The sequence below is a fragment of the Talpa occidentalis genome, unplaced genomic scaffold, assembly GCF_014898055.3.
Source record: "Talpa occidentalis isolate TD23 unplaced genomic scaffold, MPIMG_talOcc4v2.1 talOcc4.9, whole genome shotgun sequence".
Lineage (NCBI taxonomy): Eukaryota > Metazoa > Chordata > Mammalia > Eulipotyphla > Talpidae > Talpa > Talpa occidentalis.
In genome coordinates, this window is record NW_023605305.1 from 72,319,025 (window position 1) to 72,607,382 (window position 288,358).

At 42.4% G+C, this 288,358-nt stretch overlaps 2 protein-coding genes across 4 annotated transcripts in view; both read right to left on the reverse strand.

Annotated features, from left to right (window-relative positions):
- Positions 1-300: 300 nt before the first annotated feature.
- On the reverse strand, positions 301-137,400 carry RNF130 (ring finger protein 130). 3 transcript variants are annotated; one of them, XM_037500146.1, is made up of 9 exons: positions 136,758-137,400; positions 89,342-89,536; positions 65,858-66,108; positions 52,475-52,546; positions 49,919-50,001; positions 42,388-42,484; positions 40,007-40,211; positions 36,371-36,464; positions 29,660-29,850 (listed from the first exon to the last, which is right to left on the reverse strand). In XM_037500146.1, exons 1-9 carry the CDS (start codon positions 137,200-137,202, stop codon positions 29,835-29,837), a joined length of 1,458 nt encoding a protein of 485 aa, XP_037356043.1. In that variant the 5' UTR covers positions 137,203-137,400; the 3' UTR covers positions 29,660-29,834. The 3 variants fall into 3 exon arrangements, with proteins under 3 accessions (XP_037356045.1, XP_037356043.1, XP_037356044.1); XM_037500148.2 differs by lacking the exons at positions 29,660-29,850; positions 36,371-36,464 and adding an exon at positions 301-5,215 and having other exon boundaries at positions 136,758-137,004; XM_037500147.2 differs by lacking the exon at positions 36,371-36,464 and having other exon boundaries at positions 136,758-137,385.
- Positions 137,401-194,236: 56,836 nt separating this feature from the next.
- The window catches only part of RASGEF1C (RasGEF domain family member 1C), a 98,812-nt gene continuing 4,690 nt past the window's right edge, over positions 194,237-288,358 (reverse strand). Inside the window, exons 2-14 of the mRNA XM_037500433.2 lie at positions 233,996-234,178; positions 233,686-233,808; positions 231,898-232,035; positions 225,508-225,708; positions 224,420-224,494; positions 213,994-214,083; positions 212,206-212,308; positions 211,636-211,715; positions 211,462-211,557; positions 205,294-205,389; positions 202,979-203,102; positions 195,342-195,414; positions 194,237-194,882 (exon numbers count right to left, since the gene is read on the reverse strand). Of these exons, the coding sequence (XP_037356330.1) occupies positions 194,858-194,882; positions 195,342-195,414; positions 202,979-203,102; positions 205,294-205,389; positions 211,462-211,557; positions 211,636-211,715; positions 212,206-212,308; positions 213,994-214,083; positions 224,420-224,494; positions 225,508-225,708; positions 231,898-232,035; positions 233,686-233,808; positions 233,996-234,172 (1,401 nt within the window). The 5' untranslated portion in view covers positions 234,173-234,178 and the 3' untranslated portion in view covers positions 194,237-194,857. The remainder of the gene's footprint in view (positions 194,883-195,341; positions 195,415-202,978; positions 203,103-205,293; positions 205,390-211,461; positions 211,558-211,635; positions 211,716-212,205; positions 212,309-213,993; positions 214,084-224,419; positions 224,495-225,507; positions 225,709-231,897; positions 232,036-233,685; positions 233,809-233,995; positions 234,179-288,358) is intronic.

Genomic DNA, 288,358 nt, shown 5'->3' on the forward strand with positions numbered 1-288,358 from the left:
GGCGACCTCTGCGGCGCCGGTTCGATCCCTGGCTGCTCCCCGGCCACCGAAGGAGGGTCCCACATGGCGCGCAGACCTCTCCTGCCGCCCGCTGCTCCCCTCAGCAGTGTACTTCGGTCTTTCTGCCTGCTCTGCTCCCCGCTCTGGCTCTGGTGAATTCTCTCACCCTCCCGCGCTTCTGACTGTACCCAGTGCATGTATAAACAAACAAACAAAAAAAAAAACGAACGAACAAACAAACAAATAAAAAAAAAAAAAGTTTCTAAATTTATAAAAAAAAAAAAATAAAAAAAAAAAGAATCTTAACCATAACCATGGATGTTATATGAATATGTATACTCAACATTCATCCTTTTCCCTATGGGCTTTGGAACAATTTACCAACAAGGCCAAAAGAAAAGGCAAAACCAGATATCCCTTGTAAAAACTGCCCTTAAGAGGGAACACACTTCCTTTAAGGAGAGGGTGTCACAAGGGTCATCCCTTGATAACGACTCCTTTCTCAGGGAGCTAGGAGTGAACGCTGAGCTGAGCTCAATCACCCCACTCTATTTCCTGGTGTGAGTGAAGGCCAGCCAGTCAGTCTCTGGCGTGGCAGAGAGGTGGCGCCAGCTTCCTCCAAAAGCAAAAGTACATTAGTGGTTTTTCTGAATTGGTTGCTCCTTATGTCCAAACATTAAGTTTCTAGGGCTTTCTCCCAAGCCTGTTTCCCACAGCACTAGGCAAGTTCAGCCCCACTCTGGCTTCTGCCATCATCTGAACTAAAGAAATTCTGGCTGGACACCCACTTGGGGGAGATTCTAAGTATAGTGAGTGTATGTGGGGGAGAATACACATGCCTATAGTACTTGCCTGTGTGTGTTGTGTAGGGGATCAGGGAGAGGATAGGCAGAAGATTTGTGGCACAGGGTCCTGTGATCCTGTGAAGACTGTGATCCTATGGGGAGGTCTAGGTAGCATGCACAGTTAAGCCCCAACTTTCCAGGAGTTCTGATGCACAGAGAGGTCATACCAGACCCCTTCATTCATCAAACCTCTGCTCAGATCCACAGCTACATCTCTGCCTCAAACCAGAGGCCCTGCCAGCCCCAGACCTTGAGTATCCCCACAAGGCTCTTCTGGGTCCTACTAACTCCCACCCAGTCACAAAGATGAGCAGCTTGGGCTTCTGCTTCAATCTTGTGGCTCTCTCATTTCTACTGTCAGGCCTCAATCATAGCATGAAGCCCTGTCCTCTGCCCCGGCTCCTAAGGCAGGCCCCATACCAGGTACTGTGGTATCTTTCCCGACCATCCCTACCCCAGCTCATTCTCTTGCCAAACAGAGATCTGGGGGCCACAGTGAAGCTTTCCCACCCAGGAATCCGGGCCCTTGCCAGTCTCACTTTCCTCTTAGGTTGTCTTCACTGAATGTGTTACCTTCTCAGCAACCTGAGGTCACGGCCACACTGTGCCTGTCCATTTGTCCCTAGAAAATCCTTCTCTACACCACTTACCCTCATCTTGTTGGTCTCAAGTCCCAGCTGGTTGTTAATGCACCAGTTTTCTCTAACAGCCCAAATCCTAACCATCCCTGGATTCACCTGAACTCCCAGGATAATGTGCTTGGCACACAGTGACAATTTAAAGGTTTGTTGACAAAGTTGGCCTTAGGATCCTTCTTATTTCCTTTTAAATTTTATTTCCCAAGCAGTGTTTTTGTCTAATGGCATGTATGAATAGCTAGCATCTGTCAAGGTGACCTGAGATTAATATCACCTGCTTGTTTTCTTCTAGCGAAACTGCTACCTAAATAAAGGCTAACAGACCTTTATTTAGATTTTTGTAACCAGACCACATTTTGATTTTTCTTCAGTTAAAACCAATTTCATTTAACATGTATCTAAAGGAATAAGCTTGGTGTGAGGGTTTAAAGTAGGAGAAGAGCTTATAAAGCCCATAGGAAACAAAGTTAGTTAAATATAGTGACCTTATTTTGTTTAAATCTTTTCCAGAATCTTCTGGAAGCTGGGCTGTTGTGTGCATTGGGGCAGCTGCCACATGCAGGCTTGGCCCTGGGTCCAAACTGGCATTCAAGGTAGTGCCATCTGGACATCGCTCTGAGTCACAACTGAGAAGGGGCCAGGAGATGGAAGCTTTCTTCAAAAGCAGGGCTCACTTAGACTTTACAAGGTGTTTTAAACCACCAACCACCTGGTGGTAGAGCTTGCCTTCCCCTGAGGCTGCAGAGGCAGGCAATTGTGGACACTGCCCAGCAACACCACTGCCACCAGGAATGAGTGGCTGTAAGTCTGATCTCTGCAGATGGCTTGGCTATTTTCTGGCCAGCGGCCTCCTCTCCCTCCCTGAAATAACGGGAAAAGGTTATGGGCAGCTCTTCCCTTAGGAAGTTAAAAATCACCAATGGTAAGTATTTACATTTTTAACTGTCATGACTCAACTCTCAGGCAGTCAGCTGATGGCCCTGGCTGCTGCAGGCCCTTTTCCATGTGCATCCTTTTCCTACAGTGTGTGCTGCTGGGAGAAGCTGAAGCCAGACCCAGTTCAGAGCAGCCCACTGGAAGGGCTTTTGTGTAAGTAGCTTACTCCTTTGCCCCTTCCATTCTTCAAAAAGGCCTCCGCCTTCCATGAAAACAACTAAAGATTATCATACATCTCCTGGTTAACAACCGCTGCAAGATGTGCAACAACTGGGGTACTCAGACACTCAAGAAAGAGTACCCCTCTGCATCCCAACCATGTCTGTATGGCCAATAATCGCTGCTCCCAACCTCCAGCTTCTCAGAAGTAGGGGTGCATGGTAATGAGCACTGGCTCCCCACTTTACCCCCACCAGGGTTTCTGGGGGTGGCTGGGCAGAGGCTTTCTGCTCAGCATAGCTGCCCAAAAAGAGGCGGTTATTTGGAACAAATCATACCACCCTTGCTATTCCTGAAGTACATGACCTTCACAGAGGAGTGAGTGGCTCTCCTGACAAATGCAGGACATTCTGTGGTCAAACAGGAAAGTGGCCCCAATTCTTGGGAAAAGGGTATCAAGCACTCACTGAAGCACTGTGTGAATTCCCTTGTAAAAATGCCTCCTTGGTTACTTGACAGTGAATGTGTGCCCTAGATTTACCAGAAATTACAAAATCATATTAATATATTAGCTTCTTAGAGGTCTGGATTTTTAAAATTTCTTGTCAAGTATGTTCATTCCTTCTTAGTAAAGGGCTATCTTAGGTGAAAGTTAATGCGTATACCAGAATGTTCTATAAACGTATAAAGTCTTTTCTAAGACTGCGCACATCAAAAACACTGTGGTGGGCTCCGAGTTGTGCTTCACTAAAGCAAGGTCACGGTGCAGCCATCATGGTCAGAGCCGGGCTGCAGCTGGTCAGACGAACCGGACCAAATAGAATTGCACGCACGTGTGGAAACCTCTGGCGCTGCTGGTGACCTCGGCGTGACGCTTTCTGTCACCATAAAGCCTGTGGGGTGAACTCATCTTTCTAAACAGTGCTCTTCTGAAACTATTTATCAAAAATATTTTTATAGTACAAAGACTATAAAAAAGGAAAGAAAAAAACAAAAGCCCTTGGTTAAAAGTAAAAAGAAAAAACTGCTAAGACCTTAAAAACCTGCACTGTTCCAGCCTCAAATAATTAAAAATGAAAGGTTGCTGGTCACTCTGAGGCAATGTTCCTAAAGCTGTCATCACCCTGGTTCTCGGAGGGTTTTGTTTGGGCACAGCTGCATCTGAGGCATCTTTGCAACATGTTACATGAGGAGACGCTGTGAGAAGCCAGGCAGACTTGGAAAAATGGCAGCGCTCACTTCAGACTTCTGCTGGAGAGTCAAGAGAAACCACAGGGTGGGGGAGTCACGTGTGTGCGTGGACTGCTGCGGACTGCACTCTAGACGTAGAGTTTAGATGTAGAGACTCGTTTCCATTTTCACACAAGCATCTCAGTGCATCGACTCCTCCATGAGGCTCATTCTCAGTCAGTCGGAGCAGGCCGACTGAAGTTGTGTCCCGGAGCAACAGGATGTATCCATTTGTTTTATAAATTTGCTCATTTTGGTTCTGGTTGGTGATGTTAACTTGGTGACATCCTAGATTTATGGGAAGAGCATGTGTGTCACTGATGTCTACTACACTGGCCACCATCTCTTTTTCTGTAAGCTTCATGCCTCTTCATGCTGATGCTGAGGCTGATGGAAAAGGATGAGGTTGGATGACTGAAGACAAAACAGGGGTGCTTATCTGGTATCTGGCAGCAAGGAGATGGTTCCATCTTCTCAAGAAGGCATGCAGAATCGTTCTGATTTTGAAGCATGCTGGCCATCACCCCAGGTCTGTGTGCCCAGAGGGGACAGCCAGACTGGCCTCGAAGATGCTGCCCCTTCCCCCAACCTCTCAGCAGTTGCCAAGAAGACAAATCCACAGGCCTGGGGGACAGAGCCTTCAGCATTTCAGTGGTCACATAAACAACAGTCACCTTACATCATGCTCACTAAGGGAGGCTGGAAAGTGACAAGAGGACAAGTGCCTGTCCTGCCCAGTCTGCATCCCCTTCCAGGTGTGCTGCGTGATCAGTCTCAGAAGAGGGAAAAATGTTGAGACTTTCTCTCAGGAATCTTTAGAAAGAGGGCTTTAACAGAAAGTAGAGTAAGAGACAGGGAAACCAGAGTGGGCCACACAGAGCAAGTGCAGCAGTGCCTGCAGGTGGCAGTATGCAAGCTAAGTGGGGAGCACACAGGGTGTCTTAGAAACCAGTGCCACCCGATGCAGACTAGCATGTGGTTACTCAGAGGCACACCTGCAATGCTACCGGTGCCCCTGGGCCCTCCATCTTTTCTGGAAGTGTCAGGCTTGTTGGGAGTCCACATTCAGTGGCCAGCTTCAGGCAATTTCCATTGCCACAAGGATACCTGGGCAACAACACCACTGTCCTCAAAGCCTTGTCTTGGAGGAACTTTGCAATTTAACCCCGAATCCCAACCTGTTCTTGGAAAGCGCTGCCATTCTTCCAAAAACGAATGCTGACAGAATACAAAATAAGAAAGGTGATCATAAATCAAATCACAAAGGAAGTGAGCTCCAACAGCCCATTAAAAAAAATCAGGTTTTGTTCTCATCATACATGTCCAAAGAAGGTTCGATGGTAGAGAATTCACTTTCATATACCAGACTTCGAGGGGACAAAGAGTTTCGATGGAAGAAGTGACCACCTGAAAAGAATAAGAAAAATGAGACTTAACAGGTCATCAGGCCTACAATTCCCATGGGCTTGGAGGCAAGGTCTTGGATTATCTTCTCAAATATCTCCATTTTGGGGTCTTATCATGAGAGAAATGAAAAGAGAATTCAGGCAGTTCTTAATTTAAGCACACTATAAATTCCAACATTCAGGTACCCAAGGGATTGAATAGAGCTTTTCAAAGCAAAAGCTATCTGGCTAGCACTTACAAGGATTTCCTTAACAAATCTGGGACCTGCTCTTTTGAAGAACACCCTCCCACCCAAACATACACTGGTCCCCCAGCCTCTGGTCTGAGCACCTAGTGGAGTCCGGGGGTGGAGTGGGCACAGAGCCCCATCATTAGCTCGGTACACTAGGGGCTGTGACTTCAAGGTACTGATAAAACATATGATAATCTGTATTAAATGATAATGTATATTAAAGTTATACTTTCACATGGTTTAGAAAGCTAATTAATTGCACATGTGTTAGCACCCCTTTCTCAGAGATAGGCACTTTGAGCTAATTTTTGTAGTATTACCTCCATGTGCCTAAATAATATGCCTATGTTGGTCCTTTCGCATTTTTAAAGTCTTAGGTTTCACTGCATTCTCAGGATGAAAAATAGGATTTTTCTCCCTATTTTCCCTTCCTACTGCATCCACACATACATCCATCGCCCCAATATAATTATGCTGTGATAAAATATTCAGTTTACATTTTCCCCTATTTGTGTTTAGAGCTAAGCCATACTTATATTTCCTTTTCTCAAAAACTTGTTTTTACAACTTTATTGAGCTATAATTGACATATAATGAAACACATATTTAGTGTTTAACTTGAGTTTGGACATATGAACACACCTGTAAACTATCACTAAGTTCTAGATAGTGAACACCCATCACTCCTAGGATCTCTGGGTGGTCCCCCCACCCCTTCTTCCCATCCTACTCCTATCCCCTGGTAAAGAAAGATTAGTTTGCATCGTTCTAAAATTTTATGTGAGTGGAATTATACGGTTTGTATTGACTCTTACAAATAGAGCTGCTTTGAGCTCTGTACAAGTGTGTGTGTGGGCACATGCTACTGTTTCTCTTGGGTGGGGTCACTGGGTACATGGTTAGTACGGTCGGACCACTGAATGTTCCCATGGGCCTGAGGGCTCCAGTTCCTCACAACATCCTCATCAGCAAAAAGGTGATGAGGCCATTCTAGTAGGAGTACAGTAGGATGTCACTGTGGTTTTAACTAGCATTTCCCTGATATTGGACATCTCCTCATGTGCTAATTAGCCAATTCTGTATCTTCATGAATGAAACATATTCAAATCTTTTGCCCATTAAAAACCCTAGGAATTGTAAGAGTTTTTAAAAAAATACTCTAGGGCCTTCCTGTTGGCGCAAGGAGTTAAGCACCGCACTATAAAGCAATCTGCAGCCTCTGCAGCACGAGTTCGATTCCCCGGTGGCCACACAGAAACCCACATGGCGAAGCAGATCTCTCCTGTCTCGTCCGCTGCTCCCCTCAGCAGTGTATTTCAGTCTGTCTGCTTGTTCTGCTCCCCAGAACTCTGTCTCTGGTGAATCCTCTCACCCCCCACCCCCGCATCTCTGGCCTGTACCCCAGCTCTTGTGTGCATAAATAAATAAAAATCTTCTAAAAAAATACTCTAGAAATGAGTCTTTTGTCAGACATATCTGTGGCTTGCCTTTTTACTTTCATACCAATGTCCTTTGAAGAGCAAAAGTTTTAAATTTTGATAAAATCCAATTTATTGATTTTTTCCTTTTATAGTTTGTACTTTTGGTGTCAGGCTTAAGACACCTTTGCCAAATCCAAGGTCACTGAGATTTTCTCCTATGTGTTTATTCAGAAGTTTTGGCTTACACATTTTGATGATCTAGTTCAAGTAAACTTTTTGTATAAGGTGGGAAACAAAGGTTAACGTTTTGCTTGTTGCCTATGGAAATTTAATTGTTCCAGATCATCCTTTTCCCACTGAACTGCTTTGGCGCCTTGGTTGAAAATCCATTGAGTGTAATGTCTGGTCTTTTCCTGGGCACTATTTTGTTCCAGTAATCTGTTTATCTTTATGAAACCAAAACTAAATGGCTAAATTGTTTTCAGACCCATGGAACACAAAGAGGAAAGAAACCACATTTAACTCTCTCTTCAAGGCTTGCTTTTCACAGGCATGACTGAGGCAGGAGATTTCAGCAACTTTGAGCGGAGTGCCAAGGCTGGCTGGGGACTGAGAGTGCAGAGAGGAAGGGCGGAGGCAACTTCGGGCAGGTCACCTCCACCCTTTCTCCAAAGGCAGAGGCTCCAGGTAGTACTTGCTTTGCTTGATTCCCAAATTATAACTGGAGCCCTGTGGCTCCCTGACGACTTTGCTGACTAGCACCTCCACAGCTGGGTGTGCTGCTGCCCCTGCTCCAACTCTACCACAAAGCCCCTGAGTGCACCACCACACCCAGCTCTGCTGCAGGGCCCATCACTGACGAGAGACCACTTGACCTCAGCCAGAGTGCAGGTTGAGTTTGGACATACAGGTGGGGTTTTGTTGTTGAATATTGCGTGGGAATTGTAAATGGTCCGATCAGGTTCGAACTCCCAATGGTGCCTTTCAAGGTTTTGAGATCAGTCAAGAACCAATAAGATTTATGCTTGACAAAGATCAATCAAGTCTTGCAACTGGACCTGGAACTGACAACAGTCTAATTAGGTTTGAGAGACTGATACCCCGAAGATGACAGAAGCTGAGGTTTTAGAGGGCTCAGACTCTTCCAGACCCTCTCCTGTAAAGACCTTCACAGACCGTCCAGAACTTGTAGACCTTGAGATCTTCAGAGACTTTTGAGACCTATGCATCAGAAGTCGGGCCCTGCCTCTGACATCACCTGCTGACTGCCACTGTTGGTCTATGCCTGGTGTCTCTAAAAGAGCTGTCTGCTGTTAGCTTATGCCTGGCATAAGAGCTATAATACTGGTGCTTGGTCTTTTGGCACTGCCACCTGCTGATTGATGCTGACCGGCATTCCTGACCTGTGTCTGGCTATCACTAAGAGCTGCCCATCATTTCTGATCCTTTGACACGACCTCCTGGTTCTATTGCCTCTGTTGCTGTCTATTCTTGCATTTGGTGCTGACTAACCCAGTCTCCAGGTAAGTGCTGCTGGCTGCTGCAGTGCTACTTCAGCAGTACCAGTTGTGGTCACCCCTAGTTGCCACCGCGAATTGGATCAGGGCCACCACTTTTTGCTGTGCCACTAGCTCAGGTTCTTGTCAAAGGGACATCACCACCTTGCACGAGCAGCTATTGATATGGACTACTGGATACTGCAGACACTTTCTGGGGTAGGACAGTCAGCCATGTGTGGTCTTAGAGACTCTTCAAACCCCATTGTTATTACACCCTGAACCTGAGTCATGTCTTGGAGTTGTAAATGCCTGGTGAGGACACAGAAATTGTGACACCCTCCCTCCCCCAACCCCCTACCCCTCAGTTTTGCATTGTTTCAATTCCAGCCCTTTCCCTCATATTTGGCTTGTGGATGACAAGTAGGTGAACTTGGGTGTGGTTTCATTTACACTAATACAACACTGTCTTGATTACTATAGCTTTATAAGTCTTGATATCAGCTATTATAAGTTCAGCAACTTTATTTTTAAAGATTTATTTATTTATGCATAGAAGAACTGGGGTACAGGCCAGAGGCGTGGGAGGTGAGAGGATTCACCAGAGATAGAGCAGGGAACAGAGCAGGCAGACTGACTGAAATACACTGCTGAGGGGAGCAGCTGGTGAGACAGGAGAGGTCTACTGCACCATGTGGGTAGCTCCGCTGGCTGGCCAGGGATGGAACTCGCACCCTGCAGGCAGCTGTGCCACGGAGGCAGCACAGCTTCACAGTGCTGCGCTCAACCCCTTGTGCCACCAGGGAGGCCCTCAGCAACTTTATTTTTAATTTTAATTTTCAAATGGTATGATGGACAGAGAGATAAAAGCTGTTACAAGAGTACAGACAAGTTTTAAAACATACACTGACTACTGTATGTGTGATGCACTAACTTCAATTTTGTTTAACTTGTCTATATTAAAAACTTCATTTGAAAAACTGGGATGAATAAAAAAAAAAAAAAAGCTTGCTATCTGCACATAGCAGTCCTCTGAGAGAGGACCTAAGAATCATATGGGATGTTTGATCTCTGACAGCTGAGTCTCATTCCCTAGAAGAATCTGTATAACCCAACTGGGTAAAAGTTAAAGATTAACAATAACAACAAAACAAGCAAAAGATGAAGAGGTTTTCCTGTGCTGCAGTAAGAAGTGGAAATAACAACTTTTTGTGTAAGTGCACTAACAGCTGACACCAAATCTCTGCAGATAAAAAAATAGGTCAGAGTTTACTCAGTAATCTACCTAGTTGTTAACCATTTACTTGAGGAACACAAAGGCATCTGAATTTCAGACAAAAGTAGGTTGCTGGCTTTGCCATTATCCTCCCACACCTGTAAATACATCCTGTTTACTGATCAAGTGATTTTTGTTATTATTGGCTACATAATGTTATTAAGTAAACTCTTAATCCAGGTACTATAACCTATATACTGATCTGTGCAAAATCATAAATACAGGAAACCCACCCATGGAGTTAGAACTAGAACCCTATCAGCACTCCACACATCCCTCTATTTAACCCGGCCAGCATTATCTTCATACTCAAGTCTAACTGCTAAACCCAGAAGCCAGTTAATTGATCTTTGTCTATCTTGAATCTTGAAGAGACAATTAACATCTCAGTTGTTGGTGTTCATTAAATTACCTCTATCTTCAATCTTGTAATGTCTTATTTTCTGGTCTGCAAGTTATTTCTAAACTGTTTCATTTTTGCAGTGGAAGCCAGCGGGGCTGTAGTAGTTGAGTGGCTGTAGAAGCCAAGAGGTGTCAGCTCATGTCAGAACATGGCTGGGCAAGGAGTGGTGAGCAGGAGCAGTGCTGCAGCCACTGGCGATGTGGTGAGAGGGCTGGTAATTTGTATTTCCCAAGCAATTTTTTTTGTCTAGATTTCAAAGTTTACTAACAAAGTTGTCAAGCTATCCTTTTATTATTTTTAAGATTGTAGTAAAAAACATAACAAGAAATTTGCCTTCTTAAGTATATAGTTCAGTACTGTTAGTACAGTTACATTATTGTGAAATAGATCTCCAGAACTTTTTCATCTTCCAACAAAACCACTAAACAGCTTTCCATTCCCCTCCCCTCAGTTACCAGAATTCTACTTTCTATTTTTATGAATTTTATTATTTCTTTTAATGTATGTAGGTTTCATAGTGATGCCCCCTTTTTATTCCTGTTATCAGTCAGTGACTTTTTTTCTTGACCAGCAGAGGTTCTTTATTTTATTAGTCTTGTTAAAGAAACGACTTTGTTATTGGTTCATTTTCTCCTATTGTATATTTGTTTTTCATTTAATTCCATTTATGATCTTTATTATTTCCTTAATTTGATTTAATTTATTATCTTTTATTCGGAGGACCACTCAGAACATTGACTTATTTTCTAATATATACATTTTAGGTCACTGATTTCATCTAAGCGGCCTTGGCTATATCACCAAAGTTTTGATATGTCATGTTTTTATTGGCATTCAATTAAAAATTTAAAAATAATTTCCACTGCAATTTCTTTTTTGACTTAATGAGTTTTTTAGAAGTATATTACTTTAGAAGCTTATTACTTATATATTGCTTATATACCATCATTCTAATTACCTTTTTGTTACTGCTGTCTAACTTAATTATACTGATCAGAAAACACTATTTGATTTTAATCTTTATATATTTGCTGAAATTTGCTTTGTCATCAGGATATGGTCTATTTTAGTAAATGACCTATGTGTTCTTTTCATCTATGTGAAAATAATATGTATCCTGTAGTTGATGAGTGCTACATATGTCAATTACATCTTGCCTGTTAATTGTGTTGTTCAAATTTACAGCCTTGATGAGTATATGTTTGCTTATTACCAAGACGTGTGTTGACAGCTCCCACTGTAAATAGTCTATTTTCTATTTCTCCTTTTAGGTCTGTCAATTTTTGATTCATCTATTTTGAGGATAATATTAGGCACACAAATTTAGAACTGATTCTTCATGATGGATGAACTCTTTCATCATTTATGAAATGTCCCTCTTTATCTTAAAGCACATTTTGTCTGATATTTATACAATTTTCTTTTTGTTAATTGATTAGTTTTCAAGAGAAACTATCCTTTAGTTCAAATATTCATGTTTCACAGTTCAGGAACACAGGTCAGTAACAAACTTCGGGGGAAATCAACATAAAGAAATTCTTGGGGCCTCCCCGGTGGCGCAGCGGTTGAGCGCTGGGTTGCAAAGCTGCCCGCGGCCTCTGCGGCGCCGGTTTGATCCCCGGCTGCTCCCCGGCCACCGGAGGAGGGTCCCACATGGCGCGCAGACCTCTCCTGCTGCCCGCTGCTCCCCTCAGCAGTGTATTTCGGTCCTTCTGCCTGCTCTGCGCCCTGCTCTGGCTCTGGTGAATTCTCTCGCCCTCCCATGCTTCTGACTGTACCCAGTGCTTGTATAAACAAAACAAACAAACAAACAAATAAATAAATAAAACATGCCTCTATTAAAAAAAAAAAAAAGAAATTCTTCATGTTCCATAACCACTTTGCACTCAAAGATACCAGCCTTTCTCATCTCCTCAAAATCTTGCATGGAATCATAATTTCTATTGAAATCTGTGTATGCCTTCTTTCTTGGTTTACCCAGTAAACTTACAGAAATTGAAACCCCCAAAGATACAATGAATGCTACAACAATATGAAATCACAGAAGGCCACACATCTAAGGTTTCTTCAAAGCACTGGAAGAAATGGCTTATTCTCTTCAATACTGATTCCTCCACACTGAAGGGGAAGTGGATAGTGCTCTAGAAGCATACAATTCCAGGAGGAAAGGGATCTAAAAGATAATCAACTAAATCAAGAGGACCCAATGACAGTAGCTGAAAGACTTGAAAAAATCTCCAGTGCACCTCCCTCAGATCCTAGTTGAATTAACACATGTAGTTTCATTCTTCCCTAGCAACACAATTTTCTTTTGGTTAGTGTTTACATGGTATATATTTTTCTATCATTTTATTTTCAACATTTCCTGTCTCCTTGGAGAAGTATCATACATGCATAGATGTATATTTGTATATACAAATTTTAAATCTAGTCTAACTTTGGGTATTCAATTATCCACTTATATTTGAGATTTAAATCTAGCATTTCACTGTATTTTACTTGTCTCAACTGTTCCATGTTCATAGAACATGTTCACCCTTTTTTTTTTTTTTAAAGATTTATTTATTTATTGATTGATTGATTGATTTATACATACATACATACAAGCACTGGGTACAGTCAGAAGCGCGGGAGGGTGAGAGAATTCACCAGAGCCAGAGCGGGGAGCAGAGCAGGCAGAAGGACGGAAGTACACTGCTGAGGGGAGCAGCGGGTGGCAGGAGAGGTCTGCGCGCCATGTGGGACCCTCCTCCAGTGGCCGGGGAGCAGCCGGGGATCGAACCGGCCCTGCAGAGGCTGCGGGCAGCTTCGCAACCCAGCGCTCAACCGCTGCGCCACCAGGGAGGCCCATGTTCACCCTTTTGGGGATGATTTTATTATTCCATTTCCCCCCTGTAAGTTGACTATATATTATTCGACTCTTCTTTTAGTGGCTATGGGACTATTTATTTTTTAGTTTTCACCTTGGTTCACAACATGTATACTTGATTCATTAAAGTCTACTATAAATTAGCACTTTACTTATTCCCCAACAATGTAAGTATCTATGGGCACTTTGATTCCATTTTTCCTTGCCCACTTTTTTGGCAATTGATGTCAAGTAATCACAGACATTACTATTAATGTATTTTACACCAACTTTTATGTTTTAATCTTCCTAGATCTACACATTTCCATCTGGAATGACTTTCCTTTTGCCTGAAGAACTGTCTTAGTATTTCTGTTTGTTTAAAATACCTTACTTCACCTTTAGTTTTGATGAGGTTTGAAGTTTTTCTTAAGTATTTAGGTTGGCAGGATTGATTCCCCCCCCCACCAAAACTTTACTCCATTTCTGGCTTTCATTCTGCCAAGACACCAATTGTCATGTTTCTGCTGCTACTTTAAAAGTAATGTATCTTATATTGAAGAAGGAAAAGTAAAGGTGAAAACTCATACTTCCTGATTGCAAAGCTACTATGAATGCACTGTAATCTATAGTTTGGTACTAGATAAATATAGACATATCGACCAATAGACTAGAATTGAGAGTACAGGGATAAAATCATATACTATGATCAAGTGATTTTCAACAAGGGTGTCAAGACCAGTCAAAAGGGGAAAACAGCTTCTTCAACAAATGTGCTGGGACAATTGGATGTTCACATGCAGAAGAATGAGGTTGGACCCTTATCTTACAAATATATTATAGATAATGGATCACAAAACTAAACATAAAAGTGAAAGTTGTAAAATTCTTGGAAATTTTTGGATCTTCAATTAGATTTGATACCTAAAGCACGAGCCACCAAATTAAAAATAGACAAATTGGATCTCATCAAAATTAAATCCTTGTACTTCGAAAAATATTACAAAAAAGTAAACAGCTTATAGAATAGAGAAAACATGCAATGTATCCTTTTTTCTCTAATTGCTTTTAGTTTTTCTTTATCCTTTTTTGGGTAGTTTTACTATGTTGTATCTTGGTGTGATTTCATGACTGTGGTCTTTTGTTAGTTTTGGAAAGTTCTCAGCCATTATTTCTTTAAATATTGCTACTGTCTCATTCTATCTCCTCTCCTTCTCTGACTTGAATTATATATATATTAGATTTTTAAAAAATCATGATCTAAATCCTCTTATATCCTTTTCTGTATCTTTCTTCTCTTTTACTGTCTGTGCTACAACCTGAATATATTCTCTAAACCTGTATTCCAGTTCACAAGTCCTTTTTTTGGCAGTATTTGATATTAAACCCCTCTATTAAGTTCTTCTCTTACTTTCAATTATGTATTTTTTAGTCCTCACATTCCATTCCTAATAGTTGTTTCCATTTACTTGCTGAAATTATCCATCTTGTCATTGATTACCTGAGCATACTTAGAGTTATTTTACAGCCTATGTGTGCTATTTCTAATATTTGTATTTCATATGGATCTCTTTATGTTCTTTGTTTTTCCTGTTTTGGTCACTTGGTCTTTTGGCATGCCTGGCATTTTTGATGGATTTCTGGAAAGTATATATGAAAAATGCAGAGAGAAATCTAAGGCTGCTGATGGTGGTTATCTTCCTCTATAGGCTTTCCTATTGCCTTGGGAAGAGACATATCAGAGGCCTCCCTGATGGTGCAAGGGGATGAGATGCAGCACAATGAAGCTATCTGCAGCCACTGTAGCACAAGTTTGATCCCTAGCCAGGGAGCTGACCCACATGGCACAGCAGACCTCTCCTGACTCTCCTGCTGCTCCCCTCAAAGAACTAGAAAAAGAACAACAAAAAACCCTAAAACCAATAGTAGAAAGGAAGTAATAAAAATCAAAGCAGAAATAAATGAAATAGAAACTAAAAAAACAATTCAAAGGATCAATGAAACCAAAAGTTGGTTATTTGAAAAAATAAATAAAATAGACAAACCCCTAGCCAGGTTCACAAAGGAAAAACAGGAGAAAGCACAAATAAATAGGATCACAAATGAAAGAGGAGAAATCACAAGAAATCAAAAGAAATCAAAAGAATAAATGAGAAACTACTATGAACAGTTATATGCAAACAAACTCAACAATCTAGAAGAGATGGACAAATTCCTACAACTTTACAATCACTCAAAGCTAGATAAAGAAGAAATAGAGCACCTAAACAGACCAATTACAAGCAGTGAAATTGAAATGGTTATCAAAACCCTCCCCCAAAACAAAAGCCCAGGACCAGATGGATTTACAAATGAATTCTACCAAACATTCAGAAATGAATTAGTGCCTATCCTTCACAAACTCTTTAAAAAATTGAGAAGGAAGGGATAATACCAAACATGTTCTATGAAGCCAACATTACACTAATACCAAAACTGAACAAGGACAACATACAAAAATGAAAATTACAGGCCAATCTCTCTAATGAACACTAATGCAAAAATCCTCAATAAAATTTTAGCTATCAGAATCCAACAATGTATCCATAAGATAATTCACCACAATCAAGCAGGATTTATTCCAGGGACACGAAGATGGTTCAATATCCAAAAGTCAATCAATGTAATCCAACACAGCAACAAAAAGAAATATAAAAACCGTATGATAATATCGATAGATACTGAGAAAGCTTTTGACAAAGTACAACACCCATTTATGATAAAGGCCTCTGAAATTCTTGGGATACAAGGAACATACCTCAACATCATAAAGGCCATATATGACACACCCATAGCCAATATCATTCTCAATGGTGAAAAGCTGAAAGTGTTTCCATTAAGGTCTGGAACAAGACTCTCACCACTGCTTTTCAATATAATACTGGAAGTCCAAGCCAGAGCAATAAGACAAGAGAAAGACATCTATACAAAGAATCCTAATAGGGAAGGAGGAAGTCAAACTATCACTATTCCCAAATGATAGGATAATATACATAGAGAACCCGAAAAATTCCACAGAAGAACTAATCAAGCTAATCAATCAATTTAGTAAAATAGCAGGATACAAAATCAACACACAGGGCCTCCCCTGGTGGCACAGTGGTTGAGCGCTGGAATGCGGAGCTGCCCGTGGCCTCTGCAGTGCCAGTTCAATCCCCAGCCGCAGGTGAGGGTCCCGCATGGTGCGCAGACCTCTTCTGCCGCCCGCTGCTCCCCTCAACAGTGTATTTCATCAGTCTGCCTGTTCTGTTCCCCACTCTGGCTCTGGTGCATTCTCTCACCCTCCCATACTTCTGACTGTACCCAGTGCTTGTATAAATAAATAAATCTTTAAAAAAAAATCAACACACAAAAATCAGTAGCCTTCCTATACACAAACAATAAATCTGAAGAAGAAATGAAGAAAACCATTCCTTTTATTATTGAAACAAAAAAAAAAAATCAAATACTTGGGAATAAACCTAACAAAAGAGGTAAAGGACCTATACAAAGAAAATGATAAAACACTGTTAAAAGAAATAGAAGAAGACACAAAGAAATGGAAACACCTCCCCTGCTCATGGATTGGAAGAATTAACATTATCAAAATGGCCATCCTACCAAAAGCAATTTATAGATTAAGTGCTGTTCCAATAAAAATTTCAATGACATTATTCAAAGAAATAGAACAAATACTGATGAAATTCATATGGAGCCACCAAAAACCCCGAATAGCCAAAGCTCTCCTGGGGAAAAAAAAAAAGGGAATGGAGGCATCACACTCCCAGATTTCAAACTATACTACAAAGCCATAATAATCAAAACTGCATGGTATAGGAACCAGAACAGATACATGGACCAATGGAACTGAATAGAAAATCCAGAAATAAACCCACAGATTTACAGTCAACTAATCTTTGACAAAGGAGCAAAGAATATGCACTGGAGCAAAGAAAGTTTGTTCAATAAATGGTGCTGGGAAAACTGGGTTGCTACATGCAAAAGAATGAAGCTTGACTACTACCTCACACCATGCACAAAAACCAACTCAAAATGGATTAAAGAACTAGACAGAAGAACTGAAGCCATAAGATATATAGAAGGAAACAAAGGCGAAACACTACATTACATACACCTCATTAACATCTTTAAAGACTCATCATCCAAAGCAGTGATAGTGAAGGCAAAGACACACAGCTGGGAGCACATCAAATTAAAGCACTTCTGTACAGCAAAAGAGATAGTAACCAAAACAAAGAGACACCCCACCGACTGGGAGAAAATTTTTACACACAACACCAATGATAAAGGACTGAACAAAACAAAAACAAAGTAAATAATCTAGTCAAAAAATGGGCAGAAGAGCTCAAAAGGAACTTCTCCAAAGAGGAAATGCAAATGGCCAACAGGCATATGAAAAAATGTTCAGCATTACTTGTAATCAAGGAAATGCAAATTAAAACTACAATGAGATACATCTTACACCAGTGAGAATGGCACATATTAAAAAAACTAGCAACAACAAATGTGGGTGAGGATGTGGAGAAAAAGGAACTCTCCTGCACTGCTGGTGGGAGTGCAAACTGGTCCAACCACTATGGAGAGCTGTGTGGAGATTCCTCAACCGGCTAAAGATGGGGCTGCTAAAGATATGATCCAGCAATTCCACTCCAAGGTATTTACCCAAAGGACACAGAAACATTAATTCAAAAGGGCACCTGCACCACTATGTTCATAGCAGCACTATTTACAATGGCTAAGCTATGCAAACAACCCAAATGCCCAGAAATAGATGACTGGATGAAGAAAAATGGTACATATACACAGTGGCTTATTACTCAGCAATCAAAAAAGATAAACTCATGCAATTTGCAGCGACATGGATGGAGCCAGAAGGGATCATGCTCAGCAAAATAAGCCAGAAAGAAAAAGAAAAATACCGGATGGTCTCACTCATAGCAGGAATTCAGAATACCTAAATAGGGGACCAGGAAAAAGACTAATTATAATAAAGTGAAAATCAAAATCAACAAGCAACTATAAACCAAAAACACACTACAGCAGGGGTTGGGAATAGGAGGGATTAGGGTCAAAATAAGGGGAGTGGGAGTTGTCTGGGGACTAAAACCAAGATGAAAATGCATATATTGTGCAAAAATGAAAAATGATGTAAAAATATATAAAATAAAAAAAATAATTGGGTTCCTATAATTCATGTAATTATATGAAATATACACACTCCTCTCGTGTCAATTTATTTTTTTATTTTTATTTTTTTTAAAGATTTATTTATTTATTTGTACATACAAGCACTGGGTACAATCAGAAGCGCGGGAGGGTGAGAGAATTCACCAGAGCCAGAGCGGGGAGCAGAGCAGGCAGAAGGACCAAAGTACACTGCTGAGGGGAACAGCGGGCGGCAGGAGGGGTCTGCGCGCCATGTGGGACCCTCCTCTGGTGGCCGTGGCCGGGGAGCAGCTGGGATCGAACTGGCGCTGCAGAGGCTGTGGGCAGCTTCGCAACCCAGTGCTCAACCGCTGCGCCACCGGGGAGGCCCTCTCTTGTGTCAATTTAAAGAAATTACACCAGCTCCCATATTCTCTATCCTGAATTATCAAGAAATCACTTGGAGTCAGACTGTCAATGGAGGCTCCGAACATCCCTTCAGGGCCCCCTTTTTTCTGTTTTCTCTGTTATCATTTTTGGTCTGACCACAGGCTGTTTGCAGACTAGGGATGTGTATTTTCTCACAAGTGGCAAGACTGTTTTATCACTGGGTCTAAGACTCCATGGTGGCTGCAACTGTTCAAAGGGATAATTGACCAGAATTTTTAAATAAAGCCTCTCCAGGTAAACAGGAACTGGAGGCGGTGAGACAGTCTTCCTGAGTCTTCTGAGTATCGTCAGAATTCTCACCTAGGCCCCATTCTCCCACAAAAATGATTGTGTGCTCGGGTGAACATGGGGTAATGGTTGTTATATCTGGTAAACTTAAGCATTGAACCAGTTGTAAAGCCTCTGGGGTGTGGGGCCTTTCCAGGGCAGAAGAATGCCTGAGCAATGGCGTTCCCTGTCGTCGGTGCAGAAGAAGGGCTCTTATGGGCTAGTTTGTCTTTTTACACAAGGAAAGAAGAAACACTATCAGGTACATTCTACTGGTGTGAAACAGGGCTGGAGAGGCCAAGTGATGGCAGAGTTGGAATGGGCTGGTGCAGATATGCACCCCAGCTTCCTAATGCACCTCAATCTGCAGCACCAAGGGGTGCACCTGTTCCGTCAGCTGCCCGTGCAGGAAGACTCAGGAAGACAGTGGGGATTCAGCACGCTTTGCCCGAGCATAGCATTGCTGGGCGTCCATGGCACACATGCGGCACCTGCACCAGCAGCACACACATGCTTCCTGGCTCAAAGCCAGTTCAGAACTTGGGGGCCTGAGTTTTGATGTGGTTTTAGACACACTCAACAATAAATGCCAGGAGAGGCAGAGGGTGATGATTGTGCCTGTTGCTCCGCATTCGGTGGCTGCCCGGCCTGTGATGGGAGTAGAGACTGATCTTCCCTCAGTGGGCTGCAGCCCCTGTCCCTCTCCTCAGCAGGTTGCTGTGAGCTGACGGATTTTTAAATGGACTGCATTGCCTTTTTTTTTTAAGATTTATTTATTTATACAAGCACTGGGTACAGTCAGAAGCGCGGGAGGGTGAGAGAATTCACCAGAGCCAGAGCGGGGAGCAGAGCAGGCAGAAGGACCGAAGTACACAGCTGAGGGGAGCAGCGGGCGGCAGGAGAGGTCTGCGCGCCATGTGGGACCCTCCTCCGGTGGCCGGGGAGCAGCCGGGGATCGAACTGGCGCTGCAGAGCCTGCGGGCAGCTTCGCAACCCAGCGCTCAACTGCTGCGCCACTGGGGAGGCCCTGCATTGTTTTTTGCCTTTTAAACTATCCCAAGCTCCTAAGCTGTGACTCCCTTATCTTATTAATGATAAAATGTGGTCAAAAATACTTTCAAAGTCAAATATTTGGGATTTGAAAATAAATCATTTGTGCTTTGGGATTCTGAATGATTCTTGTCCATGCGTGGAGGCTGTTTTAGTTGTGTGTCTCACAGGAAAGAAGCCTCCAGGAGGAGAGGTTTGGTCAGGTCGAGCTCTGGCCTGTAACCCTATATCTGACAGTGAGCCCTGAGCTTTTGGAGCAGCCTGAGCAGGACCCGGTGCCACCTGAGGCAGAGAACAGCAATGCCTCAACTTCCTGACCTGGGGTGAGAAAACACCTTTGGTTGAATCTCTGCCCTTTGGTTGGTGAAAACCAACCAAGTTTCTTTTTCTCAAAAGAAACTTTTAAGAAACACTTTTAGGTAAAGAAATAAAGAGTAAAGGAACTGGATATAGTTCATAGATTAGATTTGTTTCTCAAAGCATCATTAGACTCTAGCTTGAGTGTTGCCCCCAATTTTTTATTACCATCTTGGACATATTTTCATCACCTGGGCTTCCCATTATACTTTCTCATCTTGACTGAATTTGGGCTCTGCTGCTACCCTACCTTATGTTATTTCTATTATTCTGACTCCTCAGTATACAAAGTCCTTCCCCAACAGGATCTCAAAACTTCTCTGAGCTGTATTGTAGAGCAGGCATAGATGCACTGATGCTCTTCTGTGCTGAGTTAATTCTTCCTAGAGGTCTCCTTCCCCTTGCATTGCCTCCAGTTTTAATCCCACTTCTTAACTGTTAGCTTATTTGTTAAAGCAGCTCCCAAGCTGTAATGCTTGTAAAGTAAGCAGAACAGATACCTGCTTTCATTAGTAACTCATTTTAATTTCAGAAGCCAGTCTGCATCTCATTCACACCTTCCAAAATGCACAAGACTCCTCTTCACTCCCCAGGGAAAAGCAAATGCTCTGAGTGAGAGCACCACCATCCAGTTCTAGATCATCTCTCTCATCACCTAGCTGAATTCCTAAATTCAAGTCCAGCACACTTTTTAGCCCTTCCTCTTATCACAAGGGTGCACAGATTAGGATGCCTCACACCTGTCCTTCTACTGGGTGAGCTTCTCTAAGAGGCAAAATGGAGCGGTTAGAACATAAACTTGGCTAGTCACTGGGTTTCTCCAAACCTCATTTGTAAAATGGGGTTAATAATAGCGGGATTGTTGCAAGGATTAAATGAGGTAGTAGATGTAAAATGCTTAAAAGTTTACTTATCACATAGTTACAGCCTTTGTTAGTTACTATGATTATTCATTAACTTTTTTTTTTTTAAAAGATTTATTTATTTATTTATACCAGCACTGGGTATGGTCAGAAACGCAGGAGGGTGAGAGAATTCACCAGAGCAAGAACGGGGAACAGAACAGGCAGACTGACGAAATACACTGCTGAGGGGAGCAGCGGGCGCGGCAGGAGAGGTCTGTCGCACCATGTGGGACCCTCGCTGGCGGCTGGGAATCAAACCGGCGCAGCAGAGGCTGTGGGCAGCTTCGCAGCCTAGTGCTCAACCGCTGTGCCACCAGGGAAGGCCCAATTATTCATTAACTTTTAAGATTGTGTATATAGAGTATATGAGAGTGATGGAGGACAAGAATAGAAAGACTGGAAAGAAGGTGCCCCAAGACCAGAACCTGACATGGGGGGTAAAGGCAGGAGGTGGGGGTAAAGGCAAATGACATGACCATTAACCCAGCTGTAGAGGTTGGGACCCTTAGGCACCAGTAACTTATCACAAGGCATAAGACCCAGGCAGGATCAGATGCTATAGGAAGTGGAGCACAGACCTGAGGGTAAAGATATGGAGATTGAGCCCATTCTGGAATCTCTGGCCCCTTTCTAGTTTTGCCTAGTTTTCCAACATCGGCAACAAACAGGCCACTCCACAGAGGAGTGAGCCCTCCCAAAGAGAAAAGGACTGTATCAGTGCAGTCTGCAGAGGCTTGGAGCAGCACTCCATCTGCCCACCTGTGCCTATGCAGGTGCCTCTTTTCACCAACTCTCTCCCTCTGCAGGGCAGCAGCTTCCTGCCTGCCAGTGACCTATACCATGCCAGGACTTCTCTTTACTGACCTCCCTCTGCGTAGACAGCTCTCCTTGAGGTTTCTCTTAGCAAACCTGTCCCTTTGGGGCAGCTCTTCCTGCCCACTTGTCTATGCAAATGTCCTTCATTCTTCTTCTTCTTTTTAAAAAGATTTTATTTATTTAACAAGCACTGGGTACAGTCAGAAGTGCAGGAGGGTGAGAGAATTCACCAGAGCCAGAGCCGGGAACAGAACAGGTAGAATGACGAAATACACTGCTGAGGGGAGCGGTGGGCATGGCAGGAGAGGTCTGAACACCATGTGGGACCTTCGCCTGCTCCCGAGGATAGAACCAGCGCTGCAGAGGCTGCGGACAGCTTTGCAGGCCAGCACTCAATCGCTGCTCCACCAGGGGAGGCCCTGTCCATAATTCTTCTACCCCCTTTTCCTAATAAACCTGTTCTCGAAATATAACTACTGTCTCTGTCTTGTGGAGAAACTCGCTGTGTGCTGCTGAAACGGGAGCTCTGGTGAAACCTTTCCCAGAATGAACCCAAGGACCCCGCACTCCAAACCCACCAACTCCAAAACCAACATCAAGAGCACCATACACACAACAGCTCAATCCTCAAAGTTCCCCTTTTTTCATTTTCCTATTATACATACACACCATAAAACACAGGTGTGTGTAAACATACATACATATATATGTATGTACCTATCCACTGTTTATTTTCCTGTTTATTTATTTATTTTTCCCTTGACACTGAATTCCTCAAGGGCAAAAACTGTGCACAATTTAGCAAATACTGGCCCAACACCGTCCCCATTTAGGGCTCAAATGTTCCCCAACTGGAGGGTGGCCAGGTAGGAACACTGCCCCTTGGGCTGGCTAGGTCTCATTTCTGACTTTGCTATTCAATAGATGTGTGATTCTGGCCAAATTATTGACCTCTACCTACCTTCTCTCATTAGGATGTTGCCAAGATTAAAGTAATAATATATGCAAGCCACTCAGCATGGTGTCTGGCATCTCTTCCTTCATCATCTGGAATTGCTGGCTATTGTTAAATTTCCTCCCGGCCAGTTTCACAGCAGAGATTTAGAAGGGCATTTTCTATTTCAGCTGGATTCTTTGTTGCCATAAATTCTATTCTTAATCTGCACTGATAAGGAATTTAGTATAACTCAGTAATTTAGCGGTAAAGAAATCAAGGACTCTTCAGTATCTTTAAAGTCTGTATGACAAACCAGCTGGTAAAGCGACCAGATTTAATCTCTGCCAGGTCTAAAGTTGTCAGCAAAGCCTAAGTGAGCTCTCCCAAAGATCTTGTGGAAGCTCTTTGGTATGTATAGACTATATTCTTACCAATTGTAAACACTGAAGCGTCCTTGAAATAAACTAGATATGGGGGGCTCCTGGGTGGCACAGGGGTTTAAGTTGCAGCACTGTGAAGCTATCTGCAGCCACTGCAGCATGGCCAGAGTTCAATCCCAGGCCGGCCAGGGAGCTAACCCACATGGCGCAGCAGACCTCTGTATCATCCACTGCTCCCCTCAGTTCCCCACTCTCTCATCCCCAACCCCCCCCGCACCTCTGTTCTGTACCCCAGTTCTTGTATGCATAAATAAATCTTCAAAAAAGTTATGAAAAAACACCTTGTGTTAAAAAAATAATGACCTTGTGCCTCATTATAAAAGTCCAAGGGGGTGTAAAGCTCTGAAATACCACAACTGTTCTAGAAAATTTCTGGTCATTTTCTAAGTTTTAGAATAAGAAATTATTTAAATTCATACACTGCTTCTAGTGTATGATGTTGAATAGCATCTTAGCTGCTAACACTATGACTATGAATAAGCAACTGCTTTTTGATGCTAATTCTAACTCTGGTGCTAAAGAACAGCCCCAGACGTTAAGGGGCACTGGTGTGAGCAACATGTGCACACATACACATATGTACAACACACACAACACACCATTTTCAAGGTTACTGAGACTGTAACTAAAGCATAAACATTTAATGATGTCAATTAAATCTCAGTCACAAAACAGCAGGTTCAAATTTCAATGGATGATGATAAATCTTCCTTAAGTGTGACAGAAAGTCAAATCCCATTATCATTTCATTTACTTCATTATCATTTCGTTTCTTAGTTCAAAATTTCATTTGTGGCCCACTGAATAGCTACTACTTGAGCAAGTCTTACTTCTTTTTTATTAATATTTTTTCTTATATCGTGTAGTCCCCATAGTTCTCCTGCTACCATATTATCCGTGCACCATCACCAAATTCCCTTGTGTTCATCCCTCTCCTGCTCGTGCCCCCCTATACCCCACCTTTGCTGTATGCCTCAGTTCTATGGTTAGCTTGCTAGTTTTGTAAAAAAGCCTTACTTTCTGCTAGGACTTGAAATAATGTAAAAAGAGTGAAGTTACATTAAATTAACAGAAACAGTAATACGATTATTAAGCAATACTACATTGCCTGTTGCTAACAGAAAATGACTCATTACAAATGGAAAGGAGAGAAAAGGGAACAACTAATTTGATTTCCACATAATAAAGCAAGATGGGGAGGAACTATGCCATTAATTTATGACAATACCTGTAGAAGGAAAAAAAACTGTAGTGTTTGAGGAAGAAGTCAATGTAATAGTCTACTTTAGAGAATAAGGTCAAACATACACAGCTGAACTCTCTAGCTTTTACAGTTGGCTGGAAATCTCATGAGGGCCACTGAACCAGTAAATCTCATTAGATAGAGCTGTAATGAATAACCTCTGTGCATTTAAAAGTATCCTTCAACCCCCATATGCACCCAACAACACAGCCCCAAAATATATGAAACCAAAATTGATACAAAGGGAGAAATAGGTAATTAAGCAAGAATAACTGATGTTTTCAATACCCTATTTTCAATAATGGATAGAACAACTTGATAATTACATGAATAACGAAAGAGAGTATTTGAACCACACCACTTAACCAATTAGACAACAACAGAATATAAATTCTTCTCAAGTGCACATGGAACATTATCCAGGAAACATCATATACTAGATCATAAAACAAGTACCATGATATATTGGGTTGTCGGAAAAATGATGATGCTTTTCAAGCAAAAATGCGTCATGACTTCTCTGGCAACCCAATATTTAAAATGACTGAAATCATACAAAGTATTTTCTCCAACTACAATGGAAATGGAATTAGAAATCTAAGAAAGAAATTTGGAAAATTCACAAATATGTGGGATTTAAACAAGCAATGGATCAAAAGAGAAATCATTAGTGTAAACTAGAAAATACTTCAAGATGAATGAAATAAAAATCACGACATACCAAAATTTATAGTCCAAATTGCAGTTGGAAGAAAATTTATATCTGCAAATATCTATATTAAAAAGAAAGATCTGAAATCAATAACCTAAACTTTTACTGTAAGGAGAGAGAAATAAGTAAAAATGAATAGACTAGTTCAAAGCAAGCACAGGGAGAAATTAATAAAGATCTGAGTAAAAATTTAGGAAGTAGGGAAGAAGAAAAAAAGGCAAATCAATAAAACCAAAAGATGGTTCTATGCAAACTGGTCAACAAAACTGACAAACCATTAGACTAAGTTAAACAAACAAACAAAAAAGACTTACTACAGTCAGGAATAAAAGGAAGACATTACTACCAAATCCTAGAGAAATAAGAAGCCCACAAATTAGATAACCTAAAAGAGAGACAAATTCCTAGAAAGACACCAGTTATCAAAATTGACTCAATTAGAAATAGAAAATCTGAACAGACTTATACCAAGAGTGAGTCAGTAATCAACAAACTTCCCAAAAAGAAAAGCCCAGGACCTCATGGCTTTACTAGTGAATTTTACCAAGCATCTTATTAAGAATTAACATCAATTCGTTTTTCCAAACTCTTCCAAAAAACAAAATAGGAGGGGACATTTCAAATTCATTACATGAGGCCAGCGTTACACTGATGTCAGAAAAAGTCAGAAAATTACAGACTAATACCCTTTATGAATACAGATGCAAAAATCCCAGCAAAATACTAGCAAGCTGAATCTAGCAATACATATAAACAAAGTCCCATTATGATCAACTGAGTTTTTTTTAAAGATTTATCAAGAGCTGGGGTACAGGCCAGAGATGCGGGGGGTGAGACAGACAGAGCAGGGAACAGACAAGGCAGACTGACTGAAACACACTGCTGAGGGGAGCAGCGGGCGAGACAGGAGAGCTCCCTGGCCGGCTGGGAATATTGAACTCGTGCTACAGGGGCTGCTGTTTGCTTCATAGTGCGGTGCTTAACCCCTTGCGCCTCCAGGAAGGCCCCTGATCAACTGGGATTTAACCCAGGAATGCAAGGTTGTCTCAACACATGAAACTAAGTCAATGCAATATATCATATTGCTAGAATAAATAAGACAAAAAACATACAATCACTGCAATAGCACAGAAAAAGCTTTTAGATACTCTTTTGTGGTAAAAACACCGAACAAGCTAGATTAGAAGTGAACTTTTTAAACCTGATAAAGGGCATCTATGAAAATGCCACAGCTAATGTCATTCTGAATGGTGAGACTAAAAGCTTTCCCCCCCAAGATTATGAACAGGACATTCAACTTGCTCCACTTCTATTCCACATTATACTATTGGAGGGACTTCTGGTGGTGTAGTGGTTAAATGTCAGTGCTAACACCACTGACTGTGGCCTGAGTTTGATTGCTGGCCAGGGAGCTAGCCCACATATGGTGCAGACCCTTCTTGTCTTGCCTGCTGCTCCCCTCAGCAGTGTATTTCAGTAGACCCACCTGCTCTGCTCTTCCCATTTGGTCTCTGATGAATCTCATTACCTGCACCTCTGACCTACACCCCAGCTCTTCTATGGATAAATAAATAAAAATTCTACTATTGGAGCTTCTAGCTGGAGACAACTTGATTGAAAGGGAAGAAGCAAAACTATATACATGATAATGTATACACAAATAGGAACAGGAGGGGACACAAGGTACCCACTAAAAAACTATTAGAACTGTTGTTTCAGTAAGTTTCCAGGATAAAGGACCAATATACAAAAATCAATCCTATTTCTATATAAATTAAATAAATGGAAAGACATCCCCTGTTCATGGACTGGAAGACTTAATATTAAGACTGACAGTATTACTTAAAATCTGCAGACTCTATGTAATCCCAATTAAAAACCCACTTGCCTTTCTCTTTTTCTTTGCAGAGATTGAGAAACTTATTCTAAAATTATATGGAAATGCAAGGGATACTGAGTAGCCAAAATAATCTTGAAAAAGGACAAAGTTGGAGATTTCACATTTTCCAATTTCAAAACAATACAAAGCAACAGCAATCAATACCATGTGGCACAAGGACAGATACAGAACCACAAACCGGAATTGAGAGTTCAGAAATAAACTCATATTATGCTCTACTGTTTTCAATAAGGATGTCAAGACTACTCAATTGGGGGGAGAACAGCCTCTTCAGCAAATGGTGCTGGGACAAGTGAATATTGACATGCAAAAAATAAAGATGGATTACTATCTTACTCCATATACAAACATTAACTCAAAATAGATCAAAGACCTGAATATAAGAACTGAAACTATAAACTCTTGGAAGTTTTTGTGAACTTGAGTTAGGGAAGGGTTTTTTAAAATATGACTTGTAAAGCAAAAGCAACCATAGAATAAAGACCAATTGGATTTCGTTAAAATAAAAAACACTTAATGGTTTGAAAGATAATCTAAAAGTGAATTGGTAACTTACAGAATGGGAAATTTTATTTGCAAATCACGTATCTGAAAAGGGCCCACTGGAATAAAGTACTCTTACAACAACAAAGATAATCCAATTAAACATGGGCAAAAGATTGAATAAACATCTCTCTAAAGAAGATATACGAGTGGTCAACAAGCACATAAAAAACTGTTCAACTTTGCATGAGAGAAATGCAAATCAACACCACAAGAAGGTTAACACTTCACAACCCCTAGAAACAGCTATAATTTTTTTTAAAAGATTTATTTATTTATTTATGCAAGCACTGGGTACAGTCAGAAGCATGGGAGAGTGAGAGAATTCACCAGAGCCAGAGGGGAGAGCAGAGCAGGCAGACTGACAAAGTACACTGCTGAGGAGAGCAGCGGGAGGCAGGAGAGGTCTGTGCGCCATGTGGGACCCTCGCCTGGCAGCCGGTGATCGAACTGGTGCTACAGAGGCTGTGGGCAGCTTCGCAACCCAGTGTTCAACTGCTGTGCCACCAGGGAGGCCCAACAGCTATAATTTTTTAATAAAGGAAAATATCCAGTGCTGGTGAGGATGGAGAGAAATTGGAGTCCCTGTACATTGTCAGTAATGACAATGTGAAATTGTGCAAGCGCTTTGGAGAACAGTTTGGCAGTTTTTCAACAAGTTAAATATCGAGCTACCGTATGACCCAACAATTCTACCTCTACAGTTACCCAAGGAAACTGAAAACATAAGTCTACACAAAAACTTGTACACAAGTGTTCACAGCAGCACTATATATAATAGCCAAAAGATGGAAATAACCCAAATGTCCATCAATATGAGTGGATGAACAAAATGTTGTATATCATCATACAACAATAACATTCAGTCCCCAAAAAGAATGAAGTACTGAAACATTGTACAATACAGATGAACCTTGAAAACATTAAACTAAATCAAAGAAGCTAGACACCAAAGAACACGTTATGATTCCACTTATAAGAAGAAATGTCTAGAATAGGCAGATACATAGAGACAGAGTAGATAAGCAATTTCTTGGCTGCCATGGGGATGGAAGAGGAGAGGTTATTAATAGATATGGGACTTCTTTTTGGGATGATAAAAATGTTCTGGAATTAGATAGTTGTGATGGCTGCATAACTTTGCAGCTACACTAAAATCCACTGACATGGCTTACCCTTTAAAAGGGTAAATTTTAATGGTAGGTGAATTATATCTCAATTAAAAAAACTTCAACCATCCCCCCCCATTTTAGTGTAACTGCAGTAAGGGAACCTGTTGTCAAGGGAGTATGTTCTCATGCCTCAGGAATGAGGAGGTAGGAAGCTGACAATTCGCTGCTTAAAACATTTACACATACTGACAATCCCGCAAGCACAAATTAATAAAACATTTCAAATTTTCTCAATAAAACAAAATTCATTTACACATGTTCAGTTGATCTCATCAAACCTTTAGAACTTGCTGTTTAAGAAAATATCGCACAAAGTTGATAACAAAAAATAGATATACTACCAGTAGGTGTGTGTTTTGGAAATTTTTTCCTACACTCATCCCTTCATCCCACAAGTATTTATTGAGCACTTACTATGTGCAAAGCACTCTGCTATACAGTGGCAAGCAACACAGTTAAATGTCCTTGTTGCTGTGCAGCTGATGTTGTGATGGGAGCAGACTGACCAAAGGAACAAGAAATTAATTATCAGAGGTGAACAGAACAGCATCCTTGAAGAAAATAAAAGAAGTAACTCCACTGAGTGCCTAAAGAGGCACCAGCACACAGGAGGTCCCGTGTGTGTGTCCTATCCTGACACGGTGGGCACATCACTGCTCCTCCCGGGAGGAGTCATGAACATGCTGTCTCTGAAACACAAACAAATGAAATTTGGGTATGTGATCTCCAAATCACCCTTCCCAGGGCTGATTATTATTATTCAGGGGGTGAATAATACTCAACAGCACAGTCTTTTTATTTTAATATTTATTTATTTTAATACAAAGCTTTGGCATTAGCAATTTTATGAAAAAATAAAATGTACTAAAAATAAACGCTTGTGTGACATGATTGGTAAATGATGCACAAAAATAGGTTCTTTTATCCATCAAGAGGCAATCAGTCAAAGAAGCAGTTATTTTCGTCTTCAAAACCATTCTACCCTATGGGATAAAAGGAAAAAAGAGGTCATGAATTAGTTAAGGTAGTCAATGTTTTAAAATAACAGAGAAAGTGATCCTAACTTAAGGGTGGTGTGGGACTATCCCCAACTATTTCCAAGTCCCACTGGTAAAGCCAGTAAGCCATTAGCATTTTCCTGAATTCAGCAGTTTCAGATCTATGGTCAAGAGGCACAGTTCTCTCACAAGTGTGTTAGTACTTTCCAAAAGGAATCCAGGACAAAGTACAGGTAGTAGTATCTTGTTTTAAAAATGCAGGAAAAATGATCATATACAACTGGTTTCCTGGTTTGAAAACATGTTCTAAATGCTGGGTTGTCTTAAAATCTGTAGGTGTTGTCTTTGAAATATGCTCTCCCTTTCTACCTCAAACAAGAATGTCATTACTTATTTTGAAATGATATTTTGAACAGTACAGTTTCAGGGATATATGGCTCTCTTCCAGGAACCACCAGTGTGTGCTTGCATGTGCGTGTGCATGTGAATGTGTGTGTATTCCTGTACTAGGTATGAGAATTCCTGTACTAGGTATCTGAGGTCTCTTGAAAAATTTACTATGCTGTCCTCAGGCTAAAGCTGCCCCTCTGCAATCTGGCACTGTACTGGTTCTGGTATGCTTCTCTAGTCTGGTTCATTTCCATGGTTCCTAAATCGTGTTGAGTTCTGATTTCTTTTCTTTTGGCTAAGTTCCAGATCTATATATTTCAAACCGTCTAGTAGTTATCTTAATGGTTATCATACAATTCTCCATCAGCTCTTGATGTCCTCTCCTCCCCATCACTTCCATGACTTCCTCCTTCAAGTCCCTATTTTTATCTAACATACCTTCCTGTCTCTAGTCTCTACAATGTCCAAGCAAGTTCTCAGTCAATAGGAATTACTTTTTTGCTGAAAGTCTTAGACACTACCCACTGCTTGCAAGAATAAAGTCCAAATTCTGTCTACTGCTGTACCACATAGAGCATATACATTAAATCACACAACCCCTGAACCTGACCTGCTTTTTCTTCACTTTGTGCCCTCATTATCTTGGGCCTGATTTTGAAACTCCTTCTTCATCCCTCCTTTCCCCCAGGCAAAAGCAGCACTCCCCAACCACTATAAATCAGAGTGGCTGTGCACTGGGCAGGTGTGCCCTTGCTTTTCAGGGCTCCTGACATGCAAGAGCTGACACTCAGCAGTCAGGGAGCACTGGGAAGATGGTGACTAAATGAATGAGGCCTGGTATGAAAAACAGAAAGCAACAACTTCACATAAAGTTCTGTACCTTACTGCATGCTATAGTTCATACTTAAAAACTGTCTTTATAATGTTTCCTCAGGAAAAAATGGATATGAGATGCAAGGACTTTTAATGGGTGAATCAAGATTTTTAAATTTATTTTGATGGCCTTTGAAGAATTTATAGCAACGAATGAAGCCCTAACATTAAAGGTACTTCTGAAAAATAAAATATGACCACTCCTAAAGTTAGTACAGAAGTACCATCAAAGATCCTTTAATCCTCTTTCTGTTATGATTTTTTAGAAAAACAAATCTGTCTTCTTAATCACACTATTTATGTATATATCTCAGGTTCAGAGTAGTTAAAAGCAGAAGTAGGTAATAAGAGAAAGAAGGGGATTCATTAGTAAACTGAGGGTAATTTCAAATTGTTACTGCAATTGGTACAAGCAAGGCTGTCTTGAGATAATAAAGATGGTGCTAGTGTGAGCAAAAGTATTAGATTGAGAACAGTGTTTCTCAAACCACAGGCCACAAGCTATTAATGGATTGTAAAACTGTTTGGGACTTTATGACTGGCATTAACAATAACAAAGTACAGAGGGAAATAAATCAGAGAATACTGCATGCAGTAAAGAAAACATCTGTGAGACTTCTTTTTCTTTCTCAGTTACATAGGTGAGAATTCTGGGTCATAAAGTAAAATAGATCTCTTATAGTGGGAAATAGGAAAAGAAGTTTGAAAATATTGCTTCACAAAACAAAGGAAAACACTGCTTTTAAAACTGAGGTTTTAAAAGAGGCAGCCAACAAGCCAAAATCTCTCTCTTCCCACTCGGATCTCTCCTAGGAAGGGACTCTTTAGGACAGACAATTCAAGAGGGACTCCCAGAAGTGGAAGGAGCCTCAGACTTCCACTTAATGCAGGATCTGCCTCTGAACTACTGAGGCCTCACAGCTTCTGCCTGAATAAATAGCTCCTAGCAAGCTCACAAGCTTTCAAATTACTCCAGGTCATGGATGCACAATTTTGACTCGTTTCTTACACTAATTGAAATCTAGCTTCCTGTAGATATCTCCAGAATCTCCAGTTCTCCAGAACTATAGTACTGCCTTCTATATGTATCAGTCTATGGTTCACAATGGAACTCTTATGAGAAATAAATGAGGCAATGTGGGTAGAAAGTAGCTCAATACAGGTGGTAAGTTTTTGGTAGGCACCCAATAAATAGTTCTAGTCTCATTTTTGGGAGTCCTTCAAATACCTGCTGACACCTTTCACATTACTTCAGTCTCCTCTTTTCCAAGCTAAGCACCCCCAGGACATCAAATGATGGTTTTCAGAAACATGAGTAGAGTATAAAATTAACCTTCTGCTTAACTGGACTATAAATGTCTACTACTACACTTCAAAAGAGGATAGCTCATGAGGAATACTGGTGGTGCCCACCAAAGCCCACTGACCTGCTACAGAGGTAGGGGCTCTTGGTCTTAGATTATGCTATAGGCTTTTACTTTGGATCCAGAGTCAGGGCAGGCATATGGAACCTAGGTGGATTAACCACAATGGATTCATTTCCTCCTGCTGAAAATGTTTCAATCTTGGTTTGCAAATTGTCAGACATAATTTCTGTGAATGAGAATCTAGGAAGTAAAAAAGGTCTATAGAGGATACCTAGCTGAACCTTCTATTCAACTTAAAATCTTTTTTTCATCACCTGCACATCTTATATAACTTGTTCCTGAAATAAAAATGACAACATTTATTTCCTTTATGTTGAGAAAAAATACATCAATACAAATATAAACTGGTGAATGCTGGGATTTCACAGGTTTATTTGAATAATGAAGTAAAGCAGAAAACCTCCTTTGGGAACTGAAATTCAATAACCTTGCCTACCTAGGTGCTAAGAAATGGAAGTATGAGAAGTCAATATATAAAAATATATTTGCCTTGCGTTTATTTCCTTCTTTGACAACTATCCTGTTTATATTTGTAAAGTCTCAAAATTCGCTAGCTTATTTTATTTTTTTTAAATATTTATTTATTTATACAAGCACTGGGGTACAAGCCAGAGGTGCGGGAGGGCGAGAGAATTCACCAGAGACAGAGCAGGGAGCAAAACAGGCAGGACCGAAATACACTGCTGAGGGGAGCAGCGGGCATGACAGGAGAGGTTTGCCGCGCCATGTGGTAATCTCCCTGGCCAGCTGGGAATCAAACCAGCACTGCAGAGGCTGTAGACAGCTTCACAGCACTGCGCTCAACACGCTGTGCCACCCGGGAGGTCCCAAAATTCACTAGGTTTGCTTGCAGTGTTTTAAAAAAGCACAATTAGTCATGGCTGAGTACTTAAAATAGTATTTCATCTCAACAGGAGGGAAATGGCCCTAGAAATATGGACTTTGATCAACTTCTGAGTTAAGCCATAGTGTCAAGTCCCGTGTGGTGAGGGGTAGACCGCCTGTACCCTGAGCAACCTGTAATTCAGCACTGTGGGGCAGAGCCTGGCCCATCTGGGTTCCACATGCTTGCCCACTGATCTGGCCCACATGGCTTCATTTTGTCTATGGAGTTTCACCACTTGCTAAACTGGGTAAAGATCTTGTTTGAAATCACAATGCACATGTTCAGTGTAACAGAAAAGTAAACTATAGTAGGTAGTAGCAGTTTACTCTTAATTTCCAGAGAAACCACTGAAAAGTGAAAAGATGAAGTTTATTTTTCTAGAAGACTGTCTTACAAATAGATGAGGTAACCTAGAAAAATTAAAACAGAGTAATTAAATTGAAAAGGCAATCTCATTTTGACTATTTTTGGTAAAGGCAAAAAGGGAAATAGAGATTTCAAGGAATTCATTAATGAAGAATCATTATAAATAATTTATTTGCTAACATAAACCTTTCCTTGGAATTAAAATCACATAGGAATTTCTCATCAACATTCTTGAGAAAGAGACAGAATTAAGAGTGACTATTAACTTTGTCTTTGTGCCTATAATTGTTTGAAAAAATGAAATAATTCATATATATTGTTCAAAAAAATCCCAACATATGATAGCACAGGAGAGAAAAACATTACCCAAAATCTTACTAAATTAAGATAATCACCATTAATATCTTGGTGACCATTCTTCCGGCACCCATGTGTGTACACACATACACACGCACACTCTCACTCTCAATTTCTCTCTTTAAATGGGATCATGAAAATTGTCCTTCAGCATGGCTTTCACCGAAGGTACAGAAATAAAATCCAAATGAAAAACTGCAGTATCCACCCTTATCAAAAGCTAATGGGAGGACAGGACTAAGACATGGATCTAGGATCTATGACTTAGATTCTGAGTCATGCAGGCATTTACGCATGGAACTGAGATATTATGGCTCAAGTGCTCTGATTTCTAATAGGCAGTATGCCTATTGGGCACTCCCCAATATCCAGTGGAAGAAGTGAGAATTTGGCACATGTTGAGTGGCAGCAAGGTGCATTAAATTACTTAGTAATTCTTTAAAAGTGCTCAGAGTGCCACCATTGGCTGTGATTGGGTTTCACTGGTTCGTGAATTTTTAAGAAGTGAGTTTACATTACTATCAGCGTGAGGGTAAGCAAAAAAGGTGACAGCAGGAGAAATACATATATTCCTCCAAATTGCAATCATAGGGACTCACAGAGCTCCTATGATTGTGTGTCCCAGTTCATGGAAGACAAATTCATTTACCAAATGATAAAGGCACTTGGCCATTTTTTTCACAGAACTTTCAAAGAACCTTGGCAGGATTGTTTTGGCTAACATTTATTGAGCACGTCTTATGTACCAGGCACTGTGCTAAACATGTTAAATGCTAATTCTCATAACCACCCTGTGATGCAATTCTACCATTAATGCTATTTTATGGATGACTAAAATGCAATTGAGATAAACATCACTATGGGTCTCACAAGCAAATGGAGGAGTGTGTGTTTGCCTCCAAAATCTGAGCAATTATCATTATGTTGAAGCAACACTGCTTTCAGTGGACCCAACAGAAGCAGCTAGCTGTTGCCCTGCTGTAGGATGCCTAGCCTGCTCATCTTAAGTTTGAAGAATGCCAAGTGACCATGCCATTCTCCCAATATGTAACAACAGGTCAGGGATGCCAAAGGGCATTTCTTACAAATCTAGCCAACAGATCAGGTTAGACGTAACAAAATCAAGTCACTGGATTGGAGGTTACTTGCTCATTGTTTCTACAGCTGAACAACGAGCATTCAATTAAATCAACTGCAAGAGCTTGGATGGTTATTATTAATTAAAGTGCTGGCCTGAAACTGGATATGGAGAGTACATGAATTCCACTTGTATTGATTTAAGTTCAAATCTGGGCAGTGACCCAGGGATGCTTTCATCTCTAATTAGTTTTCATGAATACTGGTTAAAGGACTGAATAATGTCCTCAGTAAATGCCCAAAATTTAAAACAAAAGCAAACTCAAAAACTGTTTCTCTCATCCCTATGGAAAGGTACTTTTGGAAAATTCCTGGATCAAAATGGCCCTTAACAGTCTCCTAGCCCAATTTCCCTTCCTCTAAAATACCTCTCGCTGACAAGCAGCTCTGACAAGACACACCCAGGCTCTGCCTGTATTTCTGGTCCTATCCATGGCAAACCATCTCACTGGTCAGTAACCCAACTGACAGTTCTGCCTTCCTTTCTCTTATTGCCTCCCTGTAACTTTGGTCTTCACTTGAAGGAAATACTGTTTAGCCTTATCTTTTTCTCCCCTGAGAGGCTTCCTAGTATCTGGAAACAGGGTTCTTCCTGATGGTTTCTTTCTTGTAGGTTAAATATCATAGTTCCTATTCCTTGATTACGGCCAGGGTGTCAGTGTTCTAACAAAGCTAAGTCTGGAAGATTCTAGGTAAAGTCTGATGGGCCCACAGAAAGCAGGGCTACTCTTACTGGTGCTCATGATACGATGTGGACACCCTTGGCATTCTATGACTATAACTGGTTGCCTTTGCATTTACTTTACACTGTTGGTTCACTTTGTTTGTGGCTAATGAAAACCCCTAGATCTTTTCCCAAGTGAGCTGTAGTTGCTGAGCAAGGTGAGATCCAATCTGTTAATGACTGAAAACATATGTTCATGAAATAAATTATTTTGCTAGGTATGATTCCATTAGGATCACTATGAATGTGGCAGAAGCTGATTCTCACCATATTTATGAAAATTTAGTCTACATTTTCCTTGGGATCATCTGGCACATGCAACCCAAAAAACAATTTGTTACTTACTCATTAGCATTCAAGCTAGCTGTGGCTCTGATGATCATGTAGCAGAGTGTGAGAACACTGAGGATGCCAAAACTGCCAATAATAAACCATTCTTCTGTTGACAAAGGAAAGGGAGGAAATCACTCTGGGGAGAAGGCTTAAGTCAAATCGATGTCAACATTTCCCTCAAATGCAACGAAGCAGACGTCAACGGAGGTAATAAGCCAAGACTGGCCCAAGGAAGTGAAGCAGGAGGAAGATTGCCAGAGAGCTACTAACTGGAGAAGGTTAGTGGAGTAATGGTGAGAGCTGCAAGGCAGAAAGGAAAGCATGGCCCAACCGTTTCTTCCAGTTAAGGTCCTGAGGTCTGTGAGGAACGTGGCCACCAAAAAATGTGTAGTAAAATATGTATATAAAACTGCAGATGGACACTGATTTTTTAATTATTAATTGAGATGACATACTTATTGTCTCTTTCCTTCTTCATTTTGTCACTTCTGCATGGTTGTATTGCTCATTCTTAGAGAAAGGTTTAGATACACAGAGTAGAAGTTCCCAAACGTCTTGTGGGTACTCAAAGCAGTCCGCAGGCTGGCCTTCCACAGCATTCTTGTCTACAGTATTTCCTGTATGGCTGGGTTTACTGGTAGTCTTTACTGAACAAGGACATCTCATTGGTGTCTCTTGGAAAGGTATACCCACTGTCTATTCTGCTTTGTTAAGCATAAGCAGGAAGGATAGGTGAATTCACAAGGTACTTGACCCATCAAAGAGTGAACACCTCTGGTAGAGAACTTAAGGATTTTTATCTAGTCTCTTTCTAGGTCCATTCATCAGTTAATATTTTCCTTTAACTTTTCTTTCTTTTTTTTAAAGATTTATTTATTTATGAATAGAAGAGCTGGGGCACAGGCCAGAGATGCGGGGGGTGAGAGGATCCACCAGAGACAAAGTGGGGAACAGAACAGGCAGACTGACTGAACTACACTGCTGAGGGGAGCAGCGGGCAAGACAGGAGAGGTCTGCCCTGGCCGGCTGGGGATAGAACTCATGCTGCAGAGGCTGAAGATTGCGTCACAGTGTGGTGTTTAACCCCTTGCACCACCAGGGAGGCCCTATTTTCCTTTAACTTTTCAAAGTCTGCATGGTCAAGGTAACATTCCAAAAACAATATTAAGAACAACAACAACAAAAAAATACCACCCCCCCAAGTCTCCCCCAAAAAAACCCCACAAAACCACAAATCCAACCAGAGAACCAATATGATTTTCTAAAAAACTCTTAACTACAAAATATGTAGGCCCCAGAGTACTCTCTTAATCAGGAGCAGTTTCTCAAAGTGTTACTTGCTAAAATTCTTGATGTATCTGCAACAAGGCAGTAAAAAGAAACATGTATACTGAATGCCAAATGTTTATATGCAAAAATTATGTATAACATGGTGTTTCTCAACCTGGCTTTCATTGAGTCCCACAACTATGCAAAACTGTGTTTGCCTAGGAATTTTGCTTGAAAAAGGTTATTAGATTTTTATTAGATTTTAAAGGTGGTGAGCTTCAAAAACTGTTCTTCAGGATTTCAGGATGTTGAGTTGTTCTATGAGCATTTTTCTGCCCACCTTTTTTCATATTATAAAATGCTCTTCTTTTTAGATAACAGTGTAGTCACGGCTTTGTAGTATACAAATTTCTCATTGGTAGCATGAATTTATAAGAGCTTTATTAAAGCTGAACATTCAAGAACCCATACAAAATCCATCACTTTTACCCAAATATATATTTTAAGGTAGGAAAATGTATATTGACATTAAAAACATTATGGGATGATTTCCTATCAATATGAAGAAGTTAACACAGAATTCTTTTTTCTTCTTAGAGACTTTTATACATAAGCAGACTTTTAGAACCTTCATTATGTCTATGTTTTCAAATTCTGAATATAACATTCATATTTGTACAGCATTTCAATTATAAAAACTAGTAATCAAAAAGAGTGAATATCATAATAATACCCACTGGGACCGAGAGTATGTTAGCAGCAATCCGCTGCTGCTGGCTCTTGGTTATTGCTGTCTTGCTCAGTGTGGATTTAGCACAGTGCCTTGCACACAGTGGATGCTGGCTGAAGGCACTGTAGTTGCTAGGGCACTACAGGGCTTTGAGGCACAAGTAGCTTTGATCTTTTTAATCACACGAATCTCATTTATTAACATCATGTGTAAATCCTGCTAAAGATGATTAATTTGATAAACGAATAATTTTTATCATCCAAACATAAGATTTTGTAAGGACATTTCTGCATAAAATATAAGGGGATCAATACTTAATGTAGTAGTAGGTGCTCAATAAATGTTGATCAATGAAGGACCTATAAAATAAATTAATAAATAAGCAGCCTTTGTCTCCTTTATTACCATTAGATCAACTTTTAAAAATCTAGAGCATAAAACCTGAATGCTAAAGCAAGAAAATGTGAAATGCTATTAAATCACTGGAAACAAAATTATATCAAAGAATAGTTTTACTTATTTTATAAAACATAATTTATAATTATTTTATAAATGTAAAAGTTTGAAATGTTTACTTATTTAGAAAGTTTAAAAGTTTGTATGTTTACTTATTTCATAACTCAACAGGAAGGCTCCTTGAGTTTAGAAAAAGTGACAGAATGAAACCTGGGAAATCATCTCCTAGTAATAATTTTGGGTTGGCTGAAAAGCAATTTTGCTTTAATTAAACAGACCATGTGAGTCTTACCATGTGAAGAGAAAACTTTTTTAGCAGCTTTACCCATTACTGACTCCCAGAATTAGGTGAAGGGAATCCTATAGGGTTAGGGCTTGAAGCTACAGGCAAGCAGCAGCATATGTTGGAAAAGGCAGCACCCAAATGGTGACAAGGAAGATGGAGTGAAAGATCGTTAGATGAAAATAACATGTAAAGAATGGAACTGAAGAAAACAATTCACAGCGTGAACGTCCACACACACGCCTGCCAGCCCACTCACACCGTGCTCAGGCCTGCATCACCACACCCAGTACTTCTCAACAAGTCCAACACCATGATGTTCATAATCAACCCCCAGCATTTTTAAAGATTACTTTTTTGGTTTTTCTCCTGTTTCATGTACAATTATACCAAAGAGTTAAGTGCCAAATGCCAAACTGAATAAAAAAGTATAAAATAAATTGAGCAACAACAGGTCATCTGAACTATTCCTAAAGATATGAATTTTTAGGTTCAAATTCTGAATCAGCTTTTAACTAGACTGCCTGGGAACTGGAAAGCACTTCTCAGAGCTACAGTACACCCAAGATGCTGAGGCCATAAGTCACATCCCACCAAGATCCTCTAAAATGCCTGTTCGCAATGCAATCATTTCAAAACAGGTTTATAAACAGTTACTAAGATAAAAACTCTGAACAACTATTTGCCAAATGTTAACTATTTGTATTAGTTACACACAAATATACAAGCTCCTTAGTATAAAGGAAGTTTCGCTATTCCAAATATCTGCTTTAACCGAAGTACATAGCACTTGCTCAGTCACAGGCCACACTATTGGCCCTAGTGATTGCCCCAACCGTCATCTGGAGCAGTCACCACATGCCAAACATGGGCAGCAAATCTGTCCTGTGCTGGGCACAGGTCCACTTACTTGTTACGGCGATGTTGATCTCTCCTGTTCTAGGGGTGAGTTCCCCATCCTGAGGAAGAGGTGATATCCCCGAAGTTCGAAGGGGCTCGAGGCCAAGAGAATTGTCGTTGGTGAGGTCACCTAGGGCTGATCTTCGGTTAACTGCTTGGGTTCTGGTGAGTCTTTCCATGTCAAATGCTACATTATCAGTACATGGCAAATTTGGCTGCAAAATAGTTCCAGATTAAAAGTACTTATAAGAATAACAAATCATGTTGTAAAATTTTAAATATCTGACACCCTGTTAAAAGATTGTATCAGGACTTTTTAGTGTGATTTCCTCTCATTTCCCTCTCTATCCACCCTCTCCATTTCCCCCAAGAGTTCTAAAGAGAAAAACAGATGATTTCCTCCCCCCAAAAAGTTACAAAGGAAAGGCAAGATCCATTGCAGAACTGAGAAAATTGGTTACTGCATCTTAATGACAACCTTTTGTGGAAGTGACTTCAGGAAGGGGATTCACTGTTGTCATTATAAAGCTGACAATAAACTATATGATTTTGGCTCTGATATTAACGTAGAGAGACAGCAGGTAACATAAAATACCATTACCTCTCTGTAATGCCTCATTCATTTGGTAGTCAGTTTTTAAATATCTTCTATCTTTAGACATAATACAGTCAAAAGCAGATCAAAACTGAAAAGATTTTTGAATTGTGAGAAAACTGTTAAAACCTAAGCACCAAAGCCTGGACGACAGATATAAAACTGCACTGGGGTCCAAGGACACCAACTAAAAAGCTGGATACAAACGTGGATACAAAAGTTGCCTGATTTAACAATATGGATATTTGGTATCTCCAGTAACTTTTGGAAACAGACAGTGTATTAAAAGCGGAGTTAGGAATGGTAGGTGAGACGTTGTATACACAGAAGTCAGACAACCAAGCCCAGAACAATTCTGTTCTAGATTACCCCCAAAGCCAAATTAAAAACAAACTTACACAGTGTAATAACTTACACAGTGTAATAATGCTCATAATGACTATCAGAAAAAATTTATTATTATTATTTTGGGTATTTAAAGAAATATGGTGGCTTACAGAACATTTTAGAAAGATCGTCATGAAAACCAGATGGGAGAAGTATTAGTATTTCAAAGACTTAAAAGACTAAACAAACCCAACAACCAAGAAGGCTGGAGGCAACAAAAGAGGCTAAGCTAGTATTTTCCAGTGTTTACTGTGTGTCAGGTATTATGGCAGATGCTTTGTTAAACTCCTCAAATGGGGGTGGACTCTGGTCCTAAGGGACATCTGGCAATGTCTGGGAACACTTTTTGATTGCTGTGACTGGGCATCATGCATGGGCACCAGCGTTTAATAGTAGAGGCTATGGATGCTGCTACACAGTCTACAGTGCAAAGGATGGTCCCACCAGGAGGAATGATCTAGTCCAAAATTATGTCAGTGGTACCAAGGTGGAGAAACTGTGTTAAATGACAATGACACTGCTGTGATCACTAGAGATGGAGGATAAATGGGTCCCAAGTGGCTCACCCCTGTGTCTGACAGCACAGTTCAAATTGGACCCTTAGATCTTCTTTGGGTTGCAAAGCTTAAAATGAGGAATTCAATTTTTGGGTTACACTAAGCTTTTTGTTCCATGAGGAGATTAAGCATTCACTCATTTTTGAAACCAAAAGTATTTCATTTCCCTCTAAAAATCTACAATCCTGGATATATAATAGATACTTCTCTTAAGCAAGAACTATAGGCTGTCTGTAAGCGCCCTGGTTCAGCTAGTGAGTGCTGATTTGTCTGTTCAGAGTTGAAGTATTCTACATGGCAGGCAACCTTTGCCAAGTTGTTAAAGGTTTGCCCAGGATGGGGCACCGCCCACCTTCACTATTTGCAACTTACCAACAACCAGGAGAGCAAAGTCAAACTCAAGAGGAAGGAACGTAAGTAATGATTTAGTTTTATATTATGCTGAAGACAGAAAAATGTACTATGGGACCAAAGTCAAAAGTCTATTCCTTAAAAAAAAAAAAAAAAAAAAAAAGATTGTAATGAAGGGGGATCACACCCTTCTCTCTACCTCAGTTTTCATATACCACACCACCCAATAGTAGCACGCGTGAAAAGCAGACTAGCACAGTTCCTTCCTCCCCTTCTAGGAGTTCCCTGAGATGGCTGGACTTGGAATAATCTTAGAAGAAGGCATTGCTGATTAATGAGGATTATATAGCAAAGAAAGACAGGTGGTTTTTGTTGTTTTTTTTTTTTTCGGTGGGGGTGTGTGTGTGTGTGTGTGTGTTTGAGACTTAACCATCCACTTGTGCTAGGCTATGTTACACTGAGATATGACACTATACAATTGTAACAAAACAGGCAACATACCACAATTCCCAGGGCCTTCAAAATATTAAGTTTGCACATAGGACAGGTACAATGTTCACTAAGCCAGGGATCCACGCAGGATTTGTGAAAAACATGCCTAGTAAAAAGAAAAATGAACAGCATCACAAGTTATATACTGAAAAACTATTAGGCCAAAATGCAAAGAAATGGAATTTTTAGTCTGTTTTTCTTCCTTTTAGGATTTATGTTCCAAGACATATTATTGGGGAAGTATTAAAATAAGTATTAAATTAAAATAAAGCTGGTAGAAAACCTCCTATGTTCAATCATCTATGTCAACAGCACTGTAAAATGAGCAACCGAAAAGGAGTATTTGGCTGCCTAGACTTTTTATTGAACCAATTTCCAAAAGAGTTTTCAGATAATTTGAATTCATTAAAAACGAAGCTAATGAATCATGCCTTACAAATCAGTTATTTTTTCTGTAATAGCTAAAGCAGAAAATGAAACTTCAAAAAGATATTAAATTGTATTAAATGAGTTCTATGTATCATTATTAATTAGCTTCATGGAACTTCTGTTAAATGCCATGTTTTAAAGTCTTTCTAAGTAACTTAAGTAAAATGTTAAAGTTACATGAGGACTATTTTTAGGGATGAACTGTTCTCAAGAATCAGATAACACTTTGCTTGCAGTTTTCAACTAAAATGTTTAAAGGGAGAGAGAAGATGGGCGATTTTCTCTTATTCAGAAAAGGAGAGGATCACATTCTTGTGATTGGGAACATGTCAGGAAGGGCTCTGCATTCTTATAACAGGAACTTGTGCCTTCTGGAGGGGAAAGCAGACTTTACAGGAGCTGCAGAAATCATTCCTCCAGCTCAAGTAACTCCATGGCAGTTCTGACATGCTGATATAAAGCCATGTGAAAGCCCCAGAGTCCTGGCTAGATAGGGAGGCGGCAGTTACTAGGATAGACATCCTGTACGCCTTTGCACTTGATCTTAGCCAAAGGGCTGAGAAGTCATACTCTGTATATTTTTGGAGGGAACTATAATCTGAGCCTTGAGGTCCGATAAAAGAAATTTTGAGAAACCGAACTACTATATGCCTTTAGTACATTGATTGTAACTTATAATTTATATATAGCTTGTATATAGTTACATATAGCTGGTTCAAAGGTAGTCTTGATTTAACAAAGAGGTCTAAAAAGCATTTTTGTTTGGGATTTACAAGAAATATCATACTTAAAGCTTTAGGCTGAACAATACACACATACAAACCCACTAACTGCCATTTAGTAGCTTGGTACACATTTCTTTGGGATAAGAATAAAGGTCACAAAGACTGAACTGATCAATGTACTCTGGAATTTGCACTCAATGCAATAGGCCAGAACCTCATCATTCCTGAAGGCTTTTTTTTGAGTGTAAACGTTTTTACTTAAGTTGTGAAAGTGACCAATCCGTAGTCAAGACCTACATTCATCTAGAATACACAGGCATTTCCATGCCTGCTTCTTGTTACTTGTGTCTTTGTAGGTGTGCTCCAGGAGGAAGGTGAAGAGCTTCTGATGCAGGGCTCCCAGCATCTGTCTACTGTGCCAGCATTGGCTCTATGCTAGCAGAGACTAGAACAAGGCCGTTAAGCCTTTCTGAGGATGTAAGACCCCTTTAAATCAGACATAAATGAAGGTTCCTCCCCTTACATGAGCACATCTGCCGATATTAATATCTAGGCCAGTTCTGTGTGTGTGGATGATGGTCTTTGGCTGGTTAACAAGTGACAGAAGAGATAAGGTATGGGGGAAAGCTGACTTAACCAGATGTTAGTGCAAACTCTCATTTCAGCAAGCAGCAGAGACCTGGGAGTTTTGAGAGCTTTCAGCCTCCCATTTTTCACCAGCAATTTTTGCCTTATCCTTTTCTTACTATCTTGCCCTGCTTTTCTATTACTGGATAGTCAGAAAGAACAAAATGGTATAATGCCATAATTTTTAAAGGTGCATGAGTTGAGTGTTCTCTGCATCTGTTCCTTTGACCTTAGTTACAAGTAGATTTTTCTTAGTTGGGATTTTTAATTGTTTCCTTGCAGATATTTTGATTGAAAAAAAAATCTTGGCCAATTTACTAAACAATTACAACCTTTTCTTTGCTGAGGGCAGTGTAATGGCAAAGACTAACTGGCCCTCTAGGGACAAACTGAAAAAGCCTCATTCATTCATTCATTCATTCATTCATTCATTCATTTATTTATAAAAGATTTATTTATTTATTTATACAAGATCTGGGATACAGACAGATGTTCGGGAGGGTAAGAGGATTCACCAGAGACAGAGCGGGGAACAGAACAGGCAGACTGATGAAATACACTGCTGAGGGGAGCAGCAGGTAAGACAGGAGAGGTCTGCTGCGCCATGTGGGACCCTCGCTGGCCGGCCGGCCGGGATTGAACCAGCGCTGCAGAGGCTGTGGACAGCTTCATAGCACGGTGCTCGACCACCTGCGCCACCGCCTCACTTATTTAGCTAACACAAAATCCAAAAGAAATGTTTTCTTTCAGCAAACATTGTTTAAAAATGAACAATGATGTAAAATATATATAAATAAATGTTTTCTCTCTCTCTCTCTCTCTTTTAAAGATTTATTTATTTATTTATATAAGCACTGGGTATAGTAAGAAGCGCGGGAGGGTGAGAGAATTCACCGGAGCCAGAGTGGGGAACAGAACAGGCAGACTGATGAAGTATACTGCAGAGGGGAGCAGCGGGCATGGCAGAAGAGGTCTGTGCACCATGTGGGACCCTCACCGGTGGCCAGGGATCGAACTGGCACTGCAGAGGCTGTGGGCAGCTTCGCAGCCCAGCGCTCAACCGCTGCGCCACCAGGGGAGGCCCTAAATAAATGTTTTCTCTCTTAAAATAAAGCTTTGTGTCTATTCACCCACCTCACTATATTCTTATCTCATCCCCACCCCAGTCAGCTAACACTCCTCCCTCCTCTGGCCCAGTCTTTTCCATAACCCAACAGACCTGCTGAAGATGCTCAGTCTAATTTCACAGCACATCCTTCTCTTCTGAAAACAAAACTAAGTTAAGTTTTCTCTTCACCTATTTGCCATTCTGCTACAAGCTTATCACTTTCCTTCGGGTCACTGATGGAACCTGGTGAGTAACTGTCCTGGTTGCTTGTCTTCATTACCCTCTTGCTACTATCTCAGCTGTTCAACAGCTCCCCTTCCTTGCAGGCAAGGTTCTGCTATTATAGCTGTCCACATCTCCACAAACAGCGCAACCCATGGGTCTCTTCTGCAAGCTGCATGGGGCATGGGGGAAGCAGGCCAGATGTGTACCCTCTATCACATGAAGCTGTCTGGAATAGCAAGTGCAAAAGTATATGTGGGAAACCAAGCACATACAAACAAAAGGAATGATTAAAACATACTCATGCAAAGGAAAGCTATCGTTTCACACAAAAACTCCACAAATGGCCGGAACACTTGCAGCCTGCCTCAGGCCCTAGCAAGCCAGGCACCAGGGTGATCTCTCATGGACTTAAAGGTACACAGCACCTATAGACACTGCAAAGGGCAGCACCTGCAGCAGCCAAACCTTGAAAAGAAGCCCCTTCCTACTACTATAAAAGACTCTAATGAAAATAATACACATAAAAACAGAAACGGGTCCAACACATTTAGGGCTCAGAGGTATGCTAGGAAGGAAAGCAGGTTGTGTGTTGCCAAACAGTGAGTGGTGAAAAGGACAAGCATATCAGAGCTTCAACAAAAAAGCCTTAGAGAAATACTTTGGACACAGAATGAGAAAGGTATGAAATGTCAAAAGAAAAAACTGGTAACGCTGAATATGCACCTCCTCCTTTCCTACCACTGTGGAGTCTCTGCCAGCAGCCAGAAAATTGATCCATTTTTGCTCCTGAGGTGTTACCTTAGCCGTACGACTGTAGAAGCTGTAGGACCCCACTGAAAAGAAATTTTAACTACTAAGAATTTTGTAATTGACCTTTAAATAAAAGAGGTTTAAATAAGGGGAGTTTTTCAGTTTCCAAGACATGCTGGCTAACAGCCAAAGGATGATCAACTATAATCAACTGACTCAAGTCGGAGGTCCCAAAGCACTGCCAACCGTCATCTGTCCAGAGTAAATTACATGACAGAAGAGGAACAGTAAAGGTCATGCAACAAAAAGCCAGCAGGGCACGAGGTTTCATAGTTATAGACAGAAATCTTTAGTGTGGGCTCCAGACAGGCTTGTTAAAAATTAAGGACAGACGGACACAAAGGCATCGAGGTTCTTTTTTCTCTTACTGATGTGAAGAAGGGACAGTGAGTGCAGGTTTTGCCCAAAATCTGGTTGTGAAGGTGAGAAGGTATAGGGTGGTATTTGGAGGTGGGGTTGCCCAAGGAGCATGCCCATATGCTGATGAAGGATGAACAAAAACTGAGGGAGCAGAGAATCAACAGGGCAAGGTCCCTGAGGAAGGAAAGAAGCTGGTACCTGGGGGTCCAGATGGAAGGAGCATGATGGAACAAAGCAGGGGGTTCCTCCAACCTGTCAGAGGGGAGGCTGGAGGGTAAGTGTTGAGGCAGGTCTGCATGAAAGCTCAGGTCAGAAAAATGAGGAAATTTCAACTCTCTGGTAGCTACATTTTTCTCTCTTAAGGTGCTGACACAGTTACCTGCTGAGAGTGAGGAAGAAGGTGTTCAAGGAGAAAGGACACACCCGGTGCTGCTGTGAGGCATGTGAGTACCAACTGCGGGAACAGAATTCCTAGGGCAGCATTCAAGTCTGCTGGGGTCTGTTCAGAGTCCTGCAGGTACCAGTGTCCTGGGACTGAGAACTAAAGGAAGACACTGCAGGGTCACAGCTGGGCTCAGATTCAAAGACCTAGAGTCAAAAAAGGTCAGACAGGGCGGCCTAGGCAGAGGAAACACAGTAAGTAGCAGCACAGAAAGAGCTAATTCAAAGGTACTTGAGGAGAATCCACTGGAAATAACAGGGTTGGAGAAGATTTAGAGTAAAGATAAGTGTGTGCATGGAGCCATCCTCTAGGTTAGTGGGGTTCTTAAATGGAGACATTTTGTGGCTGTCACAACTGTGTATGGGGGTGTTACTGCATGCAGGGGGTGAAGCCAGGGACACTGCCCAATATTCTAAAATGCATAGGACACTCCATCACCCCAACAAAGAGCTATCTGATCTCAAATGTTCACCATCAGTGCTCAGACTGAGAAACGCCACTCCATTTCAAAAGTACAACTCACAATATTGCTCGAGGTGCAAAGTTAATTTTCACTACACCTGAGAATCCTATTGTTACCATTTCAGTGAGGTGAAATACTTGGCTAAGCAGACTGTGCAGTGTAATTTAGAGGAAGCTACAACTTGCTGAGACAGCAACCTGCTCTAAAGTTCTAAAGTGAAAAGGCAACTCTGACATGGCAGCAGGCACATCTAGTAGCAAAAGCACCTGCAAACAAAAGATAACCAAATGAGCAGTGCCATAACTGGTCACAAAGAAGTCTGTTAAATTTGCCAAAACTCTAATAGTCTAACACAGACCACAAAGACAAAGGCTGAGAGCATGTCTCTGGTGGTGGGCGCAGTAACAGAAATGGCCATTGACTTAATAGAAGGTGTGATCTATAGCACCGAATCACCCAGGTACTGAATAAAAATAAGCATGCTGGACTCCATTCAGGATGTGATTCTGAAAACTCCCTGTCAATTCTTATGCAGAGTTAAATTTGGAAAGCTAAAACAAATTCAGAAGAAACAGAAATAAGAATGAAACCTAGGAAAACTCAATGCTCAAAGAACAGAGGGAATGGGGAATAAACTTCCATAACAGTTCATTTTTGGCCAAGGCTTCCTGAGGAAGACATTCTCTTTGTGAAGTGAAGGACTTTGGAGCCTCCATTCTAAGGTTCCTGGTGGTTTGGGGGAACTCTGGACTGAAGTAAGACTTAGCTTCTTGCTGGTCATTCTGGTGTCAAAAGAAATCTGTGCAGGTAAAAGTATTTTTAAAAAGCAAGTAATAGCTGATAAGCTACATTCATAAGGTAGCCTATTGATCTTTTTCTTGATTTCCATTTGCATATGTATTTCCTTTAGACTATAAATGACCACAGTTAAAGAAAAACTGGCAATTACATAATTTAATTTTCTATTGGACAGCTTACAGTTAATTTTAGAGATTTTCCTTTATATGTAAACCATGATACTTGGTTTCTAGAATCTTGATTTTCTGCTTCAGTATATGAATTACCCTGAAGTTCTATATTTAAAAAACAAAACAAAACAGATCTTTAGGCTCAAAACAGTTAACTTTCTAAATAAGTAGAACACTACTAATAGTTTTACGGAAACAACTCATTATTTTATTCATTCATATGTTCTGTTTTCATTAGGAACAGAGTTGCATAGATCTGTTTTAAGGGGCCGAAGAGAATGAAGAGGAAAAGTCTTTGATTCTGGCTTCTTGATAGGCAATTATGTATTTTTACAATTAACACTCAAAAGTGTATCTTTTTTTTTTTTTAAAGATTTATTTATTTATTTATACAAGCACTGGATACAGTCAGAAGAGCAGGAGGTTGAGAGAATTCACCAGCATCAGAGTGGAGAGCAGAGCAGGCAGACTGAGGAAGTACACTGCTGAGGGGAGCAGCGGGCAGCAGGAGAGGCTGCACGCCATGTGGGACCCTTTCCCGGTGGCCAGGGATCCAAACTGGTGCCGCAGCAGCTGCGGGCAGCTTCCCAACCCAGCGCTCAACTGCTACGCCACCGAGGAGGCCCTCAAAAGTGTATCTTAATGGTTCATGTTCTCTAGCGTGGAGTAACACCATGGTAGAAATCAACATGCTTATTAAGGAAATTTGCTGTTTTTAGGGTCCCAAAGTACCCTTTGGGAGGAGATATGTGGCCCTAAGTAAGAGGCATGGGCATTAAAGGCAGACCTTTAATATTGGCTCTGCCACTGCTACATTGTGTGACCCTGGCATATATTACTGGTTTGATACCCTTCACTGTACATTGGGGAGGAAACCGCTGACCCATTACAGGAGACAGTGCACATAAACTGTCCAGAGTAGAGACCCTAACCCAGGCAGGCATGCTGCAACATAACTATCCTTCCCACTTTGCACAACTCAGGCTCAGAGAAAAACTTCACCCAAATTCCAGAGGTCTGGGACCCAGAGCCTAGTGAATTTGGCTGAGGTTTTATCAGACGGCCTTAGTGATATATTCTTATACAAGGAGGAGAAGAACAAGTGGCTAGTCTGGAAATCCACAGGAGTCACTAAGTTAAAAATTCTTGACTTGATGCTCCTAGGCTACGATGTTTCTCACAACTCAGGAAGGTGTGTGCTCTCATTCCTGCTGAGGCAGCACAGCTCACTGCCAAATGCAACTCCTCAGTGCGCAGCCTACCCTTTTCTGCCAGAAAAGCCAAGAGTGAGGTGGCTCTCAGAAGCAAGTGGGTGACTACTCTGAAATGAGTCATACAAACTACATCATTATCATTCTTGTAAAACAAAGAAAGTAGGCATACTTGCAGGGAAGAATCCGGACAACATCATTCTGCTTATAGCTCTCTATGCAGACTGCACAGTGATCGAAGTCTGGGTCTGTTTCCTGAAGTGGGAAGCACAGAAACAAAAGTCACACACATTGAAAGTACACATGTAAAGGAGACACAACCCAGCCAATAACTTTCCTCTAACAACTATGGCAGGCAAGTGATTAGAAAGTGAAGAGTTATAAAAAAGTATAAGTAGTTTTTCATTTGCTTATATCGAAACCAATTGATCTTGTTTTCAAACTGCTGTGATAATTAATACTGCCTGAAATGTCTTAGAAGTCCAAAGTTTAACTTTTTTCAGTATTCAAATCAGCTCTCACCTTCACCCACCCTCATGTTTGCTCCCCATGACTGATGCACCCTATTCTGTTTGAGTAGGTCTTACTGTACACTCTCCACAATCTAGTTTCATCAGGCTCATCTAGGCTCTCATTTAGGCTCATCTGACCATGTATCTAAGTATAGGCAGAAAAAATGATGAGCCCTGAAAGACACTATCTTCTGAGTCAAGTTCAGAGACCTGCCCCAAGAATGGGAGTTCTTCACTTGGTCACAGAATTGGGGTGATTTGGGTGAACAGTCATGGATCAACTCAACTGTGGATGCTATCAAGGGTCAGCAGGAGTCAGTCAGGTCATCCAGGGTAACTTCCTCCCCTGGGCTGGGGATGGGGCTGGTTCCCTGAGCTGTCACAAAATGAGTACTACCAGGCACTGAGACAGGAGAGGCTAGAGTATTTGCTGTGTCACTGCCACTTGGACTGAAACTCAAAAGGCACAACTCTGGGCAGATCTAGGAGGTACAAACTAATGAGAAGTTTTTGGTGTTTTTTTTTAAAAATATTTATTTATTTATACATACAAGAACTGGGGTACAGGCCAGAGGTGCGGGAGGTGAGAGGAGTCACCAGATACACAGCGGGGAACAGAACAGGCAGATTGTGAAATACACTGCTGAGGGGAGCAGCGGGCAAGACAGGAGAGGTCTGCTGTACCATGTGGGTAGCTTCCTGGCCGGGGATCGAACTTGTGCTGCAGTTGCTACGGATAGCTTCATAGGTTGCGTCTTAACCCTTTGTGCCACCAGGGAGGCCCATAAGTTTTGGTTTTAACAGAAAAGATAGTTTTGTGCTAGCCTGGAGCAAAGTAGGACAGGTAGGTTAAACCAGCTCCAGGGAATTTCGAATTAATGTAGCAGCTGAAGGTTATCAGGGCAAGAAACCATTTATAGGATGACCACTCCTCTGGGGATAAAGCACAGTTATTTTAGTGCTGTTTATATTTTCTGCAACTGCTTTTACTTTATCTCTTGCCTGAAGTTAGAATGAAGTTCAACGAAAATACCTTTACCTTTCCGAGCTGTGTCAAGGAAAACTGGATGTGGTGGTGTCAAGGCAGTGGTAAAACTAGATGGAGAATCATCAAAAATTATTCCACTAGCTCTTTGTTAAAATATTAGAAGTGAGTGTGGGACAGAGTTTCAGTTTTATGCCTTTAAAGATGCACTTATTCTAGGTAATTTTGAATATATCAAATATAGGATGTAACATAAGTTGCTATTTTGTCCTTTTTGAGCAGAAGTGGGGCCCTACCCTAACTTCAGATCTGATTGGGGAATTTTTTTTCCCAAAGATTTGCTTTATTTATTTATGCATACAAGACCTGGGGTGTAGGCCAGAGGTGTAGGCAGGTGTGGGTGTGTGTGTGTGTATGTGTGAAAGAAAGAGGGGGGGGGAGAGAGAGAGGGGATTCACCAGAGAGAGAGTGGGGAGCAGAAGAGGTGAACAGGTGGATCTACTGAAATACACTGCTGAGGGGTGTCTGCTGCACCATGTGGGCAGCTCCCTGGCTGGGGATTGAACATGCTGCAGTGGCTACAGATTGTTTCATAGTACTGAGACTTAACTCCTTGCGCCACCAGCAATGTCCCTGACTAGGGAATTCTGGTTAGAGGTCTCAGCCACAGCTGCTGTCACTGCCTTTCTGATTAGGTACCCCCACACCATCAGGGTCCGACAAACTGTGCTCTTATTTCAAACTGCTTACACAGAAAATGCCGTGTTAGGTAACACTCCCTTGAAAAGTAGATCTCCAATTTTCCACCTAACTGGTGAAGAACTGAAACACAAAGGGGACGTGGCAAAGTCTCAGGAAATAAAGGGGGAGAGCTGGGAGAGCCCCAGCTACTTGGTGTACAAACTGCAACTTTAGAATTCTTTCCGAAGGCATGCAAGCTTTTAGCAGAAGAAAACCCTGTTGAAAACCATGTGAGGAAAACTCAAGCAGTCAGTGAAGCTTTAAGGGCAAGAGCACTTAAAGTCCAGGAAAGTTAACTGTATGAAGGGCTTCCAAGTGACAGGCAAATTAAGAATAAGGTTTCAAAGAGAAGTCAGTCTAAACTAAAGCATTAGATAAAGCATTGAAGAAAAATAATCTCACAAATGATTAGGGTATATTCTCTCCCACCATATCAAAACCAAAACTACTTTATTATTATTATAGTATTAGAGTTATTTCATTACTGTACCTTATCGCCCTTTTTAACTGTTCTAGTTGTCAATTTGCTGATGGCTTTCTTTGCTGCATCTCCAAGACGACGCTATGAAAATTGCAAAGAAAAACACACATTTAGTGCAAGATCTCTAGGTGATGACCTTTTTTCCTAAATAACTGAAGGCTTATTAAGTCTCTGTTTTCCTACATCACTCTCCATTTCACATCATATGAGAACTCTAAAAAACAAATTAAAAAATTAGAAAAACTGGCAGCTTTCCCATAGATTCAGCAATTTGGCTGGTTATTAAAAAGCATACACAGTGAAAAGTTAAGTGTCATAATTACTACTGCATTTTGTATTTAATAAACATTTGAAACATTACAATATTATCAAAATCTACTTCTTGTACATGTCAGACATACTACTGCTGTTTAAATAGCTTTCCTATTTTGCTATAAGAGTGACCACTATTAAATGTATAAACTCTGTCTTAGTAAAATGACACCTTCAAAGTTCTTCAAAATCACTCATCCATCACACCAAGCATGGAAGAAGGGGTACAACCATGGACTCCATGTCTGTCTCTGCCATTGCTATGTTCCTGATCTTAGGAATGTCAATTTATCTTTCCAGGGTTGAGCTATTCTCATTTACACGAGAAGGTTAACTCAGAGAATCTGTAATGCTTAATTAGCCAACATTTTGGCAGATACTGCAAGTATGGTTAGGCATCATGGATCCAAAGATGAAAAAGACAGTGCACTCCTAACCTTGAAAAGCTAACTGAACTGGGAAACAGATAAGTAAACACATTTTAATTGAATATTGCAAAACAGAGCTTGCACAGGTAGGTGGCAGCACCAAGAAGGTGACCTAGTGCAGGTAGGGTTCAGGACATAGAGAAACTCATGGCAAGTTATGAGGAAGTGATGCCTGAGCTGAGACTTGAAAGCTGAGTAGGAAGGAGTAAGATAAGGAAAAGCACAGGGATAGGTAGGTACTGGCAATCTGGACAAAGGAATAATCTAGTAAAGACAAACAAGTGCGAAGTGCAACTATGTGAACAAAATTAGTTTGCTACAATTAGGAAGAGCATATATATTCTTCATATATACTGTTCAAATTAGAAAGTTTTGAGAGTCAGAGGGCCCTATTAGTGATTTCTAGAGGGACAACAGGTGCAAACCAAGACTGTCCTAGACACACTAGAACAGTCACCCAACATATAACCAGATCCTACACTGTGAGAAGTGGCAGATGCTGAGGCTGAGGCAGTATGGTGGGGGCTAGAAGATGGGAGACCCTGGAGTCTCCTGAGAATAAAATATATACATACATACACACACACACACACACACACACACGCGTGCGCGCACACACACTCTCACACACAAAATAAAAAATTTGGGGGAAAGTTTAAAACATACCAAATAAAGCAATAATTTAGAATTTTTTTTTTAATAGAGGCATGTTTTATTTATTTATTTGTTTGTTTGTTTGTTTGTTTGTTTTGTTTATACATGCACTGGGTACAGTCAGAAGCGCGGGAGGGGGAGAGAATTCACCAGAGCCAGAGAGGGGAGCAGAGCAGGCAGAAGGACTGAAGTACACTGCTGAGGGGAGCAGCGGGCGGCAGGAGAGGTCTGCGCGCCATGTGGGACCCTCCTCCGGTGGCCGGGGATTGAACCGGCACTGCAGAGGCTGTGGGCAGCTTCGCAGCCCAGCGCTCAATCGCTGCGCCACCAGGGTAGGCCCTAGTTCTAGTATTTTTTAATGAACTCTATCAAATTTTCTACATGGGCAATAATGTCACTAAATGAAGACAGTTTTGCTTCTTCATTTCTAATAAGTGTGTCTTTTTCTTTTTGCCTTTTTGTTCAGGCTTAAACCTCCAAAACAAAGTAGAATTAAAAGCTGTCTGATCACATATCCTTTCCTTATTCCTGATTTTAGAAGAAAGTATAGTCTCTCACAATTGAGTCTGATGGTAGCTGGTTTTTCATAGGTATCCCTCATCAGTTTAAGGAAGTTATCTTTTACAATCTAGTTTTCTAAGAGTTTTAAAATCAGGATAGATGTTGGATTTTGGCAAAAAAAAAAAAATTTTTTTTTAAACAGGACTTTTTTTTAAAAGTTTTATTTATTTATTTATGCAAGCACTGGGTACAGTCAGAAGCACGGGAGGGTGAGAGGATTCACCAGAGACAGAGCGGAGAGCAGAACAGGCAGAAGGACCGAAATTCACTGCTGAGGGGAGCAGCGGGTGAGACAGAAGAGGTCTGCTTCACCATGTGGGAATCTCCCTGGCTGGCTGGGAATTGAACCCACACTGCAGAGGCTGCAGACAGCTTTATAGCACGGCGCTTAACCCGCTGCGCCACCGGAGAGGTCCTAATTACTTTTTTTTTTTTTTAAAGATTTATTTATTTATTTTATTCAAGAACCGGGGTACAGACCAGATGCGCGGGAGGGTGAAAGGATTCACCAGAGACAGAGTGGGGAACAGAACAGGCAGACTGACGAAATACACTGCTAAAGGGAGCAGCGGACGAGACAGGAGAGGTCTGCCATGCCATGTGGGACCCTCGCTGGCTGGACGGGATCGAACCAGCGCTGCAGAGGCTGCGGACAGCTTCACAGCACGGCGCTCAACTGCCTGCACCACCAGGGGAGGCCCCCCTAATTACTTATTTTTTGTTAACTGAGGTAACTTTAGTTTACAAGACTGTATGTGATTTAGGAGAACAGGTTCACATCTCCTCACATGTTATCACACCACCCCCACCACCAAAGCACCCACAGTCCTTTATCCTGGGCCACTGAGCCCCTCTTCCCTCCCCTAACCATCATCCCTCTCCCTCAAGCAGCCTAACTGTACAATTATATTTCTAGGTTTTGCTTTGGTTTAGATTTATCAGTACCTTTCTATCCCCCTGCTCCCCATTTTCCACATCTGAGTGAAATAATCTGGTATATGTGTTCCTTCTTCTGACTTGTTTTGCTCAGTATAGTCCCCTTTCCAGTTCCATCCATACTGTTACAAATGGTAAGAGTTCACCGTTTTCAGTAACTGACAAGTATTCCACTGTGTATATGTAACACATCTTAATTCACCACTCAATGGATTGGCATTTAGGATGTTTCAATAACCTGGCTACTGTAAAAAGTGCTGCAATAAATAGGGAAATTTATATATCCCTCGATTAGTGCTTTTGTAGTCTTCAGGAGAGGAGTCGCTGTATCACACAGTGTATCTATTTTTAATATTTTGATTTTTAATCCATCTGTTAATCTGTTTTTAATTGGGGGGTATTTAGGCCATATACTGTGATGTGATTATTGATGTGGTTATGTTTAAATCTATCGTCTCGGCATTTGTCTGCAATTCCCCCACCTGTCCTTTATTCTTTTTTTGGGATTCAGTATTTTTTCATTGTGTTAAAATATATATAAAACTTACCATAGTAATAATTTTAAATGTAGAGTTCAGTGGTATTAAATACATCATACTGTTGTACAGCCACTACCACTACCCATTTCCATAACTCTTATAAATCTGAAACTCTGTGTCCCTTAGACTTAACCTCCCCCACCCCACAGCCCCTGGCAATTACCATTCCACTTTGTCTTAATTTTGACTACTCTGGATACCTCATATAAAAGTAACCATACGGTATTTGTCTATTTTTGTTACTACACATCAGCATAATGTCCTCAAGTTTCGATAATATTGTAGCATATCACAACATTTCCTTCCCCTTTGAGGCTGAATAATATTCTTTGTATGTACAAACCACATCTGTTGCTTATCTATTCAGTGGTTGATGAAAACCTGGGTTGTGCTTCCATGTTTTAGTTACTGTGAACAATGTTGCTGTGAACACGAGCAAAAATTTCTCTTTAATATGCTGCTTTCAATTCTTTTGAGCACATACCCAGAAGTAGAACTGCTAGAAAATATGGCAATTCTGTCTTTAATATTTGAAGAACTTCCATACTGTTTTCTATAGCAGTTGTACCATTTTACATTCCCATCAACAATGCATAAGGGTTCACATTCTCCATATCCTGGCCAACACATCTTTTGTTGATATTAATCATCCTGATGGGTGTGAGATGGAATTTCATGGTAGTTTTAATGTATTTTGTTAACAAAGCACATCATGTTCTGTGACTGCGAACTACCTTGCTCTCCTTGGACTCTTAGCTCTCTCTTCTCAAATAAAGCAGTCTCTGCTGGGCTCTGCCTTCGTTTTTGCTTCCATGCACCATGGTGCGAAAATTCTCAAAACATTAAGGTAAAGAAGCCTACAAGCTCATCTCTTTTGTTTCCTGTCCCAATGGGATCAGTGCCTGTGTCTAGTGTCTTGAAAACACTGCTTCATTGTTTTTCCCTGTTGTTTTTTTCTAACTGCTCCAGGCAGAAGGGTAAAGCAAACCAAGTCCATTATTCCATTTTGGTCAAAAGCTGACGACTCCACCATACATATTTTTAAAATTCCATTTTAAAAAGACAAAACTAGGTTATTGGTTGTATAGAACACCCTATATTCTAAATCTTGCTTCTTGTTTTCTCCTAGTATCATTTTACTTGATCCATTTTTAATAAAGTGGTTGTGAGAGTAAGGTTCAAGTGGTTTGGCAAGAGCACTCCTAGGTGTGCTATGTGCTTCCTAGTGCACTGCATCGTGAGGACAAAATGTCAGACTGTCCATCTAGAAATATGTTTGTTTCCATTTATTTGCAATGCTGATGATTCCTTTTCTTCTTCTTCTTTTTTTTAAAATTAGCTAAACACTTATATGGCCCAAAGTGAAAACTGTGAAACCAGGTACAAGGTAGTCTCACTTCTTTATTTCCTTCACCCTAGTTCCTCCTTTCCTCCAACATAAACTACTTAAATTAATTTTTTCTTTATCCTTAAGCTTCCTTTTGAATATAAAAGTAAATATAGTAGTCCCCTCTTATATGAGGGGAATAGGAGCCAAGACCCCCAGTAGATGCCTGAAACCATGAAGAGTACCAAATCCTAAAAACATTGTTTTTCCCTAATATGCACACCTATAATAAGGCTTAATTTATAAATTAGGCACAGTAAGAGAGTAAGAACAATGATTAATAAAAAATAGAACAGTTACAGCAATATATTATAATAATTATGTGAATATAGTCTGTCTCTCATTATATCTTATTTTACGTATTTTTGGACCATGATTGACTGGGGATAACTGAAACTGAAAAGTTAGATTTCAGGAACAATGGGCCACTAGATATGACATGTATATCCATATATATGAACATATTTTCATAGTTCTCTCATAACATTAATAAATAAAGCAGCATTTTTTAACAATTAAAAAACCCCCCACTTCTTCCAACTTCCTCAGATTAATCATCTGTTGAAGAACTTTAAACATTCAGAAGAGTTCTATAAGGCAATTTTTGAGAATTCATGTCTGGTCTCAGAAGAACGTATGTGACACAGGAAAGGCTCCCCTGGGGGAGTCTAGTACTTCCAAGAGGAGCTGAATTAGTAGTAGAAGGAAAAGAGGAGACGACAAAGATCAGAAAGACTTAGGAGGTAAAACTGACAGCCTAATGTCTAACTGACAAGTGCGGGTGTGGGAGAGAGGAGTTGGGACAGTGGCCCCAGTTTTCCATAATAGTAAGGTGACCACCAGTGTGGGAGCAGTACATCAGATCAGGAATTATCACAAAAAAGAGCAGTAGCTGTTAGGAGGAGTTTGGCTTTCAGTCGGCTGATATAAATGCACATAAGTTATCTATTTAGAGACATCCTGTAAGTATCTGGCTAAGTCACTACTTCCATTTAAGGATTTTCAAAACCTCCTGTAGCAAAATTTAAAAAAAGAAATAGCACCAAACTTTTCTCTTTGTTTGATACTAATGTCAAATATTTTCACTGTAATATTCCTCCTTGGACTTGGTTTCTGTGTTACTACCTTCTACTACTCCTGGATCATCCCTTGAGTTTTAAATTCTTCCTTTAACTTGCCCCATCACTTTATGCCAGGTATACCTCAGTTATGATTTTAACTTCTTGGCTAAATTTGTCTAAAAGTCTCTTTTTTCTCTTGATTTTAGTACTATTTGTGTCCTGCTGACTTTCAAGTACCTAACATGAATAGAAATTCCTATCATGAAGATATTTTATCAAAATCTTTTATCGTAGGGCCTCCCTGGTGGCACAAGGGGTTAAGACACAGCACTGTGAAGCAATCCGCAGTCACTGCAGCACGAGTTCAATCCCCAGCTAGGGAGCAATCCACATGGTGCAGGAGACCTTTCCTGATTTGCCCGCTGCTCCCCTCAGCAGTGTACTTCAGTCAATCTGCCTATTCTGTTCCTCACTCTGTCTCTGGTGAATCCTCTCACCCCCCGCGCCTCTAGCTTTTACCCCAGCTCTTCTATGCATAAGTAAATAAATCTTCAAAAAAAAAAAATCTTTTATCTTCATCTAGTCACCATGACATTAAGTCACTGTTTTTCAAGATGCAAGGTTTGATCCATAGGACAAACATATCAAACCCATGTAAGGTGTATCATCATCATCATCATCATCATCATCATCATAAATCACGACATTATTTATAGCAGCTAAGATCTACTCAGGACATACTATATCCTAGGTACTATTCCTACTCCTTCACATATACTGACTCAGATAATACACACAATTCTTTTATGAAAAAGGAATGCCATCAGTCCCATGTCAGAGATTGAAGCACAGGGCAACTGAATAACTTACCATGACTAGAATCTGATAAGCAGGTCCTATTCAGACTTCAAAATTGGAGTGGGGAGGTGTATTAGGACTGTGCAGTTTTAAAAAGCGTTTCCCTCACCAAAATAAGGAAGAAAAAGTGCTATCTTTGCATTAAAATTTGAGACTCACTATATTAAACGTAAATTACCAACCCTAATTTCCAATGCATTTCCACACAATTACTCATATTCCCTGTACTTCTATTGGACCCAATTCCTTAGGTATTAATTAAAGTTTCTTAACTTCCTACCTCTACATAAACAGAATATGAGAATGGGGAGAAAAACACAGGGATGCATCATCTTACAAAGGAGAAAGTTGAACACTATTCTATATCTGGATGCGAAGTGTCCAGAGGTTTTAAATAGGTAGAAAATAATACAATACTCATAGTGCTTAATCAAACAGAAAGAATCTGCTCAGAGGTAAATGGTTCACAGAATATAGAGGACAGGTCACTTTAATGACACTCATCTGAGATTTCTGTTATCAGTTATCAGAACTTTCCCATAGAAATAGAATTAGGTCTGATTCAGCAAACGGTAGGGTTTTCTTCCTTTAAAGAATTAATGATATTTAGAGGCTGTGAATCTGGTTTTATCCCTGAATGAAACTGTCTTATAGCCTGCACCTTCTTTCATCCACTCTCATGACTACCACTCTATTTTCCTTTTTTTTTTGGGTCACAAAAGAATTATCCTCAATGCTTTTCCAAGGTAACTGTGTGCCTGTATCCCTAATCCCTCTCCTCTCTTCCAGCTCTGTATATAGTATTCTTTACTATTATTATCTTCCTTTGCTATTTAACATTTTCCTCTTTAACAGATATCCTCCCCAAAGTTTCTCCCATCAGAAAAATATCTTACATCACTCCACTGTTAAAAAACTTGGATGACTGCTTATTGCTTTAAGAAGAACATCCAGGTTCTTCAGCATGAGCTTCAAGTCTATATTCTGTTAATTAATTCATCCAGCATCAGTTCAGTCTCCAGTCTCCTCCCCATTATTTCTGATGTTCCAGTTATTCAAGCCTCCTATCTTTCCTATTATCTTTCTATGGTTCTGTGGGAAAATGATCTCTGACTTTCCTGCCAGTGTGTCTGAATAAGTCTTTTTTATCCTTTAAAATTCAGTTCAAATGCCACTACCTCATCTGAGAGGTAGCCTTATTTGCCTAGAGTAATATCACTTTGCTCCTAAAGAATAACTCTTATACCACACAGTATTTTGGTTACTTTTGTCTTTCTTCCCAGTAGAATGCAATTCCTTAATCCAGGTAAACACTGAGTCAGTGTCACATTCTAGGCCCAATGTTAAACTCCAAGAATGTAAAAGTGAATATCCAGAAACACTCTAATCTCAAAGGCATATTTTGTGCTAGTAAAATAAAATCTTAAGCTCTTGATGTCTAACATGTAGAAGTGTGTATGCAGTTTGTGTATGCAGAAGGTAGTATCTGTGTACATAAAATGATTATTTAAGCAGAGCATGAAAAAAGAGAGTAGAGTACTTGCAGTATATTAAAAAGCTCGTAATCTACCATCCAACACTGACAAAAAGTCTGTCTCCTTTGACCAGGAAATCTTTTCCTAAAAATCTTGAATTTGTCTAAATAAAAGCCTCTTTTTTCTCTTGGTTTTAGTACTACTTATGTCCTGCTGACTTTCAAGTACCTAACAAGAATAGGTAAAATCTTGACACACTATTTTTTTTCTCCCTAATTTGGAAGCCAACAGTTTGATCCAATCCTTTCCCAAAGATTAACTTTGTGCTTGTAAAATATCAGCCTTCCTCTGAAGAACATTTAGTGTTCTTCCATACTCGGACATGCAAGTGAATTCTCCAAGTAGCTACCTTCCAAGGTAAAAAATGGGAAACAAAAGCATATTTCGTATCAGTACCTTGAGATATTTACTGTATATATATTTTGGCAAGTTTTAAGTACTTTAGAAATTGTATGCATTTTCACAAGGAATTTTCCTAAGAAGACTTCCTAAACTGAGAAGTCTAATAGGCTTTGTGATTTTTTATGTCTGTTCTATTCCTTAATAGTAAAATAAAAATTTTATTATTCTATTTTGGGGGAAAAACTTGACTACTTTGGAATTAAAGGAACAATATTAACCACATAATCGTGAAAAAATTTGCATTTCTTAGAAAATGCTTAGGCACCCTTTCAGTATGAACACAGCAAACATCTACCCCTTTGTGTGAAATAAATATCACTGACTTATTAGAAAGTGAAATTTAAGTTTACCATCAGTCATCATCTGACTCTTGATACTTCTACATTGTATCTAGATGCATTCTAGCAGTTTTTAAGGAAGAACAAACCAGATACTTAGCTGTAAACTAAAAAGCTGAATGCAACAGATTCTTATCTCACACATAAAAGATCCCACTGCACTGTGCTTGGAAGTTATTTATGTATAAGAATGTCTTGGTAGTATATTCTGTAGAAAGAACTGCTTCATGATAGTTTGTAGGAGAAAATAAAGCTTCTCCTTAAATTCACTGTTTTTCCTGTGCTAGTAATTCTGGCTTCTCGTTTAAAATAGCCAAAGGTTTCAACTAGTTGAATTGCCACCACCTTCTTATTAAACTTTAATATGCTAAGCTTTTTAAGCCACATAAAAATTTCATCAAGTGTTTCTGAACCTTAGGAAAAACGGAAGGAAGAAAAAAGGTCAGAATATCACTTTCTGCTATAACAGCATCTGGAGAAAAATGCTTTGGAAGTCTTCGAGCAGGCAGCCACAGACTAAATGCTAGAAAACAAGTTCCTGTGTGTGGCCTATGCCAGATGGCAATGGCGCGGACTCCCTCATCACTCACAGGCTCCACACTGGGTGCTAATTAAAGCACTACTGTCCAAAAGCAGACTCCTGGGACAAACCATTCACTTGTTTTCAAAAGACCTTGAGATGTACTGCATTCAGTCCTAGGGTTTTCTTGTCAAGAGCACCATGTCAGATCAACTCTTAATCATTTTACCTTTAATGTTTCATATTGGCAACATATTTAAAAAACAAAATTTCAATTTATTAAAAGAAAGTAGAGCAGGCTACTTTGCTATATCAAGTTAGTAAAAGAATAGATTAGAGGAGGTGAAAGAAGTAAAGTGTATCTCAGAAATAAGAATTAGGAGTCAGAAAAGACTGGGTGAGGAATCAAGACTTGTGGTACTATTTATTTTTTAAAATCGAGAATTTTATTGGTTAAAAATTTTAAATTTAAAAATGAAGGCGAGTCTCCCTGGAGGCACAAGGGGTTAAGACACAGCCTATGAAGCTATCCGCAGCCACTGCAGCACAAGTTTGATCCCCAGCCAGGGAGCCACCCACAGGGCACAGCAGACCTCTCCTGTCTCACCCGCTGCTTCCCTCAGCAATGTATTTCCGTCGATCTGCCTGTTCTGTTCCCCATTCTGTCTCTGGTGAATCTCTCTCACCCACCACAACTTTGATCTGTACCCCAGTTCTTGCATGCCTAAATAAATAAATCTTTAAAAAAAATAAAAATGAAGGCAATATTACTGAATAGAATGGTTAAAATGACACTTTTAAATGTAGTAATATTATTCTTCAAGAAGCTGAAGAACTTCAGCTGATTATTTTATTCAAATACATTAGATAGAATTTTGTGTGAGGTGCTTTGATGATAAATAATCGAATGTTATCTTCTGTTATTAGTGAGCTGACCTGTATTCCTCCATTTCATTGAACTTGATTTTACATATGAATTTGTCAAAAATCTGATAAAACAGATGCATTCTATTTTAAGGTTACACATTTGATTAGTTTACCAAAGGTGGAAAGAATGGTGAGCTGCCTAGGAACCTTGAGATTTGAATAACGCAGGGCTGTGAGTTCCCAGAGCTTCTTTGTGGCCTCTCAAGTTCCAGACCATGGGCTGCAGAAGGCTGCAATCTGGAACTGCCAACAGAAAATGACTAACCAAAGTGCCGGGAAAAATGGCCTACATCTGTCCTTCTCTAGGCAAACATCAATGGAAAAACAGTATCTCTCTTTCACTCTGGTTGCACCAGGACCCACACGAAAGGTGATCTTTTCACCCCACCTCCTCCTCTGAAGCAAGCTAAGCATACCACTCTGATAACACTCCCTGTAACAGAAGAACACTTTTCTCAAGCACACATGGACATGAGACAGTCTATATTGCAGGTGATAAAACAAACCTCCAAAATCTATAAGGACTGAAATTATCATGTTTCTCTGAACATAATGGACTCACTAAGATAACAGCAAAATCTCCAAACTACTGAAAACTAACACACTTCTAAATAATACATGAGTCAAAGAGGAAGTCACAGAAAAAAACCCAAAATTGACTGTAAATGAAAATACAGGATATTAAAATACATGGTACGGGTTACTTCCACTGTAACAATCTTAAGACTTGACAAAAAAAAAAAAAAAAAAAAAAAAAAGGCACGATCAATAAAAGGAAAAATTGATAAATTAATCCTCATCAAAATTCACCTATTTTTCCAAAGACCATGAAGGAAGATACAAACTGGGAGAAATATTTGCAAACCTAATATCTGACAAAAGACTTGTATTTAGATATATAAAGAACACTGAAAACTCAACAGAAAACCACAGTCCAAGTGGGCATGGTATAAAAACATATATCTGTAGAAATTTAAACCTACAATCTCCAAAGCAGATAAAACAGTGTAAAGTAACTTTACCTCAAGAAACATAGTTTGAAAAAGAAAATGAACAAAGGACATTTCATTAAAGAAGATATGTAGATGGCAAATGAGCACATGAAAAGATGTTTGATATCAGTAGCCAATATGGAGATGCAACAGATATTACCACACACCTAGGAGAATGACCAAAGTAAAAGCAGCAAATACTTCTCAGGATGCAGAGGACTGGATTAGGCACACATTTCCAGGGGGACCAGTAAAATGGTACACTTACTTGGGGAAGAATATAGTAGTTTCTTACAAAATTAAATGTTTACCACAATAGATCAGAAATTAACACTCTTTAATATTTATCTCTGGGAAATGAAAACTCATGTTCACACAAAAACTGGAATATGAAGGCTTATACCTACTTCATTTACAACAGCCAGAAATTAGAATCCAAGTCACAGAATATTACCCAGTAATAAAAAGGAAAGAACTGCAGATACAACTTGGAGGGATTTCAATGGACGTATGTTAGGTTAAGATATCCAAATTATATAGGTTAGGTTTTATGGGAATCCATTTATATAGCATTCTATTACTATACACGTAATATTTCTATTAAGTCGGAAATTATAAAATTGTATTTTATTTTAATAAAAATTATAAATTTAAAAGGTGTGCAGAATCACTGCACAAAGCCTGGCATAAATATTGAATAAGTTATAGATTTCAGATCTCTTACATTTATTTTCAGATGAAGAACAAGTTGAGAACCCAGATAAAAAGTCCAAGAGGGAACATGATAAACTGATGGTAAGGCCAGGATTTGAACTTAGATCTATTCCACACCAAAGTCTGTATCCTTTCATAGAATGAGGAAAGATGAAAATTTTAACTCGCCCACAGAGATCTGGACGTTTTATATGTAAGGAGATGAATGTATTGCATAAAAAACTGGCTTCAAACCACTCTCCAAGCAATTTCTTTCCTTTTTTTTAAGATTTATTTATTTTTATACAAGAGCTGGGGTACAGTCCAGAGGTGCAAGAGGGTGAAAGGATTCACCAGAAACACAGCATGGAGCAGAACAGGCAGACAACAGAAATACACTGCTGAGGGGAACAGCGGGCACAACAGGGGAGGTCTGCTGCGCCATGAAGGATTCTCGCCGGCCGGCTGGGATCAAAGCTGCACTGCAGAGGCTGAGGACAGCTTCACAGCACGGCGCTCAACCTGCTGCGCCACCAGGTAGGCCCAAACAATTTATTTCTTAATTTCCTACAAGAAATGTCTAGACTGGGGCTGTGAACATTCTTTCTATAGCACATTAAGCAAACCTAAGTAACAAACTGAGAAAATTCACATCTTCAGACCCTCCGGTACAGGGCAGCATACTGTTTCTTGAGTCTTTTATTCATTCAACCAAAATCCTCTGAGTGCTCAGTCTGTGTTCATCAATGGGAATTTCTAGTGGGACTATCTAGACAGATCTCTTCCCCACTTTATCCTCACTCCATGGCAGCACTTGGAGAGGGATTGAATTTTAGTTGATTTATTTATTCTGAGTTGGGATAATACTTCAAATTATATGGAAAAAAATTCATATAGAACAAAAGGCCATCTTCCCCACTCCCCTTACCACTGACTACCAGTGTTATCAGTTTAAAATGCAACTTTGTGATATTTCTTCAAATTACTACAATTAGCTAGATCTTATTATGACATTATGCTAACCATCTACCTAGAATATTCTAACTGATCATTATAAATGTATTAATTTTCCCATTTAGGCATTTAAAACATCATTAAAATTTTATATAAAATATTTGTGTAGTTCTCAACATAGTAAATGACTGAAGGTCACAACATTTTTTTAATGAAAAAATGTTTGCATTATATATGACACACATGTATCCAGGAATTATGACTGGCAGGCATCAATCACCATAGAGCAGCTCACCTGATTCCTGTCGCGTGCATTTGTGTACCTGAGCTTCTGAATGAAGTAGAATATGAGCCAAGCTGAAGAAATAATCATCAAAACAATAAAGGATATTGACACGAAGACTAGAGAGCCACGGCTGAAGTTCTTTGGCGGCATTCGAGTTCCAACAGCTATTGTCATTTGTACAGAGATGTTTTTCTCCAGATAACTCAAAATATCCTTACCCCTCAATTCTGTAATCATGACGGCAATAATATCTCCAGTGCCTGTAATGTAAAATAAATATATATACTCAAGTGACATTTAAAATTTACAGGAACATCAAATATACAAAAATGCTACCTAGGAATTTTTGCTAATGGCAAGCTTGCAGATTCATTTTTTCAAATAAAGTAAAATTGCAGTTGGGTATGCTGGCATCAAGTGGGAACACAGACTTTGTTGCACAGTACTTAAAACGTAAACAGATTTTAAGCATGAGATGACTGCAGTGTTAAGAACCATATTAACTCGCTTTACAACTATATTTAAAAAATAGACTATTAAATCAGCCAAATGTGACAATAGACAGTATAAAGTATATTATACAGCAATAAAAATGTGATAAAATCATGGCAGGGTTTTGCTATAAAATCTTTTGCATCTTAAAAAATACTTAGTAAGAGGGCCTCCCCAGTGGTGCAGTGGGTTGAGCGCCATGCTTTGAAGCTGTCCACAGTCTCGGCAGCGTAGGTTCGATTCCCCACCGGCTAGGGAGATACCCACACAGCGCAGCAGACCTCTCTTGCCTTGCCCACTGTTCCCCTCAGCAGTACCTTTGGTCCGTCTGCCTGTTCTGCTCCCCACTCTGCCTCTGAAGAATCCTCTAACCCCCTTATACTCTGGCCTACGCTCCAGTTCTTGAATACATAAATAAACACATCTTTAAAAAATAATTAAGTAGAGCCTCCCTGGTGGTGCAAGGGGTTAAGCACAGCACTGTGAAGCTATCTGCAGCCACTGCAGCATGAGTTCAATCCCTGGCTGGCCAGGGAGCCACCCGCCTGGTGCAGCAGACCTCTCCTGTCTCACCTGCTGCTCTGCTCAGCAGTGTATTTCAGTAGATCTGCCTGTTCTGCTCCCCACTCTGTCTCTGTGAATTCTCTCACCCTCCCATGCCTCTGGTCTGTACCCCAGTTCTTGCATAAATAAATCTTTTTTTTTAAAAAAAAATTTATAAAAAACTCATCAGACAGTCCCAACTCCTTAAGAAAATGTAGAAAAGCATTGCTATATATATTAAAATTGGTACTTGTGCACAAACCATTCTTAGAAACATCTGTGGAACATTTACCTTGTGCAGGACTAGTACAAAGGAATAGAGTTAGTACAAAGAGTAGAAAAACATACAGGATATGCAATGCAGGCTTTATAACGTCTCTGACACTTAGGACACAAATTCAGTAGGCGTTCTAACAGCAAAATTCTAAATGGTGGAATATTCTATTTTATTAATAATGAACTACAACTGACTGGAGGAAGGCTCCCTTCCGGTTGACCCCAGAGCCCTTCTGGAAATGAAACTCTTTCTGAGATATGACCAAAGCTTAATATTCTGGACTAACTGACATCAAAACACTTTCAGCTTCCTGTGAATACCAACATGTTCTGCCATGACCACAAACTAAAGTTAATTTCCACCTACCCTCATCTGCAAAGAGAATACTTTCCCACTTTTTTTTTTAAAAAGATTTATTTATTTATTTATATAAGCACTGGGTACAGTCAGAAGTGCGGGAGGGTGAGAGAATTCACCAGAGCCAGAGCGGGGAGTAGAACAGGCAGACAGATGAAATACACTGCTGAGGGGAGCAGCAGTGGCGGCAGGAGAGGTCTGCGTGCCATGTGGGACCCTTGCCAGCGGCCGGGGAACGAACCGGTGCTGCAGAGGCTTTCCCACTTTCTTTTAAGGAAAGAGAGAAGCCTTTCTGCCATCACTCTAGTTGTCGGTGGATCGTCCTTTCAATAGCTACAGCTGCCTGTGGCAACCTGCAACTTTCCTTCTTCTAAGAGCCCCTAAGACTCTGGAGATCAGAGGAAAAAGAATGAGCATTTTGGGAAAGAAAAAAATATGACTACTTATTAAAATTTGAATAAGGTTTTGACATTATAAACAGCCAAAACAAACAACCCCCCCCAAAATTATCGTTTCAAAGGCTTCTTCTATGAACAGTAATACTGATTATTTATGTTTCACTTATCATATATAGCAAAAAAAAAGGTTACTCTTGTATTACATCAAGTCAAAAGACTACATATATCTGAAAAGAAACTGAATAAAAAAGGTTTTATAAAAATTTTAACTCAGCGGAACATATCCCCTTTGTATTACCATATTTTAAATTGTGTCAGCCACTTAATCAGAACATTGATTAAAAATACAAAACCAAAAAAAAAAAAACAAAAACAAAACAAAACCAAAAAGAGAACTGCAAAATTAAAGCAAGAAACAAAGTTAATATCTAATTATCTTTCTGAAATAAGAGTTCTGATTAGTAAGTTAGAGTAAATCATGATAATGCTAAGCCATTTTAAATTTTCCTTTAGTAACCTTAGGTTTGAGCCTCTAAAATGTTGTTTGACAGGCAATGATCTGTGGTATAAGATACCAGGTATGGCTATAAAGTAACTGAGACGGATCCCACAAACTACACATGACAATCAGTCTCATTGCTTTATAATCACACCAGGTACAAACAGTTTTAGCAATCAGTTCTGAGGCTCCCTCTGGATGACTCAAGCTGGAAAGGAGGAGGGAAAGCTGCTCAGGTAGCCAAAGGAACCAGTCCATGTAATCTCATTCGTTCAAAGAACACTAAATGAGCGCCACCTAATTTTAATAGAAAGCTGTTTGGGAAAAGAAGCTAATTATTTCAATCATCCATTCAACAATATTTATTGAGCACATACTATGATCAACGTTCCTTAATGTTCACCTTTCTAAAAGAAAGGAAAATTACCTGCTGTGAAATAATAGAACCATACATATTGGTCTCTGCCATTGGATTCTGGAACTAAGCTCCTTGCAATTTCCTAAGTGATAAGAACATTAGGAGCAAGAGTTCTAATATTTGGTCTTGACCCTGATCCTTGACAGAGTTCCTGCATCTCTTATAATTTCCTAGGTGATAGGAGTGCCTTTTGTTCTAATGAAGTGACTCTTGGTGGACTATGGGATAGCTTCAGGATGGGGGCTGGTTACCAAAAAGACTATTTTCAAAAAATGATGCTCATGGCAGATGTTCAGTAAATGCTGCAGCTTACTCAGCTTATTCTACTTGTATTCTTACTACTCATAGAAAGTAGAGGAAGACATTCATTTTTTTAAAAGATTTTTATTTATTTATGCATGAAAGAACTGGGGTGTAGGTGGTAAGAAGATTCATCAGAGACAGAGTGGGGAGCAGAACAGACGGATCTACTGAAACACACTGCTGAGCGGAGCAGTGGGCAAGACAGGAGAGGTCTGCTGAGCCAGGTGGGTCAGCTCCCTGGGCAGGGGATGGAACTCTTGCTGCAGTGGTTGGGGCTGGCTTGATAGTGCTGAGACTTTAACCCCTGAGGGACCAGGGAAGCTTTACAGGAAGATATTCTCAAGGGGAAACCACAAAGCCCCTACTGATTCCTTGTAATTACTCTCCACTATCTTGGGAAGCACTCAGGCACGAGCTGGTTTACAAGAGAACTCCAGCTTTTCAGACCATCCTCTATTCACACCCATGGCCAACTGGGAAGTATTTGAAAAATCCCTCCATTCCTCCCTCTTAGGGATGCATTGCAAGTCAAATCCAGTTCAGTTGGGCAGCTGATCCTTTAACCAAAAGGAAAGGCAGATCCAAGAAGAAAGCAAACAAGCTGTCTATGCACAAACCACAAATGGAGAGAGGTGGTTTTACTTTGTTTTCTCACTTCTTAACTATAAGCTTTTTTCAAAACTTTTTAAAAAAACCACCCTTATGCAAAATCCCATTTATAAGGTTTTATGGTTTAACACAATAACTTGTTTGTTAAGTTCAGATCAACTACCAAAGTTTTAAGAAATCAAAACTCAGATAATTTTAGGAAGTTTCCCATTGAAAAAATGCATTCTGGGGATGCTACATTTTCACGTTAAGTTTTTGCAATGATACTTCTATACTTTCTGTCAGTGGCATGAGAATTATTCCTGTAGAATTCAATGACTTATATGCAAATCAGAATACCATACATGTTAATTGAAAGAGATTAAAATTACTTGAAAATTCCAGAATGGCTGATGGTGAGGGAAGACCTAGGAGTTTCTATAACACTCTGCATAAGGTTAGGACGTCTTTTGTGCTTTGTCTCAATGAGTTCATCTGTTCATGACCTGAGGTCTTTTCTTCACTGCCACTGTCTTGATTTAAGTCCTTCTCAAATGTTTATCAGCAATACTCTCATGACCTAATGACTTAGTATTCATTCTTCCCTTTACTGACCTCTTAACAGAACTCAATAGAGAAAAAAGATGCTATATTCTTTCATGAAATGAATACAGCAATGATTCTGACAAATGCAGATGAAAAGTTATATCCATTTTAGATATCCTGCTGAGATTTGTCAGTGGTTTTTCTAAAATACACATTTGTGATGTCACTCCTCTGCTCAAAAGCCTTTGATATGTCCCATCTGTCAACTAAATAAAATTCTAACTCCTTAACCTGAGACACAAGGTAACTGGGAGTTATGTGATGGTGGATACTTCTTGTTAACCAAATGAAGAAAGCAAACAAGTTGTCTATGCACAATGTTGTTTCAAAGTGACTAAACATGTCTAATGAGGTCCAAGCAGAAATAAGACTGAAGTCAGGAGATAACTGGGCAAAAATGGAGAGGGCTTGAGGAACTAGAAGCTTCAAGACCACCCAGTGATAGGAGAAGAGAGAGAGAAGGGGAAGAGGCAATGGTCAGAGAACAAAACTGGAGTTGAAACTCAAGAAATAGAACAATTTCAAAGATAATGAGACCCAGGGAAGTAGCTGCAGGGTCAGGTTCTTGGTGAAGTAAAATGCAATGGCTGAAGGACCCCCAAAAAATGAATTACAGGTTAGGGTGTTCACTTTCTACTTGGATTCTGAGTTGGTCAGGATGATGGCAGAACTATATATGGCTAATCAGTCAAGGCCTCTGATGAAAGTGGAGGAGTGACAGACAGGAAAGTGAGTGGCTATAAGTAGGGGCATGGTGTGGAACATGACAACCAAAGGTGAAGTTCTGCCACTGTGAAAGTATACTGATTTGAAAGCAGGCTGGGACCACAGCATCCAGTCACTGTCCATGAAGATTCACAATGTTGACTAACTTGCAATTTTTCTGAAGCTTGATCTTGAATCTCCTGCCACGGGACTGACATATAGGAACTCAATGTATGAACCAATGAGAGATTCCCATCACTTGATAACTTCTGAAGATACGTGACTGTAGTTTGCCCTCAAAAAGATAAAGGGTTTACTGAGTCTGCATTCTTTTATTCCTTGGGACAGGAAGCTCTTCAGTTTCACATAAGCAAAGCAAAGTCTAACTGTTCAGCATTCAAACATGTTTCTTTATATTATCTTCTGGTTGTATGCACTTATGGAAAAAATTTCCACGTCATAAAAAAAGAGTGGCATAGAAGAGAAAGCCACTTTCTTCCTTTATGAAGAAAAGCAGAGGTGTATGTGGTGGGTAATTAAGATGACAAGTCATTTGTCAGCAGAGTTTCACAGAATCTTTTAGTTAAAAGAGCTTTTAGGAGTTACCCGATTCAAGCTTCAACATAGTACAGAAAACCCCTATAGACTCATCACCCCCAAATATTTACTGTGTATTCTTCTAAAGACAAAAAACATTTATAAACACCACCAAAATCAGAAAATTAGCACTGACGCATTACTACTATCTGAGTATCCATTCAATTTTCCCTAACTTCCACAAAATATGCCCTTAAAGGCAGCTCATATCAGAGCCACTCACTGCAACGAGTTGTCCACCTCAGTCTCCATCAGTCAAGCAGTCTCTGAGCTGTTCTTTGATGTTCACACTGTTGAGATGACAGCCCAGTTTTTCTGTAGACTCTCCCTCATTCTGGATTTACCTGGTGTTTCCTTTGGACTAGGCCTTACACTACTGGCAGCAACATTACAGAAGTGATTCTGTGCTTTTCTCAGTGCACATGATGAGGGGACGCCCAGTTTTGATCTATCCCATTCCTGATAGAGTTTGCTTTAATCATTCAATAAAAGTGTTATCCCCCAGGCACTTCCATTGTGAACTTACTCTTTCTCCCCTTTGTAATTAATTGGTACTCTGTAGGGAGGTACTTAGGAGACTAGGTAAACTCCATTCCTCACCAAACTTTCAATTCACATTTTTTACTTTTTAGATGAGTATTTTATTTAATGAGCTAAAATAGTTACTATCATTATTTGATATCTCAATTGTGTTGATACAACACTGTTCTATTTTTTGAACATTAGTTTTTCAGTATCTTTATTAAAACAAAATGCTAAAACTGCAAACAATATTGCCAATATCAAGAGTAACATGAGACTAATGTCTCCCTGCATCTGAATATCATGTTCACAGGGCTACAGCCCAAGATTTCAATAGTTTTTCAGCAGACATGGCACATATTAATGATAGAGCTTACAGGATGCCACTTGAACTACTTTTCAAGCCAGGTGTCTACAAATCTGTGTTATTAATTTTTTAGATCTCATTTGCAGGTTGACTTAATGAGTACTTTGTTTTTGTTATGTGTGTTCTAAGATCAACCTAGTTTTGTGTCATTTTCAAATTGAGATACCTATACTTTTCTATTTTTTTAAAGATTTGTTTTCTTTATTTACACATTCAAGAACTGGGTTCTAGGCCAGAGGTATGGACATTAAGAGGATTCGCCAGAGACAGAGTGGGGAACAGAACAGGCAGATCTACTGAAATATGATGTTGAGGGGAGCTGCAGGCAAGACAGGTGAGGTATGCTGTGCCATGTGGGTCAGCTCCCTGGCCGAGGACTGAACTCATGCTGCAGTGGCTGGGGATAGCTTGATAGTGCTGAGCCTTTAACCCCTGTGCAACCAGGGAGGCCCCTATACATTTTTTTTGAATAAGTTTTTGATAAAATAATTATAAACGGGTAGAGAAAGAAAGGTTAAGTATAGAGTTAGGCATTCCAACCAGGGAAGATTTAAGTAGAGAGGAAAGTGGCCCCCATTAACTTTTACACCAAACACCAGCACTCTAAGTCTTCAAATCTGTTATTTATGTTTAAGAGTAAGTGAACTGAACATCTAACAAAATGGATGGTGGGAGCCAGGTTTCTCACCTTTGGAGTAGGATTTTACAGAAAAGCAAAGGGAAGAAGCCAGAATAATACATGTGGCAGTAATGGATTAGAATTGGAGACATAAGTCTGAACTCATTCTTAGCTTAATACAGACACAGGTGATTACACATAGAAATATGCAGATGTGTATAAAGGCAGGGTTTAATATATACGCATATATTTTCTTGCTCTGTCAGCTTAGATGGTCCAAAGAAACAAAACCTCAATAGTAGTAAACACACCTAATAAACAGGATTCAAATGACATTCTCCAATAAATGGAAACTTTTTTCTAAAAGAAATGGTTAATGCTGGGACAGGGACAGGAAACATATACAAGATGAGCTTGGATCATTTTATAGCAACAGAAGGAAAGAAGCGCTCAAGAAGCTAACCAAAAAATAACACTTCTAGTAATGGCAGCATGTCAAAGGACACAGGGGCCAACCAAAAGAACTCCTAATGGTCAAGGCTGGTATAACTTGAGCAAAAACAAAAATAAGGTAGTAAAATCTAAAAATCCATGAATCCATACATATCAAGTAAAAAACAGAGAAAACACAAACAATCCCTACAGAATAATTTTAAATAAAGTGTATAACATACGCTACCTTAACTCCCCATTCCTTAAATGTGGTCTGTGCAAAGTAATCTCCTTCTAAGGTATTGTATGGAAGAGACAAAAAAAGAACTTCACAGTGGAGAAGCCTGACAAACACTATCTCAGTCAGTGGTCAAAGTCAACAGTGACATTGATCATTCATGGTAAGTATGTACTCTTAAATATTATGTGATGACACTGCACTTTATCACTGCAGTTTTGCTTCCCAAAAATCCATATTCCCAGTCTAATCATGAGAAAAACATAAAAATTAAAAAAAAAAAAAGATTAAATAGAGTAGATTGATAGTATTCCTGCATGGGATTTGGCACACAAGACATTACATAAAAGGGAAGAAAATGTGAATAAAAATAAGGACTTTTGTTAATAATAATGTATCAATTTTGCCTTACAAATTATAAAAAATGTAACATACTAATATAAAATATTAATAATATTCGGTTGTCAGAGAAGTCATGACACATTTTTTCTACATTTTTTCAGAGAAAAAAATACATCATGGGTTTTCTCACAACCCATATGTTATAACAAGGAAGCTGGATACAAAGGGAGTTCTTTGTCCTATCTTCACAATTTCTCCATAAATGTAAAGCTGCTCTAAAATTCAAAGTTTATTGAAAAAAATCACACATTATATAAAAGATAACAACTTCTCATCCGAAAAAATGGAGGCTGGAAAACAGAAACAACACTTCTAAAACTGTGAAAGGAAAATACTGGCAACCCAGAATTCTATATCTATGGCCTTGAAAAACAATGGCAAAAAAAGGAGAGACATTTTTAGATATAATATCTGATGAGAGAATTCATCACCAGCAGAACTACATTGCTGGTTCAAAGGGAAATGACAACAAGTGGAACTACTGAAAGGAGTATACACCAGAAGTGTTAAGATGTGGATCATTATAAAGCGATTTTTTTTTTCCTTTATCATTAGTTTTGCCATTTCCATTCCCCTCACCAGTTAAGGGTCCCTTTTCATTCCCTTCTAAAGGCTCCTTAGACTTACCAGACTTTGACAGGGGCAGAACAGGGGCAGAAGTGTCCTTTTAGGGACTGTCCATCTGGAATCTTTGGGGTGGTTTTATACTATCACAAACATGGAGGGTGCCGCTGGCATTCAATAGGCATGGGCATGTGAAGCTAAACATCTGTAATATCACATTCCTGCAAAAAAGAACTTTCCAGTGTAAAATACCACTCACTTACTGACCCCCCAACAAGAAAGACCTGAATTGAGGAGCACTGTAAAGCATCAATCAAGGAGTAAAGGATCCTCACTAGGCTACATTGTCTCTGGTAGCAACAGATACCCATGGGATGAATTCTGGGTTTGCAACTCTTAAGTTCAGGTAATCATCATATGAACAACTAGCAAGTAAAAAATATCTTCTATCTGTAATCAATGGAACTGACTTCTAAGCCAGTATTCAAAATGTTTGCAGATTTTTTTAAAAAAGATTTATTTTATTTATACAAGAACTGCGGTACAGGCCACAGCATGGGAGGGTGAGAGAATTCACCAGAGACAAAGCGGGGAGCAGAACAGGCAGATGGACTGAAAACACTGCTGAGGGGAACAGCAGGCGAGACAGGAGAGGTCTGCTCCTGTTGGGTATCTCCCTGGCTGGCCAGGAATCGAACCTGTGCTGGAGAGGCTGTGGACAGCTTTACAGCGCTGTACTCAACCCGCTGCACCGCTGGGGAGGCCCGTGTTTGCAGATTTTTAATAATATGCTAGCTCCCTCCTCTGCTAGAGCTTAGGAAAGGAGAAGCACAGGACTGATAAACAGGTAAATTGAGTGAGTTCACTGAGGAGCTTGCAATGTCTAAGTTAGACAGGAAGGCTAGTAGGTAAATTGTCTCAATCATCTGACAGAGGGAGGGGCCCTCCACTTCCACTTACCATTTAGAAAAATAAAGGAAAAATTCAGAATTTATGTAGAAGTTATTTAGGAGGAATCGGTTGTTTTAAAAGATATTTTTATTTTTAAAAAGTCACAGCTTAAGTGATTTAGCTTTAGATGTTTTTAATAATCATGAATTTAAAAAATGAATGGATTACTTGGTACACAAAGGAGAAATTTTTGCAAACTTAGGCAAAAAGAAGCATACAATTAAAATTTTGCTTCCTGCTATAGCACTATAATAAAACTGCAGGCTGTATCTTTTTTGAGATAATTAAAAATCCATATTCATCAGAACCTAAAAACTTTGAACAGTAAAAAAAAATAGTATCATTGTTATATTATTCATTTTCTTGGATGGGCTTTTAGACTAAAAACAGATTTACATTAAGTGACCCAAATTACTGATATTTAAATATATTTTGCAATATGTGATTTACTTATTGTCATAAAATATGATTTAAAAAAGTTACGAGTTAATTTTCTATATATTACAAGCTGATATTTTTCTACTCATTGCTAGTTAGTAAGAGTTAGGTGAGTTTTTTTTTTTTTTTTTTTTTAAAGATTTATTTATTTATTTATACAAGCACTGGTTACAGTCAGAAGTGCGGGAGGTTGAGAGAATTCACCAGAGCCACAGTGGGGAACAGAACAGGCAGACCGATGAAACACACTGCTGAGGGGAGCAGCGGGCGCGGTAGGAGAGGTCTGCCGCGCCATGTGGGAACCTCGCAGGCAGCCGGGGATTGAACTGCGCTGCAGAGGCTGCAGGCAGCCTCGCAGCTCATCGCTCAACCGCTGTGCCACGAGGGGAGGCCCAGAGTTAACATGAGTTTTTTTTTTAAAAAAAGAATACAATGGAAAAAAGATAAATAACCCCTCAACTAAATCTGTTCAACCAGCCAAAGGAACAAGAAGAAACATGTGATATTGCTGATTGATACAAAGGCTGAAAAGCATCATTATTATTTGGTCCCATATTTATATGAATTACTTAATCTTACCTCTAACAAAATGAAGAAAGCTCACACTCTTACAGGCATATAAATAAAAATATAAAAGAGATTTCCAATTTGATAATTATTTGACCAATTTAAGGCTATTAAACAGTAACAGTAAAGCCCACATACATTTTTAAAAACCAGGAAAATAAATCCTTAATTTTCAGATAAATGTGCATTAATTTAAACTATCCAAGGGCCCATAACTTCCCCTTTTATACTACCACATATCCGCTAACTACATTTTAAAGAACTCATTTTGCTAACTAGAGATAACAAACAAAACCACAAATTGAGCTGTCTTTCCTGTGGATGATGTCATAGACGCTGCATTGGGTAGATGTCCTTCAGTTATCAGATGAAGGGCACTCATTAGAACAAACAAGATCAAACTCTTGAAACACTGCTGACAAGGCAGGAAAACAAAATACTTACATTCGACCACATGGAATTTTAAAGTTAGTTATATTAGGTATAGAAATATATCTTTAAATGAAAAGAAAGCTTAGCAAAACTAAGGCTCTTAATGAAATCATCTCAATGGAACACATACTTAATTTTTTCATGGTAATTTGTTAGCCACTGCAGAAAATAGGTAAGACACAAATTTTAAAGACACTTGCACTTCTTTCCCTTCAGTCAATTAAGTATGCAAATAATGACAACATAAAAGGAAAAAGTATCTCAAAGAGTTACCAAAAGGGGCTGTGAAGACTTATGGACTCTGGATTGGAAACTCACCAAGCAGAGGCATCTAGAGGGGTCTTTTGTTTTTGACTCTCACTGTTAAAGAGGGTAGCGCATAGAACATGTGCCATTTTTCCCAAACCCACTTACAATTTAGCCACCGTGGTATGCCATGAACCACACTTCCCAAGGGGAGTGGTGGTGGAGCTACTGAGAACTAGGGGTCAAAGCTGAGTGGCCACATGGACCTCTATAACTCAGAAGGCCTCTCTCTCTGGCTTTGACTTGCACCCAGGGATTTGAAGGAGACACATGGAAGAGAGACTTGGAAAAGAGACACGTGGGGAGGCTGCTTTTGGTCCTTAATGGAGACAATGGTAGCCATTATCTCAACCTCATTATAGGTTATGTGCTATATTTTGAATTTTCTCTCTTTCCTGTTCCAGCTCACTGGGACCTGCCTAACCTCTTTTGTGGGGTTCCTTGCCAGAGGGTACCTTAGACTTGTGGCAAGCTTTCAGGCCTCAGTGGCTCCACTTTGGGCCAAGGCTGAATGGTTGTGCATGCGCCTACAAGGAAATATAGGTAATTTTTGGAGTTTTATTAGAATATTCTTTTTTTTTTTTTTTTTTTTTTAATAGAGGCATGCTTTATTTATTTGTTTGCTGGTTTGTTTGTTTGTTTTGTTTATACATGCACTGGGTACAGTCAGAAGCGCGGGAGGGTGAGAGAATTCACCAGAGCCAGAGCGGGGAGCAGAGCAGGCAGAAGGACCGAAGTACACTGCTGAGGGGAGCAGCGGGCGGCAGGAGAGGTCTGCGCGCCATGTGGGACCCTCCTCGGGTGGCCGGGGAGCAGCCGGGGATCGAACCGGCGCTGCAGAGGCCGCGGACAGCTTCGCAACCCAGCGCTCAACCGCTGCGCCACGGGGGAGGCCCATATTAGAATATTCTTTCTTTTCTATGTACACTAATTTTATTAAATATCTTTCACACTAAGAGGTCTGCTTCTTTTGCTTTGTGTGGCAGTTGGCTGGACCCCTTTCAGAGTGTATCCCTAAAGAGTTTGAGGTCTTTAGGTACCCCTCAGTCATGCACTAATATCACTGATTTATATTACAGTTCACAGCACAAAGGTTTCTTTGTAGGTGGACAGAAGTGACGTGAGCAGGGAAAGGATCAAACATGGCTCTTTGGGTCTACTCCTTGAGATCTGAGTTATACATTGGGGGAGAGGTGTCCAGTGCTTCTGATGCAAGGATCCTTGAGCTTCAGGTAAGTGGCCCTGCTCTACAGGGAGAGAAGGGGGACTGTGGAGGAAAAGAGCTGCAGCAGCACATTAATGAGCCAGTAAGGCAAGCACTTCTCAGAGCAAAAAGATCTTCTTCAGAGTATAAGCAGAAACAGAAGAGCAGAGCACTACAGCACAGAAAAGTTAAAAGAAGACCCTAATTCTGGATACTTAATGTTAAGAAATGCCAGGTTGAAAAGATGGGAGCCAGAGAAGGCTTGTGCTTTTGTGCACATTCGATTCTGCACAGCTTCACTACACTTCTCATCCGGTTTACAGAGGCGAAGGGCTTCATCTAGTGTGGCTACACTACATTGAATGTGTTCTTTCTAGAATCACTAGCTCTGATCCTGAACATGGACTCTATTAAAATCTGTCTTCCCTGGCATTCCTGCTTCCATTCCTTCTGTGGCTTCTCACCCAACCACAGGTGAAACTTGCTTCGCTACCACTCATCCCCTCCCCTCCCCTTCTTACCCAATGCTTTTTCTGGGTTTGGCAGGCCCCTATTTAGGTGGCAGAGAAGCGGCCAGGAAACAGCCTTCTAATTGCTTAATACAGTAGAGGGTTATCTACTGGGTAGAGGGATTCAGCTGTCAACTTCCGTGGTTGCAGCAGGTGTGAGATTAGTTTAGCACTGGGACGAGAGGTGGGAGGGGGGCATCCATACCTCCTTTTTTTCTTTCAAAATCCTCAGTTCCTAACTACTTGTCCTTGTCTTGTGTGCACTTCTGCTTTGAGATGAGGCCTTTAAGTTAAATCTCTTACAGTTTGCTTTTTCCTCATCTCAGAGCCTTCACCCATGAGGATTCTCCTACCTAGAAGACTCTACTCAACTCCTGAATTACAAATCAAACCTCATTTCCTCAAGGCAGTCCTCTCATACCTTGAACTTCAGTCTTCATAAGACTTCTCACAATTACAATTTGTAAATCAATGTTTATCTTCTCTGCTTGATTTTAACTCCACAAAGCAGCTATTATGTGTCTTGTTTACTTATGGAGAACTAAGAGTAACTTAAAAAATATCTGTTGACCAATTAGCATGCAGAATCCAAAATCCTGATTGTTGTCAAATGACCCAGCCTATTTTCTATCATTCACGCGCAGACTCTGTCTACACCAGGCATATTTTTGATTCATGTGGTTCCCCGACTTTGAGTGTCCACTCTGTCTGGTCAAACCCTGAACTTTAATTAGGGGTCCAGCACAATGAGAGTCACCTCCATGAAGTCTTCTTATAAGGGCTTTTCAGACTTGAAAGTTAGGAACCCTTTCAAGGTAACACTAAGTCAGTGAACATTTAGCACTCGATGGGCCCTGTACGTCATGCATTTGTCTTCCTATTAGAGTAAATGTTCCATAAGGACATACACTTGCATATGTTTCTATAGTTCCCTAGATTGTCTATCACAAAATGTTTGGCATATAGCAAATATAATTAAACACTTGTTGATTAATTATTTTATACTAAATACATTTGAAGCAATTAAATTATATGGAAAAAGGACAGGAAATACGAGAGGAAAAAGTATACTTAGAATTAGAAATGGAAAAAAAAAAAAGATGAGGCAAGATGATCCTCAGACCTACTAAGCCTGTGCACCCATGTCCAGCACCTAATCCTGCCACCACTGCCACTATGGCCAAGAGAAAACTAAGTAATGCTAAGGGAAATAAAGCCAAGGTGAAGGACAAACCAGAGTAGATCCACAAGGTCACCTGCTAAACCTGCTCATCCAAAGCCAGAGCTCAAGCCTAACAAGGTCCTGGCAAAGAAAGGAGAGAAGGTACCCAAAAGAAAAAAAAAGGTAAAGCTGATGCTGGCAAAGATGAGACTAACCCTGCAGAAAACGGAGATGCTGAAACAGACCAGGTCCAGAAAACTACAGGTGCTGCAGATGTCATGTGAATTGTGTGCATTTTTGAAACTGTACTTCTGGTGACTGTAGAGTTTGAAAAACTTTTTAGTCGTTTTATAAAAGTGCAAAATTTTGTTTTACTTTTTTATTTTTTAAAACCTATGTTGTTAGCACACAGAACACTTCATTGTTGTTTTTTAGGGAAGGGCATATGTCACTAATAGAATGTCTCTGAAGCTGGATTTGATGTGTGTGTGTTTCCCGTGTGCGGAATCTTTCCCTCTAGTTTTTAAAGACTTGGTTCCCAGGAGAAGGGATTCCTTGATTTTGACACACATTAGCAACCTTGGCACAGATACCTTGTGGGGGAAACCTAAGATTCACTTCTATGTCCTCTTCTCCCTCTCTACCTTCAGCAAAGACTTGACTCCCTTACACCCAGAGAGACCTGTTGAGATTTAACTACGAAAAAGTGGTTATCAGTATTTCAGGCAAACTGGGCTTTCCAGTGTCACCACTGAGATGGCACCCCTCAAAAGAGCAGCGGTTCCTTTTTTAGATTGTGGATCTTCAGATTGAAAAATCTGCTATTTTCATTCTATTACCTGAAAGTCAGGGTCAGCCTGTGAAAAGCTGCTGAACAACACACTAAATGTAAAATGTCAACCCTCACTCTAACCTTTTCCCATTCACTGGGTTTTATAGCAGCTTTCTGATTTTGGTAGTCCATTGAAGAGGGGAGTTTGAAAGTTGTATTCTGTTAATGATTGTCTATCCATATCTGGCCTAAATGCCATGATTGTTTTCTATGAAGAGTATCTTTAATAAAGTTTGACTTGGCGGGGGGTGGAGGTCAGTACCAGTCTTAAAGAAACAGGTAAACTGGTTTCATAATTATGAGACACTGCTCATCCCAGGCATAGGAACAATAAATAACAATTGTACAATTTAACAAATTCATTATCTCAAAGAACTTCACAGGTAGGTAGATTAGGCAGATGCTATCTCTCTTTCACGAATGGGGACACTGGTTTAAAGCTTCCTCACCCAGACCCACTAGGTTAGTAATCAACTGGGCACGTGTTAAATATATGTTGTTTAACTTTTTAAGAAACTATGTCTTCCAAATTGGTTGTATCATTTTATGTTCCTACCCAAATGCATGAATGCTTCAGTTTATCCACATCCTCAACAAACTTTGGTATATGGGGGCCTCCCTGGTGGCGCAGGCGGTTGAGGGCAGTGCTATGAAGCTGTCCTCAGCCTCTGCAGTGCCGGTTCCATCCCCATTGGCCTCAGAGCAACCCACATGGCGAGCAGACCTCTCCTGTCTCGCCCGCTGCTCCCCTCAGCAGTGTGTTTTGTCAGTCTGCCTGTTCTGTTCCCTGTTGTCTCTGGTGAATCCTTTCACCCTCCCACACATCTGGCCTATACCCTGATTCTTGTATAAATAAAATAAATCTTTAAAAAAAACTTGGTATATGACTTAAAATTATAGTTATTCTAATGGGTGTGAAATAGCATCTCATTGCTTTGATTGCATTTTTCTAATTAATGAAATGTCTAATCATTAAATCCTTCAACCACTGTAAAATTAGGTTTATAATATTACTGACTTTTAAGTTTTTCATATATATTCTGCATATAAACCCAATATTCTGCATATAAATCCAATATCAGAGAGATGATTTGGAAGTATTTTCTCTCAGTCTGTGGCTTTCTTCTCATTTTCTTAATAGTGTCCTTTGAATAAAAAAGATATATTTTTAAAATTTCTGATGAAATTAACTTTTTTGAACCATATGTAAGGACTTTTTGTCTAAAATCACAAAGTCCCATGATCCCACAATTTCTTCAAGAAGTTTATGTAGTTCTTACACTTTGTCTAATAGCTATTGTGATGCAATTTTTACACAGTGTAAGGTAAGTGTCTTAGCTCCCTTCTGCCTTTTTGCACATGGATAATAATTGTTCCTGCATCTTTTGTTTAAAAGACCATCTTTCCCCAACTGAATTGTGGCACCTTTGCCAAAAGTTAATGGATTACCAAATAAGTATTTCTTTCTAGACCCTCAGTTCTGGTCCATTGGTCTAAATGCCTATCCTTGAATCAATACCACAATGCCTTGATTACCAAAATCAAGTCAGTACTTATTTTGGAGTCCTTTTTCAAAATTATTTGGGTTATTATAAGTACTCTTTTAGGATCATCTTATCAATTTACAAAATATCAAATTCAGTAAGTTTTCAGCTATCATTTCTTCAAGTATTATTTTTGCTCCTTTTTCTCTGTCTCTTCCTCTGAAATTTCTACTACTTACATATAGTATGTTTGATAGTGTCCCACAAGCCTTTGAGACTGTTCTCTTCCCTTCAGTATTTTTTTGACCTGTTCAGATTAGATAATTTCAAATGATTTATCTTCAGGTTCACTGAGTCTTTGCCATTTTAAATTAGCTGGTGCAATCTTAGAGTAAATTTAAAAAAAAATTTGATATTGTACTCTTCAATTCCATGATTTCTATTTGGCTCTTTTGATAGTTTTTATATCTTTTACCAAGAAGTTCTAGTTGTTGACTCACTGTTACCTTACTTTCCTTTAACTCTTTATTTCGCTTCCTTTAAATTTTAAACAAATTTTATCAATTGCCTTGAAGTCTTTCCTCTGCTAAATTCAACATCTGAGGATATCCTATACCTATAAACTGTTTATACAGATTGTTTTCCTAGTATGAATCACTTTCATATTTCATTGCATATCTTTTATTGAAAAGTGGACTTTTTAGACAATATCTTGCAGTAACTCTGATTTCTGATCCCTCCCCCTTCCCCTTACGAAACCATTGTATTTGGCTTGTCTGCTTGTTTTGTTCAGATAACATGCCTGGGCTAAACCTGTGAAATTTGTTTCCTTTGTAGCGTGCAGCCACTGACATCTCCATTCACATTTTTATCTACTTTACCTCCTTCTTTTTAAGACTAGTTTCCTAGGATTACTATTGTGCCTGCAAAGTCATCAGTCACTTACTGGACATAGGTGGTCCTCAAGATTTCTGCACTCTGCAATGGATCTGTATGTAGGCACAGAAGGATCAAAGTTCTAGCCTTTTCCAATCCTATCCTGGATTTTTCTGCAAGCCTGTTCTGAGTCGCCTATGTGCATGCACATGTTCTCAGGGTTATCCAAGAGTAGATAGTTTCTGGCCAGTGGCTGCCACTGAGCATATGGTCTCAAAGGAGGATATACTTGCCTGCAATTTTAGACTAGGAGATGCAGATTCTGGACTTCCTCCACTTGCCTACCCCTATGAAGTCACTTTTATAGACAAGGATGGATGTCTGGCACAGATGTCACCTACCTTTTTACACACCACAGAACATGCTGTCAGGTCAGTCCTTGTCCTAACCTGGCAGAAACTCGATTTAACCTAGTTTGGGGAGTGGGGAAACAATTCCTAGACAAATACCATAGATTCCAAGCATTTGGCATTTTTCAAAGCATAAATGTACCTCAGACTGTTTTATGTCTCGGTTGATGTTCAGAATATCGAAATAGTTGCTTTTGTCAATTAAGTCCATTTTTATAGTTGTTTTCTTCTGGGAAGACCATTTGCTGAATTCATCACCCTTCTCTATTTACTTTTTAATCCTACCTTAGAGATACGTTACAAAGTTTTTCTTTTTTATGATTTTTATTTGGAAATATTTCAAAGACCAAAAATAACAGAAAATATATGAACATCTGTGTATTCAACACTCAACTTAAGAAATGAAACACTATAGATGTTTGAAACTTCTCATTTGCTTAAATTTGGTATGTTTTTATTATTTAATACCAACATGCATATTTATAAAGCAAGTAAGGTTTTGCATTTCTTTTATTCAAATAATATTTGATTATATATATTCTTCTACAACTTACTTTTTCTTTTACTCATTATTATGTTTTTGGGATTTATTCATGTAAATGCATGTGGCATTAGTTCATTCACAGTCAACTGCTATATAAATATGTCACAATCCATTCTCCTGTGACGGACACACTCGTATTTCCAATAATTCACTGCTACAATGCTATAATGAATACTTCTGTGTGTATTTCCCTCGCAAGCGTAACAAGAGTCTGGAAAAATGAGAGACAGGGGCTATTAATGCTTGTGTAATTACACAAACCTCCAATTGGCTTGCAGATTATTGGAGATAGGATGTGGGATGGCTCATAAAAAGGGCACATAGTGGTTGTTCTCCACAATAGGAATTCCTGGTCTTCCAGAGAGTCTAGATTTAGAGTAAGAAGAGGTCTTCCCACACAGGGATTAACTTGAACTATGTCACAGCAAGTCTGGGACCAAAACCTCAGGTTCTAGTCTTCTTTTTTTCTCAAAGTAAAGTTTATGGGCCAATACCATCTGGAAATTTGTTAAAAATACAGGATCTCAGGTTGTACTTCAGACCTACTGATTCAGAATCTGCACGATTCCCAGGTGATCTATACATAAATTAGAGTTGGAAATGTACCATAGCCTGTGTACCTCAGCCTGAAAATACCGGATCACATGTATAGTCTCTAATAATATCAAATAATGCCAACTTTCTCTCTAAAATATTGTACTAATTTACTTCCCCACATTATACTAATGTTCTATTTGCTAATTACAATATAAAGCTATCTTCTACAGCTTTCATGTATACTTTCATTCCATTTGCCTTACTAAGATTTCATTCCCTAAGAATGGATCCTTAAACTTGTTGCCTAAATTTCCTTGTTTGTGTTGCTATAACCTTAACTGTGATAAAAAGTTACATGGTCAAATAAACTTGGGAAACCAAAAGTTAATCAAAGTAAAACAAGTTCTTTACTCTCAGAGATCGCAATATGTTTACCAGGAATCTCTAAAAGTAGGACACATGTCCTCCATGGGTCATTTATGAACATATCTGAATAAACATTTCAAGGACACAGACAGGGAATCAGTCATTTTATTAAAAAATTTTTTAGAATCTGTTTCTTATGATCTCCAGTTCTTCCCATACTTAAGACTCTCATCCCAGATACTTTCTAAGTAGTATTGTGCATATAAAACAACATCATGAGGGAAGAAAAAAATACATTTTGCTTGGTTGAATTTCTCCTCCATTTTTTTCATGTTTTGGTTTTTATTAAAAAGAAATCAGTATGTAATGACTATGTTCAAAATTTCCAACAGTTTTTCCTCCAAGACAGCTAAGGATTGCAAACTGGTATCTACTCTGCTACCAAAGCAGAAAAAACACTATTTTAAACCCAGTGTTCTCACATAGATGTCCAGCTAAATTACTGCTCCTTAATTTCCTTTTGCTTTCCCTGAAGAAATAAAAAGTTGCAGGGCTTTTAATAACAGTAAAAATCACAAACCCTTTGTTTTATTATTTGTGCTTTTCTTTAGTTTCAGTTTTTCTATAATAATTGTGCTACATTTGCAACCAAAAAAATTTTTAGTTGTAAAAGGCTTAATTTGAAAGGAGGAAAACAAATCACAGCGAAAAAAAAAAAAACCCACCTCATCTACATTATTTTACCAAAATATACACAAAAGAATACCTAGGAATTAACTTAACCAAAGAGGTGAAGGACTTGCACAATACAAACTACAAAACACTGGTAAAGGAATCAGATCATAACACATGGAAATGGAAAGAGAGTCCATGCTTTTTTGATAGCAATATATAAATTGCTATATAATCCCAATGAAAATACCAACAGTATTATTCAAAAAAATTGAACAAAAATATTAAAATTTATGGAACCATAAAAGGTCTTAAGTAGCAAAAGCAATCCTGAGGATAAAGGAAACGGAGGTACTATGTTACCTGACTCTAAATAACTATATTATAAAGCAACAATTATTAAAGCAATATGGGGCTGACGTAAAAACTAATATAGAGGTCAGAGGAACAGAACTGAAAACCCAGCAATAAATGCATGTATATATCAATACTTGATTCATGATACAGAACCACAACCATCAATGGGTAAAAGAGAGTCTCTTTAAAATGTGCTGGGAAAACTGGACAGCCACATGTGGAAGAATAAAGTTGGATCACTCTCAACTCCATTAAAAAAATTAAATTCAAAATGGTTTAAAGACTTAGATATAAGCCCTACAACAATAAAACACACTGAAGAAAACATTGGCAATACATGTCATGACATCAATGATAAAAATGGTTTTGGAGATTTGACTCCTATGGCAAGAGAAATTAAAGCAAAAATAAACAACTGGAATTTCTTCAATTAAAAAATTATTTTCACAGTGAAAGAGAACAGAGATTGAAAAGACATCTCACTGTATTAGTGTAAGTTTTTAAACATTACACAACTGACAAAGGGTTAACAGCAAAGATATATAAAAAATGTATTTAACAATGAAAAACCAAAGAAACCAATTAATAAAGGGGCAGCAGGTTTGAACTGATAACTCACCAAAGAGATATCTAGAAGGCAAATAGATAAAAGGAAAAATATTAATTATCACTTTTGATAAAGGAGATACAAGTCAAAATTGCAATGAGATATCATCTCACATCCATGAGAAGGGCACTTATTAAAAAGACTCCCAACAAGTGCGGGAGAGGATGCAGAGAAAGAGGACCCCTATTACACTGTTGGTGGGAATAAAAACTGGTCTAGCTATTTCAGAAAGTAATGTGGATTTCCCTCAAAAAACCGAAAATGGAAATACCATGACCCAACAATCCCACAGTTAGGCATTTTTCCAAAGAACACAAACCATCAACTCAAAATCATATGTTCTATTCAATACAAAGTTTGCTGCATCATTCTCAATAATAGCTAAGACATGGAAACAACCTAAGTGCCCACTAGTTGAGGCTTGGATCAAGAAGATATGGTATATCCACACAGTGGAATACTATTCAGCAGTAAGAAAAGTTGAAATGCATCCACTTACATAAAAATGGAAGGTGTTTTAGGGAATTATGCACAGCAAGTCAGAATGACAAAGACAAATATTGAACATTTACATAGAGGGTGATTCAACAAAGTAAAATGCTCATAAAAACTAGCAGACAATAAATGAAGTGAGGTTTCTGAGGTTAAAGGAGGAGGGAAAAAAGTTCAAAAGGATATAAGGGAAGTTGGTGTGGGAAAAACACACCTGAATGACCCTCAGGATGAGCAGGTGTTTACAAGATAACTGTCTACAAAATGATTATGTCAAAATTAATTACACAGTGAAAGTTCTGAGCCCCTCTTCTGCTGATACCTGTCTGCTACAATCTCCTGTTGATTTATAAATGGGAGATTACCTACCCAAATGTGGTTACAGTGAGGACTGTCTAAGAAAATATATATTAAAAGGCTTCTCCAAATCAAATGTCATAAGAGGAAAAAAAATTAAAAGAAACCTATTAGAATGACCCAAATCCAGAAAAATGAGTACACCAAATGCTGCTGAAGATGTAAAGTGACGAGAACTTTCATTTACTGCTGCTGGGAAACCAAAATGATACAGTCCCTTTAGAAGACAGAGAGCAATTTCCTACAAAACGCAACACACTCTTTGCTCCTTGGTATTTACCTAAAAGGAGTTGAAAACTTATGCCCACACAATAACCTGAAAGTGGATGTGTACAGCAGTTTTATCTATAACTGCTGAAACTTTGAAACAGCAAAGATGTCCTTTAGTAGGTGAATGGATAAATTATGGTACATTCTGACAATGAAATTTTATTCAGCATTCAAAAGAAATGAACTATCAAGTAATGAAGATACATATGAGAAACTTAAATAGGTAACACTAAGTGGAAGAAGACAGTATGAAAAAGCAACATACTGTACAATCCTAATCATAAGACATTCTGGAGAAGGGAAAACTGTGGAGACAATAAAAAAGGTCAAGGTTTTCCAGGGGCAGCAGGGAGAGGGGAGGAAGAACAGGTAGAACAGAGAGAATTTCTGGGCAGTGAAAATATGCTGAATGATACCACAATGATGGATACATATTATACATTTGTTCAAACCCACAAAATGTACACCACCAAAAGGGAACCCCAATGTGAACTATGGACTTTAGGTGATGATGAAGATGAATCAATGCAGGTTCAGCTGTAACAAATGTATCACTCTGGTGGGGGATACTGATAATGGGGGAGGTTGTACATTAGTCAGGGTAGGGTATATATGGGAAATCTCTGTACCTTCTACACAATTTTTCTAGGAACCTAAAACTGCTCTAAAAAATAAAGTCTTTTAAACAAAAACCAAAAATTGCTAATAGTAAGTGCTCAATAAATTGCAACTATTGTTATTAAAATAGTTACATTCGAAATATTCTAAATTTTCACAAAAAATGAAGGAATATTATTACTATTATAATTATACTAATCACTGAGTCAGTTTCAACAATTATCCTGGTAAGACAAAAAAACATCCTTTTCAAATAGGTTACCCTTCAGAATCCATGACATAATCTAAACAAATGACTCAAAATCAACTATATTAATTTTCAAAGTACCAAGAGACATGTAGAAATAAAAAAAAATTTAAGGATTCAATCACAGCCAGTTACTTAGTAAATGCAAGTTTTACACTATTATGGCCATTTAAGAAAAAGAAAAAATTCAATTAAAAGAAAAATACATGCATCTTGACAGATGGTAAAACCAAAATTAAATATAATCACAGAATTACGTTGAGAATGATAAGGAATTTCTAGGAGGAAAAAAAATCTATAAACATATCCACTCCCTTTTTTTGTTTACCTGGGTGAGTCATGGTGACTGGCTCCTCTTTGGATTTATTATTGTAAATGACTACAGCAACTGCATTATGGAAAGCAGCCCGTGATATTTTCTCTTTAAATGTGCAATTTCCCCTCTGCAGCAAGGCAATCCACTGTTTGATATTCGGAGGGACAAAGAACCGGGTTTGTGGATCGCAGCCCAGATGATCAGCAACTAAAGAGCAAAGAAAAAAACCCACACATTAATTTTTTCTCAGGTAGAGATAAATAAAATCAATCAAGTCTTGATTAAAGTGCTCAATGGTTTTCTTACTACTCTATAGACCCTAAAGCACTTCAAGCAGTTCACTGCCAGCAGAGCTGTGAATGCATTCACAAAGGGCAATACAATGAGCTGGAACCCGTATCCTAAGGGAGAAACAGCACTAAAATGTTGCCTGTAATGCAAAAATTCTCTTTCATTTTATAGACTGACAAAAATGAAAGACTGAAAATGTCCAGTGTAGGTCAGAAGAAAAGGCAAACAAGAAAACCCAGAACCCAGGTGACAGATCTATCCCTGACTTTTGCTCATTCATCTGACTTGTTCAACTTTCCACACCCTACTTGATGCCACCACCACCACCAAATGAGAAATGCCTGAAGAAAATGAGAAGCCAAGCTAACCTTTGATTGTTACCAAGTGGTGCTGTTGAAATTCAAGTATAACTGAATACATTTCTTAATAAATGTCTAAGGAAAATTAGAAAAGTTCCATTTGTCCACTGCAAATCTAAATATTTAAAATAACATAAAACTAGATTATTCCTCTAATATACATTTACTGGTAAAAATTATTCTACAATCACACATTAGCATACATGTATTAATTCAATATATTCACCTGTCTAATAAAATACATAAGGAACACCTACACTAACTCTCGGGATTACTAATCACATGGTCATTATTCTGTTTTAAATACCCATAAGTACATTTAAGTTTGTTAGGACACGTGCCTCAATTTTCCATTCTGCAAAATATGGTCATCTTAGTTCTGGTACTCTGCAAATTACAAGCAGCAGTCACTGGCTGCTCTTCCCATCGCCCACTCTCACATTGACAATAGGTTTGAATGAGAGGGCAGGGTAGTCTCTAAGGGGTAAAGACATGATAAAAGCTAAGTTTGAAAACTGCAGGTGTGCAGTGCCAGAGGATGGCAGTCATATGACTCCACAGTCATTGCCAATGCTGTGTAGCCTGGGGGCGGGGCTGTGTAGCCTGTGAGCAATAACAAATAAGTAGAATCGAAGTATATAAAGATGACACAAGTGGAGAAATGTTAGCTTACCACAGCACACTAACAAAAGAAATTAAATGTTCACACTACTTAAACTATAAAATGTAGGGATGCCATTAACTTCAGAGAAGTAGTACACCTATTATTTCCACTTACGCAGCATCTTGTCCCCAAATTCTCTTATATGGCGAGGGATTGCAATGAGTACACAGTTGCTACCAAAGGTCTCTCAATACATAATAATGGAGGGAAATGACTTCATGATTTGTCATGATGGGTGTTGTTTACAACTTATCCCTTCCTTTCCTTAAAGAATTTCCATACTTTGAAACTTTAGTTCTTTCTCAAATTAAACCGAGGGGAAGAAAATTCCATGTCACAATTTTAGCAGTCAACTACTGAAAGATAGTCAAGGAATTAGGCAACCTTGAAATCCTGAAACAGACTGTTTACTTTCAGTGATATCTATTTCACAGATAATTATGCCGTTTTATTTATTTATTTTTTAAAAATTTATTTATTCATACAAGCACTGGGTACAGTCAGAAGCATGGGAGGGTGAGAGAATTCACCAGAGCCAGAGCAGGGAACAGAATAGGCAGACTGATGAAATACACTGCTGAGGGGAGCAGCGGGCACGGCAGGAGAAGTCTGACACGCCATGTGGGACCCTTGCCAGTGGCCGGGGATCGAACCGGTGCTGCAGAGGCTGTGGGCAGCTTTGCAGCCCAGCGCTCAACTGCTGCGCCACCAGGGGAGGCCCAATTATGCCGTTTTAAATGTGAGCATTTAGGAGATATGTTATGATAACCTCATTGTCTTAGGATAACTTCCAAATACTTCATCCAAATATGGAGCAATCTAAGAAATGGTTTTAAATGTTTCATTTGTTATTTTTCAAAACATGCTGCTGCACAAATACTAAAGAGATCTGAATACCTGTCTTCTGTGAACATTCCTTTGCCTGATGATTTTATATGCATTCATGACGTGGTAAGGAAACCATCTAGTTATGGCAGTAGCAACACATGGGGTCCAAATTCTAAACCAATAATTTAGTATCTGAGCCAGTGGCACAAGCTCAGTTCTCTCATCTTCAATTTTTACAAGTATAGAGACAGATAAAATTTTTTTTTTTTTTTTTTGTGGGACCCTTGCTGGTGGCTGGGGATCTAACAGGCGCTGCAGAGGCTGCGGGCAGCCTCGCAACCCAGCGCTCAACCACTGCACCACCAGGGGAGGCCCGACAGATAAAATTCTTACCTACAAAACTCATGTGAAAAAATCTATTAATTCTCTCCTTTAATTTTATGGGTGTCATCCTATCATGTCCCAGTGATCCAGTCTGGTGCCTTGGGGATTTTCTGTGGAAATCCACCCACAGTACTATTTTACCTCACTCCCCAGCTCCCAAGTCTTACTCTCTCTTCAGTTGTTCTAACAAGTGTCACTATTCATGCAGAACAGCAGTTCCGTAATAGTCACAATGTCTAAGACTGAAAAGACACACAGGGGTGCAACCACAGAACAAAACCTATCTAGCATTCTAAAGGACAGCTTGAAAATCCTCTTAAAGAAACCCCACCCACTAAGAACAGATGCCATAATCAACTGCATGCTCAAAACAAATTCCAACAAATTATATGAGCAAAAGAATGTTATTTCTTGAATTTACCCAAATCACCAACTATAAAGTCTCTGAAAACAGTTATATAAGAATATGCAACAATAAACAAAAACAAGATGTTTATGTTCTTGTTCAAGGAAGCAGTTTTCATTTTTCACAAAAGAGGTTTCATAATCAATACCAGAGTATGTTTATTTTATCTAGTTATTCCTTTCTGTAATTAAACACACACACCATGAAAATAATGCTAACATCTTTACAACAACTTCCCAAAAGGACTGGTGACTAGGTAGTACTATTTCAAAATGCAATGCCCAGTTATTTATACTTGAAGCATTATTTTAAGTGAAGGCATAGTAATATGGCATAAAAGATCTATGTAATTATGAAACATTAAAATTTGTCAAAAGCAAATGTGGTCAAAATTATCTAACCTCCATTTTTCTTATCTGCCAAATTCAGAATAGAATACTACCTCTGACTTCTTAACATTTTTTATTGTATGAGGAAAAATATTAGAAATTATAATGAAAATATAAAATTTCAGATGACATGAACATATTAAATACTTTCCAATTTTACTGTCAATTATACCTCAAAGTTGAAGAAATATATTACCAAAAACCTTCAATTTTTTTTATATAACCTTTCCTATTGAGTGCAAAAATAGTAACAAAGCTTTTTTACTTTCTCCTTGGTAACACACAACCAATTCTTAACAGGAACAGATATGGAATCCTCACCTCAATGAGTAGTAACTTAAATGCTCAGCAACATACTAAGTAGCAGAGAGAAATACAATGAACCGAACACCTTATTCTTGAATCGTAACCACTATACATACTGAGGAAACATGTATGACACAGAAATTAAAACATCAGCAAGATACTATAAAGTGCCAATGTGAACAGTGCTCAGAAATTTAGGAAAACAGTAACATAATGGAACACTTAAATGAAATCCTTAAAACTGCTAAGAAGAAAGGGTGGGTGGTACAAAAGTGACTAGCATAGAATATAGAAAAAAGATTATGTGCTTCTCTTGAATTTTAGATTACCAAGTTCTGAAAAGAAGATACTATCTGCAATGGGAAAAGAATGATAATATTCTGAGATAAAGAATATGTAAATATTTAAGGGGTTTATGAGTAAGTAAATAAGATCTCTCTTGCCAAAATACCAGCCTGAAACTCTCCACTTTGATTCAGTGGACTTAATACTCACTCCTTCTAACAAGCAGTAGTCACCCACTACATGAGGATAATGGTAATGTTTCCTTCTGCCCCCTGAAAACAATCAACTTACTAAGGTGTACTAGTCAAGAGGCTGGGGCACATGGTGGAAGGTTGCTGACTTCTCTAGGGGCACAGAGCAGGGGCCCCAATGCACAGCTCACGCTGAGTCTGTGTATCTTGCTTCATCTACCTGAAATGTCATTCCCACCATTCCTTGCTAAAGACCTCCTCAACCTCAGGATTCCACTAAAATATCTTCCTGGGATAACTTTCTGGCTTCTTTTGCTTAATCCATGTTTCCACGGCATCTTGAGATTTAAAAGTCCGTTTTAGCATTTCTCATACTATTAGAGTTACTGGCTGCTGCAGAGTCTCCTGGAGTGTGAGATCCAGCATCTCTTCAAGTGTGCTTGGCACACAGTTGATGCTTAGGTTATGTGACAAAGGGAGGAAGGGAAGAATGTCAAGGAGATTAAGCAAGAGCTGACAGAAGAAACTTGTGCCATTTCTCTGTTTGATGTAGTTATGTTCTAACTGGGATAACTTCTTTTTTTTTTTTTTTAAGATTTATTTTATTTATTTATGCATTCAAGAGCTGGAGTATAGGCCAGAGGTGAGGGGACTCACCAGAGACAGAGTGGGGAACAGAACAGGCAGATATACTGAAATACACTGCTGAGGGGAGCAGTGGGCGAAATAGGAGAGGTCTGCTGGGTGATGTGGGTAGCTCCCCAGCTGGCCGGGATAGAACTTGCGCTGTAGTGACTGTGGATTGCTTCAGAGTGCTGAGACTTAACCCCTGTGCCACCCGGGAGGCCCTAATTGGGATAATTTCTATCAGTTGTTTCACACAAAAGAAGTTAAATTTAAAATAAGCCTAACTAGTTATTTAGATGCTTTCATTTTAGGTATGCTCTGGTTGTTTGCTTTATTTCTACATTGGTTTACAATCTTTTTAATCGTTAGATTCCAGCTTCTACCTTGCTTTCCCCTATCTTCCCTAAAATCTAATTTTATGATTCAAAGGAAAAGTTACAATTGCTTTTTCCCCCAATTTCAAATTTTATTTTTAAGATTCAGCTACTGGATTTAAGTTTCTGTCTTTAATCCCTTTATCTACTTCCAAGTTTATACTTTATTTATTCTCTCACTATTTCTACACTTTTACTTAAATCCTGCATCTTATTTCTTTGTATCATTTATTTGCATTGAGCTAAAAATTCTGCACTCTTCCTTTTCTCTTAATTTTCTTTTATTTGTTTCAATTTTCTTAACCTTTTATCTACTTTATTACTTCATTTTAAAAATTCTTCCTCCCTGCCACCTCCTCTACTTCTAGTACATTCTTCTTTCCTGGTAGGATTTGTTTTAATGGCTGATTAAAGTGATGTGAACCCTAGCCCTTCCTGCTTTCTCTGGCACTCTATATTATTAATGATCATTTCTTTTTTACCTTTTTTCCTTCACATCCTTCATTTTAAAAATAAAGGGGGGGGGAGAGAAAGACTCCCCTTTACTACCACTTTTTTTGCCTATTTTCTCAGTGCCTACTCATTCCTCATCACATTTAAATCTCTGCATTCATCCACTACACTAAAAGTGCTCAATAAAAACCATCGATTACCTCAGCACTGCTAAATCCTGGGGCACTCTTTGTCCTCCTCCACACTGATCACTCAGCAACATCTGTCCCAGTGAGCTCTCTCCCTCTCATCTCCCAGGGCTGCCACTGCCTTCTCCTCCTCCCCCTTTCTGGTATGTATATATTCAAGTTCTATTTGTTAGTGGTTACCCTTTAATATGTTGATGTGAATATTGGATAAAAGTCTACATTTAATCAAAATCTTTAATCTCTTTCTGAGTAACACAGGTTCTTAAAATATGAGTTAGTCTCATATAATTACCAAGACAAAAGTACTACAAACTTGGGGTGGTCTGCCCAACAGAAATTTATTCACACACAATTCTGAAGGCTAGAGATCTGAAATTAAAGGGCTGGCAAGACCAGGTTTCCTCCAAAGGCTCTAGTGGAGAATTGTTCGTTGACTCTTCCACCTTCTGGCACCTCTAGGCCACCTTGTTACATGGCTTGTGGCTGCATAACTGCAACCTCAGGCTCTTTCTTCATATAGCCATTTCATCTGTCTTCTCTTCTGCCTCATATAAGGATACCTATCATTGGAGTTAGGGCCCACCTAGGTAACCAAGGAAAAAATTATATCTACAAAAACTTTTTCCCAAATAAGGTTTCCGCATTCACAGGTTAAAGGGATTAGGACATGAACACATATTTTGGGAGTTTGCCACTCAACCTGTAACATGGTGGTCCCCAGGAAAGGGGGAGGTTCCAGGTTTCCTGCCCCACCCAAAAGGAGGGTGGAGCTGAGCAGGGAGAAAAGAAGCTGCAGAGGAGATAGAGGAAGGAAGGAAGCAGGAAGCCACTGCATGGAAGAAGGAGTCCTGGAGGAGGCACATGGAGCCGAGAGACATGTGAATAAACTACATGTGAATAAACTTGCCTTGTGGTCGTGGACTGGTTGAAACAGATGTGGGTGAGAGACCCGTGGGGAGGTGACAATGGCGGTTTTTATCTTCATTTTGACTTTGCTGTTTTCCTTCCAGACTTGTCTGGTTGTTTCTGATCCTTTTCTGTGGGTCCCCACTGGAGGATGCTTTAGACTTGTGACAGGCTTTGGGGCCTTGCTCTGGGCCAATCCTGCTTGGGTGGACTTTTACCCACGAGGGGACGGGTAACTTTGGGTGCTTGATTTAGAAACTATATTCTTTGTCTTTCCTGTATTGTTTCCTAATTGTATTAAAGTTCCTTCCCATTAAAGTCTGATATGTTTTGTGCTGATGTGGCGGATGGCAGAACCTATTTAGAGCAGGGAGGTTTGCGGGGTCTGGGGTGCTCCTCTCCCTGACCTGTAACAAACCCACTACAGACTGCGACTCCAATCATCTCCTTCCACCTTACATGTAATTGCCCAGTACTGGGTACCGCCTTATTTTAATTATCCCCTCCCTAATGTTTAATGTTTTACAAAATCAAAGCTTGTTAAACATTATCTACAGATGGTTGTCAGCAAAGATTCACCACAGAAACAGAAGAGGTGGGGGCGGGGGAGAAACAAAGGGGATTGTGCTAATATAATTATGGAGGCCACAAACTGCATGGTAACCAGCAAGTTGGAGAGCAAATGGTGCAGCTCCAGTTCAAAGGCTAGTAGGTTAGAAATCCAGTAAGAGCTGAGCTTTTCAATCTGATTCCAAATGGAGGAAAAAAGCCAATGTCCCTATGCAAAAACAGTCATGCAAGAGTAATTCTCTCTTTCTTGAAAGGGAATCAGTTATTTTGTTTTATTCAGGCTGTTAACTGATTTATTCAGTCCATCAATACAAATGTTAATCTCAGCCAAACACCCTTACAGAAACATCCATAGTAATGTCTGACCAAGTATCTGGACAACCTGTGGCCGGGCCAAGGTGAGACATAAGAGTAACCAACACAGTCCTCCTCATATTTCAATTTTTCCTTCTGTGTATCATTTCCTTCTCCCTTATCCTACCTCCTTTAGAAGTTCTTTCAATGAGCATTTGTTATATGCAAATTTATTTATTTATTTTAAATAATTTTTTTAAAATAGAGGCATGTTTTATTTATTTATTTATTTGTTTGTTTGTTTTGTTTATACAAGCACTGGGTACAGTCAGAAGTGCGGGAGGGTGAGAGAATTCACCAGAGCCAGAGCGGGGAGCAGAGCAGGCAGAAGGACCAAAGTACACTGCTGAGGGGAGCAACGGGCGGCAGGAGAGGTCTGCGCGCCATGTGGGACCCTCCTCTGGTGGCCGGGGAGCAGCCGGGGATCGAACTGGCGCCGCAGAAGCTGCGGGCAGCTTCGCAACCCAGCGCTCAACCGCTGCGCCACCTGGAGGCCCGCAAATTTATTTTTTAGGGTAAACTTGCTTTTTACATCTGGCAACATCTTTATTTGTCCTCATTCTTGAACAACAGCTTAATTAGGTAAAAATTTCTGTTATGTTTCTCTCTCAACAAATTGAAGGTATTATTTCACTTGGTTGTTTCTTATGCTGAGCAAAGGATGATGAGCAGAGGATGAATAAAACATTTTAAATAAGCAGACTCTCACATGTTACTGTATGCACTTTTAATTTTTTTAAAAGATTTATTTATTATTTTTATGCATACAAGAGCTGGGGTACAGGCCAGAGATGCAAGGGTTGAAAGGATTCACCAGAGACAGAGTGGGGAGCAGAACAGGTAGACTGACTGAAATACACTGCTGAGGGGAGCAGCGGGTGACAGAAGAGGTACGCCTCGCCATGTGGATTGCTCCCTGGCCAGCTGGGGATCGAACTCGTGCTACGGAGGCTGCGGACTGCTTCATAGTGTGGTGCTTACCCCCTTGCGCCACAGGGAGGCACCTGCACTTTTAAATTTTAAATTTAGGGGCCTCCCCTGGTGGCGCAGCGGTTGAGCGCTGGGTTGCGAAGCTGCCCGCAGCCTCTGCAGCACCAGTTCGATCCCCGGCCGCTCCCCGGCCACCAGAGGAGGGTGTGCTTTGGTCCTTCTGCCTGTTCTGTTCCCCGCTCTGGCTCTGGTGAATTCTCTCACCCTCCCACGCTTCTGAGTGTACCCAGTGCTTGTATAGATAAATAAATAAATCTTAAAAAAAAAAAGGATGATGTGATTTAAAAAAAAATAAAATAAATTTTAAAATTTAAAGCTAGTATTTAAGAAACTGAAATTATTTCTTTCCCTGTGAGCAATTTTTACTTCCTTGATTATATCTAAAGAAACAGGTATTTATAATAAATTACATTTCATACAGAATTTTAAAGATGTCAACAATAAAATGTCTTCTGTACACCTAAAGTGCTGAATATATCAATCAACATCACAAGAAGGGTCATACATACCTGAACTGTCAGCAAGTTTAATTGTCAATAGCTATCCATTATCGTTTGTCTTGTATACTTAGTTACTGTATATCTCAAATGGATTTTGATTATTTTCACTTCCCTGTAACTTAAATATATATGCTGGATGTTCTCCATGACATAATAAAAAGCATCTTAAGAGTAATTCAAATGATGGCTAATATAAATCACTTTACATGAGAAGTCACATTCAAAAATAATTTCTATTACAACTGAAGCAACTAATATTTCATGCAAGAGATGCTATAAATCAAAATAACTAAAAATCACAGCTAAGTCCTTGCACAAATATGTCATCATAGTACAAAATTAGCTGGTGGTGTTTACTTACATTATGCCCTAGAAAAGAGGTTCTAAGCAGTCTTTTCTCAATGGGCAATGTCATCCAATGGCTTCAACTGTCACCTATATGTAAATGATATCTAAATCTGAATTCCTCTGTTCCATTTCAACTGCTTACTAGATACTTCTCCAAAAATACTGAATATCTCAAACTCATTATTTCCCCCCTCAAATGTGAACTTTCACGTGACAGCATCATCATGTGCCTAAACATACAACACTGAAATTCCCGATGAAAAACAAGGAAGTGGTTACAAACAAGGAAATGACACAGCTCAGTCAACAGTGTTCAGTTTTCCTGATTGCAACCAAGAGTTCACTATGACAGTGCAGCCACTGACTGTTAACAATGTTGATGCACAGAAAGATGTAAGAACACCATCAAGGTCCCAAAGGAATATCTGAAGGCATTTTTCACTCCTCCAGCTTTACTAAAAAACCATATATATTTAAGTTGCACAATGTGATGATTTCATATACTTATATGTTGTGAAGTGATAACCACAGTATTGATACATTTGTCATTTCATGGGATTACCTTATTTTTGTGTGGTGAGACACAAAGTTCTAGAAAATTTCAAGTATATAATACAGTGCTATTGATTACAGTGGCATGCTGTACATAAGAGTTCCAAAACTTATTAAGCTTGTAACTGAATTAACCAATATTGGGAGGCATTATTAATTCTTAGGTAGAAAAGTAAAGGATGTGGAAATACCCTTATTTTGTTGTACTTGTCACTTCTGTTTTCTGGTATCAGTACTTCCAGAACTAATGACTCTGACATGATGATAGTGTTGACAAAGATTGGGCTTTCTGGATCATTTCAAACATAATAATGACAGGTTGAAAAATACATTGAAAGGATCATACCCATGAACAAGTGTGACTTGTTCATGTAAGGATGATTTGCAAATCAATGTGACATACCTTATTAATTAAATGAAGGCTATAAATCATATGATCATCTCAACAGATACAGAAAAAACTTCTGATAAAATTCAACATTCATTTATGATTAAAAAAATTTTTCAACAAAATGGGTATAAAGGGAATATACCTCAACATTCCCTAAAGTCCCAAAGCCCCTAAAATCCATATTTAATTAGTCCATAGCTAACATATACCCAATGGTGAAAAGCTGAACAAACAAGGACGCCCTCTTTTGCCACTTTTGTTCACCACAGTATTGGAAGTCCTAGCCAGGGCAATAAGGGAAGAAAGAACAAAAAGCATCCAAATCTGGTAAGAAGTAAAATGTCTCTTAAACGCAAACAACATATTATATACAGAAATCCTAAAGACTCCACCCAAAAGCTATTAGATCTAATAAATTCAGTAAAGCTGTAGGATCAAAATAAAAATCAACTGCATTTCTATACACTGAGCTAAAAGAAAGAAAAACTAAACTGTAAGACGATGAAAAACACTGAAAGACACAAATAAATGGAAAGACATTCCATGCTCATGGACTGGAAGAATTAATACTGTTAAAGTGTCCATACTATCCAAAGCAATCTGTAGATTCAATAAAATTTACATTAAAATCCAATTGCATTTTTCACAGAAACAGAACAAGCAATCCTGAAATTTGGATGAAATCACAAGACCCCAATTAGCTAAGCAATCTTGAGGGAGAAAAAAAAAGTTGTAGGCATCACAGTGAGTGTGATGGGGTGAAATAGACATCACTGTGATATTTATATTTCAAACTATATTACAAAAGTATAATAATCAAAACAGTATAATACTGATAGAAACAGGCATATAGATCCATGGAAAAGAACAGAAATAGATCCATGCAGATGAGTTCAATTAATTCACTATGAGGAAGCCAAGAATAACACAACAGGGAAAGGACAGCTTCTTCAATAAATGGTGGTGGGAAAACTGGACAGTTATATGCCAAAAAAAAAAAAAAAAAAGAAACTGGACCACTTTCTCACACCATGCACTAAATCAACTCAAAAAGAAAATAAGTATGTAGTTAAAGTTTCTTGACAATGCTCTTATCAGTGATTTGTTATACTTGACACCAAAAACAAAGGCAACAAAAGTAAAATATACAAGTAAGACTACATGAAAATAAAAAGATTCTATACAGTCAAGGGTGTCACAAACAAAATGAAATGGCAATCTACAGCATGGGAGAAAAATATTTTCCATATTATGTATCTGATAAGGGGGTCAATATCTAAAATATATAAAGAACTCAACACCAAAACATTAAGTATTAAAACATTAAGTATTTTACTTAAATTTCTATTCACAGTCCCTTGCCATTCCTTACGTTCACAGGTGTAAGTTACAGGTGTGATATTGCTGTTATACCTTCTGTTAGTGATATATGAATTGAAAGAAATGACTCATTTATAAAATGATGGGCTAGGAACAGTATAGCTCATACTAATAAGGGAGAGGTATTTGTCCAGAGGTTAACTGACCAAAAGACTTAAAACTACTGCGAAAAGAAGGAAGAGAACACATAAGAAAATGCTAAAATCATTCCCTATCGTGAACAATTTGGAGGAAAAAAAAAGCAACACTGTGAAGGACTACTCACATGAGAAAAAAAAAAAGAGAACAGATTTAAACTTCCTAATCTGAAATGCCCATAAACTAATAAGTGATTAAGAAAAAACTTAAAAGCTTACCTGAAATACAAAAGTAATCAATGAGACTTGCTGAAGTGGATCTCAAGATAGGCCTATAATGATGGAAAAGTCTCTGTTAACTAAAAACTTTGAGCAGAGGGGGAAAAAGAGAAGCAGGTATTTTATATCAAGATAAGGTTATGTTCTCCAAGGAAATCCAAATGAATGAAAGCATTCCAGAACATGTTTGAAACAGAACTGAGGTTCTGATGGGAGCAATATCCCATGGTGAACTTGCCAAAGAGTAAATATGAAAGTTTTTATCTCACAAAACAGGCAAAAAAGTTAAGTACTGAGGAGGGTTCCAATTATCTACAGAACTGCAGAAATCTTGTAAAGCAGAGTATTCAACCAGTTCCTGATGTGATTTACCACTCATTTCCTCTCCCACTGGGTAACAGCTAGGGATAACCAGATCAACTGTTAACCATAACCTAACACAGACCCAGTATATGAAGTGACTAGTAACCTGGAAGAAAACAGCATATACTTTTAGAGTGTGCAAACTCTAAAGGAAACAAAAGCTGGGTAATTATAGATCACCCTGATAAGAAGAAAGCAAATAATGAAACTGGCAAGAATGTACAAGATAAAACTTTAAGGAAGATGTGTAGAAAACTGTAAAGGTGAAAGCAGGATGACAGTACAGACTTTTATATAACTTTTCAAAAATTAAAATGCCCAAAAAGAGCAGAAGGTTGCCAAAACAAGAGGACAAGCAAAGGGGATTCTCTTACCCACTTTTCTCAAAGACTGTTTTACAAAAGGTTTTTCAGAACAGGAAAAATAGGAAAGAAAACAGGTCTACTCTCAGGTCCAACAGAACAACAGATGAAAACATTTTACAAAACCTTTTTGGCTTTTGCTTTCTTTGCCAAGGAGAGTAACATGAGAACTGATGGCTGGAGCAATGCTAAAGGACAATGAAAATGGACATTATAATACATTCTTTTTTTTTTCATTTTTTTCTTTTTAACATTTATCATTTTTTACATTTTTTAGACAATATTTTCTTCCCCCCACCCCTCAGATTGAGTCCCCATAGAATCTCCTTCCCCAAGGCCCGCATGCACCATCACCACAGTCCCCTGTGCTCCTCCCTCCCTCCCTCTCACCCCCCTCCCGCCTCCTCCCCTGGAGGATGTCTCTGGTTTATAATTGTCTGTTTTTGCTTTGTTGTGGTTTGTACTGTTATTATTTTTTTTTTTACACTGATGTCCTATTTGGTTCCCCTATATTCCTGTTAGAAGTGAAACCATCTGGTATTTTTCTTTTTCCCTTCTGGCTTATTTCACTGAGCATAATTCCTTATTTCAATGAGCTCCATCCACGTTGCTGCGAATGACATGAGTTTATCTTTTTTGAATGCTGAATAATATTCCATTGTGTATATGTACCACATCTTCTTGATCCAGTCATCTATTTTTGGGCATTTGGGTTGTTTCCAGGTTTTACCTATTGTAAATAGTGCTGCAATAAACATAGGGGTACAGGTTTTTTTTTTTAAAGAGGCATGTATTTTTATTTATTTGTTTGTTTGTTTGTTTGTTTATACATGCACTGGGTACAGTCAGAAGCACGGGAGGGTGAGAGAATTCACCAGAGCCAGAGCGGGGAGCAGAGCAGGCAGAAAGACCGAAGTACACTGCTGAGGGGAGCAGCGGGCGGCAGGAGAAGTCTGCGCGCCATGTGGGACCTTCCTCCAGTGGCCGGGGAGCAGCCGGGGATCGAACCGGCACCACAGAGGCCGCAGGGAGCTTCGCAACCCAGCGCTCAACCGCTGCGCCACCGGGGAGGCCCACAGGTGCTCTTTTGAATCACTGTTTTTGTGTCCTTTGGGTAGATCCCTAGGAGTGGAATTGCCAGATCATATGGTAGCTCCATTTTTAGTAGATTGAGGAAGCTCCAGACAGCTTTCCACAATGGTTGGACCAGTTTGCACTCCCACCAGCAATGTAGGAGAGTTCCTTTTTCGCCGCATCCTCACCAACATTTGTTGTTGCTTGTTTTGTTAATATGTGCCATTCTTACTGGTGTAAGGTGGTATCTCGGTGTGGTTTTGATTTGCATTTCTCTGATTATCAGGGATGTTGAACATTTTTTCATATGCCTGTTGGCCATTTGCATTTCCTCTTTGGTGAAATGTCTTTTGAGTTCTTCTGCCCATTTCTTGACTGGATTGTTTATTTTGCTTTTGTTGAGCTGTGTGAGTTCTTTGTATATCATTGTGATCAGTCCCTTATCAGCTGGATAGAGTGCAAAGATTTTTTCCCAATCAGTGGGATGTCTGTTTTGGTTAATGTCTCTTTTGCTGTGCAGAGGCTTTTCAGTTTGATGTAATCCCAGGTGTTTATCTTTGCCTTCACTATCACTGCTTTGGGTGATGAGTCATTAAAGATGTTTTTGAGGCAACATGGCGGCGAGGAGACGCTGCGAGTAAGATCTCCCATTAAAAAAAGTTAATAGGGAGGAAAAGCGGCAGGTCCCAGTGAGAAGTGGGACACGGAAGATAAACGGGTGATGCCAGCGAACTGCCCGAAGAAGAAAGTGGCCATAAAAGAGGACCAGAAGGGAGGGAAGCGCAGAACCCTGCTCCCCCCCGCCCACAGAGGCGGCACTCTCCGACCGGCAGAGAGGAGGAAACAACAAACCAAAACGGCCCACAAGAACAAACGACGCAGCAAGCGGGACTGTGAGTGGAAAGGAACTATTGCAGCCACCACACCCCGTGAACGGGAGCTGAGGCGAACCCTGCAGGATCCGCCGCGGCGGTGAGCGAACGGCTCCGGGCGCCATTAGAGAAGAACAAAGACCCCGGGAGACGCGCACACAGCCCGGGCTGCCGGTAAGCCTGCGGCGCGCTCGGCGCGCTTGAAAAGCAAGTGCAGACCTGGATCGCGGCTGCCCAGGTCCCCGCGCCTGCGACCTAGGCTTGCGGGGAGACGACCTAGGCTTGCGGGGAGACGCACAGAGGTCCTCACTGAGGTGAAGGTCCCTCCCTGAGTAAGCAGGATCCAGGCGCCCAGGCACTGGAGCTGAGCAAAAGGTGCCATTCCCGCGCCACTGAACTGGGCTACAGCCCGCGTCCTGGAACTGAGGGCTTTGAACTGAGACCCGGGGCACGAAAATTCGGGGCGTGGGTTCTCCACGACGGTGGGGCACAAGGCAGACACAGCACCCCAAAGCTGTTGAGGTGTACCCTACCATTCCCGCTCTGTTCTCTGTCCCACGGGGTGGGGGGAGGCGAAAAACAGCCCCCCAAGGACAATAGGAGAGATCTCTGGCGCCACCTAGCGACCAGGAAAAAAAAAAGTCACTAACACCCTATAAAACAGGACATTTCTTAAGACTGCTTGAAAAGGGCAGAAGGTTTCTGGAGGACCCAGTAGCCAGCCGGGAAGTTATTCCACGCCAGGCCCCTTCCGACCAGCAGTCTGAGCCCACAGAGGGAGCAGGCACCCACGTCCGGGGCAGACCGGGTGCGCAGAAGAGTGTGCCTGAAACCGGAGGCGCAGGGACTGCATCCCGCTTCGCCATTTGAGAACAGGGACATTTCTTCAGTAAAAACTGCCTAAAACCAGCAGAAAGCTCCCCCAGAAGACAGAGATGGCTCCTGGAAGAGCCAGAGGGAGCGGAGAAGTTCACCCAAGATGTCAGTCAGTCCGAGCAACACAGTGTCCCAACGCATACGACAAATTAGAAAACAGACAGTAGGGAGTAGAAGAACCACACGCAACCTAAAAACTCCTCAGGAAAGAAGCACACCACAAAAAGAAAACCACTCCCCAGATTGCAACGACAGCAACTTGGAAGAACTTCTGAGCCTTCCAGAAAGAGAATTTAAAATTGCCATGATTAAAAAAGTGATAGATCAGAAGAAGGAAATTGAGTCCCTAAAGAGGGAAGTAAGAGAAATGCAGGAGATCAAAGAATTAATGGAGGAACTAAAGAACTCTGGGAAAAGCAATGAAAGCAGAATAGATGAAATGGAAGAACGAATAAGTAATCTTGAAGACACAGAAATAAAAAGAACCAAAACAGAAAAGGAAAGAGAAGTACGAAGGAAAAAGAATGAAGAAAGACTTCGGGAACTATCTGACTCCATGAGGAAGGAAATATAAGAGTTATAGGAATTCCAGAAGGAGAGGAGAGAGATGTAGGAACAGAGAAAATATTCATGGATATAATTGAAGAGAACTTCCCAAATGAGAAGAAGGAGCTGAAAATTGATATACAAGAAGCAAGAAGAACACCAAACTTCCATGACGAAAGGAAAAACACAGCAAGACACATAATAGTAAAGCTCCCAAGAATCCAGGACAAGGAAAAAATAATGAAGCTGACAAGAGGGAAGAAACAGATAACATTCAAAGGAAAACCAATCAGGCTGACATCAGACTTCTCTGAAGAAACACTACGGGCAAGGAGAGAGTGGAGGGACATAGTCAACAGACTCCAAGAAAACAGATGCCAACCAAGAATACTCTATCCCGCAAGCTCTCTTTCCTCCATGAAGAAAGAATATGGACCTTCCCAGACAAAGAGAAACTCCGGAATTTCATTGCGACTAAACCCCCACTCCAAAAAATACTACAAGGAATCCTAAAGCCAGAACCTCAGAGGGACGAATAACAACGAAAGAAGACCAAAAAAAAAAAAAAAAAAGTTATTAAGAGAATAAATAAATAAAATCAAAGGAAAGACAAACATAATGGCAAATACAGATGCTAACATATCAATATTAACTCTAAATGTAAATGGACTAAACTCTTCAATAAAAAGACACAGAGTGGCAGCCTGGATTAAGAAACAAAACCCAAACTTTTGCTGTCTCCAGGAAACACATTTAGCTACAAAAGATAAAAACAGGCTCAAAGTCAAAGGATGGAAAACAATCCTACAAGCAAATGGGCCAAAAAAGAAAGCAGGAACAGCTATACTTATATCAGATAAAACAGACTTCAAACTCAAAAAAATAAAAAGAGACCCCAATGGTCACTACATTATGATTAAGGGGACAATACTTCAAGAAGAAATAACACTCATTAACATATACTCACCAAACGAAAGAGCACCAAAATATATCAGACAAATGTTGTCCTCTCTGAAAACAGACATCAGAGAAAACACATATGTAGTGGGAGACTTCAACACACCACTATCAACAATGGATGGATCAACAAGACAAAAAATAAGTAAAGAAACTAAAGCTCTAAATAAGGACCTAGAGCATTTGGGCTTAACAGACATCTATAGAACACTAAACCCAAAAAAAACGGAGTACACATTTTTCTCAAGCGCACACGGATCATTCTCCAGGATCGATCACATACTGGGGCACAAGACAAACATCAACAGATACACCAAGATTGAAATCATACCAACCATCTTTTCTGACCACGAAGGTATCAAACTAGAAATAAATCATAAAAAGAAGGCAAGGAACTATCCTACCTCATGGAGATTAAAAGCCACACTACTGGAAGACCACTGGACTAACGAGGAGATCAAAGAAGAAATTAAAAAATTCTTTGAATTGAATGACAAGGAGGACACCAATATCCTAAATGTATGGGATGCAGCAAAAGCAGTAATAAGAGGAAAATATATAGCAATAGAAGCTCACATCAAAAAACAAGAAAGAACTCAAAGAAACAACCTAATCTCGAAGCTCAAAGATCTAGAAAAAGAACAACAAAAAAACCCCAGAACCAGTAGAAGAAAAGAAATAATAAAAACCAAAGCAGAAATAAATGAAATTGAAACTAAAAAACATCCAAAAGATCAATGAAACCAAGAGCTGGTTCTTTGAAAAAATAAATAAAATAGACAAACCCCTAGCCAGGCTCACAAAGGAAAAAAGGGAGAAAGCACAAATACACAGAATCATAAATGAAAGAGGAGAAATCACAACGGACACAGCAGAAATCAAAAGAATAATCAGTAACTACTATGAACAGTTATATGGAAACAAGTTCAACAATCTAGAGGAGATGGACAAATTCCTACAACTCTACAATCACCCAAAGCTAGATAAAGAAGAAATAGAACACCTAAACAGACCAATTACGAGCAGCGAAATTGAAATGGTAATTAAAAACCTCCCAAAAACAAAAGCCCAGGACCTGATGGATTTACAAATGAATTCTACCAAACATTCAGAGACGAATTAGTGCCTATCCTTCACAAACTCTTCCAAAAAATTGAGAAGGAAGGGACAATACCAAACACGTTCTATGAAGCCAATATTACACTAATACCAAAACCGAATAAGGACAACACAAAAAAGGAAAACTATAGGCCAATCTCCCTAATGAACACTGATGCAAAAATCCTCAATAAAATTTTAGCTATCAGAATCCAACAATGTATCCATAAGATAATTCACCACGACAAAGTTGGATTCATTCCAGGGGCACAAGGATGGTTTAACATCCGAAAATCAATCAACGTTATCCAACACATCAACAAAAAGAAAATAAAAACCATATGATAATATCAATAGATGAGAAAGCTTTCGACAAAGTGCAACACCATTCATGATAAAAGCCCTTGAAATTCTTGGGATACAAGGAACATACCTCAACATCATAAAGGCCATCTATGACAAGCCAACAGCCAGTATCATTCTCAATGGTGAAAAGCTGAAAGCAATTCCATTAAGATCTGGAACAAGACAAGGATGTCCACTCTCACCACTGCTTTTCAATATAATACTGGAAGTCCTAGCCAGAGCAATAAGACAAGAGAAAGACATCCAAGGAATCCAAATAGGAAAAGAAGAAGTCAAACTATCACTATTTGCAGATGATATGATAATATACATAGAGAACCCAAAATCTCCACAGAAAAAACTAATTCAACTCATCAATCAATTCAGTAAAGTGGCAGGATACAAAATCAACACGCAAAAGTCAGTAGCCTTCCTATACACAAACAATAAATCTGAAGAAGAAGAAATCAAAAAAACCACCCCTTTTATTATCGAAAAAAAAAAAAATCAAATATTTGGGAATAAATCTAACAAAAGAGGTAAAGGACCTATACAAAGAAAACTATAAAACACTGTTAAAAGAAATAGAAGAAGACACAAAGAAATTTAAAGACATCCCCTGCTCATGGATTGGAAGAATAAACATTATTAAAATGGCCATCCTACCAAAAGCAATATACAGATTCAATGCTATTCCAATCAAAATCTCAATGGCATTCTTCAAAGAAATAGAACAATTATTGATGAAATTCATATGGAATCACCAAAACCCCGAATAGCCAAAGCTCTACTGAAAAATAAAGAAGGAAATGGAGGCATCACACTCCCAGACTTCAAACTATACTACAAAGCCATAATCATCAAAACTGCATGGTATTGGAACAAGAACAGACATACAGACCAATGGAATCGAATAGAAAATCCAGAAATAAACCCACAGATTTATGGTCAACTAATCTTTGACAAAGGAGCAAAGACTATGCATTGGAGCAAAGAAAGTTTGTTCAATAAATGGTGCTGGGAAAACTGGGTCGCTACATGCAAAAGAATGAAGCTTGAACCACTACCTCACACCATACACAAAAATCAACTCAAAATGGATTAAAGAACTAGACATAAGACCTGAAACCATAAAATACATAGAAGGAAATATAGGCGAAACACTACGGGATTTGCACATCAAAGACATCTTTACAGACACATCACCCAAAGCAGTGATAGTGAAAGAGAAGATAAACAGCTGGGACTACATCAAATTAAAGAGCTTCTGCACAGCAAAAGAGACAATAACAAAAACAAAGAGAAACCCCACCAACTGGGAGAACATTTTTGCACCCAACACTAATGATAAAGGACTGATCACAAAAATCTGCAAAGAGCTGATGAGACTCAGCAACAACAAAGAAAATAATCCAGTCAAAAAATGGGCAGAAGAGCAAAAGAAACTTCTCTGAAGAGGAAATGCAAATGGCCAACAGACATATGAAAAAATGTTCAACATCACTTGTAATCAGGAAATGCAAATCAAACTACCATGAGATACCATCTCACACCAGTGAGAATGGCACATATTAAAAAACTAGCAACAACAAATGTTGGCGAGGATGTGGAGAAAAAGAACTCTTGTGCACTGTTGGTGGGAGTGCAAACTGGTCCAACCACTATGGAGAGCTGTGTGGAGATTTCTGGACCTACTAAACATAGAGCTTCCATATGATCCAGCAATTCCACTCCTAGGTATTTACCCAAAGGACACAGAAACATCAATTCCAAAGAGCACCTGCACTCCTATGTTTATAGCAGCACTGTTTACAATAGCTAAGCTTTGGAAACAGCCCAAATGCCCAAAAATAGATGACTGGATCAAGAAGATGTGGTACATATATACCATGGAATATTACTCAGCATTCAAAAAAGATAAACACATGCAATTTGCAGCAAATGGATGGCACTGGAAGGGATCATGCTCAGCGAAATAAGCCAAAAAGAAAAGAAAAATACCGGATGGTCTCACTCATAGCAGGAATCTAGAAAACTTAAATAAGGGACCAGGAAAATGAATATAAGAAAGTGAAAATCAAAATCAACAAAAAACTATGAACCAGAGACACTTTTTTGGGGTGGGGCGGAAGGGGAAGGATTGGGGTCAGAATGGGGCGTTTGCAATTGTATGGGGGAATATAAAAATAAAATTTAATATTTAAAAAAAAAGAAATTAGGCAGTTTTAGGGACAGTGCAGGAGGGGACCTCTGAAAAATTTAGGGAGGCTTCAGAGATAAGGACAACCAAGGGAAGGTAACCAATTCCAGTGGGAAAAACAAACATCCCAGGGCCATTGTTAACAAAATGGGAAAAACAAACATTCCAGAACCACGGACAATATCCAGGATGGTCCTGGTTTTCTTTAGGTGATACAGTGTGGAGATGCTCTCCTGGAAGACTAGGCCATAAAGATAAAGATGTAACAAATGGGGAAAGACAGACCTGTTAGATAAGGAATGTGAAGATCCCCCACTCAGTAGCAAATTAAGTGAAACAGCTGAGAACTGACCAATCACAAAGAGACTGGTGGAGCTTTAGAATAATCAGGGAAAGAAACTATATATTCCCTGAGACACGACTCCACTTTGGCTTCCTTGCCCCTCCCAGGCCTGGTTCCCTGACCTGGGAGTCCCACTTTATTTCTGGTCTTTTTCTCCTCAATAAACTTTTTCTTCTTCTAAAAAAAAAAAAAAAAAAAAAAAAAAAAAAAAAAAGAAGATGGTAGAAAAAACTCAAGATTTTGAATTTTAAATGTAAGGGAGGATATGATACATACTTTTAGAAAGTATCTGAATAATAAACTGTAACCTGGAAATAAAAAAAAAAAAATAAAGATGTTTTTGAGATGTATGTCTTGTAATGTTTTACCTATATTTTCTTCTATATATTTTATGGTATCAGGTCTTATGTCCAGTTCTTTTATCCATTTTGAGTTGATTTTTGTGCACGGAGGGGCCCCTGGCTTGTTTTACTTTGCAACAACATGAATGGAACTGGAGTTCGCCTTTTTTAAAAAATTGCTGAATAGTATTCCAACATGTATATGTACCACATCTTCTTAATCTGTTCATTTTTTGTTGGGTACATAAGTTGTTTCCATAACTTGGTTATTGCAAATAGTGATACAATAAACAGGTGTGCAAATCCCTTAGAATTAGTGTTTTTGCATTCTTTGAATAAATGCCAAGGAATTGTTGGATCATACATTAATCTCTCATTTTCTTTCCTAATATGGTAATTTGTAATTACCTAAACACTTTGCCCTGAGATTTGCAAAGTTAAAAAAATGATATAGTTGCTTTCTTCCAAATTTCTAGTCATTTTGCTTTACAACAACTAATGTAAAGAATACTTTGCAGTGCTTGGCAGGCCATCCTCTTCAGCAGGCAGTTAATCACTGACCCTCTGAAATGACAGTTCTTTTGCTGCTTCAATCTCTATCTCAATCTTCTTGGCTATCCAGTCTCCCTAGCACTCTGTTGAAAAGATTATTCTTTTCCCCACCTAATTTGCCTGAGCACCTTTGTCAAAAATCAACTGACCATAAAGATAAAGGTATATTTCTAGATCCCAGTTCTAGTCTACTGTCCTGTATGTCTATGTCAGGCTTATTCTAAGTTTTGAAACTAGGAAATGTGAGCCCTCTTAATTTAATCTTCTTTTTTCAAGAGTATTTTGACTATTTTGGGTACACATGAATTTTAGGATCAGCTAGTTGATCTCCGGAAAAAGCCAGCTGTCATTTTCGGAGCTTAAATCGATAAGTCAATTTGGGGTGTACTTACTTCCATTTTAACAATACTAAGTTTCTGGATCCATGAACATGGGGTGTCTTGCCATTTATTTAGAGCTTTTAAAATTTCTTGTGATAATGTTTTATAGTTTTCAGTGCCAATGTCATTTTAAATAGTGCTTTTAAAAATGTATTTTCTAACTGTTCCTGGCTTAAAGAGGTACAATTGACTTTTTGTATGTGTGATTGATCTTGTATCCAGTGACATTTCTAAATGTACTTGAATATTAAAAAATAATTTATATAATGAGAAATTAGGTTTTACTGATATTTGATTACAGATTAACTTGGTTGCTTTCTTTAGTCCATGTGAGATGGTTAGTGTCTCAGATGGTATTTGAGTTATCACATGAATGAAAAGCAGGATTCTATAAATGTAAAGGGGATGGTAGTGACTCCCTTACACATTTGCAAAAGAGCACAAAATCAGTTAAACAGATTTGCAATTAAGACCATTTACTTTTAACAAAACTGTTCCTAATCATATGGATCGCTTAAAAAGAAATCCCCACAAACTTAACCAAAAAGGAACTGGCAGAGCTCATACTGCTACTTCTGTCTTATACCAGCTCTTTTTAGTCACCATAAGAATTTAAAAAAAAAAAAAAAAAAAACCCACACCCAACTCAACTAATCAGATTTGGGAAAGTCCCTAAATTAGGAATTAACATAAAGACTTTTACAAATACACATTTATTACAGCTGCTTTTAACTATTAACCTAAATGCTGGCTCGTAAGAAATTACATCAAAGAAAACCAAGAGTATGGTTTACACATGAGTATAATGCATAAATTGGGGAAATACCTATATATACAACTAAAAGTCTGTGTTTCAGAACCACAGAGAATGGGCTAGAGAAGTCACCACAGGACACAGGGAAACCAGTTAGGCGGCTATAGTCCAGGAAAGAGATTAGTGAAGGAGGCAATGGATCTGAGCAGAAATGGACATATTTTTATTTTTTATTTTTTTTTTTAAATAATAAATTTTATTTTTATATTCCCCCATACAATTGCAAACGCCCCATTCTGACTCCAATCCTTCCCCTCCCGCCCCCCACCCCCCAAAAAGTCTCTCTGGTTCATAGTTTTTTGTTGATTTTGATTTTCACTTTCTTATATTCATTTTCCTGGTCCCTTATTTAAGTTTTCTAGATTCCTGCTATGAGTGAGACCATCCGGTATTTTTCTTTTTCTTTTTGGCTTATTTCGCTGAGCATGGTCCCTTCCAGAGCCATCCATGTTGCTGCAAATTGCATGTGTTTATCTTTTTTGAATGCTGAGTAATATTCCATGGTATATATGTACCACATCTTCTTGATCCAGTCATCTATTTTTGGGCATTTGGGTTGTTTCCAAAGCTTAGCTATTGTAAACAGCGCTGCTATAAACATAGGGGTGCAGGTGTTCTTTGGAATTGATGTTTCTGTGTCCTTTGGGTAAATACCTAGGAGTGGAATTGCTGGATCATATGGAAGCTCTATGTTTAGTAGGTCCAGAAATCTCCACACAGCTCTCCATAGTGGTTGGACCAGTTTGCACTCCCACCAACAGTGCACAAGAGTTCCTTTTTCTCCACACCCTCGCCAACATTTGTTGTTGCTAGTTTTTTTAATATGTGCCATTCTCACTGGTGTGAGATGGTATCTCATGGTAGTTTTGATTTGCATTTCCCTGATTACAAGTGATGTTGAACATTTTTTCATATGTCTGTTGGCCATTTGCATTTCCTCTTCAGAGAAGTTTCTTTTTAGCTCTTCTCCCCATTTTTTGACTGGATTATTTTCTTTGTTGTTGCTGAGTCTCATCAGCTCTTTGCAGATTTTTGTGATCAGTCCTTTATCATTAGTGTTGGGTGCAAAAATGTTCTCCCAGTTGGTGGGGTTTCTCTTTGTTTTTGTTATTGTCTCTTTTGCTGTGCAGAAGCTCTTTAATTTAATGTAGTCCCAGCTGTTTATCTTTGCCTTCACTATCACTGCTTTGGGTGATGTGTCTGTAAAGATGTCTTTGATGTGCAAATCCCGTAGTGTTTCGCCTATATTTCCTTCTATGTATTTTATGGTTTCAGGTCTTATGTCTAGTTCTTTAATCCATTTTGAGTTGATTTTTGTGTATGGTGTGAGGTAGTGGTCAAGCTTCATTCTTTTGCATGTAGCGACCCAGTTTTCCCAGCACCATTTATTGAACAAACTCTCTTTGCTCCAATGCATAGTCTTTGCTCCTTTGTCAAAGATTAGTTGACCATAAATCTGTGGGTTTATTTCTGGATTTTCTATTCGATTCCATTGGTCTGTATGTCTGTTCTTGTTCCAATACCATGCAGTTTTGATGATTATGGCTTTGTAGTATAGTTTGAAGTCTGGGAGTGTGATGCTTCCATTTCCTTCTTTTTTTTTCAGGAGAGCTTTGGCTATTTGGGGTTTTTGGTGATTCCATATGAATTTCATCAATAATTGTTCTATTTCTTTGAAGAATAATATACATAGAGAACCCCAAAATCTCCACAGAAAAACTAATTCAACTCATCAATCAATTCAGTAAAGTGGCAGGATACAAAATCAACACGCAAAAGTCAGTAGCCTTCCTATACACAAACAACAAATCTGAAGAAGAAGAAATCAAAAAAACCATCCCTTTTATTATCGAAACAAAAAAAATCAAATATTTGGGAATAAATCTAACAAAAGAGGTAAAGGACCTATACAAAGAAAACTATAAAACACTGTTAAAAGAAATAGAAGAAGACACAAAGAAATGGAAAGACATCCCCTGCTCATGGATTGGAAGAATAAACATTATTAAAATGGCCATCCTACCAAAAGCAATATACAGATTCAATGCTATTCCAATCAAAATGGACATATTTTTAAAGTTATTTAGGAGTTCAAATCAACATGATTTGATAATTAATTAGATATGAGGGTTGGGGCCTAAAGTTGTCTCTGTTTCCAGCATAGCACATCAGGTAGAGGGTGACGCTGTTGACTGAAACAGCAAACACTGGAGGTGGGACAGATTTGGAGGAAAGATGATGAACTGTCTTGGGTTTTAAAGACAACGGGGAGAGAACAATTCCACTGCTAAGCATATACCCAATAAAATGTTGTATATGTGCACCAAATGTTTATGACAATGTTATTTATAACAGCCAAAAAAGCAGATAATTCACATGTCAATCAACAGTAAAATGGATAAACTGTGACATCTCCAAGTACTGGATCACTAACAAAACTACTCTGGAGGCAGTAACATGAATTTATCTCATTAATATAAGCAAAAGAAACTAGACATAAGAATACAAAAGAATGCATGATTCCGTAAATATAAAGTTAAAAAGCAGGCACCTGTGTTGTTCAAAGTCAGGATAGTATCTGTTTTTGGGGAGAGAGGGAGGAGGAATGATTGGAGGGGGTCTTCAAGCGAACCTGAGGAGAAGCTGGTAACACTACTACTTTATCAGGTCCAGTAACATTATTTTTTTCACCAGGTACATGGTTAGGTCAGTGTGCTCACTGTGGTAACTCATCACACTATAAACTTAGGATTGTGTATTCTTCTATGTAGGTTATAGCTAGAAAAAATGTTAATCTTCAAAAAGCCGGTTATCTCACTCCCCAGGTCAAAATTCTTCAACAGTATTCTGAAACATGCTCCAACATGGATGAACCTTGGGGACATTATGCTGAGTGAAATAAGTCAGCTGCAAAAAGATAAATATTTGTATGATTCCACTGTACAAGGCACTTAGAATGATCACTTACAAGGAAAGTAGACAGATGATTGCCAGGAGCTGGAGGGAGGTGGAGAATGGGGAGTTGCTGAAGGGATCTGGAGTTTCAGTTTTGCATGGTAAGTTCTGGAGATTGGTTTGTACAACATAAATGTAAGTCATATGTGCATGTTACCATAATCAAAAAATTAAACAAACCTTTCAACAGCTTTCTATTCCTCTTGGGATAAAGTCCAAAATCTCAACACAGTTTAAACATACTGACACACCTTTTCACTTCTACTGAATACCAATGAAGCACAGCAAGCTTTTTGTACCTTTTGGACTTCATAGTTCCTTAGCCTAGAATGGACTTTCTTTCTGTGCCTCTCTTAATATATGCTCATGCTTCAGTTTCAGCTTACATATCATTTCTTCAGAAGTCTTTTCATTTATGTTCCCTTAGCATCCCGATACTTTCCTCCAAAATTATTAATAATTATTTGTGTTATTATCTATTTAATGACTATTTTCACCACCAGACAATACACAGGTGTTGATTCCCCTTCCTTCCCCACCAGCCAGCATGCATAAGCTTCTTGTCCTGCCTGCCACACAGGTGCTAAATAGCTGTTAGCTGAATGAATACTAAGCCAGCTGTCCCACAAATTTAGGATTTCTGATCCAGATGAATGACAGTTTGGCGACAATATGCAAATAAGAAACTACATCACTGAAAATGATCTTTGAGAAGTCATACAAGGCAGATACTAGAAAACTAACCTCCATAAATATCATTCCAATATTTATAAAACAAAAAAGATGGGCTGTGCAAACTATGAGCTGGTGAGGGTACCACTAATCCTTAGCAATTTCAGAAATTATTAAAGGAATAATATTCAGACACTTAAAACCACACTGTGTGGGAGGCAGAATAATGCCTGCCTCCCAAGTTGTCCCCATCCTATATTAGGTCCCATGACAAGGGGAAATTAAAGTTCCTAATTAAAGACTATAAGATAAAGAGAACTGAGGAGGGAGAAAAAATAGTAGAAGGACAGAATTCTTGACTCATCACTTCCTTTGGGGACACTGAAGATAAACGTCTGGAGGGAGCAGACACATCTGGAATGGAGCGAGGGACATGAAAACCAGCATCTCAGCAAAGAGGAAAGACAGAGGAAAGGGTAGGAAAGACTAAGAAAGAATAAGTAAGCAATGGTCCCAGTTCACCAGGTGAGATACCTACCCTTCCCCCAATGTTCCCCTGCCCCAGTCAGAGGACAGCCTATTCAACTGGTCAGTGAGGGAAACCTGGGTGACCAATTACTAGGTTTAGCAGTAGGAAGAATATCTTGCATGTCACCTATGCAATCTCTGGGCTCCCAGGATTGTCTACAGACAGTCAACCTTGGGAGGCAGAACAGACACCCAGCCCTCCTCACTACATGGCCTCTATCCTATGCCCAGCATGCACAGAAAGAAGGTGCAAGTAGTCACAGCGAATTCAGTCTGCCCAGTGGGTTTTTCTGTGCCCAATTTGAAGAGTCAGCTAGGCACAGGCTGGCAACTGGCATGACTTCTGGTTCTTGATCCCTTACACACTGGGAGGACTGCCCAGTGGATTCTTTGCCTCCACCTTGGGGATTCAGCAGAAAACCAAGCCTACAACTGGTAAAATCTCTGGTACTTGTTCCCCTGCACACTGGGAGAACAAGACCTCTGGGCACAGAGCTCTTAGCTTTGTTGGCAGGGAATGCCTAGACCACAGACTTCGGAGAGGCTGAGTTCCCAATCATCCCTCCCCTCTGGGAATAGGCTGAGAGAGCATGCAATTAGAAATTAAAGTTAACATTCACAGAGAACACAGCCTGTGAGCAAAGGGCATCCTAGATGCTGGCAGCCAGTGTGGGAAGTCAGAAGTGGTACCCACCTCCCCACAGCATGCTTTCATGGGCTTTCCCTGAACCTCCCAACTTGCCACTGCTAGTGTATGCAGAACTCCTAGGGGAAAAGATTTAAAATAGCAAAATGGGAAGACAAAACAAAACCAAAAACAAACACTTGGCAATTTGAGAGCTTAAGAGAATATGAGATCATGAGGAAAGAACAATTCTCTAAATATAACCATAAAGATCTGGAAAATCTTATCTTCCTATCACACAGAATTCAGATTTGCTATGAATAAGAAATTCAAAGAAATTGGAGAAAATGCAAAGAAAGAAATATGAGAAGTGCAATTAATAAACAGAAATTAGAAACTGAAGACTTAAACAAGAAAATAAGGGAGTTGCTGGATGCATAAAGATCAATAGAAGATATAAAATATTCTGCAAAACGCTATGAAAGCAGATTAGACCAAATGGAGGACTAAATCAGTGACCTTGCACAAAGAACCCAGGAGCAAGATGAAAAATACAAAGGGCAAAAAAATGAAACACTTTAAAATCTATCCAACTCCATTAGGAAAGGCAACAAAAGGATAACACGCTTCCCAGAAGGCAAATATAAAGGAAAAGAGAACTTATTCAAAGAAATAACAGAGGAAAACTTCCCAAACCCTTGGAGGGAATTATATAAGCAAGTTCATAAAGCTAAAAGAACACCTGGTTATCTGAATGTAATGAGATTTACATACACCAAGACACATAGTTGTGAAACTACCAAGAGTTCAAGACAAAGGAAGAACAAAGAAAGTTGTTAGTAAAAAGAATCTGGTAACATATAAAGAAAATCCCTGATTAATTTCCATCAGACTTCTCATAGGAAACCCTACAGGCAAGGCGAAACCTGAATGATGTATTCAAAATACATAATGATAAAAACTGCAATCCAAGAATACTTTATCGTGCAAGTATCCTGAAGGAGAAATAAAGGTCTTCTTAGACAAACAGAAGCTGAAGGAGTATAGCAACACCAAACCTCCCCTTGTTGAAACGAGCTCTACTATTTATCACAAAGAGAAGAAAACCCACAAAAACCATGTAGCAGTAACAAATACTCATTTATCAATTAATTCATCAATCAAAAGACACAGAATAGTAGCTGGAGCAGAAAACAAAATCCAACCATCTGATGTCTCTAGGAGATGCATCTGAGCCCTAAAGATACATATACATTCAAAGTAAAAAGCTAGACAATAACCCTACAAGCAAATGGTACCCCCAAAATGTAGGGACAGTCATTATTACATCAGATAAAATAGACTGCAAACTGAAAAAAGAAGAGATGGGCACCATATAATGATGAAGGTATCAATACACCAGGATGACATAACAATGATCAATACATACAAACTAAACAAAGGATGATCAAAATATACATGGCAACTATTATCAAATATGAAACCCAACATTGGCAGCAACACAATAGGAAACTTCAACACCACACTTTCACTAACAGACAGAGAAAACAGACAGAAAATTAATAAGGAAAAGATAGCCTTAAATGAGGGATTAGACAACACAGGCTTAATAGACATTTATAGGACTTTGGACCCCCAAAAAAGTTCAGTACATATTCTTCTCAAGTACACATTCTATCCTTGAACATTCTCCAGGTCAGACATGCTGGGTCACAAAACTAATGTTAATAAATTCATGAAGGCTGAAATGATATCAAATATATTCTCTGATCACAATGGTATCAAAGTAGAACTCAACCACAAAAAGTAGGAAAAACCTCTAATATATCACTACTTAATGACCACTAGATAAATGAGAAAATAAAGGAAATTAAACATCCGAAGGAGAGAAATCAGAAGGAAAAAGACTATCATCAAATGATTTCACTTATAGAAAGAATATTGGGAAACTGAACCAATGGTTAAAAAAATAAAAAGACAAGGGCCTCCCCTGGTGGCGCAGCGGTTGAGCACTGGGCTGGAAAGCTGCCCGCAGCCTCTGCAGTGCCGGTTCGATCCCTGGCCACCGGCGAGGGTTCCACATGGCACAACAGACCTCTGCTGCCGTGCCCACTGCTCTCCTTAGCAGTGTGTTTCATCAGTCTGTCTGTTCTGTTCCCTGCTCTGGCTCTGGTGAATCCTCTCACCCTCCTGCACTTCTGACTGTACCCAGTATTTGTATAAATAAATAAATCAATCTCAAAAAAAAAAAAAAAAGAAAAAAGACAAGGCTAGCAGGCAAATTGTAGATCTGAGGCATACAGGAGAGGAGGGAAAGACAAAGGGGTCAACACAGGGGAGGGAAGAGCACAAGGGACTATGATGACAGTTCACAGGTGATGTGGTGGTGGGAGATTTATGGGTTCTCTACCCGAGGGGAGAAATAAAATATTATACAAAAATGAATATAAGAAAAAAGCCTCAATCAAAAAAAGGTTAATTAATTAAAAAATAAAAAATACCTGAAGACAAGTGAAAATGAAGACAAAACTGACCAGAAGCTATGGGACACAGCAAACTCAGTACTAAAGGAATTATATAGCACTACAGGCCCACATTAAGAAACAAGAGAACTCTAATAAAAATGCTTACCTCTCATTGTAAGGTACTAGAAAAAGAACAACAAAACAAAAGTCAAAAGGAAATAATAAAAATCAGAGCTGAAATAAAATAGAAATTAAAAATAAACCAACAATTCAAAGGACAGTTTAAAGGATCAATGAAAGCAAAAGCTGGTTCCTTGGCGGGGGGGGGGAATCAATAAAATACACAAATCTTAAGCTAGGTAAGAAAAGGGAGAAAAATCTAGTAAATAGAATCAGAAACAAAGCAGCCATAACAAACATTTCAGAAATAGAAGATATGATTTTACTACAAACATCTAAATACCAGCAAGTTCAAAAACATAGATGAAATGGGCAGAGTTTTAGAAACACATAACACTGAAACTGAATCAGGAAGACATAGAAAACTTGACAAACCTATTATGAGCAAGGAAATTGAAACAGTAATCAAAAGTCAGGTCCCCTAATAAAAAAAAGCCCAGGCCCAGATAGCTTCACTAGTGACTTCTACTAAACTGTCTATTAAACTGTCAAAGACTAGTTACCCTTCACAAACTCTTCCAAAAAAATTAAGAGGGAATGCTTCTCAACACACTCTGATAGGAAAATCAGACAAAGTAATCACAAAAAGAAAAAATTTTAGACCAATATCCTTGACGATCATAGATGCAAAAATCCTCTTAGCAAACTGAATTCAACAACACATTGAAATGATCATATATCATGACCAAGTGGGATTCCAGGAATACAAGGATGGTTCAATATTTGAGGGTCAATGTAATTCAACACATTAACAAAAGAAAGACAAAAACTGTACAATCACATCAATACATGTAGAAAAAGCATTTCATAAGATCCAGCATCCATTTATGATAAAAATGTTCAAAAAACTGGGGACAGAAAACACCTCAACATAATAATGGACATTTATGACAATCCTACAGCTTACATCATACTTAAAGGTGAAAGACTTAAAAATTTTCCACTAACAGATGGTATAAGACAAAAACATCCACTTTCACCACTACTATTCCACATAGTATTGAAAGTCCTAATGAGAGCAATTAGCAAGAGAAATATATAAAAGGAACACAAATTGGGAAAGTAAAATTATCACCATTTGCAAAAGGACATAACATACACAGAGAACCCTAAAGCCTATACCTACATACCCCGCCCCCCCAAGGAAATAATAAATTGAAGAAAGTGGCAGGGTGCAAAATCAACTTATAGAAATCAGCAGCATTTCTAAATGAAAACAATCTAGAACAGAAAGAAATCAAGAAAACAATTCCATACACAATTGCAACAAAAAGAATTAAATACCTAGGAGAAAACTTAACAAAGGAGTTAGGTAAGTACTTACAAACTGAAAAGATAATATTAAAAAAAAAAATAGAAGACACATAGAAATGGAAAGACATTCCCTGCTCATGGACTGGAAGAATTAACATTGTTGAAATGGCCATTTTACCCAAAGCAATATACAGATTCAATATAATCCCTATCAAGTTTCTAATGGTATTCTTCAAAGAAACAGAACAAACATAAGTGAAATTCATATGGAATCACAAAATAACCCCAAACAGCCAAAACTTCAGGCTCCAAAACACTACAGAGATAGTAATCAAAACAGTGTGACACTGGAACAAAAATAGACACAGAGAACAATGGAATATAAATGAGAGATCAGAAATAAACCCTCATGTCTATAGATAGTTAATCTAGGACAAAGGAGCCAAGAGTATACCCTGGAGAAAGGAAAGTCTCTTCAACAAATGGTGTTGCAAAAATTAGGCAGCTGCATGCAAAAGAATGTATCACCATCTCTCATACCTTACACACATATTAACTCAAAATTGATCAAAGATGTGGATATAACACCTGAAACAAAATACATTGAAGAAAATAGGCAAAACAATCCACAAAATTGGTTTCAATGATTTCTTTGTGGACTCCTCTCCAACAGCAAGAGAAACAAAAATAAATATAAATAAATGGGACTACATCAAACTGCAGTGCTTCTGCACAATGAAATAAAACTATTAGTAATGTCTATTTATTTGTCAGTAAAACAAAATGACACCCAACTGAATGGGAGAAAATCATTTGCACATCATATATCTTGTTGATATACAAGATCTACAAAGAACTCATACAACTAAACAATAAAATACAAATAAATTTTTAAAAAAATGGGCATAAAAGCTAAACAGGACTTCATCAAAGAAGACAAACATGGAAAACAGGTAAATGGAAACACACACACACACACACCCCACTTCACCATCACTTATCAGGGAAATGCAAATCAAACCACAATGAGATAGCACCTCACACTTGTGACCATGGCCCACATCAAAAAGGTCAGAAACAACAAATGTTGGCAAGAATGTGGAGAAAAAGGAACCCTTATATATGGGTGGTGGGAACGTTCACTGGTCTAGTTCCTACAGAAAAAAGTATGATGGTTTCTCAAAATATTAAACATGGATCTACCATATGACCCAGCCATTCCATTCCTAGGTAGCTACCGGAAGAATGCAAAAACACCAATTCAAAGGCATATATGCATTCCTGTTTATCACAGCACTATGTACCACAGCCATGTTATGGAAACAACCTATGTACCTAAGGACAGAAGAGTAGATTAGGAAAATGTGGTACATATATAAAAATGGAATATTACTCAACTATATGATAAATAAAGATGAACTCTTGCAATTTGCAACAACATGAATGAGATGGGGGGGTTGCGGGGGGCACGGGGGGGGGGGAGTGCTGGGAGGGTGATTATACCAAGCAAAATAAGTCAGAAGGAGAAACCTGATGGTTTCATTCACATGTGAGATACAGAGGAACACAACAAAAGGTCAGATAAAACCAATCCAATAACAAACCCTAGAAGACTGGAACTGAGGCTACAAGAGAGGGAATGGGGGTGTGGGAGGGACACATTCAACCCAACTAACCGGGAGAGGGTATAATGCATTGACTATGGTGGAAGATTAAGTGTCCTTGGTGGTGGGTCTTGTGTGAGGACATACGTGTGAGGAAGTGTGATTCTATGCCTCTGAATGAAACAATGTTGTAAACCAATTTTAAAAAAAAAGCTATCTCAATTAAAAAAAAAAAAAGCAATCACCCAGGATTATATGGGTAGGCCCAATGTATGTAATCTAATCACAGATTCGTAAATATGGAAGCGAAGAGACTGAAGGTCAAAGTCAGAGAGTTCTGCTGATGCCTTAGTGCTGGTTCTGAAGATAGAGGAAGGGATAACAAGTCAAGGAATGCAGGCAGTCTCCAGAAGCTGAGCTAGTCAAAGAAATGGATTCTCCCGGGAGCCTCCAGAGGAATACAGTTCTGCCACTGCCTTGATTCTAGCCCAGCAAGACCCATTTGAGAGTTCTGATTTCCAGATTGTTGGATAACACATCTGTGCTGTTTTCAGCCATCCAGCTTGTAATAATGTTACAATAACAACAGGAAACTAACACACCATGGATAAGCCATGGATGATACTTTTCCTTACCAAAGTTTCTGACCTACCAAATTGGGAACAGAGTAAATAAAGTATCTTAATGCTTTTTCATCAAATCACTTGATTGTGTCTGTTATAATATCATAAAACAAAGAAATAGACACTAAATGCAAAGCCAATAAAGTGAATTAGAAAACTCCATGAAATGTCCATATCCAAAAAGTGTCAACCGAATATCATCAACCTTCTTAGGTTTTTAGCAATATATTACAAGGGCCTGTTCATTTACATTCTTCAGCACTGATACGAATAACAGAACAATCAAGTAATTCTTAACTTTGGGTCTGTGGACCATTTGGGATTTCAAGAGGTATATGAATCACATAAACCTTATTGAAAACTTTGTTTATATCTATCAAATAATGTATTTTTCAGCAGAAAGTTCCACAATTTTCATCAAAGTCTTAAAGGAGCTCTATAACCCCAGAAGGTAAAGAACCACTGACTAAGATGAAAAAGATATAAAAGTGTGCTTATCACATTCACTGGTGACACAAGGCTGCTAGAAAAACACTGTAGATGACAAATTAGAATTCAACAAATGCTGAAGCGGTGAAGGAACAGGAGGAATCTAGTAAAGATAAAATCATACAGCCTCTATGAAAAAGATTTAGAAGGTTTTTTTTTTTTAAATATTTATTTTTTATTTATTTATGCATACAAGAACTGGGGTCTAGGCCAGAGGTACAAGGGGTGAGAGGATTTACCAGAGACAGTGGGGAGCAGAACAGGCAGATCTACTGAAATACACTGAGGGCAGCAGTGAGTGAGACAGGAGAGGTCTGCTGCACCATGTGGGTCAGCTCCCTGGCCGGGGATCAAACTCATGCCACAGTGGCCGGCAATAGCTTGATAGCGCTGAGACTTTAACCTCTGCTCCACCAGAGAGGCTGGATTTAGAAGGTTTAATCATCAGTAAACAGTATGAACTAGAGATTAGGGCAACTAAAAAAGATATACTCTGGGAAGGTGTCCAGAATGATGGAAAAAAGCACTTCCACTGTCTTCTGTATTTGTGAAACAGAACTGCACTATTCTTTTCAATTTTGGATTTCTCTTTTTGTTTCCTTGGGTTGCCATAGCAAAGTTGAAATCAAGTTGTTGGTGGGAGATGGTCAGGCTCCCTCTAAAGGCTCAAGGACGAAACCATCCCATGCCCTTTTCCTAATTTCTAGAGGTTGCCTGCAACCCTTGGTGCTCCCTGGCCTCTGGCAGCATAACTCTAATCTCTGTCTACCTCTATTTCACCATGGCCTTTTTCTCTGTGTGTCACTCTGTATCTTCTTCTCTTCTTATAGGACCCACCCTAAAGTAGCATGATCTCATCTTGATCCGTAACCACTTAAATCACAAAGATTGCATTTCCAAATAAGGTAACATTCAGAGGTTCCAGGTAGACATGAATTTCTGTAGGACAGTATTCAATCCGCTGCATCCTGTAAGTAGAATATTGATAAACAAATGCATTGAGGTGTATGATATCATAATCTTAAGAATGGTCAAAGGAATAGGGACAGGAAGCCTAAAGGTTAGAGGATTTGAGTCAAACAAGAAAATTAACTACTAGCTACACATAGTTCAGGCAATTTTTCTCCAACATGAGATAAAACTTTCTAACACTATTTTTCAGAAATAAAGGTGGCAGATTTCTGTCACTGCATTTGTTCAAGCTTAAGCTATAACAAACATTGGACAGGAATGCTGAAGCCTCAGATGGGTGGCTAAACTTGATCACTGATAACCATTATATTTTAAGAGTCTATCACTCTTCTCCCATGCCTCTGCCTGCTCCTTTAACTGGCCATTTTACAGAACCAAAAAACTATACAGCTCCATTAATACTACAACACTGTGTGGAACAGTAGAGAGTGGTGGCAGTTGGGAGGCCAGTTAGAAGGTACACACTGCAAAGAAACTTAGAAGCCTAGGAACAAAGAAATAGAGTAACAGCTTCAGCTTGTGAGCTAGGGCCTAGGTGGGGTAAGGTAGGCTGGGCTGGAGCCAGATCAAGCAGCAAGTCCTTCCTATACCACAGAAGAATTCTGATTTCCAGCCTAAGGAAACCGAGAAGACACTGGAGGGTTTTAAGAAAGGAGTGACATAACTGGGTGAAGTTTCAAGATTATTCCAAAGAGGAAGGGTCAGAGGTGACAGTTGCCTGGAATAAGACAGAAGCAGTGAAAATGGCAAGCAACAGATAGAGACACATTCTGAAGGTAAATTCTGAAGGACAGTGTAGATGTGGAAAGGAAGGGAAAGAAGCAAGGGTGACTCCTAAACTTGTTGAAATGAGTGGACAGCAATGTCATTCACTGTGATGGAGAAGATTGGGGGGCAACAGTAGCAAACTGGAAGGAAATATATCCTATATTTTGTTACACACACACACACACACACACACACCCCACCACCCCAAAAAGCTCTATTTTAAGTTTCAGTTTGAAGATGCCTTTGAAATATATAAAGATACCAAGTCAAATGGATGAATCTAGAGCACAGAGGAGAGAACCAGGCTAAAAGTAAAGATAGGGAAATGAGGTGGTAGGAGGGATGGAAAGAGAGAAAAAAACTGTGGTCTCAGAGAAGTATCTTATTTCCTTACAAGATATTTTTGGATCATTGGGCATTGTTAAGCGCCCCTTTGTTTTTGCTTAAATTTCATGATCTCAAATGTCAGTCATCTGGGTTCAAAGATTTTTGCCAGTCACATTCAGTAACATAGCAATAGGAAACATGGAGAAGATGAGTAGTAAGTGGCTCATTCAGGATTGAGATTTTGCCAAGTGAGTGTGAAATAGGACAGAAGAAAAATGGGATGATTAAAGAACCATGAAATCAACATCAAATGAGGAGGCTGAAAGAGCCTACTCTATCCAATGGGACCAAGGGACCAAAGGATCACACTTGGTTATTTTAATTCATGCTGATGGATAACTCACCACAATGGATGGGGAAGAAGAGCATTGCCAGAGAAACAGCAAACATGATAAGTCTGGCAATATAGTAACTACTATTATTTTAGGACCTATGGACTTAGATATTTGTAAAATATAATCTGTTAATTCAGTGGTAACATTTCCTGATTCTATAGTCTCTGTCTTTACTAAGTAGATCTCCTGAGACATAGTTTCTACAGAGTCATACATTCTAGAGCAGGACACTAGAGTTAGAGAACTCAAATGTTGGGAAAATAGGGAGCTTCTTCAAAGGAAAACAAAAGTCGTTTACAGTGCACAAAGGAAAAGTAGTAATCTGTGAACACGGATTAAAAAAGACAAATCTAGCCAATGATTTACAATGAAGGGCAGCTGCTGAATTCAACTCCCGACCCGCAACCCATCCCACTAAGCAACTATTTTTAACTGTAGTTAATTCTTCTGGAGGTGACCCTCCATTGTTCTAAAAGGACTTATTTCCTGGTTTGTCAACTTTAGACAGTATCTATGAATCTATGATGTCACAAATTAGGATTCTGCTCATTTGTGCTTTTCCATCTCTCCTGTCTCCCGATTTTAATTATTTCAGCATTTTCCTCTATATTTAAGCCTTTCTGGCTTCTGCAACTACATATTCTCTCTTGAATTCTTATCCTATGAGATACAATGAAGACAATGGGGTCCCTCCCCTGTCCCTAATATCTCTTTTCTCTATATATCATTTCTCTACCTTTGTCACCTATTCATAATTGTATAGTCTTATGATTAACATTTACATTTTGTTCTGTAATTATAACTAAGTCTTCTATATTTTAACTTCAGATTGATTTTACATGGTGAAAATCAATAAGAGCATTAATATCATCATCATCATCATCATCAAAATATTACTCAGAAAAGCAGAGTCCTGTGCTTCTATTTCCCTCTCTAGGATCCACTAACTGTTTAAAATCATGCCACATTTTGGTTTGCTTCACATTTGGACCAAGTATTCTTGGTCTTGGGGTTCTTCTTTTCTTACTTGGGGTTCCTCTTTTCTTACTTTTCTTTCTTTTCTTTCTTACTTCTTAGCTTGTCTTTTCTAATATATGCCTATTGTCTAACAGTTTCCTATTTATTCTAAGCACTGTGTGGAATTCATTCCATGATTCTTGAGGCTAAGGAATTTAAAAAAAAAAAAAACCAACTTGCAGGCATTTGTTCCTTCAGAGTTTGACTTTCCCCCTTACGAAGGTTTTCCCCCTTTTAATGAAAAACAACAATTTCAAAAATGAGCAATAAGAAAACGAGAAATGTCACCTATGATCTAATTAATCCAACAGAGTACTACTTTAAGACCTTGTCTACTGTAAACAAATTTAACACAGTCAACAGTTCAATTATTTCATATTTACTTTTGTAACATATACAATGCTTTCACAATGATCCCTTAATGGCTGTGTAACATTCCACTGAGTGGATATATCATAATTTATTAAACCCACTTGGGAAGCAGTACGAAGAAGTGGTTAAAATATGGGCACTGCGGTCAGACAGTCCTACATCAAGTCCCAGCGCTACTGAATCCCCAAGGCCACGCAGCTGGTGGGTAAGTCACTCTAATTCCTCCAACACTGAGTGAAGGAGTGCACACTCTTATGTCCCAAGCACTGAACTAAGCACCAAGTGTTTAAGAGTAGAGACAGGAGAGACAGGGTTCCTGCCCTCAGAAAAAGAGATGTATTATTTTCTAATCACATTAAGTGCTATAAAGGAAACAGGTACTGGAGTGCCTTGAATCCTCATCCACAGCATGAAGATAATAGTACTGCCCAGGGCTGTTATGAGGATTAAATGACAATCCACGTACAGAACTTGGCACCGTTCTCAGTACACACAAGAGAACCCAATAGGGTTAACTGTGTTACAGTGGGAACAAACAGGGCAGCAGGGCAGGAACGGCATGCGTTTGGTTGCTCTTTCCTCTTCTTTCCACTGTCCACACAAATCCTGTACTTTCTCAAATGAATTCACTGTTGGAAGTATGACAAGGTTTTTTTCCTACATCTAATTGTCTCATCACATTCGTTTTTTCCTTTCATCTCCTTGAACAAGCTGAGTATATTTATAATAGCTGTTTTCATCACCTTACCTGCAATTCCATCATTTTTTCTACTTCTGGGCCTTTTACTATTGATTGGTTTTTGTCTGGTTATGGATGATTTATTCCTGTTTCTTCACATGCCTGATAATTTTTGATTGACTGTTGGGCTTGGATTTTATGCTTGGGAAGCCAAATTTCACAGTTTTGTTTTTTTTTTTAAGATTTTATTTATTTTTATGCAAGAACCGGGATACAGGCCAGATGCTCGGGAGGTGAGAGGATTCACGAGAGACAGAGTGGAGAACAGAACAGGCAGACTGACGAAATACACTGCTGAGGGGAGCAGCGGGAGAGACCGGAGAGGTCTGCCTCGCCATGTGGGATTCTCGCCGGCTGGCCGGCCTCGAACCAGCACTGCAGAGGCTGAGGACAGCTTCACAGTGTGGCACTCAACCGCCTGCGCCACCAGGGAGGCCCTGTTCTTTTCTTTTTTTTTTTTTTTTAGATTTATTTATGCATACAAGAACTGGGGTACAGTCCAGAGGTGTGGGGCGGGGCGTGAGAGGATTCACCAGGGACAGAGTGGGGAACAGAAATGCGGATAGCATCATAGGTTGCATCTTAACCCCTTGTGCCACGAGGGAGGCACAATTTCACTGTGTTCTTTTAAGTTCTACTGATGGGCTTTGTAGTGGGACCAGGTAAGTTACCTGAAATCAGCCTGATCCTTTTATGGTTTGCTTCTAAGTTTTGTTATGTGGGTCCAGAATAGGTTTTTCTCCGTGGTTTATCTGATCCTAAGGAATAGAAGGTCTTTCTATTCTTATTAATGAGAACATGAGCTATTCCCAGATTCCTGTGAATCCCAAGAATTCTTTCGCCTGCTAATCTCAGGCAGTTCTTCATGAAATGTGCAGATCAGTACCAACCAAAGGCTTGAGGGGGACCCCTTGCAGTTCTCTCCTCTACAGTACTATAAACCTGCAAGCCTCACACTCACACTGGTTTGGCCTCCTCCTCTAAACTCTGCTCATTATTAGCTCAGGGAGACCATGGACTCTTTGGAGTCCCCCTCCTGGCACTGAGGCTTGTAAACTCTCTCCAGGTGGTAAGCATTCCTTTGCCTACTTACTTTCTCTCAGGAATCACCTTCCTATGCCGATTGTTGGCCTATTTCTAAAACTCTTGGTTCATAACTCAGGTTTTCCAGTTACTTAGGTGGGAGGGTAAACCTGTGCCTATTATTCCAGCTGGAAGCATAACTATCAAGTCTGACTTCAAATTTCACATTTTTTAATAAAACGTTTTCCAAGACTGCAAGTCCAAATAATTTTGTATTTCTTAGGTCTTTGCATCATTTACAATTCAGGGCAATATCAAAGGCTTAAATTATATTCCTTCACTTCTTCCCACACTACTCCAAACACCTTCACACACACCCCACCATCAGTTTCACTACCAGATCAAGCACCATAGGATTAATGTAGGTATCTATTCCAGTGACTGCTGGTGCCAATCACAGCCCTAGGTACTTGGCTGAAACAAAGAAAACAATACCCTTAACTTCTAGTTGGGAACAACTTAGGAATCAAATTCTCATTCATAACATAGTTTTTAATTTGAAAAACTAAGGTATAAATGAACCTTTAGAACAGATATTGTCAACTTTTTTTTTTTTCTTAAAGAGCCAGAGAGAAAAGAGTTTGGTCTTATAACTAACAGAGGCTCCTATTACAACCACTCCACTCTGTCAGTGCAGACAAAAGCAGTCACAGAGAGTCCAATGACCTGTTTACAACAGGATGCTGGCTTTCTGGATGTACTTAGCAGGCCCCTTATTTACAACAAAACGCACCTGTAAAGTGAAGCTAACCTGCACCGACTTCTACAATGGCATGTCCTATGTGTGCCATCCACACAGAGCTGACCTGCTCAAGACAACTCAGTCCTCTTAGGCTAAGAACTATATCCCATGTCTTTTGCACACACCATAGGATGCACATAACACAAGCACAGAGTAGGTATTCATTTAGGGAGTTTATTTCCTTTTAATGTTTATTTTTCAAAATTTTCTTCAAAATTGCCTCCAAAAGTAAAAAGAACTATACTTATAATTGGTGGAGAATAATGTCTAGTACACAAAATACTGTTAAGTATGATAAAAACAAATAAATATTGATGGTTCTGAAAAATCTACTTCATTCTGTGAATAAGTCAACTTGATATAGCTGAATGAACCAGCTTTGAAGAACACCCAGTCAGCCCACCCCATGATTCAAACATGGCCCAAAATTTAGATATTCTTATCTAAAGAAAGCATTCACAAGTATGTACACTTCCTCCATTTACAGTTTTCCCTCTCTCTTTTAAAGCAAAACTCTCATTACCTTTCTTAGGCAATCTCTTTGTTCATAGCTGCCTCAATCGCAGATATTTTTTAAATTATTCAATCAAAAAGACATTGTCAAATTCTATAAATGTTTAAATTTGTTTTCACTGCTGCATGTTATGTGTGTATATAACTTCTGTCCATCCCCCCAATGTCACTAGGTTGAAAATAACACTCTCCTTAATGGGTGTACTCTGGCAGGTTTGTGAAAAAGATTTATTTTACTACTTTACAGTCATACCTCATTCAAGGTGGGATCTCATAAGTCATCTTACTTCAACTGAAGGATTTCCCTTTCATAATACCCAAAATGATGCACTGTAGTTTATCTGTTAAAACTTGTATTCAGAACTCTACACATAAACCAATTAGTGTACTTGGCCTCTGTAACGTGGGACCAGTGCTGCCCAGGATAAAGATACCTAAAGACACTAAAAGCGCACAGGTGCTGTCCTGTAATATGCAGCTCTGCCATCAAGTCCCTTCAATGAGATGATGTTTTTTTAACCTCACTTCAGCACTACATATTTATTCTTATTAACTTTTTTCTTCATTTCAGGCCACCATTCTACCACTGAGATCCCAGTGATCCTGTTGTCCAAGATATCAGCTAAATATGCCATGTCTTTATCCAAATCACTGGCACAGGAGCCAAAGATCTGCAAATTGTGAAGAACAGCAGAGGGAAAGCTGGAGGCAGCAAGTACAGAAAGCTCTTATGAGACACTGCCATAAAAAGAAAGACAGGGGATAATAGCAAGATAGGAATTTGGTGAGGAGGAGAAACACTTAAAAAAAATTCTAATATTTACATGCTGATGGGATCATCAAAAGTGAAGAAAAAAATACAGTATATAAAAACATGCTATAAACTTTCAAGTTTAGGGCCTCCCTGGTGGCGCAGGGGTTAAAGACAGTGCTATCAAGCCATCACCAGTCACTGTAGCAGAAGTTCTAGTTCAATCCCGGCCAGCCAGGGAGCTTCCCACTTGGTGAGCAGACCTCTCCTGCCTCGCCCACTGCTCCCCTCAGCAGTGTATTTCAGTGGTTCTGTCTATTCTGCTCCCCACTCTCCCAAGTGAATCCTCTCACACACACCCCACCTCCCCGGCACCTCTGGCCTGTACCCCAGTTCTTTATACATAATCTTTAAAAAATAATAAACTTTGAAGTTTAATATAAGTATATTGTGTGTACCTTCTTTATCGTCTGCTTGCTTATTTAATATATGTCAAAATTTGGTTTTTAGAATCTCCAGCTCCTTTTGTATTCGTTTCCTTTCAGAGCCTCTGGTCCCAGGAATATACCTACTATTTTCTCTGAGTTATCTGAAATCTCTAACTGTATCTATTTTTTATTTTTATTTTTATTTTATTTTAATTTTTTATTATTTTTATTTATTTTAATAGAGGCATGTTTTATTTATTTGTTTGTTTATTTGTTTGTTTTTGTTTATACATGCACTGGGTACAGTCAGAAGCGCGGGAGGGGTAGAGAATTCACCAGAGCCAGAGCGAGGAGCAGAGCAGGCAGAAGGACCGAAGTACACTGCTGAGGGGAGCAGCAGGCAACAGGAGAGGTCTGCGCGCCATGTGGGACCCTCCTTCGGTGGCCGGGGAGCAGCCGGGGATCGAACCGGCGCTGCAGAGGCCGCGGGCAGCTTCGCAACCCAGCGTTCAACCGCTGCACCACCGGGGAGGCCCTCTAACTGTATCTAGTAGTCCCTGACCCTGTCATTATAAATTCTAGCGTTACATGATCCCTTCAGTCATGGCCTTGTTTTCACATCAATCTTCTTCATTCTTTATCAGAATTTTAAAAGCAAGTTCAAGTTTAATGAATTCATTCAAACAGAATCACTATTTTAATACATAAAAAAGATTTCTTTTTAATGTTACTGCATCCCCAGTCATTATGATGGGAAAAATAGTCTATCATTTGGTTAAAACTGTTCTCTAACAATTGTTCTCTAAGGCTATAACATTCAATTCTGAAAATTACTATGCAAAGCAGAAAGTGGTTGATAGCAGATTCTTCCCACCAGCATACCTGCATACATAATGACTTCATCAACACAGGGCCTTCCTCCCAAACCCTACACTAGGCTCAAACAGTGTGCACAAGCATAAAGCACACTGACAATGACTGCCCCACAATACATGCTAGCTAGTTCTAAGTTTATCATTTGATTAAGTTAATAATAAGAAAGTAACTGTGATCTATGCATAGATACCAGGCATGCGCCTATAAAATCCATTTCTTAAAATGAATTCTCTATTAGTTAAAATATGAAATTTGTTACCCCACACTAAAGAATTTCCATTCATGAATCCATTCTATTAATGACAAAGAATATATTTTCGAAGTTCAAACTTTGCTTATGAAACATTTTATGAAGTGGAACTCTTTCCAGTGTACTTTTTAAAATACAAAACAAAAACAAAGCAAAAATAAACCTCAAGGAAAAAAATTGCCAGTTTGCTCTTTAAAGGTACAGTACAGACAGGACAAATAAATTTTGCTCAATAAGTGATACAGGACTTACAGTGGCAAAATAAGTTTCTAATATCACAAAGCAAGTCCTAGATTTAAAATGAGTCACCAGATTAAGTTCTAGGAAAACTAAAGTTCTTTTGTCTTTATGCTCATTTCTACCAGTTATCTGCAAAATGAATTTTCATTAATTTCACATCCATTGACCACACCTGCTTTTTGCCAGGAATTCTGTCTAAACTTTTTTTCATCATGTGAACTAATATTACTTTGTTTAGTGTGAACACACAAGTAAGCCCTCAATAAACATGTTAAGAATTCTCTTCAGGGCCTCCCCGGTGGCGCAGCGGTTGAGCGCTGGGTTGCGAAGCTGCCTGCAGCTTCTGCAGCGCCAGTTCGATCCCCAGTGGCTGGGGGCTCCCCAGCCACGGGAGGAGGGTCCCACATGGCGCGCAGACCTCTCCTGCTGCCCGCTGCTCCCCTCAGCAGTGTACTTCGGTCCTTCTGCCTGCTCTGCTCGCTGCTCTGGCTCTGGTGAATTCTCTCACCCTCCCGCGCTTCTGACTGTACCCAGTGCATGTATAAACAAACAAACAAATAAATAAATAAAACATGCCTCTATAAAAAAAAAAAAATTCTCTTCAACTCAAAAGGTTATAAGGAATGCGGTAATTTTTCTAAAAATATAAAATCCTGAAACTCAGTTCATTAAGATTATCATAATGTGAATACTCAAATGTTACTTTAATTTTAAGCCATTTTCTTAAATATGAGTAATTTTAATATTTCTACCACCATTCTTGTGTCTTAAAAAAAAAAAACCCATTCCTAAAAAGTCCTAGAAAAGTCCCAGCTGCAAAAGCAGAAAAATGTCTTGGATTTCATGAAAAACCATAGGCTTAGGAGCAATTTACAGGTAAACAGACTTAAAATGACTGACTCCCTGCAGAGTGGGGGTTGGGGATGAGGAAATTTTTATCTGTTTTGTTCATTCCTCCCCAGTGCTTTGCATGGTGCCTGGTACATGGTGGAATATCAATTCTTATTTGCTGAACTGAAAGAACCTACATGTGCAGACCCTTTAGTACAAAGCCAGACCCAAAGCACCTGTAGGATCCCACCATGCATATCATGAAAAATCTCATTCTGTGCATACGCAAGATTAGCCCCTAGGAAATCATGGAGTGGAAGAGAAGACAGCTTAGTCACAGGACTGACTCCAGGTTCAGGCTTCACACCCTGACCCAATGTGTTCACTTCAAAATGCCTGCTTTAAAACCCCACCAATGTGGAGACTGATTTAGATCGTCTCCTCTATTTTTTTTTAAAAAAGATTTATTTATTTATTTATTTGTTTATTTGTTTATTTATTTATATAAGCACTGGGTACAGTCAGAAGCATGGGAGGGTGAGAGAATTCACCAGAGCCAGAGCAGGGTGCAGAGCAGACAGACTGACGAAGTACACTGCTGAGGGGAGCAGCGGGCGGCAGGAGAGGTCTAAGCGCCATGTGGGACCCTCACCCAGGCCGGGGAACGAACAGGTACTGCAGAGGCCGCAGGCAGCTCTGCAACCCAGTGCTCAACCGCTGCGCCACCAGGGAGGCCTTGTCTCCTCTTTTAGGAATACAGTAACTTAACACTTAAACTTCTCAACAACCATAGTAGATAAATATTTCATCACCCCACTTTACAGATGAAACTAAGGGGCTAGAGAGGAAACTAAAGATTAAGGAGACAAATTATTTTCCTAGTGTCACACAACACATGTACAGCACAACTCAGATCAGAGGTGAGGAGGGCTAATCTTCATGCAAACATTAGTGCATGTTAGCACCCAATAAATACCCTTCTATGCAAACACCTAAAAACAACTTTACCAATGATGGGGCTTTTGTTTGGGGTAACAAGAGAGCAATAAGTATTTTTAGCACATGAACACTTGAGAAGCAAGAATCTAAGTGATAGTTATGGATTTGGGGTGTTTGGGGGAACCAAGCAGTAAAGACAAACCACAGATTTCAAAACACTGCAGCTTGCCTCTCTCTTCCTCTTCCTACCCTTACACGTGATCTTCATCATTCTCTGCACCAGAATATAGGCTGTCATTGTTAGTGCCATAGTTTGGCAACATTATGTGTCCAAACACAGTGACTGGCACAGAACAGACCGGCAAATATTTACTGAATGAACCAAAGACCAAAGTCATTTCCCTGGGCAAGCTGGGACCCTAACTGCCATTTCTAACAAAGTGGAGTCAGGAAATGTACCTTCAACACCTGATTACCGGTGTCAAAATGAAGTTTTTAAAGGGCAGCCTAATTTGGGGACAGGTTACAGCTAAAGTCTTACCTGTTCCTTTTTCCTCAGACTAACCGAAAGAAGAAAACAGCTTAGCACTTTACCATAAAATACAGAACTCAAAAGGGGCACGATGTTTTAATATTTTAGCATATATGCAAACGCCACTCCCTTATTAGGCTGTCTAGTTTAGGTTACCTTAATATAAATAACATCTTTAAAAAAAAAAAACAAAAACCAACCTTCTCAGCATTCTCAGGGTGAAGAAGGTAGCAGACATTTTCCAAAAAGTTCACAGGTCAAAAAACAAAAATATCAAACCCCACAGAGTGGGAAAAGTTTCCCTGAAAACATGAGGATTAATTTCGACCAAAAAAATGGTGTATGCCCAATAATTAAACACAGTCCTTGTCTACAGGCGGGCATGAAGATAAACGAAATGGCTTGAAAGACAATTCTTGAAAAATTTACCTATTTCCTCTTCAGTCCGCACCATGACCTGAAGACTTGGCTACTAGTTCCAACGGGTATCAGATTCTTCATCATGTGCGATCGCCCGGCGTCAAATTACATTAAAACTACTGGGCAGAACAAGATCCAAAAGCAACAGGGAAGATGCCCATTTTCCTCTTCCACTCCCCCTCCCCACCTGCCACTTAAGGAAAACCGCACGTTTTTACGCTAGAAAAGGGCCTCGTCTTTCAAAATCCAATCCACCGGTTTATTGGTCATTTTGGAACAAACCTTGATTCCGAAATACAGGTTAAGCACTCATCCACCATGAATTAATTTTGCGCTCTTCCATCACCTCCTTTGTCTGAGCTGTCCCTGCAAACTCGCAGTTCAATGCCCTCTTGTAAACAAGCTGCCTAAACGAGAAGGCACATCCTGAGTCGTTTTCAAAAGACGGGGGAAACCCACCAAGGCTTCTGGAGCCGCGAGAAGGCCGGGCTGCACACCCTGGAAACCTCGACCGCGGGGCGGCCGGCCGAGCCGGGGTGGGAGCGCCGCGCCCGCCGCCCCCGCTCCGGCGCCGGGGCCGGGGCCCACCGCCCGCCGCCGCGCCCGCCCCGCCGCACACTCACCTCCGTGGATGGGCAGCGGCGCCAGCACCTGGCCGCGCACCTCGGCCTTGGGCGAGTCGAGCCCGTAGCGCCCGCGGTCTATGCGGAACGTGAGCGGGGCGCCGCGGCCGGGCTCCTGCACCGTCACGTTGATGAGCGCCGTGTAGTACTCCTGGCTCGCGTTGTCCGCCCGCGCCGGCCACAGGCTGCAGGTCAGCAGCGCCAGCGCGGCGAGCCGGGCCGGGCCCGCCCGCGCCGCGCCGCTCATCGTCCCCCGGACCGCCGCCGCCGCTAGCGGACGGGACTCCCGGGCCGGCGCCGGGAGGCGGGGCGGGCGCGGCCGGCGCTGCGGCGAGTGCGCGCGCGCGCGGCCTGTGCGGCGCCGGGCACGAGCGCGGCCCTCAGCGCGGTGGGCCGGCCGCTCGCCTCCCTCACGTCCGCGGCCCGCCGGCGGGGACGCGCCCATGGGCCCCTGGACGAGGGCGGAGCGTCAGGCCGCGCGCGGCGGTCTCCGCGGGGCCCCTCCAGGGCGGGGGGGTGGCCCCCTACCATCCTCCAGGGCCGATTCCGCCGGGCCGGGCCGCCTTGCGAGGACGTGGGGCGGGGGAGGGCTCCCGGAGAACGCGCCCGAAGGAGGGTCTCGGGAGCGCAGAGCTCCGCTCGCCGGGCCGTCGCCTCCGGCGCGCGCTTCCTCTCGCCCCGCCCCCGCCTGCCGAGCGGCGACGAGCAAGACTGGGGCGCAGCCCCGCCCCCCACGCGCATGCGTGCAAGCCGCCGCCGGCTCCCTCCCGCCTGCACGAGGGCCGGAGCAGGTCTGCTCTCTTACGCGCTGCACGTGTATCCATCCCTCTTGGGCTTGATGGGCGAAGGGCCCGGAGCCTGGGCGCTTTCCAAGGGCCTACGGAAAAGTCCGGGACCAGAATACAAAAGAGAAAAAGGAGCTTGTGGGCTCCTTTGGACAGTTCCCTCATCATTGCAGGGAGGAGAAAGGATGGCATCTTCAGACTGACCAGGCTGGATCTCCTGCTTTCTGTACTAGGAAGGGGGTGGAGTCAGCCTTGAGCAAACAAATGCACGGAGGGTCCCAGAAAGAGGCTGCTTCCCAAAGGAAAATTGAGGTGTTGTTTCCTGGAGAAGTATCAGAATGCAGTACAGGCTAAGCCGCAGACGTCCACTGTGCCTTCTTAGCAACATCCTTTATAATTTGTACCTCCAATTCCTCCCCTTCACCCCCACTACCACCTTCTATCTAGTCCATATCCTGGCCCTTTGGGCCTGGACTGTATTTACTTAGCTTCAAGAGGTTTAGGCCCTACACCAAAACCCCCTCCTGTACCACTACTCAAAGAGGTCAGCTGTGGCCCTCCACCAGCTGGACCCCTCCTCATACATAGGGCAAGAAGTCCCTGGGACCAAGGTCCCGACATTCAGAATCCTGATACCTACAATTCCTGGCCTGGAGACCCCTAGGCAGGTTGGAGGGGGGTCTCCTCACCCTGCTCCTCTCAACTGGCACTCCCTGCCTGGCCCAGCCTGAGCCACGCTTGTCCCTACTCCCTTACCCTTCACAGAAGTCTTTCAAAGAGTGGCTCTAGGACAATGTTAACACCACCCTGTATTTGGGAGTATAAGTGTAATTGTCTTTAATTTTATGGAAACTTTTCCTTTAGGACAAGAGATTTTTAACTTTATAGTTCTGATATAAAACTGCCTTTTAAAAATTGTAAATACAGGGCCTCCCCAGTGGCGCAGCGGTTGAGCGCTGGGTTGCGAAGCTGCCCGCGCCCAAGGAGCCGGTTCGATCCCCGGCTGCTCCCCGGCCACCGGAGGAGGGTCCCACATGGCGCGCAGACCTCTCCTGCCGCCCGCTGCTCCCCTCAGCAGTGTACTTCGGTCCTTCTGCCTGTTCTGCTCCCCGCTCTGGCTCTGGTGAATTCTCTCACCCTCCCGTGCTTCTGACTGTACCCAGTGCTTGTATAAAACAAACAAACAAACAAATAAATAAAGCATGCCTCTATAAAAAAAATAAAAATAAATAAATCTTAAAAAAAAATTGTAAATACACATGTAAAATTTACCATCTGTACCATTTTAAAGTGTACAGGTCAGTGGCATCAAGTACACTCACACTGTTGTATATCCATTACTACCACCATCTCCAGACTTCTTTTCACCTTGTAAAACTGACACTGTGTACCTATTAAAGAGCACCTCCCCTTCTCTCTCCTGGTAATTTCCATACTATTTTCTGTTTCTGTGAATTTCACTACTCTAGGTGCCTCATGTGAGTGAAATCATGCGGTGTGTTTTTTTGTGATTGACATTTCATTTAGCACAACGTCCTCCAGTTTCATCCAAATTTTAGCTTATGTCAGAATTTTTTCTTTTTTAAGGGCAGATTACATCCCATTGCTTGCAGAGGCCCCATTTTGCTTATCCATTCATTGATGAGTGCTTCGGCTGCTTTTGCCTTTAGACTATGGCCAATAATGCAGTGAACATGAGTGTAAAACTATCTCTTTGAGATCCTGACTTCAAGTCTTTTGTACAAATATCCAGAAGTCAGATAGTTGGGTGATATGATAATTCTGTATTTAAATTTTTGAGCAATCACCGTACAGATTTCCATAGTGGCTGCACCGTTCTACATTCCCCCCAACAGTGCTCCAAGTTTCTAGTTTCCTCATGTTCATTCCAACACTTTGGACAAACTACCCTTAAAAATATTTCAGTAAAGGGCCTCCCCGGTGGCGCAGCGGTTGAGCGCTGGGTTGCGAAGCTGCCCGCAGCCTCTGCAGCGCCGGTTCGATCCCTGGCTGCTCCCCCGGCCACCAGAGGAGGGTCCCGCATGGCGCACAGACCTCTCCTGCCGCCCGCTGCTCCCCTCAGCAGTGTACTTCGGTCCTTCTGCCTGTTCTGCTCCCCGCTCTGGCTCTGGCGAATTCTCTCACCCTCCAGCGCTCTGACTGTACCCAGTGCTTGTATAAATTAAAATAAATAAATAAATAAAGCACAAATGTTTAAAAAAAATTAATAAAAAAATATTTCAGTAAAAAAAAGAGTGAGTCAATTCAAAGTATTTAGTAAGTAAAAGCACAGGTGGTACTTCTACAATATATGGCAAAGCTGGTGAAGGCCAAGTGCTGAGGTCTGCCTTTGAGACTCCCTTCTCCTTGGGGCCATTTCTGTGACTCCACAATACAGGGCTCTTCTCTGCCTCTGTGATCATATCCCAGCTCCCAAGAAATTCCAGGTCACCTGTAAACTGGCAGCTGAAATTTCCCTTCTACTTGGAGCTTCAGTGGGCTCAGCTGCCAACCTCCCAGCTACAGACCCTAGTAAGGTGTCAGTACTTCAGGAGCAGCTCTACCTCCTCTGTAAACAATGTCTGCGTTTCCAGAGCCATGAATAGGGTAGCCTGTGTGTGAAGCACACTACATAGCACTTGGGTTTCCAGATGGATTCCCTGGCCAGGACTGGAAAACTTAAAGTATTGTCAGGATTTCCCAAAGTGTAATTCTTCCTCCTCCCCACCCTCCTCCTCTCTCCTTCCCCTTTCTCTTCCTTCTCCTCCTTTCCTTTTTTCTCTCTTAGATGGTTCATGATCCCCTCTGGTCCTAGCAAGGCCCTGATCTTATTTTATTATTTATGTGTTCCCTTTTATTGCTACTCCTCACTCTCATTCCCTAGCCCATAGACAATCATTCTAATGCACTTAATGTATATCTTTTGTGTTCTTGCAAAATGTGTGGTGTTTTCCAGTGTACATGTACTTATAAATTATTAAACAGTTTTGTTTATAGATGTCATTCTGTTCCTCACTCTCTTCACCCAGCACTATGCTGATTCTTAAAAACATTTATTTATTAAATTTCATATTTAATTATATAACACACCTGTAAAGTGCAAAAATCTTATGTGTGCAACTCAGCAGATGTTTGTAAGTGAAACGCTTATGTAACCACCACCTAGATCAAGTTGGAAAACATGACCTTCTGAAACGTTCAGTACTTCTGAAAACTTCCCTGACTTCTCAATCATTAGTACCACTCTATTCTGATTTCCTTTACCAAATATTAATTTGCTTATTTTTGAGCTTTATATAAATAAAATCACATAGTACGTAGTTTTTGATGTCTGGCTTATTTTCCTTAACATGTGTGTGAGATTATTATTATTTTTTTGCATGTAGTAGTGTTATAGAGCAGCCCCGATATTAAACGGGTTCCTGGCTGTGGGTCCTCACCCGCGCGCTTTAAAGGGACTTATGAATACTCTACTACAGACACACGCCAAAGGGTTAATAAAAGGTTTATTTACAAGAGAAAAGGAAATAAGGAAAATGCACAACTCAGGGAGAAAATAGGGAAATAAAGTCTTTAATGCGTCCTACCCGATCCGACGACCTGGAAACCCAAAGTCACTCTCAGAGCTGGCCGGACACTGCTAGCTGGTGGAGAGCCAAAATGGGGGAGCCCCCCAAAGCCCACGTGTCTGCCTTTTGTATCCACCTGGCTGCTTAACCCCACCCTCAGGTCCCAGCCACCTTCCCTTTGGTGGTGATGGGATTTGGAGTTCCCAATGTCTTTGGCTTTGACCTGGGGTGGGGGTGGAGTCCACAAAGCCTATATGGAATTTGCTTTGGGACATCCTTTTCCCCCTAACAGTAGTAGCAGTTTACCTTTTCTCTTTGCTGTATAGTATTCTACAATTGATTTGATCATTATTCTGTCGATGGGTATTTGTATTAATTTGCTTTTGGAGCTACTATGAACAAAGCTGCTATGAAGACTGTGTTTCTTTTGAGGATGTGTTTCTGCATCTCTGAGAGTATATACTCTAAAGTGGAATGATTATGGCATCATAGAGTAGGCATATACTTTCATGTGCCATTTAAAATAAGGATACATTCTGAAAATTATGTCATTAGGCACTTCCACTGGTGTATGAACATCTTTTCTCTGTCAGAATTTCCTACACTTTGGTCTTTTGCATGCACTTTCACAATTTTGCCAAATCTCTGTCCTATCTGTTAATTATTAAATAATTTTCCTCTAAGACACCTAACTTTTTAAGGATAGGTGACATCACTGTCGTTGAAAGTGACAAACCTAGACAGTATAGCCTGTTATACACCTAGGCTGTATGACTACATGGTAAAGCCTATTGGAACTAATGTCATATATGCAGTCCATGGCTGACTGAAACACCATTAAGTGGCACGTAACTTTATTTTGCTTTAGTGGATACCAGCGCCGGCTTTTAAAGCTGATCTCCCTTTATTCCTGCCTGAGTGTCTCCTTTCTAGGGCTCTGTCCCATGAAGGTCTTGGTCCACCTTAGCTGCTCCCGCTACTGCTCCTGATTACTCCCCATCTGCAAACTGGGGCCATGGGTGAAATGACTGCAGTCCAATCCCCATGGACAGGCTGTGCTCACAGTGTGCTCCTCATGAACCCTGAGTCTTAAGAGATGCAGCAGATGAAGAGCCCTACAGAGACATCAAACTGTACAAGAGATAGGTCTGAATTTTTGCAGAGCACTTCCACATTTGTATCAGATTTGTGCTCTCCTTTTGAAAGACCCCATGAGATGCCATGGACCTTTCACATAATTGAGGCAATGGGCCAAGTGCCAGGGCCTCATACTACAGCCTCTGGGCCACTAAGACCAACACATACAAAAGGTATTTTACAAAGCTCAAAGAACATTTTTGTTTTAATAATTAAATATTCATTTTAATATTACCTTATACCTCATAGAAAGTGATTTCACTTTCAATGACAGTGATGTCACATATCCTTTAAAAAGTTAGGTGACTTAGAGGAAAAATATTTAATAAATAACAGATAGAACAGAGATTTGGCAAAATTGTGAAAGTGCATGCAAAAGACCAAAGTGTAGGAAATTCTGACAGAGAAAAGAATAGGGCTCAGAGACAGATGCCCAGGACTGTGTTTAAATCAATGATGCTGATATTTCAATATTCAGGAATTTTGCAAGTCATTTATTAAACCATTGATACCTTGAAATTGTCTAAGGTAATAGGGTTTTCTCCCCTTCACCTCTCCTTCTCTTTCCTTCTTCTCTCCCCTCCTTTTCTCCTCCTGTTCTTCCTCCTTCTTTGCCCTTCCCTTCTCCTCTCACTTATTTTTCAGAGAGTGCTTTGCCAGAATGCCACCAGTTCAAATCCCAGCTTGTTTTTTCCAGCTCTGACAGAGGCAGTTCAGATGATGGGTATCTGGAAGCTGCAGGAACCACAGTCACCCCCATGTCCCTATGACTTGTTACAGGGGCTTCCAAAGGGCCCTGGGTGAGGGTTGCAGCACCATCTTCCAAAGTCATTGCCCAGAACAGATCATCTTGAAGGGGTGGACACTCAGGCACCAGGTGCCCCACTACCAGCAAGGATACAGCATACATCTTATTTTAAAATATGTACAATTCATTTGTCTCAGAAATCCAAAATCTTTCATCTTTCTTTTTTTTTTTAAAGATTATTTATTTATACAAGAACTGGGGTACAGGCCAGAAGTGCAGGAGGGAGAGAGGATCCAGCAGAGACAGAGTGGGGAGCAGAACAGGCAGACTGACTGAAATACACTGCTGAGGGGAGCAGCAGGTGAGACAGGAGAGGTCTGCCGCGCCATCTGTCTCCCTGGCCAGCGAGGAATCGAACCCACGCTGCAGAGGCTGGACAGCTTCACAGTGCCGCGTTCAACCTGCTGCACCACCGGGGAGGTCCTCTTTCATCTTCTTTATGAAAAAGCAAATATAAGAAAATGTTGTGAATTGGGTAAAAGGGGTCAAGTGTATGGTGGTGGATGGAAACTAGGTTTTCTGTGATCACAATGTAATATGTAGAGATACAAGAGCTATAGATATAGATGCAAATTATAATGCTGTATACCTGAAACCTATATAATGTTAGAAACTGATCTTAAGGGAAAAAAACAAATGTTGAAAGAAAAGTGCAAGGCCTCGATGGTGACCTAGGGGTTAAGTTTCAGCGCTATCTCTGCTAAGACCTGAGTTTGATCCCCAGCCAGGGAGCTAACACACATAGATCAGCAAACCTTACCTCTTGCCCCCTGCTCTTCTCTGCAGTGTATTTCAGTAGATTGGACTGTTCTGCTCCCCACTCTGTCTCTGGTGTGTCCTTTCAAACACACACCCCTGCATCTCTGGCCTACACCCCAGTTCTTCTACACAAGAATAAATAAATAAATCTTTTTTTTTAAAAAAAGAAAGAACAGTACAATGGAGCACCATTTGGTTTCAACTCTGATTAACATTTGGTCATAAATGTTTTCTTTGTCCATCATTTTTATTTTTTAGATTTCTTCCTCGACCACTTTATGACCCTTTGGCTGTTCTCCTATATTACCACAACCAAGACAATGAACCACAATTCCTTAAAATAAATCCCATATTCCATCCTATTTGAATGTTCTCAATATTTAAACATACTGTGCCACCCTATTGTTTTCTTTGGCAGAGACTCCATGAAGACACTGTCTTGTTGTTGGTTGCATCTTTTTCTAGAAATTCAGATTTTGAGGGTACAACACCAGGTGCAGCAGATTTTAGGAAGTAAATGTCCATACTACAACATTTCGCTTGTGTTCTATCCCAGGACGGCCCCACTTGGAGTTCAGCAAGAAATGTGCAAAGTTCTGCAATTATCCTGTAAATTACATGAACATATTATATTATACACTTTTGTGTACAAAGTATACATTGTAAATTATAGTTAATTAACTTCCTCATTTTTAATATACCAGCAACTTGAAAAATGGAAGTAGCCCAGGTTTCTCTGACCAAGCAGTGTTCCGTCAGAGGAAGGAAACAGCTGTCCTTTCCTTCCCTGGTGGTATGGTATTTGGCAAGTAATGGAGGGGCCAGAGAGAGAGGGCTTGCTGCACAGGCAACCTCCTGCCCCGCAGCCCAGGGTTCACAGACTATGTTGGGAGCAGTGGGTTTGGAATCAGGTGAGTGAAACGATGATTGGTGAGAGACAAAATGGTTCAGATTTGGAAATTTCTGAGTAGTCCAAGGACAACTCCTTTGAGGATGCCCAGATACTGGGGTTATTATGCCCATTTTGCAGATGAGAAACAGAAGTTCTTGGGAGTGACCTCTTTGCCAGTGAACTTGCCACCACTAATGAGGAGTGAGTGTGGCACTGGGGTCCTCGCTGGCTCGTGGACCCTCATTCATTTCACTCTTGGAAGTTGGCACCAGGCCCTAGATTCAGATGATGTCTGCATTTCCTTGTACTTGGCTCAGCCCAGGAAGCCAGACTATCTGTCCAGGAATTTGAGCCCAGGTTGGGTGGGCGCGGGTTGCCAGGGTGGCTGCCTCTTAGCAAATCAAAGGCCTCACTTTGTCTTTTGTCAAGATTTGTTTGGTCAGAATGATGAATGATTCATCCAAAAGAGCTGAGAAAGGAGATGCCGCTGAACCGAGGAGGCCCTGGTCGTCCAACATTCACGTCTGACTGCTGGTGCTCATGCTGACCTGTAGCGGCACCCTCTCTATTCCCCAGGGCCCCTCCACCAGGCCCTGACAGCATCCAGGAAGGTTCTCTGCTCTACACATAGTGTTGAAAGAGACTCTTTAGGAGGTCTCCAGGGCAGCTCATCTGAGTGAGGGCAAGGCAGCAGGGGCGGGATCAGAAAGGACAGCACCCAGGCAGCTCTGGGCAGTTGGGACCCAAATGGGGGCCTCATCAGAACACTGTTATTGAGCAATCAGCATTTCATCCCTCTGGAGAGAAAGTATCTCTGTCTGGTTTGAGTCAGGTGCCCACAACTTGATCTTTGAAAAGCACGGGCCTCCCTGGTGTCACAGGCAGTTGAGCACAGTGCTGTGAAGCTGTCCGCAGCCTCTGCAGTGCAGGTTCCATCCCTGCCGGCCTGTCTTGCCCACTGCTCTCCTCAGCAGTGTATTTCAGTCAGTCTGCCTGTTTTGTTCCCCGCTCTGTCTCTAGTGAATCCTCTCACCCTCCCGCACAACTGGCCTGTACCCCAGTTCTTGTATACATAAATGAATCTTAAAAAAGAAAAGAAAAGAAAAGAAAAACAGGGCACCTTTACTGTCAGCCTGCCAAGGGAGCATCTGGGGGAAAAGGAATAGTGCCCAGGGCACACGTAGTCCCATTGGTGTAGGGGACCAGGGGACTTCAGTCTGCTGCAGGGAAAACCACACAGGCCACCCAGTCCCTCTTCCTGCCAGGTGAACACCTCTGGTTCATTCCTCAAATTGAGGGGGGACCATGCCACTTCTAGTTCACCTGTGGTCTGTCAGGAGTCAGATGTTAGAGGTACAGCAGCTTTTTTTTTCTGACCGATAGCCTGGGGATTGAAGTGCAACAAAGCAACAGACTGCTAGCCTGAGTTCACACCAGCAGCCTTGTTGCTTTTAAACCAACAATCAACACAAGAAAAATAAGACAAAACAAAACTTTGTGCTTAGGATGTTTATTGCAGCATTAGCTATAGGGGCAAAAAGTTGGAAATAAACTCATTTATTTGTTAAGCTAATTATGGTACAACAAATTTTAGGATGATTATGCAGCTATTAATATATCAGGCAAGCTGTGGCAATGTGAAGAACATTTATGATGTACTTAGATGCAGAATTCAAAATAAATCTCTGGTTGTCACTCTGTAGAATAAGTCCACATGTGTGAATAAGGCCTGGCAGGGAAATGGCGAAATGAAAATAGTTAGGTTTATTTGTGAGGACAGTGAGTACATAATTTCCTTCCCTGTTGGGTTTTTTTTTTCTATTTTTCAATTGTGTTCTTTTTGCAATTATAAAAAGCTATTTCTGATGATCCGGGAGACCACTGAGGAAATAATTAGTAGTAGAGGGATTGTGGCAGGTGGAAACAAGGGCAAGGAGATGGGACTGTTACAGGGACTTGGGCTGGTGGTGTTGGGGGTAGTCAGTTCCAGATCACCTTCTATCCTATTACCCTTTGCAGGCCTAATACTCCCAGTATGTTTAATGATTTTATCACACCCCTTGGAGAAAAAGATAGAAATGAATTTGGTCTATTGACTATGCACCATTGCTAAAGATAAATCTCACATTATTGCAGCACTGGAATATGAAAGCTGGCAATGCTCCTGTGAAGAATCCTTGTTAAAAAATTGTGCTAGCTTGGTGTTTAATGTTGTTACTGAAGGCAAATGGAGGACAGTCTGCCATCCCTGCTGCACTCACAATTAAATCTCATTCCTTCCAATCATTTTTGCCCATGTAGAAGTTATAAGAAGGTGAAGAACACATCTTCTAAGTGAAGCATATGCCCTGTGGTAGGTAACCATCTCCTAAGAAAGTTTGGGGTGGGTTATTCAGATGTGTTCAGATATATAAAAGAGAAATGTCCCATGAGATCCTCTTTTGGAGGATGAAGGCCCATGGGGGATCCCAGAAGACTGCAGGCAAGCAAGTGGAGTGGGAGGCAGATGCGATGGGGTTGGGGGTTCCTCAGTGTCCATTTGAGGCCCATCCCCCTTGCCCTACTTCACTTAGGGGATATTGGAAAAGTCAGTTTTCCCGTATGGGTATCCAGCTGTCCATCCATCCATCCATCCATCATCCATCTGTCCGTCCATTCTCTCATTCAGCATATGTTTATTGAACAGCAGTTCTAGGTATTTAGAATATGTGAGCAAACCACCAAAAACCCCACCCTCAGGGCACATCCAGCCATGATGCATTTCTGGTGATGCACTGGAAGGGGAGTTGCGATGTTACCACATCTTCCTCTTCTTCCTGCCCGTATGGGGTCATGAGGGTAGAAGCCACACACTAAAGTAGAGGAGAAGCAAAGATTCAGGAGTCTGAGTTTGTGCCCATCTAAATTTTCCTGAACTTCTTTGTTTAAACCACAACTTCTTTGTGTGAATAATTTCCTGTTATTGTATCTCAGTACAGCCTAACTCAAAAGGGAAGGAGGAAAGGGGAGGGAGGCATAGAAAGACTTTACCCCTGGGCTCCAGGTTTCCTGGCACCCTGAAATTTCTCTCATACCACTTAGTTTAAAAGATTCCCAAATAGGCCTAACCTAGAGAAGGGAGCTCTTCCTGACTGAGGGAACCCAACTCTAAGAAGGAAGATGCAGTTGGAATTTTGGTGAAGAGTGAAGAGGGCAATTGAGGAAGGCCCTGCAACAGGATGACAACCCTGGGGCACAGGGTGGTTTGTACTAGTCAGAATCATTTCAGTTGCAAGTGTCAGACTCTCAAGCCAACGTGGAGGAGAACTTACTTGGTCACTTATGGCCACAGGGGGTTGCTCCACCTCCAGGTACTAGTGACTCTACGAGGTCAGACAGTATCAGAGTCATCTTTCCTCAGTTTTGCTTTCTTCTGAGTTGCCTTCATTCATTCTCAGGTGGCCTCTTCCCATGAAACCAGCAGCTGCAGGGATACAATTTGTTCTTTTAGAATCCCAGAAGGGCACAGCAGGAGAGAAAATCCTCTTCCGCAATGGACTTTCCATTCCTTATTCTGAGCATCACGGGTTTGTCATGTGTCATAAGTTCATCACTAAACCAACTGCTATGACCAAATGGATAAAATTCTCTGAGTGGTTGGTCTTTGCTGCACACTCACCCAAGGGCAGGTGTGCAGTGCCCTTGACCAAACTCCACGGGCTGAGGATGAAGGGAGCAGTATAATAAAAAATAAATATTTGGTCTTTGTCCCTGGTTCCTGGCACACGGGAACCATTGGAATCTACAGAGCAACAGAGTCTTTGTATGCTGAGATGACTGGTGACTGTGTGACTGGAAAGCTTCAGGATGGAAGCTAGTCTTCAGAAAGACCAAAGTATCATTAGAGCACTGGAACTTTCAGCCGTATACCCTAGCCTCCAAGGAGGAGTTTCAGTTAATCATCAATGACCAGCGCTTTTACCAATCATACCAATATATTGGAACCTTCATAAAATCCCTAAATAACAGGGTTTGGAAAGCTCCCAGGTTGGTGACCACAGTGAGGTGCAGGGAGAATGGCATGTCTGGGGGCACATGAAGGCTCCACATAGCTCCCCATACTCTGTCCCATTCATTTGGCTATTCTTAAGCTGTATTTTTTATAATGAATTACTAATAATACATGCGTCCCTCATAATAAATTGCCAAGTCCTATGAGTCATTCCTGCAAATTATTGAACCTGAAGTAGATACTGCAGAAATCCCATCTTTGTAGCCAGGTTGGACAGAAATGTGGGTAACTTAGGAATCTGATACTTGCAATGTACAGTCTTACAGGACTGAGCCGTTAACCTGTCGGGTTTGATGCTCACTCCAAGGAATTAGTATAAGAATTGAATCGAATTGTAGGACATCTAGATGTCAGAATTGGTTGGTGTCTGGGGAATTGAAGAATTAGTTGATGGTGGGGCCTCCCTGGTGGCACAGGCAGTTGAACACCACACTGTGAAGCTGTCCACAGCCTCTGCAGTGCGGGTTCGATCCTGGCCAGCTAGAGAGAATCCCACATGGTGCCGCAGCTTCTCCTGTCTCACCCGCTGCTCCCCTCAGCAGTGTATTTCGTCAGTCTGCCTTTTCTTTTCTCCGTTCTGTCTCTGGTGGATCCTCTCACCCTTCCATGATCTGACCTGTACCTGGTTCTTGTATAAATAAATAAATCTTTTTAAAAAAAGAATTAGTTGTTGGTATAAAAAATAAAACTGTGTTTATGGTTCCTGAGACCATTTTGTAATGTGGATGTGTGGAGGCTACCCTGCACCAACAAGTAATTCTCAGACGCCAGCAGAATGCCCCCCAATTCAATTCAGCTGAGTTCCGGCCCCATGTGCCCAGAGATGGCATCCACATACAGACGCCACAGGGCAGGGGCTGAAGCTCCCAGTGTGGTCTTTCACTTCAGATGTCAGCCATGGGCCCTGGTGCTTCTGACTAACTGGCTACAAATCAGAGGTTTGATCAGTTTGCTAGAGTGACGCACAGAACTGAGGAAAACATGTCCTCACTACATCATTGATTTATCACAAAAGTTATAACTCGGCAAAAACTAGATGGAAGAGAGGCCCAGGAAAAGGTATGAGGAAAAGGTAAGGAGCTTCCATGCCTTCTCCAGGCATACCTGAGATCTCCACAAGTTTACCAAACTGGAAACCTGCTGAAGTTCTGCCTTTGGGGTTTACAAAGAGGGCTTCATTACCTAGGCATGATCAACTCACTGGCCTTTGGCACTAGAACTCAGAATTTAGCTCTTCTCCCCTCTTTGGAAATCTGGGAGCAGGGCTGAAAGTCCCTCCCTGTTCATGTTGGCTTCCCTGGCAGCCAGCCCCCATCCTCTGGTGTTTTTCAAAAGCTACCCTCATTCACATGGCAAGAGATGCCTTTTAATACTGTCCACACTTGGGAAATTCCAAGGCTTTTCGTCGCTGTGAGCCAGGACTGTGGATGCCAAACACACACACACACACACACATTTATATGTATAACTGAATATATATATTTGAATGACCAAATATCTATATTTCCTAAAAGTCACAATGTCACCCTGTAACAGAAGGATTCCCCAAGGGTGTGCTAATGTTAGAGTTCTTGACCGGCTTTGTTAATTAGATGAAAGTGTAAGAGGGAGAGGGGAGAGGGGAGGTTCCAGGTTCCCTGTTCCACCCAAGGAAGGATGGAGCTGAGCTGGGGAGAAGGAGCTGGAGAGAAGGAAGGAAGGAAGGGAGAAAGATGGAGATCCAGAAGGAGACCCAGAGGAGGCACATGAGCAGAGAGTCATGTGAACAAGGTGCGCTTGCTTCTCGGTCCTGGACTGGTTGAAACAGATGTGGGTGAGAGACCCGGGGGAGGTTAACAATGGCAGCTTTTGTCTTGATTTTGCTCTTTTGTCCCAGATGTGCTGGGCCCCTTCTGTCCCTTTTCTATGGGTCCCCACCAGAAGATGCCTTAGACTTGCGACAGGATTTAGACTTGTGACAGGCTTTCTTTTGGGCCTCAGTGGTCCTGCTTTGGGCCAATCCTGTTTGGCTGGGCAGTAACCCATGAAAGCATGCATAACTTTGGGTGCTGGATTTGAAAACCATATTCTTTGTACTTTCTTTGTTGCACACTAATTGTATTAAAGTTTCTTTTCATTAAAGGTCTTATATGTTTTGTCTTGATGTGGCAGATGGCAGAACCTATTTAGAAAGGCAGGTTTGGGGGCGCTGGGGTGTCCCTCTCCTTGCCTGTGACAAAAGGAATTTAGAGAGAAACCCAATCAAAATTCAAGGAACATTCATTGTGGGTCATAGAGGAGAAGCTCTGCAACAGCCCAGAGCCACATTCTCGGCCTGAGAGAGAGGTGGGGTCCAGATTTATGGGGGTGATCACCAGGGCAGGGTACGGGGAAACAGAATATTTGACTGACCAAGGTTTTGAGGTTTTCAGAACAAACAAGGACCAGATTAACTCTGTAACAGGAAGAGAAGGTAACAATCAAGGACAAGGTTAACTTAATGGCAGAAAGGGAGGTAAAAACAAGGATCAGGTTTCAGGGGCCTGTGACACTTGCAAGCAAAAGGGACATAGATCTGGGTAAGAACAATTACACCTGGAGTCCCCACCTGTGAAGAGAGGTAGGCTTGCTCTGGTCCTGTGCTTAGCCAGGCGGCTGTCCTGTCCAGTCCTGGGATCCGTGGCTCCTAGAACAAGTCCAAGAGTGACTCCGGCTGTGAGGGATCAATTCAGATGCTTCAGGAGTTGAGTAACAGAAGCCCTGTCTTCAAAATTACTTACTTGCGAAGGAAGTCCAGAAGAAGAGGGGGATATGGCAGGTCATTCTACATTGGCTTTGTCTGAGCCACTCCTCTCCCACAGATGCAGATGAATGCCGGCAGTAAGTGGACAACATATTTCCTTATTTCTGTTGGGAGGGGAGAGAGAAAGCGTTCCCTCACTTGTAGAATAGAAATCCTCATCTTCAACTAATTGTGGTGGCCTTTCCTGGGTAGCCCTGACCAAATAGAATCAGCAAGAAAAAACACCAAGACGGGTTGGGTTAAGCCTGGGTTCTGACATCATTGCTTAGATGGCATAGTTCCCTCATACTGATTTCACTTGTGACTCTTCAAACCTCAGACTCTTTACCTTTAAAATAGGAGGAAAAATATGGATAGTAACTGGTGATTGGGAAGGTTAAAACTTTTCTTTATGTGTTTCCAATGCTGGCCACAATGGAGTAAGACCACTACAGTCTCTCTATCCCACTGAGTATAACTAAAAACTCTGGACAAAATAACCAAGTAACTGAGGACTCTGATGTTAACAAGAGCAGACATACAGGAAAGAAGAGCCAAAACTTAAAGAATGACCCATAGTGGGAATAAGACACTCAGTTTCTCTTTTTTCTCCTTCATCTCCCAGTTTTGAACTGCCTTCTACTGAGGTTAGCTCCAATAGAACTACACAATGGGCACTGGCACAAACCAAAACACACCAAGAGAAACTACTCTAGCTAGAGGAATGGAGCCTCTTTAAGATAAAATGTCTAGAGAAAAATTTTTGAGCTCATTTTAAGTTTCCTTTTCTTTTTAAATCTCCTTCCCTGGCCTGAGGACAGTCCCAGTTGCAAAGCTGCACTATGGTACAGGGGCATGGACAATCAAACTCCTAGAAACAAGAGAGTATGAAGAAAAACCCAGAGAAAAGAGAGCTGGAGAAGGAATCCCTAATTCTGTGGATGAGCTAATAGAAATCCAAGAATCACTGTCAAGCAGCACAGAACAGCTTTTTTTTTTTTTTTTTAAAGATTTATTTTTGCATACAAGAGCTGGGGTACAGGCCAGAGGCGTGGGGCAGGGGTGAGAGGATTCACCAGAGACACCGTTGGGAGCAGAACACGCAGATGGACTGAAGTACACTGCTGAGGGGAGCAGCGGGCGAATTAGGAGAGGTCTGCTCGCCATGTGGGTCACTTCCTGGCCGGCCAGGGATTGAACTCTTGCCTCAGTGGCTGCGGACAGTTTCAGTTTTATATGTTGTGGCATCTCAACCCTTTGTGCTACCAGGGAGGCCCCAGAACAGCTTTCTTTCGAAAAGCGGTATAATTACAGATTCATCGGAAGCTGAAAGTCTTTTTGTGCCCTTCCCCGACTCCCCTAACGGTGGCCACTTACATAACTGCAGCACAATATGAAAACTAGGAAGGTGACATTGGTATAATACTATAAACTAAACTACAGACCTTATTCAGCTCTCATCAAGTTTTATTTGCATTCAAGTGCAGGAGTAGTTTCATCTCAACTATAAGTTTGTGTAACCACCACCACCATCACAATCAAATCACAGAATCTTTCCAGCACCACAAATAGACCCTCTTCTGCTGGCCCTTTACCTGACCTCTCCCACCTCCTTCTGTGTGCCTTCTGGAAACCACTAACCTGGTCTCCATTTCTGTTGTTTTGTCACATATAGTATGTCACTTTCTAGGGGTTGTTTTTTTCAACTAAGCGTAAGTCCCATGAGACCCAGTCAAGTTGTGACATGCATTTATTTCATTGTATGGTTGTGCCAGAGTTCATTTAACCACTCACTCCACGAAGGACATCTGAATTGTTTCCAGTTTGAGGCAATTATAAAGCTATTATGAACATTCACACACAGGCTTTTATGTAAGCATACATTTTCATTTCTCTGAGGCCAAACCCTATGAGTGAAATTGATGGCTCGTAAGATAAGTGATTGTTTAGTTTTTATAAGAAACGGCCAAACTATTTTCCAGAGTAACTTACAAATTTACCTTCCTGCCAAGCAAAGCCTTTGAAAACTAAGATGACACTATCTTTCACTTATAGACAGTAACACAAAACTTATGGTCTGAACCTAACCAGGATTGATTGTTAAAACAACCACAACAAAAATCATCCTCCAGAAGATTTTACTAGTACCCAGAATCTCCCAATATGGTATTCAAAATGTCCAGGGTATAATCTCAAATTACTTGAAGTACAAATAACAAGGAAAATACTATTCTCAGGGGAAAAAACAATCAACAAAAGATGTCAATCTCCCAAATAACACAGATGTTGAAGTGACTATTATAACTATGCTTCAGGAAGTAAAAGTAAACACTCTTAAAAAAAATCAGAAAGCTAGGTATTCTTAATAGAGAAATGGAAACACTCATATGGAAATTTTGGAATGGAAAAAAATATAATGTCTGAATTAAAAAATTTTACCTGATGTGATGTACAGCAAAATCGGAGATGACTGAAGTAGTGGGCTTAATGGCAGAACAGTAAGAATTTTCCAATTTGAAAAATATAGAGAAATAAAGTGAAAAAATGATGCATCAGGGATAATGGGATATATAAAAAAGCTAATCATTAGTGTTACTGGAGTCTCCAAAAGAAAGATATAACCTGTGGCTGAAGCCAGACTGTTATAGGTGGCGCCCCCTGGAGGGGACTGCTGGTGAGGACAGATAGCCCCAGGGAAAAAGTGAACAAAGTATGGCATCTGGGGTGGAAACTCTGATAAGAAATGTAAGGACTGCAGAGTCAGCCCCCAGGATTCAGTGTTCTGGATTGAGCATTTGAACTTGAGTGTTCGACTATTCCGTGTTCGGGATTCAGTGTTTTTGGATCTTCAGAGAATCCGGAGTCAGCGATTTCTGTTCTCACCATGCCGATCTTCCAGAAGGTAGGCAGGACTCTGAAGGATGGGGAAAGGCTTCCAGCAGCCAAACCTCAGAGAGTAAAAGTTTCCAGGCTTTGCAAGTAGCTGAGCGACTGAAACTGTTCCTAGTTTTGCTGCTGTTACAGTCTGGCAGGAAGCTGAAGACCCGGAGCTGGGCGCCTTGCTGAGCTGCATGAGTGTGGTGGTTTGTTGGGTCATTTGGCTGCTGCAGCTGCTATTTTGAATGTCGCTTGTCTAGTGCTGTGCTGGGGCATCTCGGCAGCTCTGGGGAGCATCTCCTGTTGTGTCTCCTATTGTCTTCTAATGGTATTTTTCATAGAAATAGAAAAAAAATCCTAAGATTTATGTAGAGCCAAAAATGCTCAAAATAGTCAAAGCAATTCTGAGACAGATGAACAAAGCTGGAGGGATTGCATTTCCTGGTTTCAATTTTATTACAGTATGTTTTGGCACAAAAACAGGCACATAAACCTATGGAATGTACATGTATGGAACCTATGGAAACCTACATGTATGGTCAACTAATATTGACAAAGGAGTCAAGAATACTCAGTGGGGAAAGTATAGTCTCTTCAATAAATGGTGTTGGGAATACTGGATATGATACCACTCACAAAAATTAGCTCAAAAATGCATGAAAAACTTCAATGTAAGAGCTGAAACATAAAACTCCTAGAATAAAACAAATCTAAAGCTTCTTGATATTGGTACTGGGGAGAATTTTTTAATATGACACCAGAAAGCACAGCAACAAAAGTGAAAATCAATTAAGTGGTACTACATACTGAACTGTTTCTGCGCAATAAACAAAGCCATCAACAAAGTGAAAAGGTAACCTATATATAGAATGACAGAAAATATTTTCAAACCATCTGTCAGATAAGAAGCTACTATCTAAAACATAGAAGAAATTCATATATCGCAATAGCAAAACAACAACAATAATAATCATTCAGTTAAAATATTAAGGGACCTTACTACACATTTTTCAAAAAAAGACATACAGATAGCCAACAGGCACACTAATAAGTGCTCATCACTAATCATCAGTGAAATGCAAATCAAAATCAAAATGAGTTATTATTTCACACCTGTTAAAATGGGTATTATCAAAAAAGACAAGATAACAAGTGTTGGTGAGGATTTGGAGAATAGATAACCCTTGTACACTGTTTTTTGGAATATATTTTGGTGCAAACATTATGGAAGACATCTTTAGAAGTTCACTATGGAATTATATCTATATACTTATAAGAAGGCACCTGCCACGTACATACATATTTTATATATTTATTTTATCTGTATATATTTTTAATATGTGACTATAGCCAAAGGAAATAAAATCACTCTTTTGAAGAGCTATCTGCACTCTTATGTTCACTATAGCATTATTCACAATAGCCAAAATATGATGCAATCTAAGTGTCCATCAACAATGAATGAATAAAGGAAATTCTGCCTTTTGTGACAACATGGATGGACCTTGAGGACATTATGCTAAGTAAAATAAGACAGACAAAGACAGAAACCATATGACCTCATTTATATGTGAAATTGCAAGAAACCAAACTCATATGAATAGAGACTAGAATGTTGGTTTCAGGAGCTGGAGACTGGGGGAAGTGGGAGATAATGGTCAAAGTGTACAAGCTTCCAGTTAGATGATGAATAAGTTCAGAGAATTTAACATAACATGGTAATATGTGTTATGTTACCATGTCTATTAACTATACTGTAATACATATTTGAGAGTTTCTTTTTTTTTTTTTTTTAAAGATTTATTTGTATTTATTTATTTATTTATTTATTTATACAAGCACTGGGTACAGTCAGAAGCGCGGGAAGGTGAGAGAATTCACCAGAGCCAGAGAGGGGAGCAGAGCAGGCAGAAGGACCGAAGTACACTGCTGAGGGGAGCAGCGGGCGGCAGGAGAGGTCTGCGTGCCATGTGGGACCCTCCGGTGGCCGGGGAGCAGCCGGGGATCGAACCGGCGCTGCAGGGGCTGCGGGCAGCTTCGCAACCCAGCGCTCAACCGCTGCGCCACCGGGGAGGCCCCTATTTGAGAGTTTCTAAGAGAGTAGATCTTAAATGTTACTACACACAAAAACACACACACACATAAACACACACATGGTAATTATGTGAAGTGATGGAGGTGTTAATTTACATTAGTGAGGTAATCATTTCCCAACATATATGTATATTGAATTGGCATGTACTGAGTTACTGGGGTTATTACTTCAACATGTGAGTTTGGTGGCCATGGAGGTGGGGATACAATTCATAATGATTGCTATATCAGTGAGCCAAAGGGTAAATGCAATACCATTCTGGTAGATATTACCAAATTGCCCTCCATGGAGTGTTGTAATAGACTGCATACTTGCATCCCCCCTGAATTCATGTTGAGGCCCTAACCCAAATTTGATGGTACTTGGGCGTTAATTAGGGTTAGATGAGGCCATGAGAGCAGGGTCTTAGTATGATGGGATTAGTGCTCTTTAGAAAAAGACACCACAGAGCTTGTGCTCTTTCTCTCTCTCATTCCACATCAGGAGAAAGACAGAGTCATGTGACCCTACGACAAGATGGTGGATGTCTGCCACAAGCCAAGAATAAAGCTCTTACTAGATATGAATCAGCTAGCAATGTATTTCCATTGTTTATAAGCTATCCACTCGGTAATGTTTTGTTATAATAACCCAAATGAACTAAGTCATTATATAACATCTCTTTTTATCTTTTCTGTGCTTCTTACCTTAAATTCTCCTAGATCTGACATTACTAAAACTAGACCAATTTTCTTTTGGTTAATATTTGCTTAATTTATCTTTTCTGATGAATTACATACTAACCTTTTGGTGTCCTTATATTTAAGGTTTATTTCTTGCTTTTACTATTCTTTTAGTAGTCAGTCTAGAGATTGACAAGCATTCTTGTTACAAATGCTACAAATATTCTTATTACAAATTATTGCTTTTTACCAGTTCCCCATTAATTCTAGGTGCTTGAACCACTTTAATTTCATAGACTCTTCTAAGATTTTGCTTTGCTGTTGGCTATGTGTTTTATTTCTACATGTATTTTAACCCTACATGATGTTATTGTTGTTGTTTTGTATAGCTGATAGTCAGTGACTTCTTACTTACTGTAACCCATATTTACCTTTTTTGTATTTTTTGTTTTTCTTTAAATCTGTAATTCTTTCTGGGATCAGTTTTCTTCTGCCTTAAGAACTTCTAGGATTTGGGATATCTCTGTTGACTTGAATTCCCTCAGTTTTTATGTTTGAAAAGTTGTTTATTTCCCTCCAATTTTGAAGGACATTTTCTTTAAGTATAAAATTATAGGTTGGTAACTGATTTATTTCAGTATCTTAAAGATGTTGTTTCATTGTATTGTAGGCTGCATCATTTCTGTTAAGAAGTTAGCCATCAATCTTATTTTTGCTTCTCTAAAGGTAACAACCTCTTGTCTTTGGGTACTTTTAAGATGTCTTCTGGTTTTCTTTGGTTTTCAGTATTTTTACTAAACTGTGCCTTAGTCTGATTTTCTTTGTATTGCCTTGCTGGGTTTTGTAGTGTTATGTGAATCTGTTCTTTGATTATTTTAATTAACTTTGTAAGATATTCAAACATTACTTATTTCTTCAAATAATGGGTTTTTCTCCTTTTCTCTCTCCTTACTTTATAGGATTCCAATTCTCATGTTTTAGCTCTTATTCCTGTTTTACACATGTCTCCAGTATTCTTTTCTGTATTCTCTATATTTTCAAAATGTCTGTGCTTTTCTTTTTCTTTTTTTCTTTTAATTTTTTATTTAATTATTTATACAAGCACTAGGTACAGTCAGAAGCGCGGGAGGGTGAGAGAACCCACCAGAGCTAGGGCAGGGAGCAGAGCAGGCAGAAGGACCGAAGTACACTGCTGAGGGGAGCAGCGGGCGGCAGGAGAGGTCTGCGCGCCATGTGGGACCCTCCTCCAGTGGCCGGGGAGCAGCCGGGGATCGAACTGGCACTGCAGAGGCTGCGGGCAGCTTTGCAACCCAGCGCTCAACCGCTGCGCCACCGGGGAGGCCCTGTGCTTTATTTTTAAGGTAACTCTCTCCATGTTGTGTATCACAGATTACTTCCTACCCTGAACACAAAGGCAATTTCCTCATCAAGAGGTAAAATCTATTCTTCTACTTCCCTTGAATGTGAACTGGGCTCAGAACCCACTTGAGCAACAGAATGCCATAGAAGAAATTCTCTAGAAACTTTTGAGGCTAGATTATAAGAAATTCATGCACTTTCCACATATCATATGAAATGTCCACTCTGGAGCAAGTCAGCCACCATGTAAGAAGCCTGAATATCCTGAAACCTCCATACTATGAGGAATCCTGAGCTAATCATTAGAGGACAGCCACAGGTGTTCCCATTGCTAGTCTCAGTTGAGCTCAACTACACAGTCATCTTCCCAAAATGAAAGCCATCCAAGTGAGGTTCTCTTAGACTAACCCGTATGTTAGTTGAATTCAACCATCAAGTGACCTCAATGAATGTCACATGGAGTAGAAGTATCTATAATTTAGGCTTTCTTGAATTTCTGACCGGCAAAATTGTAAGAGAAAATGATTATTTTTGTTAGATCTCTAAGTTTGGGGTAATTTCTTACGCAGAGAGAGCTAACTGGAACAAATTTCAGAACCTAAAAGTGGTGCACTTGTCTTAAGGGTTACCTGAAACATGATATTTTGCTTTGGGACTGGATGGTGGGTGGGAGCTTTAGGAGGAGACTGTTGATGAATACCTAAAGGACAGGAAAGAGAAAGCTATTTGAGGTGAGAAAATTGAACACTGGGACCCTTGTTAGGTAGTGACAAGAAGTTTGGCAACATTGTTGCCTATAGTGTTGTAGAAAATGGGAATTATATTTAATATATGTATGACTCTGATTGAGGAGAATTCATGAAGAGTTTAGAAAGTGCCAACTGCTTTTTAAAACCTCCCTACAATAAAATATGAGAAGTAAAAACTTACACTTTTGAGGCAGCATTTAAATGAATATTTAAAACCAAGGACTACCTAGGTTTGGAAAATAAGAGTTTTCATTCGTTATCTTTACCTGTCAAAGATTCTCAAACGGCAAAGATTTGAAAGACTAAGAAAGATTTAAGGGTGTGCCCAGGAGTTTCCTTAAGAATCTCTGCAAAACAAGTGGGTCTCTGAGAATCTTAAGAGTGTACCTCCCAGACATTTAACTAGATAAAAAGATTTCAAGATCCTGAGGACCTTGTCCACATAGCACCTTGATTCTCAAACCAATGTATAAAAATCGCTTATCCCATAAAGGAATGTGGCTATGACTCTTGTCTAATGGAGTGGATTACAATTGGATACAAAATAAACTCACAACACTTTAAAAGGAATTATTAAGACAGTAAAAATTCAATGCAATCTTTGGTTCTCCCAAGCTTCTGTGAGAAGATAAACAAGAAGCAGCTGCAAAGACAGGTTTTTTGTTGTTTGCTTGTTTGGTTTTTTAAAGAAGGGTAACTCAGAGGGCAAGTCAATGATTCTTATGGAGATGCATTTCCAAGGAGCAGAGCTGGGCCTGAGTGAAGAAACTGCAACAAGTTCCCAGTTGGAATTCAGAATTGTGAGAATATGGACTGTTATCCATTTTTCTTTTGCAACAGTCTGGCTGGTCCAGTTTGGATGTTAAGTTCTTCCCTTTGAGAATTAAGACATCCTTAAGTTCCACTAATAGTGGATACAATTGAACAGACTTAATTTCCAAAAGGAAATGGAATACTATTTTAAAAAAGAGAGAAAGATGGATGCTAATAATAATATGGAAATCTGTCTGTGACATGTTAAGTGAAAAGCAGATAGTTTCAAGTATATGTATGCTGCTTATGTTACAGTGTCATTAAATGTGTGTGTGTGCGTATGTGTGTGTATGTGTGTTCCCAATGAAATGTCAGAAAATTAAAAATGACTATACCTCCCATTGCTGGTAAGAATATGGGGAACAGATTATTTTCATAAATGCTTACTGAGAGAAATTTAACATCAATTAAAATTTAAAAGGCATACTCTTCAACCTAGCAATTAATTCCTGGGAATTTATCTCAAAGGAATAAAATTACTGGTATGTAATGACTATATTTATTATAGCATTGTTTTTCTGTGAGAAAAAAACAAGATGAATGCAAAATTAATACAATAGGAGAATGGTTGACTCAATTATGGTACCTCTATGCCACAGGATATATGTAGCCATTATGAATAATGTATAAAAACTTCTGTTGACATGGAGGGATTTCCAGTATTGTTCAGTGAGAAAAGTAAGATACAAAAAAGCATTTACTGTACAACCCCTTCTTTTGTTAATAATCCAAACTCTTCTGTATTTGATGATTATGTAAAATATGAAAGGATACATATTGATTTACCTTTGGAGGTTACTTTGGGCAGAGAGGGTACTAAATACAGGGCAGCAAAGGGTACTAAAACTGGCCAAGGACACTGCCCAAATAGTTTACCAGTCACTGTCTGAGTTCTTCATCCACACGCACACTTGCAAGACTACTCGGGTTCTGGGAACAGCAATGGGATTTATTTAACAAACCAGGGAAAAATAAAGAGTTACTGAGCCCCAAAATTGCCTTTATCTCACCCAAAGCAGTGCCCAGTGTTTTAAAGTCCTAAACAAAAGCAGCTAAAATGGTGTCTTCCCCCCACTGAGGACTCAGAGCTCTTCTCCCAAACAATAGGCCATGCTCCCAAGATGGCATCTTCCTGACTCTGCAGACCTGGAGCACGTGGCAGCCAGACTCCAGGCCAGGTTCTGATTCACGAAGACAACAGAAGACGCAACAGGAGATGCTCCTGGAGCTGCTGGGACACCCCAGCACAGCACCAGACAAGCGCCATTCAAGACAGCAGCTGCAGTTGGCTGAACAACCCAACTAAGGGCCACAGTTATGCAGCTCATCGAGGCGTCTGCTCTGGGTCTCCGCCTCCTCTGCCAGGCTGCAACAGAAACAGAAACAGGAACAGTTTCAGTCGCTCAGCTACTTGCAAAGCCTCCAAACTTTTCCTCTCCAAGGTTGGCTGCTGGAGGCCTCCACCTTCAGAGGCCCACAACAGCCCCAGGAGGTTCAGTGTGGTGGGGGCCGGAATCTGCTGACCCCAAATGCTGAATATCCAAAAACCTTGAATCCTGAAGATGATTGAATCCGCGCCCCCTTCTGCAGTCCCTTATATTACTTACCCTTTGTCCCACCCCAAAATGCCATACTTTTTAGCATTTTCCCTGGGGCTACCTAGCCTCACCAGCAACCCCCTCCAGGGGGCACCACCTGTAACAGTCTTTGGCTTCTGCCAGTGGTACAAGAGGACAAGGGGAGAGGCAAAGCAAAAAAAAAAAAAAAAAAAAAAAAAAAATCACATTGGAAACATCATTCTGATTATATGAAAGCATGGACATGAACTTATTTGCATGAAGGAAGATATGTGAAGACCAATTTTAATAATTTCAGGAAGTATATTACTAAAAGATTAACAGTGGATATCTCTGGGTAGTGGGTTTTGATTGATTTTTACCTTTTCTTTATACTTTTAAGTATTGTTACATTTAAATTTATTATAGTAATATAATAATGTACTATGAATATGATTAGAGAAAATTATTTGGTTTTAGAGCGCCTTATAGGCTGATATAACAAAACTACCATAAACTGGGTAACTTAGAGAAAACAGAAATTTATTTCTTATAGTTTTGGTTGGCAGCTGGAAGTCCAAGATCAAGGTGCCAGCAGATTTGCTGTCTGCTAAGAACTCACTGTCATCTCACATAGTACTGGGTAAGGGAGATTTCTAAAGTCACATTTATAAGGGCACTACTCCTACTCATGAGGACTTCAACACATAAATGGAAAGAGGAGGACATGACATTCCATCTCTAGCACAGAGAAAAGGAAAAAGGAAAGAAGGAAGGAAGGAAAGGAGGGAGGGAAGGAGGGGAGGGTCAATTTTAAAAATAGCCAGTTATTTTTGCAGCAAAATGAATTTATTTGAGACTAGACGACAGATTGCAATTTTGAACATTTGAACTATGGCAAACCGTAGGCAAGTCTGGAGAACAAAGGCAAGATGTTTGCTTTTATAGAGGAAAGGGGGTGTGCATGGGCTGTTCTGAAGGAGAGTTCATTGGAAGGGAGAGTCCAAGGCCGTGGTGATAGCTTCTCACTGGCTGAACAGAGAAAAATCTTCCTTGCTCCTGCTGGGATATAGAGAGTAGCTTCTTCCTATTGAAATGCAAAGTACTTTTCTGGTTTGGATCTATAGATGGGAGCAAGTGGTACTTTGTGACAGTTCCCCCTTCAGGGCTTCCTCGCTCCAATTTATTTTTTCATTTTCTTTAAGATTTATTTATTTATGCATACAAGAACCAGGATACAGGCCAGAGGTGTGGAGGGTGAGGATTCACCAGAGACAGAACAGGCAGACTGACTGAAATACACTGCTGAGGGGAGCAGCGGGTGAGTCAGGAGAGGTCTGCTGCGCCATGTGGATTGCTCCTTGGCTGTCCGGGAATTGAACTCGTGCTGCAGTGGCTGTGGATTGCTTCATAGGTTGCGTCTTAACCCCTTGCACCACCAGGGAGTCCCCTCACTCCAATTTAAATGAAGTTTCCTCTATTTATTTTCACAGAAGGAGAGGAGGGCGGGTAGGAGGGAGGGAGGGTTGGAAAAAGGTTCCCCTCCTTCACTAGCCAAGTCTTCCCCTGCTCCCCTCTTATAAGAATACTTGAAGCTTACATTTAGGCTCCACTTGGATAAACCAGGATAATCTCCCCATCTCAAGATCCTTAAGTTAATCACACCTATAAAGTCCCTTTTTTCCATGTAAGGTAAGAGCTGCAGTTCCCTGGGGCCAGGACATGGACATCTTTGGGGGTAATTGTTCAGTCCCCACGGTCCCTAGCTTTATTCTGCTTGTGTGCATGTGCTTCCCTCTGGCCTGACTTTTTTTCCCTGTGGAGGGTCCCTGTAATGACTGAAAATGCCTCATCCTGAATATCCCCATGAAGAACACTATACTGCATGACCCCCTCAAGCCCTAGTAAACTCCCCAGTAACTGGGAAAAAAGGTTCAATTCATCTTGCCTTGCATGCCTGTCTCCCCACCTAAGAGGGGAGGCTGCTTGTGTGCCACCTTTGCCTTCTCAGCACTGAAGCTGTGCTGGCTCAGGGCAGTCTTCCACAGCACCTGCTTACCATATGGAACAGCCAGTCCCCAGGTTCCCACACTCTGGCCTGGGCCCATGACACAGTTCTCTGTCCTCATGGGGGTCTGGACAGAAGCCCTGCTCTTCCATCCTCCTGGCCCATCAAGGGTCAGGGGCCTTTCTTCATTGACCAATTGCTCCTTTAGAATGTCTGGAAGTTCAGTTTGAGGGGCAGATAGGAATCTGCCTTGTCTGGGAGCTAACCCGACCTATTTCATCCAGCTTTGCCAGCAAAAGCCCTGGCTCCATTGCTCAGAACCTCCCTGTATGGAAGGACTGCTGGACACAACTGATAGACAATGGACCCTTCTCTTCTTGGTGAAGAAAAAAAAAAAACAAACAGTAGTACAATTGTCAAGTGGATGGGTAATTAAGCTCAGACCAGATCACAGAGGGCTATGGATGAATTTCATCCAACGGCACGTGGATGCCATCCTCGGGGTCCCAAACCAACCAATCACAGTCCAGGTAGTTGAGAAGGGTGCTGGGGATTGTGTAAAATTGCCCTTAGGAGACATGGCCCAGAACTGACAGGTGGTGCAGTTTGAGAGACCCACATATAATCTCCAGTTCCAATTGTTTGCCACCTAGTAACTAAATTGCAACCACTAACTTGCAAGGTTGGGCTAAAGGGGTCTGGGCAGGGGGGCAGTCTCACTATGCCTCACACCACGCTCTGCAAAGCCCAGGCTGCTGTTGTCTCAGTGTGGGGATTGTGGGTCAACTGCACTGGTGTCACCTGGGAACCAGTGTGACTCCTGGGGTCAGAGGGTTGGGTCCTGGACCCTGACTTTCCACAAGTGCTATGGTGATGGTTCCCTTAAAGCTTCTGGATTTGAGAATCCCAGCCAAGGTCCACTGTGAATCCCTGAGGAATCTGAACACCTAGATGTGTTTAGCTCTATCAGTGTCCTATTTGGGTCTTAGATGATAGAAGAGTTCCTTAAAAAAAAAAAAATCCCATCTGCTGAACAAGGTTTGCTATCTAGCTCTGCCAGTGTAGGGGGTGGAATCCCTGGCAGCCTAAGCAATCTTGATCTTTTGACGATGAAACTAGTGTTGTCACTTTTTACTTAGACCCTTCAGGGGTTCCCACATGCTCACAGTCCAGGCCTTGGTCCTCCTGGGCTCCAGGGCCTTGCTGTCCCCACAGGTTCTTCTGCCTTTCTGCTGTCTTCTCCAGCCCACCTCCCTGTTCCCTTAAATATCACTTGCTCAGCAAAGCTTTCCCTTACCACCCTGTAAACATAGCCACTCCCACCCCTTACTCTCTCTTCTACCTACTTTCCTTTCCTTCCTAGCCCTTAATTGCTTTTACATTCCAACACAGTGTAAGCTGTTTTGTTCCCTGCTGCATCCCCAGGGAATCATGCCTAGCACAGAGTAGGTGTTGAATCACTAGTTGTTGAATAAATGATTACATGGAGGTAGTTTTTGAGTCAGGGCCTTTGTACGAGCTGGTGCCTTAGTCTGGAATGCTCTTCTCTCTAGCTAAGCCCACAGTCAGCTTCTTCTGTCACTCAGATCTCGTCAAATGTCCTCACCTCAGAGGAACCTTTCTGGTATCCCTGACACCCTACTTCTTAGTCTCTTTATCATCCTGATTTATTTCCCTTTCCCTTAACTTAAGATAATAATTCCTATACAGGAAATCTCACAATTTTAAAAGTGTATATTCACACAGCTGTGCAACCAGTAGCACTATCCTATACCATAGCAGGACCATAGTTCCAAAAAGAGTCCTATGTCCATTAGCATTACTCTTGTTCTCCCCTCACCCAGCCCTCAGCAACCACTAGTCTACTTTCTCTCTTAATGGATTTTCCGATTCTGGTTACTCCATACACAACTGACACTTGAACAAGTTGGGGATTAGGGAGCACGGATTATTTATAGTTGGCCTTCCATATTCAAGAAACTGACATTTGCAGTTAGTTGAATCTGTGAATGAAGAACTGCATATAGAAAAATCTGAGTATAAATGGACATAAGCAGTTCAAAGCTGTGTTGTTCAAGGATCAACTGTACATGGAATTATACAAAATATGACCTTTTATGTTTATACTTTCCTTTAGTATATTTTCAAGGTTCATGCATGTTGTAGCATTTGTCAGTACTTCAGTCTTTTTCATGGCTGAATAATATTTCATTGTATGGATAGGCCACGTTTTGTTTACCATTCATCAGTTGATTGACATTTAAGTTGTTTCACACTTTGGCTATTGTGAATAATACTGCTATGAACATGTTTATTCAAGTTATTGTGTGAATGTGAGTTTTCATTTCTCTTGGATATCTAACTAGGAGCAGAATTATTGGGTAAGAGGGCAATGTTTTGTTTTCTTTAGAGTTCTTATCACTTCCTGAAATTGTTACTGGGATCACTTGTTTACTTACTGTATCTACTTGAGCTGGGACTAGGTTGAAGTGAAACACATGCCCAGGTGAAACACATGCCCAGGAATACAGTTTAAGAAGGGTGCCCAAACCTCAATAGCATCAATGCTATTTTTATGTAATATTTTAAAAAATCAAAGACAGAATAGGTCAAAGTGATGGAATTTTGTTTTAAAGTTATTTAACAGTTCAAAGCTGTGTTGTTCGAGGGTCAACTATACATGGAATCATACAAAATATGGCCTTTAAAGTTATTTAAAATGTTGATATTTTGGTCATTACATTTGATATTTTGGTCATTGTATTTTGATTTTAAAAAATACTGTATTAATAACAAGAATAGAGAAAATATGAGAATTCTTCAAATGAAAATAATGGACATAAAAATACCATAACCAAACTCAAAATATAATAGAGGTCCTCAACAGCAGACAAACACAAGTTGCTTATAGAATCTGTGAGTCTGAATGCACAATGGTGGAAAACCTACCAACAGAAGAGCAAAGAGAAAAAAAGAATGAAAATAGTGGAAGAAATCCTTGGGACAATTTCAAGAGGATTAATATCTGTATCATGGGGGCCCCAGGAGGCAAGAGAAAGGTATAGAAAATTTATTTTAAGAAATAATAGCTGGTAATCTCCCTAATCTGGGCCTAATACAAGAGGCCCAAAGCAGCCCAAAACAAAATAAGGGGAGGGGGGGAATGCAACTGTATGGGGAATATAACCAAAATGAAAATGCATACATTGTGCAAAAATGAATAATGATGTAAGAATTATATAAAATAAAATATTAAAAAAGAAAAAAAAGAAAAGAAAACAACAGACACACCCCAAGACATACAATAATCAAAATAACGACAAGATGCTAAAAACTAGTGCTAAAAGCTAGTGACAAGGAAAGGATGCTAAAGCATCCAGAGAAATAAGAGTTACATACAAGGGAACACCTATCAGATCCCAAGGATGACTTGGTGGAAAACTTGTAGGGAAGAAGGGAATGAAAGGAAATATTTAAAGACCTCAAAGAAAAGGATTTCCAACCTAGAATGTTTATCTGACCAGACTATCATTCAAGACTGAAGGAAGGATGAAGAGCTTTATAGAAAAATTAAAAGAACATATCACCGGGCCTCCCCTGGTGGCGCAGCGGTTGAGCGTTGGGCTGCGAGGTTGCCCGCAGCCTCTGCAGCGCCGGTTCGTTCCCCGGCCGCTGGCGAGGGTCCCACAAAAAAACAAAAAACAAAATAATAACAACAAAAAAAAACATATCACCACCAAGCTGACGTTGAAAAAACTACCAAATAAAGGGTCCATTGTGAAATAATAATTTCATTTAGAAGTAACAAACACCGGAATTATACAGTTTTGAGGAAGAAAGTAAAAATGTGAACCATTAGAATGAGCTTTGAGGTCAAGCCATTCAATAGGTCACAAGTATAGACCACCACAATAAACCTCCATGTAATTCAAAACAAAATCTACAGAAGTAACACACAAAACAATGCAATATAACCCAAACAAAGCAAAAGATAAGACAACTATAAAACACAAAAATTAAATAACAAATTCTTTTGGCAACAAAAACGTGTATTTCAATAGTCAACTTAACTTGATTTTAAATGACTTGATTTTAAAACAGTGCCAAGGTCAGGGACAGGTCACTGGGTGTTCTCACCTCTGAGCTCCCAATTGCAAGATGCCTCTCAGGCTCAGGGTGCAACAACAATGGGGTTCATTTATTTATTTATTATTTATTTATTCTATTTATAACCTTTATTTTTAATTAATCTGCAGTTATTTATTTTATTATTATTATTTTTTTTTTTTTAATAAATTTTATTGTTATATTCCCCATACAATTGCAGCCCCCCCATTCTGACCCCAATCCCTCCCCTCCCACCCCCGCCCCCCTAAAAGTGTCTCTGGTTCATAGTTTTTTGTTGATTTTGATTTTCACTTTCTTATAGTTATTCATTTTCCTGGTCCCTTATTTAAGTTTTCTAGATTCCTGCTATGAGTGAGACCATCCGGTATTTTTCTTTTTCTTTTTGGCTTATTTCGCTGAGCATGATTCCTTCCAGCGCCATCCATGTTGCTGCAAATTGCATGTGTTTATCTTTTTTGAATGCTGAGTAATATTCCATGGTATATATGTACCACATCTTCTTGATCCAGTCATCTATTTTTGGGCATTTGGGTTGTTTCCAAAGCTTAGCTATTGTAAACAGTGCTGCTATAAACATAGGGGTGCAGGTGTTCTTTGGAATTGATGTTTCTGTGTCCTTTGGGTAAATACCTAGGAGTGGAATTGCTGGATCATATGGAAGCTCTATGTTTAGTAGGTCCAGAAATCTCCATACAGCTTTCCACAGTGGTTGGACCAGTTTGCACTCCCACCAACAGTGCAGAAGAGTTCCTTTTTCTCCACACCCTCGCCAACATTTGTTGTTGCTAGTTTTTTTAATATGTGCCATTCTCACTGGTGTAAGATGGTATCTCATGGTAGTTTTGATTTGCATTTCCCTGATGACAAGTGATGTTGAACATTTTTTCATATGCCTGTTGGCCATTTGCATTTCCTCTTCAGAGAAGTTTCTTTTAAGCTCTTCTGCCCATTTTTTGACTGGATTATTTTCTTTGTTGTTGTTGAGTCTCATCAGCTCTTTGCAGATTTTTGTGATCAGTCCTTTATCATTAGTGTTGGGTGCAAAAATGTTCTCCCAGTTGGTGGGGTTTCTCTTTGTTTTTGTTATTGTCTCTTTTGCTGTGCAAAAGCTCTTTAATTTGATGTAGTCCCAGCTGTTGATCTTTGCCTTCACTATCACTGCTTTGGGTGATGTGTCTGTAAAGATGTCTTTGATGTGCAAATCACGTAGTGTTTCGCCTATATTTCCTTCTATATATTTTATGGTTTCAGGTCTTATGTCTAGTTCTTTAATCCATTTTGAGTTGATTTTTGTGTATGGTGTGAGGTGGTGGTCAAGCTTCATTCTTTTGCATGTAGCGACCCAGTTTTCCCAGCACCATTTATTGAACAAACTTTCTTTGCTCCAATGCATATTCTTTGCTCCTTTGTCAAAGATTAGTTGACCATAAATCTGTGGGTTTATTTCTGGATTTTCTATTCGATTCCATTGGTCTGTATGTCTGTTCTTGTTCCAATACCATGCAGTTTTGATGATTATGGCTTTGTAGTATAGTTTGAAGTCTGGGAGTCTGATGCCTCCATTCCCTTTTTTTTTTTCAGGAGAGCTTTGGCTATTCGGGGTTTTTGGTGATTCCATATGAATTTCATCAATAATTGTTCTATTTCTTTGAAGAATGACATTGAAATTTTGATTGGAATAGCATTGAATCTGTATATTGCTTTTGGTAGGATGGCCATTTTAATAATGTTTATTCTTCCAATCCATGAGCAGGGGATGTCTCTCCATTTCTTTGTGTCTTCTTCTATTTCTTTTAACAGTGTTTTATAGTTTTCTTTGTATAGGTCCTTTACCTCTTTTGTTAGATTTATTCCCAAATATTTGATTTTTTTTGTTTCAATAACAAAAGGGATGGTCTTTTTGATTTCTTCTTCTTCAGATTTATTGTTTGTGTATAGGAAGGCTACTGACTTTTGCGTGTTGATTTTGTATCCTGCCACTTTACTGAACTGATTGATGAGTTGAATTAGCTTTTCTGTGGAGTTTTTGGGGTTCTCTATGTATAATATCATATCGTCTGCAAATAGTGATAGTTTGACTTCTTCTTTTCCTATTTGGATTCCTTGGATGTCTTTCTCTTGTCTTATTGCCCTGGCTAGGACTTCCAGTATTATATTGAAAAGCAATGGTGAGAGTGGACATCCTTGTCTTGTTCCAGATCTTAATGGAATTGCTTTCAGCTTTTCACCATTGAGAATGATACTGGCTGTTGGCTTGTCATAGATGGCCTTTATGATGTTGAGGTATGTTCCTTGTATCCCCAGAATTTCAAGGGCTTTTATCATGAATGGGTGTTGCACTTTGTCGAAAGCTTTCTCAGCATCTATTGATATTATCATATGGTTTTTATATTTCTTTTTGTTGATGTGTTGGATAACGTTGATTGATTTTCGGATGTTAAACCATCCTTGTGCCCCTGGAATGAATCCAACTTGGTCGTGGTGAATTATCTTATGGATACATTGTTGGATTCTGATAGCTAAAATTTTATTGAGGATTTTTGCATCAGTGTTCATTAGGGAGATTGGCCTGTAGTTTTCCTTTTTTGTGTTGTCCTTGTTCGGTTTTGGTATTAGTGTAATGTTGGCTTCATAAAACGTGTTTGGTATTGTCCCTTCCTTCTCAATTTTTTGGAAGAGTTTGTGAAGGATAGGCACTAATTCATCTCTGAATGTTTGGTAGAATTCATTTGTAAATCCATCAGGTCCTGGGCTTTTGTTTTTGGGGAGGTTTTTTATTACCATTTCAATTTCGCTAATTGTAATTGGTCTGTTTAGGTGTTCTATTTCTTCTTTATCTAGCTTTGGGTGATTGTAGAGTTGTAGGAATTTGTCCATCTCCTCTAGATTGTTAAACTTGTTTCCATATAACTGTTCATAGTAGTTACTGATTATTCTTTTGATTTCTGCTGTGTCCGTTGTGATTTCTCCTCTTTCATTGATGATCCTGTTTATTTGTGCTTTCTCCCTTTTTTCCTTTGTGAGCCTGGCTAGGGGTTTGTCTATTTTATTGATTTTTTCAAAAAACCAGCTCCTGGTTTCATTGATCTTTTGGATTGTTTTTTTAGTTTCAATTTCATTTATTTCTGCTTTGGTTTTTATTATTTCTTTTCTTCTACTGGTTTTGGGGTTTTTTTGTTGTTCTTTTTCTAGATCTTTGAGCTTCGAGATGAGGTTGTTTCTTTGCGTTCTTTCTTGTTTCTTGATGTGAGCTTCTATTGCTATATATTTTCCTCTTATTACTGCTTTTGCTGCATCCCATACATTTAGGATATTAGTGTCCTCCTTGTCGTTCAATTCAAAAATTTTTTAATTTCTTCTTTGATCTCCTCATTAGTCCAATGGTCTTCCAGTAGTGTGGTTTTTAATCTCCATGAGGTAGGAAAGTTCCTTGCCTTCTTTTTATGGTTTATTTCTAGTTTGATGCCTTCATGGTCAGAAAAGATGGTTGATATGATTTCAATCTTGGTGTATCTGTTGATGTTTGTCTTGTGCCCCAGTATGTGATCGATCCTGGAGAATGATCCGTGTGCGCTTGAGAAAAATGTGTACTCCGTTTTTTTGGGGTTTAGTGTTCTATAGATGTCTGTTAAGCCTAATTGCTCTAGGTCCTTATTTAGAGCTTTGGTTTCTTTACTTATTTTTTGTCTTGTTGATCTATCCATTGTTGATAGTGGTGTGTTGAAGTCTCCCACTACGTATGTGTTTTCTCTGATGTCTGTTTTCAGAGAGGACAACAGTTGTCTGATATATTTTGGTGCTCCTTCGTTTGGTGAGTATATGTTAATGAGTGTTATTTCTTCTTGAAGTATTGTCCCCTTGATCATAATGTAGTGACCATTGGGGTCTCTTTTTATCTTTTTGAGTTTGAAATCTGTTTTATCTGATATAAGTATAGCTGTTCCTGCTTTCTTTTTTGGTCCATTTGCTTGTAGGATTGTTTTCCATCCTTTAACTTTGAGCCTATTTTTATCTTTTGTAGCTAAATGTGTTTCCTGGAGACAGCAAAAGGTTGGGTTTTGTTTCTTAATCCAGGCTGCCACTCTGTGTCTTTTTATTGAAGAGTTTAGTCCATTTACATTTAGAGTTAATATTGATATGTTAACATCTGTATTTGCCATTGTGTTTGTCTTTCCTTTGATTTTATTTATTTATTCTTTTAATAACTTTTTTTTTTTTTTGGCCTTCTTTCATTGTTATTCGTCCCTCTGAGGTTCTGGCTTTAGGACTCCTTGTAGTATTTTTTGGAGTGGGGGTTTAGTTGCAATGAAATTCCGGAGTTTCTGTTTGTCTGGAAAGGTCCATATTCTTTCTTCAAAGAGGAAGGAGAGCTTTGCGGGATAGAGTATTCTTGGTTGGCATCTGTTTTCTTGGAGTCTGTTGACTATGTCCCTCCACTCTCTCCTTGCCCGTAGTGTTTCTTCGGAGAAGTCTGATGTCAGCCTGATTGGTTTTCCTTTGAATGTTATCTGTTTCTTCCCTCTTGCCAGCTTCATTATTTTTTCCTTGTCCTGGATTCTTGGGAGCTTTACTATTATGTGTCTTGCTGTATTTTTCCTTTCGTCGTGGAAGTTTGGTGTTCTTCTTGCTTCTTGTATATCAATTTTCAGCTCCTTCTTCACATTTGGGAAGTTCTCTTCAATTATCTCTTTGAATATTTTCTCTGTTCCTACATCTCTCTCCTCTCCTTCTGGTATTCCTATAACTCTTATATTTCCTTTCCTCATGGAGTCAGATAGTTCCCGAAGTCTTTCTTCGTTCTTTTTCCTTCGTACTTCTCTTTCCTTTTCTGTTTTGGTTCTTTTTATTTCTGTGTCTTCAAGATTACTTATTCGTTCTTCCATTTCATCTATTCTGCTTTCATTGCTTTTCCCAGAATTCTTTAGTTCTTCCATTAATTCTTTGATCTCCTGCATTTCTTTTACTTCCCTCTTTAGGGACTCAATTTCTTTCTTCTGACCATTGTTTCCCTCTCTAGGGACTCAATTGCATTCTTCTGATCGTTGATTATTTTTCCCTTATCATTGTTTTCCTTTATGACTTCTGTTAGTTTTTTAATCACGGCAATTTTAAATTCTCTTTCTGGAAGGCTCAGAAATTCTTCCAAGTTATTGTCTTTGCAATCTGGGGGCTGGCTTTCTTTTTGTGGTGTGCTTTTTCTCTGGAGAGTTGCTAGGTTGTGTGTGGTTCTTCTCCTCCCTACTGTCTGTTTTCTAATTTGCCGTATGCGTTGGGACACTGTGTTGTTGGGACTGGCCGGCATCTTGGGTGGGCTTCTCTGTTCCCCTCTCGTTCTTCCAGGAGTCATCTGTCAGTTTCAAGCAGCCTTTAATGGAGAAAGGTCCCTGTTCTAAAATGCCGATGTGGGGACACACTCCCCTGTGCGCCTGGTCTGCCCCGGCGGTGGGTTCCTGCTCCCCTCTGGGCTTGGACTGCAGGCCAGAGGGGGTCTGGCGTGGGCGAACTTCCCCCGCTCACCTCTGGCTCCTGAGGAAGCCTTCTGCAGGTAGTCTTTACTGAAGAAATGTCCCTGTTCTAAAATGGTGATGTGGGACACACTCCCTGCGCGTCTGGTCTCAGGCACACTCTTCTGCGCGCCTGGTCTGCCCCGGCTGTGGGTGCTCGCTCTCCCTGTGGGCTCAGACTACTTGTTCGGAAGGAGCCAGGTGTGGGCTAACTCCCCAGCTGGCCACTAGCTCCTTCAGTAGCCTGTGCTGGGGTCAAGTCGCTAGGTGGCGCCAGAGATCTCTCCTGGAGCCCTTGGGGAGCTGATTTTCCACCCCGTGGGACAGGGAGCAGAGCGGGGATGGTAGGGTACACCTCAACGGCTTTGGGGTGCTGTGTCTGCCTTGTGCCCCACCGTCGTGGGGAACCCACGCCCCTAATTTCGTGCCCCGGGTCTCAGTTACAAAGCCCTCAGTTCCAGGACGCGGGCTGTAGCCCAGATCAGTGGCGCGGGAATGGCGCCTTTTGAATCCCGCTCCCCTGCCTGGGCGCCTTGTTCCTGCTCACTCAGGGAGGGCCTCCGCCGTCTCCCCGCAAGCCTAGGTCGCAGGCGCGGGGACCTGGGCAGCTGCGATCCGGTCTGGATCCGCGCCACTTTCCGCGCAAGCTTACCGGGCGGCCGGGGCTGTGTGCTGGTGCTGGTCTCCTCCTGGGGGGCGGGGCTCTCTTTAATGGCGCCTGGAGCTCACCTCCGCGGCGGATCCTGCAGGGTTCGCCTCAGCTCCCGTTCACGGGGTGTGGTGGCTGCAATAGTTCCTTTCCACTCCCAGTCCCGCTTGCTGTGTCCGTTTTTCTTGTTGGCCGTTTTGGTTTGTTGTTTCCCTCCTCTCTGCCGGGCGGAGAGTGCCGCCTCTGTGGGCGGGGGAGGGGAGCAGGGTTCTGCGCTTCCCTCCCTTCTCGTCCTCTTTTATGGCAACTTTCTTCTTCGGGCAGTTTGCTGGAGTCGTCCGTTTATCTTCCGTGTCCCAGTTCTCACTGGGACCTGCCGCTTTTCCTCCCTATTAACTTTTTTTAATGGGAGATCTTACTCGCAGCGTCTCCTCGCTGCCATGTTGCTCCGCCCTATTTTATTATTTTTTAAAAAATTTTATATTCCCCATATAATTGCAACCCCCTTATTTTGACCCCAATCCCTCCTTTCCACACCCCGCCCCCATAGTGTGTCTCTGGTTCATAGTTGTTTGTTGATTTTGATTTTTTCTTTCTTATAGGTATTCTTTTTCCTGGTCCCTTATTTAAGTTTTCTAGATTCCTGCTATGAGTGAGACTGTCCAGTATTTTTCTTTTTCTTTCTGGCTTATTTCGCTGAGCGTGATCCCTTCCAGCTCCAACCATGTTGCTGCAAATTGCATGTGTTTATCTTTTTTGAAGGCTGAGTAATATTCCATTGTGTACATGTACCACATCTTCTTGATCCAGTCATCTATTTTTGGGCATTTGGGTTGTTTCCAAAGCTTAGCTATTGTAAATAGTGCTGCTATAAACATAGGGGTGCAGGTGCTCTTTGGAATTGATGTTTCTGTGTCCTTTGGGTAAATACCTAGGAGTGGAATTGCTGGATCCTATGGAAGCTCTATCTTTAGTAGGTTGAGGAATCTCCACACAGCTTTCCATAGTGGCTGGACCAGTTTGCACTCCCACCAGCAGTGCAGGAGAGTTCATTTTTCTCCACAAGCTCACCAACATTTGTTGTTGCTAGTTTTTTTAATATGTGCCATGCTCACTGGTGTGAGATGTTATCTCATTGTGGTTCTGATTTGCATTTCCCTGATTACAAGTGATGTTGAACATTTTTTCACATGCCTGTTGGCCATTTTTATTTCCTTTTTGAAGAAGTTTCTTTTTTAGCTCTTCTGCCCATTTTTTGACTGGATTTTTTTGTTTGTTTTTGTTGAGTCTTGTCAGCTCTTTGTAGATTTTTGTGATCAGTCCTTTATCATTAGTGTTGTGTGCAAAAATTTTCTCCCAGTCGGTGGGGTTTCTCTTTGTTTTGGTTATTGTCTCTTTTGCTGTGCAGAAGCTCTTTAATTTGATGTAGTCCCAGCTGTTGATCTTTGCCTTCACTATCACTGCTTTGGGTGATGTGTCTGTAAAGATGTCTTTGAGGTGCATGTCATGTAATGTTTCGCCTATATTTCCTTCTATGTATTTTATGGTTTCAGGTCTTATGTCTAGTTCTTTAATCCATTTTGAGTTGGTTTTTGTGCATGGTATTAGATAATAGTCAGGCTTCATTCTTTTGCATTTAGCGACCCAGATTTCCCAGCATCATTTATTGAACAAACTTTCTTTGCTCCAATGCATATTCTTTGCTCCTTTGTCAAATATTAGTTGACCATAAATCTGTGGGTTTATTTCTGGATTTTTCTATTCGATTCCATTGGTCTGTGTGTCTGTTCTGGTTCCAATACCATGCAGTTTTGATGATTATGGCTTTGTAGTATAGTTTGAAGTCTGGGAGTGTGATGCCTCCATTCCCTTCTTTTTTTTTCAGGAGAGCTTTGGCTATTCAGGGTTTTTGGTGATTCCATATGAATTTAATCAATAATTATTCTATTTCTTTGAAGAATGACATTGAAATTTTTATTGGAATAACATTGAATCTGTATATTGCTTTTGGGAGGATGGCCATTTTAATAAAGTTTATTCTTCCAATCCATGAGCAGGGGATGTCTTTCCATTTCTTTGTGTCTTCTTCTATTTCTTTTAACAGTGTTTTATAGTTTTCTTTGTATAGGTCCTTTACCTCTTTTGTTAGATTTATTCCCAAGTATTTGATTTTTTTTTTGTTTTGATAATAAAAGGGATGGTTTTTTGATTTCTTCTTCTTCAGATTTATTGTTTGTGTATAGGAAGGCTACTGACTTTTGCGTATTGATTTTGTATCCTGCCACTTTACTGAACTGATTGATGAGTTGAATTAGTTTTTCTGTGGAGTTTTTGGGGTTCTCTATGTATATTATCATATCATCTGCAAATAGTGATAGTTTGACTTCTTCTTTTCCTATTTGGATTCTTTGTATGTCTTTCTCTTGTCTTATTGCTCTGGCTAGGACTTCTAGTATTATATTGAAAAGCAGTGGTGAGGGTGGACATCCTTGTCTTGTTCCAGATCTTAATGGAAATGCTTTCAGCTTTTCACCATTGAGAATGATACTGGCTGTTGGCTTGTCATATACGGCCTTTATGATGTTGAGGTACGTTCCTTGTATCCCAAGAATTTCAAGGGCTTTTATCATGAATGGGTGTTGCACTTTGTTGAAAGTTTTCTCAGCATCTATTGATATTATCATATGGTTTTTATATTTCTTTTTGTTGATGTGTTGGGTACCGTTGATTGATTTTCAGATGTGGTACCATCCTTGTGTCCCTGGAATGAATCCTACTTGGTCGTGGTGAATTATCTTATGGATACATTGTTGGATTCTGATAGCTAAAATTTTATTGAGGATTTTTGCATCAGTGTTCATTAGCGAGATTGGCCTGCAGTTTTCTTTTTTTTGTGTTGTCCTTGTTCGGTTTTGGTATTAGTGTAATGTTGGCTTCATAGAACATGTTTGGTATTATCCCTTCCTTCTCAATTTTTTGGAAGAGTTTGTGAAGGATAGGCACTAATTCGTTTCTGAATGTTTGGTAGAATTCATTTGTAAATCCATCAGGTCCTGGGCTTTTGTTTTGGGGAAGGTTTTGATTACCATTTCAATTTCGCTGCTTGTAATTGGTCTGTTTAGGTGTTCTATTTCTTCTTTATCTAGCTTTGGGTGATTGTAGAGTTGTAGGAATTTGTCCATCTCCTCTAGATTGTTGAACTTGTTTCCATGTAACTGTTCATAGTAGTTTCTGATTATTCTTTTGATTTCTGCTGTGTCCATTGTGATTTCTCCTCTTTCCTTTGTGATCCTGTTTATTTGTGCTTTCTACCTTTTTTCCTTTGTGAGCCTGGCTAGGGGTTTGTCTATTTTATTTATTTTTTCAAAGAACCAGCTCTTGGTTTCATTGATCTTTTGGATTGTTTTTTTAGTTTCGATTTCACTTATTTTTGCTTTGGTTTTTATTATTTCTTTTCTTCTACTGGTTTGGGTTTTTTTTTGTTGTTGTTCTTTTTCTAGTTCTTTGAGCTTTGAGATTAGGTTGTTTCTTTGAGTTCTTTCTTGTTTCTTGATGTGAGCCTCTATTGCTATGTATTTTCCTCTTATTACTGCTTTTGCTGCATCCCATACATTTAGGAAATTGGTGTCCTTGTCATTCAATTCAAAGAATTTTTTAATTTCTTCTTTGATCTCCTCATTAGTCCAGTGGTCTTCCAGTAGTGTGGGTTTCAATCTCCATGAGGTAGGAGAGTTCCTTGCCTTCTTTTTATGGTTTATTTCTAGTTTGATGCCTTCATGGTCATAAAAGATGCTTGGTATGATTTCAATCTTGGTGTATCTGTTGATGTTTGTCTTGGGTCCCAGTATGTGATCGATCCTGGAGAATGATCCGTGTGTGCTTGAGAAAAATGTGTACTCAGATCTTTTTGGGTTTAGTGTTCTATAGATGTCTGTTAAGCCCAAGTGCTCTAGATCCTTATTTAGAGCTTTAGTGTCTTTACTTATTTTTTGTCTCATTGATCTATCCATTGTTGATAGTGGTATGTTGAAGTCTCCCACTACGTATGTGTTTTCTCTGATGTCTGTTTTCAAAGATGATAATAGTTGTCTGATATATTTTGGTGCTCCTTCGTTTGATGAATATATGTTAATAAGTGTTATTTCTTCTTGAAGTATTGTCCCCTTGATCATAATGTAGTGACCGTTGGGGTCTCTTTTTACCTTTTTGAGTTTGAAATCTGTTTTATCTGATATAATTATAGCTGTTCCTGCTTTCTTTTTTGGTCCATTTGCTTGTAGGATTATTTTCCATCCTTTAACTTTGAGTCTATTTTAATCTTTTGTAGCTAAATGTGTTTCCTGGAGACAGCAAAAGGTTGGGTTTTGTTTCTTAATCCAGCCTGAGACTCTGTGTCTTTTTATTGAAGAGTTTAGACCATTTACATTTAGAGTTAACATTGATATGTTAGCCTCTGTATTTGTCATTGTGTTTGTCTTTCCTTTTATTTTATTTATTTATTCTTTTAATAACTTTTTTTTTTTTTGGCCTTCTTTCATTGTTATTCGTCCCTCTGAGGTTCTGGCTTTAGGACTCCTTGTAGTATTTTTTGGAGTGGGGGTTTAGTCGTTATGAAATTCCAGAGTTTCTGTTTGCCTGGGAAGGTCCTTATTCTTTCTTCATAGAGGAAGGAAAGCTTTGCAGGATAGAGTATTCTTGGTTGGCATCTGTTTTCTTGGAGTCTGTTGACTATGTCCCTCTACTCTCTCCTTGTCCGTAGTGTTTCTTCAGAGAAGTCTGATGTCAGTCTGATTGGTTTTCCTTTGAATGTTATCTGTTTCTTCCCTCTTGTCAGCTTCATTATTTTTTCCTTGTCTTGGATTCTTGGGAGCTTTACTATTATGTGTCTTGCTGTATTTTTCCTTTCGTCATGGAAGTTTGGTGTTCTTCTTGCTTCTTGTATATCTATTTTCAGCTCCTTCTTCATGTTTGGGAAGTTCTCTTCAATTATTTCCTTGAATATTTTCTCTGTTCCTACATCTCTCTCCTTTCCTTCTGGGATTCCTATAACTCTTATATTTCCTTTCCTCATGGAGTCAGATAGTCCCCGAATTCTTTCTTCAGTCTTTTTCCTTCGTATTTCTCTTTCCTTTTCTGTTTTGGTTCTTTTTATCTCTGTGTCTTTAAGATTACTTATTCGTTATTCCATTTCATCTATTCTGCTTTCATTGCTTTTCCCAGAGTTCTTTAGCGCCTCCATTAATTCTTTGATCTCCTGCATTTCTTTTGCTTCCCTCTTTAGGGACTCAATTTTATTCTTCTGAGCATTGTTTTCCTTAATGACTTCCATCAGTTTTTTCATCACGGCAATTTTAAATTCTTTTTCTGGAAGGCTCAGAAGTTCTTCCAAGTCACTGTAGTTGCAAGTTAGTGGGTGGTTTTTTTTTGTGGTGTGTTTTTTTCCTGAGGCGTTGCTACTTTGCTTGTAGTTTTTCTTTTCCCTGCTGCCTGTCTTCTAATTTGCCTTATGCATTGGGACACTGTGCCGCTGGTACTGGCTGGCATCTTTTTGGTGTGTTCTTTCGGGAATTTCAGAAACTGGCAATCCAAATGATTCAAAAACTGTTATGCCAGAAGTTTCGTGAGGCAGTGGTACTTTGAGTATCTTAATGGTCACTGTCACAGAATCTCTCCTCTTTCTGTGTTTAGTTACAAAGGTGCATCTTGAAGTCCCACAGACTTCCCTGGAGGTGGGGCAGCTGGATTGCACTCTGGGTTCCAAATCTCTAGATCCTCCTCTGGGCTCTGACTTCCTGCCAGGTGGGAATGGGCTTGTGGGGGCCTTCAGCTCACCTCTGACTGTGCAGGGAACCTTCTCCCTCTGGCTCACGGGGAGCCTTCTGCCAAATTCAAACAGTCTTTATTGAAGAAAGGTCCCTGTTCTACAATGGCACTTTGGAGACAGGCACACTCTTCTGCACGCCTGGTCTGCCCCAGCTGTGGGTGCCCGCTCCCCCTCTGGGTTTGGACTGCTGGCCTGAAAGGGCCTGGTTTGGGCAAACTTCCCAGCTCACCTCTGGCTCCTCTGGGAGCCTTCTGCCCATTTCAAGCAGTCTTTACTGAGGAAAGGTCCCTATTCTAAAATGGCGATTTGGATACAGGCACACTCTTCCATGCACCCAATCTGCCCCGGCCCTGGGTGCCCGCTCCCCCTCTGGGTTTGGACTGCTGGCCAGAAGGGGCCTGGCGTGGGCAAACTTCTCAGCTCACCTCTGGCTCCTCTGGGAACCTTCTGCCAGTTTCAAGCAGTCTTTATTGAAGAAAGGTCCCTATTCTAAAATGGCGATTTGGATACAGGCACACTCTCCAGCACGCTGGATCTGACCCGGCCGTGGGTGCCTGCTCCCCATCTGGGCTCAGACTGTTGGCCAGAAGGGGCCTGGCCTGGGCGAATTTCCCAGCTCACCTCTGGCCCCTCTGGGAGCCGTCTGCCGGTTTCAAGCAGTCTTTATTGAAGAAAGGTCCCTGTTCTAAAAAGGCAATGTGGGTATGCACTCTTCCATGTGCCCGGTCTGCCCCGGCCTTGGGTGCCCGTTCCCCCTCTGGGCTAGGACTGCTGGCCAGAAGGGGCCTGGCGTGGGTGAACTTCCTAACTCACCTCTGGCTCCTCCGGGAGCCTTCTGCCGGTTTCAAGCAGCCTTTATTGAAGAACTGTCCCTATTCTAAAATGGCAATTCGGAGACATGCACACTCTTCCGTGCGCCTGGTCTGCCCCGGCCGTGGGTGCCCACTCCTCCTCTGGGCTCGGACTGCTGGTCAGAAGGGGCCTGGCTTGGGGTGAACTTCCCAGCTCACCTCTGACTCCTCTGGGAGCCTTCTGCTGGTTTCAAGCAGTCTTTACTGAAGAAAGGTCCATATTCTATGGGGTGTTGGTGATTTTTTTTCTGGTAGCTAGGTGGCACCAGAGATCTCTCCTAGTGTCCTTGGGGAGCTGATTTTTTACCCCGTGGGACAGGAGAACAGAGTGGGAGTGGTGGGGAAAGCCTCAACGGCTTTGGGGTGCTGTGTCTGCCTTGTGCCCTACCATCGTGGGGATCCCACGCCCCGAATTTCGTGCCCCAGGTCTTAGTTCCAAAGCCCTCAGGTCCAGGAAGCGGGCTGTAGCCCAGTTCAGTGTCCACAGAAATGGCGCCTTTTGCACCCCGCTCCCATGTCCAGGCGCCTGGTTTCTGATTACTCAGGGAGGGACATTCACCTCAGTGAGGGCCCCCGCGCGTCTCCTTGCAAGCCCAGGTCGCAGGCACGGGGACCTGGGCAGCCGCGATCCACTTATCCTTTTCAAGCACGTGGCTTTTCCGTACAAGCTTACTGGCTGACCTGGGGCTGTTTGTAGGTCTCCGGGAGTCTTTGTTTTTCTCTAATGGTACCTAGAGCCGTTCGCTCACCTCCGCTGCAAATCCTGCAGGGTTCTCCACAGCTCTAGTTCACGGGGTGTGGTGGCTGAAATAGTTCTTTTCCACACATAGTCCCATTTGATGGGTAGTTTGTTCTTGTTGGTTGTTTTAGTTTTTTTTTTTTTTTTTTCCTCCTTTCTGTTGGTTGGAGAGTGCTGACTTTGTGGGTGGCGGAGGGTAGCAGTGTTCTCTATCATATGGTTTTTCTATTTCTTTTTGTTGATGTGTTGGATTTCATTGATTGATTTTCAGATGTTGAGCCATCCTTGTGTCCCTGGAATAAATCCTACTTGGTCATGGTGAATTATCTTATGGATGCATTGTTGGATTCTGTTGGCAAGGATTTTGTTGAGGATTTTTGCATCAGTGTTCATCAGGGAGATTGGCCTGTAACTTTCTTTTTTTTGTGCTGTGTTTGTTGGGTTTTGGTATTAGTTTAATGGTGGCTTTGTAGAACATATTTTGTAGTATTCCTTCTTTTTCAATTTTTTGAGAGTTTGTGTAGGATAGGCACTAATTCACTGCTGAACGTTTGGTAGAATTCATTTGTGAAGCCGTCTGGGCCTGGGCTTTTGTTTTTGGGGAGTGCTTTGATTACTGCTTCAATTTCACTGCTTGTAATTGGTCTGTTTAGTTGTTCTATTTCTTCTTTGTCCAGCTTTGGATGATTATATCATTCTAGGAATTTGTCCATCTCTTCTAGGTTATTGAATTTGTTTGTATATAACTGTTCATAGTAATCTCTGATTATTCTTTTGATTTCTACTGAATCCGTTGTGATTTCTCCTCTTTCATTTATGAAGTCTCCCCCTATATAGGTGTTTTCTTTAATATCTGTTTTCAGAGCTGATAATAATTGTCTAATATATTTTGGTGCCCCTTCATTTGGTGAGTATATGTTGATGAGTGTTATATCTTCTTGATGTATTGTTCCCTTGATCATAATGTAGTGTCCATCTATGTCTCTTTTTACTTTTTTTAATTTGAAGTCTATTTTATCTGACATAAGCATGGCTGTTCCTGCCTTCTTTTTTGGTCCATCTGCTTGTAGGATTGTTTTCCAACCTTTTACTTTCAGTCTGTGTTTATCTTTTGTGGTTAAATGTGTTTCCTGGAGACAGCAGAAGGTTGGATTTTGTTTTTTAATCCAGCCTGCTACACTGTGTCTTTTTATTGATGAGTTTAATCCATTTACATTTAGAGTTAATATTGATATGTTGGCATCTGTGTTTGCCATTTTGTTTGTCTTTTTTGTGATTTTATTCCTTGCTTTATTCTGTTCTTCTTGTTCATTCCTCTGTTGGTTTTGACTTTAGGACTTCTTATAGAATTTTTTGGAGTGGGAGTTTAGTTGTAATGAATTTCTGGAGTTTCTGTTTGACTGAGAAGGTCCATATTTTTTCTTCGTAGAGGAAGGAGAGCTTTGCAGGGTAAAGTATTCTTGGTCGGCATTTGCTGTCTTGAAGTTTGCTGAATATGTTACTCCATTCTCTTCTTGCCCGTAATATTTCTTCTGAGAAGTCAGAAGTTAACCTGATTGGTTTTCCCTTATAAGTTATCTGTTTCATCCCCCTTGACAGTTTCATTATTTTTTCCTTGTCTTGGACTCTTGCAAGCTTTACTGTTAGGTGTCTTGCTGTAGTTTTCTTTTCATTGTGGTAATTGGGGGTTCTTCTCATTTTTTGTATGTCTATATTCATCTTGTTTTTCATGCTTGGGAAGTTTTCTTCAATTATCTCCTTGAATAATTTCTCAGTTCCTTTGTCTCTTTCCTCACCTTCTGGAATGCCTATAACTCTTACATTTCCTCTCTTCATGGAGTCTGATAATGTCTAAGAGTCTCTTCATACTGCTTCATTTGCACTTCTCTCTCGGCTCTTTTTATTTCTGTATATTTGACAGTACTGATCCGTTCCTCCATTTCATCAATTCTGTTTTCATTGCTTTTCCCAGAGTTTTTACCTCCTCTAGTAATCTTTTTATCTCCTGCGTTTCTTTTCTTTCCTTTCTTAAGGTCTCAATTTCATTCTTCAGTTCAGTGATTATTTGTCTTAAATTATTTTTTTCCTTTTCGTTTTCTTTCTGCTTTTTAATCAGGATGATTATTAATTCTCTATCTGATAGGCCGAGAAGTTCTTCCATGTCATTGTTGAGCTCTGGTGACTGTATTTCTTTTTGTGGTGTGTCCTCCTGCTGGCTTGCTTGGTTATTTATATTTTTTCTTCTCCCTGTTGTTTGCTTTCTTTTTCTTTTTTTTTTTTTTTTGTGGGACCCTCGCTGGTGGCCGGGGAAAGAACCAGTGCTGCAGAGGCCGCAAGCAGCCTCCCTGCCCAGCGCTCAACCTCTGTGCCACCAGGGGAGGCCCCCTGTTGTTTGCTTTCTAATTAGTTCTACATGTTGGGGCATTGTGCCACTGGTGTTGGTGGGCATCTCTTTGGAGTGCTCCTTTAGGGGTGTCGGAAACTGTTTAGGACTGAGACCAGCACTGGTAGGCCAAAACTCCACAAGGGTGTTGATGCTGTGTTGCTGGGTTCTGTCCCTTGCAGTTCCCTCCCTCTGTATTTACTCAGTTCCAACAGGGAATCAGCTAGTTGGTGATTTAGTTCTGCTCAGGAGGTGGCACCAGAGACCCGTACTGACTGACCTGTGCTTTTTCCCAGTGGTTCTCTGAGTAGCAGAGCAGGGGCGGAGGGGAGCACCTCAACACAGGGGCTCTTATTCAAGCTGGTGCTGTGTCTGCCCCATGTTCACCCAGTGTTGTGCCCGCAGCTGTATGTGTCCCACACCCTGAATTCTGCACTCTAGGTTTCAGTTCCAGGGCTATCAGATTCAAAACGCTGGCTGTCACCCTGTGCAGTGCCTGCTGCTATGGCGCGTTCCATGCCCCGGATCCTGTGCCTGGCTCTCAGTTCCAGTATGGGGTCTTGCTCCATACCTTATTTCCCTCCATACCCCTGTTTGTGTGGCCCACCCTCTCTCAGTGCCTGAGGGTGTTTTTGGGATCCCTGGTTTCCAACTATAGGGTGTTGGGTAATTTTTTTCTGGTCGCTAGTTGGCGCCAGAGATCTTTCCTAGTATCCTTCTGGAACTGTTTTTTTTTACCCCATGGGTCTGGGGGAACAGAGTGGGAGTGGCATGGAGAGCCTCAACGGCGTGGGGATGCTGTGTCTGCCCTGTGCCCCACCATCGTGGGGATCCCACGCCCCAATTTTTGTGCCCCAGGTCTCAGTTCCAAAGCCCTCAGGTCCAGGACGCGGGCTGTAGCCCAGTTCAGTGTCCGCAGAAATGGTGCCTTTTGCACCCCGCTCCCGTGTCCGGGTGCCTGGTTTCTGATTACTCAGTGAGGGACATTCACCTCAATGAGGGCTCCTGGGCATCTCCGTGCAAGCCTAAGTCACAGGCACAGGGACCTGGGCAGCGGCGATCCGCGTATGATTTTCAAACACGTAGCTTTTCCACACAAGCTTACCGGCTGGCCTGGGGCTGTTTGTAGGTCTCTGGGAGTCTTTGTTTTTCTCTAATGGCACCTGGAGCCGTTTGCTCACCTCTGCGGTGATTCCTGCATGGTTCTCCACAGTTCCAGTTCACAGGGTGCGGTGGCTGGAATATTTCTTTCCCACTCATAGTCCAGCTTGATGCGTAGTTTGTTCTTGTTGGTTGTTTTAGGTTTTTTTTTTTTTGTTTTTTCCTCCTTTCTGTTGGTCAGAGTGTGCCAACTTTGTGGGTGGGGGAGGATAGCAGGGTTCTGAGCTTTCCTCCCTTCTAGTCCTCTTTTATGGCAACTTCTTTGGGCAGTTTGCCAGAGTTGCCCATTTATCTTCAGTGTCCCAGTTCTCACAGGGACCTGCTGCATTTCCTCCCTATTAGCTTTTCTTTTTTTGTGGGAGATCTTACTCGCAGTGTTTCCTCGCCGCCATGTTGATCTGAGCCTTATTTATTTATTTTAAAGATTTATTTATTTATTTATACAAGCACTGGGTACAGTCAGAAGTGTGGGAGGGTGAGAGAATTCATCAGAGCCAGAGCAGGGAGCAGAACAGGCAGACTGACAAAGTACACTGCTGAGGGGAGCAGCGGGTGTGGCAGGAGAGGTCTGTTGCAACATGTGGGACCTTTGCCGTTGGCCGGGGATCAAACCGGTGCTGCAGAGGCTGCACTGCCCAGCGCTCAACCGCTGGGCCACCAGGGAGGCCCAACAATGGGGTTTATTAATAAAGGAAAGATTGGGAAAAAGGAAAGAGTTTCTAAGGCCACAAATGGCCAGACGTATCATCCCAGATACTATCCTTATAGTGTCCATTAATCCAAAACAAAGGTTGCTCGTACAAGATGGCAGTGCCCTTTGACAAGAGCCTGGAACTGTTAGCACATTGGTAAGCAGTAGACCTGGATAAAATTCATGGTGGCAGGTAGAGGTGATCACAGATGGGGTGCCGAGGTGACACCGCAGCAGCCCACAGCAATAGTTTGAAGGCTGGACTGGACAGCCCTGGATGCTAGACTGGACATTGCTGGATGCAACAGCACAAGAGGCAGTGCTGGAGGATCAGAAGTGGTGGAGAGTTCGCAGAGGTGTCCAGACACAGGTTAGCAGTGCTGGTCAGCATCAGTCACCAGAAGGCAGTACTGGAGATTGCAGTGTTGTAGCTCTTTGAGAGCTGTTGGCATAAGTGAGAGCTGTTGGCATAAACCAACAGCAAATAGCTCTTCTAGAGACACCAGGTACAGGCCTACTGTGCTTTTTGCAGGCAGTGTCAGAGGCAGGGATGGAGGCAGGTAGAGTGACCAGGTCTCTAGAGGTCTTGAAGTCTGCAGAGGTCTTTGAGGTCTGTGAAGGTCTGTGGAGGGCTGGAAGTCCTGACAAATCTGTCTGAAAAGGGTCTGATGGATGAATATCTTCTGAAGCTGTTTCATAAATCCCCCGAGTTGGTTTCTGCTCTGGTTTATAGCCTCTTCAGTGCCCCTGCCTTCAAAGCCTGATTGGATCATTTATGATCCTGTTTTCCTGGTGCTGGTCAAGCACCAATTAGATTGTTTCATTTTCAATCTTCAATCATCTCAAAAAACCCCTGAATGGTATCAGGGAGAGCACAAACTTATTTTGTCCATTGAGAGCTTGAGCCTGTTCAGTCCTGGCAATTCAGAAATGAAACCCTGGTTGCTGCATCCAGACCTGACCTACACTGTGGTCCGGACAGGCTCAACTGGGCGATGGGCTCTGGGAGCTGCAGCTGAAACCAGCTGCAGTGTGGCTAGATGCCCCCTGACCTGGCACTCTTGACCAGGGCCAGATGTGGCAGTGCAGGGGACTCTGAAGTGGAGTTGAGACACTCCACTGAGCAGCTATTGTGCAAACCACTCAGAGCCTGCTATGCTGGGCCTGCATGTGACAGGCCTCTCTCCTGCTGGAGCTCCAGGGCTAGCTTGCTCTGGGTCCTGGTGAAAAAAAACACCTCCACTGCTACTGGTGGAACAGGCCTGGCCCTGGGAGCTACTCATCAGTGACAGGCAGAGGCGCAGTGGGGCCCCTGTAACAATTTCACCAATGAAAAGGTATAGAGTAGCTGAATGGATCACAAAACAAAGTCCTACCTTTTGTTGTTTACAGGAAACTCACCTTAATAGTAAAGACAAACACAGGCTTAAAGTAAAAGGCTGGGGCCTCCCCTGGTGGCCCAGCGGTTGAGCGCTGGGCTGTGAGGCTGCCCGCAGCCTCTGCAGCACTGGCGAGGGTCCCACCAAAAAAAAAAAAAAGTAAAAGGCTGGAAGATAATCCTATAAGCGAAGGGTCTCCGGGGTATTTCCTCTTGTAGGAGGCCCTGTCTGCTTGGGATCATATTATTTTGGGAGAAGATTGGTTTCGAAAGATGAATCTATTTTTTCCTGTCCCTGTACTTCACCGTCTCCTCACTCATTACTCTGGCTATAGACCAACCTTGCAAGGCCATGGGACCCCTGAGGTTTGGGAGACATACCCGTCCTCCCACAGTGAATTACCGCTAGAAGTTGTTCTTGTACAATACTTAAATGGAATTTTGTATTTAACTTTGAAAATTGTTTTCAGAATTGACTTTTGAAAACCAAGTATTAATTGAAAATAATATTGCTAAAGTGCTTATAATTCAAACTGGGATTCCTTTGTGTCACCCTCCCTCCTTGTTTCCATTCCCCAGAGGCGCCCTGCGCTAACGGCTAGGGAGGTCCCAGCTGCCAGGCGCCTGTCAGGGCTCAGCGCCTGTCCTCCTCCTTGCTCCACCTGGCCCTGTGCGCTCTTGCCCCACCGTCTGCTCGTCTCCCAGACTTCCTTGCTCTCTGCTGTGCCGGATCCTGTGACTGCTGACCCTCACCTTCTATCTGTTCCCCTGCACCCGTCATCTTTGTCGACTTAGTTCCTCATTTTTGTGCATCAGGAACATATCCTGATGATACCAAATGTTGACGAGGACTTGGGGGTGGAGGGCCCTGAACCCTTCTTGTGGGAGTACAGACTGGTGCAATCATTTTGGAAATATATGTTGCAATATTCTGTGAAGGCAAGAATGTGCAGATCCTGTCCAGTAAGCCCTGATCCAGAGTTGGTACACTTCCCCATACTTACTTCTGTACGACTCTATCTCTACACCTCAAACAACAATGTATGAATACCTGTCTCCCCAGCTAACCTGTATACAAAGCTATGATTATTTTTCTTTTAGTCTGAGAGGTATACCAGTGTGATCTTTTGAGTGAAGCTGAACATTTCTATTACCCATGAGCCTCTTTTCACGGGTTTGTTATTTGTATTTCTTGTTCTGTGAACTGTTTTTAACCCCCTGCCCATTTTTCTGTTGGATAGTCCATTTTCCCATTTTCTCTTGGACTTCAGAGTTTCACCTCCAAAATTTCACTGGAACTCCCTCTTTTGAAGTCATTGTTTATGTCTATGTTGCCCAGTTCAAAAATTAGGTCTTGGTCTTGCCTTTTTTAACTTCACAGCAGCACTTGACAACTGATCACCCCCTTCTTCTGGAACCTTGATTAGCTTCTATCTCTCCCTTGGTTTTCCCCTTAACTTCTAGAAACTCCTTCTCAATGTCCTTTGATGGATATGCCGTATTTTCCCAAATGCTTGCACAGGTTCAATTACCTTCTCCCTGTACCCTATTCCATAGATACTCAACCCAGACCCACCTGTGCAAGCAACCTGTGCATGGACACCTCACAAATTTGTATATCCAGACCTGATTGTCCTTCCAAAACCCAGAATTGTGTCATTTCAATCATACTCCATGACGGAGCGCGCCCCATACTCCCTGGGCTGTCTCATGGACATTTCATCTGGGTCTATCACAAATCAGGTTGCTGACTTCCCTGCTCAATCCTGCTCCTCCTCCAGTCTTCTCACATCTCGGTGAAGCAGTGCATTCCTCCATTTGCTAAGGCCCAAACATCCTGGAGTCAGCGTTGGCCTCTCCCTGTCTCTCACCTCTGACTTACAACCCATCAGTTAATCCTGTTGGCTTTGCTATATATTCAAAATATATCCTAAATCTGGCTGCCCCTCACCGTCTCCACTGTGCCCCAGCCTACCTTCCTTCTCCCCTGTGTCATGCCAGCAGCCTGTTGGCAGGTCTCCCTGCATAGCGGCTTGGTGTGGGGGGTCCAATGATTAGTCACAGCCACATGTCTGGTAACAATGGAGTGCATTCTGAGAAATGCGTCACTAAGCAATTTCGTCATTGTGTGAATGTCATAGAATGTCCTAACACAAACTTAGATGATTTAGCCTATTCTCACCTAAGAATTTGAGCATTTAGGGGTCACTAAGAACAAAGCAACATGAGGTTAAATTATGCACAGGGAAAATGATGCTGCCAAGAAAACAGCAAACATTTGATATCTGAGACTGATGCTGGGGTAAAACACCACAGGGTTCGGAGGGCTATGATGTCACTAGGCAAGAATTTTGTGACCACTGTTGTCTGCGTGGCTTGTTGACTGAAACCTTGTTTTGCAGTTCCTATCTATATAAAGGCAGGCCTCAACCTCAATAGAGAGGTTATGTGTGTTAGTACTGAGACCTTAACTTAAGCCAAAATATGATTTATATTACTTCATTTAATTTGTTTCAATGCAATAAGGTAGATCATTATAGGAATAAAAAGGGTATAATCATCCATCTAAGTAACAGGAATAAATAAATTGACAGAAAAGCTTTCTTCAATAAGGCTGCATGGATCATATCATCAGTCTATCCACGGTGCACACTGAGACCAGGACAATGTTCCTGTTTCCACTTGGGCTCCAAGAAGGGGATCAGGAGGGGCTCCCCAGCAGATAGGAAATTTTCAGGATCTGGGCTGAGCTGGGGAACAAAAATCACCTCCTGTTACAGGAAAAGGAATAATGTAATGATTAGTTAATTTTCCATTGTGAAAAGTGTGCTAATCTCAATTTTTTCCCTAAAATTACAAATGTAGAATTATTGCGTTAAAAGGTATCCAAGAGATCTTTTTAGATCTCTTGGGTAACTTGGGTAACTCACTTGTTACCCCCTATTTTAGTTTAGGTTCAGGGAAACCAATAGTTGAGAGAAAGAGTGATGATAGATAGAACAGATGATAAAGAGATGGACATTTAGTAGAAATTTTGTTTTCAGGAATTGGCTCACGTAACTATGGAGGCTGAGAAGACCCAAGATCTCCTGTGAGCAAGTGGAAACCCAGGAGAACCAATGGTGTAAATCTCAGCCCAAATGCAGGAGAAGAACAGTATCTGGACTTGAAAGTAGTCGGACCACAAGATAGTCCCTTACTCCACCTTTTATTCTAGTTAGAACGTCAACTGATTACATGAGGCCCACATGCATCAGGAGGGCAGTCTACTAAGTCCATTGATTCAAATGTTAGTCACACCCAGAAACAACGTACACCCCCCCACCCAGAATAATGTTTAACCAAATATCTGGACACCCTGTGACCTAATCAAGTTGACACATAAAATTAACCATGAGGTACCCCTCACCTGAACTCTTTAGTGCCCCTCTAAAGTCTTCAGGATGAACTTTAAGCTCTTGGTTTGCCCTGTGGGACCTTTCACCTCTGGCCTCTGCTGGTCTCCAGGGTCATTTTTTTTCTCTATCCCTGACATACCAGATTTCTGCCTTCCCTGTTGTTGAATGTTCTCTCAGCTTGCCTACCTGGGGAAGGTGTGTTGCTCAGTGGGGGGGGCTGTAGCCTATACCTCAAACCTGTTCCTTCCCAGTCAGTCTTCTCGCTTCTCTGGTCCTGCCTGGAGTCCCAAGGTGGGATGCCAGAGAGAGACGAAGTGAGAGAGTGCCCAGCCTGTGGGCAAGAGGCTGGTATGGCCAAAAGGCATCGTGTATACGTTTCCAGCTCTCCCCATTGGATGTCTCCTGGCCCAGGAGTCCTGGGGCATGAAAATGGAGCTGATTTCACTGAAGACGTTGCGCAGTGGGGCGTGAAGCCTGCAGTCTCCCATTGCTAGGGCTGAAGCATGGCTTTGCCCAGTTGGATTCACAGAGGGGCAGGTGCAACAGGGACACTGGGGGCAGTGGGAGGTTTGTCTTCAGTGTGAATGAGATACTGCAGGGCACTCCTGAAATGCCAGGGGACACCAGAGGGCTCGGGGATACACCGAAGAGGAGGGGGGCAGTAGCAGAGGTGAGACATGTCACTGTGTCTGTAGCTGTGGGCAGACCAGGTGGCAGTGGGAGCTCCCCCCAGCCTCTCAGGAGCATGTAAACTGAGCGTCCTCAGGCTGTGGCTTTGCCTTTCTGAGTCTTGTTTTTGTCAAGTGCCAGGGAAGATGACGACAGTGTCAACCTCGCGTGTTTGTTAGGCTATGTGCACAGTGCCAGGTCTGGAACTTGGCACTCATGTGGGCTTTGGAAAGAAATGGTGTTTTCAGCACACTAGACAGTGGCTCCTGACTCAGCCTTCTGGCCCTGTTGACCCTTTGATGGGGCATATTAACTGCCAAGAGTTGGACTCTGGGGAGGACTTGTTTGGGAATACTGTGAATGGGGTGTCTTTCATTCAAGAAATTTATATGAGCTCTGTGGCATGGGGCTGAGGGATGCAGGCCTGGGGCCTGATGCCTGCCTTCGGGATCTGAAGGGCAGAGGACACAGGAGGCTGTCGGCTCCTGAGTTGTTATGGAAAGGGATCTTGGTGTTCTCTGGGCCATGCCTTTGAGAACCACTGTGGGGTTATTAAGGTGTTGCCATGAGACTGCCAGGTTGTGTAGACAGGTTTCCTTAGAGGGTATGAATGTATCTGGGCTCCCAGGATAAATTGCTGGCACCATGGAGACACTCTCTCCCAGGGAACAGTGGAGGATGGTAGGGGGTGGCGAGTGTCTCCAGTGATACAGACACCTGGGAGCAGAGGTCCTGATCCCCCCTGGGAAAACAAATCAGTTCTGAACCCAATGAAGGACCAGAACCTCTGAAGCAAACCCCAGTCAGTAAAGAGTCTTTCTGTCTGCCACCAAACCCTCTCCCCATCCTATTCCTTTCCAGTAGGGTTCAGGTAAGAAGAGCCAGCCAGTGAATCAAGCCAGGCTCCCGCCTTGACCTCTGGGGTACAGTGGGGCCTGCAGACTGCCCTGGAACCTTGGTGTTCTTGGGGATCTTGATCAGGCCCAAGTACCTGCCACAAGGTGGAGCTGGGCAGCTTCAAACCTCGCCCTGCTTATGGGGGTCTGAGTCACCAGCACCAGCCTGGGCCTCCGGGGCATGTGTCCTGGGTGCCACCTGTGCTCCTGATATCTGCCTCACAGGTAGGCCCCACCCTGCAAGGTCCTTGCGAGCCATCTGATCAGGACAACAGGACAAAGGGGGAGCCTCCTCAGGGAAAGGACGAGTCCTACATGAGGCTAAGGAACTGTTTGTGTGAGCATGACCAGCGTGTCCTCCCTTTGGGGCTCTGAGGCATGGGCGCCATGATCCTGACCTGGGCAGGCCTCTGTAGGACCTCCTGGCTGTACCGGAGCCTGGCACCCAACAGCTTCTCAGACAGGAAGAGCAGCTTGGAGGGAGCCCTGGAAGAACCCGGGCCCCAAATGTACTCAGTCTGAGCCCTCCCGACCCTGTATCCTCTGTGGGGCTACCTGTGGGTTACTGCCTTTTTTCCTGCTCTGGCCCTTCCAGTGGGGTAGAGTCCAGGTCTCTCTTCACCATCTTCCCCTGACACCCAATCTGTACTGGGCCACAGAGGGGCTGGAAGACTTGTGGAAAAGGGTGTGGAGAAGGGCAGCTACATGGCAGGAATCTCTTCCCAGAATAGGGGCCTATACCTGAAGCTGCAGCTCTGATCAGGTCAACAGGTAGGGGACAGCATGACAGGCAGTGGAACAGCATGTGCAAGGTCTCAGAAGCAAGAAATGAGAAGCAGTGTCTCCTTTGTGTTGTAACTGGCCTTGTCCTCCATTAGCACCCTGCAGGCATGCCCTAACCATTCAACTGTGGGTCCGACACTGCCCTCTCTAAGTCCTTTGCTCATGTTTCCCACATCCTGGGAAAAGGCTGCAGCAAACTCCCAATAGCAGGAGATATTGAGGGTTAAACTGAGCCTGAGTGCAGGGGGCCTGCTGAGGGAGGCCTTTGGGACTAGCTTTGGAGAGAGAGGATCTGGGGCCTAGGTGAGGGACTGCAGGAGGCAGGGGAGCAGCTGCCCCAGACCCTTTGGCCTTAACTGCTCCTTCCCCAGGCTCAGCATTCTAGGGTTCCCCCTTTACTGAGTTGCTCAGGAATAAGGAGATAGAACCAGCTGACAAGCAAGGTTGGGGCCTGAGTGTCCAGACTGTCCCGTCTCCATGGCTGGGTTAGGGGATGATCTCTGGTAGGTGTTGGGCTCTGGTCAGACTTCACAGAGTTCCAAGGGCATGGGCCCCAGACCTGCCTCTATCAGTCTTCAGGACTACTTACTCCTTCTGTGCCTTTGTTCCTGACAGGCGACTCAGCATGACCAGGGAGCAGAGACAAATTCTGCTATACCCTCAAGGTTCTGTCTAATGTTGCTCAAGGAGATGCCAGGGACTATGTGAGGGATGGGTTGGATAGTGATGAAGCCATGAGAAGTTACTTCTCGGCAGCTTCTGGGACCAAGACTCCTTGGGTTTGGCTTAAGGCCTCCACCCGGGCCCATGTCAGGAGCTGGATGTGGTATGAAGAGGTGGGCGGGCCTGGATCCAGCCCCTGCTTTCTGCACTACTCATCCTCTTGGGTCTCTGTTGAAAAGGCAGCGGGTTGGTTGGGACCCAGAGCAGACCCCAGTGACCCCACCATGTGCAGTGTTCCCATGCCCTACCAGGCTGCTGGCTGCCAGGCTCTGCTGAGATCCTGGGTTCATTGCACAACTCCATGGGGTGGGGAACACCTTGGGAACTGGTTGCCGTCTCTGCCTGTCCCCAGATGAGGGGGGCATGCCTAAAGGGTAGCTGAGTATGCAACCGAGCAGGGCCCAGCTTCTGAAGGATCTGACACAGCCAGGAGTACTCTTCCCCCTTACCCAGTGGACGCTGACAAAGAATGGGGTACATATTGCCTTCCTTTTCATGTGCCAGGTGTGGACTCAGCGACTCAATTACCTATCAGCTTCCAGGCCCAGAAATCTGGCTCAGGGGGAGGGAGGAAAAAGAAAAAGAAACTTGGCTCAGTGTGTGAGGCTGGGTGGGGTGATGAGAAGCCTCTCTGGTTTCATCACCTCCACCCCGGGGGCAACAAGAGGAACGAAGTAATCACCTCACCAGACCCTGTCAGCACAGGGGCCTCTGGAGCAGCAGTGGTCGCCACGTGACCCAGCAGGGAGCCTGTGCTGTGGCCCAGCACCAGCTCTTCTCAGGCCCACAGGTGAAACACAGCGCGGACATGGATGTGCAGGCTGTACAACTGTGCCTTTATGTCAACACCAGTTTACAACAAACTATACACATTGTCAACTCCATAACTCAAACTTGTCCTGCTGACCTGCTTCATGGCTGTTACCAGAAAGCTGTCCCCGATACCAGCAGGATCCAGAAAGGAGGTGCATGGGGCTGCAGAAACAGCCCATCAGGGCAGTGTGGGTTCCATCAGCAGAGTGGCGGGGTCACTGGGGGGCTCACAGCCTCTCTCATGTCACTGTGATGTCTTCTGGAGAAGCAGAAGCTCTCAGGCCACCTGGCCACAGACTGAAGGTTGGCCTCTGAGGCACAAGACTGCAGGGGGTGCCGTATCTCCCCTAAGGGCAGACAGGCTGACCAGCAACATGGTCCCCATCATCTTGAAAACAGGGCCCCCAAGGGAACGGGCCACCTCATCTGGAGGCCCTTGGCCCTGCCAAGGCTGAGCTTCCACGAAAGGTGGGAGGTTTCCTGTGCCGTGTGATCACTGGTGGGCACCAGATCTGCAAAGTAGCGAAGCACCAACATCATCCCTGCTTACTGGGCCAGCCGAGGCAAGGCTACAGAAGGTTCTGCTGACTTCCTCTCCTCCGCCTCCTCCACCTCCAGCTCAGAGTTGCTCACGTCTTCCCCAAAATAGAAGACCTACAGATTTAGACAAGCAGAGGGTGATAAGAGACTTTCCCTCCAGCATGGTGCCTTCTCAGCTGGCTGCCTTCAACCCAGAGGGCTTTTTGGGGAGCCTCTTGGCTCAGTCCTCAGATGCTGAGGGTCATGTCTGAGCAGCCCTCGGCCATACTAACATGCCCACTGATCAGGAGGTTGTGTGTGCTCACTTTTGGGCCTGTTTATCAACTATGGGGTCCTGGGACACACATCTCAGTTGCCCACAGTGGCAGCCACTAGTCATGGGGGGCTGTGGTCCAGCCTCCTCTCCCTACCCCAGCCCTTGGGTTCCACTTCCACCCCTAAGATCCTGGCCTGACCTACGCCCTTCCCACAGCTGATGGGGCTTCCAGGAGGTCCTGGCTCCCTGTCCTAGCCTCAGGCACCCCAACCCTCTCCTTCACTGTGCTCCCACCCTGTCTCGGCACACAGACGCACCTTAGAGCTTTCCACCTCTCTTTTTCTGTTTGGTTCTCTGGACTCTCACTTTCATAAGAAGCCAAATAAAGACCTAGTCAGAAAATGAAATGAAATGACACAATTATGATTGCTGATAATAACCAGTTCTACACCCAGAGTCTGACCTGCTTTTTGTTTTTAAATTAAGCTGTCTTTGGAGATCATTGTAGATTCAAATACTTTTGTAAGAAATGCCAGAGATTAGTGTACCTTTGACCCCCAGCAGGAACCACTTCAAAACTACCTACAAGATCATCCCCAGGATATTCACAAGGACAGAGTCAAGATGGAAAACAGGGCTTCCCCTGGTGGCGCAGGTGGCTGAGCACAGCGCTGTGAAGCTGTCCGTAGCTTCTGCAGAGCCAGTTGGATCCCAGCCACCGGTGAGAGCCCCACATGGCGCAGCAGACCTCTCCTGTCCCGCCCGCTGCTCCCCTCAGCAGTCTATTTCATCAGTCTGCCTGTTCTGTTCCCCACTCTGTCTCTGGTGAATCCTCTCACCCTCCCACACATCTGGCCTGTACCCCAGTTCTTGTATAAATAAATAAATAAATAAATCTTTAAAAAAAAAAAAAAAAAGACGGAGAACGTTCTCATCACCAGCCAGATCCCCCGGGTTGCCCTTTCTCAGCCACTTCTACTTCCCTCCCCCTTCCACCCCTTTTGAAATCCTTGGCAATTACTGATCTATTCTCCATTTCTATACTTCGTATTTCCAGAATGTGATATAAACTAATTACACAATATGTAACCTTTTGGGATTGGCTTTTTTCATTTAGTGTAATTTTCTGGAGACTCACCCCTGCTGTAGTGTGTATCAATATTTTGTTCTTTTCCCCTTTTTATTGCTCAATAATAGTTCATGGTATGGATATATCAGTTTGTTTAACCATTCACCCACTGAAGGGCATCTGGTTGTTTCCAGTGTCTGGCTATCACAAATAAAGCTGCTATAACCAATGGTGTGCAGTTTTTTGTTTTTGGGTTTTTTTTGTGAACATGAGCACGGATCTTCCTTGACTGATAATGGGGTTATGTTCTGATAAACCCATCGCTAAGTGGAAAATACCATAAGCTGAAAGTGCCCTTAATACGCCTAACACCATAGCCTAGCCTACCTTAAACCTGTTCAAAACACTTACAGTAGCTTAGAGTTGGGCAAAGACATCTAACACAAAGCCTGTTTTATAAGTAGTGAATATCTCATGTAATCTCTTGAACACTGCTGAAAGTGAAGACCAGCCTGCAGAGCAGCGGATGTGCCCTTCTGATTGCCCTGGGTGGGAGCTGCACAGCACTGCCCCCGTACGGCGTCAGCAGGCAGGACCTTGCTACCCCAAGAAAAGAGCAAAATTCAAAATTGAAAGTACAATTTCTATTAAAAGTCTATTGCTTTCACACTATCATAAAATTAAAAAATTGTAAGTTGAACCATTGTAAGTTAGGGGCTGTCTTTACTCGTTTCTCGACTCTGCAATGTCCAGGAGTGTGACGGCTGAGTCACACTGCAGTTGCATGTTGACTCTCTGTCTAGCCCTACCTCCCTAAGATTTTTCTCTTGCCTTTTTTCCTAAATGTTTGATAGTGTCACATTCTATTTTCAAATCTGTGATCCATTTGGACTTAATTTTTGTGTAAGTATAAGACTTAGGTCCAGGTTCAGTTTTTGGCCTGTGGATGTCCAAATGCTCCAACACCATTTGTTCAAAGGTTATCTTTCCTCAACTGAATTGCTTGTACTTTTGTCAAAAATCATTGGGTATATTTCCATGGATTTATTCCTGGGTTCTCTATTGTTATACTGATGCACATGTTTGTTCTACCAACACCTGTTTTGATATAAGATCAGTTTTAATATTGGGTAGGGTGCCCCTCCCATTTGATTCTTTTTTTTTCAAAATTGTTTCCTTTGTCTTTCCATACGCATTTTAGCATATTCTTGTCTCTATCTACTATAAGCCTTGCAAGGATTTTTATAGGAATTTCTTTTAACCTGTACTTAATTTGGGAAGAACTGATAAATTTGCTATGTTGAGTCTTCAAATTCATGAACTTCACATCTCTCCATTTATTTAGCTCTTCTTTGATTTGTTTTATCAGTGTTATGTAGTTTTTAGCACACACATCTTATACATGCTTTGTTAGATTAACACCTCAGGATTTTTTTTAGGGATTGTAAATTTTGGTGTCCACATAAGCACTGCTAGTATATAGAAATAAAACAACTTCTGTTTATCTTGCATTCTTCAACCTTGGCTGCACTCAGTAATTTTAGGAGTTATTGTAGATTCCTTGGGACTTTTTTTCTGTAATTACGGACAGTGTTAACTCTCCCTTTCTGACCTATATGTCTTTTATTTCCTTTTCTTGTCATACTGTAATGACTAGATCTTGCCAGAGTACATATACTTGACTTGTCACCAATTTTAGTGGGAAAGAATTCAGTGTTTCACCATTAAATATGATATTAACTGAAGGGTTTTTATAGATACAATTTACCAAGTTTAGCCTTTTATTCCAATTTTTCTGAGAGTTTTTACCATGTATGCTGTTGAAAATGTTTTTCTACATCAATTGACTTATCTAGTGATTTTTCTCCTTTATCCTGTTAATATAGTAGATTACACTGATTGACTTTCAAATAGTGAACAACCTTGCATCTCTGGAATAAACCCACTTGCTAATGATGCTTTTTTTTTTTTTTATAGTGCAGAATTTTATTTGCTAATGTTTTGTTAAGGTTTTTTTTTTTTTTCATTTGTATTTATGAGGGATACTGGTATACATTTTCTTTTTTATACTGTCTGCGTCTGCCTTTGGTACCAGGGTCATACTGACTTCATAAACTTAAGTTCCCTTTGCTTCTATTTCCTGAAAGAGATTGTGCAGGATGGGTGTTTGGTAGAATTCACTTGTCTAACCACCGGGGCCTGAGATTTCATTTTCAGTGTCTTAAAATTAAAAATTCAGTTTCCTTAATACTCAAATAATTTATTTCAAGTTAAGTTCTGGCAGTTAGGGTTTTTGCAGAATTGATCCCTTCTATCTAAATTACCAAAAATTTATGTGCATAGTTCACAGAAATCCCTTATTAGCCTTTTGATGTTGGCAGTCTGTGGTGATGCCTCTTTTCATCTCTGATATTAGTGATCTCTGCCTTCCTCTCTGAGAAGGAAACTCATTGCTAGAAGATGATAGTTTATTATGCTTTTTGAAGAACCAAGCCTTTCTTTATTTAATTTTGTTTATTGTTGTTCTGTTTTCCATTTTGTTGCTTTCTGCTCTCATGTGCTCTAATTTCCTTTCTTCTCCTGGCTTTGGGTTTATTTTACTCCTGTTTTTCTAAGTTCTGGATGTGGGAAATTAGATAATTAATTTGATATTTTCCCATTTTTGCTAATGTATACAGTAAGTACTGTGAAATTCCCTCTCAGGTTTATTTTAGCTGCTTTCTATACATTTTGATTTATGTTCACTTATTCAAATGAATTTTTTATTTCCCTTGAGGCGTCCCCTTTAACTCATGGTTAATTTAGAAGTGTGCTGTTTATAGTCTAAGTGTTCAAAGATTTTTCTGTTGTCTTAAATTGTTGATATCAGTTATTGATATATGATTGTGCTGTTATTGGGAAACACACTATGTGTAAGTTCAATTACTTGAAATTTGTTTTAAGTAGCTCAAGATATGGCGTATCTTGGTCTGTACTCCATGGGGAACTGAAAAAAAAAAGTCTTGCTGTAGTTTTATGGAGTATTTTATAAATGTGAACTAGATCTTATTTTTTTATTTTATTATTTTTTTTGAAAGTTTGACAGTTTCTTTTTTTTTAAGATTTATTTATTTATTTATACAAGCACTGGGTACAGTCAGAAGTGCGGGAGGGTGAGAGAATTCACAAGATCCAGAGCGGGGAACAGAACAGGCAGACTGACGAAGTACACTGCTGAGGGGAGCAGCGGGCACAGTAGGAGAGGTCTGCGCGCTATGTGGGACCCTCGCCCGGTGGCCAGGGATCGAACCGGCACTGCAGAGGCTGCGGGCAGCTTCGCAGCCCAGCACTCAACCGCTGTACCACCGGGGAGGCCCTAGATCTTATTTTTTGATAGTACTGGTAAGTTCCATGTCTGTTGCTTTTCTATCTTTTGTTCTATCAGCTGTGGAGAGAAGGGTGTTGAAGTCTCCAATTATAACTGTGGATCTGTTTCAGTCCTTCAGATTTTGCTTCATAAATTTTGCAACTCTGTTGTTTGGTATGTATGCATGTAGGATTATTAGGTCTTCTTGAGAGCTTTATTCTTTTGTTGTTATATAATAATTGGTAATTTTCTTTCCTTGGAATATATAATATCAAATATGAAAATCACTACTCCTGTTTTTTTTTTTTTAGGTTAATATTTGCATGCTCAATCTTTTCCCATCCTTTCACTCTTCAGCCTATCTATACCATATTTGAAATGAGTTTCTTGTAGAAAACATAAAAGCTGGGTCATGTTTTTAAATGTTTTACACTGACAACATTAGTCTTTTACTTGCTGTATTTAGACCATTTGTTATCAATATGTTAGGGCTTAAGTCTGCCACTTGATTTTTTTATTTTTTGTTTTATCTCTCTTATTTTTCTTGTCTTCCTCCCATCTGATTTATCTAAATTCCCAAAGGATATTTTTGCTGATACAGAACTGTGGGTTGGTTATTATTTTCTTTCAGCTCTTGAAAGTGTGCACTGCCTCTGGTCATTTGAACTGTTTTCCCCCGCAAGTATCATTTCTCTTCCAGTGTTTTCAAGATTTGTTTCTTTTTCATTAGTTTTTAGAATTTCATTAGCATGTGTCTTGGTATAGTTTTCTTTTGAGTTTAATCTTTCAGGGATTCACTCAGTTTCTTCAATCTTTAGGTTTATCTTATCCAAACCTGGGAACTTTTCAGTCATTAACTCCTCAAGTATTTTTTTTTTTTTAAGATTTATTTATTTATTTATTTATTTATTTATAGAAGAACTGGGGTACAGGCCAGAGGTGTGGCAAGGGTGAGAGGATTCGCCAGAGACAGAGTGGGGATCAGAATAGGCGGATCTAATGAAATACACTGCTGAGAGGAGCAGTGGGTGAGTCAGGAAGAGGTCTGCTATGCCATGTGGGTAGCAACCTGGCAGGCTGGGGATAGAATTGGTGCTGCAGAGGTTGTATACAGCTTCACAGCGCTGTGCGTAACTCCTTGTGCCATCAGGGAGGCCCTAATTCTTCAACTACTTTTCAACTCTGGCTGTTTGTCCTTTTCTTACCAGACTGATGACACGAGTGTTAGATTTATTGTCATATCCCAGATTGCTGAGGCTGTTTCAGTCAATGTCTTCTCTGTTGTTCAGACTGACTAATTTCTATTGTTCCATCTTCCAGTTCATTGATCCTTTCCTCTCCATTCTGTTGTTACTCCACTCAGCTTTTTATTTCAGTTATTGTATTTTTAAGTTCTAAAATTTCCATTTGGCTCTTCCTTACATCTTCTGTTTCTTTGCCGATTCCTTCAATTTTTTTCATTTGTTTCAGGAGCCTGAAAGCTGACTGAATTGCCAGGCAGACACTGTCAGAAGTGGCGTGGAGCTGGGGATAGCGTAGAATTTCTGACAGAGGCTATTACTGACCCAGTCAAGGCTCAATATATCTTAGGTCCCTTCTGTTGATTTTCTCCAGTTTTTGGGAGTGGAGGGTGCAGGAGGAACAGGGGGAAGAGAGAGTCAAAATGGGAGGTACTCCTCTCTAAGGGTGATCCAGAAAGGCTGGTATTTTATCTGTAGATTCACATCCAGATTGCTGCCTGGCATACAGCAGGCTTTCTCGAAATACTTTTAACTGAAAGAGTGAATAAACTGTCTCTCCCTCTCTTATCTCCTTGCCATTAGACTCCTCTTGCCCTTCTCCTAATATGCTTTTGACACATTTTAAGTTCCACTGGCCCAGAAAATGCTCATAACTACTACTATAGTAGGTTGAATAGTGGCTCCCAGAGATATCCAGATCCTCATCCCCAGGACCTGTGAATATATTACCTTCTATGGGCAAAAGAACTTTGCAAATATGATTAAGGAACTGGAGAGGAGGAAAATCTCCTGGACTATCCAGGTGGGCCCTAAATGCAATCACAAGTATTTTTTTTAAGAGGGAAACAAAGGAAACTTGACTACAGATGGCAATGTAATGGTGGAAGCAAAGGTGGGAAGGATGCATTTTGAAGACGGAAGAAGGGGCCACAAGCCAAAGAATACAGATGGTCACCAGAAATCATAGAAAGCCAGAAAAGGAATCTTATCTCAGAAATAAAAAGCTCTGCTAACACCTTAATTTTGCTTGGTGAAACTGACTTTGAATTTTTCACCCACATAACTGTAAGAGGATAAAACTGTATTATTGGGAACCAGCCAGTTTGTAGTGATTTGTTATATTACTGCTAGGAAACAAATACAACGAATATTGAATGCAGTCCTGAGCGTTTTGCCTGTGCCAACTCATGTAATTCTCAACACAAAGAAAGACCTCTGGGGAGTGGGCTCTCTCACTGCCCACACTAGATAGATACAGCAGATGAGGCTCAGCGAGGATGAGGAACCTGTCCAGGATCACACAGCTTGTGGGGGCAGGGAAGGGGAGAAGCCCAGGATGAACTTCTGGTTTGGGGGAGGGACTGCAGATAATGAGACCCCTCTCCAAAAAATCATAGCCCCAAAATATATAAAAAATAAAACAGCAAAAATGAAAGCATTAATAATTAAAAAACAAAATCACTAAAGAAAAAAAAAAGTCCTTCCCCCTAATGTTTTGTTTTTGGCAGAAAATGCTCTCCTGAGCTTTGTAAAATGTTTGCCATGACAAGGAGCCAGGTGCCCTGTGTGTCAAGCAGGAACTGCCAAGGTGATCTGAGGGCCCTGGATCCAGAGCGCAGTTAATAATGGGGCCACCCTGTCCCCATGGGATGATCATCTCAGGCCCAGAAGACTGCTTGCTTTTCCAGCACCTTCCCTTCCTAGAGGAGGGAACTCCTGGAGTGCACTCACTTTGCAAATTTTCAAGCAATCTATTGTATCGGACAAATGATCAGATGGAAATACTGATTTACTGCAGGTGGCAGATGGTACCAGCGCTCTGGAAAAGCCACCTCAGCTCTTGCCAGTGTGTACTGCACATGTGCACACACATAGATGCTCACACACATGCACACACTTGCAGACATACATGTGCTTGCACATGAATGCTCACATGCACACACTCACAAACATGCTTACACACACACACACATCCACCAGCTCTGGAAGGGCCCTCAGTCAGTCCAGTGCTGTCCCATCCCTACGAGAATCCTGAGGAGGTTCTTATCGCCACCCCGCTTTCCTGATGACTGGGTTCGGATAGGTTGATAGTTCAGTTTACCATTTTTAACAGCACCCAAACTGTGTCTGGGGAAACACTGGCCCTGGGGGCCCCTGAAGTCCCAGCTCACAGCTCCTTGGGCCATGTTGGTTGTCTTCCTCGGGGCTGGGGACCTGTATGGTGATGTGACTATGTGACTGAGACACCACCCGAGAGTCCTGTGGCAGGGCATCAGGAAGATCATGGGGTCACCTTACCATCCTCACTGAAGATGGGGGCAGTGTGCAAGTAGTGGGTGATGCTGGGATCTTGTTCGAAGGGGCACTCCACTTGTTTCCATGTGATGAACTCTCCAACCTGCTTGGCCAGTTCCAGAAATTTCTGCCAGAATTATAGAGACAAAAAAATGGATGCTCTCCCCCATCTCCACCTGTGTGGGGGAGAATGTACAGCTGGCCCCGGCAAGGCCTCCCTTAGCACCCCAGTGAGGCCACCTGCAGGGCAGGGAGGGTGGAACTTGGGCAACAAATGACAGAACCACCCGTCAGAAAACCTGGGTGTTCATTTCATCTCTTCATTCCTTCTGAGGCATCTCAACACTTAAGGTTCACTGGCCCCCCATGTGGTGGGGAGACACCAGCCTCGGGCTATAGCCCCAGCAGATCATACATCTGAGTAAAGGTAGTAATTTCCCCTCACCTGCTGTGGTTTCAGTCACCTGTGTTCAACCACAGTCTGAAAATACCACATACAATAAGATATTGTGAGAGAAAGAGACCATATTCACGCAACTTTTATGTTATGTGTATTTATGTATAATATATATACATATTATAATTGTGCTATTTTATTATTGTTGTTAATCTCTTACTGTGCCTGATTTGTAAATTAAACTGCATCCTAGGTGTGCATGTGCAGGGAAAAACAGTATATAGAGAGTTCAGCAAGGCCCTTGTTTTCAGGCATCTTCTGGGGGTCTTGAAGGCATTGCCCTTGGGGAAGGGGGGAGCTACTGCGCTTGAGCTTTGTGCTATTTATTTTTGCGATCATCTCTATTTATACCAAGTGGTATGTGTTTGTTGATTTGTTTAAATGTTACAAAAACAAGTAAATGTATTTAAATAAATTCATGTAAGTAGAATTTTAAGTAAAATTTAAATACATTTACTTAAAAGAAAAAAAAAACTGTGCCAACTGGAAGATGGATTTTAAGTAAATTGCAGTCTTGACTAGGTGGGAGCTCCGCTCTGTGGCATCCTTCGATCTGCCTTGGTGGCTGGTTCCAGTCCCACTGCTTGTGTCCCAAATCTGGGGCCACATGAACACTTTGCAGTACTGCCCCTTGCCCCTTGGCCTTGGTTCTGGGGACCAGTTCAAAAAGGGGAAAGAGGAAAAGGAGGTCCTATACTCAGCTGTATGCTGTGGGGTCACCTGTTGAGTGAGGCATGGGTCTCTGGGGCTCCTGTGTTCCTCCCAAGCCTAACTTGCTCAATGTCACCTCCAGCTTGGACTGGCCCCAGGATGCAGCACCCAGGCCGCCTGCTAGATTAGATTTCCCTTGGCCCTCAGGGGTGACCAGGCCCTCAGGAAGGATGGGAAGGTCTTCTGGGGGTAACCATTCAAGGACCAACAGCAGAGGCAGCTCCAGGCCAAAGGGCTCTGTCAGCAGGGGACACCTGAAGAGCCCTTGGTGAGCCATGAGGGACACCTGTTCCTAGCTCTCTGCAGCCATGGTCAGAGCCCTGTTCCACAGAGGAAGACCCTGGAGCTCAGGCAGAGCAAGGACCAACCCAGAACCGCTGCCCCTTGTAGTTGGAGGCTGGGTGGGGCAAGCACTTCCTTCCTGCAAATTGCAGGGATTCCACTCTTGCCTGGATGGTCTGTCTGTCTGACTTAGTGATCTTCTGCTCTCACTGCCCAGTACCCTCAGGGGTCCTGGGCCCCGTTGCCCATCAGGTGTATCCCACAGGCTCACGGGTATGCTGGATGGGCCTGTGGTGGGGGTGTGGGTGTGGGTGTGGGCTTGAGACATGAAGTGGATCAGGCTGGCCTAGATTTTGAGGAGCCTGGGAACTTAGATGCTGTGATGAAAGGTGTCTCAGCTCTCTACACAAGGCCTCCCTCCACCTGATGGTCAAAGGCGCTTCCTGGAGGAGGAGACACATTGACAATGTTGACTGTCTGCAGAGGGAGAAGAAATCTTTCATCCCTTCTGCCCACTCTGCCCGACCACTTCCGCCTGCTGCTAGGGACCCTCCCTGGGGAGGGATTCTGGCCCCCAGGCATTGTGCCTTGCCACCTCACCAGCTGTCACTACGGCCTGCAGGGCTGTCTTTCTCATCAACCTGGTGCTCCTCAAGGGCTGAAAATCATTCAGCTTTTGCTGGGCACAAGGCCTAAATGAGCATCACTCTCCTTTGGGGGGTGGGGGGCGAGCTGGATAATCTGATGTTGGCTGCACTTTGCCTCAGAGTCCCCCAACATTCCAAGCAATAAGGGTCACAGCAACTGCTCTGGGAGTTTTCACTGGCAGTCCCTCCCCCTCCCCATACCCCAGCCCCCTGGATCTTACCTCAAAGTTGACATGTCCGTTGGGGAGGCGGTTGGCACAGCCCTCGTTCAGGAAGTAGATGTCTTTGATGAGCAGGCTGAAGAAAGGGATGACAATCTAGAAGGACAAGGTGAAGGTCAGCCTTCAGCAGGCCTCTGCACAGGGGCTCCGTCCAAGGAGACTATGTTGCCTGCAGTCACCTGTCCCCAGGGATTTCAGATGCAACCCTGGATGCAGAGGAAGGGACAGGCTTCCTGGGCAAGGCTGGCCAGCAAATGGACTTCCTGAGTGATGGGTTAGTTAGTATGCACCATGGGAGGCGATGTGGAAACCACAAACAAAGGAGGCATAGGCTTCTTTGCCCTCAGGCCACACTGTTTCCTTCCATGCCCCATCAGATGCCAGTATTAACTGAGCTCCCACTGTGGACGTCTGCCTGGGGTGGGGCTGGGTGAGACACACAGTCCCAATAACCCTTGAACATGTCTTCCACTGTTGCTGTGAGAGGCCAGGGAAAGCTTGTCCCCACAGTTGGGGGGTCCACAGCCTCAGGCTTCCCTGCTCATATGTACCAGGAGGAGGAGTCCACGCTGAGCTCCCTGCTAAATATGTAAGAATGTGCACCATCTGCTTTGAAATTTTGTGCCCTCCTTAAAAAAAAAAAATATATATTTCAGAACATAACAATTTGTCATTCTGCGTCTTTCCTGATGCTAAGGATCTGATACACCATGGTCAGGCCAAATGCACCCTTGCTTGGGATCCTGAGGGGACTTGATGGGCTGATGCGCTCGGCCTGTGACGGGCAGACACCTTCGTGTCTTCACTGTGGCATGTCTTGCTTCTCCCTCCCTCCTCTGTGAACCTGCTGACTCCTTGAGAAGGGAGACCCAATGCTGACAGCCTCAACCACCACTGGGGAACACTGGGTCTATCCTGCTATTATGGATTGAACTATATTCCCCACCCCCAACCCCCAAAGGTATATTCAAGTCCTAAACCCCCAGTGCCTATGGATGAGACCTTATTTGGATTGTCTTTACAGATGGACTCAAGTTAAGATGAGGTCATACTGGGTTAGGTGGGCTCTGATGCCAACTGGTGTCCTTATAAAACAAGGGAAATCTGGACACATGCAGAGAAAGCCACGTGGAGAGGGAGGCAGAGGCGGCAGTGATGTGTCTAAGCCTTATACCTTGTGATATTGATTACAACAGCCCCAGGAAACCAACATTCCTGCTCTAACGGCGGGCTCCAGAGCTGTGCGAGTGCTGCCGCCTCCACCTCATCACTCTGGGGTCAGAGCAGCAGGTCTTGGCATTTTTGTCTCACTTCCATCCAAGCTAACAAAGATTTTGAGGCAAGGACCTGAGCACTGACCACCGGCTCCACTGGGCAGGACAAATGAGGAAAGTGAGCGGCAGGGCCTGGCCCAGCGTCACCTGGCTAGTGACCACTAGGGCCAGGGCCACACTCGGGATTAGTAGGGAAATCAACTACCTGATGAGCCCTGGACTCAAGGGCTTCCTGGAATGCAGAAGTTTTCATTCCAGGACAAACTGGTCATCCCAGGCTTATTCCAATACCACAGACATTTGCTCCATTCTCTGTGGCAGGCACCAGGGCTTGGAGGACAGTGAGAATGTGCCAGGCACACTGACCCCTCACCTCAGTGTAGCAGGAGATTGTTCGGGGAAAAGTGTATAGAATAAGGAAGTCTTTGCTCCACTGAAGACAGGGTTTAGTCCCCATCTGTATTCCCAAAAAGCCCACCACTATACCCTTGACACAAGGTTACTGGCGGATCCCAGCGCTTCACTGAACTTCACTGTAAAAGCAGAGGATTGTGGTTTGTTTGGTTTTTCTTCCCACTGTCAAATGACCCTTTATTGTGATTTTCTTTGATTTTTCTTAACTGGCAGGGCACTCCACCGCTCCGCTGTTGAGGTCATCGATGATGTTGTGAGGGTGGTGGCCATCAGTGTTGTAGCCCATGGACTGGTCGGTACTGAGGATCTCTTTAATGGTGCCAGAGAGTTCTCTAGCTAAAGATCGATGCTGCATCTGCTGGGCTATGCTGACAATCTCGTCGAACATGATATTCCTACTGTGCTTAACTGAGAATGAGAGCTGGTTGTCAGGAAACCTGTGGGGTCCCCAGTACTTCTTGTTCTTGGGGCTATTGTCTTGGTACCCAGAGTACTTGCTGGTCAGCTAGGCATACAGTCAGGCAGGAGGCTTCTCTCCAAGGACAAAAAGTCCTGGTGTGAGGAACACACCGAGAAACCAGTATCTGCTTGCTTTCAAGCACAGCTACGTATCTTCTCACATTTTAGATTTTACCCATTATTGGTATGTGTCTGAATAGATGGAAACATCAAACCATGCTTACATGGAGGAAATCTGGCCATAAATTTTCAGACTGTGTTAACATAGGAGAGATTTCTGGTCTTTAAAGTCATAAAAGTTTTCCTGGTAGAGTTGGATCCATGATGTTGAAAGTGAATGACTTAGATGAACGTTAAGGTTTTGTCCTCTTCTAATCAGATGACTCAGCCCAGCTGCCTTTCTGCAAATCCCAAGTCCCGTGGGTCATGAGTATTCATGAAGTTCAGTGACCTACAGAATCCACGTCTCTGTCTCTTTCAGTGTTCTTCAGGTCTCTAGCATAAGTTCAAGGCCAAAAAACTAACAAGGCTTCTTCTTCCCATGTCTCTCTGCTCTATGTGCATCTTCCAGCCCTCACCTGCAGGTCTTCTCTTAGCCTTCCTTTTTCTTCTTCCTTTCTGCCCTTTTTTCCCCATCTCTCCGAGGATTGTGTTTTATCTACACTGTAGTCCTGTGAAGCAGGGCTCTTATTAACCCACTTTTATATGAGGAAGCCAAGACCCAGAGAGGTTAAGTAAGTTGCACAAGCTTTCACAGCAGTAAGTAGCAAAGGCAGGATAAGGGCCCAAGTGGTTCATTCCCAGAGCTCCTGTCCCGCCTGCTTCCTCACTGTGCCTGAAGTGTTCTCTCCCCACCCCCACCACTGGTGCTAAGTCCCAGGCCCAATGTTGGTGCGCTGGGGAGATGTGCTATGACAGGGAGGGGGCTAAAGGCAGAGGAACTCTGCAGACAGAGATGACTTCTCAAGAGCTTGGTGCAAGCCTGCTGGAGGCAGAGGCATTGCTGCTGGTCCTTGAGGAGATCATGTTTTCCATATGCGAGCATTTCTCACAACTTCCACCTATCCAGGTTGGTCCAGGTAATCACCAACCAGGAATTAGTCGATGCAGAGACCCAGCAGTCTCCATGCCCCCACTGATTACGATAAACCCACTGTCTTTGCTGAGCAGTGCCATCAGAACCTACTTAGCTGGGTGTCACCATGAAAGGCTTGTGTGGAGTTGGTCCCCTGACAGCGACTAAGGAGAGACAGGAAGATAGCATCAAGTGCCATGATCACTGAAGCCTGCTGGCATTGTTAGTTTCAGCTGGGGGGCACTGAGGGACTAGGGGAGTATCTCCAAGCATCCATCCATCCATCCATCCATCCATCCATCCATCCATCCATCTGTCCATCCATCCTTCTGTCCATCCCTCCCTCTATCCTGCCTTCCATTCCTCCATCTATCCCTCCTTCCACCCATCTTTCCATTGGTTTGTCTGTCCATCCATCCATCCAGCCCCCATTTATGAAGCATTTTCTATGGACTGAGCTCACGGTCCTTGTCTCTCTGAGGAGAAGACAGCAAAACTAAACACATTGCTCTGTAAGTCACCCACAGGATAAAAACACTAAAACCCCAGCACCCTGGAGCTAGAAGGGGGCTCAGAAGGTGGGAACATGAAATCTCAGCCTGCTCATTTTGCACAATTTGCACTTGGCTGGAAGAAAAACAGTGTAGAGCCCCAGTGCCATGGCTGACACCTCAAACCGGAGGTTGCAGCCAACTCTATACATTCCCACCTCACCCCCCCAAGTCCTGGGTCATATTAGTTTCCCTGTGTCTGCCACTCCTGCCTGTACCCCAGGAGCAGTAGGCAGCAAACACTGTAAGATTCAGAGTCTGGTTCTGCTGCTTCTTTGTCATGTATTGGACAAGTGAGATCTCCTCTCTGAGACACTATTTTTTCAATTTGGGAAATGGCAATGCTGAAATCCACCCCTAGATCAGGAGTCAGAATTAGTGAGGGGCACAGAATGGAAGCCAAGTGGCCCTAGCGTGAAAGGTGTTCATATGTAAAAAATATATAGTTGGTCATTCAGATGACTAAGTATGTATTCCTCAAATATATTTAATCTTCATCTATAGTTCCTGGCTCATGGGTCACAAAAGCCCCAGAATTTCCGAAGTGTTGAGAGTGATAAAGTGTCTCGTTATTTGAGTGAGGTGACTTTTGGGAGGCACCTAAGGATGCGGTGGTTGCCAACGGAACCATCCATATGGTTAGAGGGTTGGAACTTCCAGTCCTACTCCCCTGACATCCTGGGGAGGGGACTAGGGTTGAAGAGTAAGCTCAATTGCCAATGACCACTGATATAATCAATCATGCCTATGCAATAAGGCCGCCATAAAGTCCAAAAGGATAGGTTTTGAAGTGCTCCCATGTTGGTGGACATTCGGATCTTTGGGAGAGAACTGCATGCCTGCGAGGGCATGGACGCTCTGCACCCTTTCTCTCTATCTTGTCCTACACGTTCTTCCAACTGATTCTTCCTGAATAATATCTCTGCTATTATCCTGACTTCTGTGAGCTGCTCTAGCAAATTAACTGAACCTCAAGAGGGAACTGTGGAAACCTCCAATCTAGCCATTTGGTCAGAAGCACAGGTAAAAGCTTGGGCTTGTGACTAGTGTCTGAAGTGGAGGGTGGTCTTGAGTGACTGAGCCCTTAACCTACGGAATCTGATGCCATCTCCAGGCAGATAGTGTCAGAGTTGAGTTTTATTCCTAGACACCCTGTTGGTGCCTGAGATTTGTTTGGTGTGCAGAAGCCTCACATTGGAATTGGGTCTGGAAACCCTAAACAGTGCCTAGTGAAATGAAGTCCCCACTTCCCCATGCTTCCTACTCCTGGGGACACAGTCACCTGCTCTGGGCTCTGAGGTCTCTCCTCATTGAATGCTGCCCCCACTCCCTCCCCGCTGGGCCCCAGAGTTGCTGCTGTGCTCGCAGCCTGAACAGGAAGACCCAGCTGAATAAGACATAGCCAACAGCGTGTCTGGGGCCTGCATGTGATCTCTGGGGGAGAGGGAGGGCTGGGAAGGCCTGGCAGATGGCATAGTGTGCTTAACTTAGCCTGCTCCCCAACCCTACTACTGACTTCCATCCAATACAATTCTAGAGTGACTTGGAATTTCAAGAACAGCAACTTGTTTAATTTTCCTTAAGCTGGAAACAGACTTACACAAACATGGCAGGGACTTGATTCTACCAATTTTACAAGAGACCAGACTGAAAAAGCACAGAATATCTCAGAGTTTCTTCCCCATGGAGACAAACCATTCTAATTATTGGGTTGATGACAGGTTTTATGCCAGAGGACGACTGCAATCCCTAGACCTGTCCACAGTTCCTTGTATCAGAGGCCAGGGAGGGAAATTTGGAGGAGAAATGAAATTCACCAGGGTCATTACAACCCCCAACTGCAAATGTGTAACAGAACCCATTCAAAAGGCTGTTTTAGTGAACTAAGTGAACAAGAACTTTGGTTCAATTATTGCCAAATTGGTTCAATTATTGTTTAGAATAAGAAAGTTCAAGGCCCCATGTACTTTGAACACACACTGAGCTGAACCAAGGGACTCTGATAAATACAGTTGGTCTAGGATTGAAAGGACCCAAGTTGGGAGGGGACGGAGTCTGGCATGGCAGCCTGGGCTGTGGCTCAGAAGAGAGAGAGGGGAGTCTGGGCTCCCTGCAGGATGGCAGGGAGAAGCCTCACTCTCCATGACCCCCCCAAAGAGGGGGCTATATGACTGCAGCCCCACAGAAAGCATTTCCTACCAGTTGGAGCTGCGTGGGGATGCTGGTCTGTTTGGGGAAGTAGCAAGACAACTTGGATGCCTATTACAGATGCTTTAGAAGGGCAGGGGTTGGTCAGGTGACCTTCAAGACAGTAAGATTCTCTGATACAGCCTACCTGGGCTAAGGTGGTCTGCAGCAGGGAGGAGCCCTGAAAGTCAGGCAGCCCCTGACCTACCTTCTCTCGGCTGCTGTGGGCTGTCAGGGAGCGGTGGGCTGCCCCACGCAGAGCTGTCCTATAGTTGCAAAAGTTTCCTGTTGGGTCCATCTGGTGCTGAAAGGAGAGGGAGGCATTTGGGCAGCTGCAGATTTGGATGGCCAGCAGCACCCAGTAGCAGGCAAGTTTGCTCACCTCGAGGATGAAAAACTTGGCCGTCTTCACTTTGGCCCAGGTCTTCTTCAGCCTGGAGACAGGGCTCATGTTCATGCCAGCTGGAAGAGGGAGGGATGATGGGGAGGGCTGCCCCCAGCTAGTTTCATGTACTCCCTTGTGTCCCCCAGCTGGCTCAGTCTCTTAGGCTGCACCGCAACCAGGACTGAGCTCTGCGGTGGCCTCAGTCCACCAGACACTGGGTGGGTAGATGCTAGTGGACGTGGCTTTGGGGCCGGTCTGGCTTCCACGTGTGTGCAGCCTTCCTGTTCTAGTCCCCACCACACTCGCCCCACACCATGACCAGGGCCTGTTCTCCCTGGATGGGGGAAGAGACTGCCAAGCCCTCACCGAGCACCCAGAGCAGGTTCGCTTATTTCAGAAGGAGCACCTCCCCAGGACTTTTGGGGTAGGGGGCACACAGACCCAGCCCACACCCACCTCCTGCTCAGAGGAGCATACTGGCTTGCACCCCACCTGCCTGTGTGTGCCCCCTCCAACCTCTCTGGGGGTGCTTGCACTGGGGACCCCAGGTCCAACTGGTCCACTCACAGATAATGGCCATCAGGGAGTTGAAGTTGCCAATGTTGAAGCACTCTCGGGCCACGTCGATGAAGAACTCGATCACCTGGGCCCTCTGCTTCTTCTTGGCCGGCTGGGGACAGGGCACCTGAGCCTCAGGGATCACAAGTCCCCACCCTGCCCTGTCAGATATCCTGCTCACCTAGCCGTGCCCTAGTTCACCTTCTCTAAGCCAGCTTCACAGGTGAGAGGCTTGATGCCTGGGCGATTCGCAGCCAGAGGGCTCAGAGGCTCTGAGCAAGTATAGGCAGAGCCAGCAGAGAGCCCACTACCACAGGGGTCTCCCACAGGGGCAGGGCCCTCGAGTGGGCTGGCTCCATGGGGCTGGGGCTCTGTGCAAGGAGAGCCTCCAGTGGGTGTGGGTCTCCCCTAAAGGATGGGACTCTCATAGGATTGGGGCCCAGTGGGGGGCTCCCATGGGGACAGCTCCTTCATCCCTCAACCCAGCTCAGCACTCCTCCTCCAGAAGCAGAAAGCCTGGTTTCTTGGCCTTTCCTCCCAGTACCAAGCTGGGTCTCCTGAGGGGGAAGGAGAGCAGTGGGGCAGACAGGGACACACAATAACCTCAAGGCCCTATTTCCTGAGCAACCTCTCCTCTACTTTCTGTTGAATGACTGTGTGACTTCAACCCCAAGGTCTTGGGACTTGGACTTCTCTGATAGCTCAGAACTAATCTGTGTACCCCCAAAGGCCATCCTGGGCCTATGCAATGCTTGACTCCCGGGGGGGGGGGGCTCACAGCGCGTTCATGTTCATCCCCATCTTAGATGCTGGATCATTGATGTGAATGTAGGAAACAAGTAGGGCTAGTGGAGCCCTCAGCTGGGTTCTTGCCAAAAGATTTTCCCCCCTAGACGTTCAGCCATGATCTTTGCTGACACCAAAAAGTGCACTGAGGTGTCTGCAGAGTTTGTGCCACCAACCCCCTTCAGAGTTACCCACTGGGTTCTGCCCTGTCCTGTGCAGAGCCACCCAAGCATCAGTGCCAGTGATGGGGGCTGAAGGTCAACTGGCCTCGGCAGGATGTGGGCGCTCAGACAGGTGACCCTCCCAGCTCCCGAAGACTGAAGACACTCAGATCAGCTTCTCCAGGACAGTCCTGCTCTTCCCTGTTCTCTGTACAGGTGTTGATCCTTCATAAACACTGTGTGCCCCAAGCGCTATCTCGGCAATTGCTCCTAGACACTGGCACAGAGCTGCCACCTATCCTTTCCTGAAACAAGTGGCCTGTGGGCCTCACTTGATGGTGGGAGGTGGTTTCAGAGGAGGGTCCCTCTGCTGGAAGGAAGAGAAGAGTGCAGACAGGGTCCAGTCTGTGGGACCTCAACTCAGTGAGACCCTCTTCTGGGGTCTTCCTACTTTCTAGGAGAAGCCAGAGACCTGAACTTTGTAAGTGCAATCTCCCAGCTGTCAAAAGTTAGATCATGTCTACCTGTGAATCCTTAGTGAATCAAACAAAATGCAGGCCAGCTGCCCAACGCAGACAGCCCCAGGTGGAGGAAGAAGGGAGCACTCTTTATTCCTTCAGCAAGCAGCCTCTGACATCTCTGTGACTGGCGTAGATCCATCCCTAGCTCACCCAGGGGGAATGTCACCGCAGGCAAGCTGGATGACACCTGGTACCCCTGTGGGGTGCCTAGCCTGGCCTGGCTTGGAGCTGGGTAGACTCAAAATACCATCTGGTTCCCTCCCAGGGGGCCTCCTCCCCCTCGGTGGCCTTTGGCCGTGCCAGGTCATGCTCCCTGGGTTTCTACGCACCATGCAGATCTCAGTTGCCACGAGGTAACACAGTCTGTTGAACCATTTCACATAAGCCTCCAGGTTGTTAGTCTTGTTGCCGAAACAAGGCTAGGAAAAACACAAGCACCACGCTGAATCTTTTCTGTCAGTAACTTTTTGAACATGAAGTCAGTTCATGATCATTATTAGATGATCAGAAAAATGTTGAAACCTTAAAAATCGCCCAGAAAATACCAATGATTTGATGATTTGATGTGTACCTTCTAGTCTTTCTATACACTCCCAGGTGTTTAGTAGATAATACAGTAAACACACAAATATAGGATACTTAACTAGCATGCATTTTAAGTAATACACTCAGAAAAACCTTAAAAATCTTCAAGAAAAAGACTAATGGCTAGACAACTGGAGAAAAATCAGGGATGGGTTCTCACAGAATGTCCAAAACACATGAAAAGAAGTTCCATTAATGGTTTGGCAAAAATGTAAAAGTCTGACCATTTCAAATGTCAGTGAGGATGTGGAACATGAATGCCCCCTTTCTAGGAGTATGATGGGTACAGTCTCACCTGGCATCACCTGGAAAGGCTGGCCATGTGCCCCTCTGCTGATGCAGTAGTTCCCTCCCTAGAGAGAGCTACAGTAACAGTTCTCAAAGTGTTGTCCATGGACTCCTGAGGGCCCCTGGGGTCCTCTGAGGCTCCTTTGCCCTACAGGCAAAATCATTTTTCTATTCATACAATGCTATTGCCTTTTCACCATGTTGGCATTTGCACTGATGTGTAAAAGAGGAGGGAACTCTTGTACATTTTGGGACTATAAGCAGTGGCACGGGAAGCAGAATGGAGATTCCTCAAAAAATTAAAGATAGAAACTCCATAGGATCTGGTTATTTCACTTCTGGGTATTTACCGCCCCTCCCCCCCACCCCCAATACAAAAACGCCAAGTCAAAGAGATACATGCACCCACTCGTTCACAGGGAATTATTTACACTGGCCAAGGTAACAATCCAAGTGCCCTTTCACAGACAAGTGGATAAAGATGATGTGCTACAGACACATGTGGAGTACTACTAAGGTATAGAAAAGCCGCACAATTTTGCTATTTGCAACAACATGAATGGACCGAAAGAGTCTTATGCTTAGTGAAGAAAGTCAGATGGAGAAAGACAAACACTACATGAATTTGACTGTGGTATCCAGAGACACTGAACAAATGAATGAATTAAATAAAGGAACAATACAATTTTATGCTATAAGACCACTTTAGTAATTACAGAGTGGGGTAAATTATACAGTGAAGGAAAGAATTGGACTTTCAGTGGTGACCCTGCTGTGGTGACACAGATGTTGATTTTTAATGAGGCAAACTTGAAACTTAATGTTATAATACAATGTTAACTCAATTAAAAATATATAAAGAGAATGGTGGATAATATCGCTGCCATCTTGGCCCTGGATCAAGGCAGAGGAACCAATCCTTGCTATCAAGCACTCACAGGAAAGGATAAAAAGACGAGTGCAAATTGAGAATGTCTGTGAAGAGGCAAACTGTTTTAGTTTTATTAAAAATATTTTAACTTAGGGATATAAAAGAGGACGAGAAGGGAGGGAAGCGCAGAACCCTGCTCCCCTCCCCCGCCCACAAAGTCGGCACTCTCGGACCGGCAGAGAGGAGGAAACAACAAACCAAAACGGCCAACAAGAAAAACGGACACAGCAAGCGGGACTGTGAGTGGAAAGGAACTATTGCAGCCACCACACCCCGTGAACGGGAGCTGAGGCGAACCCTGCAGGATCCACCGCGGAGGTGAGCTCCAGACGCCATTAAAGAGAGCCCCGCCCCCCAGGAGGAGACCAGCACCAGCACACAGCCCCGGCCGCCCGGCCGCCCGGCCGCCCGGCTGCTTGAAACTGACAGATGACTCCTGGAAGAACCAGAGGGGAACAGAGAAGCCCACCCAAGATGCCGGCCAGTCCCAACAACACAGTATCCCAACGCATACGGCAAATTAGAAAACAGTCAGTAGGGAGGAGAAGAACCACACGCAACCTAGCAACTCTCCAGAGAAAAAGCACACCACAAAAAGAAAGCCAGCCCCCAGATTGCAAAGACAATAACTTGGAAGAATTTCTGAGCCTTCCAGAAAGAGAATTTAAAATTGCCGTGATTAAAAAACTGACAGAAGTCATAAAGGAAAACAATGATAAGGGAAAAATAATCAACGATCAGAAGAATGCAATTGAATCCCTAGAGAGGGAAAACAATGGTCAGAAGAAAGAAATTGAGTCCCTAAAGAGGGAAGTAAAAGAAATGCAGGAGATCAAAGAATTAATGGAAGAACTAAAGAATTCTGGGAAAAGCAATGAAAGCAGAATAGATGAAATGGAAGAACGAATAAGTACGCTTGAAGACACAGAAATAAAAAGAACCAAAACAGAAAAGGAAAGAGAAGTACGAAGGAAAAAGAACGAAGAAAGACTTCGGGAACTATCTGACTCCATGAGGAAAGGAAATATAAGAGTTATAGGAATACCAGAAGGAGAGGAGAGAGATGTAGGAACAGAGAAAATATTCAAAGAGATAATTGAAGAGAACTTCCCAAATGAGAAGAAGGAGCTGAAAATTGATATACAAGAAGCAAGAAGAACACCAAACTTCCACGACGAAAGGAAAAATACAGCAAGACACATAATAGTAAAGCTCCCAAGAATCCAGGACAAGGAAAAAATAATGAAGCTGGCAAGAGGGAAGAAACAGATAACATTCAAAGGAAAACCAATCAGGCTGACATCAGACTTCTCCGAAGAAACACTACGGGCAAGGAGAGAGTGGAGGGACATAGTCAACAGACTCCAAGAAAACAGATGCCAACCAAGAATACTCTATCCCGCAAAGCTCTCCTTCCTCTTTGAAGAAAGAATATGGACCTTCCCAGACAAACAGAAACTCCGGAATTTCATTGCAACTAAACCCCCACTCCAAAAAATACTACAAGGAGTCCTAAAGCCAGAACCTCAGAGGGACGAATAACAATGAAAGAAGGCCAAAAAAAAAAAAAAAGTTATTAAAAGAATAAATAAATAAAATCAAAGGAAAGACAAACACAATGGCAAATACAGATGTTAACATATCAATATTAACTCTAAATGTAAATGGACTAAACTCTTCAATAAAAAGACACAGAGTTGCAGCCTGGATTAAGAAACAAAACCCAACCTTTTGCTGTCTCCAGGAAACACATTTAGCTACAAAAGATAAAAATAGGCTCAAAGTTAAAGGATGGAAAACAATCCTACAAGCAAATGGACCAAAAAAGAAAGCAGGAACAGCTATACTTATATCAGATAAAACAGATTTCAAACTCAAAAAGATAAAAAGAGACCCCAATGGTCACTACATTATGATCAAGGGGACAATACTTCAAGAAGAAATAACACTCATTAACATATACTCACCAAACGAAGGAGCACCAAAATATATCAGACAACTGTTGTCCTCTCTGAAAACAGACATCAGAGAAAACACATACGTAGTGGGAGACTTCAACACACCACTATCAACAATGGATAGATCAACAAGACAAAAAATAAGTAAAGAAACCAAAGCTCTAAATAAGGACCTAGAGCAATTAGGCTTAACAGACATCTATAGAACACTAAACCCCAAAAAAACGGAGTACACATTTTTCTCAAGCGCACACGGATCATTCTCCAGGATCGATCACATACTGGGGCACAAGACAAACATCAACAGATACACCAAGATTGAAATCATACCAACCATCTTTTCTGACCATGAAGGCATCAAACTAGAAATAAACCATAAAAAGAAGGCAAGGAACTTTCCTACCTCATGGAGATTAAAAACCACACTACTGGAAGACCATTGGACTAATGAGGAGATCAAAGAAGAAATTAAAAAAATTTTTGAATTGAACGACAAGGAGGACACTAATATCCTAAATGTATGGGATGCAGCAAAAGCAGTAATAAGAGGAAAATATATAGCAATAGAAGCTCACATCAAGAAACAAGAAAGAACGCAAAGAAACAACCTCATCTCGAAGCTCAAAGATCTAGAAAAAGAACAACAAAAAAACCCCAAAACCAGTAGAAGAAAAGAAATAATAAAAACCAAAGCAGAAATAAATGAAATTGAAACTAAAAAAACAATCCAAAAGATCAATGAAACCAAGAGCTGGTTTTTTGAAAAAATCAATAAAATAGACAAACCCCTAGCCAGGCTCACAAAGGAAAAAAGGGAGAAAGCACAAATAAACAGGATCATCAATGAAAGAGGAGAAATCACAACGGACACAGCAGAAATCAAAAGAATAATCAGTAACTACTATGAACAGTTATATGGAAACAAGTTCAACAATCTAGAAGAGATGGACAAATTCCTACAACTCTACAATCACCCAAAGCTAGATAAAGAAGAAATAGAACACCTAAACAGACCAATTACAATTAGCGAAATTGAAATGGTAATCAAAAACCTCCCCAAAAACAAAAGCCCAGGACCTGATGGATTTACAAATGAATTCTACCAAACATTCAGAGACGAATTAGTGCCTATCCTTCACAAACTCTTCCAAAAAATTGAGAAGGAAGGGACATTACCAAACACGTTTTATGAAGCCAACATTACACTAATACCAAAACCGAACAAGGACAACACAAAAAGGGAAAACTACAGGCCAATCTCCCTAATGAACACTGATGCAAAAATCCTCAATAAAATTTTAGCTATCAGAATCCAACAATGTATCCATAAGATGATTCACCACGACCAAGTTGGATTCATTCCAGGGGCACAAGGATGGTTTAACATCCGAAAATCAATCAACGTTATCCAACACATCAACAAAAAGAAATATAAAAACCATATGATAATATCAATAGATGCTGAGAAAGCTTTCGACAAAGTGCAACACCCATTCATGATAAAAGCCCTTGAAATTCTGGGGATACAAGGAACATACCTCAACATCATAAAGGCCATCTATGACAAGCCAACAGCCAGTATCATTCTCAATGGTGAAAAGCTGAAAGCAATTCCATTAAGATCTGGAACAAGACAAGGATGTCCACTCTCACCATTGCTTTTCAATATAATACTGGAAGTCCTAGCCAGGGCAATAAGACAAGAGAAAGACATCCAAGGAATCCAAATAGGAAAAGAAGAAGTCAAACTATCACTATTTGCAGACGATATGATATTATACATAGAGAACCCCAAAAACTCCACAGAAAAGCTAATTCAACTCATCAATCAGTTCAGTAAAGTGGCAGGATACAAAATCAACACGCAAAAGTCAGTAGCCTTCCTATACACAAACAATAAATCTGAAGAAGAAGAAATCAAAAAGACCATCCCTTTTGTTATTGAAACAAAAAAAATCAAATATTTGGGAATAAATCTAACAAAAGAGGTAAAGGACCTATACAAAGAAAACTATAAAACACTGTTAAAAGAAATAGAAGAAGACACAAAGAAATGGAAAGACATCCCCTGCTCATGGATTGGAAGAATAAACATTATTAAAATGGCCATCCTACCAAAAGCAGTATACAGATTCAATGCTATTCCAATCAAAATTTCAATGTCATTCTTCAAAGAAATAGAACAATTATTGATGAAATTCATATGGAATCACCAAAAACCCCGAATAGCCAAAGCTCTCCTGAAAAAAAAAGAAGGGAATGGAGGCATCAGACTCCCAGACTTCAAACTATACTACAAAGCCATAATCATCAAAACTGCATGGTATTGGAACAAGAACAGACATACAGACCAATGGAATCGAATAGAAAATCCAGAAATAAACCCACAGATTTATGGTCAACTAATCTTTGACAAAGGAGCAAAGAATATGCATTGGAGCAAAGAAAGTTTGTTCAATAAATGGTGCTGGGAAAACTGGGTCGCTACATGCAAAAGAATGAAGCTTGACCACCACCTCACACCATACACAAAAATCAACTCAAAATGGATTAAAGAACTAGACATAAGACCTGAAACCATAAAATATATAGAAGGAAATATAGGCGAAACACTACGTGATTTGCACATCAAAGACATCTTTACAGACACATCACCCAAAGCAGTGATAGTGAAGGCAAAGATCAACAGCTGGGACTACATCAAATTAAAGAGCTTTTGCACAGCAAAAGAGACAATAACAAAAACAAAGAGAAACCCCACCAACTGGGAGAACATTTTTGCACCCAACACTAATGATAAAGGACTGATCACAAAAATCTGCAAAGAGCTGATGAGACTCAACAACAACAAAGAAAATAATCCAGTCAAAAAATGGGCAGAAGAGCTTAAAAGAAACTTCTCTGAAGAGGAAATGCAAATGGCCAACAGGCATATGAAAAAATGTTCAACATCACTTGTCATCAGGGAAATGCAAATCAAAACTACCATGAGATACCATCTTACACCAGTGAGAATGGCACATATTAAAAAAACTAGCAACAACAAATGTTGGCGAGGGTGTGGAGAAAAAGGAACTCTTCTGCACTGTTGGTGGGAGTGCAAACTGGTCCAACCACTGTGGAAAGCTGTATGGAGATTTCTGGACCTACTAAACATAGAGCTTCCATATGATCCAGCAATTCCACTCCTAGGTATTTACCCAAAGGACACAGAAACATCAATTCCAAAGAACACCTGCACCCCTATGTTTATAGCAGCACTGTTTACAATAGCTAAGCTTTGGAAACAACCCAAATGCCCAAAAATAGATGACTGGATCAAGAAGATGTGGTACATATATACCATGGAATATTACTCAGCATTCAAAAAAGATAAACACATGCAATTTGCAGCAACATGGATGGCGCTGGAAGGAATCATGCTCAGCGAAATAAGCCAAAAAGAAAAAGAAAAATACCGGATGGTCTCACTCATAGCAGGAATCTAGAAAACTTAAATAAGGGACCAGGAAAATGAATAACTATAAGAAAGTGAAAATCAAAATCAACAAAAAACTATGAACCAGAGACACTTTTAGGGGGGTGGGGGTGGGAGGGGAGGGATTGGGGTCAGAATGGGGGGGCTGCAATTGTATGGGGAATATAACAATAAAATTTATTTAAAAAAAAAAATATTTTAACTTAGGGCCTCCCTGGTGGCGCAGCGGTTGAGTGCTGGGTTGCAAAGCTGCCCTCAGCCTCTGCAGCACTGGTTCGATCCCCTGCTGCTCCCCGGCCTCCGGAGGAGGGTCCCACATGGTGTGCAGACCACTCCTGCCACCTGCTGCTCCCCTCAGCAGTGTACTTCGGTCCTTCTGTCTGCTCTGCTCCCCACTTTGGCTCTGGTGAATTCTCTCACCCTCCTGCGCTTCTGACTCTACCCAGTGCTTGTATAAATAAATAAAAAATAAATCTTAAAAAAAAATATTTTAACTTGATGAAATCTTGACCCTTGAGTACATGCCTTGTTGGTATTTATGTTACAAAGTGGAAGGACACAGACAGCACTCCTGCTGCCCACAGACATCTGTGAGACTGATTCATGGGCCCGCCCTCACTGCACTCCATTTTCACTTGAAGAAAGAACTGACCAGCTGTGGTTATTTAGACTTCAGCATTTGGTTGATATTTTCTTGATAATGAGCAAATGAGCCTGTCACCTCAAAGAAGATGACTGATAGTGTTTGTTGCCGACAAACTTGACATAATTCAAGTTTTCAAGAGAAAATTGTGAACTTGTGAAAATGTACCTGCTTCTATGACCTTGACATTTCCAATACGGAAGGATTTTTTTGAATGACAATGGTAGTGTATTAATGAATGTGTTTAAAAAATGTTAGATAGTGAAATGTGTGCATTGATTCAATGTTCACTGATTCAATGAACCCATGTACGACATCACAGGATCATGCACAGGTTGGAGTTTAAAGTACTAGTGTACAGAAAGTCTGTCGATGTAGTTTCAGATTTCAAATTATAATTAGTCTTGAAAAACTACCATTTACTGAGTTTTACTATAGTCTCAAAGAGTCTTACAATTATTCACAATTATCTAAAAAGCTGCAAAGTACTCCTCCCTTTTCCAACTACAGGTTCACATGAGGCTGGACTTTCAGTCAAAATAATATATTTTGGGAGATTGAATTCCGAAGCAAATAAGAGAATTCAGCTATTTTCTATGATGATTAGAGATTTCTTCAAATACTGTAAAATAATGCCGTACTTCAGTAATTTTTCATTCTGGGAAAAAATAAAGTTGCTTTTCTTAAAATATAGTATCTGTTAACATATAATGGGTTACTATTGTTATTTTCAATAAGTACTTAAAATTTACATCTAGGTGGTTAATGTTTTAGGTATCAGTAGATATAATCTACATAATCAAAAGTTCTTTGGGGTCCTCAGTGATTTTTAAGATTGGAAAAGGGTCCTCAGACCAAAACACTTGAGAACTGATGCTCTAGCTATAAAAATGTTCATGGCAGCAATATCTAAAATAGTGAAGAGCTGGAAATGACATAAATGTTCATCTATAAATAGTAAAGTGGTTAAAGAAACGTCACATGAAATCTTGATGTACCTCATGGTAAAAAAGTAATACAGCTGACTCTTGAACATTGTGGGTTTGAACTTACATTGGTCCACTTAGATGCAGATTTTCTTGTAAACAATGTAAACTTACGGTATCCCTACAAATACAGCATTGAAATGTATTTTCTCTTCCTTAAGATTTTCTTAATAACATTTTCTCTTCTCTGCTTCTGTTATTGTAAGATGAAAGTATATAGGGCCTCCCCGGTGGCGCAGTGGTTGAGCGCTGGGCTGCGAAGCTGCCCGCAGCCTCTGCAGCACCGGTTCCATCCCCGGCTGCCAGGTGAGGGTCCCACATGGCGCGCAGACCTCTCCTGCCGCCCGCTGCTCCCCTCAGCAGTGTACTTCGGTCCTTCTGCCTGTTCTGCTCTCTGCTCTGGCTCTGGTGAATTCTCTCACCCTCCCGCGCTTCTGACTGTACCCAGTGCTTGTAAAAATAAATAAATAAATCTTAAAAAAAAGATGAAATATATAACAACATACAAAATGTATTAATTGGCTGTTCAGGTTATGAATAAAGTACGAATCAATAGCAGAGTGTTAGTAGTTAACTTTTGGGGGTGTCAAAAGTTATACATGGATTTTTAACTGCACAGGGTCATGTTGTTCAAGGGTCAACTGTGCTTGGAAATGGCCAGAAGTCAACCAGAATGAAACAGGAAAACAACCTGCTGAAAGTAGCAGACTCCGTTCCACTCTTGCCTGGGGCTTCCCACTGGGCTCCCTAGAGTAACCAGTATCCTAGAGATTGTCCCCACACATGCGCAATTCTAGATAGAGATTATCTCCATGTATGTACAACCTGACATAGACATTAGGTGCACCCTCCTTTCTGTTACACAAATAAGCACATACTGTTCATCACTGCTCTTCTCTCTACTCTCTTCTCTCCACAACAGACCCTGGGGATTATTCCATATTTACAATTTTTCTTCTTCTTCTTAATAGCACATGTGTGGTTATCATAATTTTTAATTCAGTACCCTTGGATGACAAGGTAGTTTGCTTTCAGCCTATGGTCATAATAAACACTGTGTATCCACATATCTTTGTACATACATCTTTGTGTACATAAGTGTATCTATCTGTAGAATAAATCACTAGGTGTGGAAAATTGGGGTCCAGGGTGTACATTTCAAGTGCTGATGCTATTGTCAAGCTGCCTCCAAAGTGATTGTGCCAATTTCATTTTCTACCAGCCCAACACTCTCATGATGTTTAATCTCTGCTTATCTGAGAGGTGAAAATGCAACTGAATAGTTTTCACTTCTTTTATTAGTCTTCGGGGAGGAAGACACAGTGTTTCCAGATTTAGGTCTCATTTGACCCCGTTGATAAGCACCAGGAGTCCTGGCGCTGGGCCTGGAGAGGGACTGGCCCCAACATCCAGGGTGTGGGCGGGGTCCCTAGAGCTTGGCTCCAGGGCCACAGAAGGGAGAAAAGCTTTTACCTTTCCTGGGCAGCCCGCGCCAGCCCGCGCTTCCCTGAGTGGCCACTGGGGGGCAGCAGCGCCCACCGAACCACACTAGGAGGGCATACAGGGTCCCTGAGCTGGTGGGGTGCGTCCTCCACCCTCTTGTCTAAGCAGGGCCTCGGTCCCGGCCTGCCCCTCTGCCCTTGCCGGGACGGTGACCGGCCAGGCCCGCCCACCCTTCCAGGCTTCCCCGGACTCAGGGCCGTGGTGTCTGACTCCCTCGCCCTGACCGGTGAGCTGGAGGCGGAAGGGTGACGGGAGCTCGGTGGCTCCAAGTCCATCGCCGGCTCTGGACCCCTCCACAGCTCCCCAGGAGATGCTTGTGGGATCTGCCAGAGGTTCCAGGGGGGAGGGAAACTACTGGGACTGCCCGCTCAAGGGCCTTCTACCTTTGTGCTGGCCAGAGGGTCCTTGTTCACAAAAGCCTGGACAAACTCCTCAGGCCCAATGTGCCGCAGCCGCTCCTGCACCGGGAGGGAGAAGAGTTAGGAAAGGAGCAGATGGGGGGAGGGGTGCCCACTGGCGGCTACCTTGGTGCGCCCAGTGAGGCTGTCTGCCTCCTAGCCCATCCCTTCTGTTGAATTGTCTCGGGGGCACCATCATCCCCGAAGGGACCTCCTTTCCCACGCCCAGGGCTGCACAGTTCAGGGGGGTGAGGGGAAATGTCCCCACAGGGAGTGTTGGTGGGGTGTGGTACCCAGGAAACCAGGCTCTAAAATCAGAGCCCTGAAATGATTCTCCTTCTCCAGACAGGCCTGGTGGGTAAGAGCGTGAGGTCTGAATCCCGGCTCTGTCCCTCCCGGTGTGCGACTTCCACCAAATCACTTACCCTCTCTGGGCCTTAGTTTCCTCATTGACAGGAAAAGGAGTATTAATAGCACCTGCCCAGCAGGGTGACAGAAAGGTGAAATGAGAGTGTACGTATTTGTTGAGCATCGTGCCTGGAAAGCAGTAAGGGCACCCTAAGGCTTAAAAGGAAAGAAACTCATTTCCAGTCTCCCCTCTCTCTGAAGTAAGTCTCTTGACTTTTTTTAATCAATATGCTGGAGGCTGAATGGGGCATCCCCTTGGCAAGCAGGAAGGCTTGTCTGGGCATCTCTGGAAAATTGGGGTGAGAATAATGTGTGTATATATCCTGGATGGAGAAACTGAGGTCCAGGTGGGGAAGGCACTAATGGTGGAAGGACCACACAGCCATGTGGTGTCAGAGTCAGGACTGAACCCAGCTTCTCTGTCTCAGGCCAGGACTCTCTGGCTGGCCAGGGCCCAAAGGTGGGCAGGCTGGCACATGCAGCCCCAGGACTGGTGAGGGTCTGCTTCAGAGCCAAGGTCCTCCAGAAATGGCCAGCTGGCTTTGCTGAGACAGGCTAGGACCCGGGTATTGGCTGAGACAAGGCCAGAGGGGCAGATGGGTGGCCAGCTGTTCTCGGTTGGTCTAGTTCTGAGTCTGGGTAGAGGGTGGCATGGGCCTGCTCACCAGCTCCACGTGGGTCAGCTGCTGAGCCAGTGTATAGGGATCACTGCAGATGACTAGGAGCTCCCTGTGGATGGAGGCTGGCGGCTTGGTCCGGTAGGCGATGGGCTTGTCAGCTCCCAGCAGGCCTTCCGAGCCCTGGCCCAGAACTGCCAGCTTCTGGTGCAGAGCCTGCAGGAGCTGGTGCATCCTCTTTCGGTATGCCTGCAGGGGTGGTAAAGAAAGAGGAGCTCAGACCTGGACACCCATCTCTGCATCTCTGACATCTAAGGTGGGCAGGCTCCTGGCTGGGATGGATGGGCTGTTCCTAGGTGTGCCTATACCTGACCCCACCTCTGAAACTGCACCCAATCTGGGATAGGTCGTGGTTGGAGTCATAGTCAAGGCCAGTGGGGGAGAAGGCGACAAGATTACAGCAGGAGTGAGGAGAGTCACATAGGAGAGGGCCGCCCCAGCTGTCTGGCAGTGGGTGGGGTGAGGTGAGCTCTGCGGCAGAGCTGGCTGCAAGGAGAGAGGAGGAAGGCAAGGAATGGGACCTGCCTCTGGGTGGCCTGTATTTTTGCTTGGCTTTCATGGGGGACCCCCTCCTGCCTCCCAGGCCCAGCTCTGGGCACGTGATGGGTGCTGCATAACCACTATGTACTGCCAGAAGGCCTTACCATTTAGCTCAGATGATGCGGTCTTGCTTTTTGGTCCTGGGCTGGGCTCAGAGATAAAAGGCCACAGCCCTACTCTTAGGGAGTACCCGTGCTCCCGCCCACAAGGCCTCTTATTTCCTCTTCAGTCCCCTATTTCCAAGGATGGTGCCATTAGACTAACTGGGTTTATTAAGGGAAATGTCCACACTTTCCCAAGGATTTGGTTAGTAACACACAGAACAAGCCCCTTAGTCTGAGACAAATGGCCTCCAGAGGTGGATTTAGCCCCCCAGGGGCCAAGAAGTAGGCCTGGGAGAGGTGATGGACACCGGGGTGTCTTCTAGTGAACACAAGGCTTCCGGCAGACAGGGGATCTGGCTCCATAGGCCTCAAGCATAAGGAGCTTGGTGAATATTCAGTGTTACCTGGTAATTCAGATAGTAAAAGTGTGTTTGCTTCATGCTGTCCTGAAACACGCAAACCTAATGGCATTTTGCAGGCAGATTCTGGTTGCTGGGCCGAGTGTGTCTGGGGGCCTCAGAAGTTTCTCAGCGTCTCTGGCAGGGCTCAAGGGGAACTTCGAGGTCCAGCATTATTAGTTCCCAGAGCTCTGGTGACAAAGATGGCGTTTGCCTGGCCCCTGATGAAAACGCTTCTCTGTGAAGTGGCTACCAGAAGCCTTGGTGGAGGCCTCAGTACGAAGGAATAGGACTGGAGGCTGCCTAATCTAAACCTAAATCCTAGAGTTGTGGGTGCAGGCCCAGCAGGCACCCCCTGGTTAGCTGGTCACTGCGTGGGTAACTGAGGCCTGACGCTTCCTTCTGTCACCTGGGCAAGGAAAACCCCTCTTGGCTCTGCGGTGTCCCAAAGTGTGGTCAGCACGCTGCCCTGAGGCCTTGATTTGAGTGCTGGGAAGATGGTGAGCTTGCTCCAGCCATGGCCAGCCCTAGTGACACAATCTGCTTTGATCCGCAATACCTCCACTGGTCTCCATTCTCTTTCCTTTATCCAGTCAGTCATCTCATTGCGTCTACACTGGTCATGGCATCCCCGCACCCCCAACTCACCCCTTCACACCTCCAGCCAGCTCCCCTCTGTCAGCCATCAGGTCAGCTCCCACCAGGATCTCCTGAATGCCAGGCCATTTTCAGGCTGTATCTGCCTTGTCACCTTGTCTTGGCTTCGGGGTCCTCTCACCTCGGGCTGTCTATCTGCACCATTGGTGGGCCTGGGGTTCCTCCTGTTGCCCACCCCCCATTCTCCTCTTCCTTGTACTTTGATCCTGGACATGCTGATTCATGACCGAGATATAATGTCCATATGAGGACATCACATATGTGGTTTCTGTCTCCAACCTCTCAAGGGGCTGCCTTGACCCAACAAGAGCAAGCAGAAGTCCCGCTTTCCTAGCCCAGAGCTGCCTCCTTTGCCTGTTAATCTGTCTCAGTGAATAACACAGGCCTCGAGCCATCCTCATCCTGCCCTCTCCCTCACTTCCATTACCAGCTTGCTTCCCACCATGGTCTCTGTGGTTGAGGCTGTGGTGGGATCCCCTGTGGCTGCAGTGGCTCCACAATGGACCTCCTGCATCCATGCCAGCTTCCTTTTACTCCACTCTGCAGCCAGGGCTGTCTGTCCAAAATGCACACCTGGCCACTCTATCTCCCTCCTAAAATGCCTTCATATTTTTACAAAATCAAAAGCCCTTAGTGGCTTTGGGGCCAAGGTCAGCTCTGGGCATGCTCAGTGGACACCATGTGGCCCTTGCTTCCCTTCTCTGCTCCAGACACAGGTCACTCCTGTATCCCTCTAATTTCCCCTCCCCCACCCCCCAGTAGGGCCTGTGCAGCCTTCTCCTTCTTGATGTGCTGTTATCCTCTGGCCCCCAGAGTCCCATGTCCTTCCTCCACAGCCCTCGTCCCAGCCACAATCAGGGATTATCCATCTCCTCTTGTTGGAGCACAACTCCATGAAGATGGCACAGGTCACGCTTTGCTGGCCCCAGCGAGGAGCCATGTCTGCACCCCCACACATTTGCTGATTGGCTCGCTGTGACCTTCACCCGATCTGGCCAGCCAGCTTTTGCAGGGCCGGCTGAGGAGCCCTCCTGAAGTCCAGGCTGTGCCTGACATTTGATAGAACCACGCGCTTACCCTATTTCTGAAAATATGCAGATGAGTTAGAGGGACTTGTTATCTCCTGAATCAATATCTAGTCCAAATAATTATCATTTTCTAAGTGTTCATTCACTTAGAATTTTTCCATTTGTCCCTGAATCTTCTGGACTTCCCCTGACAGCGAGGATGACATTTGCCCTTTCCTTTGACCTCCCCTCATTTTCTTACTGATTCCTACACCCTTGTGGATGGAGAGCTCAGCATATATGGGCAGACCCAGAGAACTGTCATTGGACACGGATGGGAGGAAAGGTGCCCTTGCTGCTGTCAGGGCCCACATCACAGAGCCCAGGGCTGCCTGCGTGCTGCAGTCCCTGACATGGTGGTGGGGCCCACCCGCCTCCTCCCTCCCTTTCCACAGAGCCACCTGCTGCGTGTCCAGAGCTGGGTTTAAGTATAGAGGTGGCCAGTGGAGGTGGTCAAGGTTTTCTGGGTTTCTCCAAGTTCTCCAACTGGACATTGTATGGTTACAACCTTCCTGTGGGTCCCTGTTCTCTGAAGTTCTCGAAAGCTGTCACCTGAATCAGCCCCGGGCCGATATGCAGTGAGCGAGGAGGTGAGGACCAGAGTGAGGATGTGGGCCTGCCCATAAATGTCAGCGGGAACAGAGGAAAGGGACACAACGGCCCTGTGTTGTTCCTGAGCTCTGCTGTTCTCATAGCCCCTTTCACCCTCCCTCTTACAGAAAGAAAAGTAAGGTCCAGAGATGCTAAATAAATGGTTCAAAAACACACAGCTCTGAAAAAAAACTCACGCTCATCATCTTGTGTGCACAGCATGCTCTATGTGTGAGTCACCCCTGTGTGAGAAATCTTCTACAAAATAATGCTGAAATATTTTTTGAGCAAAAGATAATGGTTATGATTTGCTTAAAAATAATGTGGTGAGTAGGGGAAGTATGTGAGGATTTGGAGGAAACAAGTTTGGCAAAATATTGGTAATTGCTGAAGCATGGTTGCTATTCTTTATGTTTGCGTATATCTGAAATATTCCACAATAAAAGTTCCATAAAGTTAAAAATAATCCCCATGTTTTAGGGCTTCAGTTTTGGAAAGAATTTGTCCGTCATCATAGCTCACATTTACCAAATACTGAAGTAAGAGCACTCGTGGCTTCAGGGGGTCTTTGCTGCGAAGCTGCACAATGACAACAGTTATCTCTGTTTCACTAATGAAGACCTTGAAGCGCAGAGTCACACAGCCGAGGCTTCTGTACTTCCTACTCTGAGCCCCAAGGGCCTGCCTCGCCAGTCTGTTTCAGGGCTCACCAGCTCCTTTCTGAGGCAAACCTTTGTCCGAACTGGGGCGGGATGGGAAGGTGGAGAGCAGCAACAGTCCAAGGGAGGGCAGGGAAACCCCAAAAGGACACTCCCTGGGGGTGGTTGCTTCTGTAGAAGGTTAACTTGGGGACGGTGAAGAAATCCCCAGGGGGAGCAGCACTGGCCTGGTCCAACAGGGATGGGGTGGGAGCTGGGAACCCCCATCGCAACTTATACTGGAATGTACCCCACACTGGACTCCAAGAAAAGCAATGGGAAATGTCCTGAGTGACCTGTTTGTGCACCTGTTGGTAGGTGACTGCTCTCCACAGCCCCTTCCTAGGCCTTGCTTGTAGCTTATTTTCATCCACTAGGTGGTTAGAAATTTTCCAGCACAGCCCTGGAGGCAGGACTGACAGGTTGTTGGTTGTCCAAGAGGAGGTCCTGCTTCCCGAGGACACTAGCCTGTGACTTTCAGCTGTGCCCCCACCATGGCTGAACAACAGGGTCTGCCTCTGAAATGGCAGGGGCACGCCTGAGAGAGCAGATAATCCCATCATGTCAATGTCTTAGATACAGAAGGCTGAGGGCCTCTGGAGGAGAGAGGTGAAAGGGCTTTCATCCCCTTACATTGCGTCACCTTCATCCATCCATACCCCACCCCTGTACCCACCCTTTCTCTACCCATTATCAATTCATTCATTTGTCCTTCCTCCTTCCTTCCTAACATTGACCTGTCCATCAATCCACCAACACACCCAGTCATCCATCCCCCCATCCATCCATCCTTATTCATCCATCTAATCACCTGCCACCTGTCCACTCACTCACAGATCCACCTACCTACCCATCCACCTTATTCACCCACCCTCCACCCTCCATTTGTCCATCCCAGATATCTACCTACCTATCCATCCTGATTCGTGTGCCTTCCCACACCCACACACACCCATCCATCTCCCCACCCTCCGATCCATCTATTCATCTCTCCACCCACCCACCTACCACTCTTACCTTCCTCTCTCCCCTCTTTCTGCCAATCATTCCACATCCACTCACCCCATAAATCCAACTGCTGATCCAACTACCCAAACATCTACCTTCCTCCTCCACCCAAGTATCCAGCTATTCAGCCAATCAATCAGCATCTCCTCTCTCCTTTCCACCCACCTACACTGATCTCCCAATCATCAAGCCCTCCCTGACAGTGTTTCCTTCTGTGTCCTAAGTCAAAGATCACAACTCACATTTGGGCGAGGGATAAAGATGAGGAGATGACCCTCAACTCGCTGAGTCCCCAAAGCAGCTAAGTCATGATGTGAAGTGACGCCTGGGGTGGGGGCTCCCTCTCTGTACCTCAGGCCTCAGGCTTTATGACTTCTTGCTGTCCAGGCTGCCTTGACAGATTTCCTTTGCTTGACAGGCGGCTGGTTTTGTCATGTCCAGACCCACTTTAGGGCACACCCCTAGCTACCAGCTTGCCACGTCCAGTCTCCTCCCAGGATAGTTGCCTCCCAACATTCTGTCCTTCCTGAAAACATCAGTGTTTGCTACAGGGGCCCTGAAGACGCTGATACACCTCCCCTTTCTAGACCCACCCAGGACTCCATCCCCTTTGCAAGGCTCTTTTTCATGTTCTCACCCTAAGCCTAGGAGGTAGGGATTTTGTCCTCATTTCACCTAGTGCAGCACAGCTGGACAGCAGGGCTGGAAGGACGCACTTGACGCCCAGGCTGCTGGCTGCCTCCCAGTCACTGCAAGGGTTGGGTCTTTTACTCTGGGGTGTGCTTTTAGCCCCAGGAGCCCTCCTGTGCCCGACCCTGCAGGGTTTACAGCTTATCCCTGGAGGCTGAGAGGAGCCAGGGGAGTCTGCCCAGATAGCATGCGGCCATTATTGCCACTGCTGCTGCTATTAGTCTGGTTCTTGCTGAGAGTCCTTTCCTGGCTGGCAGCCCCTTGTTAGGAACCGTGACCACAGCCCAGACCAGATGTGGTGTAGGGACAGGAGGAAGAGGCCTTTGTGGCACTGGCCTGAGACGGCAGGTCACAGACCCGTGGCCTGACCATACAACCTCGAGTCTAGGATGGGTCTTCCTCACCTGCTATCTCATGCCATCCATAACAGCAGGGCAGTGGGGAGATCAAGAGGCCAGTGTAAAACCAGAGGACTGGTTCCCTGCTGGCTCTCCAATCCAATTATCTGATGGGACACAAAGCAGCTGATTTTGAAGGTTCTACAGCATGCAAGACAGATGGAAACTGGATCAGGTCCCCCGTGTGAGGGTGCAGAAGCTAGAAGCAACTCCCTCCGGCTCCCCACCTCATCACAGGGGGCGATGCGGCCCACCACGTCCTTTAGGTGCCCGATGGTCGACTCTTCCTGGAAGTCCCGTGGGAAGGTCTCCGTCCACTCAGCCAACAATTGGAGCAGTTTGGGGCCAAACTTCCGGACTTGGGCCTGCAAAACAAGGGGGTAGCACCTGTGCTTGGTGAGGGGTGCTTGGGGGTTCGGGTCACATCAGCCACCCTCTCAGCCACTCGCTGTGTGTCTACCGGGCTATCTGGGCAGAGGTGGTCACGGGGGGCTGGACCTCATGCCTTTTCTATGCCAGGCGACAGGGACGGGGAAGGGATGGTGACTGACAAGAGCAGAGGGGGACACATCTGCTGCCAGATCATCTCTTGTCTTTGTTCCTCAGCACCCGTTTTCCCTTCTCTGGTGACAGCACATTGCTTTCCCTTTGGGGTCTCCCCCTCTTACCCCAGGGCTTTGGGAGTGGGCCTCCCCGTCCATGCTAGCCAACTGCGTGCTGACACCTCCATCACCGCAGCAACTGGCTCACAAATGGGCGTGTGGACTAAATGAATCCAGTGAGATCGTGACTTTTATTGGGACTTACTAAAAATGGGTCTTGGTTTTCCTGGGGGGCTTGGAAGGGCAGACAGTGGGCCTGGCGCAGTGGAGGGAGAATCTGCTTTGGGCCGGTGAGGCTGGCTCGGGGGCAGGACAGAGTGAAGGCAAGGGGCTGTGGGGGTGGCTCTGGGTGCCGTGGTGGCGTGAGAACCTTGGGCACTACACTGCAGGGAGACATCAACTACTAAAAAAAATGAACAATGATGTCAGAAAAGAAATTTTTAAAAATAAAATGGAAATAATAAAAATGAATAAAGTAATATATATGAAGAAAAAAAAATGATTCACGTTGAAAGGTTATTCTCTTGAGAACAAAACTTATTCATAACTTGAAGTCATTTCATTTTTTCATAATGAAAATGTATTCATCATCATATAATATAAGTCAGTACCAATAAATTAAATGACTAGAAAAAAGCAGAAATTTAATAAACAGCATGCATGGATTCTAACTATGTAACATATGGTAGAGGAAGGAACACATGAAAGGAGTGACAGAGAAGGGCGACGCAAAGCGGCAATAGTCTACTTTGAGGAAACGGACACATTTTTCTTAGAAAAAAATTAATTTTACATTGACTAATTAATAAACTGACAAATAATAAAAAGATGATCTATAATATGAAAAAAAGAAAGACGATGGAGCGGAGGGTCAGAGGGAGAAGGCTGACATTTTAACGGATCTCATCAGTTCCCGAACCTGCATTCTTGAGACTTGGCAGCTACAGGAGTAGGTCAAGTCCCTTTGCCTGGGTCTGCAGAGGTCGGGTTTCTAGCACTATAACCGCAGCTCTAGCCAACACAGATAAACAGAGTCGCAGTCCAGAGAGCGGGATGTGGGGAGACAGAGGAGGCAGCGCCGCCAGCAGACCCCACGGCAGGGGGGGGGGGTGGAGGTGAGTGTGAGCATGTGGGGTGGAGGGCCCAGCAGAGGCTCCAGGGTCCTCCCAAGTCACAGACTGCAGGGGTCCTGCTGATGACTCCTGGGGGATAGGCTCTGGGCGCCGAGCGCTCAAGGGCTCCCAGAGGCCCTGAGAAACAGCTCCCTTGAAGGCGCTCCCTCTGTCCCTTTCGGCTTGGGCCTCAGACAGACAGGAATCCCCTGTGGGACAACTGCGCCTCTCTAAGAGGCCAAAGCTGGAGGGCACATCAGGGGAGTGAGGGCACACTCAGAGGCCCTGCCCTGCCCCTCACCTTGTCCAGCACCGGCTTGTCCAGCTGCTGCTGCTCAATGCACAGGTGGCAGACCCGGGCCAGGAGCTCCCGGGGCTCGATGAAGAGGCGGGAGCTCAGCAGGAAGGTGAAGATGTAGGCTTTCTGCGGGGACATGGGAGAAAGGTGGCGTGTACTCATGAAGGCATGGGGGAGGGGTTCTGCCTTCCAGTTCACCCTGCCCATCAGGCCCAAGATCAGTTCCAGCCCAAGATCAGTTCCAAGCCTCCCCCTGCTTGGTGGAGGAGAGCCCCCTCTGTGCCCCCTCCTTCCCACTGGGTGGGCCACCCACCTCAGGGTAGTAGTCAGCTGTGGGCACCAGCTGCTGAATCAGGGTATCCAGGGAGGCTGAGGATGGAGCTCCATCCAGCAGTGGCTGCCCAGCTTGTTCGCCCTCCATGGACTTGGTGGGGGGTGGACTGAGGCTGCCCGGGGTAACCATGTCGGAGGTGCTCAGTGTCCGGGGCATGCCTGCCTGCAAAGACAAGAAGCAGTTGGGGCACATGTCAGCTCCCACAGGCTCTTGCCTATGTGGACTGGGTGATCACTGCCTTGGAAAGGTGTTAGGGATGCCCACCCCACAGCACAGCATCTTCCAGAAACTATCTCTTCTCTGCTCTCAGCTCAAGTCATTTAGGGGCTCTTTCCAACTTCTTTCCATCTTCTATCCCCCAATGAAAGTTTTGATAAAGCCTAGATCATCAACATATTCTTCCTTCCCCTGGTCATGAAATTGGTTCAGGGATGTGCCTGATGTAAACTGGGGGACTTAGGTGCAATCCCAGAACTTTTGTGGCACTTAGAAGCTCTCTTTCCCCTGGGGTCCCCAGCTGGTGGAATGGCACAGTCGGGATCTTGTGGGTACATTCCTGAGCTCAGCAAGTGTCACCTGGCCCCTGCTGTGCCTGAAGCTGCTCTGTCCATGTCTCCATTGCATGAACCTATTTGAGTTGTGTTTCCCTCAGGTGCAGTCAAATGACTGCCCTCTGGCCTGGCATCCCAGCTTCTTTGTGATTAGGATGCTCAGCCGTGCAGTTTCCCGTCCCCCAACCCCCTCATTCTTTGCTCTTGGTGCCATCCAGGTATTCTCTAAAAACCTCTCCAACTCTGAACCACCACATGGGCTGTTCTCTCCTGCAGGAAGGTTCCCCTACCATCTTCACCCCTCCATCCCTCTGGACAGGCTGAAATGCTTCCTCTCCCATGTAGCCTTCTGTTTTCCTGCAGCATCAACCCCAAGGCCAGGTTTGAGCTCTGGCAGGCAACAGCAGATTGTCCTTGCCTGTGCCTAGTGCAGAGAAAGGCCACCTGCAGCTATTGTATGGTGACTTCTCCACATGACCCTCCTCCAGTTGGGCACCAAGTCAACAGCTTGGCCTGCAGCAGGCACCTGTCCACACGAGTGCAGAAGTCTGGGCTGCCTCTCCCACGTATCACTGTGGGCCAGTCTTCCTGAATGAAGCCCCTGGGCCTTTGCAGTGAAAGGTCCTGTTTTAACCATCTTGCACAATGAACAAGCAAATCACCCTCACATTTTAACTGTGGTGTCCCACAGGCTCATCAGAGGGACCGTTCAGGAATCTGTCTCCTCATTGATCTACTCACCCTACCCCTTTGCCTCCATGGCAGATCCTGACTCAGGCCTGTTTCTGGGTTCTCTATTTCCCTGGGTGACCTGGCCCTGAAATTAGAGACAGAGGCAAGGGGGAAGTCACAGCTGACACAGAATCAGAGGGAGCCTGGAGAGTATGTGGATACTGGAGATTTGGGGACTGGGTCACAGGGCTCAGGAACCAGTGTAGAGAGCAGCCCTGACAGTCTTGGCCCCCAGGATGGTTGCAGCTTTACTTTCATCTCCCCTGCAAAGCTCTAGGTGTTCAAGTTTCAGTTAATGAAAATGTAAAATTTCACAAAATTACTTCCTGTCCCCTGCAGTGGGGAGGCTGCTGTGCATATGGCGTACAGGTGCTGCCCCTGCTCAGCAGGGAGTGCGGTCAACTTGGGTGGGCATTTACTCTGCCCATACCCAGAGCTCAGGTCCTGAGCCTAACACTACAAGACAGAAATGACCTGAGGTCCGTTATCTTCTGTTGGACACCGAGCGCCTTCTCCCTACTGTACTGGATCTGCTCCAGACACCAATCCAACTTTCTCAATGATGTATCAGTATCAGAAATGGAGATGGCTCTGAAAACTTCGCTACAGGGTAGCAGGATTTGCCAGGTTGCATGGGAGGGGCTGCAGAAGGCCAGGATGCCAGCCACACCCAGGGACAGCCAGGAGGCGCCCTGAGCACTTCTCCATCTGACACAGGCCTGGGTGGGGGCTGGGCACACTGCATTGTTGGCAGGGCTTGGACCTAGCTCTACCCTGGGGCAAAATCTTGCACTGCAGGCCCAGGGTGGGCTTCGATAGGGATGCCCAAATCTTGGTGACCTACAGCAAAGTTTAGAGAGTGAACAGGCTGCCAGTGTGGTCCTCTAGTCTCCAGCTCCCTATCGTGTCCCCACATCTGGGTCTCAATGGATGGGCTTGTCCTGCTGCAGTCTCTGACTTCCTCTTGGTGTTGGCCGAGGGTCATGTGTGCATACGTGTATGGAATGACTACTGGTACCATTCTAGGCACTGCGAACCAAGCGGGAGCTTTTGGAGCTGGCGAGGGATGGGGGGAGAGGCTGGCAGACAGTAAGCAGGCCAAGGCATGTGAAGAGACTGCTACAGCGTGTGCCTGGGCAAGAGGCGGGGTCACTGAGGATGATGATTGATGTGTATGTGAAGCGCCGTTGTTTTACATCCTTGTTAATGTTTTGCCTTATAGGATGTCTCCCCTAGGTGTGGTCACCGCAGCTCTCCCACCCCCAGAACCCTCAGAGTCCTCCACCACAGTCCACTGGACTCTTCCCCTCCCTGTTCTTCCTCCCCTTTCTCCCCACGCCACCCTCCCCCCGCCTCAAATCTATGGTCTGCTTTCAAGGATTGATTTTAAAATTTGATTTTGACCCTTTATTTGGTTTTTCTATATTCCACATGTGAATGAAACCATCCAGTATTTATCTTTCTCCTTCTGGTTTATTTTGCACAGCATAATCCCTTCCAACTCCATCCATTTTGCTGCAAATGGCATGAGTTTCTTTTATTTTGATTGCTGAAAAGTAGTCCGTTGTGTACATATACCACGTCTTCATCCATTCTGTCTTGGGACACTTAGGTTGTTTCCATATCTTGGCCATTGTAAATAGTGCTGCAATAATCCTAGGCATGCAGGTTTCCTTTCAAATTAGTGTTTCTGTGCCCTTCGGGTAGCTATCTAGGAATGGAATTGCTGGGTTGTATGGCAGATCCATTTTCAGTCGTTTGAGGAACCTCCACACAGCGTTCCCCGGGGGCTGACCAGTCTCCATTCCCACCAGCAGTGTAAGGGGGTTCCTTTTCTCCACACCCTCACCAGCACTTGTTTCTGTGTGTTCGGTTTTGGCTTTGGCTTTTTAATATGAGCCATTCTATTCTCACAGGTGTGAGGTGGTCTCTCATTATCTTGTTTTGCATTTCCCTGATGGTAAATGATGATCAGTGATTATTCACTTGCCTATCGGCCATCTGCATGTCTTCTCTGAAGAAGGGTGCATTTATCTCTTCTGCCCATTTTCTGATTGGGATATCTGTTTTCTTTTTGTTGAGTTGTATGAGCTATTTGTAGATCATCGACAGCAGTCCGTTGTCAGCTGTATCACATGCTGCTATCTTCTCCCATTCAGTGGGGTGTCTTCCTTTTGGCTACTGTCTTTTTCACGGCATAAAAACGTTTTACTTAACTGTACTCCTGGTTGTTTATCTGCTTTGTGTTCCTTGCTACTGGGGATGAATCCACAAAGATATTTCCTGAAGTTTGTCATGGCACGTTTTGTCTGTGTTTTCTTCTACGTAGTTTATGTTTTCAGTTCTTACATCCAAGTCTTTTAAAGGGTGATCTTTCTTACATTCCTTAACTTTTTAGGGGGGTGGTTACCAAAAATATTTAACTTTACTCTTCACCTGACCACATAAAAACACTGGGTAAGAGGCTGCCAGGCCCTGTGCTTCCTCATCAGTGCCAGGTTGGGAGAGAGTGGCCAGAGCTGTGGGTACCAAAAACCATAGCCCCACTGGGCTCCTGGGGTGACCAACATGCTCCAACCTTACAGGTTTAATAGATACCAGGACTCCTGACTTTTTTATTTTGTATTCTGATTTTAAGGGTGGAAATAAAATGTATTTTTAAAAAGGCACATTTAGAAGCAACACCTCTAGCTTCCAGGTGGCCCACTTACAACCCCCACTCTGCTGTCACAACTCCCAGTGCTGGTGGTTGGCATTAAAAATCTGCGAAAAATGGAAATGTATCGAATTGAGAATGAAAAGCTATGGATGGGCAGCGCACATGTCTGGGGACTAGAGATGTTCTCTCAGGTATCTTTCCTAGGAGGACACTGGGACGCGTCTGGTTGAAGGGACAAAGGCAAAGATGCTCCCAGAAGGACTCCTCTGTGCTAGTGTGTTCTCCAGCTGCGGACAGGGAGAGGAGCCCAAGAGATTAACGCACAAAAGCCCCAGGCACAGAGCCTGCCACAGGGACGAAAGGACCACTAAGGCCACGCCGTCCCACCATCCCCAAGGGCCTGGCCCCACAAGACAGGTGCTAATTCCAACTGCTCACGAGGCTTTGTGCCAGTAAGACCTGACAACCAGACTCCTGCAGCTCAACAGTGTTTCCAAGCTGCCCTTGACCTGATGGCCCCATACTGTGTTCAGCCAGCCCTCTGCTGGAGCTTCCGAAACCTGCTCTTGTAGCTGCTGCGGATTAGCCCTGTCATTTAGCCTGAAGGCCTCCAAGTCCACATCAGAGCTACTCTGCCCCTGCCTGTGTATCAGAAGTTTACACAATTACACTTACCCACCCCATCATTTCTCCTCCCTCCCCTGTTACATTAAAAAATTGTGGTAAAATATGTGTACCTTAAACTTTACTCTTTTTTTTTTTTTTTAAGATTTATTTATTTATTTATGCAAGAACCAGGGTACAGGTCAGATGCACGGGAGGGTGAGAGGATCCATCAGAGACAGAGCGGGGAACAGAACAGGCAGACTGATGGAAATACACTGCTGAGGGGAGCAGCGGGCAAGACAGGAGAGGTCTGCTTCGCCATGTGGGACTCTCGCCGGCTGACCGGGATCAAATCAGTGCTGCTGAGGCTGCGGACAGCTTCACAGTGCTGAGCTCAACCACCTGCGCCACCAGGGAGACCCTAAACTTTACCCTTTTAACTATTTTTAAGGATACACTTAGTGCATTAAGTATGTCTACACTTAATGCACACCATCACCACCACCCAACTTTAACTCCAGAACTTTTTCATACAATTTCATATGCTTTTTCTATTTCTGTAAAAAGAATAATTGGAGTTATTATGCATTAAATTTGTAGATAACTTGAATAGTACTTATATTAACAATATTATAAAGTCTCTCAATCCATGGACACAGGATATCTTTCCATGTGTTTGTGTCTTCTTTCAGTTTATAAATTCTTTACCTCCTGTATAGATGATTCCTAAGTATAACTTGCTAAGTTTATTCGTTATTATGCTGTATAAATGGAGTTGTTTTCTTAATTTCCCTTTTGGGGTGTTCATTTTTTGTAGTTGATTTTGTACCCGGATACTTTGCTGAGTTAGTGTTTTTTTGTGTGGAACTGTTAGGGTTTTCAGCATACAAGATCATGTTGTTTATTTGCAAAGAGCCAATTTTACTTCTTCCTTTTTAATTTGGATGTCTTGTATTTTTTGGACTTGATCTGGCTAGATCTGCTTGTATTATAATGATGAGAAGTGGCAAAAAGGGACTCCTCATGCTATTCCTGATCTTAGAGGGAAAGTTCTCAATTTTTCAACAGTGAGTATAATGTAAGGTATAGGGTTTTTATAGAAGGATCTTACTATTGCTTATTATCTTGTAATTTCCTTCTATTCCTAGTTTGTTGAGTGTTTTTATCATTAAAGGATGTTGGATTTTGTCAAATGCTTTTTTTTGGTAACAATTGAAATGACCATGTGATTTTCTCTTTGTTTTTTTTGTTAATGTGGCATATTACATTAATCAATTTTTGTATGTTGAGTTATCCTGTATTCCAGGAATAAATCCCTCATAGTCAGGGTGTATGATCTTTCTAACATGCTGCTGAATTAAGTTGATTAGTATTTTGCTGAGGATTTTTACATCAATGTTCAGAAGGGTATTATTGGTCTGTAGATTTCCTTTTTTTTTTTTTTTGAAGATTTATTATTTATTTATACAAGCATTGGGTACAGTCAGAAGTGCAGGAGGGTGAGAGAATTCACCAGAGCCAGAGCGGGGAACACAACAGGCAGACTGACGAAATACACTGCTGAGGGGAGCAGCGGGCATGGCAGGAGAGCTCTGTCGCGCCATGTAGGACCCTCGCCAGCAGCTGGGGATTGAACCGGCACTGCAGAGGCTGCGGGCAGCTTCTCAGTCCGGGGCTCAACCGCTGTGCAACCAGGGGAGGCCCTGTAAATTTCTTTTCTTGTAATGCCTTTGTCTGGCATTTGTATCAGGAAAATGAAAATTTGGGGGGAAAATCTTGAGAAAGATGGGTGTTAATTCTTCTTTAAATGTTTGGTAGAATTCACCCAGAGTGGGTTGTAGTATTTCTTGTAGTATTCCTTGTATTTCTTGTAGTATTTCTTGTTGTAGTATTTCTTGTAGTATTTCAAGTAGTTCTTGTAGTTGTGAACACCCCCGGCTTTTGTCTATTTGGGAATGTCTACATTTCTCACTCACTTTTGAAGGAGTTTCGCTTTACATAGGATTCTTGGTTGATAATGCTTTCAGTCTAGTACCTTGAATATATCAACCTATAACTTTGACCTCCAAGGTTTCTGATGAGAAATCTGGCAACAGTCTTACTGAAGATTCCTTGTATATGTTAAGTTTCTTCTCTCTTGTAGCTTTCAAGATTCTCTCTGTCTTCATCTTTTGACAGTTTGATTTTAATTTGTCTTATTGTGGGTATTTTTGAGTTTATCAAAATGGGAGTTTGTTGTGGGAGTTTGTTGAACTTCTTGTTTGTATTCATGATTGCACTGTTCCTGTCTTTCATGAAATTCAGGAGATTTCCAGACATTATTTTCTCAAATATTCTCTCTTTTCTTCTCCTGGGACTTTCACAACGTTTGTTGGTTTGCTTAATTGTCTCCTGTGGGCTCCTTAGGGAAGACTCCATTTTTTTTTAAAAGATTTATTTATTTAAACAAGCACTGGGTACAGTCAGAAGTGCGGGAGGGTGAGAGAATTCACCAGAGCCAGAGTGGGGAACAGAACAGGCAGACCGATGAAATACACTGCTGAGGGGAGCAGCGGGCACAGCAGGAGAGGTCTGGCGCCATAGGGATCGAACCAGCGCTGCAGAGGCTGCGGGCAGCTTAGCAGCCCAGCGCTCAACTGCTGCGCCACCAGGGGAGGTCCAGGAAAGACTCCATTTTTTTTCCTGTCCTTCAAACCCAGTAATTTCAATCATCCCATCTTCAGATTCACTGATTATTTCTTCTGTCTGTACAGATCTGCTTTTGAATACATCTAGTGAATGTTTTATTTTAGGCATTGTACTTTTGCTCCAAAATTTCTTTTTTGTTCATTTTTAGATTTTCTATCTCCTTAATGGTATTTCTATTTTGTTCATATATACTTCTCTTAACTATTCACCATCTTTGTCAAATTAGAACATTATCTCGTCTTTCTGTTGACTCCCCCTCCCCTTCAATGGTCCATATCTTCCTGTTGCTTTGTATACTTTGTGACTTTTTTGTTGAAAACTGAATGGTTCAATTTTATAATGTGGTAACTTTGGAAATCAAATTCCCCAAGCGCTCCTGTTTTGTTTTTTTTTTTTTTTCCTTATTTTTTGTAGGGTTTCTCTGTGCTGGGATCCAGTGTAAGGTATAAACTTAAGGTTTCTGAGCCTGTGCCTTTCTCTGGATACATGCAGAAGCTTTACTGCCTCTCCCCCGCCCCCCATATGTGGGTACATTTCACTGTCCTAATCCTTAACTCTGACTCCTAAAAGGAAAGGTAAGAAAAAAGAAAAAAAAAATCCAGACTCTGGCCCTTTAAATTCCATTAGTGGGAAATGCTTAATTGGTGGCCTGCTTCTGTATCTGCATCTGTGATCAGAAGCATCAATAAGCACCAGATATACATCTTTGATATTTTGGAGAATAAGATTCTGATTGCCCAGCCTGGCTCCACAAGCTGTGGACAAGCTGCTCTAGGAACATGTACACGGCTATCTGTCACAGCTGAGGGTTGGGGAGGTGAGGCTGGGTAGTTGCTACTGCACTAAGAGTTGGGATTGGCCAAAATTAACCAAGATTTACTGTCTAAGCCTTCATCTGGAAGCTGAATTCTTCAAATAGACCCCAAAGTTCTAAAACATTTACATTGGACCAATTCTGCCAGTCCATTCGTCATCTAGCTGAAGACATGAAATCCTGTGCTTCCTATTTCACTATCTACCCTGTGGTCCAATCCTCCCTGCCCCCATTATATTGTTAACTGGATATTGCTATTAGGTTTGTATATGGAAGTTTATATTGCATTAGTTCTAACAGCCATAGGTTTTCCCAAAGATCTAATATTAATGGCAATTTCATCTTTTCCTTTTTGGTGGTAATCTCTCACCCTTTACTTTTCTTTTTAAAAAACTGTCATTTTTTTAAATTGAGATAAGGTTTGTAACTGTTTATGATTTAGGAGTATAGGGTCACATCTCTTGACATGCATGTTACCATACTGTGTCCACCATCAAAGTCCCATCAATCCTCCACTGTGGTTCATAGGTCCCCTCTGCTCTTTGTTCTCCAATACCCATCCTTCCACTCGGGGAGCCTCATTCCACAGTCTGATGTCTAGGGTTTGTTTTGGTTTAGTTTTGGCTGTTTGGGTTTTTTCGTCATATTTCACACATGAATGAAAAATAATAGCCAAAACAATCCTAACAAAGAATGGGGTATCACACTCCCATAGTTCAAACTGTAACACAAATATATGGCAATCAAAACAAAATAGACACACTGATTAATGCAATCGAATTCAGAGTCCAGAAACAAATCCGCACTCTATGGACAGTTAATTTTCAAGAAAAGATCCAAGAGTATAGAATGGAGAAAGGAAAATCTCTTCAACCACTGGTGTTGGGAAAAGTGGGCAGCTACATGCAAAAGAATGAAACTAGACCACTATCTCATATCATGTACAAAAATTAACTCAAAATGGCTTGGATTTAAGACCTGAAATGATAATATATATAGAAAAAAATATAGGCGAAACACTCAAAGACACTGACATTGGCTTCAGTGATGTCTTTGGGGGCTTGGCTACAACAGCAAGGAAAACAAAACCAAAAACAAATGGGACTGAAAAAACCCTTTTTTAATTATCAAAATGAAAAGAAACCTTACCAAATGGGAGAAAATATTTACACATCACACATTCAAAAGGGGGTGAATATCAAAGATCTACAAAGAACTCATACAACTCACAACAAGAAAACTCAACAAGAAAAAATATATCTCAACTACCCGATAAAAAACACACATCTCCAAAGAAGACATATACACGGTTATATAAATACATGAAAAAATTCTTATCATCAATTATCAACAGGGAAATGCAAAGCAAAACTATAACGATATACCAATTCATACCCATGAGAAAGGCTCATATACAAAGGACCAGAAACAGTGAGTGCTGGCAAGAATGTGAAGAAAAAACAACCCTGCTACACTCTTAGTGGGAATGTTGACTGGCCCAGTCCCTATGGAAAACCATTTGGAGGTTTCTCAAAATATTAAAATAGATCTACCATATGATCCAGCAATTCTACTCCTAAGTATCTATCCAAAGAATATAAAAATATTAATTTGAAGAGATAGAGGCACTCTTTTGTTCACTGCAGCCCTATTTATCAATATAATAGCCAAGTTATAGAAACAGCCTATGTTCCCAATGGTAAGTAAATGAGAATGTGGATTAAAAAGATATTTGCACAATGGAGTACTACTTAGGTCTAAAAAAAGTGAACGCTTGACATTTGCAATAACATGGCTAAAACTGGAGGGGGTTATACTAACCAAAATAAGGCAGAGGACAAATACTTCACTCCTGTATTGGAATGAACTTTCCAGTAGACAGTGGGATAAGAGTCCTATATTGCTCCATCTCTCCATCAGGACAGGCGTGTTCTCAGGGCAGAGCTGAGAGGCCCTGCAGGATGATGTGGTTAGCTCTCCTGCTGCTTTCTTCAGAGAATCTGGGGCCACACAGCCCCTGAATCTTCAAGTATCCTAAATGCCCCCAGGCCTCCTTCCCCTGTCATGAGAAAGAGTTGCCCAAGCCAGTCTAGACCAGTCTCCTCAGAGACCATCTTTCCGTCTCCATTCATTTTTACCTGTCTGTGAAGGGACTCCAGAATCTATGAGAAGAGGCCTGAATTCAAAGCTTTCCTCATAGGGTCCAGGCCAGACCAGCCTTTCAGGTACGGTATTTGGAGCTTCAGCCAGCCCAAGGCATCACTGAGGGGGCCAAATGGGCATCTTTGCTTGGGATTGCTATTGCAGGACCAGGGACTATCCCTGTGTTTTCCGTGATGCGAAGTTGAACTTGGGAGGCATTTTCAAATGTACTGGATGCAATATGTGCCCCCCTGATCCAGACAGCTTCTGAACCCCAGATGTTTCAGTTTAGAGAAGAAACAGATTGAGTCCCATGCTTCCTGTGTCTTTTGTTGTCCTGTTGCTTGCTCCTTAAAATGACCATATGGTTTAACTGGCCACTTCATAGATGAGCAAACCTGGCTCCTACAGGGCAAATTAGGATGGACAAAGTTACCAGTTGATCTCTGGGCTCCCAATTTCAGCTGTTTCTGACTCTGAACTGGAGTGGAAATTGATAATGATTGAATGGAAGACAGATGTAGTACAGACATTTAGCAGGGAAACTGAGGTTGGGCTTGGAGTTTGAGGACAGCAATCTAACTACTATGGATCCCAACAAGGACTTGCCACAGGAGGAGGCTTCCTGTGCAGCTCCTGATGGACTTTGTTGAAGGAGATGTCTTAGTCTGTGGTCAAGTCCTTCCCTGACCTTCACAGGAGCCTTAGTGGAGGAAAGGATATACCCAGAGAAGGGTCTTGGACCATACTAGCTCAAAGTTGGCTGTGACATCTTGTTCAGGCCTAACAAATATTGTGGTCCTCCTTTGTCTCCCTCTCCACCTAAACCAGAAGCTGAGAGACTAATTTCTTTCTACTTTGGTTCCTATGAAGTGCTCCTCCCACCTCTCTAGTGACTGAAGGGACGCTGTGGGGTGCCAAGTTCCCCCATCCCCTAGACCTGAGTACAGAAATTGCATGTGACCAGAATGGAAATGCACGTGACCATGTCTTTGGGAAGGCCACCCAACAGACTTGGCTGTGAGGAGAAGACTGATCTGAATTATTTTTGTATTCCATATGGCTCTCAGCTCTTGCTGACAGAGCCTGCTATTTTCACATCTGAGGAAGCTCTGGTTCCTGAGAGCCCAGGGCCTGGCTTGCAGGCAATCTGTTGACTGCAGATTGATAGCAAAACCCACCACAGATCAGAAACTAAAAACAGCTCTTCCAACAGGAAGAAGTAAGTCTCTTTCTTGCTCCATTGTCCAGTTAGTCTCTTCCTCTTGGTCAACATCCTTGAATGGTTATTTCCTGAGGACACACACCCAGGGGAGACTTTAGGCTGAAATATACCAGTTCTTTCAAGGGAGTTGAAATAAATATACAGTGCAACTGAACCCCCAAACCACAGAAAAGACTTTTGTTTGTCCTCCCAATTACCATGCTGCCATGTTTCCTTACTTCCAGGAAATACTTCTCCCACCGGTTAGAACCCTGGTTAGGTGGGTGGGGGACACAGGGTCCTGGCCAATGAGAGAGCACCCTCCTCTTCTCCCACCGCCCAGCAGGTCACCTAGATTGTCCAATCAGAGCAAGCAGTGGGCCTTGTTCGAGGAACACCACGGAGGGTTGGTTCCTTAATATTTTCCCTCTCTTATAAAAAATTTAAACACAAAGAGCTTATAAACACATCTAAGACTTTAATAATAATAATAATAATAATAATATTTGAACATTTGTGAACTGCTACCCAGGTTAATAAAAAGAGCATAATGGAACCTTAAAATTCCTTATGTACCTTCCCTAATGAATCCATTCCTCACCCCCATCTCTAACATCCAGGCAATGTCCATCTTGAATTTTGTGTTAATAATTCCCTTGCTTTTTTTAAAATATTTTATCTATTTTTTTTTAAAGATTTATTTATTTATTTATACAAGGACTGGGTACAGTCAGAAGCATGGGAGGGTGAGAGAATTCACCAGAGCAGAGTGGGGAGCAAAACAGGCAGAGCAACGAAACACACTGCTGAGGGGAGCAGCTGGTGTGGCAGGAGAGGTCTGCGCTCCATGTGGGACCCTCGCCACCGGCGGCCGGGGATCTAACTGGTGCTGCAGAGGCTGCGGGCAGCTTGGCACGCTCAACCGCTGCGCCACCAGGGGATGCTCTTGAATATTTTATTTTATATAATTCTTACAGCATTTTTCATTTCTGCACAATGCATGCATTTTCATTTTGGTTATATTCCCCATACAATTGCACCCCCCCCTTATTTTGACTCTAATCCTTCCTCTCCCCGCCCCTCCACCCCTGGTGTGTGTCTGGTTTATAGTTGCTTGTTGATTTTGATTTTCACTTTGTATTAATTAGTCTTTTTCCTGGTCCCTTATTTAAGTTTTTTAAATTCCTGCTATGAGTGAGACCATCCGGTATTTTTCTTTTTCTTTCTGACTTATTTCGCTGAGCATGATCCCTTCTAGCCCCATCCATGTTGCTGCAAATTGCATGTGTTTATCTTTTTTGATTACTGAGTAATATTCCATTGTGTATATGTACCACATTTCTTGATTCAGTCACTCTATTTTTGGGCATTTGGGTTGTTTCCATAGCTTAGCTATTGTAAATAGTGCTGCTATAAACATAGGGGTGCAGGTGCCCTTTGGAATTAATGTGCCTTCTGTGTCATTTGGGTAAATACCTAGGAGTAGAATTGCTGGATCCTATGGAAGTTCTATTTTTAGTAGGTTGAGGAATCTCCACACAGCTTTTCATAGTGGCTGGACCAGTTTGCACTCCCACCAGCAGTGCAGGAGAGTTCATTTTTCTCCACAAGCTCACCAACATTTGTTGTTGCTAGTTTTTGTAATATGTGCCATTCTCACTGGTGTAAGATGGTATCTCATTGTAGTTTTGATTTGCATTTCCCTGATTACAAGTGATGTTGAACATTTTTTCATATGCCTGTTGGCCATTTGCATTTCCTCTTTGGAGAAGTTTTTTTTTTAGCTTTTCTGCCCATTTTTTGACTGGATTATTTTCTTTGTTTTTGTTGAGTCTCATCAGCTCTTTGCAGATTTTGGTGATCAGTCCTTTATCATTAGTGTTGTGTGCAAAAATATTCTCCCAGTTGGTGGGGTTTCTCTTTGTTTTGGTTATTGTCTCTTTTGCTGTGCAGAAGAAGACACAAAGAAATGGAAAAACATCCCCTGCTCATGGATTGGAAGCATCAACATTATCAAAATGACCATCCCACCAAAAGCAATTTACAGATTCAATGCTATTCCAATCAAAATTTCAATGACATTCTTCAAAGAAATAGAACAATTATTAATGAAATTCATATGGAATCACCAAAAACCCCAAATGGCCAAAGCTCTCCTGAAAAAAAAAAAAAAGGGAATGGAGGCATCATACTCCCAGACTTCAAACTATACTACAAAGCCATAGTCATCAAAACTGCATGGTACTGGAACAAGAACAGACACACGGACCAATGGAACCAAATAGAAAATCCAGAAATAAATCCACAGATTTATGGTCAACTAATCTTTGACAAAGGAGCAAAGAATATGCACTGGAGCAAAGAAAGTTTGTTCAATAAATGGTGCTGGGAAAACTGGGTCACATGTTACATGCAAAAGAATGAAGCTTGACTACTACCTCACACCATGTAGAAAAACCAACTCAAAATGGATTAAAGAACTAGACATAAGACCTGAAACCATAAAATATATAGAAGGAAATACAGGCGAAACACTACATGACATGCACATCAAAGACATCTTGACGGACACATCACCCATAACAGTGACAGTAAAGGCAAAGATAAACAGCTGGGGCTACATCAAATTAAGGAGCTCCCTTGTTTTTCTTTATAGTACTACCTGAGTATCTATTCCAAAACAATGTACTGTTTTGTTTTGAAGATGGAGGGCAAGCATACCCCAGCAGTGCAAAAAGAGGGAATTGTCCCTCCTGGACAGAGGTTCTAGGAGGAAGGATTGGAAGCGTCTCCCTGTCATGGTCTGACTTCTGCTCCTCTGGAAGTGGACAAAGCCCCTTTTTGGGAGAGAAAGGTCATGAGTGAATGTTGGGAGACACAGAGCGTTCTGTGTGGCAAGACTGAATGTGGACCAGACTACTGGACAAGCAGCAGAAGTACAGTCAGAAGGAGAGTGCTGCTCTGTTACTTCACCACCACAGTTTACTGTTAGATCTCAAGAAAAAATTGAGGATTTCTGAGTGACACATGTATCGCCAGCAAAGCATAGGGTAGGGACCCTCATTAGCATAAGATCCAAGACAAACCAAGCTCTAATGAGATTATTGGTCAAGTTCTCCTGGGTATTCTAACCTCGGGTTGAAAACATAGCCATGGTGATGACAGTCTTTCCCTTGGGTCACACTGCTATAGTGTGGCTCAGAAGCTCTCTCTGACTGGGGCAGAGATTTCATCCTGAGGTCACCTTTCATCATCTTCCAAAGATTTCCTCCTCATCTCTCCATTGAATCTTCTGCTTCTTGTATTGTGTGTCTTCTTGTTTTATTCTTTCATTTGGAAGGAGCACAACTTCCTACAGTTTCCCGAGAAGGGGTACTTAGGAAATAAGTTCTTTGAGACTGTATGTGTTTAGAAATGTTCTCACTTTACCATAATATTTATTATGGTATGGTTTATAGTTCAGAGGGTATAAAATTCTAGATTAAAAATAATTTTTGTTCAGAATTTTGCAGACTTCTCTCTGAACCTTGTAGAATTTTTTTTTTTTTGTCTAAGTAAGGTGAACAACCATTCTGAATTTCCCAGGACCATCTTGGTTTAAGCATTGAAAGTCCCATATCCTAAGAAATTCCTCAGTTCCAGGCAACCAAAATGATTGGATATCTCAGACCAGTGTTCTGAAATTTCGAAATGATGTGCCTTGATATGGGTATTTTCTGTGCCTTGTATGGAGAACTTTCATGTCCTTCAGTGCTGGTAAGCTTTCTTAAGTCATTTCATTAACGATTTCCTCTCCTTCCATTTTTTTTCTGTTTGAAACTCTTAGTATTTGTGGTATACCTCCTGAACTTATTCTCTCATTATTTATAATTTCTTATTTTCCAATAAAATATTGCTGTGGATTATACATTGTGATAAGTGGCATTTATTCTAGGGATACAAGGATGACTTAATAGACATAAATCAATCAATGTAATATATCAACAAAATAAATATTTGTATCATATGGTAAAAGCAAGAGATGCAAATAAAGTATCTGACAAGATACAGCAACCATTATGATATAAACTTTTAACAAGATGGGAATAGAAAGGACCTACAGCAACATAATAAAGACCATATACCACATACCTATAGTTAATATACTACTTAATGGTGGAAGACAAGACTGAAAACTTTCCCTTTAAGATCAGGGACAATACAAGGATGCCCATTGTCACCACTTCTGTTTAATTTAGTATTACAGGTTTTAGAGCAATCAGACAACCAAAGGATATAAAAGGAATCCAGAATGGAAAAGAAGAGAATTGCAGACAATATGGTGCCATATATAGAAAGTCCTAGATATTTCACTAAAAAACTACTAGAAATATATCAATGGCAAAGTGGCATGTTACAAAATCAACATACAAAAATATGTTGCCTATTTATATATACAAATAATGAATGAAAACAAAAGGAAATTAATAAAATAATTCTATTTACAACCACATCAAAAATGCCTAGGAATTAATTGAACCAAGAAGGTGAAGGGTTTATATAAGGAAAACTCTAAGACTGTACTAAAGGATATAGAATAGGATGTGAAGACATCCATGCTCATGCACGGAGGGAGTCAGTATAGTCAAAATGACTATTCTAGGGCCTCCCCGGTGGCAAAGGGGTTGAGTGCTGGGTTGTGGGGCTGCCCGTGGCCTCTGCAGCACCAGTTCCATCCCCGGCTGCTCCCCAGCCACTGGAGGAGGGTCCCACATGGCACGCAGACCTCTCCTGCCGCCCGCTGCTCCCCTCAGCAGTGTGCTTCGGTCCTGCCTGCTCTGCTCCCCGCTCTGGCTCTCGTGGATTCTCTCACCTCCCACGCTTCTGACTGTGCCTAGTGCTTGTATAAACAAACAAACAAACAAATAAATAAATCTTAAAAAAATGACTATTCTACCAAAAACAATATAAATTTAATACAATCCTCATTAAAATATCAACAATACTCTTCATGGAAACAGAACTAAAAATATTGAAGTTTACATGGAACCATAGAGGTCCTGAGTAAAGCAATCCCGAGGAAAAAAAGGATAGTAATGAAGTATCATATTATGTGACTATAAACTATACTATATAGCAACAGTACTTAAAGCAATATGGCACTGGGATAAAAATAGATGAAACAGAATTAAAAGCCCAGAGGTAAATCCATCCAAATATCAATACTTAGGACAAATGAGCCTCAACCATACAGAGGAGAGTAAGAGAGTCTCTAATAAATAATTCTGGGAAAACTGGACAGATATACGTAAAAGAATGAAGTTGGAACATTCTCTAACTCCATATACAAAAATAAATTTGGGGCCTCCCTGGTGGCGCAGTGGGATGAGCACAGTGCTGTGAAGCTGTCCACAGCCTATTACAGCATGAGTTTGATTCCTGGCTGGCCAGGTAGATACCCACGTGGTGCGGCAGACCTCTCCTGTCTTGCCTGCTGCTCCCCTCAGCAGTGCTTTCAGTCCATCTGCCTGTTCTACTCCCTGTTTATGGGTGAATCCTCTCACCCTCCCACACCTCTGGCCTGTACCCCAGCTCTTGTATACATGAAAATAAATAAATAAATAAATTTAAAATGGATTAAAAATAGATATTAAGACCTGAAACAATAAAATATATAAAAGAAAACTTTGGTGATACATTTCATGACATCAAAGATTTCTTTGGAGACTCAACAACTGGGATTACCTCAAATTAAAAAACTTTTTCACAATGAAATAAAATATTAGCAGATTAAAAAAATCCTAATGAATGGGAATAAATATTCACACATTATACAACTAACATGGGGTTAATATCCAAGATAAACAAAATTCTTCAATTGAACAACAAAACAACCCAATGAATACTTGGGCAGCAGATATAAACATACATTCACCAAAGAGAGCATCAGGTAGGTCTAAATAGATATATGGAAAGATGTTCAACACCACTATTATTAAGGGGATGCAGGTCAAAACCACAATGATATATTATTCACATCTGTGAGAATGGCACATATTATAAGGATTTCCAACAAGTGCTGGAGAGGATGCCGAGGAACCTTGATACATTTTTTGGTGGAAATGTAAACTGGTGCTGTCATTTTGGAATGCAATGAGGATTTACCTTTAAAACCTAAAAATGGAAATATTGTATGACCCAGCAATTATACTTTTGGGAATTTTATCAAAGAATGTGAAATCATCAACTCAGAAAATTATATGCTCTACAATGCTTACTGCATCATTATTTATAATAGCTAGTACATGGAAACAACCCAAGTGCCCAGTGATAGAGATTTAGATCAAGAAATGAGGTATACAGCCTCCCTGGTGGTGCAAAGGATTAAGACACAACCTATGAAGCTATCCGCTGCCACTGCAGCATGAGTTCGATCCCCAGCCAGGAAGATAGCCACATGGCGCAGCAGACCTCTCCTAATTCGCCCGCTGCTCCCCTCAGCAGTGTACTTCAGTCAATCCACCTATTCTGTTCCCCACTCTGTCTCTGGTGAATCATCTCACCCCATACACCTCTGGTATGTGGTATAGCCAAATAATAGAATACTATTCATCCACAAAGGAAGATGGAATGTGACTATTACAACAAAATGGAAGGAGCTCAAGGGAATTATGTGTGGTAAAGTAAATCAGAATGACAATGATGAATATTGGATGTTTACATAGTGGGTGATTTGATAAAGGAGAATACTTATAGAAACTAGTAGATACTAACAAATGAAGTTTCTTAAGTTAAGGTGGTAGGAAGAAAGTGTCAAAGGGGAATAAAAAATATTGCTCTACTTTTTGAAAGCACTTTCTCAATTTTATATTCCAAATCTTCTATTGTTTCTTTTAGCTGACATGTTTTAATGTTTAGGAGTTATTTTTTCTTTGGATCTTCTTTTTTAAATGTGTAACATTCTGTGTTTTTCTCACAGATGTAACATCTTCTATTACCTCTCTGAGGATATCAGTAATGTTTTATTCCTTCTACATTGTCTTTGTTTTCTCCAGATTGTCTTTTCTCTACCCAGGTTGTTTGTTTTGTTTTCCTTCTGCCATGTTAGAAGCATTCATCAGATATCTTGGAATTCATGGCTGTCAGATGAAGACTAGTAAGTTGATTGTAAAACAGTGTTAAGGTGGGAAACAGGTCACTGTCTATGGACAAGACACCACTCATGTTCAGGGTGCAACAACAATGGGATTTATTAACGAAAGGGGAGACTGGGAAAATGAATTTCTAAAGCCACAAGTGTCCAGCTATCTCACCCCAGATAGTCTCTGCAGTGTCCAGCACCTTCCTGAGCCAAGGTAAGGGCAGGCTCAATGGGCTGGTGGGCTCAGGGAACTATGCCAACCTCAGTGAGGCTGGAGGTGCACTGCACCAGAGCCCCTCAGTGGGGCCAGGTGTAACAGTACCAGGGGCCCTGCCGCAGCACTAGGACATGGGTCCCAGTGCCTACCAGGCAAGTGCCAGATGGGAGCCCACCACGTTGGCCAGTGCACCACGAGCTTCTCTCCCCGAGGCTTCAGGGAGCCGCAGTGCTGGAGCTGCCCCAGCGGGGCCCAGTGCTTCTTCCAGTGGCCCTGAACTATGTGGGCCTGGGGGTTGCCTCCACTGTCAGAGACCTGGGGCTGAACTGCTCTGGGGTGGCGTGACCACCACTGCTACTGCTGCAGGATCCCAGGGGTGAGCCTGTGCCATTAGAGTAGCATGGGTGTGCCCACAGGGAGCATGTCTGGGCAGTTTGGCCGGACAACTGCTGTTGCCCACGCCACTGCAGCAATGCACTGTCAGTCAGCATGGGGGCTGCCCACAGGTGACTGGCTGGGGGGGTGCATCTTAGTACCTTATAGGTGGCAGGGCCAAGTTTTCAACTGGACACTCTGAGGGAGAAGCCAGGGCTTGTGGACAAGTTCACCGTGGGGATCTCTCAGTAGGCTATTTTGGGGGCAGTCTCGTAGTGGGGTTGGAAGAGGAACTGTTGGTGTAACTTCTGACTTTAAGTATCCCCCCCTTAATTAGTCAATAGGCTGGGTTTGGTTTTCTCAGATCTGACCATCAATCTGTTTTCCATCTTCCTCAAGTTTCTTGTTGCTATTCATTCCTCTCATGTCCTCGTGGGCTTTTTTTTTTTTTTTTTTTTTGGGTTTTGTTCTACACAAGTCCTTTTAAAGTATTTTAATCAGCTATCAAGGTAGTCTAAGTGTCCATGCAGTCTTCCCAATGCCCTCTTTCCAGTAGGAATGGAGGTTGAGCAGAAGGCCCGAGTTACTGGTGACCATCTAACCAACCAAGGCAGTCTGAGAACCCCAACCTCCCCGTCAATGCAAGCAGGCCTGAGAAGGGGCAGGAGGACAAGTCTTGAGTGCACTGGGACCTGAATCAGCTGCACAGGAAGTCAGTGCTACTGTTAGACATTTTACTTATGTGAAACATAAGTTCCATTTTTTATTTTGCACATCTGACTGCCAGGTGTGACCTTATTTCACCTGACTCCCCATCATTCAGAGATTGCTGGGAAGCCATCTCTCAAATACAGTATTTTTTTAAAGATTTATTTATTTATTTTATACAAGAACTGGGGTACAGGTCAGAAGCGCAGGAGGGTGAGAGAATTCACCAGAGCCAGAGCGGGGAGCAGAACAGGCAGAAGGACCAAAGACACTGCTGAGGGGAGCAGCGGGCGGCAGGAGAGGTCTGCGCGCCATGTGGGGTTCTCCCTGGCTGGCAGGGAATCGAACCGGCGCTGCAGAGGCTGTGGACAGCTTTGCAGCAGAGCCTCAACCGCTGCACCACCAGGGAGGCCCTCAGATACAGTATTTTATAATAAGAAATATATATTGGATTTATCCCTTTAATGGCACAGAGCTCCTAAAAGCCTTCAAATTTCCTAAGTGAGACGAGCCACAAAGTTGTCTTGATATTCATAAGGAACGCCTTTCAAACACACCTGACTTGTGTTAATGTGGTACCTTTTGGAAAGCACCTTAGGATGGGGGCTGACTGCCAGGGGAACCAACCACACAATTCAAATCCTACCCCTTGACCTTCGGGGTGGGGGGGGGGCTCCAGTAGGAATCAATCACCAATGGTCAGTGACTTACTCAGTCATCCTTACATAATGAAGCCCCATAAAAACCCCAAAGGACTGAATTGGAGTCTCTAGATTGGTGAGTACATGGAGGTGCTGAGAGGGTGGTGTACTAGAAGAGGGTATGGCTACTCCGTGCCCTTTCCCCTATCCTGCCTTATGCCTCTCTTCCATCTGGTTACTCACCTATATCCTCTACAATAAACTGGTAAAGGTAAATAAGTATTTCCCAAGTTCTGTGAATCACTCTGGAAAATTAATCAAACCTCAAGAGGGGGTCATGGGAACCTCTAATTTGTAGTTAGCTGGTCAGAAGCACAACTTGCACTTGTGATTGGTGTCCAAAAGGAAGACAGTCTGTGGAAGTCTCCATTTTCCTACGCCACAGAGGTCACATACAGAGTATGGACATTTACCCTGGAGACTCAAATTGCCAGGGTAAGATCCCACTAGGTCAAGGAGTAGATAAACCAAGGCCAGGAGAGGGGGTATTTGCACTCCACTTCCAACCTTAATCTCTAGGCTCTAATGCTATCTCTAGGTTAGTGTCAGAATTGAGTTAAATTGTAGGACTCCAGCTGGTTTCAGAAGTGCCAGGTGTGAGACCACAAAGGAGAAACATATCAGAACCTCCCGGATGAAATCATGCCTTTGGTTGTCCCTCAATATCACATCGCTGGAGTTATTTTCTCACAGGTCTTACTATTTAAGTTTTCACATTTGCTCACCTATTTCTTCTCTGTCCCCTACAAGATGGGGAATCTTAATACACTGTCTCTTATACTCTGCAGCATCCCCAGCATCCCCTGTGTAGATGCCCTGAAACACATTTGAAACAAAGAAATAAATGAGTGGGTGGATGACCATTAGATTCTAGTCCTACTTTCCGCTGACCTGCAGAGTTGCCTTGAGAGAATTCTTCCCTTCTTGGTCTTATTTCCTTAAATTAGCAGGACCTACTTGGGAAGGTCTCTGACTGTCTATCTCTGCTCTGAACAGAGGCTCAAGAACTGTCCAAAGTCAGTAGCAATCTGGCTTCCTACTTGCTGGTGACCTCCTTTCTGAAAACCAGAATTATTGCTTGCCTCTAGCTACCTGACCCACTCCATTTTCCTATGCCACAGAGGTCACATACAGAGTATGGACATTTACCCTGGAGACTCAAATTGCCAGGGTAAGATCCCACTAGTCAAGGAGTAGATAAACCAAGGCCAGGAGAGGGGGTATTTGCACTCCACTTCCAACCTCTGGCCACAAGCCTCAAGGGTCTTCAGTCTGGGGTGGGGGGTGAAGGGTCATAGACCAAGTGCACAGCAGACCCTCATGGGAGTCTAGGTTTTCAGAACTGAAAAACCATCCTCCTGACTTAGAGCCCCTCTGTATCAACTTGAGCAATGTCACGTATTAGTGACATTTGATAGGCATCTTCCCTTATCTCAATGAATAACTTCTTTTACAGGCATACATTGTCATCAATAATTTGCTTATTTTTACATATATATATATATGTAATTTTTAATGAATCTAGTTCCAAGTGATTTTGAGTTTCCTTTTGTGTATAGTGTAAGAGAGTAATCTAGTTTCATTACTTTGCATGTGGTGGTCCAGTTTTCTCAATACCATTTGTTGAAGTGGCTTTCCTTCCATAAAAAAAGCTTCTTTCAACATTTCTTAAAGGGCAGTGTAGAGCTGGCAAACTCCTTCATCTTTTGTTTGGCAAGCCCTTTAGTTTTCTCTCTTATCTGAGACAGAGTCTGGTAGGACACAGTATTCTTAGTTAACAGTTTTTATCTTTGAGTAGTTTGAATATGTCATCCCATTCTTTCCTTGCTTATGGCGCGTCTGCTGAAAAATCTGATGAAAGATTGATGGGGATGCCTTTATAGGTAACCTGCTCCCCCTCCCCACCCCCCTCTTCTAGCTAGATGCCTTCAATATTTTTTCTTTGTCTTTAACTCTTAGTAGTTTCACCCTTATGTGTCTTGGGGTAGATCTCATAACATTTAGATAACCAGGTGTTCTTTTAGCTTCATGTATTTGTATATTTCATTCCTTCCCAGATTTGGGGACTTCCTCTACTGTTTCTTTGAATAAGTCTGTTTTCTTTCTCTCTCTTCTCCCTTTCTAGGATATCCATTGTCTTTATGTTAGGAGCCAGAGAGTTCTCAATGTGCATCTTTGTTTTTTTTTTTTTTTTAATTTTTACATCTTCTCTTTCTTCTTTCACTTGGGTCCTTTAGGTATTACTATCTTCAAGGTCATGTGGTCTATTCTGCTTCTCTTTCTCTACAATTAAAAAAAAATCTCATTGGTTGAGCTTTTTTACATCCTAAATCTTTTTTCTTCTTTATAACTGCAATTTGTACCTTCTATTCATTAATTTTACTTGTGAGCTCATTTACTTACTTTTCTGAATATTGTTTCATCTCCTTGGATAGATTTTCTGAGTTCTCTTTTATCACTTTGAATTCCTTTCTGCTTGGTTTCCTATCTCTTATATTTTCTTTATTACAGCATGTTGGAACTGCCTATCTTATAGAGAGATATGGTGTTTCATGTCTTTGTGTTTAGATTCAGGAGAGTTGTTGTCTCCTAGTGATGCCATATCCCCTTGAGGTCTCAATGTGCCATGTATTATACTGCTTTATCTGCTCATTTCACTGCTTTAAGTTTCCCTATTAAAAAAAATTAAAAATTAATTTTAATTAATTTTTATTAATTACTAAAATAAATAAAATTTTATTAATTTTATTTACTATTAAAAATTATCAGTAACTTAAGAGTTGAACTAGTACGTTTTCTGCAGGTGGTGCTGTGGTGTGGTTTCATTTAATTTTTTATAACTTTTCTGGCTTCCACAGGTACTGAGATCTGATTTTGCTGTTGATTACTCAACACAAGTAAGGGAGAGATCTGGAGGGGTCCAGCCTCTGGTGTCAATGTTCTGGGGTAGGGGCGGTCTGCCTCACATTTATGGCACTGCAAATATACCTTCTTTTTCGGGCTCCATATCTAAGGCTTAGCAATCTGAGGATGCACTTAATGAGGTTAGTGCCATGCCAAATAGCAGGGGAGGGAAAGACCCTCCAGAACTTGGTCTTTTCTACTTTCAGACAAAAAGTTGCCTGTGTGGAGCATCTTAGCTCCTCCACACGTGGTTCCCCTCAGTCAAGGGTGTGTATCTCCCCTTTCCAGGCTCCCTGACTGAGCTGACAGCCCCATTCTGTGCCTCCCACACTGAACTGCAGTCTTTGGGTATCTTTCTCCACCTATCTCCTTTCCAGTGAAGTGTGGCTCTTGTCTGTGACCCCTCTGTGCAGTCTGTTGCTTTCTGATGTTCAAGGGAGTTTTTCCAGTTTCTTCCCAAGCCATTAAACTCCCTAGGAGTAGTGTTCTCTGATTAACTGTTAGATGTTTCCCTCAAAAGAAAGGAACCTCCTCTTTTGCCATCTTGATGAGGTCGCCAAGGCAAAAGGTTTTAAATTCATAATTTAAAACCTTTCCCCCTTTATATGTGAGAATTTAATGCTATCAAGTTCCTTTTTTCAAAAAAAAAGATTTATTTTATTTAGACAACAACCAGGGAACAGGCCAGATGCGTGGGAGGGTGAGAGGATTCACCAGAGACAGAGCGGGGAACAGAACAGGTAGACTGACTGAGGGGAGCAGCGGGCAATACAGGAGAGGTCTGCTCACCATGTGGGCTGCTCCAAGAAAAGCGGGGATCAAACTTTCACTGCAGAGGCTGCGGACAGCTTCATAGCGCTGCACTCAACCGTCTGCGCCACCAGGGAGGCCCTATCAAGTTCCTTTTGAGCAGTTTTAGGTCTATCCCACAAATTTTGCTATGTGGTATTTTCATTTTCATTCAGCTGAAATTATTTTCTAATTTTCCTTGTGATTTCCTCTTACCTTACTTAGAAATGTGTTAATTTCTAAGTTTAGATTTTTCTGTTATTGATCTATATTTTATTTCTAATTGATTTCCCATGTGGTCAGAGAATGTACTTTGAGTGCAATGCCTTTTAATTGTTAAACTGTATTGTATAATCGAAGCTTTGGTCTACACTGAATATTCCATATGCACTTGAAAAGAATGCATATTCTGCTGCTTTGGAGTGGAGTGTTCTATAGATGTCAATTGGATCCAGTTGGATGATAAGTGTTATTCAGTTCTTTATCTTTGCTGATTTCTTCTGGTTGTTATGACAATTTATGAAAATGGAGTGCTGAAGTGGATTTATCTAGTTTTCTTTTCAGCTCTGTCAGTTTTGCTTCATGTATTTGAAGCACTGTTGTTAGGAGCATGCACATTTAAATGTGTATGTCTTCTCTGTAAATGTCCCTTTCATCATTCTGTATATTCCTTTTTTTAAATATAATTTTCTGTGCTCTGAAGTTTACTTTGCTATTAATATCATCACCATAGGTTTCTTTTTATTGGCACTTTCTTCGTTTATCTCCCCCTTCATTTTATTTGAATCTATCTATGTCATTATTTTGAAATGAGAATCTTTTAGGAAGCATAAAATTGGATCATTAAAAAAAAAATCTATTCTGACAACTTCCGTCTATTAATTGTTGTGCTTAGACTACTTACAATTAATGTATTAATTGATATGTTTGGATTGGAGCCAACATTTTATTTTTATGAAAAACTTTATTTTTAGAGAAATTTTAGGTTCACAGCAACCATTTATTTGTTGCCTTGACTTTTAATTCCTCTGTTCCCCCTTTCTGCCTTCTTTTGAATTATTTGAACTTTTTAGCATTCCACTTTATTTGATTTATAAGTATATTGCTTTGTGTAGTTTTTTTTTAATTGCATAAAGAATTACAATATACATACTTAGGGCCTCCCCTGGTGGCACAGGTGGTTGAGCGCAGCGCTGTGAAACTGTCCACAGCCTCTGCAGCGCTGGTTTGATCACAGCTGGCCGGTGAAGGTCCCACATGCCATGACAGACCTCTCCTGTCCCGCCCGCTGCTCCTCTCAGCAGTGTATTTCATCAGTCTGCCTGTTCTGTTCTCCGCTCTGTCTCTGGTGAATCCTCTCACCCTCCCACGTATCTGGCCTGTACCCTGGTTCTTGTATAAATAAATAAATAAAAATCTTTAAAAAAAATACATACATACTTAATTTTTCTGTCTCTTCAGAATCAATACTTCACCATTTTCAACTGGAATATAGAAAAAAATACTATTTGGTAGCTTTACTCTCCCTCTTTTACATTGTGGATATTTTGTGTTATATCTATATACAATGAAAATGTCATTTGACAATGCTATCTTTTATTTCAACCATTAAACATATTTTAAAGACTCAAGAGGACACTAAGCTATTATACTTATGCTAATATTTATCATTTCTACTGTTCTTCCTTCATTTTGGATGTTAAAGGGTCCTTACTGTGTCATTTCCCTTCTACCAGAAGAACTCCCTTTGGCAATGCAAAAAGCAGTCTGTTGGCAATAAATTTTCTTAGTTTTCCTTCACCTGTATGTTTTACAAAATCTTTATTCCTGAAGGGTATTTTCAATGGTATAGAATTGTTAGTTGACACTTCTTTTCTTGCTGCACTTAAAATTTTTGTTCCCTATGTTTCCTAGTGAGAAATCCAGTTATTTGGGTCATTCTTCCCTTAAAACTAAGGCAGGATTTTTCTTGGCTCATTTTAAGATTTTTTAATTTGTCTTTAGTTTTCAGCAGTTTGATTATGATGTGTCTGGACATGATTTTTTTTTGTTATTTTAGCTTGTTTGGGATGCATCAATTTTGGGGTTATTGAGCATGTGGGTTTATGTCAGCGTTGATGACCCTTTTAGGTTTCAGGCTGGGAAATACCAGGGAGAAAAATGGTAAACTGACTGCCAATTCAGTGGTACTTTAAATTACTATATTCTTCCCCAACCTGCATGCTTTTATTTAGTTTTCAAAGTCTTCAAATATCTTCATGTATTCTTTCAGATTTTAAGCTGCATCCAGTTAGTCAGGTAAACTGGATCATGCTCATACCACCCAGCAGAATACTGGTGCTTATACTTTACAGTTAACTGTTGAACAACAGTTGGAGATGAGGAGCACTGACCCCCATGCAGTGAAAATCCATGGGTATATAACCTGCTATTGGTTCTCTCTGTAAGTAGGTTCTGCATCTGCAGATTCAACCAAGCAACATCCATAGTTGATTGACTCCATTAATGTGGAACCACAGATAAAAAAGACTCTGCATGTAAGTGGACCCAAGCCAGTCAAAAGCATGCTGTTAAAGGTCAACTGTATTTTTAAATTTTATTCTTTTTAAAAGTCAGTAATGTGTTAATTTCCCCAGATGTGTTAATTTTCATTTTTTTAAATATTTATTTATTCATGCATACAAGAACCAGGGTACAGGCCAGATGTGCAAGAGGGTGAGAGGATTCACCAGAGACAGAGCGGGGAACAGAACAGGCAGACTTACTGAAATACACTGCTGAAGGGGAGCAGTGGGCCGGACAGGAGAGGTCTGCCGTGCCATGTGGGATTCTCGCCGGCCGCCGGGATTGAACCCATGCTGCAGAGGCTGCGGACAGCTTCACAGCACTGCGCTCAACCATCTGTGCTACTAGGGGAGGCCCCTAATTTTCATTTTTATGGTCACTTTTTATGTATGGGAAGTGATGCTGGTGATATAGTAGGAACATAAAATTTCATTACAAAATATATCCACTTTAATAAATGATTGATTTTACAAAAATAACTATACCAGACCTATTTCTCTGCTTGCTGTGCCCCCAACATATCATCCATATATATTCCCATCTTGGAGTCAAGGTTTTGCTGTTTCTCCTAATTTTGAACACTCTTCTCGTCCCCTGGAAGTGCCTGCTGAAATGTCCCCTCCTGGGAGAAGCCATCAAAGATGCTGTACAGGGACTGGAGCCATCACATTTGGAAGCAGTCAACAAAGGAAGTCAGTGAAGAAGGGGTCCTCTGAGCAGCTGAGGTTATAGACAGAGACCCGGCAAGGAGACTGGTCAGCTTGGAGAGGGGTGTGGGCAGGTGGATGTGAGCAGGGAGGGTGTGTGCAGCTCTGCCCTGAATCTCAGTTGCCTCCAAACACAGGACGGATCATAAGCCTCGGTGAGTAAAATTGCTCAGCACAGCATGGCACCATGGTCGGTTGCATTCCACGACATCCCCAAAGCCCTTCTCATGGCCCACCAAAATGGCTCCAAGTACACCTCTCTGACCTTCCACACTCATACTCTTTCCTGCCTTGGACCTGTTCTTGCTGTTCTCCGCCTGGGAATGCCCTTCCTCGGGCCTTCACCTGGCCGTCTCCCTCCACCCTCCATCAGAAGCTTTCCCTGACCTGTGGCATTAATCCAAGTCAGAAGTTATCAAGTGTCATTTATTTGTTCATCTCCTATCCCCTCATGTGACCATTAGTTTCCCTAGGGTAAAACTTTGTCCCTAGAGTAAAACCTACACCCCAGAAGCCTAGAACAGTGACCAGGCAAGTGAGCATCTGCTGGATGGTGGATGTCCAGTCACTGGGAGGTAACTGGGTGCAGCAGCAGATGGAGGAAGGCAGAGAAAGTGCTTGTCAGTGCCTGGCCAGTGGCTGAGGCTGACAGTGGTTATCAGCTGCTCTGTGGAGCTGGTCAGCCAGGCAGCAGCTGTGAGGGAGTATTGTGGCTTGTTTTATGAGGGGGACAAGCATCTTATTTACTGTGGAGAATGAATATTGCACTGTGTGAAAAACACATTTGCCACTGAGATGTGTAAATCAAGAACCCAGGAATGAAAGTGCTAAATGTTCCTCAGCTCAGATTCGTTTAACAAGCTCCACTCCCACCTGAGGCTGCCTACTCATGCCCCAGGGGCCACCACCGCAGTGAGGTTCACCTCCTGCCACCATCCAAAGTCACTGCCCCCAGGTTCCTTTCCAGTCTCCCAATGTCTATGGCTTCTGTGGCGCTAACCTTTTCTTCATTTTCCCTCAACCCTGTTCCTGCACTGGGGTCATCTGGACCTCTCCCTGTCCTGCTGTCTGGCTACCTCTTCCTCACTGCTCACAGTCCCCTCTCTGAGCTACAATCTCCCCTCCCCTGCCTCCTTCCCCACTCACAACCTGATTCCTTGCATGCAGCAGCAGCTACTTGGCCCCTCCCAGGCCAGGCTCACTGTTCTGGTCCACAGGCTCAATCAGGCCCCCTCAGGATGACTCCTCCATGGCCCCTGCCCAGTGAGGGCTTGGAGAGGCCTCTAGCAAGCACTGCAGAGCCACTCCAAATTTGGGGCCCCGGAGACCCAGAGAGCTGGGGATAGCCTGGGTTAGAAGGTAATGACCCCAGTTCTGGGGTGCGCAGACCACACTGTGAGACATGGGTCATGGCTCTCATTTTAGGCACCCTGTGTCCTTCCCCCTCAGCTGTCTGAGTCCTGCTCAGGGAAAGAACACCCAGTGGGAGACAAGGGAGGAAAACCATTCTCAGATCAGATGTGCAGTTTCTGAGCTTCAAGGGCCTGGGACTTTCAGCTCCCACAGCTAATCCCCAAAGGCAAGACTCAGGTGAATGGAATACAGTATGAGCCCCTGGGGGCCTCTGAGTCCAGGGGATGCCCACCCAAAGACAGCTGGCCAGGGGTGGCCCAAAGTTCAGATTCTGCACACTGGAGGGAAGGGGACATCTCAATGGGGACAGTGGCCCCCTGTTCCCAAGGCCTTGGGGACCAAGATAACCTGTGAGGGGGTGGAGAGAGCCTGGAGCCGACATGCACCTCAGCAAGCTCAGAACCTGCCTTTCAGATCCATGAATTTGCTTTCAGTAAGCCTTAGAACACTTGGGACACCTGTCCCCCTACACCCAGCAGAAACACTGCCCACACCTCCCCAGAATCTGGGGCAAAAATAGCCAATTTCTTTTCCAAGAGGCTGTATGAGTCACCCACACCTCCTGACAAACACCTCTCAGGCGCTTTCAAGGATGGGAACGGTTGGCAAAAATAAACTCTTTGTTTTCTCCCTGAAGCTTCTGGGAGTCATTTCAAAGACTGTTCTTGGGAGTCAAGCCCATGAGGATCAGTGACCCCCTTCTGTGGGCTGGCCAGGTAGGGTTGGGGTCTTCCCCACTGACCAGCTGAGGAACACCCCCTCACCTGTCTGAGTCTCGGTTTCCACATCATTAAAATGGGCTCGTAACACTCACCCTCCAGGTGGGTCTGTTGGGGTTAGGAGCAGATGAATGCTCCATCGATGTGGTACTGTCCACTTCATGAAGGGGCACTCAGGCCCCCAGCATGCAAGTGTCCCCCCTGTGCCCAGGCAGGAATTATCCCCCACCCCATGTTGTGTTACTCTGACCTCTCATTGAGTCGAGACCCTGGGGCCTGGCCAAGTGTGTGTGATGCTGTCCTGATCAGGGTCCAGGGATCTCAGATGGCTAGGGAAGCTGGGGGGCACTGAGGTGCAGGGTCCTCATGAGGCCTTCGGAACAGTCTATGGTATGGACAACTCCCAGATGCTGCTGCCCACAGACCCCTCTCTAACCCTCCACCAAGCTCAGTCATACAATCTTTAGAGCCATCCCCCGGCCCAGTCTGTCAAGAGCTGGGCCCACCAAGCATCCTCCCCAAGTGTGGGGGCCTTACCTCTAGACCGCCACCTTCACACCAACATTCCCTTCCAGCTTCCGTGCCTTTGCATTTGCTGTGCCTGATTCATGGGCTAAAGATGCTTCTGGCTCACCTACCACACTCTCCTCTGGGAAGACTGACCCAATCCTCCAGGAAGCCACAGCTCCTTTTTGGGGTTCCCACACAGTCCCATGGTCCTGCTGCTCTGGATCTGGCTCTTACAGGCAGGTAGAGTCCAGTTCACCCCTTTGCCCCCAGCACTGGTTCTGGTGGGTACCTGCCAAGTGCATGCCTGATGGTCATTCCAGGTAAGTTACCGGAGGTTGATACGAAGTGGCCCAGGTGTCCTGCTCTGTTAGGTGGCGAATTTGCTGGCCTGATTTACACACTGGGGCTTTCACATGAATCAGTATTTTTGCTTCTCTTGAAAACTCAGAAGAGCTGGAGACGGTAGGTCTACGTTCCTGTCCAGCATCTGTGCCCCTGCCTGGACGCTACTACCTCACTGTTCCCCATCACTGCCTGCCCCACTCTGCCAGGGCCTGATTCAATATCCTATGGTTTCCTGGAGTTTGGGGGTCTCAAGGGCATGTGGAGCAGAACCCTGGCATTTCAGGACATACGGGAGACCCTCATGATGATGCAGCCACGAGGCCACAAGGACATCACTCCCTGGGACTGTTTCCTCCTATCTAGACATGCCCACTAAAGGTCTGGAGCATTTTAAAGGGCAGAGAAATAATTTCATTTCTCCCCTAAATTTGAAAACCTAGGAGAATGAGTTAAAACCCATGCAGCCTCCATCTTCCCTCACCCCCCATGGATGGCGGGAACTGAGACACTGAGCACGACTATTTCTCTGAAAATAACTCTGAGAAGCAAGAAGCTGCTTTTACATACTTATCATTCTTGCTATAAGAGGATACTCTTTCAGCTGAACTTTAACAAATTCGTCATCTTTTCTGGAAAGAACGAGGGAAGATGAAGTCATCAGTGTTATAATGAAACAAAGAAACACACTGTTTTTCTCTGGCCTCTCTCAGAAGTGGCAGGCAGGAAGGCAGGGAAAGAAAAGGCCCTTGTCAGAAAAGCTGAGAAGATGTGTCATCTGCGGCCAACCCCAAACATCTTGAATCTGGTTCCCTCAAGACTTTGTTGTTATTAGTATTTCACAGAAGGGAAAAGTGAGGCTCAAAGAGAGGGTCTGACAGGTGTTGGTGTACCTGGCTGGAATATGGAGAGACAAGATGGTCCTCACCTATTCTGGGGACTCTAGCTGGTATTGGACTTTTGTCTTCTGGAAATGACTCTGGGGCACTCCCAAGGCAGGGACTGATTCTGACTTGGGAGGGTCTTGTGAAGAGACCCCAGGCAATGCGTGTGGGGAAAGATATAGGTAGGATGATGGAATACTCAGACCACTGGCCTGAGAGGCTGCTCTGGCTCAACCCCAGGGACTGAGGCAGAGCCTCCCCAGCCACCATCCTGAAAGACGGGCAAGGAGACGTTGGTCATGGTTACCTTTGCAGAAGTCAGCAAGACCCCTCCTCTGTGGCCATTACCTCCTATCAGTCTGGTTGGCTACAGACCTTGGACATCTGTCCCCACCCTCAGCATCCAGGGGAGGCTGCAGGCACCTGAAGAGTTCTGGAAAATGCAGATGCTTGGCCTTCCCCTTGTTACTGGTCAGCCTGGCCAGACCTCTCAGACCCCGAGAAAGAGTCCTGGATTTGGGGACCCACAGACCTGCTCCACCACCTAATCCCTCAGGTTAAGTCCCTTCCCTGCAGAGCTCCCTCGAGGTGGGGTGCCAGGCACTGCCACACATGTTGGGCAGAAAGGTCAGGTATGAATCAGCCGCTATGTGCCCAAGAAGCTCACAGTCCAAACACACCTTTGCAAACATCCTTGAAAATGAACTTGTGAATGTTAAGAAAGCGCCACAGTGCCTGACAAAAAGAGTATGGCCAGTTTCCCTGCCCACAGGCTCCGCAGGCCTGGTAGCAGCAGCCCTCATAGGAGCAGTGAGAGCGGCTGCAGGAGCGCAGGGGCTCACATGAGCTACTCCCCGCGGCCAGGCTGGGCTCAGTCCTGGCCCACCTGTCACCTGTTTGCTCTCATTCCCCCTGCCTCACACAAGGTGACTTCTGCGGTGTGGGCGGAGCCAGGCACAGTTAGGTGTGTGACTCAGAACCCAGCTCGCCCCACCTCTTCCAGGCCGAGTCCCATCCACGCATATTATTGCATGGAATTCCTGCAGGGGAGTGGAAGACTGAGGACACCCACCTGCAAGAGAAGCCCTCCTAGGGCCAGGGACACCTGTGGGCCAGGTCCCAACAGAATGACACAGATAGGACTTCCTTTGGGCACATCTACCCTGTATTTCCCCCTGGGCCCCCCCCAGACACATCTATCCTATGCAGTCTCTCTGGGCATATCTGCCCGGTGGAGTCTCCCTGGGTGACCCCAAGAGCCTGACCCTGAGCTCACAACCTTAGGAATAGGAAACACTTCAGTTCAGGTTTTTTGGTGAATGAGCCAGTCCAGGATCACTTTCAGGGTATTTCAGTCCTGACCATTCTGTGTGCACTTACTCGCTTGCTCACAATCCTTGTATCAATTCACACTTTGGGACTATCTTTTGTCCTTACCAATAACACCTATGAGCTCACGGGTTTCATGCATCTGCTTTTAAAAATGCCTTAAAATAAGCCCAACGACACACAACCATGACTGAAGACAGTGACAAATGCCGCATTGCTGTATTCAATCCTCAACTCAGCCTGAGGAAGCAGGGGTCTCTCAGGTGAATTTTGGGGTCTCTCAGGTGAATCAGGCTGCCTCCTTGACACGACCAGGACCCACAGGAAGCCAGGTCCTGGCCCTCAGCTGGCCACAGCCTGCAGGTGCACATAACCCTTGAGGGAGAGCCCTTCTGCAGACTAGCCCACCGCTGTGAGTTCCTGCGGGACCACCCAAGAAAGTATTGATGATTCAGCCATGCCGAGCGCTGTTTGTGATTCTGCAGAGAGGCATCCTGAGCTGCTGCCAGACCTGTTATCAGCACGGCTGTCCAGGGAGCCCCTAGTGCACCTCTTGGCCCTGCCAGGCCATGGCCGCTGTGTGGATGGGCCTGCTCCTTGAGCGCTGGGGCCCTGAGCTTGCATGGACCCCACGGGCATCATAGCATCATTCACACCAGCCAAGGGTTGAAAACAGTGTAAGTGCACACTGGCAGATAATTGGATGAAGAAGCTGTGGCATATATATATATATATATATATAATGGACTACTACTCAGCTATTTAAAAAAGATGATATCCTGCCATTTGCAACAAGGTGGATGGAACTAGATAAGATTATGCAAAATAGAACTAAGTCAAATAGAGAAAGACAAACATCCTACAATTTCACTCACGCAGAAGATAAAACCAATGAGCAAACAAAACACAACAGACAATCACAGCCTATAAGAACAAAACACTGTTTGGCAGAAGGGAAGCGGGTAGAAGAACAGGGAAGTGGGGCTCATTGTATGAAACCAGACTTTGTGTGGCAAACACGCTGGATCCAGACATCGATTTATATGACCATACACCTAATACCTAATTAATGTTATAAACCAGTGTTAAGTTTTATAAAAAGTAACGAAAACAAGATTCAGGCACTGAACACAGTGCTTATCTGGTGATGCTCATGGTCAGCCCTACCATGTCTCCTCCTGTGCAACCTTGGCTGATCTGACCTCTTGAAGGAGGGGGCTGCAGTTGAGAGGGTCCAGGGATGGCAGCTTTGCGAGCCTGTGGGGGAGCTGGTGGTGTGAGAGACCCTCAGAGTGGGTGGTTAGGGGAAGGGTGGGGAGGGGAGGCTGGCCTAAGGGCCACAGAGCAACGGGGGCTTCTTGCAGAGGCAGCCGTGCTGGGGGAAGGTATTTCAGCAGCACCTGCACATCAGACACGGACTGAGGAGTTTCCATCTTCTCTCTCCGGAGATTATATCTGATGTGAAACTTATGGCAGGAAGGACCAGTGGTGAGAAAGACATTCTGGGAGCTGGGAAAGGTGTGGGGGGACAGCAGGTGCAAGGAGCAAGCCCACTGTGGTTGAGGCAAGGTAACAAGGAGCCTGCTATGGGGTCCAGGACGAGGAGGAGAGGGCCTGGCTAAGGGCTATGGGGTGGCCTTGCTGGGAGAAGAATGGGGGGTGAGGAGGAAGCGACTGCACAATGGCACAAAGGCATAAGCCTGCCTGGATCAATACCACTGACTTTACACTCAGAAATTTCTCTTGCGGTTTTAATCCATGAAGGGTGCACACGCCCAGGGCAAGGAGGCTGACCACACCTCCGAGAGGCTGCAAATGAGGAGTCCCAGCAACAGGGCACTGATTTAGCAAATTGGGGTCCCTCTCTTTAACAGTGTCTCTCTTCAGTTATTTCAAGGGTGCAGGAGATTTGGAGAAGATGATCGGTCAGCTGCTGAGTGGGAAAAGCCAGCCATAATTCAGGCAGTACTTTGCATGAATGGATTTCTGCAAAAAAACCACAAAAAACAAAATGAAACAAAACTACTCCAGGCACCCACAGAAAAAGTTCAGTATACTCAGTGACAACAGGGGTATCTCATCATTTAATGGGATAGTGAGTGGCTTTAGTTTCCTCTTTGCCTCTCTCTGCATTTCTGACCTTTTTTCTGACCTTTTTTCAATGAGGATGCATTACTTTTATAGAGAAGCATCAAGGGATTTTCATTTTGGAAAAAAAAAAGGAAAGGAAGGACAGGGCGAGGGCAGACAGTGATAGCGGTGGAGCAGAGGGTCACCTGGCAGGCACTGAAGCAAAATCAGGTCCTGCTTGAACTGCACCATCTGTAGTTGTGAGAAAGCCAGCCATTCAGCTAAAAAGCAGTGGATATGGAAGCCTCTCTCTCCAGGCACTTCCTAGTTTATGGCAATCATAACACACGGAGGCAAGTGGGCACATTTGAGTTTGACAGAAAACAAGGCTCATTGATTGCAAGTCATTTGTCAAAGCAGAGGCCGGTGTCCAGGTGGCCCAGCTGCCACTTTCAGACACGCAACAGCTTCCCGGCCACCTCTTTTCTAAAGGCAGCACCATCACCACTGCTCCTTGAGATGAGCACCAGGACCCAAAGCAATAAGACAAACTGCCTTTTGAGGGTTCAGACAGACATGTGCCCAGCACTTTACAGTTTGCAGAATCCTTTCACAGATGTCATCGCCCCTGAGTCCTTAGTTCCCTATCTCCAAGTTCAGAGGTTAAACCCCCGTTGCCGGCAGGGCACTGGTGGGGGCAGCCCTCCTGCCCAAGGACCTGCACACCCACCTCCACTAGCAGGGCCCTTAGCTTCTCTTTCAGCCTCAGTATTTGTGCTTTTTCGAAATTTTTTTTTAATCTTTTTCCTGAAGTGTAACATACATCCTAAAATGCTCTCACAGGGGCCTCCCCTGGTGGCGCAGTGGTTGAGCGCTGGGCTGCGAAGCTGCCCGCAGCCTCAGCAGTACTGGTTCGATCCCCGGCCACCAGAGGAGGGTCCCACATGGCGCGCAGACCTCTCCTGCCGCCCGCTGCTCCCCTCAGCAGTGTACTTCGGTCCTTCTGCCTGCTCTGCTCCCCGCTCTGGCTCTGGTGAATTCTCTCACCCTCCCGTGCTTCTGACTGTACCCAGTGCTTGTATAAATAAATAAATAAATAAATAAATAAATAAATAAATAAATAAATAAATAAATCTTCTAAAAAAATAAAATAAAAAAATAAAATGCTCTCACAAATGAAGCAAACAGACTGTGCACCCAACACCTAGGTTGATAAAAACACATTTCCAGCTCCCCAGAGATCCATCCTGGGCCCTTTCCCACTCCCGAAACCCTGGTTTCTACTGGAAAGAAAAAGGAAGAAAGATCACCACATAGGAAACCTCCGCTATTAAAATAAAACCTGTACCAGGCAGTACACAGAGGAATACGTGCTTCCAGGGCAGGAAAGAGAAGATGAAGAGAGGCCTTGCGTGGCCATGGTGGGCAGCACACTCAGCCTGGGGGGCCCGCTCTGAGTCCCCATAGGTGGTGGTCACGTGGCGGCTGCCCTGGAGGCACCACGTCCACTCAGCCTGGGTCCCACCCCAGATCCACACAAAGAAATCCAGAGCATGGTAGTAACCATATGGGTAAATAGCAAGACTGCTGTCTTTCCGTTTAAGCATCTTTAAAATGTAACTGACTGTTCATAGCAAAGATTATGCAGTACTGGGTTTGTAAATAAGATGTGGAAATAAAACATATGACAACACAGCACTGTTACAGTTTGGACTGTGTCCCTCCCAATAAGAAATGTGTAAGTTCTAGCTCCTTAAAATATCAGAATGTGACATTATTGGGTGCTAGGGTGACTGCAGGTGCACTTAGTTAAGAAGCAGGGGTCTCCCTGGTGGCGCAAGGGGTTAAGTCTCTGCACTAGGAAGCTGTCCCCAGCCACTGCAGCACGAGTTCAATCCCCGGCCAGGGAGCTACCCACATGGCACAGCAGACCTCTCCCTCAGCAGTGTATATCAGCAGATCCGCCTGTTCTGCTCCCCACTCTGTCTCTGGTGAATCTTATCACACATACCCACACCTCTGGCCTGCACCCCAGCTCTTGTATGCATAAATAAATAAATCTTTTTTTTTTTTTTTAAAGAAGCAGGCTAGAGTATGTGCACCCCTAATCCAATATGACCTGTGTCCTTCTAAGTCCATGGACCTTTGGCAGAGGATCTGAATAGCTTTTTCTCCAAAGAAGACATTTGGATAACCCTCAGGGACATGAAACGGTGTTCAACGCCACTAATCATCAGAGAAATGCAACCAAAACCACAGTGAGAGACCACCTATTTGATACAACAAGTGCTGAAGAGGATGTGGAGAAAAAGGGTTCCTGTACCCTGCTTGTGGTGACTGTAATTTGGTGCAGCCACCATGGAAAATAGTTTGGAGATTACTCAAAAAATTAAGGATAGAAATATCATATAAGCACCTCCCTGGTGGCGCAAGGGGTTAAGACACAACCTATCAAGCTTGCCGCAGCCACTGCAACACAAGTTTGATCCTCCGCCAGGGAGCTACCGACATGGTGCAGCAGACCTCTCCTGACTCACCCGCTGCTCCCCTCAGCAGTGTGCCTGTTCTGTCTCTGGTGAATCCTCTCACCCCCCCAACTCTGGCCTGTACCCCAGTTCTTGTATGCATAAATAAATAAATCTTAAAAAAATAAAGAAAGAAATACCATATGATCTAGCTATCCCACTCCTGGGTATGTATCCTCAGAAAGCAAAAACACTAAATGGAATGACACAGGCCTCCCCATGCCCCCTGGCACATTATTCTCAACAGCGAGATACCGGTGCTCCTTGGTGACTGAACAGATAAAGGAGGCATTGCATGTGCACAGCCCTGTGTGGCTCAATGTGTTGATCGACAACAGACTGCATATACAACGCTGGGCCTGGCAGGCACATGCCAGGTAACCAAGGTGTGCAATAGGCTCTACCGTCCAGGTTCTTGTGATTATGATGTACACACAAGATGAAATCATATAACAACACATTTCTCAGGCTGTGCCCCTGTCATTAAATGGTACATGACACTGTACAATGAATACTCATCCATAAATAAGATGAAATCTTGCCACTTGTAACAATATGGATGTGCCTTGAGGGGATTATGCTAAGTTAGATAAGTCAGATGGCGAAAGATAAATACGGTGTGATTTAACTCGTATGTGGAGTATTGCCAAAAACAAACACGAACAAAGAAAGCAAAATCAGACATGCAGATACAGAGAACTGGAACATGGAGGTGCTGTTATCTGTTCTAATTAATGCTTTTGTATTTTTCAGATATATACCCAGATGTGGGACAGCTGGGTCATGTGGCATTTCTATAAATACTGAGGGAAAGGGCTTGGAGGGAGGGAAAAGTGGGTCAAGGGGTCAGCTGTAGGGCTACAAATGGAAGCTAGCCCTTTGGTGGCGAGCACACTGCAGACATGGAGATGCCAGGTCACGACATCGTCTACCTGAAACTTACATAATGTGAAAGCCAATGTTATTTCAATAAAAAAGAATTAATTACAATTAATTAATGACCACTGAAAGACAAAGACACTCTGGGAGAACATGAAGTGATGATGAAGGTGCAGATAAGTACAAGAACAGCAAGTCAAGGAATGTCATGGATCCAGGTAAACCACCCAGAACCTAAGAAGAGGCAAGGAGGGTTTCTGAAGTAGGACACCTTGATTTTGGACTGTATGGGAATAATTTTGTTTCTTTTAAGCTACCCCAGTTTGTGGTACTTTGTCATAGCAGTTCCAGGAAAAGATGTGAAGCACAAGGATGAGAGGGGAGAATGGAAACATTGGCATGAGGGCCTCAGACTGCATGTGAAGTAGTATAAGATCACTTGAAGGTAGACTGTGCTGTGTTTAAGATGTTGTGGTGGGAAGAGTTCTGAAATGGCCCTCCCCACACCCATCTCCTGGGGTACACACCTTGTATAATCCCTTCGCCTGGAACGTGAGTGGAACTTGTGAACACAATGAGTGGCACTCCTGTGTTTGGGTTATATAGCAAAGGTGAAGGTAGTTTTGCAAATTTAATAAAGATCCTTAATCAGGTACTGTGGGTGAATCAAGAAGGAAATTATCCTGGGTGAACCTGGTCTAATTAGGTGAATTTTTAAAAGAAAATCTGACAACAGAGACTAATATCAGAGGCCACTGTGAGTTCACAGCTGCCACTATCTACATGTGCTTGAAAGGGGACTAGAAGCTGCTAGGAGACCCCTGCTCAACACTTGTGAGAGGACCCAGATAAGCCATACCTAGGACTAAATTCATGGAATAGCTAAAATAAGGTGTGTGTTGTCTATATGCCAAGATAGTTTTAGACAGCAGCAAAAGAAGTAATACAATGTGTATTGTGACACCTAAGTCAAGCACTAAAATAACACAACAAAGAAGATAAATGGTATCTTAAAAATATCCAATTAATCCAAGCGAATTCATAAAAAGACGATAAAATTAATAGAGAAAACATGGAACAAACAAAAAATAGTAAGGTGGTTAATTTCAATTCAATAATATCAATGATCACATGAAATGTATATGGTATGAACAACTCAATGGGCACAGATTTTCACCTCGGATAAGAAAGAAAGAATCACGTAAATGCTGTCTACAAAAACTCCTCTTTAAATGTGAGGATGCAAATAGGCTAAAATTAAAGATGAAAATAGAAATAAACCACCCTAAACATGTACTCACATGGGCCTCCCTGGTGGCAGAAGGGGTTAAGACACAACCTATGAAACTATCTGCAGCCACTGCAGCAAGAGTTCAATCCCAGCCAGGGAGCTACCCACATGGTGCAGCAGACCTCTCCTGACTCGCCCACTGCTCCCCTCAGCAGTATACTTCAGTAGATCTGTCTGCCCTGCTCCACACTCTGTCTCTGGTGAATCTGCTCACCCCCCACACCTATGACCTCTACCCCGTTCTTGTATGCATAAAAAAAGAAATAAATCTAAAAAAAAGACTTGTCTCCAAGACTTGTCTGGCTGTTTCTGACCCTTTTTTATGGGTCCCCGCTGGAAGGTGCTTTAGACTTGTGACAGGCTTTCGGGCCTTGCTCTGGACCAATCCTGTTTGGGTGGAGTTTTACTAATGAGGGGATGGGTAACTTTGGGTGCTTGATTTAGTGTAGTGTAAGTAAAAAAAAGGATCAGGCTTTTCCTCCCTCCCACAGTGCATGTGCACTCAGCCAAGTGGTAGAGTGCAGCGAAACTGAAGGGGAAGGGGAAGGGGAAGGGGAAGGGGAGCAGCAGCCACGAAAGAACACCAGAGAGCCCAGTAAAAAGTGAAGGTTCGCCGGGGGCAGGGATGCTGGCACCCCTGCCTGTCGTGTACCTGGTAAAATCCCAATAAAAGCCTGAAAAAGCCACCGAGGGCTCCAGGACTGTCCTTTACCTGTCTGCTCGGATCATAGAGAACCAGCTCTGCGCCTTCCTGGCATTACATTTAGAAACTATATTCTTTGGGGCCTCCCCGGTGGCGCAGCGATTGAGCGCTGGGTTGCGAAGCTGCCCGAGGCCTCTGCGGCGCCGGTATCCCCGGCTGCTCCCCGGCCACTGGAGGAGGGTCCCACTTGGCGCACAGACCTCTCCTGCCGCCCGCTGCTCCCCTCAGCAGGGTACCTCCCTGCTCTGGCTCTGGTGAATTCTCTCACCCTCCCGCACTTCTGACTGTACCCAGTGCATGTATAAACAAACAAACAAACAAATAAATAAATAAATAACATGCCTCTAAAAAAAAAAAAAAGAAACTATATTCTTTGTCTTTTCTGTATTGTACACTAATTGTATTAAAGTTCCTTCTTATTAAGAGCCTTATGTTTTGTCTTGATGTGGCAGATGGTAGGACCTATTTAGAGCAGGCAGGTTTGGGGGTCCTGGGGTTCCCCGCTCCCTGCCTTGTAACAAACTCACAATGGATCAAAGAATTATATGTAAGAGCTAAAATGATAAAACTCTTAAAAGGAAAACATATGAGGAAAGCTTCAACAACAATGGATTTGGTGAGGGATTATTAGATGTGACAATGGAAGTGTGAGCAACAAAAGAATGGATACACTGTTTTTCACCAAAATTAAAAACTTGTGCATCAAAGGACATTATAAAGAATATGAAAAGATAAACTACAGAAATGGGAGAAAATACTTGCAAATCATCTGTCTGATATGAGTCTAATATGCTGAATATATAAAGAAATGCTGCAAGTCAACACCACCACAAAACCCCACAATTTTAAATATAGGCAACAGAATAGAAATGACATTTCTCCAAAGATGAGCAAATGGCCAAGAAGCACAAGAAAAAGTGCTCACCAATTACTAGTTGTTAGTGAAATGTAAAACCACACTGAGAAATACCTATACACGCACTGGGGTGGCCACAAGCAATAAAATAAGAAGTAGAATGTGGAGAACCTTTGTACATTATCTAGAGCAAATGTAACATGGTCAGCTGCTATGGAAAAGTTGGGTGGTTCTTTAGTAAGTTAACCATAGAGTCACCATATGATTCATTAATTTCACTCTTAATTATATACCCAAAAGAACAAAAAATGGAGGGCCTCCCCTGGTGATGCTAGCAGTTGAGCGCAGCGCTGTGAAGCTGTCTGCAGCCTCTGCAGCACTGGCTCCATCCCGGCCAGCCCGCAAGGATCCCACATGGCACAGCAGACCTCTCCTGTCCCGCCCACTGCTCCCCTCAGCAGTGTATTTCATCAGTCTGGCTATTCTGTTTCTTGCTCTGTCTCTAGTGAATCCTCTCGCCCTCCCGCGCATCTGGCCTGTACCCCGGTTCTTGAATAAATAAATAAATAAATCTTTAAAAAAAAAAAAAGAACAAAAAAATGGGTACTCAAAGAAATACTTGAATATAAATGTTCATTGAAAAACTGTTCACAATAGCCAGAAGTCGAAAATAACCTAAAAGCCCGCCTATCAGATGAATAAATAACTATGTTACATACTACAACAGACTATTACTTAGCCATAGAAGGGAATGAAGTACTGATATGTTGCCCACATTTGTTGCGTCAGGCAACACTGATACATACCATAACATGGAAAAACCTTGAAAATATGCTGAAGAAACCACATACAAAACTTCATATTCCCTTTATATGAAATACCCACAATAGGGACATTCAAAGTGTTAGAACACAGACTGATGGCGACTAGGGGCTAGGGAAGGGAGGTATTGTTACAGAGCAAACCCGATATAAAACGGGTTGCCTGACTGTGGGTCCTCATCCGCCTGTTTAAAGGGGACTTATTAATGCTAAACTGCAGACATACACAAAAGGTTGATAAAAGATTTATTTACAAGGGAAGGGGAAATTAATAACTCAGGGAGAAAAAGGAGGAGATAAGTTCCTAAATGCATCCTACCCATTCTGCTGACCTGGAATCCCAATGACCTGCCAAGCTGGCAGAAAACCAAGCACGCAGAGTGGCCAAGAGAGCCACCCCCGGCCACATGGCCAGTTAAATACTCAAACATAGTTGCTTAACTCTGCCCTCAGGTCCTCACAACCTTCCCATTGGGGATCATGGGATTTGTAGTTTCCAGTGTCTTGAAGGAGTGGGGGTGGAGTCCACAAAGCCTATATGGAGTTTGCTCAGGACATCCTTTCCCCTAACAGTATGAGGAGCAACTACTTAAAGGGATTTTGTTTTGGGATGATGAAAATATTTTGGAACTAGATAGAGGTGGTGGTTACACAAACTTTGTAATTTGCCATATTAACAAACTAAAAAAGAAAAACCATGGGATAATCTCAAAGATGCATAAAAGCATTTGACGAAGTCCACAAAATCCATTCCTGATAAATCTAGCAGCCAACTAGGAATAGAAGGGAAGTTCCCCACTCTGATAAGTGCATCTGAAAAACTGAAACAAAAGTGGAAATCGGGCTTCCCTGGTGGCCTACGGGTTAAGTCTTAGCGCTATCACTACCATGGCCTGAGTTTGCTCTCCAGCCAGGGAGCTAACCCACATATGGTACAGCAGACCTCTTCTGTCTCTCTTGCTGCTCCCCTCAGCAGTGTATTTCAGTCTGCCTGTTCTGCTCCCCACTCTGTCTCTGGTGAATCCGCTCACCCCCCCCCACACCTCTGGCCTACACCCCAGTTCTATGCTAAAATAAATAATTTTATTTTAAAAAGTGGAAACCACAGTAAGATACCCCTACTTGCCTATTAGAATGGCTAAGATTAAAATGACTGAAAAAACTAAATGTAACAAGGATGTAGGTCAAGCAGAAATTCCATACATTTCTAGCAGGAGGGTATAATGCTCAACCACTTCGGAAAATAACGTAGCAATTTTTTAAGAAGTTAATCCTGAACTTACCATATAACCTAGTCTTTCCTGCCTCGGGTATTTATCTCATAAAAACAAAACTGTATATCCCACACAAAGATTTGCATGTAAATTTTCATAGCAGCTTTATTTACAATAGTCACAAAGCACAAACCATCCAAATGTCCATTAGAAAGTGCAATGGATACATGCATTAGCTTTTTATTGCTGTGTAACAAATACCACAAAGTTAGTATACACTTACTCAAGGGTAAAGAAGTGAATCTCTCAATGTCTGTGGGTCAGGATTCTGGAAAATTTGGCTGTCTCCTTTGCTCAGGGACTCAGCAAGGTTGCCATCTCATTGTGGATCTTCTCCCAACCTCACATTTGCATGTGTGTGAGAGACACTTGTGTGTGTGCGTGTGTGACAGAATTAAGTTCCCTAAGGTTGTAGGACTGAGTCTTTCAGTTCTTTAAAGCTAGTTATCTTCTGTTCAACATGGTATTTTGCTTTTTTAAAGCCAAGAGATTTAGAATCCTTTCAGACTTCAAATCTGTCTGAGATCAGAAAGGACCCAGTCCCTCCGTTCAACTGATTTGGTCAGACCCATCCAGGGTAAAATGTTTATTACCTTAGTTTATTGACTTTAATTACATCTGCAAAATCCCTCCTGCCATATAATATCATCTATTAATGTAAATCTTGCCATAATCAGAGATCCCACTCACATTCAAGGGGAGAGTTACTATACAGGGCATGTAGACCAGTGAGCAGAAATCTTGCAAGTTCTTAGTATTGTTGGGGGGAAAGGATGCCCTGAGCTAATTCCATACAGGCTTTGTGGATGCCACCCCGACTCCATCAAGACACTGGGAACTACAAATCCCACCATCCCCAAAGGGAAGTTGCAAGTACCTAAGGGCAGTGTTAAGCAGCCATTTTCTCAGTTTGTAAATAAAAAACAGCCATGTTAGTGGGGTTGGGGCTTACTTGGCTCATGCTCTCAGCCAGGCAGGTTTGCGTGTCATTTGGGATTCCAGGTCAGCGTAATAGGTAGGATGCGTTTAAGAATTTATCTCCCTGGGCCTCCCCTGGTGGCGCAGGCAATTGAGCACCGCACTGTGAAGCTGTCCATAGCCTCCGCATAGCCGGTTGGATCCCGGCCAGCTGGTGAGGGTCCCACATGGCGCGGCAGACCTCTCCTTTCACGCCCGCTGCTCCCCTCAGCAGTGTATTTCGTCAGTCTGCCTGTTCTGTTCCCTGCTGTCTCTGGTGAATCCTCTCACCCTCCCGCGCATCTGGCCTGTACCCCATTCTTGTATAAATATTAAATAAAAAAAAAAGAATTTACCTTCCTCTTTTCTCCCTGAGTTGTACATTTCCTCATTCCCTTACCCTTGTAAATAAACCTTTGTTAACCTTTTGTGTGTGCCTGCAGTGTAAATTCCTTTTAAGTGCGAGGGTGAGGACCCACAGGCAATCCGTTTTAGATGGGGTTGCCCTGTAACAGTTCCACAAAAGCAAACTGTTGTATATCCATACAGATATATAATGTACAATAAAAAGAAAGAAACTTAATATATACAACAAGGACATATAATTTACAATAAATATGCTGAAAGTAGATAGATGGGTATATTTGCCACTTTCATTGTGGTGATAGTCTCACAAGTGTTTACATGTTTACATGATATTTACTGTATGTCAATTATACAGATTTTTAAAAAAGATTAATTTATTTATGCACACAACAACTGGGGTACAGGCCAGAAGTGTGTGTGTGTGTGGGGGGTGAGAGTATTCACCAGAGACAGAGTGGGGAGCAAAACAGGAGGATTGACCAAAATACACTGCTGAGAGGAGCAGCAGGCGAGTCAGGAGAGGTCTTCTGCACCACATGGGTAGCTCCCTGGCTGGGGATCAAACTCGTGCTGCATTGAATGCGGATAGCTTCATAGGTTGTGTCTTAACCTCTTGCGCCACCTGGGAGGCCCAATTATACAGTTTTTAAGAAAGCTTATAAAACCTGATATTAGATATGTTTATTGGCAAACATTTAAGTACAGCAAAATAACAGCTGAATTGTTTTGTTCAATGTTGTTTCATTATAATGTTGATAAGAAAAAAATTCTGCCTTGGAATGAAATAATGTTATTTGAGGACCTGCTTTTGCTCTACATTGTTTCACATAAAGTCCATTTTCAACTGTAATTTTTATGAAATCTAAATACAAATCAATTATTTCTGATGAAATATGAACTTTCAAATGGAAAATGTACATTTCGTTTTGAGGATACTGAAAGGAAGGAATGTAAAATGCCATTAGTAACTATCATACAGATTGCATGTTAGAACCGACGACGTTTTGGATATATTGGATTAAATGAAACATACTGTGAATCTTAATTTCATCTTTTTTATGTGCCTCTGAGAAGACTTCAAATTACTCATGGAGCTGGCAGAATATTTTTACTGGGCAGTACTGTGCTAGATGGAACCAGCTGATTTGGGGAGTTATGGGGGAAAGCAAGTGAAATGACACCAGAAAGAGACAAACAGACAAACCAAGAACATGGAACACTATAGGAAAATGTCTCCATTTCTCTAACAAATTGATGGAAGTCAAAACAAGGAAAGAGAAAGACAGGATAAAATACTACTCTAAAAAACAGATTTAAGAGTCATAAAAATAAAATCTAATATGCAGAATGCATACAGCTTGCTTAGATTCTGATGTGAACAAACCAACTGCAAAAGCTATTTTTGAAGTGCATCTGATTATGGATTGGCTATTAGGTATTAAGAAATTATTCATTTCATTAGGTGTGACAATGACATGGTGCTTAAACAAATCAAACCCCTACTAGCTCAGAGTGGCATATCACTGCCATGGTGGGGGGATGACAAGGTGTCTTGGATTTGCTTTGCTTCAAGAACCTAACAGGGCGTGAGTACAGATAAAGATAGATGGACCATGAGTTGACAGCATGAGAGCTGAACTGAGTGGATAGTGGATCATGGACATTTTATTCTTTATATATTTATGCCTTTGAAATTTTTCATAAGAATTTTTTTTTTTTTTAAGAACCTCTGGGGCCTCCCCAGTGGTGCAGCGGGTTGAGAGCAGCACTGTCAAGCTGCCCACAGCCTCTGCAGTGCAGGTTTCATTCCTGGCCGGCCAGGGAGATTCCCACATGGCGCAGCAGACCTCTCCTGTTTTGCCCACTACTCCCCTCAGCAATGTCTTTGGTCCTTCTGCCTGTTCTGTTCCCAGTTCTGTCTCTGGTGAATTCTCTCACCCTCCCGTGCCTTTGGCCCGTACCTCAGCTATTGTATAAACAAAAAATAAACCCTTTAAAAAAAATAAAAAGAACCTCTCTGATTTTCTTTCTGAAAGAAAGCCTGGCTGCCCAGTGACCTTGGGCAGTGCTCCCTGCTTTTGAAGGGCCAGAGCCCTGGGCCTTCCTCCCAGTCTGAGCAGGGTTCAGGGAGCCAAGGAAGGGATTGGAGGCTTCCTGATTAAGGTGAACAGCAGCACCACTGATCCTGTTTATTACATGCAATGTGCAGCCGTCAAGGACTCTGCCCAGGAAACTGGTTATGACCCAATAACCTAATTTGTTCCTCCTTCTTACACTTGCTGTTTGCAAAACAGAAGTACATTTTCCCCGGCAAACATTTCAGAACTGCAACATACAGATGCTTAAAGTCCTTTTCATCATCCAAAGTGCTAATACAATTTGGCAGCGTTCATGCAGAAACAGCTGTTTTCAAACTGCAGGCCACTGGGGGCCTGCCATTCACGTCCCTGAGCATCTGTCACACACTCTGCCATCATCTCAGCCTCTGTAACCCTTTCCACAACACCCACCCCCCACCTCCGCAGACGTTCATACATTCACACCGAGTGTGCGATGTTTCACTCTCCAGGGGCTTGCCAAGTAGCTGGCTGTCGGCACCAAAGAGCTGGGAGAGCCCCTGGTGTGGCCAGCACATGGGGCACTCAGTGACTGATGGGGGCCACCGGCCCACACGGAGGACTGCAGAGGTCAACTTGTTTTTTGTGGAAACATGTACCAAATATTGGCACCAGACCTGCAAAGTGTGGATGACCTTCTCCAAGGATCAGTTAGTGCTTCCTCCAATCTGCCTGCCAGGTCGGTCTGGGGTCTCAGCAGGCAAGGTGCCGACAATTCCCTCCTGGCTCTGCTGCCCCCCACCCCCATGCTGCAATCTACCGAGGTTCCTGGGAAACCCAGAAATGGTGGGTTAAGAAGGCCCTGTGCCTCCTGTACTCCCTATGCCTGTGTGCCTGTGCAGAGCAGAGAGGTGACAGAGCACCCCCTGGGCCTGGCCTGCACTTGTTCACAGCCAGACACAGTGAGAGGCCACTGCCTTGCCAACGTCTCTGTAGGAGAGGCGGTTGTCAGGTTTTTCTGCCCTCCTGCCATTAAGATTGCCTTGCCTGATAAGGCACCTGCATTTTGTTACTTTGTTATAAGTTATGTTTATTTCTGTGGGTGTAGTGGCAGGGTCGCCACAGGGCAGGGTCGCCACAGGGCAGGGTCGCCATGACCCCAGGAGACGTAGTAATGGAGGAGAGTCCTGGAGCCCTGGGTGGCTTTTGCAGGCTTTTATTGGGATTTACCAGGTACACGGCAGGCAGAGGCGCTAGGGGGCCCCTTCACTCTTTCCGGGCTCTCTGGCCTTGTCTCGCGTTCTCTTTGCTTCTCTGCTCTCCTGGTGTCCCCGACTCCACCCTTGTAAGCCCAGCCTTAGCCCACGTGTACCCACTTACGCATGCCCACACCCTACTCCAGGTGTCCGCCATCAGGCATGCATTCAGGACCATAAGGATCCATCTTCTATCCTAATGGCGGGAGGGCAGAAAAGCCTGAAAATCACTTACCCTACAGTGGGCCATGGCAGCAGTACTGATACATTCTCCAAGAGTAGCAGAGGCAGGAGAGAGAAGGGGAGAAAGAAGGCCAGAGAAGCCCAGAATAAAGGCTTGTCAGGGGCTTGGAGGCCTCTGGTCTCCTGGCCCCCCCGCACCCCTGCCTGCCGGGTACCTGGTTGCTGCACTACATGTAAAAGCTCAATAAAAGCTTGAGAAAGCCACAGAGGACTCCAGGACTCTCCTTTACCTGCCGGTCTGCTCGAATCATAGAAATCCTGCTCAGTGGCGCATTCTGCTGCTACAGTCTCATAAAGGGGAGGGGGATGACCCCGGCTTTCTTCTCCACCATCACACTGATGGACTTCCAGAGTGGATGGGGACTGAGACCCCTCCTGGAAGGGCCTCTTGAGCTGACTCTCTCCCTGGGAGTGAAATCGGGGATAACAGGACCCCTCCCAGGGCCGGCTGCAGAGAGGTGTGCTGGTGACCACATGCTTTGATTGACTTGGTGTCTCCAAAGTGGGAGATGTGTTTCCAGAAAAATGTGAGGAAGGTATGGGGCTCTTTTAACAATTTAGTATTCATCAGAAGTGACTTTGTTATGTAATACTTGCCACATCTAAGAGGCTCTACAAAATACATGATAGACCTGGAGGCCTGATTAGGCAGTGGCCTGTCACTCCATTTCACCCACTTATGCCATACTCCCCACTACCTCCTGCCAGTACCCCCACTAGCTGGAATTCTAAAAAATCATTAATAAAAATATTTCACCTCAGACATATGTATCCTAAACAATTTATTGGATAGTTTGCTTGCACTTTTAAGTTTTATAAAAATGGTTTCATTCTGTATACAGGTTTCTGTAACTTGGCTTTTTGACTTACATGATTATTTCTTTTTCTTTTTTTAAAGATTTTATTTATTTATTTCTACAAGCACTGGGTACAGTCAGAAGTGTGGGAGGGTGAGAGAATTCACCAGAGCCAGAGCAAGGAACAGAACAGGCAGACTGACAAAATACACTGTTGAGGGGAGCAGCGGGTACGGCAGGAGAGGTCTGACGTGCCATGCAGGACCCTCCCCGGCAGCTGGGGATCTAACCAGCGCTGCAGAGGCTCCGGGCAGCTTCGAAGCCCAGTGCTCAACCGCTGCACCACTGGGGAGGCCCTAAATGATTATTTCTAAGATTACATTCATATCATGCTTCTCTTTTAAATTTAAGTAGCCTCGCATCATGTGAGTTTCAAGTGTGTGTCCTTACAGATCCACAGTTCACTCCCAAAGTCTGAATCCACTCTTTACCAATTGGTTATCCCTTTTAACCTGATGTACTCACAACCTCCCCTTTCCTTCCTGTAATTAGTAGGTCGTCCAGTCTAAACGTTTTTTGTTGCTGTTTTATTTAGTTCACCCATTTGTTTGGTTTCTCTGTCTACCGCGTATGATGAAATCACACAGTGCTTGTCTCTCCATCTGACTGACTTCACTGGTATAACCCCCTCCAGTTCCATCCGTGTCGTTGCAGATCATAGGCCCTCATCCTTCCTGTGGCTGAGGGGTGTCCGGGCGCACACCCCACCACTCCTTCACCCCCTGCCCTTCCCTGCGTGTAGGCTGTAGGCCTCTGCGCTGGCAGGCCCTTCGCGAGTGCTTCGCAACTTCTATTCCCATTTATCTACCCGTGGAACTCAGGCTGGTTGCCGTTGGCGCTACCAAGAGCAGGGCACACCCCACCGGAGGGACCGCAAGCACCCACAGGGGCCCAGGCTGAGCCCAGGTCCTGGCCCGTGGCGGCTGAGCACAGGTCTGTGGGGCGGTCTGATGGCCGCAGGGGCAGGCGGCTGAGCGGAGAGCAGGACCGAGGGAAAGGCGAGAGAAGTTCCTGCCGCTGGAAACTAGCCCAGCACAGGCCGACCTCGGGGGCCCACACTGGCTGGGCGACCCTGTGAAGTCCCCTTATTGTCCCCGAGCCAACATTTCTTCACCTATTAAGACATGGGGGCTGTGTGGGAACGGCCAAGGCCACAGGTACCCGAGGAGCTGTGCCGCGGCTTCCACCATCAAAGAGCAGCCCTTTTATTATCACCTAGCGCACTCCCGCGCTTTTGGACGTTATCTGGATTAAAAAACAAACGAACAATTCAGTGACTAGATGAACCAAGTAAATATTTATTTGGCAGAGGCAACATTTAATTGGTTCCAAGAGGCCATGCTCTTTCCAGCCCTTGATGAGGTTCCGTGCACTAAGCAGGAATTCACCAGTTAGGATGAAAAGGCCCAGGATGGAAAGGTCTTTAGCTGGACACACGGGAGGAGCCTGCATTAGCTTTTTTCAAAAAGAATAAAGCTGAATAAATAAAAGAATAAATAAAAAAATAAAGCTTCCTTCCCCCCAATTCATGGGCCTTTCACAGATTAGTTCATGAGACTCTTCCTGGCCCTGCTCTTGCGGCACCCTGAGTGGCCAGGCCCTGGGGAGTAAGTCGAAGGAAAGCTGAAGACTGAGGGAGGTACAGGAGAAGGCGCCCTTCCACCCCTGGCCCAGAGAGCTCTGCATGAGGACCAGCCAGGCTCACCTCACTAGCATCACCTGTCATGAGGAACACATACTGGGTCCCCAAGAAGAGAAAGGAAGGAACACAGCGATGCCAGCTTTGTGCCGACTCCAGCACCGTGGACCCTGTCGGTGTCTGAAGCTCAAGTGACCCTGGGAGCATAAGCGCAGACACACGGTGGGGAAGTGTGGGTTCAAACCACAGTGTCAGCCACTGGTGCCTTCTGTGACCTCCAGTTCCCTGAGGACTAGCTGGGAGCTCCACATAAACAGGCATGAGGGGCATCTTTGCTGAAAAAGGCTGAGCTGGCACCAGAAGCTGGGGAAGTAGGAGACAGTCCCCCAGGAGGACAATGTGATGGTGAGAGGAAGGGCACCAGGAAGGACGCCGGGGGCTGAGGGGACTGAAGCTCGTGCCATGGGACACCCTGGTGAAGCCTTCAGCCCAAGGTTCTGCTCTCAACACCAGCCCCCCTCCAGCCCTGCTGGCACACGTCCTAGACCTCATGAGGGCAAGATGGGGACGTGGGCAGCTGGGCAGACTCCTCTTCCTAGATACACATCACAGTCTGTGATTTTAAAATGACTTTGACCCAGACCAATTTGCCCGAATTGAGTTTTGAGGAGAGAGTCCAGCAAATCCAGATTATGGGAGAAAACGGGACAGGGAGTCTTCAGAACAGGCATTATTAGGAAAACGAGCAAAAAATATGTACGGGCTGTTGTTGATTAAAATAACCTGAGGGGCCTCCCTGGTGGCACAGGGCTTAAAGACAGCGCTATTAAGTTATCAGCCACTGCAGCACGAGTTCCATTCCCGGCCAGAGAGCTGACCCACATGGCGCGGCAGACCTCTCCTGTCTCGCCTGCTGCTCCCCTCAGCAGTGTATTTCAGTCAATCCGCTTGTTCTGCTCCCTGCTCTGTCTCTGGTGATTCCTCTCACCCCCTGCACCTCTGACTTACATCCCAATTCTTTTATGCATAAATAAACAAATCTTTAAAAAAAATAGTCTGAAAGACACAACAAGCAAGTGCAATGGTCAGTGATTAAGCCCTGGGGAAGGGGGAGACCCAAAAGGACCTTCCTGGGCAGTTGGTAAATGTCAAATATGGACTCTTTATGAGAAAATATTTTTGTGTTTAGGGTTTTTTAATGTGAGCAAACTGTCCTGATGTCCTGAGAAAACTCCATTCAGGCTTTATGGACTCCACCCCCACTCCATCAAGACACTGGGAACTACAAATCCCATGATCCCCAAAGGGAAAGCTGCAAAGACCCGAGGGCGGAGTTAAGCAACTAGGCTCTTGGTTTGGGTATTTAACTGGCCATGTGGCCGGGGGTCCCCCACTTGGCCACACAGCATGCTAGGTTTTTCACCAGCTCCGTGGGTCATTGGAATTCCAGGTCAGCAGAACAGGTAGGACGTATTTATGAACTTATCTCCTCTTTTTCTCCCTGGGTTATTCATTTCCCATTTCCCCAAATAAACCTTTTATCAACCTTTTGTGTGTGTCTGCAGTTTAGCATTCGTAAGTCCTCTTTAAGCGCGCGGGTGAGGACCCTCAGTCAGGCAAACCGTTTTATATCGGGGTTACTCTGTAACAATACTTGAATTGGGGTTTTGTAAGATATTGTCCTTGTTTTCAGGGGACGCTGATATATTTCAGCAAGTGTAGTGCCAGGAAGGCACAGAGCTGGTTCTCTCATCCAAGCAGAAGAGTAAAGGAGAGTCCTGGAACCCTCGTGGCTCTTTCTGGCTTTTATTGAGCTTTTGCATATAGTGTGGCAACCAGGTACATGCAGGTGGGGATGGGGGGGTGGGAGCAGGAGGCTGGCAGGTCTCCCAACCCCCAGGGGAATCATCACTCTTTACTGGGCTCTGTTCTACAAGTTTCCCTTGGAATATAAACACTGCAGACATGGCCCACAAGAGTAAGCAACACAACTTAATATAACAATGTAACAAAATCCAGGTGCCCCCACATCGGGCATGCATTCAGGACCCCTAGGATCCATCATCAATCCTAATGGTGGGATGGCAGAAAAGCCTGACAATCATTTACCCTAGAGCAAGGTTCTGGCAACTAATTCTTAAATTGTTGACCAGAAGTGCTGAGCACTGTGGTAAAGTACTTGATGCTAGATGTTAACAAGTGGTGGGTTCTTTATGAAGCTTTCTAAGTACAATTTTGGGGAGCATTCTGGGTCCCCCTAGTGACAGTGCCTAAAAGCAAGCAGTTCTCTCCCTACAGAGCAAACAAAACCGCTCACACCTGGGCCAGGAGCATGACCAGAAGACAGACAATTCCCACCTGCAGTTGGTGTAATTAAGGTCAAAACCCAAGTGCAGAATCTGCTCCAAGGCCCACTGGGGTAGGCAGATACCTGGTGGGAGAGGAGTGGGGACCGAGAAGTTAGAAAAAATAACACAAGAGAAAGTCCTACCTGCGTGAGGAAATTTTGAGAGCAGAGATGAGACCATGTGGCACTGGATATTGGGAAACTAAAGGGGACAGAAGTGTGGGGAGCAGAGGTGGCTATTTGTAAAGGCCCTGCTTCTACGAGACATGGTTTTTCAGTGGAGGCCCTTATGAGGGTTGATGGCAAGCATGGACATTCAAAGACCTACAGAAACAAAGTGTTATTAACACAGAAGACACACTATAGGGTAAATGATTTTTAGGCTTTTCTGCCCTCCACCATCAGGATTGCATTCCTGATGACGGGCACCTGAATTTTGTTACATTATATTTAGTTGCATTGTTTACTTCTATGGGCTATGGCTACAGTATTTATACATGCCAAGAGAAGCAGAGAGAAGAGAGAACATGTCCTGCGCCCCCCACCCCCACCCCTGCCTGCCGGGTACCTGGTTGCTGCACTGCATGTAAAAGATCAATAAAAGCCTGAAAAAGGCACCGAGGGATCCAGGATTCTCCTTTACCCTTCTGCTTGGATCATAGGGAACCAGCTCTGTGCCTTGGCACTACACACATCCCTCCACACCCCCTAAAACCCAAAGGATAGTACACTTCTCTGAAACAACAGAAGAGGGCACTGTTGAGCCAAGAAACCTGCCATTACCAAATCTCCAACTCCAGGCTACATTCATCTGTTACTACCCATCCTGGTAAATACAGGCAGTTCTAAGTTAACAGAAGATAACAATGTTCATAGAAAGGGCTGGCAACTGTTCTCTCCACAAGGCAATTTACAAAGGAACAGGTGACAAAGCATCTCCACATGAATTGCCTTAAGAAAGCATTTAGACACATAAGAAAAAAAAAAAATAAAACCTTAAGTATAAATTGGAAACTCAGAACAGATATGGACCCAAAAAAACAGGTAAATATGAAACTAAAGTTGCCCAAATTCAGGGAAAAAAATTAAGAAAAACAATGATCTCAGAAATAAACACCAAATTAGAAGCTCTCTTAAAGAGAACAGATTTGACAAAAAAAATAATGTTCAATGAAAAAATGACTGAGAACAACCTCAAAACAAAAATGAAATAGATGGTGTAAAGAGTCATAGAGAAAGTAAAGATCTAGTCAAAAGACATTATTGGAATCCCTGAGGAAGAAAAACAAAATGATTAATATTTAAAATTATAATGCAAGAAAACTTTCTGGAAATGATTTTGTTCTCCATATTCAAAGCCCATCCACCCATCCCATGTACCAACAACTATAAGGCATTTCCTAGTGAAATGATTCGACTTTAAAAGTAACTTCAAATATTTTTTTAAAGCCCCAGGAAAAGTGGCTTACAAAGGGAAGACCAGTATGTTTCTATCAGGCTTCCTGAAAACAGCACAACCCAG

Coding starts and splice junctions, on each gene's coding strand:
- RNF130 (XM_037500146.1), bottom strand. CDS start 137,202: ATGGGCGCGTCCCCGCCGGCGGGCCGCGGACGTGAGGGAGGCGAGCGG. Junction 50,002..52,474: donor CAGTTAAAAAGGGCGATAAG/GTACAGTAATGA, acceptor TTCCCACTTCAG/GAAACAGACCCAGACTTCGA. Junction 36,465..40,006: donor GATCAACATCGCCGTAACAA/GTAAGTGGACCT, acceptor CTTTGTCAACAG/AAGAATGGTTTATTATTGGC.